Source organism: Vidua chalybeata, chromosome 9, assembly GCF_026979565.1.
Source record: "Vidua chalybeata isolate OUT-0048 chromosome 9, bVidCha1 merged haplotype, whole genome shotgun sequence".
Taxonomy (NCBI): domain Eukaryota; kingdom Metazoa; phylum Chordata; class Aves; order Passeriformes; family Viduidae; genus Vidua; species Vidua chalybeata.
This window is the reverse complement of record NC_071538.1, coordinates 26092094-26380451: the sequence shown is the minus strand read 5'-3', so window position 1 is coordinate 26380451 and position 288358 is coordinate 26092094. Positions and strand designations below refer to the sequence as shown.

The following is a 288358-nucleotide window of genomic DNA, read 5'->3' as shown; positions in this document are numbered from 1 at the left end:
ACAAGCATGGTGAAGATGATCATGCACCCTGTGGAGGGTACTTCTTACATTTTCCTGGACTGACTTATAAAAGGTTGAAACACTTCACAAGATGTTTAGATCATAGAGATAAAATTACATAAGTATGAGCTGAACTACTTTCTTGCCTTCTTGCCCCTAAATGATGGAGTGCAGTTTTGAAGACCACAGATTCTATAACATCTTTCTGTATTAGCTATGACATCTAAAAGCTCTTTGAGAGAAAATCTGAACTTGAATACACTATGCTATAAAAAACCACCACATAGAAATGGCTTCATGCATAGTAAGCCTTGGAAAGCTTCACAGATATTTTTGTCCCTTCTGTTCCATCTGGGATGTGCTATTTTAGATTCGGTTTAGTTTATAGTATTGTTACAGTTTCCTTAGTTATGAAAACATAGATACAATAGTATAGTTCTATGCTTCATATACTGCAGTTTTTGTTAGGAGTTTGTTTATTGGCTATGGGAAATGTAGAAATTAATTCAAGATGGAGAAATGTACAGTAAAAGACACATTGTCTTGTTACACAAAGACATTATAGTCTTAAATCTTAAAAAAATGCATTCTGACTGAAGTAAGAGTTTTCCTCTTTGTATTTGAGGAGCCCCACACAACCAAACCACTCTCGAGGCATCAAATTTCATTTGGAGAAAGAACCAGGATTCTCTTATAGACAACTGACATAATTTTTATCTCATCAAGATGGACTTTTTCAAATATAAACAAGCTGGTTTCTTAATAGCCTCTATTTGCCTCAAAATGCTTGTCTCACCTAATAGTTTAGAAATTCCAGGGACAGCAGGACTCATTTTCCAGCTGACTTCAGTTTCTGAACTGAACTCCCTGATCCTTTTTTGAAATATTTAATTTATACTTTCTGTCCATCCATGCATAATGATAGCATTTTGACATGTCTTATATAAAATGCACTTTAACAAACCCTGCATTCACAGTAATGTTTACGAGCACCACAGATTCTCTGTGGAACAATTGCCAATGAAACCAATGTCTAGAAACCACCTAACTGTTCCTGTTCAGGTTTTCCTGGCCTCACTCTATGGTTCAGCTTAAGAATTGGGCTTTGGTGCGAGGGGTTTTTTAGCCTAGAGCGAGATCTACTTTTTTCTCTGAAGGAACAAATATGAAATTAGTGATTGGAGCTTGGTGTCTCTGGCTTAACAACCAGAATAGGTAAACACAGCTTACACTGAAGCTCCAAGTGCCTCATTTCTGACAGACTGGAAGTTGAACCTGTGTGGTTGAAGCCTCGATCTCGCAGTAACGCTTGGGGTTATGGTGCTAGACTCTGCACGCAGCTCTGAGAGCATCACTGAGGCTGCACTACAGCTTGTGCTACACTTCTGTAGCCGCCAGCCATGTGCTTGTGAGGGCACAGTGAGGAAGGCATTGCCTTCCAGCATGTCCTAGCACTGCAGGGTACATGCAGGCTTAACCTACTCAAGTCAGCCAGAAAATGTCCCTTGCATTTAACTGGACCAGGGTTTTATCTCTTGCATGCTTTTAATTTTTTGGATGCAAGATGTGTAAGTACTTACTGGCCATTTTATCTGGCCTGTAACACATGCCACTAAAGCTGGAGACACATTCAAGACACTTTAATTGTCCACTCTAGATATGTCTGCAGGTTGTGTGCCTTTCTCAGGTAGTTGCAGGTAATGGTGTAGCCCACTTACATGTCCCCTTTTGAAATTGTAAAATTACATTGTTCTTTGCTCTGAATTTTTAAAATTCCTCAAGAAGGATTTGGTGTAAAATAGAGGATTAGACAAAAATAATGTACTTAGTCTCAAAGCAGAAAAATGCAATTTATGCCCCTGCACTAGTTAGCTTATCAAATTGAAGATGCTGAATATATGTGACATATGAGTTCTTTCTGCTGTAACACATTTAAAAGATTATGTTGAAATGGAACAAGATACTTTAAAAAATCAGGTTAAACAAGATTTTCAACTGTATGTACATTAAGGACATATGAGTCTAGCTAACAAATAAACCCTATTTGTCTAACTAAATTTCATCCACAATTAAATTTTTTCTATAAAGTTTGAAACAACTCCCATATTTGACTATATTCTTTTTAGTATTTATGTTCCTGGGCAAATTTTGTGCTGTCTAGTACTGCTCATAAAGCTATTACAGGCTACAGGATTTTGTTGGATTGTGCAGTCCAAATTTGGCTTGCTATAAGCCAGATTCATCAGTTTAATACTGATGTACTACAAGTCATTTATGACTTGTGCTCATGTTGTTCTAAGTGTTTTTCTTAAAGGCAGTGAGTATGATTTTTCCTGCTGCTTTCTGTCTCCTCAGAGGTCAGTTATGTACTACAGTGTAATGTGTAAAATAACCTCAAGCATTTGCACACAAATGCTAATGCCCAAAGACATTTTCTCTAAACTGCTCTCACTAATATTCAAGTTTAGGATATGGTATGGATTTCCATTATAAAAAACCTTAAAGCTGAAACTTTACTATACATTTTGCATTGCAGCCTGAACAGTTGTTATACCTCAGGAAATTCCGAAGTGTGGGTTATCTGAATTTTTGTCCTTTTCTGTCAGGAGCTTATCATTGTGGTCTGAACTGACATGCTCGGTTATTCTGATGTCTGCTCTTGCAGTGCCCTGTAGTTAGAGCTGCTCTATTCAATGACAGGAATTAAGTGCTTAAATACTGAGTGCTCAGTGTGAATATGTCTGCTTTTTGGCTAGCATGTGACAATTTTGCCTGTGCAAGATAATTCTTACTCTATGAAGGTTTATACAGGTTGACTGTACTATCTCATGCTGTATTTTACTGTCAGTGCAGTATCAGTATGTACTTCAGGTTTGTGTGCTTCACACACATATTCCAAAGAATATGCTAAAATGAAGCCTCATTTGGAAAAAAAAAATGTGCAGAATGGATTTTTTGGTTATGTATCCAGTATTTTCCTGTAAATGCAAAATTTCCTGTATAGGGGATGCTCTGTAGATACCATCTGCAGGTTCTACATTTGCTGGAGTTGTGTCCCCTACTATATGGCAAATCTCACATTAAGATAAAAAGAAAGGAAGCATGCCATAGAAATTCAGATGGGAAAATGTATTTGGTCATGTTTGATCACTGTAAAAAAAATCCAGTGTGTAAGTAACTTCTTTCAGTATTTTGCAGTATTTGGGACAGTTTGGAAAAAAGATTACATTTAGGCCAATGTCTGGTCAAAAATCCATGTTTTAATGTGGAATGTTATCCAGCCAAGCTTTAACACCAAAAGTGTTCTACTGACATCACTGGAAAAATCTTGCTAATCTACATGTTTTATAATCTGAAGAACTGGCTCTGCCAGTGCAGCCACTTGTGCCAGAAGCCCCAGCTGGACTAATTGTGCAGATGCAGTCGAGCTCTGCACAAGTGTGAGGGGGCTGGAGCAAGGATTTCCTGGCTTCCAGCAGCCCAGACCATAAGATTTCCAGAAATGAGGTAGGCCCCAGATTAGGAGAACAGATTAGAACAGTGCAATGATTACTTTATGATATAGGTGTGGACAAGGACGTTTGTAACAGATGAATATAAATATAGGAAGAATTACATGTATTTGTGCTAATCCTTTAATAAGGAGAATAAAAGAATGTACTTGGACCTAATTTAGATTAGGTGATTGAAGTTATTCTGAAGTCAGCCTGCTAAGGAAAGCTAGAAACTTTAGAATTCAGATTGAATTATCTATTAATTCTGTCAAGAAGCTGTGGCATCTCATAGCTAAAAATAATATTTTGGAAAAAAACCCACTGGCTTTCCAATAATGTTCATATTAGGCTTCAGTCCTACCTGATTGATACTCTAATGGGCAGTCACACAGACATTATTGGGAAAATTGTCAGAGTTCTAGTGAAGGTGTTGAGAGAGAATAAAAGCAACTCACTCTCCCTCTTAATGCTTTCCTCTGTAGCTTTTATATTACAGCACCATAGCATTAAACACCTCCCAGATGGAGAATGAGAGAACCAAGCTGTCTTTCAGATGACCAAATCACTTAAAGTTTGGCCTATGGGATAAGCATTAACTAACTCCACAGGGAGGAAGTAATTCATTTCTGATTTTAACTTCTGTTACCGTGTCTGTTCTGGGCATGCTCAAAATTGCAAGTAACAAAGATCAGAATATGATAATCACAAAACCAGACAAAATGAAAATGAAATTGTAAATGCTCTGTGTGCCCACAATCTTTTCTTCTCATATCCAGGCACTACTAGCCTCTTCTCAAGTAAAAATTTACTTAGATTAAAAAATACTTGGAGTATCACTTGTAGTACTTCATTGGAAGACAGTCTTGAGTATTCTTCTGAAACGCAGAATGCTTAATAACCTCGACTGTGAATGCTGTCAAATATTTATGCTTCCTTCCTTCCAATGTTTATTCAGAATGCATTTTTGTACAGCTGGGAAGGTTGTTAGGAGCTGATGACTGGGACTGCAGAATGACAGATATTCTTAAAGGGGAAGAAATGAAAACTTTCCATCCAGAAGATGCAGATGTTGATGTAGCCTGTGATGTGTGGTGTGAATTAGTGATGAGTAAAGCAGCATCCATGCAAGATGAAAGACTAAATCAGAGTGAAGAGGATTCCTCAGTAAATGAATCCCTTGAAAGGAAAGCACCACTTAGCAGCCCAGATTTAACCAACTTGAAACACAGACACAGAAAGAATTAAATTATTAAGTAGCTTATGAAGATGTGGCGTGGAATAAGGGGGAACTTTTGAAAGTACAGTGCTAACTTTTTAATGATTTTCTCAACGGATTGAGTACACTTCAGTGACAACTACAGTCAGGTGTCTTTTTTCATGTAAATTGTTCCGATCTGTTCTAACAGACTAAAATAATTTTAATTAGCAAATAGATAAATAGTGTAGATTAATGTAGTTAAAGATGCTCTCCAAAATAATTTTCTTTAGAAATTGTCATTCTCATTTTCTTTAGAGAGGATAAATCTTTGCTCTCAGCAATTTACTGCATAATTCACAGTACTTCTTATTTTTAAATAGCTGTGCAAACATTACGTAATCTCCCAGCATCCCTGTGAGCTAGATAATGGAGTCTTTCTCATTTATGGGTGGTGTGATCAGGACTTCAGCAGTGAATGCTCTCTGTACACTAACCCAGAGGCACAGCAAACCCGGCGACTGCGCCACGTGTTCTCAGCTATTTCATGTCAGTAGTCAGACACTGCTTTGCATGCCACCCATTTCCATACAAGTACAGAGGGAAGCCCACGATAGTATTTCTTCTTCAAAGTGAGACCTTCTCTAATCTACCTCCTGCATATACTGCACAGTAAATTCAGACTAGCTCAATGAAATAGAAAAATACTTTAGAGTCACACTGTAGATCTTGGCAAACATATCTCCTAAAAATAAATTTTAAAAATTAGGCTGACCTTTAAGCACACTCATGGTTCAGAAAAACTGTCCTGCTTTGGACTAGACCAAAACAAAACCACCTTCAGATCCATCAGCCTATTGCCTTTCTCTTACCCTTCTTGCAATTTTTTCCAGCACGAAGAATGAGGGTATGAGCCTCTATTTTGCATTAGCAAGGTGAACTGAAAGCTGTTCTGCCACCTTCCTAAAGTGCCTCTCCACTCATGCCAATGAGTGCATTGTTTTGCAGAGGCCTTGCAAACTAACAAAGGCCTGACAAAAACAAGAGATTTCATGCCAAAAGGTAAAGCTGAGCTTTTCAAACAGAAAAAAAATAGTAAAAATCAGGGGCCTGGAATTTGAGTACCTGTTAACTGGGAGGAAATTATTTTGAGCAATGAAAATCCAAATGCAAACAGATAACACAATAGAAAGAGATTAAAATATGAGGTATGGCTAGGAGCAAGAATAATCTGGTTTGAACCGTTACTGTGGAGGGGTTTCTCTTTATGTTTTTTGTGTGCAGCACAGCTCTGGTTTTGAGTATCCCAAGTAATAAGTGAGTGACACAGTAGAGCATCTCATCCTTTTCCTTAAATGTAGCACTAAGTCTATCAAGCTTATATCAAATAAATTCAGAGAAAAGTAATAACCCATTTTTTTTACATGTAAGGCCTTAGAGTCTTTATTTCATTTTTAGATATGTCAAAATAAAGGCAATCAAGTGCCAGTATTTTTGACCTAAATCATGTCTGATTTTATTTTAGACCATTTTGTCTTTTATATTCAAGAGTCTGAAAATATTAAATGTGTTCTTTTGGCCCCACTTATTTAAGTAACAATCATAAAATAAATTAAGAGATGGATTTTCAGGCTTGGCTGTACACCAGAAGTAGTCTAGCACATATGTTGCACACTTTGCTATACAGTTCAACCTTTGTGTACTTAAGGGGGAAGTCTTACCTCTGGTTTGCAGTGCAGAGGTGACATAGAGCTCTTGATCCTGCCAGATGGCTTTACATGCAGGATGGGACTTAGGCAGGCTCCTGTGGCAGAAGTAATGCCATCCACATAGAAGACCTGAAGTTTTGCATGTGTGAATTTGTATCTGAGTGTTCCCTTCCCCTTAATGAGTGTGAGGTGTACAATTCAGCATGCAGCTGGAAGTCTGCTGATCCAAAAATCGTCACAACCGTCTGTGTCACCTTTTCTTTGCTGTACTGATGTTGATATAATACTGATGCTTATGCTGATAAGTAGTGTTTAAAATGCCTGCTCATTTTCCTAGGAGGAAATAATTAAACAACTGTTTTAGGGTAGACTATTCTGCTAAATTAGATTGATAAGTTTTAATGTTAGTTTTAAATCCACTGGAAAGTGGCACTGAGCCTAGAAAGGGAAAATAAGTCTAAAAAAAGATTTAAATGTTTTACAAGGTATTATAGAATTGCACTAGATTGCACTTCCAAAAGGGCCTCTGACCTCAATCACTGGGGATGAGTAACCATAAAGGACAAACTGGGAGAAATTCTCTGTTATATAAGGAAGTGAGTCGATGCCATTGTGGTCTGGATTCTATGGATGCCAGGAGAAAAAGGAAAAAAAAAGAAAAGGTCCCAAACAGATCAATCCTTAATGCAAAAGTGGCCCGGGAAAACGATGATGAAAATTACTACAAACTGTTGACTTACATTATACCTTTTTGAAATCAGACAGAAAATTATTCTTGCATAGCAGGAAAAAACCAGTCTCAACTAACTGTGACTGTGATTTTTGGAAGAACAGGTTTTAAGTTAAAATAAAGTAAAATCCCTTCTTGACACTAGTAAAATTTCATATTATTTACCTTTGCCTGCAATGAAATTTATATAAATCATTTTATACAAATCATACAATCACTGAAAAAGAATACGTGATTCAGATTATAACTTTTCCAGCAGTTGGATGTGCACATGAGGACTGCAACACTATTAGTCCAGCTAGAATCCACACCACTGCAGGCATCTCAGGAGAAAATATGGATTCCTAAAGTGAACATCCTTACTTTCCAGTGAAGTTACAGCAGCACTGGGGCTTTATCATCCAGTACAGCACTGGTGCCACTGTAGCTCCTGTGAGTGCACATGTGGTGCATCTCAAATGGAGTGTTAAGGTGGGATATGAGCTAGTCTTAAAAATAGCATAGGCACAATAAATAGAAAGTCTCAGGGACTGTGTAATATGCAAAATCCAGGGACAATTTTTTTTTTTTTTGTTTGCAACTACAAAGAAAACAGCCACACTGAAAACCCTCACCAAAGCACTTGCCTTAATCTTTCTCATGCCCTTAGCTCCCCCTTCTTATTTCAGTACAGCCCTCCTCCCACAGCACATTAAACAGCCTTCATGGACCACGAAGGGAACAACAGTGGGAACAATAGCTCATACTACAGTGGTCTGAATTCAAACCCCTCTGAGCACTCTGAGGAGCACTAGTGGCACTGGTGACCTCTTGCTCTGCAGTTTCCCACTCCTACTGCCTTGCACAGCTGCAAAGTGTGACAGCAAATTTCAGAGGAGCATCGAGGCCCAGCTCTTGTTTTCACTGACTTCGTTTTGCACCACTGTAGAAAAATAAACACTCCTTCGATATATAGCCCCCTGGAGAATTAGAGAGTGAAGTTTCTGGGAGTGGAGGGTTCAGTATCCAAGAATTTCTGAAACTCTCTACCATGTGTTGTGTGCGTATATTAGTATAAGCAGTGCTGATAAAGAAAAATTTTGATTAGTATTTCTGGTGAATTAGATAACTAAGAAGGGGTGGATCTTGCCAGTCTCAAAATGGACATACCATTGCAGTTTTGCTGCTGCTTATTTTCATAGAATCAAATTGGTTTTTGGCTGTTCTTTTAGTTTCATTTTCCCTGTATTCTTTAAAGCTGAGATGTTTGATCTGCTGCAGTAGAAAGAGCTGACTTTCTCAATGTCCAAAAAAATGTGGGGTTTTTTTTCTTCTGTCATGTCACTGGAATGCAATCTTCTGATGCCAGACTCCTCCTTAATTAGCTGAGAACTCAGTCCTATAACTGGCTATCTTTTTTAATGTAGTTGGATTTGGGATTTTATTTGATTCCTCATTCTAACATTCAGATTCCTTTCAAAAGTATTTCCAAATACTTTTTGAATAAGCCATAAAGAAATTTATTTTCACATTTGAATACAATATTTGTTTCTATAGCAGGAACCCTTCTGGGTAAGAAATTGCTGCATCCATTCATTTCTAAATTCATTCATTTCATTACTAAAGTAATTAAATGATGGTTTGATGGTTTGATCTTTTATGATAATCTCCTGCCTTTAGTGGATAGTTTTACTGCATCTTGTTCTCTGATTCAGACTTTGCTGTTATTATTTCTTAAGTCACTGTGTTGATAAGAGAGCTTAATTTGTGTGCTCTGCAGAAAGCAATTAATGCCAAGTTCTAATGAAGCATGAGCTGTGAGCTTTCACCATGCCTGACAACTGATTCACTGTCCACCACAGTGGAATTCCCTTTCAGTAAGGCTCGGCAGGAAACACCACCCATCTCTGGAGAAGGTTGCCTTCTGCAGCACCTCCAAAAGATGGTTGTATTTGGGAACTGGGATGAGCAGAATTTCTTCACTGTCCACTCCCCTCACGGGTCTCATGGACCACCACCAACACATACAACACTTGCTTCAACCTCTTTTCTGAGGAGGGAGGAGTAGGAAGGGGAGCCCCGGGCAGCCTCAGGGGTCTCCCCTCCCAGCTGCAGTATCAGAGAGTCAGCACTGCCCCAGATGTGGCAAAGGCAAAGCCACATTCCTGCTTCCAGCTTACATTGCCCTTGAGATGTGGTAAATGCTCCCTGGCTGAAAAACCTCCTGCCAAAAGGAACCGGAATTAGCCAGGAACCTTTCCTCCTACCCAAAGGAGAGAGGTCTGAAATGTTCCTGGCTGATTCTGCTCCTCCCAAGAATGTTCATCTAAGAGAATTCCTCTAAAATTAATGTTTTTACTTTTAAAAAAGCTCCAAACCTGCTGTGTGTTTTCCGCCACTATGGCTGTGCGTGTTTGAAAGTTTGGTTCTTCTGCCTGTCTGTTGTTTGAAGGGTTGTGCAGTGTTTCTGCATCATTAAAAGTGGGTGATGCTTGCAATGCAAGCATCCTGAAAGGCCTATGAATACATTGCAGCCTCTGTTCTCACCCCCCATTTCTCCCAGAACTTCCCTGTGTGAGGTGTACTCAGGGCCATGCCATATGAAACAGAAGTTCTAAAAAAATGTATGTGTTACACCATGAGATTATCGTGCAGGAAAATTGGGGGGAGCCTAAAACAAAAATAAATTTGAGTTCCCTGCAAAAGGTGATTATTCTTTTCACCTTTGAAGAAAATCAGTGCTGAGAGAAAGGGAAAAGATGTGTTTCTTGCAAAGCTATCTTTTACCCAAAAAACAACAGGCACCCGTGTTCTGTGAACAGCAACATGAACCAGCAAATAAGACTAGGGATGGCAGGGATCACATCACTATGAATTTATGAAAGCTAAACAGAGCAAAAGGAAGGGAGGAGAAGGAGGTGTACATCCTCATAGAGCTCCTCCCCCTCCCAGCCCACCCCAGTGAGCGCACTGCACGGAAAGCTCCTCAGCAGTTCTCTGCCTTGGGTAGCCTGCTCTACACTCAGGTTGCATTTCCAGAGAAATAAAAGTGTTCCAAGTGGGGTGAATTAAAGTCACTGCATTCCAGCTCAGATCCAGTGCTTTATTTTTAAGTTATTTAGCTTAACACACATTGGCTAATTTTGTCTGAGGTATGTTGATTTCATGCTTAAATAATTCAGCAAACTCTTTTTGTTGTTGTTGCAAATTGTACTGTTGCCAAAACCTTGTGGAACTCAGCTGTTAGTGCCCACGTGGGAAACCTATAATGCTGCTCTGAATGGTCTGCAATTCATTCTGCTCCATTCATTGGGGTTTCACGTTTCTTTTAGCACAGACCCCAATTCTCTACGCTCTTTTACATTCTGTGTTTAGTCTAGTACTATTCCTTGCTCGCTGGCGGTTGTACTGGAAAAAGATTGTTGATATTATTCTGGCATATATAAGCATTAAGGATTACACCATAGTCACTTTGTTGCTTTTAACTCGCATTTGAGCTTCTTGATGGAATCTTCTACTTTTTTTTTCATGTGTGGATACAGTAAACTTGGCTGGCTCTCAGTACAAAAGCTGTAGCAGGCCCGGCAGAAGGTACAGTGTCCATTCAGTAGATGTGCTAGTGTTGACTGCATTGCAATGTGCAATCCTTCCCCTTGAGCATTGCAGTAGTCCTCTAGGGGGAGGAACTCAAGTGGTGAAAAAAGTAATGCCTGTTTCTTTCAATTCGTAGATGTCTGGATTTTGAGAGTCCTGGTTTTTACATTTGCAATTCAGTTAAATGATAATTATTATCCTGACTAGAACATTATCTCGCTTGATTAGTATTGCAGACATTTATAGTAATGAGCCATTCCTGTGGCTCCAAATGTTAAATCCTGCTCTTAGCATGGGTCTGTCTCTGAAACACAGGGTCTAAATGTTCAAACAAATTTGGCTACCTATATCCATCAACAGAAATAACCATTTCAGTTACTGTTCTGCAAGAAACTTGCTTGATGCAAGAGAAAACTGTTTTCCACTTTGGATTATATCAATAGACTTGTCATACAAGTGAAATTTATACAGTTTTTCCTCTCAAGCTTCAACTCAACATAGGACTCAAGCATATGTATAATCCAATTGGAACTATTTTCATGTACGCTAAGATTGTTTTCTCCTGCAAGAGTGTTATTAAAAAGTCTGTAATGAAAATTAGAATCTTTCACGTTAAAAGATTAAGGACCTTTAATCTTAAAGCATACAACCAGAAATACCATTTAGTATTAAACTTCATACGTTTTTACACTGTTGTAACTGCTTCAGCTGACTTTTTGCCCTACTATGGTTTTATTTACATTTAATTAAATCACTTTTATTAAGGCACAGATTATTTCCTATCAGAAGATACACCATTACCTGAACTTTTATTAGCTTGGATAGCAGATATGGGACCTATTTATTGAAAAAGAATTAAAAATACACTTATAATTTGAAACTAGGGGACTTCATTGAAGTTGCAGGTAAATGGACTAAAATAGTAACTAGAGACAATAATGAATTATCTGCATAAATAAAAACAACATATAAAAGCAATAAAAAGGAATATTTTATTGAAAAGTAAAAAACACTTACATTTGCTAGCATCTGTTTTATTGTCAACAGAAAAGTGACTAAGGAAACTGTTTAAGTAATTTTTACTTTCTTAGTGTTTTTTTTCAAAGTCTCTCAGAAGGGGTAGTAGAGTATCTATGTATTCAAGGGTTTAGAGGTAAATCATTGGCATAGATCAGAGATTGGTAAAGTGGTAGAAAATAAACCAGAAAAATTGGTAAAATTCCAAAATGGCAAAGAATTAACTGAGGAGCACCATAATACGACCAGTTGTTTAATAGTGTCTAGAATTGAGGGAGAACATTTGCAAATTAAAATTTGCATATGGCACAGAAATTGTTAGGTTAGCCAAGACTAGAGAACTCTTGAGGGACCAATACAATTTAGGCACTTGGGCAGCACAATGGCAGATGGGATTAAATGCTGACAAATACATATTGGAAAGGATAATTGGGTTAAAATATGATTACATCAGCTTCCTTAGCTGTTTAACAGTCTCATTTTTAAACGTTTCCTTTGAAGTAGTTGGCAAACACCCATTTGTTTCAGTTAGAAAAGACCCAGATCTCAGGTCTGAAATCTGAGTGCAGCTCTATAGCTTGTTTGGGAAAATTATGCAGATAACAGACTCTGCTGCTGCATTTTCTTTCAACCAGATGCAGATATTTTGCATATTTTATTTGCTGTGTGCTACCACAATTCTCCTCCTCTTCAGTCCCTGCAATATTATTATTGGGTTGCTTCACAGAGGCCACCCAGCCTTTTCTCATACAAGCAGCCGCCGAACGCAGCGGAGTCCTGGCGAGCTGTGGGAATCCTTGTGCCGCTGCCATTCTGCCTGGTGCCAGCTGCTGTGAGCAGCCGTGCCCTGCTGCCCGTGGTGTGGCCTGAGCCCGGCTCTGCAGGGCTTTGGGCAGCGCCTGTCTGGCCAGCACACACCAACTGATGCTCCAAAGGGCCAGGTCTGGGCAGCCTCTGTGTGCCAGACACACCACGTGCTGGGGGTGTGATTTAAGATAACTTGTGAGCTCACCCTGCAGGAGGAGAAAGAAAGCAGTGTTGAGCTCATTTCAGTTTTTCCCTCGTTCAGGTGTTAGTGGTTTATTTGTCTTTTTGGGTTGTAGCAGTGAATCTGAATGCTTATGAAACCCAAACAGGCCTGGCTGTGGGCAATCAATTTGTGTTAATGTTTTGGATGCTGTCCCTGGACCACAAGTTTTGTTGTTGTTGCCAGCTTAGACAAATCAGCCAGTTATTAATTTTGATATACTGTGATCTTCAAGGGTGTCCAAATCAGCTAACTACTGCAATATTTGTGTCTCCAAAGCTGGGATTCTGAACCAAAATAATATCTAGAAGACTTCTTCAAAATAGCTATTTCTGTAACTGAAAGCAATTACAGGTACACTGCCATGCCCCTGCAGTTCCATTGACTGGGTGGTCCCTAGTACTGTGCTTTGTCTGGGCACCTCCAAGGCTGGGAACCTCTGGAGAAATGGCTGTTCATAGAATCACTCTGCATGGGGGACCCAGGGACCCTGGATGGAGGTACAGACAGAGGAACGAGACATTGGAGAGCAGCACTGTGGAAAGGGCCCTGGGGGTCCTGGTCAATGGCAAGTTGGACACGGGTCAGCAGTGCCCTGGCAGCCAGGAGGGACATCCCTGTCCTGGGGACATCAGGGACAGCACAGCCAGCTGGGCAAGGGAGGGGATTGTCCCGCTCTGCTCTGCACTGGGACAGCCTCACCTCGAGGTGGTCCTGTGAAGGGTCTGGAGTTAGACTTAGATGATCCTTGTGGGTCCTTTCTGACTCAGGATATTATATGAGCTTATACTATTATCTTTTGGATCCTGAAGTTATCTATTCACACTGTATAGCTCAGAAAGCATCCACCTATTCATGGACAAAGTCACAATTTTTTTTAGTCCATTTCCTCATTCTATTCCAGGAATTTGTATAATCATTTTGATGCATTTTCTCCCTTAGTTGTCACAATTTCCTGTATTTTTTTTTTTTTACTAGGATAATTTTCTTTATCAGGTTTCCTTCTGGCCCAACATTGCAATTCCTTTCGTTCCCACTAGCTTTTAGACAGCCTCTGAAGGAGCCATGTCTGCCCCCACACTCTGCAGTTGAGGCAATGAGCACTGGCCTCTTCACCCCAAGCAGTGTCCCCACCACCTGCCCCACAGGAAAAGGCTGGGGTTCCACCCTGGGGACTCCCATTTCCTGCACATGGCTGTAAAGCTGTTCCAACACCTGCCCTTGCCTCCTCAGCCCATCCAGATTCCTCCCCTACTGCTGGCACTGAGTCCAGACTGGCACACCAGTCCCCTCTCCCTTCTCCAGGAGCTTGGGAAGGGTTAAGAGTGAGCAGCAGGCACATGGGCAGGAGGAAGGGGCCACTCCTGCTCACATATAAGTTGGAAGCAGAGACTGAGAAGTATGGTATGAAGACAGAGAGAGGGAGCAGTGGCTGCATCCGCTGTGCTCCATGGCTCTCTTTTGGCCTATTTCCACCCAGACCAGCCTGATGTCTTCCTGCTTGCCTCTAGAGCCTCCTGAGACTTCTCTCTCCTCTCTCCATCGTGCTGTTTGGCTAACCTTGGAGATCCTTCCTGCCCTAGAACCACTTTGTTCCTCATTTCTGCTTGAATCCAGATGACCCCTCCAAGTCCTCTTCCCCTCTGGCCCCGTAAACTTCTAAACTCCCTTTGCCAGAAAATTGGACTGAGCCTCCATGGCCGAGACATTCTGAGCCAGCTCTGCACTTCTTGAGTCCTTCCCCAGTGAGTCTGGTAATATCAAACAGATGTTTGAAGGAACTGGGAACTTTGCCCATTCCTGAGGGAAGCCAAGCCCAGGCTTTTACATGAGTAATGTCCTTGGTGTCCAAAACTCAACGTGTCCCAGGCTCTGGCTATTCACCAGAATCATCTTCTTTTCCTCTAATGACCATTTCACATCTTGTGACTCACACATTTTTTGTCAGGTGGAATAGATGCCTGGCTTTACAGTGTGTTTCCTTTGGCCACAAGGTGTGTGAAGAAGCCAGACAATGGCAGGCAGCAGGTAGGCTGTGCTGCCATGAAGTGACTGCAGTGACTTGCAAGTGCAGTGTCAAGTCGTGCCCAGCCATGCTTTTTGCTAAGAAACAGATAATTCTGCATGTTTACTAGAACTCAGTGGGACTTCTGAAAAGAATATATGAAGTCCCAAGATTATGATAGTGTCACTCTGATTTTGCTTCTATTCAGATTTCATTCTCTGTTGTTAACCAGCTTCTGTTTTAAGGATGAAAACACTATTTACGTATTTACACATCCACTGTGGCTGTGTTCATCACATTTATTCTTGATTTCTAACTCATTCCATTCAGATTTGCAGTAGGTTTGTCTCAATATGCATGAATGAGTTCAACTGAATTAACTGACTTGAAGCTTTACCTAGATATTTAGGAGGTTTAAGGGTGTCTAGAGAAGCTTTTTCTCTCCAGTTTTCATGTTCACAATGTTTCTTTTCTCTGATTCTTGCTCAAATTTGTAACAACATGCACAAGAAAATGTGTATATTTAGCCTACATTTTAAAATCGTTGTGCATATATAAATATGCAAATTTATACAAATAAAAATTTGGAGACCCGAGAGAAACACTTAGAAGTATGGATAACTTAAATAAAGACCAAAATGTCAAAAATGTAATCCATTTCTGGCCTTCAAATATTTTGCTGAAAAGAAAAGCATATGCAGCATGACTACTGGTGGTGGGTACAAAAATTCTACACTTATTATTTCTCGTTTTTGCATCTCATTGTTTTCTGTTTTGGTTGCCCTTGCTGCTGGGGTTCCTGGGGTTCCTATATCTGAGCAGTTGCTCATTCATTTCCATGACATTTAATGTAGCAAACTGTTTTCTTTAAGGGGTTGGGTCAATCAAGATGATACTTTACAAAAAATAGAAAATGCCGACCTGTCTGTGAAGATTACCACAAAGGCAACAAATTAAAAATACTTGCTTTTGGATCTATCCCTCTCCTGTTTGTTTTCTGTATTTCACAAAGCCCAGGCTGTGACACTGGAAAACACTGAGCCTGACTTCTTCCCATTTTTATTTTATTTTATTTTATGTACCCCTGCATAACAGTACTGTTAGTCTTCTTAATACTTGAGATGGAAGTTTATATTAAAAGACATAAAATTACTGATTTGAATTTTAATTTATATTTTGATTTTTATCTTAAGTTTTGTAAAGTCCCCTTGCAGTTTGGGGGCCCCAGTCTAAGGGACAGTGGCCCTTTAACAATGGTGGAAGTTTCACAGACTTCCAACTTGGCTGCCTTACAGTTTATTCTCAATATAAATATACCACCTGGGAATGCTTGATTCAATGTTTCCCACATAATTGCTTTCTCATGTCAATGCTCCATTCTTTTCCTGAGTGCAGTAGCCTTTTACTGCACTATTTTGGGGGACAGCGATAGCGGCCACCAGTACCTCAGACACTGAATCAGATGAAAATAAGGCAGCAGCATGAAATGTTCATGGTTTGCAGCAATTGTCAGTAAGATCAGTAGCCTTGGGAGCAAAAGGAACTCAGTGTGTGCAGAAAAGGGAAACAAATATACTCCATCAGAAAAGGCACTGAGAGAATGCCCATTATTATGGGTATATATAAATAGCTGGAATTTCATGGAATTTAAACTTATGTGTGTTTACTTGTGTTCTTAAGCTGAAATTTCTTGTAATTTATTTCAAACAGAAGTTTCGTAAATTCACATAAGAAACATTGAAGCAAGTTACACAAAATTGGTAGAAATTAGTTTTACTCTACATTTGAAACTAATACATTCAAAGACTGAATTTCTTTCTTTTTTTTTTTTATGACTTATTTTTCTCCCATGTGACTAAAAAGTAAATTTTTTCACTAAGGTGGTATCGCACAAGTGCAAGTTTCTGTTCTGTAACCAATCTGTAACCAAACAGACTTTTGACACAGGGAAAAACAGTAACATTTCAATTGGTCATGCTGAGGTATAAAACAAATGAAAAAGTAATATTTAGCATTTTGTAAAAGGACAGATGCCGCGCTTAACATTTGGGTTATTTATTTTTAATTGGTAGCTAAATTTGTTCACTTAAAAACAGCCTTCTCAGTCAAGGTCTCTGGTAGCTCATGTCCATACTGAGAGTTCTACTGCCTTTCATCAAACCTTCTCATAAATACCAGTGACATTTGGGTTGTCTTTTTTTAAAGTATCCATGTATAATGTAGACAGGTGAGTTGTATTATTCACTTTGTATGTTAGTGCCATGTCCCTAGGCCTCTAAACAGCTTGTGAGGCAATACTGGACCCTACCTAAATCAATGGAGTGCTGGACTAAAGCTTAAGACTTCAATTAAACTAGAAAGTACATAATAAGTAATTGCACAATAGATCATGGACAAGGACTTCTCTCAGAAATTATTTTTTGTAAGTACACAAATCATGTAGGTCTTTCAGAACATTTAAAAAATTCCTGTACAAATCCATCTGTATCTTTAAGCACACAAGAATCTTTAAAAATCTCTCCAATGTATTATAAAAAACTTTCCACTGACTTTCACATTGGGTAACTTGTTTTCATTAGAATATACACATACTTTGGTGCTTAGATTTTGCATATTTAGCTTCTTTTTGATATGCAATATTTAAATAAATACAGATTTTGCATATAGAGGGACCACGACTTGTAAAAGGTTCTTAAGATACTGGGATTGCTGTCAAAAATTATGTTGACTTATTAATAACTAACATGTTGCTTAAGTATTTCTTTTTAGTCACATTCACATCATACTTTCTACCTAATTGTTATTAATCTAAACATTATTCAACATAATAAAGCTTAATAAATTCTATCTCATACCCTTTAGTTTTTTCCATTTTAATACAACTGTCACAGAGGAGAAACTTCAAATACACTTTTATAGCTTTCTTTCATAAGAAAGCCCTCCAGTGCTTTTAAATACATTGCAAAATCTTTAATCCAATAAGAGAAATAATAAAATCTTCTATGCTGCTCCATGTCCACAGAAATAGCCTTAACAATAAGACATTCTTAATGCTGGTGAAGGGATTCAGTGCAGAATTGGGACAGACTGCTAAACATTGTAATATGGTGCTAATTCAAGTTTGCTTGTGTTCCGTCCCTTCAGAAAACTGTAGATATACATTGTCCTTTTTTTGTATAGTGTAGGAGTCAGCTTTGGCAAAGACCATCAGTGTGTTGTGTCTGGAGAGTTGGCTTTAAGAACTGCTATGTTTGGAGCATGGGGATGAAAGGAGTTAAGTAAGGAAGGATTCATCAAACAATCTGAGAAATATCAACTGGTGGAGCCTCTGCTGAATTTTTAGACAAACCATCTTTCAATTTTATTCTACTTTGTATTAAGACTAATATTTATAATATTTTTAAATTCTAAGCCAACATTTTTTGCAGATGACATAGTGAACTCTATCCTCTATTTGCATCTTTCTTTTCCCCTTTTCACTCCTCCCACAACCTATTTAAAATCAATGCTATTTATTCTGTTATGCCAAAGAAACAGTGGCACATTAGGGTCATAGGTAAGCACTGAGCTAGGGATAATCAATCCTTTAAGATCTCAGAAGTCTCTGTCTTGGGTTTAAACAAAATATGATTCATAAAAGTTTGTTTGGTTATTGAGTTGTCTGTTTGATGAACTGAATGTTGCCCAGAACTCCAAGCATCTCCCATCCTCCTGTCTGCCTTGAGCAAGCCCATCAGGAGTCATTCCACACGAGTGTTTCCACATGCTGTGAGCATTTAGGCTCGCTCCACAGACACTGCTTCAGGAAGTCCTGTCACCTCTCTTGCAATAAAGACATTCACTCTCTGTCCTGTCGCAGTATGAGAGGTCCCTTCCTTCAAAGGTATCATCTTTGGCTAAGAGGTCAGCTGTGGGAAAAGTTCAAGGGAGTGGCCAGTGAGATTTAAGACAGAAAGTACAGGAAATTGATATAAGAAATCTGCAGATAATGTGTTGTTTGCATTGCAGTGTTTAAATCTTCTGCTTTTTAAAATGAACAATTCATGTATCTAACAATTTTCTTTAAGTCTGAATGAATTGTAAAAGATAAAATTGTGGTAAAGATAACTAAAAATGTCCTAAATAACCTAAGCAACAATTTTTCCTAAAAGGTTCTTGTGTTAAAAATATTATGACATATTTTCAAGGCTTTGGTTAGAGACATTGATGCTTCTTGAACGTTCTCTTGAGGCTGCAGAAGTTATGGTGACAGAAAGGTATTCTTAAGACATCCCAGCTGGAGTAGCAGGAGCAGAAGTCACTCTAATATGATGCCCTTTTTAAATCTCTAGGCAGCCTTCTGACTGCTTCATTTGTGTGTGACAACAGAGTGGTAAAAGGCTTCCAATATCTGTGGCTGTTATGATTTATTTTGATTTCTGTATTAGTGTTCATCAGCTGGTTTAAGAAGTTTCTGTTTATGACAAGGATCTGTCCTTCATTCAGAGTCCTGCTGGAAGGCTCTGTGCTCTTGCAGGTTTCCTAACCACAGGCAATAGAGTGAGGCAGTCAGCACTCCCTGGATGATGCCAACATGAGCTCCCTGATGCTTTACCATGGCTTTCCACTTCCTATCCCATTATCCATCTCAATCTACTTGGCTTCAGCATGAGGGTGCCTCAATTCCTGCACTGATAGTGGGTAGTTGCTTTCCTAGTGAGAGCAAACACTAACGAAATGGGCACATATGGGAACAACTGTGCACACCCTGTCAGAGCCTCTCTTTGCTCTCATGCCTGATCACACAGCGCTTGGCCAGAGCATGCAGAAGGCAACAGCACTTCACCTGTGATTAATAAGCACCAGAGGCCATGGTGCTATCAGGGCATCCTTGTCTGGGTTTTCACATAGGTCACTCGATGGAAAGGCAGGTGCCCTGCCCCAAGCCAGCTGTCTCTATCCTATGGTGAGAAAACTGTGTGTCTGTCTCAAGAGAAAAGAGGGAGTAAAGGCTGAAGTGGACGCAAGCGGGAAAACAAAGGATCTGCCCTCTATCTTCAGAGCTCATCTTTTGTTGTCTTTTACCTGATCGTGTAGAAAACTGGGCACAGAACTCAGTTTGCAAGCCAGATAACAAAGGATTTTATGTACACTAACAAGGTTAATTTTCAGAGCACTTTCTAACTCTGAAGTATGGGGAATTCAGTCTCCCACAATGCCAAGAAGGGAGTCTTATTTTTGCTACGTAGGCTTATAAATCAGTCCAACCATAAACAAAGAAATTAAATGCTAGGAATTATCCCTGACCTAGAAACCTTATCCTTCACCTTAAATCCCTTGTTTACCCCATGGACCACACCTGTTTCTCTTTGCCTTCCAATAAACACAGGTATAACAAAATACTCACTACAGCTGCACAGCATTTAACACTGCTGATGTTTCCATTACATGGGAGTACATGACTTTTTACTTTACATTTAATTAAATGTTTTTATGGTTTTATTATGAGGTAATTAATCTGTCAGAAAACAACCTGAAATTGTATATGAAATCATGGCAATATATTAGCTTTTTTCAAGGACTATTTACGTTTTATTTATAGCCTTTAATTTTATAGGTAATATATCTTCTTTAACAGTGAATTCATTTGGGACAGAGTTGTGTTATCAGATACACTATTAACTTCTTTTCACCTCCTGTTTACTGTCTTCATTTCTTTCTCACAATGACAATAAGCAGTTTGTCTGTTTAAGCAGCTAGACTAATTATTTTCAGCTGCACATGAGATTGGTTTAATTCTTCCCAAATGGCCCAAAATTCACCAGAAATACGGTCTGTACTATCTCTCCAATTTGTTTCATTATGCTTCACAAGTGCTGCTGTTAAATCTGGAGAGCAAATCCTTTTCTTCTCACCAGTTGTGTGAAGGCACATGCTAGTTTTTGTTGTGTAGACCTTTAACTAGCAAGAGACTAAATGAGAGATTCAATCCCCTGGGTTGTTGATCCTTCATCTCTTTCAGACACAGAATTCACGACTATTCTGCTCTCAAATATTTAACCATATCAACAAGTAACAGGAAATTTTGTGTTAAGTTGGGCCAAATTTAGCTTTGAAGTAACTAATCCTGGAGAAAAGGTTGTGTTATACCTGAGCTGACCTTATTACTCTGTCATTAATCTGCTTTGTTATGCCTGAGGAAGCACGGGGGTCTCAGAACTGCTGGTAATCTTCTCTGCCATATGTGTGGTAATATCTGAACACAGCAGGATGAATTAAGACTAGTCCCATCTTTGCTTTATTACTTGTAAATCAGCCCATTAATATTATCTGAATGCAGTTTGTTAGGATTAACATAGATGATATTTGAATTGCTACAGTGATTGCTTCTTAAAAACTCTACTAACATGAATTTTGAAACTTAGAAATAAATTAGTACTGGAAGTCAAAAAAACCCTTCAAATGAAGCAAAAGGAAGACTAAAGAGTTATATCAATAGGAAGAAACAACTTGAAACCAAGAATATGGAAAATATATTTTGGTATAGTGTATTTCAATCCCAAGTGTATTTTGGTATAGTGTATTTCAATCCCAAGTATTGGCTTGGGAGTTAGAGTACTTCTCAGTGAGGCAGCAGAGCAAATAAATCACTGCTGAGTTTGAATTCATATACTAAATTAATATTATGTAGCCTTTCCCTTTTTTTTCCCTTTTTTTTTTTTCCTTTTTTATTTTAATAAACACGTGTTTTGCCTGATTTACAAAGAAAACATTTTACTCACCACCATGCTCTGATCTGGTTTATCCCCTGCATCTCTTTTCTACTGTGGGATTTCAGTCAGCTGCTTTTGAATTTGAGAGATGATTACATTTTTCTGATTTTTACAGCTTCCTTTTTAGAAGAAATCCTATGACTGTCATAAAAGATCATGAGCAAAAATGACCCAAGTTGAGCAGTGATTGCCCATGGGCACAGAGTCATAGAAAGATGCCTCCTCTGTAAAGGCAGCAACTTCTTTCTCTTGTAAAGATATGCCAAAGAAGCTATATACAAACAATATGTCTGTAATGTGATGAAAACTAAACAGAAAAATCCATCTGTTACATCATTAGAGCAACTGCATAGCATTAATATTTTTATTTGCCAAGGGCCTGCCAAAATTTTTGGGCTTATTGAGCATTGCATATAAAAGTTTCTCAAACTTTTTCACTGTGATTGATTTTCTTACATTAATAAAAAGCAGCACTTTGGCACTGTGCAGGTTGATGGCTCTCTTTGCTTTTTAAATTGTGTCCTTGCTCACAGGAGCGGGGCAGAGCCTCAGCAGTGAGGAGTACACTGTGAGAGCCCAGTGCTGAGGAGGGTGGAGAGGAGGTGAACTGCAGGGGGGAGCGCCCTGTGACAGCCACCCTGCCCTGCAGCAGCACCCTGTGCAGGGAGGGCAGCCACTCCTGCCCTGCCCAGCCTTGCTGGCCAAGGGTTTCACGTCCTCCTGCCTGCTTTGACCTGAAAGCCTCACTATAGCCTTGGCCAAGCATGAGGGGAATCTTAAGGCAGCTGCTGTTATAGGGTATTGTAATTCCCCACAGTTACTCAGGCCTGTCTTGAAGCCCTTATGGGCGTACAGGCATAGTTTGGAAGGTCCCTCTGTTAAAATAAGCCTTTAATTTAAATGTTGAAGTTATTTTAAAGCAGTTAGTAGTTTCAGTATCTATAACAGTGCCTCAGATTTTTTTTTTAGACCTGCAGAGATTTTCTTAGAATTCAGATGGGATAGAAAAAGTGTGAAAGCAAAAAGTGGCACAAAAATGGATGATTCTTTTTGCAGAGGGTCTTGCCTTGCAGAAGAAGCCCTGCCCTTGCATAGTCAGTTCAGCAGGCATCAACAGACAGGAAAGCATCTTGTTATTAATTCCTGCAGTGCTGCACCCTGAGAACAAAAGCTGTGAGAAACTTCATTTTAGAACAGAGCCATACTGTACCTTCACATTTTATTTTGTTTACTTTTTGTGTTAAAAATAGCAATCTCCCAGCTGGAAAGCTACCAATGTCATGGTACTTGCAATCAGATCTTAGCTGGGCATTTGTTTTATGTTCTTCCTAAAGATGGCAGTTTGTTATAGCAGCATGTTATATCACACCCTATCTTGGGGTGATTTAGGGATATTCATATAGGAATAAGTGCCCAAACAGCTTGTTATCTTTTGTACCAGTGCATGAAGAATGTAGCTGCTGGTAATCTCTGAAAGTACTAATCCAGCCTTATCCAGTTTAGTTTGTAATATCCAAAAGCAGCACAGAAAATATAGCAAGATACACTAAAAGAGCTTTGTATTCACATTGATGTAAGGTAAGATTTATTTTAATGTACTCATGGATTCTTGGAACCATGCATTTGCTATCATGTCATTCTATAATATGTCAGAGAAATAATGCTTCCAAGAGCAAGATGGCAACTACTGATGATGGTATTTCAGAGATGTAGCATTTTAATGGATAGAATTACAAAAGAACAGCATTTATTGCCCATGGCAAGGAGCTCTGTTAGGTATTGACAGCATAGTAAGTTAAACTGAAATTCTTGTGCTCTTACTAGAAATAGGAACATTAAGTTTAAAATCACCCATTAGCAAGACTACTGTTACAAGTCGGCTCTGGGCAGAGGGTTACATTGATTGTTGTTCAGGACTATAAATTAAAACACCAAAAAAGGATAATTCAGCTATTAAATGTTAAATAGAAAGTGACACTCTGTTTCACTTACCCTACAGTGGGGCCTGCAGTTGAGTCTGTGGTAGGAAAGGCCAGTGTACTCAGCTGAAGAAAAGGCTCAGGCCAAGCTCAGAGCAGCCAAACTCTACTTCAAGAGGAGCTACAAAGACAATGTCAGGCTATTTGTTGTGGTGGCAAGCGGTGTAACAAGGGGCTGCCTGGGAGGTTTTGGTTCTATTTTCTGCCTTTTACATATGTCTTCACCGAAAAGCAAGAAATACAACTCAGATACAACCTCTTTATACCAAAAAACCAAGAGACAGATTCTTTCAACTGCTGTAAACCAGCACTTTTTAGTGGTGTTATGAAAATATTACAGTCACACATGCTGGGTTTTCAAGTGGGACCAACATCGCTGTCAAGATATTGACAATCTGTTGTTTGAGGTGGACTGTCTCCTGACAGAGGTACAGACATGGCAGCTTGGAGCAATGCAGAGATAATTTATTTTTTTTAAAAATCAGACAGGAGGTTGCGTAAGAAAGTGTCATTTCTTGCATTGATGTCAGTCTTCTATAAACAAAAAAATAAGATTTTTATAGTACTTTCTATAGTAAGAGAGATTGAGTGTCTGTTCCTTTTATCATTTGGTTGATGATTACTAGAGCATCTTATCTGTCATAACAATTTTTTGAGACACTGGTGTGCTTTCCCCACTGCAAGTATCTACAAAACTTAAAATAGATATAGGTATTAATCCTGAAGTGCAGGGTGCCTGCAGCTCTCAGAATTGTCACTCCCTACGACGGTTGCCAGACCTATGTGTGCAATTTATTGCTTTCGCATTGTTGGATGGATCCACAGAGCTTAGACTTAAAACCAGGATTCACAGGCCCACCATTTTATTCTTCATGCACTCAATTCTGTGGTGTGGTGCTCACATTTTATAAGAAGTCCTTTATATATATGGTACATTTTACTCTACATGCTGCTGTCATTTATGAGCACAAAATAGTCTTAAATATTCTCAAGTGAACCAGTTGAAGTTAATAAAAGACAAAAGCAAAACACAAGAAAACTTCTGAATAATATGAATTTGAGGGATTCTTATAGATTTTTTTTTCCATCCAGCACCTTGTCCTCTGTTTTCACATGCCTTTGCCTTATTGAGACTAATAAGCAGAACCTGTCTTACTGCCCCTTTCATAATATAATTACACATATTTTTCTGAGTTTATGTGCCAGTGCCCCTAGCCCAGAGCAGACCCTTCCAGGCCAGGTTCTCAGTGCTACATTCCCACCAGTTCTGCCTGTCCCCAAGAATGGAGATTCTTCAGGCAGTCCCTTCCACCATTTCACATCTGTCATGGTAAAGATTTTATTTTCCTAGAACCTGATGAGGATTCATCTGCTGTCAGTTGTGTCCATTGCTGGTTGTTCTATCATCCAACACCTTTGAGGAGAGTCTGGTTCCATCTTTACTGCACTCTCCCCTGGAGAGCTGCAGCCAATGGTAGGGTCCTCCAGAGTCTTCTCTTCTTTGAGCTGAACAAACCAAATTTTCAGCCTCTCCTGTCTCATCACATTTTCCAGCCCCTCACCATCTCTCCACTGAATTCTCACTGGCATGTGAATCTTTCCTTTACTGGGCAAACCACATCTGGATGCCATTCACCAGATATTGTTTCCCAAGTGCCAGGCAGAAGGGAATAATCACTTTCCTTCCCCTTCTGACTTGGCTCTTGTTAATACAGGTCCTATGTGGTCCCCTTCCCTGGCAGGGTGTGCTGATTTGCAGCAATCAGCTCTAACTAATGACTGTATAATCATGAGTGTGGATAACATAGGTTCTTCCTGAGCTGAGCACATGCTGAACAAGGAGGCTTCTAAGAAATTTAGAAGTAAATACATTTGGAAGCCACATGGAAAAGTGCTTATTAATTTCCCAAGAAATATAAATTGGCAAATGTTTTCTGGACTGTGTTTCGGAGGGAAAGGACCCAAAGGTGGTTCAGGAAACAACCAAAGCCTTGCTGTCGGTTGGAGGTAAGATATCTTTACCCAAATCCTCTGCATAAGAAATTGCAGAGCATCAGTGCCAGTGTCATAACTGAAATCCTATCTGAAGCATGTTGTGTACTAAAATATTCCTATTTGGTGAAAAAAAAAAGAAATAAAAATCCCAAAACGGTTTTCCTCATCATTTGGTTCCATGAAACAGGCTCATCTCTTGCAAAATAAATTGTGTTGCATTCATTTCATGACCAAAGGACAAATATAAGGGTAAAGCATCATATCTTTTTTCATTCACTCCACTCTTATCCCAGCAGAATTCTGCACTTGGAACTTGGCAGACAAATGTCGATTATTCTGCTTGCCCTCTTATGCCACCAGTTAAATCACTGATGTCTTGGTTCAGAAGCTTTTATGCAAGTTGTTCCTAAGAACACAAGAATGACAATTTAGGTAGCTGAGTGTGGGGTGCCCTAGGCTGACCCCAGCTGCCACTGCAGCTGAGCATGCCTTGGCTGGGAGTTCTGCTTGTATCTGCCAGTCCTGGGCAGGGCCTTGGTGAGTAACAATCCCAGGCTGAGAGTGCATTTGTCTTCAGCTCTCAAAAGGTTAATTTACTGAAAGCTTGAACTGGAAGCATTTGCTAATGTGTAGCCATTATAGCGCACCTGCTCCGAAACACAAGGCAAAAAAAAAAAAAAAATAGGGAATTGAAAAGCCACAATTGTGTCAATCACAGTGTAAAAATAAGGTCAATAATTTGAGTAACTGAACTGCCAAAAACAAAGGACAGTAAAGAGAAAAGTAAGCCAATAAATCTTCTGATATTTGGGTTATTCTGCATAAAAATCCCAGTGTAAAGAGGGCATTATCTTCTGTAAATGGTATAACACATATCCACAATTTTATGCCTTGTTAAAAAAACGCTTCTATGATATTTATATATCAACTCATAATATATTATGTATTTTATGCTTTCCCATTTGAAGAGACCCCAAGTCATTAAAAGAAATTTGCATCTCTGTTTCATGAATTGACCTAATTCTAGGAGGAATTTTTTTAGGGTTATACGCTGAAGTTTTGGTCTCAAGTCCCACCAACCTCCCACTGAAACAACTACTGAAAATGCCAAAATCAAACCAAACAAACAAGATAATGATGTGCTATTTTATATTTAGCCTGAATACCTCCTGATGAGGTGAATATAAATATGTTCCTCCCAACTCTTCATTTGTCTGTACACTGAGGTTCTTTTAAAGAGCAGTTTTCTCTCCACAGTAAAATAGTGAGATTGAAGGTAAGATTTATGTTCAAGAGGTGTCTATAGCTCTCAAGTAGCAAGATTGAAGTATTGATGGTTCAAAAGCCTCTTCTCAATATATAATTTTCAAATTTAGATTTTTTTTTAATTGAGCATCTATTTTGTGTACTGGGTATTTGGATTGAATTTGTTAGTTTCATTTAAAAGAAAGATATTATACAATATTTCAGCATTTGTAAAAAGAAAAGAATCTGTATTCTCAGTTGCACACTCATTGTTTTTAAAAAGATAGTCTAATGGCTCTAAAAATGGATATATCTCATATAAAGGCAAGTTATTTTTATTTCCAGAGTATGCAAATAAAGGGTTAAATGAGAGTGCCATTATTTGACATGCAGATACTGCAGTTTTGGAGTCTCTGACAAGGTTGGTAACATCATTTGCTCTGTGCTGCCACGTGCTTTCTAGTTCATTGGAACCATTTTAGCAATTAGAGCATGATTTATTCTCTAACAAATGTCTGAAATCCATTGTTAATGTCCCTTAGAGAACTTATTTCTAAATTATCAAAACTGCAAAATTATTTTAGCTATTGGCTGATTTATTACATTGCAGATTTCTGCATTACTCCATTGTGCCTTTATAAAGATTATTCTATCCATGTTTTTGGGTAAACTTGTTTATACATATTCTTGGATCACACCAAAACACTCAACTTTGTCAATATTCATTAGTGCTGTTCAGCTGAGAAACCTACTGTTCTGGCATCTCCCTTCAGTGGATTTTCTTATTTTTAAAGGTATGATTAGGAATTCCAGAAAGAATAACCTTCCATACAGGAGACAGAACTCTTGAAAAGTTTGGAAAATGCTTCATGTGCCAATATATATATGTATATATTTATATGAAGATTATAATAATGGCAGTCCATCTGTGCAATGTGCTTTCACTGGGGATAATCAGAAGGGGAAAATTGATATTTCTCATCTGGTTTATAAGACTTTTTACGTTATTCAGTGAAGCTGATATATGGCATTTCTTTCACCTAGAGACTTGTTGATAATTGTCTTATAAAAGTTGTATCAATCTCTTGTATATAAAAGAAATTCGGAGTTAAGTGCAAAGGAAGTAAAATTGGCCTCAGGGATGGTGATTTGGGCTGAGGAAAAGGTGTGCTTTCTTATTTTCACTTTCTATGAGAAGGCTTGGCGCTTTGTTAAATTAGGTGGCTAAAGGAGAATGAATGGAGCAATTTTGTGTTGAGTTTTACAGTTAATAATCTTCAGAGTTAGAGAGAAGGTATTCAGTTTAATATTTATTAAAATGCAGGAGTTGTATTTCACAGCATGAATCTAAAAATAACTGTAAGAACTTGAAGTGTGCGATAGTTTCTTTGTAAATTATAATTAATACATAATAGATTCCAATTAAAATATGCATACAGTTCAGGCAAAGAATTTTAAATTGCTTTACATAGGCATGTAAATACTGCTACAGTAGAGAAATTCAAAGAAAGGTGACTGAAGGATAGTTCTTAAGATACAGTTTGGCTCCTACTCTTTCAAATCACTCAGTTCTTAAACTAGAATTTAAACACAGGTCTCCTAAAGGTCTTGTATTCTACCACAAGAATATTTTGTCTCCCTTGAGACATAAAGTCACAGAGGACAGTAATTATTACACTGAAGGGTTTGCGAGTTGATATTTATTAGTCTTTCAGAGAAGTCACATCATTATTCAGTAGAGGGATATGTAAATAAATTCATTTCATGGCCACAGACCTGACCTCATTTTGAATATTTAATTTAGACCAAAAAGAAGAGTTCCCATTTGTCCTAGGGTGACTTTATGATGCTCGTCTCCCCAGCAGTCTGTTCTGCTGGATATTACGTTGTGCGCTGGTTGAAGGCTGGTTCTGAGAGCGAAGCGGGGAGAGAAGCGCGCCGTTCGAGTTTGTGTGCACAAACTGCACTCGCTCCCCCCCTGCATTCTCCCTGCTGGCCTGTGCTGTCTGCAGCACGGACAGCAGGAGGGAGCTCTCCTTTGCTTTCTGTTAGTTTTCCTAGCTAGCTGAGGCAGAGAAGTTCCCTGGACTGTGGCTTTTCCTTTCCTTGGAACTGATCAGCCCTGCTCTGGACTGGGTTTGGGAGCTCAAACCTGTAGCCCACCAGGGCCCAGGGCATGGCATTTTCCTGCACAGGAGGGACTGACAAGGGCGAGCCGAGCTACACCCCACAAAAAGGACTCTCTCTGAATTTGCCATCTCTTCAGAACAATGAGAGGTTCCATTGTTCATTATTCATTTGTCCATATTTGTGAGTACTCTGCTTGTTAAAGAAACAGTTTTTCCCACTTCTCTCATAAAGTAGATTTCTGTCTTCTGAATTGGTGAGGGGAAGGGCCAGCTTGAATTTGCTTTCTAGAGGGACCCCATTCAGAGGTTTCCTCCCAAATTTGCTCTAAACCAGGACACCACTATATAATGAGTTTATTAATTTTGAACAGCAAATGTAATATATGCCCTAAACCATCAAGAACTTATGAACTCTTTTCCTCCAAGATGCATCTCTCCTATAAAACAAGAACAAATACTAGTTAGTTTTAACCTAGTCCATATCCTTTGCAAAGGTGAATAAAAGCATTGGTTTGTAGTAGGTCTTAAAGGTATATAAATTGAATGGACTGTTTTTTCTATGTTTTGGATTATTATTTACAACATATAATGCTAATATAACATTCTTCTTTTTAGTGTATAGATTATCTATTAAAAAAAAATAAAACTCAGGCATACTCACCCAACTAACAGTAAAATTCACCAAATTTGCTAAATGTGTGTGCATTTCAGAGCTCAAACCTTGAAAACTTTGAGTGCCCTGTATTCTTTTAGCACAGTAGGAGGTTGGGGAGCCCATCATCTTGTGAGATGCAAGATTAGATATTGGAATAATCTCCCACCCTCCCCTCAATATTTACATCCCAATATTTCATCATCCTCTGAAGTCCATAGCCTTCTCCAGTATACATGGGGACAGATGGCTCATAAGATTACAAGCTATGGAGATTTGGTGCTACAGACAGGTCCCCTGGTATTCTAAGAAAATTAACAATTTATTTAAACAGCTCTGTCAGATGCAATCCTCTTTGCCTCATTTTGTCTCCTGCTGGCTCTGTCTCATGTAGGATTGCCTGCATGTAGATTCACTGGTTATAGACCCATCATGTAGGAAAGAAAAGGAACTTAGTCATGAGCTATATGACCCGTGGGCATGCTGGACAAGCATATGAGTGTAACCAGAATAGCAGTCAAAAAATATCACACTTCTTATTGCTGTACCATCTTTATGAAAGAACTCTCTCTTTCATGGAGCTGAAACAGATTCTTGCCTGTTGAGCAGCTCTAAATTAAGTCAAAGGATTATCTATATCACAGTAGTCCCAAGCAACACCAGTTTTCAGATAAGAGGTCACCAGCCTGACTCTGCACCTTGCCAAACCCCTGCTGCTGCTTCCTGCAGCTCTGTCCGTGTGACCAACAGACAGAGCTGCTCACTGACTGGTGGGCAGCGGGTACCCAGGAGCAGGCACACGGTCAGCAGGTGATGGTTTTGCACAGAAGATCTCACACTTCACTGATTATTGCTGCACTGAGCAGTTTGTTGAGCTGGCCAGTGGAAACAGCTAGCCAAAATTAAGGATTTGGCTCTTGTGGGAACTGTAGCTCTGAACTGATGAGAGGCCACTTACAGGATGGAGTGATTAGCACATGTCTTGGAGTCACAGATGGGGAACAAGTTCTCCCTTTTCATTTCCTTGTCACAGCCAGGATGTGTAGGTCCATCCAGCCAGAAGGCAGTCCCTGAACTGCCGAGCCTGGTTCCCCACAGTCTCAGTAGTTCTCACCTTTCACATATTTTAACATAGCTTTTCTAAGTGAACTATCATTGTACATACTACACAATTTGTCAACAGTGTATTTATCATCTCTGGAAATACTGCACCTAGGATATTAGAACTGCATTTGCCTTTTTCACAAATTAATTGCAAGGGATGTATAACTATGCTGTGATCCTCCCTGTCCTTTTCTACTCCAACAGCCTCTGTTGAAATATTCTTTGTTAAAATTATCATTCCCTTTGAAATTTCTATTATTGAGTTTCTCACTGCTCTGTTATTAGTTCTTCTCCTTTCTCCTGAAGGTCTTCTCAGTAACTGCTTTTCATCCTAGGAGGTCTGGAGCCATTTCTTATCAGGCTCTTTTCTCTTCACTGCGAAAACAGGGTTCAAATCATTTTTTCAACATTGACAGGAATAAATTTAGGTGTCTTCTCAGGGCAATCTAGAACATCCATCTTCTCTCCTACTCTGGTTATGAAGACACACACTATCTTAGGAAAACAAGTAAGTCTTTGCTCTCTAATTGGCATTACAGAAGGAAAAAGTGTTTTTTCTGCAAGTGTATACTCATATATTTTCTCATGTGGTTTTCCACACACAGTTTGAAAAAACTCATTCAAAGGAAACTCAACTTCCCTTAACTCTCCTTTATTTCAAACCATAATATACTGAGAACTTTTCTGGTTTTTTTGCCTATATCAGAAAAGTGCCATAATAAGTTTTTTTAGGAAGAAGTAAAATTGTTAGCAATTCTTTTAATGCAAGATTCACAGGCAAAAACTATTTTATATTATTGCTATTTTGGTAGTTGCCCCACTATATGGCTATAATAAGTATATATAATAAATAAGTAATAAATAATAAGTACATACTATAAATAAGTAATTTATCATGGTAAATATTTCAGTTCTTGGCTGCCTTACACCATGTGCAGTCCTTTGTACTTTTACAAAGGAACTTTAACTGGAGTTGTCCACAAACTCACAGTGGCCCACCCACTTCTTTCTCAGTCTTTACAGCATCAGCTCCAAGGCTACAGAGAGTCAGACACAGTCTCATTTTAGGCTCACACACAATAGAATCCAAACAGTATGAGTCAATGCAGTATTTCAATAAAGTAAATAAAATAATATCTTAAAAAAAAAAAATAGATGTCATTCCACTGCAGTAACATCCTAAACTGAACAGTATAAAAGCAAAGTCAGCCCTGGAAAAGCAGGTGTGGAGGAGGAGAGTCAGCATCAAGCAATTTCCTAAACCTTTTCTGACAAAGACAAGAGGTTGTGGGAAATCTTTAGTTACAATACCAATAAATTTTGCATCAAACATAAGCTTTCTGGACTTAATTTTCACTTGACAGGGATATCATCTTTCCACAGGAGAGCACTAACATGTATAAGTCTTACATTCTCCTAAATATCTCTTTGAAATAAGCAGCATAGAAAAGTCTTCATGAAATCAAGGAATTTTGTTTTTTTCTTTTTTTTTCATTTCTCTTCACTCCAAACCTAGAAAAATCAAACTTTTCATGACTCTCTATTGACTGTATAAAGATATTCTCAGTCTGACATACAAGATGTCCTGATTTCCCTTAGTCTCTCAGTGAGCCCTGGCTGTAATTTGGCATTTCTCAGTGGTCTCTGCAGTGTAATTCAGCTGTTGACTGCAACAGCCACTTTCCCATGGAAAACATTTCCAAACATAAAAAGATGTGGATGTAATTGCTTAAAGAAAAACACTGAAAAATCCATAAACCAAGACCAAAACAAGTGAAAATAGTTACAATCACAGAATATGCCCCATTTCTCTCCCCCATTCAAGCCTAAGGAGGAGAATACAGGTTAACTAAGCACAACAGCTGATCTCCTTGGAGTAAAATTTATTGAAAATACAAGTGCACATTTATCGTTTTTCTAAAGGCCATTGCATTGTAAGTGAGGAGAGTTCAGCAGCTATCAGTGTTCAGGTGAACATTTGTTTAGTGGAAGATCACTGGAATCACATCCAGAGATGATATGACATGAGTACATCTCACACATTTCCTGCAGAAGTATGTTCTGGTTGTAGGAAAATCTCCAGAATAAAACTGACATTTTATTTTATATTATAATAAGAAAATGTCCCGATGAAGAGAACAAAAGAATTCCCTTCCCCAAAAATACTTTTTGTTCTCCAGACTATCCTTTCCTCAAAGGTATGTGGTGCTTTGGGCTCCAAAGCTTTAGGATAAGAATGACAGAGAGAAGACTGAGTTATTCTTGCTCAGAAAAAGGCAAAAAAGCATATGGGATAGATATGTCTATTAATTCAAGCTTGTTTGTCTCTTCTGCTTTGTTTTCCTTCTCATATTGATAGTAGCAGTTAAATGTGAGTGATTAGCATTATAATCTCTGAAGCATCTGCATACAGCTAAAGATTTTCTAGCCTACCTACAGGATTAGCAGGCCTAGTGCTGAAGTTAATGGAATTGGGTATTAAAATCACAGAGGGAGTTTTGAAAATCACAAGAAGGGTGATCAGCACTTACCCAAGGCTGCTTTTAACTTAGGTAAGAGTTTCTTAGAAGATAGTCAACAAATTACTCTCCTGAAAATCCTGCAGACTACTCATATATTGGATCCTGCTTGGGACAGTTTATTTTTAATTCTTAGTACAACTGCTACTAATAAACTTTAATTTCTAGTGCTTGGTACATTTTTCTGCAGGGAAGAATCAAAGCACATCTTCTTTTATACACAGCCAGAATGTACAGATTTGAGTCGCTCAATGTACTAATGTTTTTTCATGAATGTATAACAAGTGGTTGGATAAGAATGAAATACAAGAAGTGTGGATATTTTGGTGCAAGCTTGTAAGTAGCAAAGAGAATAAGTAAAGTGGGAGGTGTAATTCCGACATGGAGAGGTGCAATTCCACTGAGATTGTTAATGACTGCAAAGCTCAGAGAAATCTAATTAGTATCCTGGAACAGAAGGTCAGATGAGGTCTAATATAAATAGTGTGTAAAAACATAAAAGATATCATGCACGCTTAGAACTCAATGTGTCTGGGACCAATCAGTTGGGATACTCAGAATCTGTTCACAGGTATTTTGACTTTTCTGAAGTCTAAAATTTGTGGACTTAAATTTAAAATTGTGTCCCAGAAATGTAAATCCAAAGCAGGGCTGTTTCCAGCAAGTCTGGGCCCCCTTACATTATTTCCTTAGATAGGTCTTCCACTTCAAAATGAATGTCAACTTCCCCACCAACATCTGATCAAAGAATTTTGATATCCTCCCCTGACAGATAAATGAGGGAGGAAAATGTGTGTCAGCCAGGAATTTTGTTGTTTATGGTCAGAGGTTTCACATTAATACCTGTCATAAGCCAAGGGTAAGGTTGAAGAAAAGACATGTTCAGTTTCCCCCAAGGCCCAGACTGTCACCAGCAGTGGCTGACCCACAACATGGCAAGCAGGATGAGCAGTGGGAATTCCACACTTGGAACTTCTCCCACAGGATTTGCTAATTGAGTCTCTGCTGTGGGAACACCCTGGTATCAGCAGTCTTTGTGTACGTGACCAGGCCTTATGTGAAATGATGGAATGCACGGCTGAAATCTTGCATGCGTAAGAACCTGTGGGCTGGCTGTCCTTTCCCTCCCCTGCCACTCTGGTCTCTGTATAAGAAGTGGGTGAGGATTGCTAACGATTGCTTGGCACAAGAGGGCATAGGAGCTTACTGACTCAGTTCCATGAACTTCTTTATGGAAGCTGTTACATGCATATCCGTTGCTACGTTTTAGTTCTTCAACTTGTGCTTCTAAAGATTAGTCTTAAAATAAGAAGTGTATTATTGAGAACAAGATGCTGGAAATCGCAGTAGTTTATGCCAGTATTAGTACACTAGAGATGTTGTATTGCAGAAAGTGTATAAAAAAACATTTAAAGAATATTTGATACTTTGATATTAAGTAATATGACAAACTTTGATATTAAGTAATTCATCTTCTTCCCTTGGCGCCACAGAGAACTGACACATTCATTTCAGACATTTTAATAAGAGCATTAGTGAAACTGATTTATCAGCAAACCAAGTTGCTGTAATCTCTACTTTTCCATTAAATATACTGTATTTCTTCACTTCACCATCTTTATACAGAGAAATACATTGTAGTATAATAATTATGACAACAAATACCTTTGAACACTATGGCCTTTAGGAGCTAGAACTAAACAAACCCCAAGAATTTAACTACCTATCTCTCAGTGTTACTTTGCACCAAGCAGTAAGGGTGTGGATCTGTGATGTGCTTTAATAACGCTCCCAGAATCTCCTGCAAGCACCAGTTTTGCTTCTGGAGCCCCCATCTCTGTGACAGTCCTCACCTCACATCCCACTGGACTTCGATACATATTTGCATTTTATCCTCTATAAGGAGATAAACCTGCAGGAGTTCTAACAAAAATCTTGAGAAGTGTGGAGCGGGATTGTGAGCACTGATAAATTCATGGTCCAAAGGGCACTGTCCCCAAACCTGAGGGGACCCATGACTATGCTGCTCAAGAAGTATTATGGCAGTGAGCAGAGCAAAAGAATACGAGGATGGAGAGCATATTCCAGTGTAATTCTAATAATTTATAACTCAGGGTTGTTCTCCTGTTAAAATCTCAAAAGCAGAATATTTTTACTTTCTTATAAATTATTCAGAGTCATTTGCTTTGCTTCGTGACAAGTAACTTCTTTTCTTCAGACAGGATTTTCAACCTGAAAGAATGAAAGTGTTGACCCAGTTATGCCTAACAAACAAAACGTGAAAAGAACTAAAATTAGAAATGGATAAAATAATCTTAGTAGGAGCAAGAAATAAAGAATTTTCCCCTTCCTGTTCCATCTGAATTTAAAATTGGTAAAGTTATTTCACTAAAAATAAGAAAGAAAATAGACTTCATAATGAAATAATGCTCAGAGAAGGATGAGGTAACATTTATGGAAATGTTGTACATAATTAAAAAAAAAAAGTTTCAAAAATGGCCTAAACCAGAATTAAGTCCCTTTCCAGTTCTGCAAATGTTCCCGATACCTTGCCAGGCTCCCATGCCCCATCTGCAGCCTCTCTCTTGCAGACTGAGATCCTTGTCATACATGGCATGAATTTCTGAGATGGGATTGAGGGCAATGTACAGGAATTGAAAAAGTATATACCATGTGATATTAAAGGGGTTACAATTGCTTTTGTGGCATCATTCCCCAGACTGGAGTAGTAGATGTACGACTGGATCTACCCACTCCCAGATTCAGGAAAATCCTGAAAAGAAAAAATTAAAAAGGCTTAATGGAAAACCTGTGCCCCTTTTAACCTTCTGCTATATTCAGTGCTAATGCATGGGATGTTATTAATGTATTGATTGCATATTCCATTAAAAGAGTCTGAAACAGTTAACATAGGTCAAAAAATTACTTCCCTTTTAAGACCTAGAAATCGAGACATTAAAAATTATGAGACTTTCTTAAAATTCCTAAAGCCATAGTTAAAACATTTAATGGGTAACAGTGTTTTTTAAAAAAACCTTACACTTAAAATTCCCAAGGATCAAGGATTTTGGCCTTATTATCTGAAGTGCTTCAGAAACCCGTAGTAAACAACACTTAATTAGGCAGATTAAATAAGAAAATGTTTGTTTACATTATTCTATAAAAAAAAAGAATCCCACAAGTTTTGCAATGTGAACTGTTTACTCTTCAAAGGAGTTAACAGAAACAGAGTGCCAAGCAGTTTCTTGTCTACTCACTGGCGACAGTTATGATCACGTTCAAGATAAGAGAGGGATTGTATATATTTAAATGACTTGCAGTCCTTGCTTGTACATTTTAAATTGGCCAAATGCATCTACATTTCATTTTTCCTCAACCACTCTTCACAGTATTTGAAATCTGTATTAGTTCATAACTCAGCTCCCAAGATGTTTGGACTACTATGGAAAGGCAACATAAGATGGGAGTTTAGTCTTCTCTCTGTGAGATATAAAAATGGAGTATATCTCTTTGTGCATATACATTTCCTTCTTGGCTAAGTATTTTGCTGATTTTGTCCTATTTATAATAGTTTTCAGGGTTTCAGTAATGTCCAGTTAAAATATCCAGGCAAATCTTTTCTGAATTGGGAGCTGTGGACTCTTAGAGGTCTTCCTGCTTGCAATTTAAAAGAATACATTGGAAAAACTATGAAGCGACCAGTACTTTTTGTGTACCTTATTTACTTTGGATATCAGACCTAAACTTGGCTGTATTTATGAGTACTTTCTTAGGTGTTTAGAAAACTAATTGTTGGACAGCAGGGAACCATTTCACTTGCAGCTGTTTATTTAGTACTTATCATTTTAACAGTTCAGGAAAAAGAACATTTTCCAACCTCATTTTTTACAAGAATTTGCACTCACTACAAGCTATCAATACCTTCACCAAGTCAGAAATATAAAGCTGGCCTGATTCTCCTTACCTTATAATTTATAATGATGTTTTTGTAGCTGGTAGTCTCAGCATGTTCAGTGGAGTCAGTGAAGGGACTCATGTACACAATTAGCAATGTACATAGTGGCTCTGAAAATGATTATAACATCAGGATTCTCAACTGTATTTTGAAAACATAATTTCTTTGTAAAGAATCTCAAACTTTCAAAGAAAGAAAGCAAACCAGCTGCATGGCAGGCAGTGATAAGCACAACTGAAAATCAGGCTGTGCCAATATAGAATTGTAAGCCTTTTATCTGCATTTTAAACCTTAGGAAATTTCCTCCAAAAGAGGAAGGCATAAATATCTTCTTCATTAAAATGGCTGCTACTTGATATCCTGATGAAGAAGAAGGTTTTGGGTTGGACTTGTGTTTAGCTTGGGTTTTAATTTCTTTTATTTCTTCCAGTCCTTGACTGCTGTGTTCACACTGGCTCAGATGTTATGCTTTTCCTGTGAGAAACCTGCACAGGTTTCCTGAATGTAGGAGATTACTACTGCTTTGGGAACAACATCACAGATGCAGTGAAGATAAGTGGATTTGTGATTGAACAATCCCCTTTCTTCCATATTCTTCTCCTTTCAGCAAATGAAAGAGAAGCTTTCTGGATAAAATTAAAGTGGAAGGAGGAAGAGCTGAAATAATTTTCAAAAAACTGATCCAAGCTAGGGCAAAGTGTCCCATTGATGTCACCAAATAATATGTAAATTCCTGAATTATTACGTCCTTGCCAACGAATGTAATTTTTTCAGCTTCTTCAGTTTCCTTACTTAGATTTACAGTGAATATTTGTATAATTCATGCTCTGTTGATAAGGGAAATGGTTGCCATTGATTGCAGTCATTGGAGATTGGAACTTTTGATCCCTTTTAAAGAAAAACTAATTACTGCTGTGCCATAATGCAGTATCTGAACAGATGAGATGGGTAAAAAAAGGCACTTGCCATGATAGGCAGGACTCAATCAGAGGTAACTATCAGGGTGTCAGAATCTGGTCAGTGGAGTAGCCACCAAAGCTTTGCAAACTCGTCACTAGTTCATATTTGGGAGACTTTTGCATTTACTCCTGCATTTTACTTGTTAGAGCCACAAGTGTCCTTTCAGGGGTCTGTGACTCCAGCATATCAAAGACTGTTCACAAACCTAACACTAGGCATGGACTTAAAAAACTTGCTGATTCAAGGTTATGATCAAAGTTTTCTTCCTGAGGAAAAAAAATTGCTTCTTCTGTAGCATGTAGTCAGAGATACATTTAAGCCCACCTTGACTGATGTGTGCCATCCCTAGCACATAAAGGAAATGCTTACATAGTCATAGCTACCTTTATTCTAGAGACATGACTGTGGCGCTTGCTGCACTAACTCCCCAGGATATTTATTTATAAAAAAATTACTTCCAGAGCCTTTTAGTGCATTGACCTTGTTTCAGGGTTTAGCTGGGAGGAGGGAGAGCTGAGTTTTTTTCTTAAGCACTGCAGGGGATTTCTGTCAGGTTGCTTTAACACTTCCCTTCAGATTCTTGCCAGGCTTTCAGGCTAAAGAATTTTAAGATGTAGCTAGCCATCATCACATAGGTTTTTGCATAGTCTCTGTTATTTTATGAATCTAAAATTCAATTGTTTTTCAAGCAAAGACAAAACAACAGCATGCAAATATAAAGCGATCAGATCAGAACCATAAATGCATGGAAAAAGATAACCTCTAATGTATCAGATCTGTATGATACTGTGACCACTGCATGGACTGGCTTCATGCATTATATCAAATGTCTGTCCAAAGATTTGGAAAGGAATTGTACCTCTATAGAATAGGAGAAGGAAGAAAGTGAAATGTATTGAACACTGTTGTATTGTGAAATGTGTTGAATACTGTTGAATTTTCTTTGAAAAACTAGAGTGTTCTTAAGTAGCAAGACACCAATTTTAGGAATCATGAAAATATTTTTATGCTCTACAGCTGTGATAGTCTTAGCCATCCTTACTCTACCCAACCATGACCCAAGTGAGTTAGCACTGCAACTGCTATTAGCCACATCTTTAATTGTTTCTTCCCAAGTGTTTCCATCCACAATTTGACAGATCTATGGGAAATGCATACAGGTAATTCCTGAACCTCCTTCTCTGACTGTAGAGAATGCACCTACCATAGAGTAGCATAAGATGCATAGGGGGGTTTGTAGTGGGGATTACCAAATTTGAACCTCTTTCATTCTCCTAAAATAACTGGTTACATCCAGGCCATGAGGAACACCCTCACGTATTCCCAGATAACCATGCTACAGCAGTGATTCAGGATAAATGTTAAAGAAAGTCTACTGACATGGCAGCATCCTCCCTCATCTGGCAGTGTACCAGGTATAACTGTGCATCCTGTGTGGTTACTGCCTGAACCTTGAACTCCATCCCTCACCTCCCTGTCACCGCTCCTCAATTTCACACAGGGCTGCCAAATCCGGAAAGGGGATATACAGCCCTGCTCACAGATGGGGCTTAGGCAAAGTGTTCAGCTTCATGGCATTTCTGTGCTAATCCCTGAAGGCCTTTGGATATACCCTTGCAGCAATGCCCTTACACAGACTAGTGCCACTGCTAACCCTGCTTGGCCAGACAGAAGCTTAGATGCCCAGAGTTAAATACCAAGAAGATTTCAGTGGTAGCTAACTAGGTGTAAGCAGGTGAAAATGTACAGCACTGCAAAATCTAATTCCACTGCCTCTTGCTTTTATTAGTGCCTCAAAGAAGGGCTGGGTTATTCCAACTGCAGTGTTGATACATCAGTGTAAAGTCTAACTAAAAAACTAGGCATTTGGAGAAATCCTCCATTACTTACATATTTCAGGGAAAAAAAGCAATTGCATCATTCTTAGCAGAGAATGGAAAGAAAGCAATAAATAACACAGCTGTTCAGTGGTAACTAGAAAAGAACAGTCAGACTCAAAGCTTGCTATGTCTATTCACAGTGAAGAACTTAGGAGAGAAAAGATTATCATGACCCTGCTATGTGCATATTCTGAGGACAATATTGCTGGTAAAGTTCTAGGGTTGTCTCTTAAAATGGATGATTGTTAACCATGTTAACTAGACTCAATTTTATCATTCTATGTCTATATGCAGTGTGGTGCTATGTGCAATTTCAGGCACTCATTCCATCTCAAAGTGGACGTTATCTGGATTGGCTGTCACATCCCAAACTGTCTGCACTTTTGTTAAAAGAATTACTGTTCCTGTCATCAGCTCGGTAAGAACAGCACCAGGAAATAAGCTACCTCTAAATGAAGAGATGAAGTCTATTGTTCACAAAACTGGTGAAATATTAGTGAAACATACAGCAGATAGGCTGCTTGGAAATAGGAGTTAGTGCCCTTGATGGAGTTCCAAAATGCTGCCTGGCATTTCTGATGGTGCACTGGCATCCTGTTTGCTGTAAGATCTTATAGAGAGGTTGAATGACATTCATACCTCAGTTTCTTCATCAGTAAAATTATGACAATTGTTTTCTACTGAAGTTTCCAAGTGATAGACTTAATTGTCACACACTGCAAAACACTTAGAGATCTCAAATTGAAACATAGTTCAGAAGTGCAAAGTATTATTGCTGTTAGAAGTCCATTGCAGCTCTGTTTTTTTGTCCAGACTGGTACTTTGGTACGTGCAGCTAGACAGCTTCTAATGTTATCTTGATTCACAAAGCACTTTTTGTGTGAGGTTTGACTCACAGTAAAATGCCAGTTAGAATTTTTTCCTCAGGAACTCACTGGAGCTTGGCTTACAAAATCTGAAAATTAAATCAACCAAAATAGGTCAAACACAAAACTATATGTCCTTATGTGTCCTCTTGTCCTCTTTTAGCAGTACAGAAGATAGTTTTTGTTTTCTTTTCTGTAAAAATTGGGCTTGTGTTTCTTAGTTGGCTATGGTAACTGTATCACAGTTACATTTTGAATACCTGCTCATGCAAGTTTTCATTCCCTATTAAATATAGTTTAAAATGATAGGCTCATCTGTTAGTCGTCCAGAAATAACGTGCTGGGTATACAAGCAGCTGATGCTACTGAACACGACACAAGAGTAGATTGTTGTGTTGCAGCTTGTTGGTAGCCATCACTACAGAGATATTTTCAAACCTTAAAAAAGGAACAAAGCGTCTTAAATACAATCAAATGTTAATATAAGCTGCAGTTTTGCATTTACTTTCCCCCTGTAGCTAATTCTTTAGGAATTTATTCCTATTCACATAATCCTTTAAGTTGATATGTTTATTTTGTACCTAGTTTGCAATTTCTATTCATTCCTATGCCAAGTACGTGAAGGTGATGCTTAAATTAGTACTTCAGTATTACACATTTCTGAATTGGTTGTTCAGTGCAGTTAGAATGCAGTGAAGACATTTGTTAATATTTGAGGTGAGAAAGGAGGTAAACAGGGAAACCATCTATACCAGTCAGAGTCTAGCTTTCTTGTTATAACATATTATAATTTATTTAAACTCAATCAATACTTAATCTGGAGTTTAAATTCTGCTAAAGATCTGTGGCATGGCTGAAAGCAGCTGGTGCCAGGGAATAAAATTTTCTTCAGGCTGTGATTCTGATGAATTTATAATGCGCTCTAAGGGTGATGCATTGACCTAAATTCACAGAAGCACTGCTATTCCTATTTATTATTATGAAAGGTATCCTACCCACAGTTTTGTTCTTTCATATGTTGTGTGGCTACATGGAAAAGATGACAGGTTGCAGTGAGGATGACTGGAGAGGAAGGAGCTGCACGCGCATCCCTGGCACGTACTGGCTGCCTAGGCTGGCAGCCCTGGGGTTTGGAGGGCACTCCCAGGCAGGAGGACAAATCCCTGGCAAGGGCTGGGGAGGCACAGGACAGCTGGAGCCCCCTTCCACCCTTGCTTCACCAGAGGAAGCACCCAGCATTTTCTTCAAGTTTTTGTCTGTGCAGCCTGTAACCACAGACAGGGTGGTGCCTCACTGTAATTCCATGATTTGTTGCAGGAATAATTTCAGCACTGTAAAAACCCAGCAAATGTTTGAAGCCAGCACTGAGGGCAGACTTCCTGAGAGGTGTGTGTCTGTGGTGATCACTTGGATTTGTTCTGTTGGCAACAAGAATGATGTTAAGGCAGGAAGAGGACAATTTTGTTGAAAATTGCTTCTCCTGTTTTATTTTGTTTTTCTCCTGTAGCCTTACAAGGGATATAGAGTTAGGTGTAGGGTTTGGTTTTCTGTTCATGGTTCTTTAGAATCCCTCAGGTCCAACCATCACAGGACAGTACCTATAAGCGACTCACATTGAAGTGGCTGGGAATTGCACACACTGATCTCTTGTAATGATCAGGCCACTTAATTTTTTCTATTGCATTTGGAAGCTTTTCCTCTGCATCATCCAAGGGCTTTTCACAGTAATGCCTTCCTAGTGACTGGCATCCTTATCCAAGCATTCTTTGTTACCTTTAGAGTTTGCAATCATATTTGTCTATTTTTGTGAAATGCCATTTGTTTTAGCAGATTCATAAATGTGGGAAACTTGTGTGCTTTTTAAAAGCAGAGTGAATAAGGGAAATATATCATAAAAGAGGCTGACAACCCTCCCCACTTCTTTCATGATGTGATATGAATGCCTCTTGTGTAAAAACCATGAGAGCACAATTATATTTCTTTATTGGTACTTGACCACTTCTCAATTGCTGCTTTTCCAGGCAGAATGTCCAAAGAGGACACTCATCTCTGCATTGTTTATCTCCTGTGCTCTCCTGCCTCCCTTTGGGGCACAGTATCAGACACTGTCTTCAGCATGTCTGTTCTCATTGTATTTTGTGCCCACCTCTTCCCATATTGCTGCTGTAGTCAAATGGCTGTTATGATTTATGCCAGAATAACTGTGGGATAGAAGAAATTCACAGACTTTAAAGGTATTAGCCTGCTTTTACTGCAGCACAACTGACAGCTGTACCTAGCACTGCGACCTTATGCCACCCCTGTGAGGCAGCATCCCAAGCCATGCTGCTTGGGAAGAGCAGTGCCGTGTGCTTGCTGAGCTCTGCTCCTTGGGGCCAGCCCAGAGGATGGGAACAGCATGCAAACACAGCCTCTCAGCTGGAGCAACTGTTTGTTTCAGCTCTAGCCTTTACTTAAAATGTGAAGCTATTAAACAGAAATACAAAGACTTGGAGCTCAGACTCATATCCAACTAGCTTGGAGAGCTGGGTTTGTAGATCCAACTGTGTTTTGCAGTCTGGCACCAAGAAAGTCTGAATTTCCACTTCCATTTGTTTTCTCCTAATGGTCAAAGAGAGTACTCCAAGATCCAGATGCAAGGGTGCAGAAATACTTACCTGTTGTAAAGATTATTTATAGAGGTCTCAGACCTCCCCTCTCCCCAGCATAACAGTCTGATCCACATCACAGCTTTGAACTCTGTCAAGCACAACTCCAGATCACAGAGGATCACTGGCAACGTAATATCCAAAAACTGTGTTCTGCCTGGCAGAGTAATAGATCGGGAACATCTGCAATTAAATATCTGGAAGAAATAATTGAAATAGAGAAAAACAAATGGAACTTCAAACAAAGGGCTAAAGTTGTATCCTACTACTTATCATGATGGTTTGACCAATTGAATCTTCCTAATTTGTCTTTAATGACTGCTTATGTAATTGTTTTCTATAATTTTATTACCATTTATGATATATCTTGATTTCTCACAGGATAAAAATTATAACCTTCACATTTATGCTTTGGTTAATGTCCTTGGCATTTCTATTGCAGCCAGGGCAAAAGTGGACTGAAGCTAGTTCATGTACATGCCTAGAGAAAAGCATATTCCTTGTCCCACAGAATGCCAGCTGATGGCTGTTAACAGATGAATAAGATAAAAGTGGAATATAGGTTGGGAGAGACAAACTGCCAAAAAACAAGTGTATTCATAGTTTTTAGCTAATCAAGAGTAGCAGTAGTACTTTGCTTACTTGCCTAATCATGATTAGGTGCCAGCTTTCTGTTCTTGTAAGAGAAGAGGTAAATTTCAAGCCTGTGATTTGAAGGAGGTGGAAGGGAGTGACAGTGTTTTCATAAAGTTTTACCAGGCAGGCCTACAGACCAATTTCTCTCTGTAGTTCACAAAACTGTACAGTAATGTTTGTTGTTTTTTTGGGGTTTTTTTGTTTTGGTTTTTTTTTTCCCACAGTGCCATGAAAAAACTTCTGGCTTTAGTTCATGTGTGAAACCTTTTGCACAACAAAAGTGGTTTCTTGTGGCCAGTAAGACTAAATGTTCTAAGCATTCCAGGAAGTGTATAAATGGATTGGTACCCATCCTAGGTTTATGGAGCCTTATTTCTTTCTTTTTTCTCTCATTCTTTTTTTCTTAATTTATGCTCTCTTCATCTATGCAAAGTCCAAGCAGAGTGCAGTTTGAAAATCCTGACTATCATTTTCCCTTTTTCTTGGGTTTTCCTTAGTTATATTTTCTGAAAAGAAGTTGTTTCAGTAAATGCAACCTAGTAAATTGTCTTAAATTACTTCTTACAGTCCAGGCTAGTATTATAACATGAAAATTGTTACTTAGAGTCTCCCACGTCCCCAGCTGCTGCAGACCTATGTCTCCAGGCTGGGGAGAAACTGAGCACAGCTCTTCCCCAGCAGAGTCTGTAGGCCAATCCACAATGTGGAAAGCAGAGTTTACAAAAAGATTTCTCATCCTTCCTTCACAATCCTGCCAGATTCTGCTGTAGTGATGGTCAAAACCAACTAAAATGCTGATTTTATGTTGATGGGTAGGCATATGTCTATGCGGAAACCAGATGAGAAACTGTTCAGGCCAAAACCATTAAATCTCAGCTCATCTCAGGATACTAGCAAAGAGCCATCCCATTTCTTTGATCTGTGATATTTGACTCTCAACGTGTGTTAATAAGACATATATGTTGGGCATTGGCATTTTCTCCTGTTGAACAAGAGTAAACATTGCATTTGTCTCTGTAAAAATATACTTCAATAGCTGGGAGAAAAGAGGAGATTTGTTATTTTTGCAGTTGTAGAAGACATTTAGCAGCTGTGTTTATACTGGCAGACAATTTGGATATTAGGTGGCAGGACAGAGAACTGCAGATGTACAATATTGTGCAGACATTGTGCGCTTACAGTCCATTTCCAGGGAAACATGTTATTTTATATTTCCCTTGGTTTCATTAATCACATTTCATGATGTATCTCACTATTTCAACCCATTCCCCAAGATTCATTCTTTTTTGGCCTGTTTGTGTAGTAGTTATTGATGTCTATTTCAAGAAATTCCATCTCAAATACAGATAATTAAGGTTTTTTTTGCTCCAAGAAAGAAAATTAAGATGGCCCCATACTGATTACTGAGACTACCTGTACCAATATGCCAACATACCATTGGCATGTCTACCACATCAGAAAGATATTTAGCCTGCTTTTGGTCAGAAAAGGATTCATACTCTTCCTTGGTATTTAGAAATTAAACTAATTTCCTGAAAGTAAAAATATGTTTCTCATCTTGACCTACAAAGGGAAACAGCTGCTCTTTTCTCTGTTCTTGAAATTCTCTAATCCCTTAACAGGCTTTGTTTTGGCTTTACAGGTGAATCCCTTAAACTATAGCAATGATGGCCCATCTGCTGGGAGAAATATGCTGCTATAAACAGTGAGGAATCCCCTGTTAGAGGGCTGAGCGCCTGAGGAACCTCAGTGTATGGGATGTATCCCCAGGCCTTTTTTTGGCATTAGCTCTACATTTAAATAATGTCATTAACGGTTCCTGAATAAATTTGGCTTGTAAGTGCTGCTGTGGGTGCCCTTTGAGCCACCTCACCCTGGAAGGGTCACCTGGTGTCATTGTGCTCCCCCTGTATCTCCCTTGCCCATGGGCAACAGTCCTGCTGCACTGTCTGGGGACGGACAAACACGTATCTGTTTCCTATATGGTTGTCTGGGTGTGCTGGAGAGAAGTTAAAAAGGGAAAGAGCTTGTGCCAAACTTTTGATCTTCTTTGTCTGAAGAACTGGCTCTGCAGGAGCTCTGGCCTGGGAGGTGAGAACAGAAGACCTCTGCCAGGCACACTTTGTCCTGGCTGAGTCTGGGTGTCATGCTAGGTAAGGTTTTTTGTCTTGGGGAACGGAGAAAAGGAGTTCTACTGACCTCTAAATATAAGCAAACCCCAAGAATTCACTATACAGACAATAAATGAGTTATCCAAGATGGTATGATCAGCAGATTGCTTGAAAAAACCACGAGGCCCGCCCAGTGCCTCTTCTCATGACTGGTTCAGAATGCTAAATATAACCTGGCAGTATTTTTCCTAGGGATAAATGAAAAGCAGACAAAAATGAGGTCTGTTTATGCTACATGCCTTAGCCACACCTAAGGAAATGCAACTTGTTTTCAACCTTTTTGTTTAGAGGGTATCTGTGAGGCTCTGTCCACCACAGTGAAAGTAGCAAACTAGTGTATAAGCACTGTCCTCATGTTGCTGTGAGTTGTGTGGAAAGAGATGGCCCCAGCCACCACAGGAGAAGACAGGGTGGATTTTAGGCAGTGCTCAGCAATTTTCAGAATACTGAAATCTCAAGAAGAGCTTTACTTCCAGGAGGGTCATGGAGTTTGGATTTGGGAGCTGAGGACTCTGATGATCACATTTTTATTTCTAGAAACCAGTAATATATTTTATATATTCTCGAAGAGTAAGTGGTTTTCAAAGGTACCTTGGAAGCTGGTGACAGAACTGGAAAATTAATACAGCTCTGGGAAAACTGATACAAGTGCCTTAGTCTAAAAGTCATTTATACAAAGAAAATAAAATGTCACTATAATTCATGCTCTTGTGGACCCCGTGATTTTGCCTTCTCTAAAATGCTTGCTCTTTTCTGTGATCTTTTCCATGTCCCATTCTCTCTTTCTACAACATTCAGATGCAGTTTTTCTTATGTGATGATGCTTATACAACTGATGCTTAACACAACAAATTAGAAGCTGTCTCTGAGCAAACAACACAGGCAGAAGACTGGAACTATGACCATTTGCCAACCTACTCCCCACATATATAGTATGAGGTAAGTTGTGTACAGTATAATTTACTGCTGTTAAATAACCTCTAAATGTCTAGTCCAAGCCTGCAAAAACAAATTAATGAAATATCCATTAATATGTACTGCAATTCCCACTCCTTTCAAATATGTTGATCCCAATTTTTTAACTTAATTCCTATGTTTTCTTTCTATGTGTTCATCTGGAAAGCACCTACCTTTCTCCTGCAAATAACTCAAGGATTCTCCCTAGTATGAACAGGCTCCTCTGGTTACTTGCTCTGCTTGTACACTGCAGCCCTCCACCAAGTGGTTGCTGTTGCTGAGTCATCATTGTCACACAGCTGAGCACTCCCAAGGAGGCTCAGGGAAAGGAAAGAGGTGTGGTTTGCCCTGATTTGCTTAATGTTCCTTATAGCTCCTCTCTGACATACCCTTTTTTACTCTCTTCATGTGCATGCCCCTGTCCTCCAAGGCTTTGCAGTACTCTCCTCTCAACATGACCTAGCCCGTGTCCTTTGCTGGTGCCTTTGTTGACTCCAGTCCCTGCTCCAGTCCCCTGGTTTGCCCTCCCTTGCAGAGCCAGAGCTGCTCCTGACAACAGCATGTGAAAAGAGATGCAGCAGGCCGAACGTGTGTTGTACCAGTGCCATGTGAAGTCACTTTCTCAGCTGCCATTTGGGCACTTCTGCAGATGGCTCAGCCACCAATGCCCTGCAGAAACTGAGTAAGTTAAATCTCTTACAAAAGATTTAACAAGGGCCTAACTGACCGGTCACTGAACACCACACCTGGAATCATTTAAATTTTAGCATTTCTAGGCGTGTGTTTTATTTTTCCTTTTAAAATAAACCTAGGAAGTGGCTAGGTTAATGCACACGACCTTAGCCTAAAGGATAAACAGCCAAGCCAATAAATATAATGTGCAGGCTCCTGCCTATTCCTGTCTATACAGGCAATCATCTATAGCACCTGTATCCTCTCTCATAGAGGTTTTATGACCAACACATTAAAGTGCAGAGAAACAGAAATGCTGGTTGAGTACCATGTATTCAAGTTAATTTTCCCATAGGAACTGAAGTATTTAGTTGCTGATTGTCTGAATATGACAATCACATTTTTCTTTTTCAATGTGGAATTGAAATATTGCATTTGTCTAGCTGTTTGAATTTTAATTATCATAAAGCTTAGTCTGAATACAAGGGACTTTCTGTGTTTCAAGTACTGAGGAGGAGGGAAGTGCAAGGAAAGCTGTTTCAGTATCCGTGACCAGATCAGCTACTCACGTTCTCTGGTTGCCAAAAGTCTCCAAGAGGATGCTGTAGAAGTGGTGCCAAGATGAGTTAAGGCTCATGAAATAGGCTGGTACCCTTTACACTGCAGTGACTATGCACCTAGCCACCTACAGGGATCTTCTGAACAGAGCAAGGAGTCAGAGCAAGTGTCTAGTCTGGCCCCACAGCTATTGATTTCTCTTCACTGTCATTTACTCAAATAAAAAAGAACCTCAAATTCCAGCTGTTAGCCACTTCAGGGTCTATATAAGCAGCAGAAAAATCAGAAACATTTGCATTTCCATCCCTGTTTCAAGCAAATACACCCTATCAAGCTAAGGCAAGGAAACACAAGGATTTTTTTGGTTTATTTTACCTGAAGTGATCAGACCTGGAATCGTGAGAAGGAAATCCAAACCCCATTCCTACCCCCACACCATCCAATACACAAATATTTTCTTTTTGCATGATTCTCTTAGAACAACATAGCTCCCAGTGGACTCTGTGCTTTGTCTTGGTATGCCTAAAAGGCACAAAAGGACAAATGTGGATTTTGCACTTAAAAATCAAAATGCATCTTCTGGCAGGCACTATTCTAGCTGTGAGATGCGAAATGAATTCTGTGAGTTCATTACTTCATAATAGAGTGCAAATATGCTCTTTGATATTTTTCATCCATAGTTCAAAAAATGACAGTGGTGCTGTATTGTTGAATTGCAGTGCTTATCACTAAGATCTGTTATTGTTACAGCCATTAGTATCTCCTGCATATATATTGATGTATATTTAACCCCACTAAAGCAAGATGGCAGAACCAGTCCTTCTTTATATCCAAAAGAGATTGCCAAGTGTGGTATTTGCTCTAATTGGCTTCTGGGGATGCGCCTCAATAATCTCCAATTGCAGGTTATATATACAGTATCCATACTATTTTAGTGAAACATAAAGAAACTGATAGGAAATGTCATTCTGTAGTTTAGAGGAATTCTGCTGAGTTTAACAGAGGATGATTGAATCTGATAAAAGCAGAATTTTGAACACACCAGTGATCCAAAAGTAAGGAAAACAGGGAGTGCACAGCATGATCTTTTAACAAAGTACATTTTTACATCTCTTGTGTGAATTGCCTCTGACAGCATGGCCATGGAGGGAGAGGGGCAGCAGGAGGCAGCAGAGTTGGGCAATGGAAAGGGAGCTGTGGTTAAGGCAGTGGCTTTGGAGACCATCTGACTGGGTTTGTTTTCTGTCCGTGCCTAAGAAAGTCATTTAGATGTCTGTGGCACAGTGCCAGTCTGCATTTAGTTTGGCTACTAAAAGCAGCTGCTTCTGCTGCGCTCACCAGGAGCAGAAGTGGACAGTTTCTCCCACTGGCTCTGCATTGTCTGTCTGTGGATGGCAGGAATAATGTTTCTCCCCCCTGACCCTGCTCAGTGCATGCCATCCCAGTGTGTTGATATGAACAGGAGGCCAAGCTTGCAGGTCCTGGTCTTCTTTGGCCCCTCTTGGCAGTAATTGCTTTTGCTCCAGAAACAACTGGTATAGGAATCACCAGGATTTAGTTCCCAGAACTAGTGGATTTTTGTTTTGCTGCTAGAAGTTGACTTCTGCTCTCTTATGGATTCAGTGTATAGCTGATCTACCAATTAATTTCATGCCTGATTGCAAAGTTTCTTGTAACTTTTACAATCCCTTTAATCACTGTGACCAGATCCTTGTTTATGCTGTAACCCTCTAAGAGGAAACAGCATCCAGCCACAGCTTTCTTGCTATCTAGTCAAAAGGGATAGAGACAAAGACTTGTCTTGAATAATATATAAAATCCAATTTAATATTAATTCTGTTGTAATATTCAATTCCAGAAGCATATATGGAAGCAAATATTAATCCATTAGATTCTTTGTAATTATTTGAACTATTTTTATTAAACATATTAGAACTATAAAGTATTAAGCTTTAAATTTAATACAGCTATTCTTAAAAATTAATGTTACTGTATTATTAAAGTTACAATCATGCATTCAAAACGAAATCATTTTCACCTACTGCCCCTACAAATTTCTTTAGCAGAATGTAGGAAACTAGGGGGGAAAGAGTTAAATACTTTTGTATCAATTAGATCCACTAATTAGTTAATCTAATCAAGTGAGATAAAAGATCTTTTCAGATTTTAGTTATCTTTTTTACCTAGTCTTGAACTGATGCAACAGCTGAATGTGGTTGCTCTGAAAACTGGGAAACTTAAAAAAAAAGGAGATGTCTAAACATGCCCAATGCAAATATTGTCAATGGAATGGAAATGCTAGTAAAAAAAATAGTAGTTGGGCTTTTTTCCCTTGTCTTTCTACTTTTGAACATGTAGTGAGAGGAAGAAATGTCTTCAAATGTAGGAAAACCTATGCAAGAAAAAAAAAAAAACCACACCACATTTTCCCTTTAACGTTTTGGAAGATAAATTTACAATTATGGTTTCAGTTAAAGATGTAAGAAAGGCCTTTTCATTTTTTCAAGCTGTGAAGTTCTGTCCTCAGTCTTGGTGCTTATGACTTCTTTATTTCTCCAAGTCCTGAATGGGGTTTGCAGAAAGGAAACTAAGACAGATAGGAGGAAGCAAGAAGGAACATGACTCTAGGGTTTACTGTTCAAAGCACTCACCTACACAGAGGAAAGAGAGGAGAAAAATGTTGTATACTGCTCTCTCTTTCAGAGAATACCTATGCCTTCTACCACAAATACCACTCGATTAAAACTAGGGGTTAACTACATAGTATGATTGATTGGTTCTTATTTTGTTTTGATGCAGTGGGTTTATTTCATCGTTTGCTGCATCACAATGACATTCATGTGACAATATTCAGCTTGCACACTAGTTGTTGCACAGTGCCTTTATGAACTGCTTCGCACATGCTTCAGTCAGTGTTACCTTTCTTTCCTATGCTAGATATATTTTGATCAGACGCTGCTTCTGTTCAATGTTACTGTTAAGCCAAAGTCATTTGTCTTTGGGTTTTGGGGTTGGTGTTTTTTTTTGGGTTTTGTTTTGGTTTTACTTCCTTTCTTTGGTGTTTGTTCAAGAAACAAGACCATTAGCATTTCACACTAGCCCTTTGGTAGGCCATCTGCTTCTGTGAGAACCATGCTGGAGTCCTGGATCTGCTCAGGATGAGGGATACGTAGAGGAAACATTAGCTAGGGAGTGTTGCGGGCTCGAGAGCCTGAAATGCTGTGCTCCAAGAGGGCAGAAAGGGCAGGGCTGTGTGAAGACGTGCAGGGGGGTACTGCCTCGTTAAAACTAACAATATGAGAATGGTTTACCGAAACCTTGAGCCACCCATCCATGTTTCATTAGCTGGGCAGAATCTCAGCCTGGGGCGCTGCACGCTCCCGCGGCCTCACAGGTGGGGAGCCGCGTGGCCGAGCCGCCGCCGGGCCCGGCACAGGCTGACAGCCAGAGCTGCAGGGTGACAGATCTTCCCCTGCCTCTTCCTGCTATCCATTATCCATTCACAGCCACTAACTGCTCACGCAAGCACCCAGTCAGGCTACGGATGATAAGAGCATTAATTGGTGAAGTCGCATTCCTTAGCGTCTGACAATATTGATGTTTACTCTGTTTTCAGGTCTTCAGTCTTTTATGCCATTTATTATTTCTTCCATGTTGATGATATATGGGAATAAATAAGAATGACTGTACTTTCTAGTTTGAATTTGGGGCCATTCTTTTTTATTTGGAACCTTTCTTTCACTACATTAAAACCTTTAGTTTGGAAAACATTTAGTTCAGTTTTCCATTTTGTGGTATTTCCCCATTAAGATATTGCTCAGCCGAAGTAACATGGTTTAATAACTTCTCTAGCAGGATCAAATAGGCAAGCCCCAGCTTTACTGATGATGATTAAGGGTGGGAGTCATGCTGTGAAAGAGTGACTAAGTGCTGTTATTGAGATCTGACAATTTTCGTGGAAGATGGATTTGATAACTCTATAACAAGCATATTTCAGTGAAATGACCCAATTTTAGAAGATTAGTGTATTTTCCTAAATTCAGTAAGCCTTTATAAAAATCTCATAGCTAGAAATCTGTAGGAGTTCTCTGAAAGGAATTCTAAAAAAGGGAAACTAATACCTACCTGGCAGTCTCAGGGAACTGTGGTACAGAGGGGGCATCCTATAGGAGCACTGTCATTTTATGTTCTGGGTCTGTAAAGGCGTGTAAGATTAGTTGATGCTGAAGGCAGTAGGAAGTCACAGTGACAAAAAGGATCCTGAGAGTTCAGCACTTGACAACGTTCTTTTTAGAAAAGTGTCTAACAAAGCTTCAAGTTGGTCTTGCTCTTGTAAGTAATTAATATGGCCATTATAAGTAATGGTTTTTATGAGCTGGGAAAGCTATCTCACTTGAACAAATTAATTACACAATACTTTGCAGTTCTTATGCTGATACAGATTAATAGTTAGGCATAACAATGATACAGGTTATAACAAGAATACAAATGAGAGTCGCAATACAACTGAACAGTGGATAGCCATAGGCCTTATGAATGTGGAAGAAAACAGAAGTCTTTTTAATAGCTATGAGGTAACTTATACAGTTTAAAACATTTGTAGTTTCAGGCATAAAAATGCTTTGCCTGAAACAAGTAGTTTGGAACTCCCTCTTTTGCAGCTAATCAAATGGAGGCTCAGTTTCAGGCTTGTGTACCGAGAGGATTCAGCTCCTCCTTTATCCCTTCCCTCCCACTCTGGGATCCTTTCTGCATTTGTAATGGGACTTTTATCAATAAATCAGGTTTCTATTCAATGACAAACTCGGGCAGGGCTAGCTGGTGGCCCAAATCTTGAATCCAGTATGTAAGGTGCTTCCACTGACTCTGCATTTATTCTTGGAGGAAGGAGGGAGCAGTTGTTCAGGGAGTAAAAGATCCCAGGCTATGTCTTAGAAAGGAGGAGGGAAGGCTTCATGCCCATCCATGGCCCTGCAGAACCCTGAGCTGCTGATGATGTTGTGTCTGCATCAGTTGGGAGAGGAAGACATGAACAGTGACACAATTACACCAGATCTGTGGCTGTCACTCTCAGGAAGCAGTCAGGAAATTGCCCTCAGTCCCAACTGGCTCCTGAGTGGAGTTCTCTCTTGTGGCTGCTGAGTGAAGACCACCCAAACACACTGCTAGTGAGTGTCCCAATCAAATCCCTACTTTTTTATCTTTTACCTCAAACTAACAAAGAACAACAACAATAAAAAAAAAAACAAAAAACAAACAGAAATCCCCCCGAACAAAACCTCCCACCCCTAAGTAAATAAAAGATGCATCCTGAGGTTGTTTCAACAGCATTTTCATCCTTTTTTCTGGCTAATAAAGTCATCACCTAATTGATTATTCCAGCAGTAGGCCAAATTCTGTGCTGGTATAAATGGGTGTAGCCCTGTTAGGAGTAGCTCCTACTTAACTCAATCCTGCTAGCCTTTAAAAATGGATTCAAAAGTTGAAAGGAAAAAACTTGTTTACTGCCTTGGCCTCAGGTTAACAGAGCAACCGGAAATTCATAATGGAACCTAATAAACAAAGAACATCATGTTTGTCCTCCAAGCTAACACAGGTGAATTAATGCTTTCCATCCTTTTCAATTCCCCCCCAATTTTTTCCAACCAATATAATTTTTATTATATTTTTCATAATGTTTCATTTATCTAAGAATGTTCTTTCCAATGGTATTTGTATTATTCTCACTCTAGACAGTCATGTATTTGAAGATTCATTCTGTAGCAGGACAGTTTTTTCAGTCTGACATTTGAAAATGTAGTGCTAGAAAGTTGTGAGTTCTGAACTTTTTCATTTTGCTGCTAAGAGCTGCATACAATTCCAGAGATGTCTATGGTTCTTAGGTACTGGAATTTCATCATTCTAGGTTCTGCCTGCTAGTCCAAATTTTCAAGTGGCAAAATAATTCCCTGTATGAAACACAACTCTCAGTGTAATCTGAGTTTCTCCTGATCAGACTTGAAGGAAATCCTTTTACAGCCATTTCAGTTTTTCCTGTCATTTGCTTCATTGTGTTGCTGCATGTGTTTGACTCATCAGTCCTTCTGATGTGAATCATGCTCTTTAATGTGTGCTTTTGTATCTGTGTGCTGGGTTTGGCTGGGATAGAGTTAATGTTCCTCCTAGAGGATGAGCGGCTGGGATGAGAGGCTGTGTGGTGCTTAGCTGCCTTCTGGGGTTAAACCACCACACTCAGAAATATTTTTACAACTCTAAATATGTCTGGAAAACACAGAAGACAGTCGCTCTGGAAAAATAATTTTAGGAGATCCAAGAAAATTTTCAAAAACCTAGACAGCTGCCTTTGCATTTTATTTTTCTGAAATTCTTAGTCTTTGGCTTGGGAATTTTATGTCGTTTTCAGAATATCTTTGGGTAAAACAGTGTGTGTAATGGTGGCAGAATCATTGCCAGATTTAAAAATAACCTCAGCAGCAACAGCAAAATGCTGTCCCTTGCAATTTGTCTCCCTGCACCAACATTCCTTCTATATTTTCAGTTATCATAATTCACAATTAAATAGCTATAAATTGAATTTTATGAGAACTTAAAGTGCTTCTGAATGCACCAAAAACCATGTGTTGTATATCACATACACAGCTTGCTGAACTAAGGAGAGAAATTATCCAGAAGTAAGTTATGTGGAAGCTTTCCACAGTCTCCTTATGTGACCTTGTACAAGGCCACAAATGTTTGAGGTCAGAGGGAACATAAATACTCATTTCTACATGACTCATTCTGAATACTCTGCTAGACAAATTTTAAAATAATTCTAGCTAACCAGCACTGAAAACATTTTGGACATTGATCATTAATGTTCTACATGTTGGTTTGGCAAAACAGCTTTTCCCAGCTTTTCGTATGAGAAAACAAAATAAAAGTTTTGCTCAGACTGCCCCCTGCAGAACACACAGCAGTGGGGCTTAATGCCTCGGTTATTGTCAGCGATAAGAGAATCCAGAGGCAACATCACAGCAGTGAGCTTGTCCAGAGCTGACAGAAATAAAGCAAAGATAGACTAATAGTTATTTTTCAAAGTATTTCAGGACCCTATTGATGGAGGTGTGGATATTCATTTCAGGAAATGTCCCTAATATGCTGCTACTGTACTGCTTCTAGAGTAAGAACAGTGTGTGGAAGCACAGGCCCTGCTAGATACACTACATTGATTCCATATGCTCCTTCTAATTCCCTTTTTCTTGGTCACAGTCAGTGCCCCAAACAAGAATTTACCAGCCCACCCATGGCTTTGTTCTCAGCTGCTATCAAGAGTTTCACTGAAACTTCACCAGGACTCTGACTGGACCTAAATACATATTCATTAAATGACAAATATTTTGAATGTAATGTCCTGTGACTCATGTCTTAGGTTTTCCTCCTATTAAAAGGTTAAAAAAAGAAATCTGCTGTCAATGACTTACACATCATGAGCATTTGTTCAATTTTCACTTTCCCTAATAAGTCTGTGTATAGCAGCAGAAGGTTTCTCATGAAACTTCATGTAACTAAAAAGGAAGGGTTTAAATCACCCTTGAAGAAATATGTTTTCAGGAACAAGAGACAAGAGCATTCAGACACTTCCAGACACTGGTCAGATTGAGGGTAAAATGCAAATCTGGGTTTGGGATGGAAAGAAAAAGACATACAAAAAGCATTACAAGTTCTGATTCCTGATAAAGACTTTTTCTTCCAAGCAGGGACTTATGTTTTACATATTTCTTCAAGTATCAACTCTTGTAGAGCCATTAAGACTTGGATGTTGCCTCCAAAATCTTTCCCTATCAGATACTCAGTCCTCAGACTGCATCAGGGCAAAAGTTTTCCATGTGACAACGCCAATCGAGGAAAACATACAAAGGCAGGACATTTTCCTGATGGATACACATCAGCTGGGAAACACTGTTGTCTAAAAATGAATTATTTCAAATTTAATGGGCCCAAGTAATAATAAAAAATTGTACCTTTCTTTTTTCCGAAGAAAATGTAAAAAACATAAACCCGTTTTCTCCACCACACAGTGCTTTATTCGGAGACTACCTGATCCTGTGGGATTCTAAGTCCCACCATGTGAAAAGGAGTAGGAAGTTTCTCAGATATTGCTGACTTTCCTGTTTTCTTTGGCTGTTGAGCTATGCAATTTTTAAGGCATGCCAGACACTGTCTTCACAGGAGATACTTGCCCAAAAAGGATCAGAGAAAGCATTTAATATTTTCATTACAGATTTGACACCCTTGAATATTTCAAGGAACTGGATTGTTCAGCTAGGTTCTTTATGTGTTGGGGAAGTGGAAGGCTGTTTTTTTCCCACCAAAAATTAAATACTCCTTGATTCAATCTCAGATCCCACAGTAAGATGACCTTTTTCCAGAGAGACCATAAATCAGATACTGACTTACTTCCTTTCTGCTTTGTGAGATTACTGTCCTCTGTTTGGGTCAAGAAAGAAACACCATGGAAGTGCAAGTGCTTGTTCTTGCTTCGGGATCATGCTTAGCACCACTTACTGAAGCAGCATCACAGCCTCTCCAATCCAGTAAGTGCAGTTATCATATTGAGGAAAAACACTGCAATAAATATCCACTGACTTTATTCTTCCATTGGAAGATCCTGCAAGGCTTTTCACCCTGCAGAAACTCACACCAAGTAAAATCCCAGTGTCTTATTTGTTAATGATCACAGTCACTTCCAGAGTTTTAGAATAGGAAATCGGGTCAAATTACAGAAAAGCCTGTTTGGATGTTTGCAGCACTGGTTTTTTATTGCTGGATAAGGAGTAATTTCTGTGCAGGGCTCACTACCTTCAGTGCCCTTTCAAAGAAGTTGTAGCTGTGGGTATTTTGCAACTGAAATGAAGATTTCAGTGACTGACATGATTTCATTCCTTCTAGCACTTTGGTTATGAGAATGGGCCACCTTAATGTTTATGGTGATACTATTTCATGTGAGCTTTTGAACTACATTTATAGTCACATATATTTTTTAGCCTAAATATTAAAACTACAGGTTGCTCCAAAATCTGGTCTATCATGTGATTTTCTTGGGATATAATCTAACAAAACTCCAAAATTTTAATGACAAAGTCTGGCTGCCTAATTTTATTTTCTTTGAAACATTACTTAATTTTCTGAGGTACACTCTTTATTTTCACAGATTTTTCATAATATATTTCTAGGCATGGGCCCACTATTCCACCTGTGAAGGAAGGTTGAATTTTTACGTAATGCAAAGAAGGTATTATTCTTCCAATAAATGAAAGACATTACATCAGTGGAAATGGAGTCAAATAGAATCCTTATCTTCTACCTCTACCTAAATTTGCTACAGATTTCTTAGCTGTGTTCCTGCGCTGTGTCCCTTTTGTAAAGGTTGTGTTTTAGCAGTTTTACTGCAGGAAGGACAGATTTTGCAGAAGTGGATTCTTTCCATTTTCAGTTTAAAAGTGATTCTTGGAAATCTCAGAGGCCTCCATTGCTTTAGAGACTGTTTCTACAAAAGTCTGAATTCTTGCTTTTCTTTGAGGTGAAACTGTAACTATAATGTGACAACATAAAAGTAATGCAATTTTTTTTTACGCTTGCAAACATTTTTTCCCTTATTTCCTATGAGAAACTTGCCCATGTCATTTTTGAAACAAGTTATAATTTGTTGGTTACATTTTGTAATGGGGTATCCCTGTGTAATTTCTCTTTCAATATTAAAAAATTATGCATATCTTTCAGCTTGACATTGGAGAATTATTTTGATATACTCAAAATTTGCTCATAGTTATTGGGATGGTAAGAGATGCTGCAGAAAAGATCCTAAACAACTTGGCTCGTAACATCAATTCTTTTACTATCATGAAGAGTCTTAAGAGATGTTATATGAAATAATTGGGGCAATTAACACATTTCTCTGGATAATACTTTTATTTTGACATGTTATGGTCCACATTATATCCAAAATCTATTGTTGAAGAAGGACTACAGGGAGGTTCCCTTCACTCTTCATTATCAAGGATATATTTTTTGGTATGTTTAATTATTTAGAGATTGAAACACTAAAGTTGTAGACCTAAGTATTTTAGATTTCTGCCTATATCTCTGTAATAAGAAATAACATTACAAAGGAATGAAATATGTACTGAGTTGAAAATATATGAAATGTGAATGGAAATTTTTTTCTTTCTGACTGGGGCTATTTTCTGTTGACAGCAACATGACCTTTGGTTCATATGTTTATTTGCCTCATTTCCCTTCTCTCAATACTCAAAGATTTCAACACACAAGAAATGTAATTTTCTGTAATTTAATTTGAAATAATATATAAATAGATTTATGTTTAACTTGTAAATTAGACTTATAATATTGGCAGCAAAAATTAAGGAACTGACTGATGGAGAGAAAAAACCAATTTCTTCCCTTCCTTGTTTTGTCCTAGTTCCTTACTTCCTCTGCCAATAATCACAATTCTTTCTTCAAAGGGAGCACACAGTTAGCCAAAGCCTGACTTTTCAGTTTTACTTTTGCATTGAGCATATTCTGCAGTGCAACTCCAGAGCCTTGTTTGCTAGACTGCAATGACACGTGCCAATATGGTTCCTTGAATTACATATCCACTAGTCTAAGTAAAAGAGAAAACATTAAACAAAAAAGTCTTTTTCCTGACATCTTAAAACACAAATACCAAAATATTTACCTTCCCTTTTGCAAAGCCCAAGGGCAGCGTGGCCCAAATGTACAGGAACCATGGCACAGATGCAGGTGAACCTACTCATACATGCCTGGGGAGTGTCAGACTTCTGGCCCTGAGCTCTGCTTTGGAACACAGAGTGGATCTACCTTTTGGTGAGCTGCCAAACAGCCAAATGACCAGGAATTCCCAGGTCATAGGGTGATAAATTCCACTGAAATACAGCAGGACTGAGATGTTTAAATTGCAATCAAAGGTTGCATTCCGAATTTTCTTCTTTCCCTTAGAGATGGGTACCCACAGACATGGGTTTGGTCCTCATGGACACCTCCCACAGGCACAAAACACCAAAGGGTTTTTGGAATTGGAGCAATGGAATGTTTTCTCTAGGGCAGTGTGCTACATCACAGCCCTTTGTATTGCATAAGTTTTGCTGTTGATTAAAATCAGCTTTATTCCCTGTTCCCAGAGCTGTTGGGCTCCTAACTCCAGACATCACCTTTGACTCTGTGTTGCCAACTAAATTAAGACAAAAAGAAAAGGTGAGGAGTGCCTGTATTATTTACAAATGTGAATAAGTTATTGGAATTATATTTTTCTCCCTGCATATGGCTTTTATTTGATAGGTTTTATTAATTTCTGCTTTTTGAGTATCTGAATGCAGCCAAATAATCACTGGTTAAAATATGTGCACAAAATTGCTCCTCAGTCCAAATAATTTTTCCTCTCCAAACATTTTTCCCTTTCATAAATACAGTAAATAGAATAATTTTATCCTGCTGCTTTTGGTCACAAGGAGTGTAAGAAGAAAACAATGAAATTGTGAGTTATGTTAGCTAAGAAATGTCTTCCTTTTCTGTTTTTCATGCCAACACAAACCTGTGACTGCCAATTTGGATCATAAGGGGAATGGAAGCTGGAACTCTGCTGAAGTATGGAATGGCACATACTAAAAATAGAAGTGCAACAGGTATGCCCATCAGCTGGTCACAGTCTTAGCCATTCCCTTACCTGAATGAAATGATCTGGAAATGTTACTTTTCAAGAGATATTTAGAGAAAGACTAAGCAGAGAAGGAAAAAAAAAACCAATATAAATGTATGGGATGAGCAGAAGCAAGTAAATGAAAATGCTGATTTTTACATTTTCTAGTTCTGACTCTGTTTGCACCCAAAAGTGGACAACTTGCCAGAAAAATATGATTGCTAGCTCTAATCATTCAAATATTTGTGAGGAATGCTGATTATATAACAACCCTAAGAGTCTGAAAGAGCACATTTCTTTGAACTGTGCAGCTGAGATAGGCTGGTTAAACAATAATAGTAATTTATCTAATTTGCTAAAAAAAAGGACATTCATCCACCAGTGTAGATTATATTAGCAAAGGAAAAATTGCAATATCTTACCATCACAGGACACTAAATAAACAGTAAACAACTGGATTCCAGCTTTTACAAGCTGGAAAGTCAAAGCAGAAAAATGTGAAGCTAGCCACACTTTGAAGGCAGTTCCAGGAAAAAAAAAATCAGGATCACTGTGTTATTTTTGTCTTGTGGTAATGGTCAGAAGTTCTTTTTCTGAGGCAGGACCCCCATCAAGAATACATTAGAAATATGCAAAACTTCATATGATGCACAGAATAAGTAAATAGTTCTAAGCCCACTTAAATAAACATCTTTGAAAATTTCAGTCTGAGGTCAGCTAATGGTAGGAAGCTATTTTTCCTCTCACTCTTCCTTTATTTCATTCCAATCTAACAGGATGCTATAGCTTATGACATATGGTCCCTTAAATTAGGCACTCCAAACCTTGTTCGTTCATCTCAGTGTGTGGAGCCAAGTTGTCTATTAATAGGAAAAGCCTTGCCCTGGAAAAATGTGTATGCACCAGTCTGCATCGGGGAAAAGAAGGATATGCTACAACAGGGAATAAAATTCATTTAATATGTATTATGGAAAGAACCACTCTAATGTAATATTGCCAAACAAACTGGAGAAGTGCTGTTAAATCTTTATGTCTCAGAGGTGTGGTGCATTTAGGAACTTGATGTCTGTGTTATCCAGCATACTGAGTTTCCAGAGCCCTGAATTCCACAGTCTCCAAGTTGTAATGGACAACCTCTCCTCTGCTAGCAAAGCCCAGAGAGGAATAAACCAAGACCACCAGCTAAGACATTATGTAATTGCCATGGATATGAGCATTGAATGACCTCAGGTGCTGTATTTAAATGAAAAGATTTAGTCAAAATCAAAAAGAGTTGCATGTAAAAAGGACTTGTTACTAAGTCATTTTTTCTCTTATAAAATAGAAATTTTAAAGGAATGCTACAATGAAATTCTGACACAAAACAATGTTATTAGAAATATCCAATAAAATTCCCACCTTCCCATGCAACATGCTTAGTTTAAGTTTAAAAAAATCATTAAAAATAATTGTTTTATGGAAGTGAGTTCTAGAACTTAGAGATTATTACTACGTAAGAATTAATATGTATGTATGTAATTACCAAGCTCTCTTGATGATTTCAACAGCCATTCCTCTGCTTTTGAAAAATATAATTTTGCAGCATGCTTCTATACATCATAGCACTGCAGAGATCATTTGCCTAGCCCATCACTTTGGCTGTCAAATGTAACACCCTTTTTCTATCAGATATAAGCAGCTTGTCTTCACCTTCAAAGCCTGCACCTCATCCTACCTATCGTCTCTCATGCAGGATCAAGAAATCACTTCTTTCACTGATTAGCTCATGATGCCAGCCTCCTTCATTGACTTCTTAGATTTTCAGTGGCTCAGTCTAAAGCTTTATCCCATGCCATTCCTTACATTTGGAAAGTGCTCCTTCAGACATCTGTAAAGCTACGCCTTATCTTCCTTCTAATCCTGTCTGTGAGGTTCCCCTGCCATTATGCCTTCAAAAGAAGTTTCAGAGTTTGGACTGAATTTCCCTCATTATAATGAGCTGTTACCAAACAAAAAAAAAAAAAAAAAGATTTCTGGATCAGCTTCAAATGGAGCACTCCCAAAGATCTGAAGGTTGGTATTTCCTACTCAGATGCTACACTGTAAATTCTGCATGGTTACTGGTGCCTCATTTTTCAGAGGATGTTGCCTTGCTGTTGTTGGGCAGAAATGTATTTCCATTTGAAAACACGGGATGAATATAAGGGTGATCTGTCTGGATTTTAGGAGCAACACATCTGAAACAAGGGAATAATCTAGAGGGTGCCTTGGCCTTTTTCTTCACATGGCAAGTGTTTAAGATACTATTTATATTGATTAAATGAAATAGTCTTCCTGCTGCTGGATACAGGCATAGGAAATTGTGCTGTACTTATGTGGAAAGATTGGTGGGATATTTTTAGTTTTGGTGACAAGTTTGGGGGAAGTTGGGGGCAGAATATTGCCTCTGCCTTGTTCAAATTTCTGTTGTGGAAAGAATGAGTGGTCACAAGAAGCCGTATTTCACTGGGTCACCATCTCAGATGAGAAGATTTTGCTTTGAAGCAATTACATTTGCAGCCTGTGGCCTTGAACACATTGGCATGGTGTGTTGTGTTGTATTCCCATCTCCAGCAGCACTGACTCAGGACCAAGTCATCCCTTTACAGGAATTACCTACAAAGGAAACTGGAAACTCCACAGCATCTCTCTGTCATCCTTCCCTCCAGATGGTGCCTCCAATCCCTTCTGAAGGCAATTGTGCAAACCAGCATGTAAGTAAGTTCTGTTGGTTTCATCTCTAATTATGGTGTAGATTTTGTTTCAGGATGCTGGAAAGGTGCCTGCCTCCTTCTCTCCCTCACCTGTCTCTCCTGGCACTCAGCCCCAGCCACCAGAGCACTCCCATGGCTCCCGGAAAAGCAGGAGGCACCAGTTTCCCCAAACTTGCCAATTCAAATTTTCTTGAGCCTCCTTTCTACAAGGTTTTCATCCCCCAATTCATCAGCATTTCCAACTGCTGCAGGACCAGCAGGCTCCTCCATTACCCTACATGCAGGCACTCAGAGAAACCTTAAGAGCCCTCCATCACTGCAGAGCAGTTGGGCTCACATCTCAGCCTGGCTGAAATCCTCTGAAAAATGCTGTGGTGTTCAAGTGATTAGACTGTCTTCCAGAGAAGCAGGGACTAGATCCAATTTGAAAATCTTTAACATATGGGATAACCATTTTTAAAACACCCTTTTAGCTTGCCTTTCCATAATTTTTCAGGAGTGGATCTGCACTTTTAGAAAGCCAGGCACCAATGGGATGTAGATAGCAAATCATAGTCTTGGTCAGAATTTCAGTCTGAAAGCAACCATGGAATTGTGCAGATTTCTCAGAAACTGAAATAATTTCCAGACTGAACTTTTCAAACTAAGTTTCAACATAAAACTGTATTTTTGTGGCCAAACTATAAACCTCCAGAAGAGCTTATGTGGAAAGGCTGAAGCTTTACTTATAGCACTGCTATGTCTATGGCACTCAATGATTTGATGCTGAAGGCTATTAATCCCAAAGAAAACTTTCTTGGAAGAAGTTGAACTTTAGAGGTCAATGAGATCTCAGAGGAAGCTGGACTGAAAACAGAGAAAAGCTGATTTTGTCCATGTAAATCAATTGTTACTGTTTCCTGTCTGAGAGAAAATTTAATGCAAAGATTAAGGATTTATGAACAGGAAAAGGGAGAAACTCTAAAGGTCTTGTAAGAAGTGATTAATAACATTGGGTTTTTTTAGATAATGCTATTTTAAAACCATGTTCAAAAGCCACACTGATGGTTTAAGCAAAGGATAAACTATGTTACTTGTGTGCCCTGGTTTAATACTTGTGGTCAGTGTTAAATTGTGATAATGTAATTGAAAATACAGTTTTGTAAGAATTGACTTTCACCTTTCAGCAGAATTAGGACAATTAACAGACAATACACAAGAACTTTTAATAACATGGCCTACAAGATTTGAAGAATTTTTTTTTAATTGTATTTTGAAGTAAAAATATGTCTGACAGATCTGTTCTGAGGGGAGCAGCAAGAGCATGAGGCTGCATTAGGCAGAAGTCTCCCAGTGCAGCGTGAGAAGCTCAGTCCTGAGTTACTACCAGGGATAGCCACAACCCCAAATGCCATTAAGCTCATGTGACTTAATTCCCTAGGAAGTCATCACATTAGAGTTCCCCAAGTGGTCAAGACTCTGACATAGGCCTTGAATGGCTTCCTGTCATTGGAACTGAAGAATGCTTGAAAACAAAGCAATAAATCCTCTCCTTTGCTACAGACAAGTAAATGAGAAACTCTTTTGGGAAGCTGAAAGCAAAACGTAACAAGGAAAGCTATTTTGAGTGTTGACTAAAGGCTTTTAGGTAGGCTTCAGGCTCCCTGTCAACCTAGGCAATAGGATCCTACTTTGTCTCTTATCAATTTAAGAAATGTGAAGTTTTTTTTAGCAGTTACAAGAGACAAATTGTCAATTAAAATAATAGTGATTGAGGTATTTTGAAATTTGTCTGCTTCTATTGAATTCATGCAAGTAAATTACTAGCAATTGGAGCTATGTATGTGGGTGGGCTTACAATCACTAATTAATAACAGCTAGCAATTTGTATGTCTCATTTAATGCATTTTCTTAATCTTGTATTGTTGTTCTGATTATTCCAGAAAAAAACAGGAATTAAAAAAAAAGAAAACAAAGAAAATGTTTCCATGTGGAAAAAAAACAAATCCTACTTAAATGGAAGCATGAACAAACTAGTATTTATGCAAGGATATATAGGGGCACTATCCAGCCAGTCTCATGGGATGTTCTACACAGCATTCCCAATGGCACATGTTCCAAAGCTTGTCCCACACAAAGTTGTGCACGGGGCAGAGGAAGCACAATGGGTCAGTGGATATGTTCCTTCTCTCCTTCATGAAATGTGGATGGGACAATAGAGTAAAGTGACTATTGAACATGAGGAGGAAGACATTGTATCACCTCCAAGATATTAATCCTGAAAGTGATTGGTAAATATTTTGGAGATGTTTCAGTAACTCATGAAATGAAGATAGGTGATTCTGCTCCTGTAGACATTTTCTTTGCTAAAAGTGCCACTTGTTTAAAGTGGTCAATGGTACCACTTGTCTGAGTGCCACTAGTAAAAAGTCAAGCCTGACTTTCCCATGTTACTGCTTTAGGTTAATTTTGTGAGACTGTTACAGCTACAAATTGTATCAGGGCACCACAAATTATGCAGCTTCACTGTTTACAAAAGTATTTTATCATTTGAACAATCAAATGACTAATTTTAGTTACTTTTACTCAAATGTTTAGGATGTTTCTGTTATTTTAAATTTTGAAGTTTCAGACTTTTTCTTCAATGAAAGAAAAGATATTTCAGTGTGTCAGCAGAAGTCCCCTCTGAATGAAAACACAGTTTCCAAACCAGTTCCCCTCTTGGACAAAATTCCTCTTCTCCTAATCCTATGAATGGCACAGTGAAAGTAGAGTAACACAAATCTTGGCAAACCAGTATTTCCCAGGAGGAGTCTCAGCCATTATGGACAGATATATAGTTTTCACATTCCACTAAAGCCAATAAACAAAACTGTCAGGATGGCTCATCTTCTAGCAGTCTTACAAGCAAAGAAAAATTTTCAGTCATCAAAATCATTGGAGCAGTGCAGACTTCCCACATGGTGGTACAGCAGCTATGGCACTGCAAAGATCTGCCTCGCACCTTGAATTTCTTCAAGCATCTGTGACCAAATCTTCCCTTCGATCAAACAGGGATAATCTGTCTGACTCTTTTAAAAGGGCTGTGGCATTTTGCTCTGGTGCTGAACAGAGTATTTGGAGAACAGGTCTGTATTGCTGATCCCCTTTTAGTTTCTGAAAGCTGGAAGCTCAGTTAATGAGCAGTGATGTAGAGAGCGTAAGTACCATGCACACTGATGACTGCAAAGTGCACGTATCTATTCCTGATGTCTGTTTGACACATAAGTTTAGAACTGTATTTTTAGTAACCAGTAGTCAAGAAAATAGAAGAGAGAATATCAAAATGCTTAATCGTGTGTAGTAAATTTCAATAACTGGTTCTTTATACACAGATTAGGGCTAAAATGGTGTGCAAATAAAACCTATCTCAATGCTGATCCTGGCACACATCTCAGTACACTATTCGGTATTCATTTGGGATTAGATTTCTGTCACCACTACTTTTCCTAACATACCTGATACCTAAAAAAACAAAATAATTAAGTATTTGGAATAAGACTATAAGCATCACAAAGAACAGTTATTTATAAGCAAGTGAGATTGGGGCAGTATTTTGTGGCATCTGTTGTACTTTTGATTAATGAAAAGGAAATGAAGGTATGTTCAAATGGTAGCTTGACTGCTACAGAGCTTTTCAAAGACCTCTTCTGTTTTGCTTACTCTGTTGCACACCCAGGGCTACTATGAATTTAGTGTTTGGATGCCATAGTGTGCTCAGTGTCTCAGACTGGCTTCTGTACTAATTCCTGCCAAGCACAAATTTCATACCTTCTTTTTTTTTTTTTTCTATGCCACAAAACTGTTCGTTTTGTGCCATTCCTTTGTATCTTAGTACATAACATCACTGAGAGTACATATCTTTCAGCAGTCTATGATGACAATGCTCAGGCAACTCAGGGAAACACAGAAAATAAAACTAGAAATAAGGACTTGAAAACACAGCTGGAGATACCCAGAGATGGATGTATCTAAGAGCCAGAGAAGAAATGTGACATATGCAAATGAAAAACAGTGTAAGCTCTTCCTCTGCAACTGTTTGACTTGTACTTTGTGACTTGCTATTATTTTCCTTTAAAAGAGTTTTAGGAAAAATTTTTGATGCTTAATAACCTAGTTCACAATAATCATATGACTAAAGTTGCATATAGAAGGTGCAGGAAACACCCAACCCTGTAAAGTCAGAGGTGACTTACTCATCTAAATTAGTGCTTGACTGGTCATGTCATGAAGAGATGAAGATTTCTGATACTACATTTAATATTTTATTCATCAGGAATGTTTTGGGTCAGCTGATTTGTTTTTACTTAAACAGGAGAGACTTTCTGGAAAGATAATGAATGAATTTGAATTAAAATTTTAAAAATAAACTCTTGTTTTCCAGAACAAATACAAGAGTTTCTGTCAGCAGCCTTCTCTACATAAAGATGGACTTCTATCTCATAGCTGTTAAATAAGAGAAAAATTATTATTAATCCCATCAGTTTGCAACACTAAAATAATGCCTAATACTATTTTCCAGTGATAATTTTTTTAAGTCAAAAGAAGCACCTTTTTGGCATTTTCTGTTTGCAGTCAAATTCTCTGTGGTAGTCTTTATGGTGACCTTTTCACTAGAAAAGAAATGCTAAAAATCATTAAAACTGATATTGTCACATAAGAGAATACAAATGTTTAATAGGAGCCCATTTGAAAATGTTTATTGTGATTTTTTTTTCCCCTCAGAGTAAAGCAATAGCATAATACCCAGCTGCATGATAATATTGGCAAGCAAGGCCATGAATTTCAACTGCAAACCCTAAACACAGAATGTGCTGTGCTTTTTAAAGAAACCTCCTTTTGTATGAGATATGTAATACCCTTTTGTCCTGGAGCAGTTTGCATAATAATAGTTTTCTTTACTTATTCATTGTCATGTGATGGAGCTGCAAAGTGGGCTACACAGCAACAGCATAAAAGACAATTTTCCATTTTTGTCTAATTTTTTCAGAGATTTTCTTGTCTTTTAAATGTAAATACTTCTAACTATCTTCAGAAAAGATATCTAGTTATAAACATTTCAGACCTAATTGTTAGTTTTCTTAATATCTACTGAATTATTTGTGCTTTTCTTTTTCATAAGAAACAGGAACATTATTTCCTTTGCATTCACTCCTGAAGAGCCTGAAGCATATTCAAAAAATTGGGCATATGATCAACTGGTATAAATCAGCATAACTCCATTCAAAAATACCTCACTCAAGACTTTAACAGTAGAACTACTTGATGAGAGAAGTCAAGAAAAATTGATGTTACTAACTGTATAATTTCTATCAGAGTTGTGCATGTGTTAGACTGTGCCACTGAGATGAAAGGTAATACCTGAATGAAGAGCCATCTTTAAAAACTAGTTATCTAGGATGTATCTAAGACTAAGCATAACACAAAATTGTGGGAATTTTCTGATGAGATTTCCTATGTAAATTTTTTTTAAGATTCCTCTTGGACTCCTCAGTGTGTTCTAGTCTGAGTAGTAAGTAAGGAGTACAAAGGAGATATAATTACATTGAAGTGGAGCTCAATCTTAGTCACAGTGAAATTTAAGAGAAGGACTAAAGGCAAGGGAAGTTCCTCAGCTAATGTACAGTAAACTAGTCATTATTCTAACTGCTGCTATCAAAAGATTTTTTCCTTTGAAATCAGCAGAATTATGCCAAGTTACTCTAGTTGTGACTTTGGCCATAAAATTACACATAGTTTTGAACCTCTGGCCTGTAACCACTGCAAAGGGACCATTTCCAGGCAATCCCTTCAAAGTAACAAAAGAAAGCAATGCTATTACCCATTGCCTCAAATTCAGAGTGCAGAGAGGGTTCATAATCTTACTAGGAAACATTGAGAGGTCTGCAAAGTGAAAAAGGTCAAAACCAACTGGGTTAGATTATTTTGGAGAAGTTCACAAGGTGGATAAACATGTAACAGTACATGGTCAGATCTGAGCACTGCAAAGAATACCCAGGTAGAAAATAAAGCCTCCAGAGCCCAAGTAAATTATTTTATAGCTCCACATGCTAAAATAAGAGACTATTAGACACAGACACCCTTAGATTAATAAATCAGCATATCTTTATGAAGCAACCATATTTTACTGTTTTCTAAAATATCTAAGATCTGTCTTTGCCAAACGGCTCAACAAGAAATGTTCCCAGCTCCAACCAGTAGAAATTAATGCCAGAGACAGAAATCCTATCACTGAAGCCATGGAGGAAGACACACACTCCAGGTAAGACAGTATTATAATGATTTTATGTACTGTAAATCTTTTAATCTCGATTCTCACAATTGAGCCATGGGGCTCTGCCCTCTGAGAAATAAGAGTTGCTTTATATCAGTTGGATACAGGATACTCTTAGTGCACTGCAGGCTGAACAACATGTCTTACACCCTGTCTTAGTGGCAGAGAAATATATTAGCTTAGAAAAAAAAAGTACTTCAGGAGGAAAAAGTTCAGTGGAGCTTTCTGAAATACTCTACTAGAAAGGTACAGCCCATCTATGTCATTATAAGGCACTCTGAGGATTTTTGGGAGTAAGTTCTTGCGACTCATAGTCATCATATACCTGCCCTTGGGATACCACTCTTTTATCCACTTTTCTTGTTCCACTCCCCCCATTTCTGGGGTTATGTGATTTTTTCTGCTTCCGAACAGATGTAGCAAGAACCTTATGTGCTCACCACTTTCTTTTTTAATTTCTTAGAAGTGTTGAAGTTTTTGTTCACAGAACACTGAATAAAAAATATTTTTTTCTGTTAAAAAAACCCACAACTTTTCAAATATGTCATTTTTATGTTACTATTTTAAAGTGATACAGATGGCAAAAAATTGGAGGAATCAGCCATGGGGCTTATTTGATTTTCTGAAACAACTGTTGCTTAGTTTGTGAGGTAATGAAGTCTCTAGTAAAAGCACTATATTCACCTTTTTTCTACTAATAATCCTCATTCAGATGATTTGGCAAGTCTATCCAGTATTGCATGGTGTGCAGCCTTTTTCTGATACTTTGATACAAGTAATTTTTATTATGTGGGAAGTATAAGTCCATTCCTGGCAAGCATTATTCAGTTACTTCCTGATACTGTGCACCTGGACTTGGAAAAGCAAATCTTCCCTAGTGCTAGCTGCAGTGGGTAGTGCTGCAAGGAAATGACAGACTAAGAGAAATTTACTTCTATTCTCTTCCTGTGACAACTCAATAAGAATGCACTTTCAAGGAAACTAAGCTTTTTCACTATTTTGTGGCATCTGTGCATGAAAATTTGCCACAAATAGTCTTCTGGTGATCCAGTCACTGAGAAGGACTCCCAAACAGCCAAGACCTGAGTCTAAATGAATTTAAAAGCTTATACTATGTTCTTTGGTTACATGTGCTTTAAAACAAAAGGTTCATTCTCACATGTTGGCATGTCTTTATTGACACCATTTATTTACTTTTTATAGGAGTGAGAGCATGACTGCTTTTATGCCAGCACACTTGATTGTGTATGACTGACTTTGACACTTACAGGGATCTATTGTTGGTTAGGAGGAAAAATAAAATTTCCATATAGTGTTTAGTTAACTCTCCGTTGAAGTTAAACAAGACATATCTTTGGAAATCTCTTAAAGGATTATTTCTAATGGCACCATTGGGACCCTTGCTTTGCTTATAAAAATATAGGTGAATTTATAGAGGACAAAGATACAATTATCCCAGGATAGCTTCAGGAAAAACCATCATACCTCTTTCAGAGGAGGTGCACAGATATGGACAGCAGCATGGGAAGACTGGCTTTTATTTTCAGTATGAGACATATTCTTCTACCACTTTTGATGGTCAAAATTAATTCCCTTTAAATCAAGATATTGTATTTCCTAAGTGGAATTAGTCCTTATTCATGTGAGTACAAGACAAAGAATATTCTTAGCCAGGATTTTAATATTGCCTGTGATGAAAATCTGAATGCTTGAAGCCTCTTAGAATTCTTAGCTCTCTGAGAGACAGACTCTCAAAGTCTGTCTCAGTTTAATCCAAGAAATTGCAAACTCAGTCTCATTGTAACAAAAGAAATTATATTCATGGGCTTTTTTTTCTTTTCTAGATCAAGAGTTCTGTCATCTGCTTTCCCACTACAGCTTTTCTGCAAAGTCCTTACAGAGCTGAATAAACCTTGTTAATGTTGTTAATTACATGTTGTATTAAAAACACATCTGGAAATGACATTTCTTACAAGTTGGCATTTAATTATTAACAGTTATTTCTCTTGACTCCCCAGTGAGCTGCTTATGAAGATGGAGGGACTCTCAGATGGGCAGAACTGAAGTTTGAGCTGAAGAGGATCTTTAAAAGATCCTCAGTTCTCCCAGCATCTTTGTGTATATAAACCTGGGGTGTGGTTGTCCTTCTTTACACCTGGTCTCAAGGGTGAATTACTGTAACAGCACCTCTCCTGACAGTAAAGTGCTCCCTCAATAGATGTGAGGTTATTGTCTGGGTACTGTTGCTAGGAAAAGCAGCTGATCAGGGGGCCAGGGTGGCAGCCAGTTGATGTAATACATGCTTGATAAAGCTCTTATCAGAGCCTTGCACACTTTCAGGAATGCTCACGATTCAGCTGGATTTATCAATATGAAAAAAGCCCCGTTCTTTCTTCATTTCACTCACCTGTTGGAAGCTGGCCCCACAGAGCTGGGTATTAAAGCTTGAAATCACCAGTGTCACCTCCTGCTGCTCCTGCCCATCGCACAGCAGCCGAGGACACAGCAAAGGAAATGTTGTGTCAGGAGTGTTTTCCCTCTGTAGCTGTTGTGGTGATGTGAGCAAGGCAGAGTGCTCCGAGTTGCTCTTCTCCAGCCCTGCAACTCCTTCGAAGGCCTCTCAGGTGCTCCCTGCAGAGAACCATCTGACTCTGGCAGAAACAGAGGGAAAAAGGCCATCAGAACTGAACTGGGGACAAGTCTCTGGCTTAATGTTCAACTGCAATTTTCTCTTCCAAGCTTTCCGTAGGGGACTACATTCAGGGAGGAGGAGGATGATTTTATTTAGCCACTAGATACTTTTGATTAATGCTATGTAAGAATATGAAATCAAATGCAATACCTTACTTTTAATAAAACCTCTCATGTTAATTATTATTAAGTAAATCGTGTAATTTCCTTCAATTCCTTATGCAGCAAACAGCTTCCATCAGTCAAAAGGGAGTATCTCTTTAACAAAAGACATTCTTTAACAAAAATTACATTCTTTTCTCTGTATTGCCAAGAAAGATGACCAAAGGAAAGCCTTTAATATTGGAAAAAAATCTAAGAAAAGTGTTTGCTAGATACATTAGTGGCTTGCTGATCCTTGATTTAGCATCACTGCTCCTTTTTGCAGCTGCTGTGTAAAATGCAGATTAGCTCTCAGATACCTTTCAGGAAGGATTTGATGGATGGCCCTGGGTTGCCCTAGCAGCCCCTACACCCTTAAGCTGAGCGATTACTGAAGCAAAGGGGTGGCACTCCCCTTAGCCAACCTCGCAGTCTCTATATACCTTGGCACTTTCTGGCCTTTCAAATGGTTTTTCAAAGCCTTGGCCACGGGGATGCAACTCAAAACACCCTGTTACATGCACCCCTCTGAGGTGGAGGGATCATTGAGGGGATATTGCTGTACTGGAGATAGGAGCAATTACATGCTTTTAAAGTTTGACTGGAATGATACTGGGATAAGTCATTTTGTAAGAATGTAAACAATGTGAAAAGGAGAAGGTGATGTGCTGATTACCCTCAAATAAGTGAAGCTTTCCCATAGGCAAGAAGTTCTACAAAGGCATTCTGATCAGCCTTCCAAAATCAACTGTTAAATAGATTTTAACAACTGCCAGTGCAAAGTTTATAACTTGAAAGACTCTGGACATATTTGCCCACACAAAGTTTTGTATCCTCATGTCTTTGGTCTACTGAATCACCAGTCTACTGCATCACCAGTCTAATTATAGTAGAATAATTATAGACCTGTTTTTTTCAGGGGGGGTGTGTAGGGGTAAGTTGTTTGGTTTTTTATTTTATCAAATACATCTGTCTCAGTCTCAGTCGTGAAGAGTTAGCTGGAACACACAAGAACTGTGGAGTATTTGGGTTTACTAATAGCTTCATCAAAAAGTACCACTATGGTATCAATTTTATCAGGGACAATTTTGTAACTTGGAAGATTCTTTGTAACCTTAGGAAAGTTCACAGAGTACAGCAGGGGACAGGGCAGAGGAAATCAAGCAGAAAGTGCAGATGCACACATTACACTCAGGGAGGTTATAGCAGCTGGGTATTGCATTCTGCTGATTTGCAAAGGAACCAGTTTATGTATCAGCTTAAAGACAGCTTGGTCATCTGTCACAGGACATCTGCTTCCTGCAAACTGACTCTATCCTTTCTTTTCACTTACAGTCCTGACCATTGAACCACTGTAGTTTAATTATGCAAAACTGGGGTTGAAGATTCAAGATACTGCTCAGATTGTTCTGCAATAAACTCTTCTGATTCAGCAGTGTCAGCAGGAAGGAGCCCATGAGTGCAAAACTAACTCCATCTCTGCAGCCAGTTGGGCCATCACATGAAAGCAGGATTCTTGCTTCTCCATCACTCAGCTCTGTTGTCCAGGTGATTTTTTGGATGTGTGACTGTTCTACTTATCTTTGATATCCCATTTATACTTCTTGCTAATTTCTTCATGGCTTGCAGAAGGCATTAATGTCTTCTCTGCCCCTGCAGTCCCCACTCACATAAAAGCTTCACCACAGTATGCCAGTATGCCCTTTTATACCTTAGTCATTCTTGCTTACTGCTCTACAAAGGGCATAGCTGATCCTGGGAAATCTTTTTCTCTGGCATGCTGATGTATTGTGCTTAATGTATTAACAATGACAGAGCTGCCTCAGGCAACTCCAGCAACACAGGAAGCATAGGGAATTCTATACAACGGTTCTTTTGAAAAAAAGAAGTGTATAACCCACTCAGAAAACTTTCTCCCTTTGGTTTCCTGCAGGTCGAAGCAGCAGTTGATGCTACACAGAAAGACAAGCCAAGGAGACCTTGCTCAGGTAAATCAAACCTGAAAGTAGTGGTAACTATGCTGGAGTTTATTTGTGCTGTCCGTTCATGTAACACTGCAGGAGCTTCATGCAGAACATACAGAAAGCAAGTTCTAGAAGGGACCCGAAAGGGCAACCCTGCTCTCATTTCCAGGGCTGTGCTGTACATGCACTCTGGCTACTGCATTTGCATGAGAAAGCAAGAAATCCTTGTTGGAAGGTTGCACGTGCTAATTAGTGTGGGGAAATAGAAGGAGGCATTTCAGGAAAACTTCACATGCTTTGCACACAGTGCAGATCATCTTGCATTTACATTTGTGCAGATCATCTTGCATTTACATTTGTGCTCCTACAGTTGCAAGATGTCTCAAGTCTGAGAGACAGGGATGCTGTCCCAAACAGATTTTTAAATTATTTTTCTTTTTAAAAAGCCCAGAGTGAGTGTTTTTCTTGACAAACTGTTGACAGTTCTGTAATTCTGGGCATTACGAGTGCTAGCATAAATCCCATACATGTGTTTCTAAACTGAGAGTCCAAAATTACCTCGTTCCCTGATCACAATGTAAAGAATTATTCAAGATTCAGAAAGAAACCAATCTTTCAGTGAATTTTACTTAATTTAGAAGCTTGTAATGAATAGGAATTTTTAATCTGTTTGAAATCTCCTTTCAAACTGAGCTCTAGCTATAACCGGTCCTTCTGACTAGCTGGGTATAGTTGGAGTGCCAACAGCTAGAAATACAAGTGCACAGTGCTCTTCTGTCCTGACAAGAAACTTGAAATCTCTGTATTCTGGAACTCAGCCAGAAATGTTCTTGCATGCCTTCTCTCCTGACCTCAGCTGTCACAGTGCCCCCCAGCACCACACGGGAAAGCATCTTGGTTTTCCATCAGACTCCATTTTGATATATCAGGGAGCTGAAGAATACAGGTTTTTGAAACATATGCAGTGCTCTGTGTGTTTTGTCTGTATTTCTGCTACGCCATGTGTACACATCACCGTCTAGGAAACTGGTACAGATATTTTTTGGAGCTAAGGGAAAAGGGGGAGGTTTATAAACTACATCTTTTTCAAAAAGAGACCATGCAGAATGCTGCTCAAATTGCTCACAGGGCTGAGAGAGGTATTTGGTAGGCCACTGTTGCATGGCAGAAGCATTCCTCCCACATCCTGGACAAAGCTTATACTTAGAAAATGAATCTGCAGCTGACCATTTAATCCATTTTAATTTTTTTTTACAATGCCTGTCCTTCCTTTATCTACCACCATGGGGAACAGAGGCAAACTTGGGCACTGCAGTGGGAGAGAGCAGTGTTTAATAGGACAGAAAGCATGCCACCAGTCACGTATTTTCCCTCTACTTGTTTCATGGTGGAGGCTGTTTTTTTGCTCTTTTTGCTATTTCTTTTACCCCAAGCTCAGAAGTATGAGCAGCAACAGGCCTTCACAAATGTGCTAAGGAGAAACCTCTTGGGATGGCTTCTCAACAAGCTTTATCTTTTGCTGACAAATTGGTGTCAGGGCCAGAACTTAATGAAGTCTTCAGAGAAAAATTTTCAGCAAATCTGGGGATCTCAAAGGTGTGGACCTGCAGTAAAACAAGAGTAATGCAATTTCGGTACTTTTGCTTGTCTTTTGAAAGGCTGAAAATTCAGCTTTGCAGCAAACTGTAAAATCACCTTTCTAGCTGCACCCACTTTGTTATTTTTCAGGTTTCCTTGCATTCCAAAAAAAGAGCCCAGGTCGCTAGCTTGGAGTAATTTGAAGTTAATCTCCCACTGATACCTTCATGAGCATCTCTGCTACACCCATCAAGAAAATTACCTCAACAAAGCTGTCCAAACATGGTATGTCTGTGATTCCATTTCCCTCTGCACTGTGGAGCTGGATTCATGTCACCAGGTAGGTGCCACTCATTTTCCAGAAGGACCATAACAAAGTTTGCTGCCCTGTCTGTTGAAGAAGCTCAGGAGACAAGATGTCTTCCCGAAGCACTTCATTTCCAGTGCTGGACCGATGTTTCTGTCACCACAGAGGGCTTCCAATGCTTGGGTAGGACCTTTTATGGGATTGGCTCATGTACCACAGAACTGTTTTGCTTCCTTTGTTCAGATGTAGGCAGGACAAGCAAATAGGCAGCACCTTACCAGGCTGTTGAAGACTGGGACAATAGTTGTAGAAATAGGGCTGTCTAAGGTAAGTTAGTTTTCCTGAGCATTAGCAATTTGGAGAGAAAATATAAAAATTTTCTTGATTCTGGAAATATTAATGTAAACTTGCCAAATTTTGTTCTTTCTACTGAAAAATATGTGAGCAGAAGCGTTTTCCTTAATTCTAGGAGTCAAGGGGGTTTTCTCCATATGAAAACAGATAATTTTTCAAAGGAATTGGCAGCACTAATCTCCTGGTAGAAAAACACCCACTTACCAAAAACCAGACTCATCTCAGTCCACAGACCAGAAACTGAATGCACAACAGCAATGTTCTGTTTGATAGAATCATATATATATATATGGAAACAGAAGTTCCACATGCTGCTGCTGAGCCAGGAGCTGGGGAGCACTGCCCTTACAGCACCCCAGAAATCGGGCCGGTCGCTCTGGCTCTGAAGGACAGACCTCAGCTGGCCAGAATCAGCAGGAAGTGCAGATTCACTTGTGCAAATACAGGCACTGATCTTTGAAAACTGCTGCTCTGAACTGCCTCATTTGCACCAGCAGTAAGACAAGGCAGTAGAGTTAGTCCTGGCTGGTGAGGAGACACAAGTCCTACATGTAAGTGCAGCTTTGTTACTGAAGAAGTGTTATTTGCTCAGATGCGGAGGAGGGCTTTATTCCCGCTCATATCTCTTGTTTAACTTGCATAAATGCACAGTGAGTCTTTGTAAATCACCTTTACTAGATGTATTTTCTGTCTTAAAATTTCATGTTGTAATGAACAGTCAAGAAATCCAGATGTGCTGTTACAATGAGAGCATTTTAAAGGGGCAGATGTTCTGGTACCCTCTCAGGTCAGGATATTTCTGTCTCTTTGGTATTGTTTCATTGCTTAATGTCAAGGCACTTGATTTTCTCAACATCATCGGGTAATTTTTATGAAACAGGCAGCTAGATACAAGTAAATACTAATGTGCAGCACCAATTCCTTTCTTCTGATTCCTATTCTGGTTTTATACATAGGACCTGTGCAATTAGATTTTTACATTAAACAGATTCTTTCTTTGAAAGCTTACTTAGCTTTCAAATTTAGATTTGAAAAAAAAACATAGAAAAAATGAAATTAAATGTTTATTTTGAATAGCACACTGACAAAGAAAAGGAAATCCCTTGCTGCAGGATATTGCAGTCACAGGTCAGGAATGTTTAAGCAGGAGTTACTGCCATCCAGAGGAGAACAGCCATAAGTTGTCGTATTTCGTTAATTTTTAAGCATGGAAAGGTAAACCTAAATGGTTGATTCAGTTTCTTTCATATGAAGGAATGAAAGAATACAGAAATATTATAAATGTAATATAAATGTATCTGCAACAGAAAGCACCCAGGACCCCCAGGGGTTGCTAAATCAGGGGAATGGGAGATGCTGTGGGCTGCAGGGAGTCTTCTCAACTCTTAATAACCAAACTAGCAAAAAAACCTGTGTGTCCAGCTCCGAAAAAAGGGTCCCTCCCTCTTCAACCCCCCTTTCCCTCAAAAACTGACAAAAGCACAGTAGGAAACAAAGAAATTAGTCACCTGGGGAGACAGAAAAGGGGAGAATGGGAAATTCAGCATGTCCCTGAAAGCGAACAAAAATAAAAGTTCTGAGCTGAAGGAGAAAAGAAAATCCGAGGAGGAAAAAATACATTTGAATTTAGTGTCTCTTTTGGGCAACCCACGGCCAATCACGAACTGTAGAAAATCCAAGAATGGCAGTTCGTTTTGCGCAAAAAACGACAATGAAAATCTTCCCAGGACAGGTCTTTTTGAATATTTCATAGAAAGTGTAGCTCAGGATCCTTCTAAACATTATTTCTTCAATACCTTTTTCTTTCTCGGGAACTAACGTCCAAGTGCTCGCGTCTCTCCTTAGGCCCTCGCTGGACGAGAGAAGCGCCCGCAGCCATTCCCCAATCCCGGCTGCTCCCGGCCGCTTCCTGAGGGGCCGAGCCGGGGCGCGCGGGCCGGCAGCGCCCCCTGCCGGCCGCGCCCGCCGCAGCGCTCCCAGCCCCGGCTGCGGTCCCGCTGCGGGACGGGACGGGACGGGGTGGGATGGGATGGGATGGGATGGGACGGGACGGGACGGGATGGAATGGGACGGGATGGGACGGGACGGGACGGGACGGGATGGAATGGGACGGGACGGGACGGGACGGGATGGGATGGGATGGAATGGGACGGGATGGGATGGGATGGGATGGGATGGGATGGGATGGGATGGGATGGGATGGGATGGAATGGGACGGGATGGGACGGGATGGGACGGGACGGGACGGGACGGGACGGGCCGGGCGGGAGCCGCGCTGCGCCGCAGGTACCGGGCCAGCTCGAGCGGCGGGCTTGTGCCCGAATGAAGCAGAAGGAAGTGGGTGCTCCCCCGTACTGGGCAGAGCTGGGGAAGCGCGGCTTTGGCCGAAGCCGTGGCGTCGCAGCGGAGGCGGGAGACGGCTGAATTCCCAATGTAAAGCTGCAGCACCTATGGCTACTTTGCCGTTGTGCTGCTGAGAAACGGGGTCTGCTGGCCCTCCAAAAGATCATCAGAAGGAAGGGGCGCTTTAGGAGGGAAGGTTTCCCCATCGGAGGTTAATTCTCTTGAATGTTAGACCATGTATTAAGACACCTTCTTAGCTTTCCCAGTCTAATTTTGCCCGCAAGGGTAGCAGATATCTACCCCAGGAGCAGAGCAGAGCCCAAATCCTCTCTGAATGCAACCATCTGTTATCAGAGGCCTCTTCAGGCTTCGTCTGCAAACACAGTGCCCAACCCAGTTAAACAAATTAATTCTTTCCTCAAGGGGCTCCGCTTAATGGAGGGACTTCCAGAAGACCCCAAGCAATATGTTTGCCCTACCCCAGATTTATTTGTTGAGGTAGGAGGGAGGTCAAAAGCACTGAGCCTTCCATTTCAGTAAGTTATGTGCCCAATGACCTGCTGTAGGCAGAACTATTGATCTCTGCTTATAACTCCTGTTAAGAGTCCTGTATGTATCGACAGTCCTGGAACACCCCACTTTTAAATACTAGGAGTGCCAAAGACAACCAAGCAAATATTTTAGCTTGCTGTCTGCAAACTTCCCTTCTGACAAAATATTTCTGGTTTGATTGTTTCCAGTGGCATGTAAGAAAGCTGAAGTTTTATTATTTACAGCCATTCAAAATAATAAAATATTCCAAGATAATGGTTCAGGGTTTTTAAACAGGCCATGTTACCTACTCCTCCTCTATAAAGCTGAAACTTGAGGAGAAGGAGGAGCCTCTCTATTACTAAATAGTTGTTTGTCAATAACATTCATAGTCCATTAAAAAGTCCATCCGAATATCCTATTGATTTAATTCAACTGTCCAGCCCACAGAAATTTAATGAAGTTGGTAGTGAGACAGGACAAGCCCCATGGTTTTTGCCACTGTACCAGTTGCCTTCAGTATAGCATCGTGCCATCTCCATCACAAGATGATTTATGTCAATAGCATGTGAGGAGCAATTGCCCTTAGAGGCAACAGATAACCATAGAACAGCAGCATCCAAGGAAAGCAGAGCACAAATCACTACCTATAGTTTCCAATTAGGAAAAAGAAAATCATCATGAAGAGCCACATTTTACAGATCTAAAATGATTTTCTATTTAATGTGGTCTATTTTTTAAATATTATAATCCAAATAAAATGAAACTGAATTTAGAAATGTTTTAAAAGCTGAAAGAAGCATTGCTGAGGTGTAAGGAGGTGTATGGGCCAGTACCCAAAATATTTGATATAACTTTCCACCACATTCATTAAACCAAATCCATGTAAACTTGGAACAAGTTTGGCAAGAGCCATAGTGGTTTGATTTTGCTGCCATATAATGGAAGAAGTTCCTTGTGCATTGGCTATCCCTTTGTAATGGGCAATATCACTGTGGTAAAATGTGTTTATATGCCTTAAGACAATCAGGAATCAAGGCAATTCTTTCAAGGCAATGTATAGTAATTTCCTGAGTTTGTTATGCTGCCTGGTCTGCATAGCTGCCTGCATGGGGAGGTGCCAATGAAAGTAGGCAGTATTAGGTGCTGCCTAATGAAATCATCACCTGCCTTCGTGCCCCTTCCCAAAGCCTGCTCCTCACAGGCAGCCTTTGGCACATAAACAAACAGATAAATCATCTTGCCAGCTCAGAGGGTGACAGTGAAATTGGAGTCCTTCTCTGCTCAATGCAACAGTTTAGTCATTTGAGACAAGAAATCACTTTGTGTTGGGAAGCAGTACTGGGTAAATCTCAACCAGTTTCCAGAGCAGTCAAGGGCTCGGGTTGCAGAAGGAACAATGTGATTATGATGGGCAGGAAGCAGAACAGGACAAGTTCCAGCAAAACCTCCACAGAATGTATTAGCAAATGTTGTGCTTGGTGTAGATCTTTAATACATCATTAAAAATATATACCAAGATTCATTCTACAAATACAAGAAACTCCTAGAGCTGTTTCTATAGAATTCTATTCAATGTGGTAGGATTTTCCTATACAAATACTTGTCTGTGCCCTGCATCACCCTGAGCACAGTTCTGCAGACATATCTGCACCAGTAATGATGTCAAGGAGGAGATACAGAGAAGTAGAACTTCTTTTTCTCTCCCACCTTCATCAGCTGCAGTATCTCACTATCAGTGAAAGCTGGCAGAGGGATCAGTGACAAGTTGCCAAAAGATAAGGAAGACACAGACTGCTGAGGAGAACTTTGAGAAGTGTCTTCTGTGAAGGATCTGCTCCAGAGCTTAGATTCCTCTTTGTCAAGGCAGAGGCTAAACTTTGGAGTGGTGTCAAGTCTATTTTTATGATACTAAGATCTCCCTGGGAATTTATGAGACTCTCTCTTTGGATTTAAATTATTTCTTCAGGAAGTGTGGGTTATAGATCAGTCATTTTAAGCCAGCTGACCTCAGTCACCTTCAGTGACAGGTAAACTCAGCTTAAAGTGAAAGGATCCCTAGGGTCAGTGGTTTCTGAAGGGTGGGTGTGGGTGTGTGCACTATCAGAATACTCAAATAAGAGAAACTTGATGCAAAGTGAGGGCATTCCCTTGCAGCAGTGCTGCAGACACAAAACACTAAACTAATGAAAGAACCATTGACATTTCATTCCAGAACCATTATTGCTTCCCAAATGGTCCAGAATTAAGTGGAATTAAATTCAATAGTGCATCCCACTTCATGTGATGATACAAGGCATTAATGGAAACTACCTGTTGAGTGAAAAAGGAGCTAAACAGTATTTGAGGCATTAGCAGACTTTTAACAATTGCTTGAAAAGGTGCTGCCTTTTGTACAGGTCGTTATAATCTACCTGTAGAGCTTCGTAATTTTCATACCTGTTTTACATGCAAGAACTTCCATGTCAAGTTGAAATGCTTGCCTCTAATATTCAGGGTGGGTTCATTAAATTCAGAACAGCAGTTAAGGGTGAAAAAGTCACTTGTCAAGCTCAGGCTGTTCATCAATCCACCTGCTGCTCTCCTGTGTGTCTGCTGGGCAAGGAATTGTTCCAGTGTTTCCAGTGGCTTTGAAGGCTATTGTGAGGCAGCAAAGTGCCAGGAATGTTAGAGAGATTGTGGAAGGCAGTAAACCACACAGTGCATTTCTGGTAGTTTATGATTTTAAAACTTGAAGCTTCATCCACGTTGCAATTTTAAGCATTTGTAGCTATTCTGAACAAGGGAGAAATTAGGAGATGCTGGATTCTATTACAGGAGAGTTCTTTGATGCCCTTTTCAAACACTATCCAGATACTCCATCTGAAGCTTTCATTTAGAGTAAATGCTACAAAGTATCAGCTATTTGAAAGAAATTAAAAGGATGGAACATTTTCTTGGCTGTTAGACATCTGAGAAATCCAGAAGTGGATGATGCCAAACTATCTGTCATATGTGTACTTCCTGTAGCCTTACTCTCCTGAATGAAATGTGGTTACCACAAGGGATATTTGCAATTGAGAAGGAGAGATCAACTAGATTTGGCTTTCATAAATATGGCCTGCCTCTTAGAAAGTGTTCTACAGTTTATGTTACAAATTTGAAGGAAAGGTTTTCTCATTAACAATTGTCAGGTTACATTTTCAGCACAGAAGACTTAAGGATATTAGGGTAAGTTTCAAGCCCCCATTTTAGAGTTTTAGGCAAGCACTTTCATCAACTGATTGGAATGACACCACAGGTACCCAATATACTTATGGGACCATTTATGAATGTGCTTCTATTTAATCAATCCCTGAAGTAAAAAAAAAAAAAAAATCAAAGTACATTGACATATCCAATTACAAAATATATGTTTTAGAAGCTATTATAAATAGTAAATATGCAATTCCAATCTTTAAAAAATAAGACAAAAATGCATTTCTTTAAAATTTAATGACATTAAGGGAAACTTTTCCGATTTCTTTAGGTCAGTCTTCAAATCATAGATAATTTAGGCTGAAAAATCTTTTGTAGGTGGTTCAATCCCCTTCTCAACACAGGTCTCATTACTTCAGGTCGCTCGTGCTGTGTCCCGTTCAGTTGAACCCTCCAAAGATGGAGATTCTGCAAGTTCTGCTGAGTGCTGATTGCTGCAATGCATTGGTAAGAAAGCAATCCACAAAAACTTCCTCCACTTTTCTGAACACAATAGGAAATGTTCTACTTTCTATCAGAGGACGTTCTCACTGAACTTTCTGGGTTGAATATAATAGCTTTCAGGAACCAGGCAACAGAGCTTTGTATCTGGGGGATCTAACAGGTGTCTAGAGGTGTCTCCTCCATTTAGGCTTGCATGAGCCCACTGTGGAAGGGATTACTTAAGTCCCTCAGGATTCAAAAGTTAGCACAGTAAGTAAAATCTTTCCATTACTTTGTGATTTACAGCTGGTTTGTTCCCTTGTTTACAAAATTAGTTGTTTTTTTTACCAGTTAAATCTCTTGTAGACTTATTGGGGAGGTGACAAAAATCTGAGAATTGTCACTATCACCAGTATTTTAAAATGGTCCCTTAAAACGTGTGCAGTGATTTGACTTATATCTTTTAACAAATTCTGGAAGCTGGAACATCACTGCTAGAACTACTGGTAGCCCTTCTCAGTATGCAAATCCCCTGTGAGTTCACAGCCCCTGTGCAGACCTCTGCAGAACTGGGGAGCAGAGCTTTTGCCTCATCCCTCCTGACCTGTCCTGCCTCCTCCAGCTTCTATCCCTCTTCAATGCAGAGCTCAGGCCAGGAGAGCCAAGGAAGCAGTTGTGATTATTTTTGTGGCAAAGTGCTGCTTTCAGAAACATGCATCAAAGACACAGTTGATCCTTTCTATTTTGTTCCCAGTTACTCGCAGAAGAGAGCATCCAGACAAGTGCTGGGAGCCTCTTCTTCCACCTTCCTGGGATACCAGGGCAGCACCAGCTCAGATCTCCTGCCAGAAGTGAACATGGGGTGTTTTGTTTAAGCTGGGAAGCTGATAGTGTTGAACCCATCTATTTGAATAAACCAGCTGGCTGTCCTCTTGCCATCTCTGATGTAAATCTACATGGCATTGTGAAACTTTATTTATTTTAAGCTTGCAATATTTAGCAAAGCAAACCAAAAGGGTTCTTTCTAACCTCCACAGCATTTTTTCTACTGAGCTATTTGTTGGAAAGATATGTTCATGTATAATTAAATGTGGCTTGCTTAAACCTTTGCAGTTGGTAGCTTAATATATATTTTGTTGTGCTTTGAGTACAAAGGCTATATTATGCTTTTGTTGGCATCCTTGCTGGTTAGAATGCCAACTGCATAATAATGTTCTCTGCTCTATGTCAGAATTCAAGTGCCGAGGGCTCAACAGGTGGTGCTGGGATAAAGTTCTGGCAAATCAAATAGGTAATGTGGTTATTTCTTTTGTCAAATTATAATTGAAAACAGAGACAAGTAAAATGAAACTCACATTTTCCTAGTGCAAAAGAGAGACTAGAATTAAACTCAAATCAGTTTCCATGACAAATACACATTACTACTGGAGCTTGGTCTGCAAATAAACATGCAACACCTTAGTTTTGATGTAGAATGATTTTTTTCTCTGTAAATTTAAACCTTAAGCATCAGTGTTTAAACAGTAACAGAAGACCAGAGTCCTCCATGAATCTTCTGTCTTGCTTGTACATATTTAGCAGAAAATATGCTAAAAGCTTCAGAAAAACTTTGAAAATATTTAAATATGAAAAGTCAGAGAATTCGAGACAATCTGTAATACATAACCCAAATGTTTAACATAAGAGTTTCCTGCCGTATTGTTTTCTAATCATTGCTATATTCATGCTCCCAGAAGAAAATGATAAACACACTGGAAAGTCCAGTAAATGTGCTGAATGAGATGCTGCTCATTTTATGCTTGACTTGGATAATATTTATTAATCCTAAAATCATAAAAATGGGATAAAACTTTCTATAATAAAAATGCAACAAATCATATATTCATAGCTTGGTTTTCCAAAGTTGCACATAAAAAGGCCCATGCACTTCCAGGACTATCCACTTTGCTATTGTGGCTGATCTTTTTTACACCAAGATGTTTTTATTTTCCTCTGAGGACCTATCCAAATCTAATATAAGTAATCTTATGTACAGTTCCAATGATTATCATGGTTTTATTTAGTTTTCCATTCCTCCTCATTTAAAGACATTTCCCCTAAACTATACATTCCTCAACTCCAAGTTTTGTTTTGTCAGCTTTGAACCCTTCATTCACTGGAGCAGCTTCCTGGAGTGGCCTCCATTCCTTAGGCTGTCACAAACATCTTTATGTCCCTTTCAAGCTCTTATTTAACTCACGGTGCTGCCTTTGTCTGGGACCAGATGGTGCATCCTGTTCTTTCAGTAATTCATTCCATCAGTGATCAGGAACTAAGCAGCATGGAAAAGGGGTATCACATCAATCCAGAAACATTGGTATTTTCACCTTTTGCATACCATGGTGATTCTGGTTTAGTCCTAGCAGAATGTACATGTTTCTCTCCCTGGCTGTGGCTGTGCCACTGAGTGCCAGGGCTGTGGTCAGGGGATGGGACACACCTCACAGAGCATGGCTGTCACCTGATTATCAAGAGTTTTCTAAAGCCTTCTGAGTTTACATTCTTGTAGAGAACTTTCCCACACAACTTTCTGTAAACAACCTATTGTTTTGCATTCTTTCATAGAGGCGGAGAAATTTGATGTACAGGTAGTTTGTCCAGTGTCGTTGGAGAGGTGGCACGTTCACCCTCCAATCCACTGGCATCTTTTGAGAACTATAAAAGATTGGAGTCAGAGAAAATAAATTAGTCTCTTCATCGTGACCAAAGCTGTGGTGCGTAGTTTTTCCTTGTGTCATCTGGTGACACATGGCCTCAGAAACTCCTGAATATGGCATCAGAAATTGCTGGATGTGACAGATCATAGGGTAAGAAGCTGACAAATGTACACGTGGTGCTGTGAGGAATTCCCAGGTGGTTAAGGAGGAGTTTTGTGAGAAACAGCTGAATTACAGAGAAAGGTAGGGCTCTGTGTTTGGGTTGTTTTGGGATTTGGGATAGTACAAGGCCAACAGTGCTGGAAAACTCTATCAGCTTACCCATATACAGCTGTGATCACCTTGTTTTGGTATCAACAATACCAAAATTAAAATTCAACACCTACAGAAGTTGAAAATGGAAAAGAGAGTAACTGGATTCATAGAGAAATAATAAATCCATGACTCTTTTATCTGTTGCCTTTTGCTGGTCATCAGTTTAATTTCTTCACACTTTTCAGTATGAAGATACGTGGTAACAAGAAGATATTTACTGAGAATAAAGATCCCAGTTGACACTCTTCACAATCCCACACTTGGACTGACCCTGTTCCAGCTTGGTTAACCCAGGAAAGCTGCACCCAGTTGTCTTAGGAGTTAATCTGTAGCTTTGCTGCAAGGGACTGGCTCAGAAGGTAAAAATTATATTACAGCCAATGTATTATTAAGTTCTTTACCCCTTTAAAAATCCTTTTCCTGCACTACTGCATTTCTGACCTGAGACATACCATAAGGACAGATCCCCAGGCTATGATTCTTCATAAATGTTCAATAGATAAAAAATAGTCTTCTGGCTTTACTTTTATTTTTTCTTTTAAATAACCATCTTGAATATTTATCTTATTGATCAGATAGCTTTTTTGAAAAGAAACAGCTGAGAAGCAGATAATATGCCCTTTTCATTGACAAAAGATTTATGTCTTGCCTGGAAGGACTTGATACTTCAAGGGTTCACAGCACACGTAGTCACACACAAGTAGCACATAGTCCAGTGCTTATCCAGGGGAACCAAGACTGCTGCTCCCACACTTCTTCTGTGTGAAACTAAATCAGCCACACTGAAATTGGCATAGATTTAAAAACACAGTAAGAATTCTATCAAGAAGGGGAGAGAGAGGCTCAGAAGCATTTTGAATCAATGAATACTGTGCAGAAATAAGTAGGGTGTGCATGAACGCTTCTGGTGACCTTCTGTAGGAGCCATCTGTGTGCTTGCCAGGCACCCCCTCCCCACAGGAACGGGTGAGGAGTTCAGTCACAGGGCTGAGCGCCCTTTCCCCACAGCTGGCACAACCACTGCAGTTTGGCTCTAGCATTTGTATCATTGAATTCTGTGCTGAGCCACAAAGAGAAGGGAAAGAGAATGAATCGTGTTCTTAGGTGCCTCTTTGCCATGGACTGCATGGCAGTCAGTATCACTGGCTGCTCAGAGAAAAGCAGAATTATCTGAATTTCAGCACAACTTTTTAATCAATGTATTAAAAAAAACCTAAATAAACCACTAACAGTTTTTTTTTTTTTTTCCTTTAAGCAGGGGTTGTGAAAGGTAGACTAAAATAGTAAAAATCTGCTTTTCCCAGGAGATCCTTCATTTTCTCCAAGGATAATTTGACAGTTTCCACCAGCTTTGACACAGCTCAAATGAAGCAGAAGGAATAAATGTCTTTTAGTGTGTGGTGCTTGTACTCAGATGAGCTTTCATGGGAGGCCAGAAGAAGGGCAAGGGATTGGGTGTACCTTCATTTCCTGAAGTGAGCAGGTAAACCTGTGGGTTTTCCCATTCCCTGCCTCTCATCCTCCTGCCAGTCCAGACAGGTCAACCCATGGAAGTGCTACTGATGGCAGCATAAATTGAATATTGGAAAGCACAGGCAGAATTTGCCCCAGAGGAAATTAATCAGGAATTGGCTTAAAAAAAATCTCCTATCTAATATAAATAATGCTAATATCTTCAGAAGTATTACTGTTGTTCTGCAACTGAGAAAACAAAAAAAACTGAATAGCCAGGAAATTCATTTTCTTACATGCTGGAAAGCCTAGAGGTTAATGCACACAATGAGATGGCCACAGACCTGGGGTTCATTTCTTCTTTAGACAATATTCTGCATTGCACCAGGCAAGTCACCATGTTTCTTTTTCAATAATTTCATCCATAAAATGAGAATGAACCTACATGACTCCCATTCCAGTGAGGATGGTAGGGCTCATCTGACTTGGTTATGAAATGAGACTGCTCAGATAGAAACAAGCTCCTGAAATTCAAATTATTCATATTACTCCATGCTGTTCCATTACAGCAAAATGGCAGATTCTTCTGTGGTACTTAAGAACAGAGAAATAGCAATTTTTTCTGGTTTTTCTTTACATTGTTACAAATTTGAATAGGATCTACATTTTGCCCTTTCACATACAGCATTTGATTAATTGTCATGTAATATCTGTTTTATATTGATCTCTTAGAAAGAGTCTATATTATGTTTAATTTTTTTTTTAAAAGAACAAAAAGGTTTTTTTCTGTGTAGCTGTTTGCTGTTCTGAGAGCACATAATGAAACAGATATTTGGAGAAATATGGGAGCAGGGGCTTAGTATGTGTATATGTGTATGAAAAATGTTTAAACCTGCAACCAGATTTCAAATTTTTCTTGTGTTTTCATACAAAAAATGTAAATATTTATACTGAAAATAACATCTGTGATATTAAAAAATAGGAGGGTAAAAAAAAAAATCCTCCAGAACAGGAATATGTTAGGCATTATTTCTCTTCTCTCCCAGCACTCTTACAGCCCAGAAATAAATACTTATATTTTCATCTCTGTTCGATGTAACAGATTTTAGCGACTCAAATCCCTTTTTCCATTAGTGTGAGTTAAGCTGCTCAGGCTTTGTCCATGGATGTTGCCCTACTTTTGTCACTCTCTTTGAGCCTTCAGTTCAGTTCCCCTGCTCTGGACTGCCAGGTAGGTGAACCTCACAGGGCTCTGGCTGGCTGGAGCATCACTCCCAGGCTAAAGCAACACCTGCTGTGCCTCTCCAAACTGTGGCACATTTAACACTTCCTTTCCCCTCCAGGTCAGGACAACTTTTGGGATCACAGCCCTGGCAAGGGCTGCTGAGTGCAGCCAGCCCAGGCCAGCAGTGCCCCATTGCTGGCGCTGGCAGGGCTCCCAGCACATCTGCCCCTGTTACTCAGGTCCAAAGATTAGCAGGGGAAGAGGCTGGGAACCACTCTGGGCTTAGACCTGTGTGCATCCTGCCAGCCCAGCCCTGCACAGAGCTTCCCCTTTTCTTCTTGTTGTTCTTGGGTATGTGCATGGGGCATGGTGCTTTTTGAATACCTCTTCACTTGTCCCTCTGAACCATCCTCTCTGTTGTCCTTTCAACTATTTCATCTTAGTTTCTTTTTACCACAAGTAGTCTAAGGACAGAGGACTTGATCCTTATCATTATGCAACATAAAATGGCAATGCTTATCCTGAAGTGTCTGCTTTCCAGTGACAGTCACAGTGACAGACATTGCCTTGTACCACATGCCTAAATTTCAAAATGTTGCAAGAGAAGAGCTTGATACCTTACTGAAATCTATTTCGGCCTTTTTTATGCTTTTATTATGATTAATGGATGAAACACAACCATTTGTACTGCATTTATTATCACAAACAATATTGAAAGTAATTTGACCCCTACAGTACTTTCTTTTTTTAATACTATACAGTGGCAAAAAGGCTATGAAATGCTGTGCAGAGATCTTTATCTTAGTTGAACTGGTTGAAATACAGACAATGGAAATTCTCTGGGTTGACACTGGTATAATAGGAAGCAGCATATGACCTGCTTTTCTGAGCAATGTGCTGTCACCACAAACTACATCCCCATACATACCCAACATATAAAAAGTTTATTTGTCAGCCTGCTCCTGTGAGCTCTTTATTTATGGCTACTTTATCATCTGAAATAAGCCATGTTTTTCATTATTAGAAACATAACACTCTGGCAAAATCTGAAGTTGTATAGGAGAATGTGAATGCTTTTATTATGAAGTCATTTTGCTGTAAGCACTGGAGAAATCAGATAATGCCACACTGTGTTATTCAACTAGCAGGTCAAGTGTGATAGAACAGCATGGAGTTCAGAAAACCTGTCCTGGCACGGTGTGGTTCACCAAAGGACTAAATTACTGGTTCTCCCAGGACTTGAAAAGTTGGGAACTCAAGGTAACATTTTTGTCTGCAGCTTCTTCAGCCGCAGACTGTGCACTTGTGCACAGCCCTTCTCTGGCCATGGGCTGTCCCTTGGAGGGTTCTCTCACAGCTGCCAGAGGAGAGGATAATATTGTGTGCCATTTACTACAGTGTGTACGAACCATTTAGCTCTTCAGAGATGCTCTAAGAGCTCCCCTGAGGAGTCAGAGCTGAGGTAAGACACTGACTGACATACCTGAATGCCAGTACCTCTTACTGGTCACATACATTCAGCAGAGCTAAGCTGCCAACTTTCTAAATGTAAGGAAAAACATTATGTCCTGACATTGTCATTCTCAAATTCAAATCCTCACAGGTGGATAAAGTAAAAAAATACCAGTCTTGGCAGCAATTTACCTTAAAATGGCAAAGTTAATTAAAAAAAAAAAGCACAGCTAGCACAATCCATGTAGAGTCTGCTTAAAGGTACAATAAAGGTCCAGTTTAAATGTATACAATTAAATAGTCTTTTCAAATATCAAACATAGTTACCATGTCTAAAGAGCAGAGACACGGTTATCAGGAGAAAAAAGCCATCCTTCAAAAAGTAAGTCCTATTCTGTGGAGAAAAGTAGATAAGAGGCTTGACTTGGAGAAGTTAACTGAAACCACTGTAAATAGGCCCACAACAGTTTGAAGAGTGACTTGCTAAACATACAAACCTAATAACTGCATTCACTTACCTCAGGCTAGAAGGTGATTGGTAAACTGATGGTGCCAACATATGACAGAGGTACAAAAGGAGCAGTTCTGGAAGAGAAAGCTATTGCAGGAAACCTGAATAGGTTATTTGCATCAATAATCAGTAAGGGTGGACAGTGAGGTTCCTATATGAGACCAGAAGTATCTCCAGGACTGCATCAGACCAAAGTGTCAAAAAAATATTACACTTGGAACAGAGGGGATTCCCTCAAATATGAAATACCCAGTACTAGCTCAGTATAATCAATTAGTTGCACTGACCTCACTACCACAGGCAAGGAAAAAGAAGATGAAAATATGTGAGAAAGGCTCAGAGGTGACCCTGTGACCTTGGGACCAGTAAACCAGAAGTGCTGCAGCAAACAAACTGCTAGAAGTTATAAAAAGAATCAAATCAATGTGGGGAGAAATATGTCCCTCAAAGAGGGGTTGACCTGACTGTTGTAGAAGAAATCATGTCCCCAAACCTGCTAGAGATCCCCATGAAGGGATCAGCATGTTCATTTTTATGAGGAAACCCCAGCAGCCCAGTTCAGTGTGCACCCTCCAAAGCACAACTGTGTCTTGCCTGCCCTATTAAATGACCCAGCTGTGTTAGAGCCATCAAAACCTACTGCACCTATAACTAATATTACAGAACTTTGCTTTCTTGTTGGATGGTACAGAATTCTCTGTATTTCTGATTCTTTTGAAAGCTGCAAGCCAAACCTCATAAGTATCAATTAGACAGTGAAAAGGTACTGCTGGAGTTGCCTATGGATTCTAACGTAATGAAAAATTGCTTGCACGCTGTAGAGAGACATAACAGAATGTAATTGCCATTGTTCATCCTTTGGAATTTGGTCTGAGTCTGAGCTTGTTAATCAGCAGTTCGTCTTGCTTGTACTTGCGAGCGCTCGGCGCCAAGAGTGAATTTCCTCTCTGCTTTTGCACTGGAAGCTTTGCCAAAGGTCTTTTGTTCACGATGTCAGTCAGCTGTGCTCTTGCCTTAATTGTGCCAGTAACTCACGTCTGGAGATTATTCATTCTGCTCTGGTGCAACAAGCAGCGTGTCAGCCTGGAGCTGGTGGAGACACTGGAGCTTGTGTACACCCAGTTCAGGTCTGGGGACACCAAATGTTATTCTGGACCTTTTTTCAAGTGCCCTGCAGCCCTGAACAAGGGGATTTTGAAGGTGTGCTAAGACTGTAAAAAGGCTAATTTCTTGATACAAAGTAGCAGGTTTACAACCACTCATGTTGTCTGAGTGCTCCTGCTGTGCAAGATTTGATCTCATTGTGAGGTTTGTTCAAAGAGGTTTGTTTGAGATCTTTACCAAGAAACTATAAAATTACTGTCAGGGAAATTATTTTGAATAATATCTACTACAAAACAGTAATTATGGCAAAACTAATGGCAACTTCTAACACGAGTATTTTATCTTGGTGTGTCTGACTAGACTACAGTTGTACATAACTTTGCAAAACCAATTTCATATCATGGGCTAATTCTTTTAAAGAAAAGATCAGCTGAAAGTTATCAGATATTCTTGGCCAGATTGACTATCTTGTTTTACTCACTTTCTCAGAAAAATAATAGAAAAAGCATGAAAGAAAACTCAGTTAAGGCAAAATTCAGAGAATTTAAGAGAAAAAAATTAAACCATAAAATCACAGAATGGTCTGGGTTGGAAAGTACCCTAAAGGGACATCTTCAGTTTTATCAGGCTGCTCTGAGTTCTGTCCATCCTGGCTTTGAATGGACCCAGATCTCCAAGGATGCGTTTGAAATACTGCTCCATCCTCCCATGTTCGTCCAGCTCAATGCAAAATCCTGCAAATGAAAAAAATAAATAAGAGATCCCAAAAAAAAATATAGACACAGGCTGATGCTTTCATCTCCTAAAGGATTTTGATGTCCTGTCCCAATAAAGGTTTAAAGCCAAGATAAGGTTGTTTTCATTAGCTGTTTAAAGTTTGGATGAAAACATTGTGGTACTTCATTTTTCTTGAGCCTTTTTTCCCTTTCCTTTTTTTTTCTATTTTTTTTTCCCACAAAGCTACTTCTGAAATAGTTTTTTGTTGGCATAAACGCTGTTCCAACTTCTATCCTTGATAAAAACTACAATAACTAAGAGGCAAACCTTACAAAGTAGCTCATGAGTAAATGGAATTTAATGGGGTCAATTATCCCCACATGCTTGTGTGCAGGTTTCATTAATATTAATAAGTTGTAGACATGCTATTGAGCTGAAGAATAGGCTGTCACTGGCCTCTACACGCTGTTTTGTGTGTGCTGATTTAGGATTATTCAAGAGAACACATTCATTTCCAAATGTCTAACATGTCAGTGGCAGAAAACCCCACATTTGCCCATAATACCTGCAAGATACAGAAAGATTGAAAAAACAGGTTAAACGACTGAAACAGCGCAGATTCAGTTTGTGCTTTTTCCATAATGCAGAATCACATTACATGCATGTCTCGCCATAAATATTTAATGAAGTGGAAATGAATATGTAGCAGGCTAGGTTCTTCCCTCTAAGGGTTAAATTCCATTTCTGCAAATTGGTTTGTGCCCTATTTCTGTTCCTGTGTCTCTGTGCATCTAGACATTTTCTTGGCATCTCTAACTCTTCTGAGGTTTCAGGAGATCTTTGGAGAATTGCTAGTAATTGACCTGTTTGGATTGCCCATGACTGGCATTTGCTAAAAGATAATACAGTCCCTGCATTTTTTTGTTAAGTGCTGGTTGTGTTATTAACTTGTGGCCAAACCAGAAGAAAAGCTCAGGAGACATCATTTTCCCTCAGACAACTTCATTTGGTTCTTACGGTAATCTCCATTAAAATGAAGCACTTTGGTCTCAGCTGAGGGGCGTCACATATTCCTTAACTTGTCAGCTGTGTTTGGCCAGTAATGAATACACCCACTTTGCTTTGGTTTTTTTAAGATATTACTGTACACTAAGGGTAAACAATCAACATCACATCAAAGTCAGATGATTTAACCTTCTGCCACTTCTCTAACCACTAAAGAGTTCCTGCCAGGGCTAGCTGGGTATTGGAACATGTGTAAATGTTTTCTGTGAAAACAGAATTACCAAGTGGAGGAAATCTGATGTTTTCTCCTTAGAAAACAGGAATAATTAATAAGATTAGATCTACCATATCCCAAAGGAGTCTGAATGAACCCTATTTGTTTTATTTTTATCATGTAACAGGAACAAATCTTGCGCCCAGTTACAATAGCATAGTTCTGGAGGAACCTCCTTCAAGTTTAGTTCTGCCATAATTTAAACTGGTACTGTCTCAGTGTAACACATCTGCTTTCAGCAAAATTCTTCATCTCTAGCACCATCTTTAATAGCCAAGAAGAAAATGAAAAATAGAGTCTGGAAACAATGAATTAACACTAGCCAGATAAGCATAGGGAATCTACTTTGTGTAACACAAGAATTAAGTACTGCTGATCTTTGCAAGTAGCAATGACAACTCAAATACAATGCCTTGGGGCCTGCAATAACCTGGAGGCTAATTAACTGCAGAAAGGGCTTTTTATATTACACTTTGTCTTAAATAAATTCAGCACAAATCCATAGAGACCAATAAGCATTTTTAGGCAGTCTAGCTAAATTTTACCCCAAAAGTGATCAAGCTACATAGCATTCTGGCTTGTGAAATGTCTGATTAATGTATTGTACTCCAATAATTCAGGTGCTTAAGATGAAAATAAGAGCAAATAAGAGATGGAGATAGAGGAAGTATTCTGTTAGTATGATGTTCATGATATTTTATCTCTTTAAACATAGTACTAAATAGAAATATATAGAAAATTTACTTCAGGGGTTTTAAATACTGCCCTAAAATGTGTCATCATTTTAAAACCAGAAGCTGATGTGATCAAGTGAGTGAAAAAAGAAGAGAGGAGGCACAGCTTAATTTCAAGGCTCATCCAAGTTCCCCCACTGTCTCACTGTCTCCCAGTTACCCCCAGAGAAAGATTCCAGCAGGATACAAGCACAGTGCTGCAAGGCCAAGGCTGGGCACAGCAGGGATATCAGCAGGGATCCTCTGGGGGGAAAATAAAGTCCTGCTTTTTTCATAAAACTTCTGATCACAATCAACAACTGGGGTGCCTCCAGATTTATGTGCAGTAAATATAGCATCAACTAAGCCACTTAAAAATACACACTAGGAGTAATTTATTTCTGTTTGGGTCTCAAGGAAATATTCCTCTTCTCTTTGTAGATGTCTTTGTCTTGTTCTCATCCTCTCCCACACACACTCAAGAAGACTAGAAGCAGAAACAAGTTAGAAACCATATCTAATTTCCATACTTGGCTTAAAAATAAGACATTGCTCATTTTTTATTTCCAAGCTAGCAGGTATGTGAGTCAGAACTGGTGAGCTAAGTTTTAAGTCATTATAAGTGAACTAGGTATTCTTTTTGAACATTTCTCATACAGTTATAATACACTGAACACAGCAAGAAGTGGAAGCAAGTAGAATCTGGCTTGAATCTTTATAGAACCTTCAGGTTAAAGAAGTTTCCCAGTACTTCTCTCCATTAAAACAGTAAAATTCCTTAAAAGAAAATCTGACTCCTTCCAGAGGAGGTGTCAGGTATGTTCACTACTATCTGATGCAGTCTGTGTCTTGAGAGATCTGAAATATCAATAGGAACACTCAAGCACACCAGCATAACCTTTGCAAGACAGAGCAAGATAAAGAAAACCATATTATCTGATGTCCTTATCCCAAATTTGAAAGAAAAGGAGTAGACACTGGTGGAGTTCACAAAATTATAAAATTAAGTAAGCCTGTCCCTCACATATAATCTTTCACAGAGACACTGGCACTCCCTTTTGGAAAAAAGAAACTTAGCCACCAATACAAGTATGCATTTAGGACCTTCATAGAATAACTGCAGAAATTTATGCTGAGAGTAGTTCAGAGAACCCTTATCTCTCCTCAAGTTACAACCCCACTAATAAACAACTTGTCAACCTGCCTCAGGAGGGCTTTACCCACGAATTAACACATGAGCTGTTTGCCATCAGCCAGCCTCAGCAGCTCACAGATGGAGGCAGGCTGCTTTAGCCCTTCATTCTCCTAGGATTTCTGAGATATTATGGCTGAGGCAAAGTTGTCATGTTTTAATTGCCATACAGTACCAGGAAAGTAACAAGGATTTACACCTAGCTCCCCTTTTTAACTATTGGTGCTTGGGGTTTTTTTTAACATTTGTAGAAGTTTCTCAGAGTCAGGGTTAAGATAAATGCACTGCTCCCTGGAATTGCTGTGTTATGCACTGTTTGCACTGTTGCTCTGTCTTGACAGAGAGGTCATCATGGCATCTGCCTGCTGACAGCATCCTGCATGTCACCTCTGGCAAGGTTTTGGCTGAGGCTGCTGGACAAAAAACCAACAGATAAAAACCATGATTCCAAAGTTTCGTTGTTTTTAGGTTTTTGTTTTTTTTAAAGAAGACCTGAATCTCATGAATAAAATTATGGCTTTGCAAAAAAAAAAAAAATAAAAATAAAAAGGAGGAGAGTTTCTCCTGTAGTCAAGAACCTTCCTTAAGGAGATCCAGACAGATTTACATTTTCTAAAAGCACAAGACTTTGGGTTTTTTCCATTTAAATCATCAACTCCTGCATAAATTACATTTGTAAGACCCATTGGCTCCAATCAAAGGGTATTTAAGAGTCTGTCTGGCTGAGTTATGAAAGGACCAGGTAAGAGGAAGTGGAAAAAAAGGCAAGCTATAGGATATCCATTAGTAAGATGACTAATATTACTACATATCTGATTTGCCATTTCTTTGGTTTCTTTCATGGAGATTTAAAGATAATTGTAGCAAGCATTCAGGAAGAAAAACGAAAAGAAAGACAAATCCTGCAAAAAGAAGTCATATTTACAAATGCTCAATATTTCTTCTGGATTATTGTAAATGATTTATGAGGTGCTTTTCAATATTAAAGTTCTTCATTAGTTCATTGGACACATGGTCAAGATTAGTAATGAACTAATTGTCATAGAAAAGAATTTATGGCTTACAGTCTCCAAAAAATCAGTAGTTTGGCTTCTGTGGGTAAAAATGAGGTAATGTAACAAAGTCCTGACTATGAGGAAATAGTTTTTTAAATCACAGACAAATAAGATTAATGCTACATCCTATGCTGTGCTGAAAGGGATATCTTGCATGGTTAAAAATATATTTAAAAACTGTCTAATTTCCTTGGGTTTTCCTGTTTTACCTTTTTTTTTTTTTTTACATAAATGTTTCCTGTTCCAATAATGTAACTTTTTCCTTGTCACATAGCTTGAATTTTCCTCAGCTTCAGTTATGAAAATAAATTAGTTGAATTCTCTTTTCTAAAAGCCAACTTCTCATTGAGATTTCCACTCAGCTAGCAGTAACACTAAACTCAGGGCTGGAAATCAGGACATTGAGGACAATATTGTATAGGTTTTTTTCTTCTAATTGATGGAAATATTTCTAGTGCTTTTGTTTCTCAAAATCTTGGTAAATTTTGTCCTTGAATTGATCTGGCAAATTGGTTCAAAATGAACTTGTAGGAAAACAGGAGCTCTTTCAGGGCAATGTTTCATTTCAATACATTTTCTCATCATTTTGCTGGTTTGGACAAATGCCATCATTTAAGGCAGTTAATAACAGATCTGTAGGCAAGGCAGATGGATCTGTGTAAAGCAAGAACTCCCTCACTGGTTGCTGTACCTCTTCTTCAGCTTTTGAAAAACTTTTACAGCAAGTTTCAGCCCAAAATCCAAATCCAAAGCAAATACCAAAAGGTTTAATTAATCTCTTTGGCTTGCTTTGTATGTGTGTTCTGTTTTAAGCTGGTTGTTTTCCATCTGGTCACAAACACCAGGCCCTTTTTCAAGTTGTGAACATTGGGAAATCTGCAGAAATTAAAACTGTATATCCAATTTGAATTTTTCATATTTTTTATCTGCAATTCCAGGTCCAGAAGGTTTAAATAGCCTCATGAAAGCATGAGGACCCCAGCTTTTTTCTGTGATTCACGCAGTTTGGACATCAGAGAGCACCTAAGTAAGAGGTTCAGACAGAAGATACTAATGGATAAACTGTTATAAATGAGACTTCACAGTGACATATTGGAGAATCATATGTTGTAAATTGGAAAGAGTAGGAGGGGATTCAGCACATGGCAGAAAAATGCATGCTTATGTGAAGAGACGCTCCAAAGCTTTTCAAGTTAGTTTTGCTTTATCTGTATATGCCAAGAAACACCAGGCCAGGCAATCTACACTTACTAATTTTCACCCTATTAAAGAAAAGAGAAGGAGAGGGAAAAGGGCAGTACTGTTTTCTTTGGCAGCCTGTAGCACTGTAGGAAACGTTTTTATACAGATGTAAGATGCTATTCATGAATAACTGTTTCAATTTTAACAGAAGGAGCTACTGGGGTAACCTCCTGCTAGAGCTTTCCTGTTCCATCTCAGACATGAGGCAGTTGTGCTGTGCCACAGCCAGGCTGCAGCCAGGGTGACACTGGCTCTCAAACACATTCCTCTTCTGCTCGTTTCCTGCTTGCTTCCAGAGCACTTCTGCCTAATGTCACCAGTTTTTTGTAACCAGAGCCATCTTTTTTGGTTACTTAAAGGAGAATTTCATCCCCAAAGCCCCACACTGATGTCCTCTGTACCTCCACAGCTGTCACGCCACCAGCTCCACTTCAGGGCAGTGACTACTGATGCAACAAGCAGGCAATTCCTACACCCCCACAAAGTGACCAGGTGACCCAAAAAGGCCTCTTGACTATTTCACCTTATGGCAAATTCAGAGACTCTGATCCTCTGTCATGTTCACAAGACCTAACTACTTCCCCATAACTGTCACAACCGGTTTCTTTAGCATTTGGAGAAAATTAAACTAAATGCAACATGCCAACATCAAATACTCAAAAGACAACTTTTAATTTAATTACTGTAGACATAGAAAAAGGAGTTCTTTAAGGAAGTCTGTCAACTAAGAGCTATATATAACTCTTAAGGAATTCCTTAGTGATTTTCCTAAACAGATTTCCTTCAAAATACACTTGTGTGCTGCACAAGGTAGAACTATTGTAAAATCGAAGAGGTATTTTTCAGAAGTCTGATCTGACATGTGATGATACCAGAGCAGATAGTTAATACACATCCCTTAGTTTGTCATATTGATCTGAGAAACATGACTGGGCATTGAGAGCCCATTTTTGTATCTGCTGAGAAAAGGGCTAGGATGAAGTGTTAACTGCTGGAGTTAAAGCTCTTTCAATGATTTCAGTAAGCATTTTTCCAGATCCAAAGCCTTTCTATTAAGTTCAGTGCTCTTTCAGTCAGGGCTGTGATATTCATTGAAGCCAAAGAACAGCAAAGCTTGCCTGATCTTTTTGAGACTCTAGTTTCAGTTAAATAACCCAGTGGACCCTTCTCTGAATTAGCATTGCAGAATATGTGCCAGCAGAGAGGGGACTACTCAGCTGAGAGTTATCTGAGAGTGCTCCAGAGCAAGGAACCCAACAGACCATGCAAGCTGCATGCAGCCCCTACTTTTGAGCTATTACAAAGTAAAACAACTTTCCAATCTTTCATTTCTTTCCAGACTTGGATCAATTTATTTCTTCTTAGATTTAAATTCCCATTATTTATTTCTGAGTTTCTACATTAAAATGAACAAAACACTACCTGATTTAATGCTTAATTTTTTAATGACTGGCATTACTTTTATTGGATGACAACTCCAATCTGCACTTCTGTGAGCATTAGCAGAGGATCTGGGAAGAGACATTCAGAGGGATGAATTCAGAGGTGGTAGTGTAACATAAACTGAGGAAAAGGAGCCACACAGACTCTGTGTTAAGGTAAACCATAAAAAGAAGGAGCAGAAGAGGAAAAATAGTTAAATGAATGGTATGTAACACCTAATCTAAAGCACAATTTATCTTTCCTTCAGCACACACAAAACTTTTGCTAGTTTCTTTTTACAGTTACTGAATACTCACATTATCTGAAGTTAAAATTTCCTGTAAAAGGCTTTAAAACCTTACTAAGATCTTAAAAATAGGCTTCATAACAAAAATAGTTAATAATTTGCAGCCTACACCAACTCTTACACTCCTACTACATTCATCACATTTTCTGCCATGAAGAATATCATGAATGTATGTCAGCCACAGAAATACATTTGATGTACTTATACCAGAATAACAGTGCAACAGTGCTTAATTACCTTCTTACTACTTTGGCTGTATTTCCCATACATGGGTATGTTTGCTCAGCAAGTCAGCTTCTGAAACACGAATAAATTTACTCATTTCTACAGCTGTGAAAAGATTTCTGAAAAATGGAAAATTTCAATAGCTCCTTCATTCAATCGCTTACTTAAAAAAAAAAAAAAAAAAAAAAAACCTCAGGATTAAAGAAATCCAGGGAAAGAGAAAAGATTAACCTAGAAAAGGCAAACCAGCAAGTAAATAAGTCTGAGCTTCATTGTCACTTCTCACTTCAACAGAGGATTCCTACAAGGGCCTGGCCACAGTGCTTGAGCTCTCACAGGTAGGACAGGGGTCAGCACGGGTCCCCAGTGTGCACAGCAGCCCCTGTGCCATTAGTCAGGGCCACGGTGCAGTGGTTCCAAGGAGGAGGAACATGCAGTCTGGCACAGAACCGCATTTTTCTCTCTGCTTTCTTGCAGTTACCACACGGAGCGCAGGAGTCAGAGCTGCCATGGCACCTTAATGGAAATAAACGACTCCGCAGAGCCGGCAGCGGGAGGTGGGAGTGGGAAGCATCCTCATCCCAGCCCCAGCGGCCGCGTAAATCTGTCCCTGTCAGGAGAGCTCCGGGAGGTGCTCGGCACCCGCCGCTCCCCGGGAGTCAGTGAGAGTTCAGGTGCTTACTGTGTCATCAGGCCTGACCTTCAGATGCGACACGGCCAGCACGTTTGTTTTCCCACAGCAGTGATTGCTTCAGTCAATTATTATTGCCCATCCTGGAGTGCAAACACATAAGGACTTGATTTACAGTGCAAAATATACATCCTGAATTTACTTCCTCTTTTGTTTTTGGTCTGCCATAGCATCTCCAGCTTAAAGGGATGACAGCAAATTACTTCATAGGTAAATATATCTACATATGAGGAAGGATAAATGTCAGTCATTCAGGGCATCCTGAGATGAACGCTCCATTATAGCGTTGGATGTGTTGCATCAGACGTGACAATGTATTTATATTTATATTTTGTTTTAAAACTACTCTTTTTTTCTCCTCCTACCTGAAAAAAAACATTAACAAATTTGTTGATTTGGCAATCTAACCATTAAATCCAGTTTAGTTCAGATTTAAGATTGTACATTCAGTTCTTTAAGCAATGTTTAGGTATTACCAATATACTGAAAGATAGATGAGACAGCCTCATGGTAATACAGCTTTTAACCTTTCCTCTCCTCTACCATGACGGGGGAGAATTACAGTAAATGATGGTTACCTTGTCTGCAGTATGGACAATTGATTTGACCTCACTGCATCTGATGCTCTAATGGACTTCGTGGCTGAATCCCTGGAGATATAAAATATGTCCAAGTGAATTGGGGCAGGTTAAAGAACGGACCTGCTTTTCATGGCTGGCTCAAGCTGTAATAGATCTCCTGGTTGTTCTGAGAAGAAGATTAAAAATGATCAATATCCAAATCATTAAAAGAAAAGTGGTGGCTTCTGTAAATCTACCTTAGCTATATTTTTTTCCCTGCTGAATGTTGTGGGGGGAGTCTTTGTTGGCGACATGAGTTTCTATAATAAATGTTTGCTTCTGTTCACTTTCTTGTAGCATGGTCCCTGTTATATTAAGAATCAGACACTCAGGTGGCCTGAATCGGCACTGCTTTCCTAAGTCATGCTTGTTTACACCATGAGGAATCTGGTCTTATGATTAGTTAATATAGATAAAATGCCAATACTATTATATTTCGTGGACCAGCAAATAAAGCCAAGAAGAGATTTCAGAGAATGATGGCAACTATGATAAGTGAATGTCCTTATAGCTCTGCTAACCACAAATAAAAGGCCAAAAATAAAGGTCTCGTTTAGGGAGAGGAAAACAAAAAGATTTGCCTTGGCTGCCCTGAGCCCTTCATTTGGCAAAGTGTAATTCAACATCTTGTTTATCCCTGGCTACCCTCTCTCTTAACAAGTATGTTTGTGCTCTTTTCCCAGCAGCCTTACGGGAGCTTGTAACATCCCCCAACTCAGAGACCTTCCTCTCTGCTCACAACGTGCCAGGCAACTTTAGTGGGATTACATACACCTACATTTCCTTCACTTCCTGGAAAAGCCAAGCCTTAAAGAAGACAGCTGTACAATAGTTCCATAGCTGGCACACATACATTAGATAATTATTTACTACACTTGGAATCCAAGAGAGCCCCAATCTTTAATCAGTAAAGTCTGACACTGTTGGGATCTGATATTTCTATTTTTTAATTACAGAAATAAGAGGTAATCCCAAAGCCTGTATTTGAAGATGCAGTCTATTTTCCTAGTTTTGAGAAATTTAAGGGTACAAGAATTGGACTGACCTAGCTAGCTCCATTCCATTAAATTGAGTGAATGTGAGAAATATTCTATTATGAAGAAATAGGTTTCAACAAATTGAAAATAAGTTTCATTTTTTTTATCCAGTTGCTTAACAATGTTTACCTTTTGTTTTTCACACATTGTTTGTTTAAAAATATGGTTGTGTAATGCCAGCCTCTGTAAGGAATGTTTGTTTATCTACATGTATTGTCCTGCATGAAGAAAAGCAAAGGCACTTTACAAACTCTGCTTCTTTCTGGGGTTGTCAGTGCCCTGTGGCCTGGGCTGAGCTGAATGCCTCACATCCACAAGGAGAAGAGGGAACAACTGCTGACCCTTGCATCCAGCTATTCTTGTAGCTGGAAACATTGTCAGGGGCTGCAAGCATCAAGCTGTCTGAAAGGCCAAAGTTGAGCACTACATTATTGGAGTAGATGATATTTTATTCTTATTCTGCAACAATTCTAACAACTTCGAGTCCCTTGCTGTCCCTTTATGAACACAGGTGTCATTTTGATGGGAGGATAGCCAAAATGACAAGAAGGTGACCTGTCAGTGAACTCTGCAGCAGGTGAGGCCTGTCAGCTTCTAATTTGAAACTGGTATCAGTCCTGAGGAATGGCTGGTATAATCACATTTGTAACTGATCCCCTATAAACTCTGCAAACATTCACAGTGTGCCTGTTATGAGTAATATGAAATTAACAATTCGTGTTTATGACACCAGACACCAAGAGAATCAAGGAGATTTCAGTAACAGGATCGGCTCCGTCGTTCTTGCAGAGCACACACCAAACTGCCCCAGTCACAGCCAGATGACTCTGTGCTTATGTTACAATAGGCATTGTATTTATTTTGAAGACAAACTTTTGTAACTAGGTGTAAAGTGAGGACCTAAGAACTAACATGTAGTTGAAATTATTCCTTTTAAAATTTCTCTCAAGTCCAGCCCTTAAGATGTTTATGATTTTTAAGTTGAAGGGTGAGACCTGACAAATCACATACATACTTGAATCTCAAATTTTCTGTATAACCAAAGGGAAGGCTCTATGTAAATCTTATCTCTCACACGCATAAATTACCAGCTGCATGAACACTGCCATTAAGACATGCAGACAAGTGTAAGGGGTGGGGATAGGCAGGATGCCCGAAAGAGGTGGAGTCACAGAGAAAACAAGACATTTGTTCACTGAGTAATTTATCCTTAATCTATCTTCACTGTAGCTGAGCAAGAATGAACATCACAAGTTAGGCTGTCAGACTCCCTTGCTTCTCTGGCATCAGGAAACTTTTTTTTTCTGCAAACTAGACCTTTTCTTCCTGGTTCTTTGTTACATTATCTGTAATTTTTTTATTAGGAAAAGTAAAAATTGCAGTATGTGAAGTTAGATTTGAATTAAAATCAAATTCAAGTATAAACTAGAACTCCGACCAAATTAACGAAAGACAGGTACATCTGCAAGTAGTCCTTTTGGGGACAATGACAGCCCCAAACCCAAGAGGAAGACTAGGGTGCAAACTCACATTAATTTTGAATGTATGAGAAAATATAGGAGCATTTTGTATTGCTGCTCCCTGAAGCTCAAGAGCTCGTCCTGTGCAGCTTTAAAACACACTAGAAATAGCTGATAATACTTCTGAATTTTGAAAACTTACCAGCCATTCTCCACCACCCAAAAACTCACCTCCGAGCTTCAGCCTTAAATCCCGAGGCAGGGATTACAAGCTGTGCACATTGTCATTGATGCAGTCACTTCTGCACACATAATAAAACAGCTCACTTTAAATCTGATGTACAGCACAATTTTTTGGGTGTCTGGATAGGGCACATAAAACCTTGATCAAAATGCCATCCATTCAGAGCGTTCCTGGAACCCAGTGACATATGTTTTTGTTTTCCTCCTATTTAAGTGGTTATAATTTTGGTTTAAATACAGGAAATGAGGACAGTTTGGGCTCTTTGGTGTTTAGGGTTTTTTTAAAACCAGTCAGAATTTCTGTACACTAACTTCAGAGAGTTTTCCACAGTGACCAGAAAACCAAGTGGGGAGAGGGAAAAAAAAAACAACAAACCAACTAGGTTCCCTTCTGAAAGGAAAGGTAGAAAGTAGAAGAACAGGACAAAAAGCTTTGCTGAGCTGTTCAGAGTAGACCCTGATCTTGAGCCTATTCCCCACACACAGAAAGGAGCTACAGAGCACATCTGTTTTCATGACGTAGCTGATGGTATTTTGAGCACTCAGGTCCTGCACTTTCCCCTGACCTCACAGCACTACTTTCTGTTAACACAATTACTTTCAGGCCATCCTTGGTTCCCACCAGCTTCAGTTTTGAAATTAAACAAAATTAGTCCTTTCAATGCACAGGAGCATTTAAAAGCAGGCGAGAAGAAGGTAGGGAAAAATGAGATTTTAAATAGATATCCCCATTTTAAGTCTATTCATCTGTGTTACATTGGGGTAGAAAAAAACAAGGAAGGCTGCATCAAAAAAAAAGAGTTGAGGCCTTTGAGTTTGCCTCTATGTCAGGCTGAACAAAGAGTAGCATCACCCCCTGACTCATTGCATGGGAGATATCTGTGCACAGCTCATTCCTGTGTCTGGCTTGGATGCGTGACTGGTCCTATCTCACCCAGCTGTTCTAAATGCTGGCCTAGGATGTTTTCTCCCTGACCCACTGAACTTATAATTAGCTCTACAAAATGGATTGGCAGATTATATTGAGACCACAACCCAAAGACTTAGAAACTACTCTGCAAAGTAGGTCCAAACCGTTGCCCTGCTTGATTCCCTCTCAGGCTCAGTGACTGTTATTTCACAATTCACTGCACTTTGCTGGCTACAGGGCACCCACACACAAATGCCCCAGCCATGGAAGATTTCCTTTTTTCCTATATACAGAAAGACCACCCCATCTGGGTTTCCCATCTGGGAAACTTTCCCCTCAAAATCAATCCATTTAAAAGGTAAGTTTAAGTTTTTGTGACTCAGTGTTTTCTTTAAAAAAAAAAGAAAAAGCATGCTTCAGTCAAAAACCTGTAATCAACTCGACCTGAAATAGCAAGGTTTCTCCTGCCTTTGGCTGCGTGGCAACACATGTGCAGCCCCAGGGAATGCATCCGCACCAATGCAGTGACCCAGTGAAAATCCTGGAAGCAGGCAGACAGTATGAAAGTCATGCATTAAGGAATGTTTGTGTATACTGCTGAGGCAAATTACAGAATTCCCCAGAAATATTTGCAACACGATGGCCTAGGAAAACCATGTGGGAATTGTACCTTGTACAGGCAGTATTATGCCAGTAACAGAACTAGTGGCTGTATCTCACCCCCGTGTAGCTCTTCTTAAATCACCCCCTTCTCTTCTTAAATCCCCAGGAGCTGCAGAGCCAGATGCCCTTGGCACCCAGCCTTTCCTGTATCCTCTGGATGGCAAAAGTCTGCAGAATGATGACACAGATTTACTCGAAGGAGGCAGTGTGGAAGCAGATCTCGATGCATGTGACAGAGCTGGAGGCATTTCACTGTAATTAATCAGTAGTGAAACAAGTAGTTATTTATGTTGCACATCTAATGAGCAAGAATTAGTCATGGTTCTGATTCTTGGGCAGCTATTTGTACAGCTTATCTAATATTTGAAAGGAAACTGCACTGAATGTTTTCTAATTCAAAGAGGCTGGGCAAAATAAGAACTGACTTCTGCCTTTGACTAAACATTAGGAAACTGGTTTCCATGTTCGGAAGTGTCTGGATGTATTTTTCCATATTCTTTCTTTCTTTGAGTTTTCCTGACTTCAGTCAGGAGGTGAAATGCCAGAAATACCCAGAGACACCCTACCAAACCAGACAGCTCCCCTGCGGGCATTGCAGCCCGATGGGTGTTTTTCAGCCCTGAACTCTGAACCTTCAAATCATTTACAGATCCCTTCCACACAGAAACAAAACCACATCCCTGCCTGACTTTTGCAAGCAGAAGTGTGGTGGAGAGCCTGGATCAGCAGAGCTCCTCTGCACAGTCCAGCTGCTTTGCAAAGGCAGCTCAAGTGACTCGAGGCTGCTGTGGTTTCAGTTGCCTTCTGGAGCTGGGAACAGAGGAGTTGTCAGACTCTGTTTGTGCTGGATGCTGTTAATGACTGTGGAGCTAAGCATAAGCTGGGTACCCATTAGCTCTGCAATTGCCCAAAGAAAACCTTCTCCTTGTTTGCTCAGGGTACAGCCTGAACAAAGCTTAACTAGCCAAAGAACTAGGAGACACTAAATTTCCAATTACAAGCACTGTCTGGTCTGATGGTATTTTTTTAAGAAACCAGAGCTGCCTGTCCGTGGTGATAAGCTGGTTTTTAGTATGAAATATAACAGTTGTATTGTACATGACTGCTCTGTACAGCGCAATTTACAGAGCTGCTCTGGTGACTACTGTCCCTGACAGGGTGCCCTTTATAATGGGACTTTGTTGCACATCAACATTTTCATGATTCTGAGTGGAGAAAGAAATACTTCCATAGTAGAAAATTCCTGTTAGGTAACTATTGTTGAAGTGTGTATAAGATTGGATGTCAAAACATTTTTATTGTTAGCTGGTGGGAATTACACTGACTGACAGCAGCAGTTTAACAACCGAGATGCAGCAGATGTAGTTTGTTATTTTACTTGCTTTTCTATTAACATTTCGAAGCAATAAGCCTGTCCTTAGAAATGCACGCAGGGTCCCTCCCTCCCACTTTTAGTACCTTTCTCAGGTTGATACAAGAGAAACAAGTGATAAAAAAAAATTAAGAAATAATGCTTTAAATTTGTCTTGCTACATGGTGTCAAAGTGTCCTGGCCTATTAACAGCACGAGCAATGTGCCTATGTTGTTAAAATGAAATTAAAATGGGATTTAACTCAGTGGAAAAGAAGAGGAGCCGCAGCCTGGGCTGTTTCCCGTGACTGGGGCCCGGCGGTGGCTCTGTGATCACGGTCGGTCGTTGCCGCTGCCGGCCGCAGTTCCGGCGCTGGCCGCGAGGTGGCGGCCGAGGCGGTGCCATCGCTCGCTGCCCGCGGTTCGCGCTGCCGGCCGCGCTTCGGGAGACAGGAGCCGTCCCCGCTGCCCGCTCCGCCGCGTCCTGCTGCTGCGCGGCTTCCAGGGGCTGCGAGCAGTCCTGCTGCTCCCTCTACCCGCTGCTCTACAGCCAGGGAAAAACCATTCCCTCAGAATTTACCACGAGTTCGTTATCTTCCATTGAAAACATTACCTGCTATCACACAACCACCCTGAAAAATCCCCAAACCTTTTGACATGAGCCTTTGCCACTCACCTGTGCGACCGCTTACCGAAGTCTCTCATATGTCCTACTCAGAAGGGGGAGGCTGTGACACCCTCTGCCTCGGGCTGTGGTGACATCCCCAGCCAGGATGGCGAAACCCATTTAGGGTTTCCACGTCTATTTTTCCTCTGTTCTTTATTTAAATCCTACTAAATTATTTCGTCAATACTTTTGCAGCTTACTTCAGCATAGAGACTGCAGCTGTAAACCAGCATGTTTGAAAGGTACAGAAGCATTTAGGACAGGAACCTTCCCATGAGCTGGATGTGTTTGTCAGATTGTCAGTGTACACAGGGCTTTGCCAAGGAAGTGATGGGAACTACACCGTTGATACAGCATTAATGTTTCTTGCTTCCTGTCTGTTCACATTGTTAACCCACATAGCTGTGTAACACACGTGTGCCAAAATCACAAAAAGAGGCTTAAATGGCTCTCAGAGGTGCTGAGGTGGTTGAGTCCATCTCAATTTGTGTTTCCACAGGAGCATGCTGTGGTGGGACTCCCACTTTTCAGAACAAAAGCATGCTTTTTACCCCAGCTCCAACATCCAACATGTTCTTAATGGTCTTATAGATCAGGTCTCAGTTGTCATACTAAAATAACGGTCTAAATTTGGGCTTGTTTGGGTCAAAATGGTTTAAGGATAATATCGTGGAGGTCACAGGCTTCTACCTGTGGCTCTGGCACCACAAAAAACAGTGACAGTGCTCAGTGTCAAAATGCACTGGCAATGAGAGCAGCTCAGGACTGCAGTAAACCCTGGATTCAGAATATCAAAGCATTGAACAGCATTATAAAATACTAGCAGAGAAGGTGGGCAGATAAAAAGGAAAGGAAATAGAAAAAAGAAGAGGAGAAGATATGGAGAAACAAAAATAGTTGAGAATTTATGGGGGAGTTAAAAGGTACTGATCTGTATTTTTTGAGCCTATTCATGTGTGTGTACAAGGGCATGCATGTGCATGTTACCCCAGCACATGACCATAGAAACTGCTGCTGGACAACAAATAAGAAAAGGAAATGTGGGAGGAGATGAGGAACAGAAGAAGAAAGTGGTCTAGAATAAGGAAGCCTGGTATTATTGTCTTTGAAGACTGGACTTGCATGAAGTCTTACACATGGAAGAATTGACTGTTTTGAAAATAAATGCAAAGATTCACTCCTGGGTAGAGCTGTTTTAAAGCAGTAAAACAGCAGGTTCTAAAAATGCTTTTGAACAGTAACAGTGAACAACTCTTAATGGTAGCACAAATAAGGTAGTGTTAATGAATTCAGTCCTTGCTGGTAAAATACTGCCGTGCTTTTTAAGTCAAAATTTCAAACTGTTTTTGTTTGTTTGCTAGGAGTTCATCTCCCTTCTTTACGTGTTTTTAATCGAATGGGATTTTGGTTCTGCCTGTCATTTTGAAGTAGCCTGGAAAAGAGGGAAGGCCCCTGTGAGAAATTAATTTAACTACCAAATGCTGTCCCTGAGAGACCAGAGCAGTTCCTCTGTGCCAGAGGGAACCAGAACAGAATGAGGGGAGTGAGAAGGGAGGGTCTGTATGCTGCTCACAGGCTCAGCTCTTGCCCAGCTCCCTTTTGGTCTTTATAGGCCATTGACACAAATTTTGTAAAATGTTCTGAAATTTTAGAGATTTGAAAGAGACTTGTCCATAAGTGTCATGAGGCGCTTTGGGTAGTGGAAATTTTAGCTGTCCCTTCTTTCATTTACATGCCTAAGGAAAAGCTATTACCTTGTAAAAATCTGGCATCGGTGCCAAGTGGTCAGGTTCTGGTTTATCTCATAAGTCCTGTCCAGTTTTCCCCTTAGAAAAATGGATACAAAATCTTTTACTTGGAATACTGTTCCCACACATGAAGTTTCAGTTTGAAGTGAATTAAAATCACCAGTGGATCTGTTCAACACTAGTAAGGCTCTGCCTCAGTTGCCAGGAAGCCTTTTTTTTATGCTAGGGGGATATTTGTGGTATCTTTTATTGGTTTCTCTAGCAAAAAGATTTTCTCTTAGACCTAGTGCCCAGAAGTACAAAAGTCACCCTGTTTGCTTCCAAGGACGAACCCTAGAGAAATAGGCCACTCATTCAGACATCTGTTTAATCCACATCCAGCAGATTGTTTCCTTACCAGGAGATACCAGTTTTGGAATAATTTGATTTCAGGATTCGAAGCAGTTCCAAAGACTACTTGGGCTTGACCTTCAAATGCCTTAGATAGATACAAGCCTTGAAAATGACCCTCTGTGCCCTGGGAACTTTTGTGGGGAAAAAAAATAACCACCCAGGGGGTATAGTATTAACTATGTTGCTGAGTCAATGAATTGCAGTGCTCTAAATCAGCTGAAGATTCAGTTAACCATGAATAAGGTTCCATAAGGTAGGAAAATATAATAGTACTAAGGTTTATAGTTTGTGAAGTTGATGTTAAATATATGCATGTGCCTGTACAATAGGAAAGGAAAAGAGATGGAAGAGGAGATTTGTAACCCAATAGTTACAAATTGGGTTCCCACATAGCAGTGTCTGCTATGTGGGAAGAGCAAGGAGCTGAGGAGACATATCCAGGAGCAGAACATGGATTGTGCAGCCTTGCTCAGAGTCCCAGCACTGCCATGCACCCAGTGCCACATGAACATCCCAGTGCACCCAATGAGGCTGCCAGGAACCTGACAGGAAAACAGCTGGAGCAGCTAGAAAGCTCATCCAGCTCTCACTGGCAGCATTTTCAGCATTGCCAACAATTGTTACCTGAACCTGCACTAACCTTCACTGCACTGATGCTTCAGTGGAAAATGTCCAGAAACAAGGATAGACTTAGCCAGACCTTCCCAGCAGCACTGGGGTAGAATATGGATCTGGGATAAGTGTGATTTTTGTCTTAGCTACAGCTGATCCCAACATTATGCAGTTAAACACCCTTAATGAGAGACAGAGACAAATTCTGTGCCTTTGTGTAGGCAGTGGCATTTTGGTACTGGGGGCAAAATGCTTCACAGAAGCCAAGGTACTCTTTTATCTTTTCATACATCTTCACATTTTCATTTCAAAATACAGCTTTTTTTGTGAGCTGTCTGTGATTCCCATTGCAAACCTGAACAGTTACTGTGGCTCATGTATCATGTATATGTGTGCAGATACTTTGTTCTGAGATCTGCTTTCACAGCATTCAGAATGTGCAGCTGCAAATGGAAATGTAGGAGGGGTCAGCACTGAGGGGTTTGCATTTGGCATCAACTACTGGAATCCCAAAACTAGCAATGAGCCAGAGGAAACCAGCAGTGCTCTGCTTTGCATATGCTTATGGCCCAGGAGCAATTCCTAGGACCTGGTCTGATTTCCCAATTCTGCACATGCACTCCTGCAATTTTTTTCAATATCTGCACCAAGAAATATTAGGCATCTGAGGGCTGGATTCAGATCTGAAATTAATATTTACTTCTGTCAATTAGGAGTAGGCAAGTGCTCTGTGATCTTTACCTTAACAAAACCAGAGCTTTATCTATAGAGTTGAAAAATTGCGTTTGAACAGAACAGTCACAAGATCTGCAAGTACATTCAAGTTTCTCCAAGTCTCACTGTTTTCAGTACAGGCACCTAAATTGAAGCTAAGTATGTAAATCTCATTCCTGTTGTTTTATGTCAGTGACAGAATTTTATTCCTGTTAAGATTACTTCTGCTGAGACATGAAACTGTGTGACAAAGTAAATGGATATAGCAAGAAAGTCAAACTGTCCAGGCAAAATATGTTGACGTACCAGCTCTGTCTTCCTAGCCTTTTCTTTCTATCTTTGCTTATTTGTCATGTTTCTTCTGGTGACCTGTTGTGATCACTCTCAAATAAAAAAACTCATTTACAGTAGGTTTGGTTTTTTTTTTCAAATTGATGCCAACTAATAATTTCAAGAAGAAATTGTACCTTGTCAGGACTGGCTAATTCTTGCAGCTTGTCGGATTTGAGTTCCAGACACAAATACAAGGAAAATATTTAACAGTACTTAGAAAATTGTTTTAGCAGTAGATACATGAATTTGAGACCAACACAGTAAAGTTATGTAAAGCCTACAGCAACTTCATGATCATGAGTATTTACACAAGCTAACTAATCCAGAGAGCTTTCACCAGCCAGCCACAGAAACACACAGCTGCTGTGACTGGTTCATGCAGGGTTTGTCTTGTGAACTTGGAATCCTTGCCACACTCCTGTAATCACTCTAGCAGCAATTTCAGACAAACTGCTCATGAGGTGACAGCCTCAAAGCACAAAAGAAGTTTCAATCCTTTAGTCAAAAAGCATTTTCTTTCTTTTCTCTAAGGGCTAAGTGCTCTGTGCAAGTTCTTCTTGTGAATAGCTCACTATGCCTTCTAACCCAGACTCCACAGTGCCCATGGGCTGGCCCCATGAAACCATCCCCACACTGCTCTGCCACTCACCCACTGACCCAGGCACCCACTGCTACTCTCAGTGGGCTGCTGTTAGCCCAGACCAGCTGTATATTGGACAAATCCCTCTTATTTCTGTGTATGTGTGAATATATTCACAGATATATTCTCTGTTATTTAGTCAGAGAACAGCAGAATATGTTTATATTAATATAACTGTGTGATATCTGAATATCTCAGTGCTCTTTGGGATCATACTTAGGTCAGTTTATCAGAATCTGGAGGAAATCTCTCCCTTTGCATCATTTCATCAATTAAATGCCTCATCCTTGTATTTGTTTTCTTTTGGGAGTGCAATACAAACTTGGGTGCAATTGAGCCTCCGTGAGGTCCTGCTTTACTCATGGAAACCAAATTAAATGGATCTATTAGCCATTGATAATTGATCCACTTGGGACAAGTTAGACTGCAGGGTAACTGTGATTCCAGTTTCTGTACAGCCCATATAACGTGTTCATCTGCACAGAAGTCTTCCAAATTGTTTAAAGCCCCTACACCAGTTGTATTTTGAGATCCAGCTGAGAAGCCTCAATTTAGTGTCTATGAGGAACTGAATCCAAACTCGAATTTCATATCAAAGCATGTCACCCTATAACACTTCTGTCATTCATGCAAGTCTTGCAAATTTCTATTTCCCCAGATTAAAATAAATATAATATTCTTGTATTTGTAAAAACTACACAAATACCAAAAAAAAACCAAAAAAAACCAAAAAAAAACAAAAACAAAAAAAAAAAAAAAAAAACAAACAAACAAACAAAAAAACCACCCACAAAAATACCCTAAACTCCTATTTAGCTTGATTGGAAAAACTGATTTTAAGACTATGCTTATATATGTTCTTTATATTTTTGCAGGATTGCATGGTAGCATATGGGGCCTAGAATTCCAGTCTCAGGGTCCATCAGTGCTTGACATTTAACAAGAAACTGACATTTGTCAGTCACATCTATTGTAAGTTTACACAGTGTATTTCCCTAGCTGTCTATGTGAAGAGGACAGACACTGTATTAACAGCTCTACATGTCTCCAGGTACTTTGAATCCCTTTCCTCCCACTCCATTCTTCTATCAGGCAATGAGCTTAGGTCAGACTCACCTCAGTGTTCCAGCACATCAGTCTGTGTTTAGAGGCAGAAAATCTGAATCTTCGCACTGCTGACCTTACTGTTTCACAGACTATTGATTGCAAGTCATCTGGTTTCAGCAGTTCAAAGGGATCAGCCTATGGAAAAGAAAAGCAGAAAGAAGGAATGAACCCATACACAGGACCAGGGCTCAATTGCAACTGAACTGACAAACATGAGACTGATGTAATGTAATGTGGAGATACAGTAGTGAAAAGAGGGTCTCTAATCTCTCATGTGCAGCCAGAAGTTTGCAGCACACCAGTGTGCCCTGCAGGGAAGGGAATGCTGGCAAAGACCACAGCAAAGGCTGAGCAGGACAGGTGTCCACCTCCAAGGGCTCCAAATGGAGCAGAAGTTCTGTGTTGCTCCCTCTGGACCCACATTCACCTTATGCTTTGGTGCAGAGAGAACAAGAGGCACCCCCAAAGCAGAGCCAGGGTGGAAAACCATGTGAGTGGGTGTGAACACATCCTCCACATCCTCAGCCAGAGCCATCCCTTTTCTCATCTCACAATCAGATAAGTCCCATTAGAAGACATCCAGCAAAGAACTCACTTTACTCACCAGCACCCCTCAGCTCTCCCTAGAAAACTTTTTATTTCCACAAAAGGGTCAGTGAAGCTAAATTCCTAAATTTATGTATAACTTATGAAGGTTTAGACTAACAGACATAGTTTGGAGAAGTATATCTTGGTAGGTTTATTAACAACTGCTTTTCTTCTACTAATCTTAATAATTTGTGATATTGCACGCAGTAAAAAGAACTTGGAGACACATCAGTTATGGTACTTGGATTCAAATCTAATATCACTTGATACTAGACTCATCAGGGCTTTAGAACTCGAGTGCGAATTTCAAGTGTATTTTTTGATAAAGTATTCGCAAAAGAGATGTATTCCAAATGTTTGCTCATTTAATTAGAACATAAAAGATTTTTCTCTTTGACTGGAGCTTGCTTCTGACCCTTCTTGCCTGTGTGTGGTTTGTATTGTTCTTGGCTAATTAGATAAAGGATATGTACTAAACATTTACACATTAAAGGCATCCTTCATTCAGCATGAAGGTGTTGATACATCAAGGATACCTCAAACATGCTGAGATTCCAACAACTTGTCAGACAAATTAGCACCTTACCAATTGGGGGTAAAATTGAGTTTCACATTTCTCCCTGGTGGGAAGAAAAAAAAAAATCAAAAATCACTGTAGTTTAATGCTTTCTTTGCAAATAGGAACACAAAAGGCTTTATCACCTCTGTAGTGTAAATTATAGCCCTCACCAACTATCTGATTTTTAATTCATTGGTTTTAAATGATCCCAGGCAGCTCAGAGCAAATCCATTGTGTTATTCCTCTCTTAGAGCAGACATCTTCCTTCTTTTAAGTTCATACCTTTCATAATTATTTAAAATTTGCACTTCTATATTAAAATGGAAGAAAATGAAGGTCTCAAATCTGTATATTTCACTGGCATATAACTGCCATTGGGGGGTTAACCCAAACTCTAAGGAGTATGTGGAATTATGGGACTGTGTATGGCAATGAAACTAAAAAGGTCAAATTTTTAATTTCTTTTTTGCAACCTACTAGTGCTTACAATTAGTGCTTAGTGCTTCAGATTGCTGGCACTCTGCATGAGACATTCAGAGCCCCAGAAAAACCCACTGTGAGATAATCCAGCCTAAGCAGGTATGCCAAAGGAATAAGTGGGCTGGGAGTAGGTGCTGTAGACACCACAACAATATTATCCTTTATCTCTAAGCTCAAATCATTTATATCCAGGGGAAATTGTGGCATAAATTCCTGCCTGCACAAGATTTGGGGAGAGGGGTTTACTATCATAAACCTCTAAAACAGGAATTATTTATGCATTACAAGGGCTTGCTTTAACTTACATAGCTGACCATGACCCTATCACAGATACATATTTTCTAAGATTATGAGTTCAGCCAAACAACATATAATCAAAGTAAGACAGAGCCTAAAGTTTCACAGAGATCCGTTATAAAACAAAGTTTCCCTTCAGCAACGTCCTCATTCTCAAAAATCACAAATTTAGAAGATTTGTTTATATATACACACAGGATAGACATTTGAGGGGGATTTGCCTGGTTAAAGCTGCTTTTAACTCCATTCAGAAGGAATTTTCATCACAAGAATTTTATTATCAATGAAGTTCTAATTTGTCATTAAACCCTAATACCTAAACAAGACGTACATACACCTCTGCCCACACCTGGGTATCTGCTCCATGGGACTGTTATTCTATGGCCACAGGTTCTCCTTTACTAGGGCAGGACATGTTAACTGGTGTTCTGTGTGCAATCATCATTGTTCAAAGATTCAGAATCATATTAAACTCATCATGGAATAGCTGCCTGGGAAAAGAGCTTTACCAGAAGCATGTATTTAATTCTGAGCTGCCCCTTCCTTCTCTGCAGGTATGTTTCTCAGAGTTCTCAGCACAAAAAGTGAGTAGAGCTCAGCATCCGTAACCAGGCAGACAAGAGCTGCTAAAGCACAGATACGCCATTGAATGCTGACAGTTTGGCCATTGCACAGGTATGTCAGATTTGTAAACCAGATTCTTATACAAAGAACTTCATATAAATATCTGGAGAAAATCAGAGTTCTGTTTTTCATAGTTCATGTTTGGGTGGAACATAGAGCAGTGCCCCTGCTCAATAACACATATCTGATACATTAAAAAACTTGCACAGGTTTTTGCCTTGAGGGGAAAAAATATCCCAAAGAAAAAGATATAGAATTTTCAAATCCTTAAAAGAGACATTTTTTTTCCCATACATATAGTGACATGATTTACAAATCTGTAATTAAAAGGATCATAAATCTGTAGATAAGTGTTGGTATTTGACTGAAACACTAATGGCAAGCATTAACTGCATGTGGTCTGTTGTGTGGCTACTGGAATCAAGTAGCGAAGAGGATCACAGTTCCTTATTAGTTAGGACCACCTAGAGTGACAGAAAGCTTGAATGATCAAAGAGAAGACATTTTTATGCTGCAAATGTTGATATACTCCTGAGCTTTCTAAGTAATTTTAAGGTCCAGTATGAACAATTGACATGCTAACTACTGAGCAGGGAAATGAGTGTATTGTTAGATTACAAAAGTTTTCTTTGCTTCAAAGATAAGTGAATAATATTCAGTGTTATATTCCTGTCTCTTATTGGATCACAATATAGTTTTGTATTAGGACCAGAGCTCAAAAACTTACTTTTACCTACCTTAAGCAAGAATAAATTAGCCTTTCTTATTTCATAATAACAACACGTGAAAGAATCTATCCTGCTTTGTCTGAATAGTCACAATAATCACTGCTTAATTAGGGTGAAAAATTTTCATTACTTAATTTCTTTGTAGAAACCAGATTAATCCAGAGTGATAGTTTACTTTTCACAACTTAGTCATGCAGTCCCAGGGAATTGTTTCTGTCTTGTCCAGATAGCTGAAATGTTTCAGAGAGGATGAATGTGTCTCTGCAGTATTGTTGGTCATGAAAAGCTGCACCTCATGAAGGTACAATTCTTCCTTGAAACACATTTGTGAACAAAAACCTGTTCCCACGAGTGTAAATTCTAACAAAAACATAACCGAAACAAGCTCTGCTTTGGAACTGATGTAACACTGAAGAGTGAGAATTGTCTTGCAGAATTCAAGTGGCTCTAAATTCTGTAAGCACAGCTTCAGTTTATTCACATATATCAGAAATTATGTTGTCTGTTGCTGTTCAGACTCCAGCCCTGAGGCTGTTCAGGTTATGGCTTTTTATTCTGGGATTCATCAAATAAAATCTGATCTGGATATAGAAAAGCCTTCTAATTCAAGTGACAGGTGCTGGAAAGTAGTCTCTGTTAAGAAACCTGAACACTGATTTTAAATTCTATCTCAGAAAAAAACCCTTAACTTTTGATTGAATAAGAGTGGTGATCTCCTGTGAGAGAGTTTTCACTTAACATAACTGAAGGACATCAGCAGGAGATATATGCAGTAAAATAACAACTTGATGCTCCTACTGAGGGTGAAATTTAACAAAAAGTTTTACCCTCCTCACATATTGAAGCTCTTCACAACTCTTGACCTGATAACCCTTAAACTCTCTAAAATCTCTAGAGTTTTAAGGTGTTAAGCACCTTGGTATAGCAGGTAGAATTTTTTTATATTTAATACATTTACGTTTGTTATTTATAAAACATATAAATACTTATTATTAATTAACCATGGAATGAATATATTTGATGTTTTATCACTAAATAAAAAACATATACCAGCTGGAAAACTACTCCCGGATATTATATTTGTGTTCTTTGAAGCCTGCAACCAAGTAGATAGCTCTCAATATAAAAAGGACAACTGCCTAATCAGAAAAGTTGTCCCTCCCTCCTTGCCAATATCTAAAATCCATTTTCTCACTCCTAAAATGTCAGGACGGCTCTGTTGCAATATCTTGACAGAAGCTGAAGAGAACAGAGCTGTGTGCATGGTCATGTGCTCTACCACAAAGTCAGCAACACTTCACAAATCCTTGAGTTTGGTGTAAAGACGCCCCAATCTCATTGGAGTTTGCTTTTTCAGACCACTTAATCCTGTACAGAACTACTAGAGAATCAGGAACGACACCCAAAATCTGCACATTTGAAGGCACAATGATAGGTTTGAAATTCAACTAGAAAAGAAAATATCCATGTTCAGGTTTGAGAAAGTAATTTAACCTTTTTGAAGAAATTGGAGGCTGGGGCTGTCAACTTTGAACCATCCCCATGTTTAAGGTTCAGACCTAATTAGTTTTGGCTAGGAATACTCTCTAATTACTAAGAGAGTTTCCTCAAGTTGCACTTTAGAAATTCATCTTTTTTGTGAGCTGTAAAGTATTCATAAAAAGCTAAAAACTGTGGGAAAATTAGCATTGATGGATGTTTTCTTACCCTCCATCAGGAAATGATGTACTTGAAACTCATTACAGATTTTCACAGCAACTCTGCTGAATGTGCCTTGGGCTTTGTGCTGATCAGCACACAGAATTTACTGCATAATTCATCTCTCTTGTGTCACATTTAATGTATAACATGTATTTCCTGTTAATTATGAAAATAAGAAGGCGTCCTTTCTTTTGGAAACATAATCATGAAATTACTACAGAAATTAAGAAACATGGAGTTCTATGTTACCTCCTGCACAGGAATAGGAGGAAAGCACTGCAGTGAGAACTCACCAAACATGATTTTCTTCTTGATGCACGAGGCACAGTCTCTCCCTGTGGCCACACAAGGAGAGGTGCATGGATGGGATCCCTGTTGTCCTGCCAGGATCACCATTCTCACTGGAGCTGTGGTTATGCATGTGGTCCCCTTAACTTTCTTCCACTGAGAGAGGTTTGGATGTTTTCATGTCTCTTTTCATGGATGTCAATGAAACATTAGGCATCCTGTATCTCATTTTCCTCATTCAAGGTTGAAGATTATTCAGTAATATTCTACTTCACTTCACCCATCCATCTCTATGTGTCTGTTCAGCTCCCCTTACTAAAAGAATGCAGAAACAAAAATCCCATCTCAGCATCATATCCACACCAATACATCTTATGGATTATGTATTATCTGCCATCAGGGTAGGGGAGGGAAAGAGTGAAGTGATGGAGGAGGAGAAGGAAAGGAGCAACACCATAAATCTGAAAACATACCATTATTATTTGGAATAAGAAGGGGGCTCATCTGTACTCAATGGTACATTTGGCCTATACATTTTCATTGACACATTGATTATTTCCCTTTGGAGAAACAATCTGTTGCTGGGATTTTTTGCTCTGCAGCTGTTCCTCAGGAAAGTTTGCTGGGGCCCTTGGAGACCACGTATTATCTCTCACTTATGTGGCAGTCCCATAATTCTCCCTTTTCAGAAACTTGCAGGTGATATTCCCTTTTGTCTCCTGCCCACATGAAAATCTTCATTCATATTTGTTAGGATCAGTAAAGCTGACAAGCTGCCTAGAGCAATATAAAGTTGTGGTATCAGTGCTGGTGATCTCTAGAGAGACAAATGAGTCTGGATAAAAAGACATATTACCAGTATTAGCTTTCAGGAACTAGAATAAATTTCCATTTCCCCACCTGAAGAGATACCTGGGGCAGAACCCCACCAAAACAACCCTGCAGGACAAGAGTACAGTTTTGGTAGCTTCTTCTCCAGAAGGTCTTAACTTCACTGTTCTTTATACAGATATGAATCATTTTACTGCCAGAGTTGGTGGTTAAAGTGATCTAGCTGTAAAAAAAAAAAATGGCTTGAGGGGAGATTTCATTCTGACACAGCTGATCTCTCTAAGAACCAAAAACAGCCTTGGCAGGAAGAATTTAGGTGTTTTCAACCTTCTCTTTCAGAGTGGCATTTAAAATCACATGAGCAAACAGTACACTAGTAGCACCAGTTATTGTAGTATGCAAATTCCTTGTGGCATACTTAAACGTCAGTTCCTAGAGTCACATGGCTGTAAATTCATCCAGTGGTAGTTTTTTTTAAAATACTCAATTCATGACTGTGGGAAAAATTTAGGAAGTGACTTCTAAACCAACACAACCAGGTAGACCAGACATACCAAATGTACTCACCAAACTACAAAATCATGGCTTTGAAGTCAATCTCATTATTTCTAGATACTTAAAACATATTTTATTGAAGTGTGGGATGGCAATGCTGCAATTTTTGGGACATAACTTCTACCACTCCAAAACCAAACATACCTCTTACAAATCAGTGGTATTATACTCAGTCACTCCTGCCTTCACACATTGGCCTCTTCAGCCAATTTAGAAGGTGAATATGCAAAATATTTCTGAATAATGTAAGCAACCATGAAACAACCTGTAAAGAGAAAATATGGAATATTCTTTTATAAAATGCAAGGGTGTAATATCATCATTTTGCAATAGAAGCTGTTCCCATCACCTTAGCATTTCACCTCAGGGCAAATTCATAGATTTCTTTTTTTTTCCAAGGTATTGATTCTTTTGTATATCCTAATTGAGATTTAGGTAATTTTTTTGTTTTTTTCACTTTTAGCTCTCAGGTTAGGAGCCTTGCTTTAGAACAGCTCATTTTATCATTACATACTGCACTTATTTTACATTTCTTGTGTTCTTAAGGATATTTTGCCATGAAAGTTTATTTCGCAACTTTTTATCTGTTGAAAGTTGGTTTAAAACATTAGAAAGAAAACCCAATAGAGTTATTAAGACACTTTCCTTGCTATAGGTCCAACTGCTGAAAATGTTCATAAAGTTTTTCCTTCCAAGCCCACATATTTCACTAAATCTTGTTCTATTTCTCACCCTTGGGTTTCTTTCACTCTTCACTGGCATAAACAGAGAGACTGGTATTCTTTGAAACTACATCTGCACAGATCATTTGTTCTTGAGGTACAATATCTTATTTGCAAGAATATTTTATATAAGAGCTGAATTATTGATAGACATAACATCTAGGGCAAAATATTGTTGCTATATTAAACTGTATTGTATTACTTTCAGGTCAAGTGATGGAATAGTTTGATCTCTGTAGCTTTGATCACAGAGAGTCAGAAAATTCGACAAATCAAATTGAATCTGTCAGATCAAAATGTGCACCTTCTTAGTTTTGCAAAAGAAAGACTCCACCAAGTTCTAAATTTAAGAGGCAAAAAAAGAGTCTGTTCTCTCTGTAGAAATAAGGCAGCTCTTCATGCCCCAGTCTTTCAAAGCTTGGGATTCCTGGCCAGTAGAATTATATTGCTCTAAAAGAAAGTATATAACAAAGTTCCTGCATAATGAATGCACAAGGGAATTTTAAATAGAATTTGTATTAATGCTTCTCAAAAATAAATTTTTTCAACATTCTCCAAAATTTCTGACAGTACACTTAACAGCCTTATTGCAGACAGACACACTCAGAAGGTACTCAACCTCAAAGAATACCAAACAGCATTTCCCAGATGTGTTATCCCAGGTCTCCTAAGCCCCCATGTTCTCTCCTGGCTCTAATTTAAATTTTCAATTAATAATCACTATTGAGAAGAATGAAATCCATGGCCTGATTCTGAAGCCATGCAAGGTTTATCTGGAACAAATGTCCATAGGTGTAATGGTTCTGCCATGTCCTGGATCCAACAGTGATTAACAGTTGAACACCATGGAAATACCTATGGAAGGGCCCTTTATTAGGTCAGCTGAGGATAAGAGTCAAAACTATCCCCAGCACCCAATGCTGCAATTTGCCTTAGCCCCTCATAAAGAGTTGCTAAGATTATTCACACAATTTTCTCCTCAAATTATTTGACAGGCTATTAAAAACAATAAACCACTATAAAGAATAGATTTTTGCCAGACTTTCTCAACTCATCAAAGGGCACTTCTGAACGTGCAACTAGGCTTTTACATGATGGAGTTTTGGCACGATTGTTTCCTAGAACTTGCAGCAAAGCAAATCTTCTCCACATCCTCAACATCTCACCTTCAATCTAGACACTCCTCAAACCAAAGCTCCTCCTAAGTCAATTTAGTTGTTTTCACTCCATATCACACTTTATTGCTTCTATGCTTCTCTCAAGAATGACAAAATGATGTGGAGGAAGCCAATTGCTGATACCTGAAAAGGCTGCCTCACTAGGGGTGGGATTTATTTCCATAACAGTCAGAGGACCATTGAGCAACTATTTCAGCATCCTTTACTCAAAGGACAAGTACTAGCAGAGGGTTAGATAAGAGGGAATCCTAATTTCAGTATCAAAATATTTAACCATAGACTAATGTCTACTGTGCCAGACTTGTTCTTCCTCTCAGAACTGCACATCACTGTGCATCATGGAAATGAAACAGCAGATGTTTCCAAATATAGAGGCAGAGCCATTGTGCTTTCAGCTGTCTTCCTGGAGTGCAGACATACATTATAACTGTAGGCAGAAAGCCTTCTAAAATACCTGACAAAATTGGGGAGGAGGTCTAAAATTTTAAATAATGAGCATATTCAAGATATTTATAGCTGATATTTGAAAGATGCAAAGCAGGGAAGGTGGAACTGTTAGTAACATCATTCCTGCAGCAAGCCCTTTTAGATAAATCCCTGTAGAGAGTCCAGCTGGACGTCTGCAGAGGAATTTGACACTGACATCCCTGGTAGTCATTCAGTGGGTGCTAGCTGATGAAAGATACTGAGTGCTTAGAGTAAGAATCCTGTTGAAAACCCATGGCAGCTTTAAAAACAAAACCAGGTAGTGGTTTCCAAAAAGGAACCAAGTATATTGTGAACTCGATACTCCTCTCAATTTATAGTCAATCTCTAATCTGTGAACCCACATGCAAAATAATTGCTAGTTGATTTTCATTGTATGTCCTGCTGAAAGAGAAAAAGCAATTGGTGCTATGATGCACTTTCACTGTTAGAAATATCTGTGCCATTTGGAAGTGATGGAGGGACGGTATGAGCTAGTTGTTCAGGACTGTCACTCTTCAACATACACCATATTTAAGATTAATTTTTAGTTAGAAGAATTTGTTATAAAAGATAGGTATACATTATGTTTATCCATTTTTTTTGGAATGTACATGACAAAGAGTTCTCTAAGATCCATGATAACAGTAACTAAAAAGAAAAGTATTAGAATTGAAAATGGACCCAAACTCAGAATTTGCATGGATACAAAATTCAGTATCCCCGGGATTTCCAAAACATATGTCTCTGTGGCTCCTTGAGCGGCTATTTTCACCAAGTTTTGAAGTCAGATGAAAAATCTCATTATTCCAATCCAATGAGTGTTCCAGCAGGACAACAGCCACCAGAGGATACCTTTTACTGTATCCCAGAGCATATTGAGAAACAGTCAATATTAAAAAAACTCCAGGGTGGTCTTGTGTAGGGACCAGAAAGACAAGTTCAGAATAATTATAACTGTAAAATGTCAATATCTTATTGATGTTACATAATTTTGCAGACATGGTATGCTGAAAAAAAAAACTGCAGAATGCTCAGGATTATTGTTTTGCTTAAGTGAGAAGACAACACCACCATGGTGTGAAGGATCATAACCTCTTGCCATTTATACATACATCTGCTTATTTATCAAAATTAAATCTATTTCTTCTCATTTGTAACTCATTTGTAATTTGTTGATCTTATTTGGAATTTCAGAAATAGGAAAGCCCTTTGCTCTTCTTGGGTTTGTTGTGCTCATTTCACAATGAAGATTTAGTTTTTATTTAAAATGGATGGCCCAATATATTCAGTTCAGCTGCTAGATTGACTGTCACTGAGTTGTCAAATGCCTGTTATGAATAGTATACAGAAGGATAACAAGTTGACCTTGAACTAGCTAAATGCTTTATGAATACTACCCATTTCCAGAAAAATATGAATCTGTTTTCCAGATTTGCTCTTTTTGCTTTCCTTAAGGCTGTTCTCAGTAACAAATGCCTTTCATCTTACTGAGCTGCTAGTTACATGGAAGGTTTGGGAAGGGGAAAACAACATTCTAATGATGAATTTAATACTTGTGGGTTGTAGAGGATTGATTATATTGCAAACTGAATTCCTGGACTTAGCCAAAGGCTATTAAGAATATTGTGGCTATAATGCCAGCCTTGCTTCCTAAAACCTGTCAAATTTTGGGTAATAGTTTTTCATTGCTGGGCTGATTTGGTTTTGGTGACTTTTAATTGCTATTTTCAATTGCTAAGCAAAGTCAGAGTGGATGATGCTATTTGAATACAATAAATAAAAACAATCAAGTTTTAGATTTGTCCACAAACCCATGCCTTGTTTCCAAAGATAAGAATGGTACCTTAGCGCCTCCAGCTGGCGTTGGAAACATGGAATCCTTGTGTGTACACCAAAGAACACAACAGGAAGGGGGGGGGGGCAGTTGGTGCTATAGGATCCAGGTTGCAACCAGCAGAGGAGCACTCTAAATAGAATTAATTTAAGACACTATGTTCAGTACTGGATTTTGATCAAATACTTCAAAATTAAAAAAGAACAGCTAATTTGGTCTGCCGTGAAATACATTGGTTCCTTTTCAAAAGCTACTTTCAGCTCATTCAGAATTTGTGGGCAAAGTGGTTTCTAGCTAATACATAGTTTTAAATGCTCTTTTGAAAGCCTCTTGCATGATAGAGTTCATAGCAACAGCTTCTGCTACTGCTTTAAGAGCACAATAAGGTTTAATAAGAAGGATGCACTTCAGTTCATAGATTGCTTGTTTTCTGCTTTACTTTAGTCATCATAATCTTTACCTATGCTTAGTTAAAAAAAAAGAAATCTGAAATAAAAAAGGCAGCAAGCAGTATTGATCTTCTCTACTCCACAGCAGGTTCCCTTGATCTGGATCGAACCTGTCTCTGTCAGTAACAGCTTTTTCAGGAGACAGTTCTATTTAAAATGTTTCACAGGGCATCTAGTTATTTGTTCATTTGTCAGGAATGGTGGAAGAGACTATAATAGACAAGCAGCCTCAGCTGGCTGCTGGATGTAAGACTAGATCCGGTCATACCACAAAGACACAATAAGTATATATTTTCTGTGCTCTGTGGAAAATAGATTTATGATACATCTTGACCTAGAACTTATTTAAAAACCCATTATCAATATTAATTGAAATGTAAAATTTCCTTAGGAATTTCATTGCAAACATTTTTACTCTAATATTGTTTTTGATGTTAAGAATGAGAGGTGAGTGGCATGGGCTGCAGTATGGTACACATGGCAATTATCAATTCCACGCTGCAAGATCTACTTTCCAGCTGAATGTAAACAGAAATGTTTTCCTGCATTGCATGTGCCCCATCACCTGTACCACCCACCCATGCACAGCTGAGAAAAGGACAGTCTCTTCTGACAATCTTGTTTATCGAATGAAAACTATCTTGGTTTTCAAAGAGCTTCATCTGAAGGAGAGCTTCAATGAGCACTGAAACACACAATATGTATTCAGTGTCACTGAATGTGAGGTACAAGTGTAGTCCAGACCATCCAGTGTCATTTGCAATATCAAAGACCGCTGATGTCACTTAGGCAGTTGGAGTGCCCATCCTACATTAGACATGGTGAGAAGAAACCTGAGACCTGTTCCTTTCTTCTGACACACTTACAAGACAAACACATGCTCCATTAAAAATAACACAGCTCTGCTCTGCTCTGTTTCCCTCCCATGTGTCTGACTTAAAAATATGCTTCAGTTCAGAGTGTTATGCTTATTAAGATATAATATTGCTGTGCTGCAATGAGCCACTTCAGAGAGCACAGCAGGGAAGCTGGCTCCCATTGTGTTAAAGAGAGCAACCCCTTCAAACTCAGCACTGGAGTAAAACATTCTCTGCTTGCAACCCTCTCTCTTCTTGTATCCAGAGTTTATTTTTGTTTATTTTTTTCTTTTATTGTTTTATTTTCTTGAGTCATGTTGGTTCCACCTTGGAAAAGCTGTAGTGACATAATTGACACTACAGCAGCTGAGGCTGAGAGCACTAGAAAGCAGCATATTACATTTTCTTTGCACAGGTCACTGAGCATCCAGTACTATTTTAGCACATCTTGTTGTGGAGAGCTTTTAATGCTAATTTGTTGCTATTATTTAAGAATAGTCTGCTGGCGGGGACGCTACCAGCATGCTGTCTAAACATTAGATATTATTTTGACCTTGCTTTATTCCTGCAGTAAAACCTGATGGCAGGTGGGAAGTGCAGGCTGTTATTCATACATTAACCAACAATAGGGGCAACTCAGATGATAACTGAACATGGAGGGTGAGCGTATGGAAATGACAGAGGGGTTTTTCCTTCTTTTTTTGGTCTATATAAAGGAACTTGTGTAGCACTAATTTTTTGCATTAAAAATGATACATCAAATATTAGGTATAAGTACTGCAGAATGCCACTGCACCTGTGAGGTACACACAATGCTTCCAGATGAAGCTATGAAAATGTTGAAGCAATTAGAAAGATGTTTCCAAAAGAATTAATTTATAAAATTATTCAGCTCTGCATCTTAGCAGTAAAGACACTTTAGCTGGATTTGTGACACAGATTTTTGAATGAACAAGTATAGGAGCACAGTATAGCCTGGTTTAGGAGTGGCAGATCACCAGTTTTTCCCCTCTTCAGCAGGTTCACCATCCCCACAATACCTCACACTGAAATTACCAGTGAGCAGCCTGACCCCAGGGCAGGGTTGCTGTCATGTGGCAGTGGCTGGGAATGTTCCACATATTTAGCACTTATGCATACACCAGCTCTTCTTAATTGTTTTTCCTTCAAAATCTCTGCAGAAGAGATATTCAGTGAGACTGGGTAAAGTGTTACAGGTTTTAGGGGGTTCTTCGGGGTTTTATAAAAACTATATGCTTCTGCAAATTTAAGTATCAGTATAAACTTTCTTTTCAGAGCAGAAGGTGTGTCACAAATTGATAATCTTTATAAACTTCCTCCTTTAATATAGTTTGATTAACATAATAGTTTTTGCTTACAGCCTTAATTACTTTTGCTACTGAGAGCTTCTGTTTGGGGTAATGATCATTTATGAATGATCTTCCATTATGGGTATGAACTTCCATTATGAATTAGAGCAGCTGAAAATTTGTCATGGGTATTTATTCTCTTCTTCCCAAATACAATTTCCCATCTCAGCTGAGCAGAGGCTTCAGTTTCAGTCTCTGCTTGAGCCACATTTTTGAGCTGAAGTTTTTTCAAAAAATGCTGTTTATGTTACCACTGGTAACATGATGCACATCTCACACATCTGTTTCTCTCAAAAAAAAAAAAAAAAAAAAAAAAAAAAAAAAAAAAAACAAAAAAAAAACAAAAAAAAACGCAGTCCTCTAGCCTAACACCAATATATTGATGCTTCATATCAGATATTGGAAAACTTACTGCAAATTTGCATGTCTCCATCTAGTCCTTTAGTCTTGGACATACAAATAAGGGGTTCTTTGGGCTGCTGGTGTAAGAATCCACACAAGGAGTCTTCACATGAACTCACACTGGGGCAAAGCGCTTCATACCTGGCCTGATTCACTTCATGTATATCAAAAGATCTCATTCTCAGAATAAAAATAACAATTAGCTGAAGAGAAATTGAGAATGGTTCAACTCTGCAAAGGCAACATTCAGTCTGGAGACTAGACCAAAGTAAACAAGCAAAAATGGAAATCTTTCCCCAGAATCAGGAGAGAGTCCGAAACAAGAGACGTCCTTCATCCACACACAGCTGAGACCTATAGAACTACCTCGTAGCACTACTCTGGGCTCTGTCACTGGATCCATAAAATAAAGTGGTGGTGCTTGCTAGTGTATCTGACAGAATATCCCAAAATATTGCCTGGTAAGCCAAGAGGGAAAGGAAAGTTTCTGGGCAAGATTTAAGAACACAAAGTGCAAGGAGAAAGTGCCTTCTTGGAATACCAAGAAAAGATGCTGTGACATGGATAACACAGACTGTGCAAGCAGATGGGAGATCTGGAAAATTGTGATGAAAGTGAAAAGGTGTTTCAGTGCATTAAAAAAAAAAAGATGAAATATTTATTTAAAATCTAATAAAAGAGAGGGGATGCATAATAATACCATGAGACTGAGAAAATAGGAAACCTCTGCAGGCTGATGTAGAATACATATATTTAGGAAGTCCAAAGGGGTGCAATTTTGTCTGCCATGAAAGGAAGCAGTAAGAACATGACTGAAAACTTGAAGAAAGGCAAGGGCTAAGCATAAGCAAAAAGCCCAGTAATACCTGGGGGATACTCATGGGCAGGTGTGTGACAAGCCCATTTTAGATCATCTGTATGAAGCTTACAATGGCTAAATGAGACTCAAAGCAGCACCTAAATATTGTCTCTTTTATCACAAGGACCACAATGCTTTATAACCACTTTAAAATTCAGTATTCCAAATTAATTTACTACGGGAAAGGTTAAATCATTGATACTGAGTATTTGTACAACTAGGCAACATCTTTCTCTGGAAAGGCTGAAAGTGATACACAAGGCCTTAACTTTTTTTTTTGTCTGTAAATTATCTCAGGTATTTAGTCAGTAAACTTGATCTGTAAGTAACTTTTCCAAAGCTCTCAAAATCCTGGCAGAGTCTTTGCTTTAAGCTCTATTTACTTTTGCCTAGAATAAAAGTAGAAGACTGGTCCAGAATAAAATAATTAAATGAATCTGATTATTTATATCATAAATTGATATCTGTTTTTTATCTTGAAATATAAATAATCAGCTTTTGAAAATCTGTTTTTATAAAGAATAAAAATATCTCCAAGATGTATGCAGATACATTAGCATATGGACATTATTTTATTTCAGAGTGAAAAAGTAGCTATATACCAGATACCCAATATATGAGTGTGTACAGACCTGAGAGTTTGGAACCACTCTTCCTGTTTAAAAGAATCATTCCAAGAGTTTGTAATTGTACTTCATTTGCCTGTGCCTAGAGAAGCTGAAAATTAGAAACTGCAAAAGATTGAGCAAAGTCTAGAGAATTGGAGGGATAAGGGAGGGCAGAGGGTAGGAAAAAAATGTTATTTTCTATTTCTCAGTTGTAAAAGTCCTGATAAGGTGGATGTTTGTTTACATTCCTCAGACATGCCCTCTGTCTAACATTGTGAGTCTTCAGAAAACACAAGCACTGATATGACAGGCATCTATTCAGCTTTCTAATTATGTAAGTACAAATATCTGCCATTTGGATTTTGACAATTTCAAATAGTAGAAATGAATCTGATAAGAAAGAGAACAGGTGAATTTTTATGCTGCAATTCTCTCAGGAGACAGGGAAGGAGAATTAAGCAGAAGTGTTTGTGATCTTAAGGGCAAATTGGATGACATTTTTAAAGATATCTATAAAACCAAGATAGTGATTGATAGAGATGGCAGTAAATTTTTTTTATCAGAGTAATTAAAGCTTCAGTTTTTAAAATTTTTTTCTCTCATTTGTTTACCTATCATTCAAATCTTTGACAATAAGAAAAACTTCATATGAAAGATTTTGCTTTCATATCACTGAATGAAATGCCCAAGACAGCTTCTAGATCAAATTCAGTACCACATAAAGAGATTTTTCCAATCAAAATTAAAGCAAAAGAAAATCAGCATCATAGTGTGTCCTCTTCCCCATCATGCTGATGGTTACTTGGCACACTGATATATGTTTACCCACAGCTGCCTATCCCAGTTTGCCCACAATGACTGCCTTGACACGAAGATTCACTTGGCAGATGTTTACTTGCATCACCTTCAGGACCCCAGTGAGTTACCTTGACTGAAAGTCAAGCCAAAAAGATTCAGTGTTTGCCCCTTTCGGGTCCCATTCTGTCTCCTCAGCAGCAAACTACTCCGTTCAAAAATCAATTTAGTCGCAAGGTCATATGGAAATAGCTCACGGTATGAAAAGCTTCACTCTGTCTTAGCAAGGGCCTTTGGATTAAGCAGGCAATTGACCACCTAAAAGCTTTGGCCATACTTCACATGCAAAGAACTTTGTGTCCATCTCCTGCACAGCCAGAGCATAAAACTTCAAAAACTCCATGTTGCAATCAATCAAGCTCAGAGGACACAGCCACAGCTCTTGGCAGTCCAGCTGGTTGTGCTCCCATTGCATTTGCTGCATACTGGCAAAGTATGACAACTCACATGAGAAAAGTGCTGAGTAAAAAACTGTCTTTGCATATAGACAGAACAGTTTGTATGATGCTATGAGTAAGGGAAAAGAGAGTTTAGGTTTTTGGAGCTTTTTTCATTTGCATTTCTTACACTGGTTGGAAGCTTGGTTTGGAGGTCAGGTGTCGTCCCTTAAATTGGCCAGATATTTTACTTTGTGTTTATTCCTTGCATTTTCCAAATAACTTATGAATAATTGTGAAGCTGATCTAAAGTGATGATTTGTCAAAATATAATCACATAACACAACACAGGCCAGGTTTTAATTGTGCTTTAACTGGAGCCCTTGCAGCCTTAAAGAAATAAAGCAGAGATTTTTTTTTCACTTGCAAGCATGAGCTGCAGACATAAGTGGCCCTGTGATGAGCTATCAGTGGGGAAGGCCCACCAGATGGGAAGAACAGAACAGAAATTTTGTTTATTTCTGCAATCAAGCCAAAGTGACCTGAAAATCCTGAATGAAAAACTTTCCACAGAACTTTTACACAAAGATCAGAGACTTTTTCTTGGGATGTACCACTTGGGAATTTGTGATCCTTGTTCCTACCACAGTTGTATAATTTTAACATCCCACAGAGCTGACAGACTTTGACACTAACAACTGTGCAGGGAGTAAAACAGATTTACAAGTGGCAGTGACCTTTTCATCAAGGGAAGTAAAGTAGACTCAAATCCACCGTACCCCCGACTCACAGTCCTGACAACATCATTCAACATACAGTAGGAAAGGCACTTCAGCAAAAGTTTATGAAAGTGACATTGACACAGCACAGGACATTAAATTGATCCCACCAACATGCTGGGAGTTTTAAGTAGCACCTCTTTCTTTTTTTTATTGAGATTTGAAGTATCTTCTGCTTTAATAGTTTAGTGTCATCTGTTACTCAGCCAATTAAAATACACTAGCACCTTTTTAATTACAAACATATACATATTTTGACCATCTTTGTAGTCAGGGACTACAAGGTAAAGATGGGTAAATAAAAATTAAACCAATCCATAATTGAATGTTCCTACCAGCATTTCTTTGCATTCATCTCAGACACCCATAACACTGTGCTGCCTGGACAGGACTTATTCACTGTCTTGGATCTTGTTACCCTAGCAACTAATAGCCAAGCTGGCTTCAAAAAATGTAATAGAGGTGGCCTCTCTGATTTTTAAAGGAAATTGGCTACTTTAAACCCAGCGAATGCATGTTTTAATTGCACTCTTCATGGTTGAGAATCTCTCCCTCAGCATTTCTTCACAGTTAATAACGGTTTTAGTCATCTATATGGTTCGATGTGTAGATACAGTAAAGCAAAACTCCTCCTAACAGACATTTGAAGCATAGTTGATTCATTTCTAGGCACCTAAAAGCCAAAAATTAGATCTGCATTTGTTTATGCAGAATCTCTGCAATTTCATTATGATTTAAAATAAGGCTATTATTTTAAATTTCTCTGACAGTAAGAATAGTTTAGTAAGGAGCATTATACAAGCCCAGTTTAGAAAGGTACTCCATCTTCAGAAGAAAGAAAATTGTTGGACAAATTTATGGTAAAGCAAATTTTTCCTATCGATCAAGCCCTCGAGGGGCATTAAAAACACTTAAGGGACCAAAGTGCAGAAGATGGCAGAGCTGACACAGAGAGAGGAGTCGGCAAGAGAGCCGAGCAGGGCTGGAAGGAAATGGAACACTTTAACATTACATCCTGGTCATACCAAGGTCCATTGACCCTCTACGCATTCCAGATAATTAATTTACAACACATTAAACCTGTGTGTGAAGAAGGATGTTATGCATCAATTGCATAGGAATAAGAAGTGTTATTGATTTAAGATTTCTATTGTATCATGCACTGACAGAAAGAAACAATCTAGTGGTGTTTTAAAGACAAAAAAAAACCTTTTCTGAAGGACAAGTTTGCTAAATAAGTGCACTTTACACTACATTTAACTGAAGTATTGTTGACACCCGAAAATAAATGCCGTTAGGAAAGAAACCCACAGCATAATTAGGAGAATATGGCGTGACTGGATAATATTGGCATTCACTCTAGGAAACAAATACTTTGAGGTGATAATGCTCTCTTTTACAGTAAGAGTTTAAAATAGAAAAACACATTGACAAATATTATTTAATGAATAAAATATGAGTGAACCAGTTAATACAGGACGATGTCTAATGAGATTCAAGCTCATTTTCCTCATAGAATCATTTTGCACTTCACATATAAAAGGAGGAGACTTGCAGAATAGCAAAGTTAGATTCATGAACATCAGAACCAATTTCATTTACGGGGGTTTTATTTTCTGTAAGTTACAATTTTCAGATGACAGTTCAGAAAATTCAGAAGTTCTGGTGAAAGTTCTGTACTGCTTAGCATTTCTTACTGCAGTTTAACTTCCCAGGAACACAGAATGCAAAGAAAATCTGCCCTATGCCACTCACAACTTTCAGCAACTATTTAATGTTCATTTAAAATTTGCAATGGTTAGAAGGAGATATGAATCAGGCTACATGTAAAATGCTCCCATGCAAAAAAAAAAAAAAAAAAAAAAAAAAAAAAAAAAAAAAAAAAACGAAGAAACTCAATTTCAAGCAAGCAATAGAAAAGGAGAGAGAAATCACAGAGAAGCCTTTAACTGATCTGAACTGCAATAGACCTCACAATATGAAGGGAAGGGTTAGCTTCCTGGTAGAAAGCTGGATGGTGCTTTGCATTTGGTATAAAACACTCAGAGAGTGTATCAAAACACTTGGAAAGAGTGTACCAAAGATCTAAAATAAAGCCTGAGATTTTGCAAGCAAGCAAAGCTACTCCAGCCAAATTGAAAACAATATGGGAGCATCCCAAACATAGCAGAGAAGTCAAAGCATCACAGGACTCAAATAGAAAAGTGTGAAGAATCTGAGCTATAAAAGCAGGAGAGTGTCCAAATAACTGCAGATGAACTTGGGCACAGTGGCCAATAGTATATAATATGAAAACCTGTGTTTATGTTTAAGAATAGCAATTTGTATTTTTCTGCAAGAGTTTCTGGACAGCTGCAAGTATAAACAGTAGTGGCAAAGTGGATGGCAGTGGCAATATTAGATCCAGGATCCCTTTGTAAAACCAAGCCACACAGCCCCAAGACACAAAGAAATGATAGCCTGAAAGCAAGCCATGAACATACAGTATGATGGCAGCAACACGGAGACCACTAATGCAAGAAAGGCTGCAGCTCTCAGAAGGTAACGAACTGAGTAAAGAATTCATTTTTATAATAAATAAATATTTTAATAATAAATAAATTTTTATTCAGCGTTAAAGTTGGCTATTTAGGTACTTCTGCAAGAAACATGCAGTAGTTTCTCTCAATAGGACTGTTAAAACTGAAGTCAAGTGCATTATTCATCATGGGTACTAATAAAAAATTTAATGTCAGTGCTCTCAAAGAGTGAAGAGAACCTTTGGCCTTAGTCTACATGTGTAAAAAGTTATGTATCTGATTTATGGAAAGTTTATGTTAACTGAAACTAGCTATAAAATACTGCCATTCCCAAAAAGACTCTGATAAGCACCATTATCTCCCCTCTCTTGAAACTACATATGTTATTTCTGAAATACAAATAGTTTATTTAAAAAAAAAAATCTAAGTAATATTTGTTGCTTACAGATGCATATAAAGGATCCTTTGATACAAGCCCAGTGGAGAAGTGTCCCTTAAATGACACTTGTATCCATCTGATATTTATTCCCTCTTCAACCATTTCTAGTCACAGACAAGGGTCTCAAATATCAGAGAAAAATCAGGGTATGACCTTAGGTTGCTGTGCTCCTCGCTTTTTTGAGGTGCCCCATATGAGCACCCTTCAGCTGGGCTGCAGGCACCTGTTAGTGCCTTCTCATTGGTGCCAGTGACCAGCTCTGCAATACCTCACATGTGACTGCTGGCCAGAGACTTTCCTGAGCTCTTCCCCAGGCTCAGGATCTAGAACAACAGCAACCAAAAAAACACCCTTGGCAGTCCCCTGATGAAAAGAATTATTTCTTAATACCCATGCCAAGATCAGCTGTCTACATACTAATAAAATGCAAACTGTGAATTGCAGGAATAAAGGAAATATTATAGGTGTGACTCCTCTATAATCTACCTGAATTTTCTTAAAATATAATGTGTTTCCAGGAGTGGTACACGCCAAAGGTTTTGCACCTCTGATAGGTCCAGTCTCAAGTCTAAGCAACACAGCAATCCCCTCTCCCAAAAGACTTACTGATTCGTCATAGAAATTTCTCAAGTAGGTGCTTCACATTTTCCTTTCTGCACACATTGAGACATCACCAGGATTTATACGATATAACAATCAAACTATTATTCATCCAGAGTAACTGAACATTCACAGTGCAGAAGATAAAAATATATTTTAAAAATTAATTGTTTTGGCTAGATATTTTAGTGAAATTTTACTGAAATCACTTATTTTTCATTTAAAAAGTAATTCTTTGACATTAGAATTTGAAACATAACAATCAATTATAATTATCATCTAGAAAATTAATTCAAGTGAAATTTAAAATATCTCATGTCTAAGTTTAAAAAATGAAATGAAGGGCAGGTCTACTGCTGTTATAGAATCAGAAGGGAAAAAGTCTCTTATCATCTGAGAATTCATCAGACCATATAAATATGCTACAATATTACAGACTTCAGTATCTAAAGTGATATTTCACTATTTTCCTGGAGCAAAGGATAGCATTATTTTTTATTGGGGGGGGGGGGGGGGGGGGAGGAAGGAGAGGGAACATAACCAAAATAAAGCATAAAACAAAACACCAACACTCTTCATTTTACAGTAAAAAATATGAAAAAGAAAAGCACATTCAGCTTGAGTGCATCAACCTTAACTGCCTGCAGCTCAAATAGACAAAATGATAGACTGTAAAGAAAAGCAAAATAAATTGATTTCTTAGGGGTATGTGATGCACCCTCTGATGGGTAACAGCAAGAGAAGAGTACACATTCCCTCATACTTTACATATTCAGTGACATAGTTTCCCCAGTCTGTGTCAGAGCTATTCTGTTACTTAGCAGCCCTTTCAATGATGAGATGGCCTTAATAAACAACCTGGCTGTATTCACCCCTCACTAAACTATAATCAACAGTTGATTCCAATTTTTCCTTTGTTTTTCTCTCCCTGTATGACAAAGATGAAGATCTCACATTTCATTAACTTGTATGGATAATCACACTACTGTTAACTCCTATTGCCACAATCAGGGAAATGTTCTCTTTTTCTCCTTGCCACAACCAGGGAAATTTTCTTTTTCTCCTTGACCTACAAGGCATGACCCAGTCTCGTGAAACAGTATTGCACTACTTTAAAAACTTTTTTTTTCCTAATAGGCTGGTTGTGTCAGTCTGATGAGAATTTTGAGATTTCCTTTGGCAAACATGGCAGTGTGTTAAGGAAGGCTGCTACACCAAGGCACAGACTGCCTACCCACTGCTACCTCCTGCTCGTGCTCCTTTGCCCACCGTGTGCCATGGTAGCCACGGCACATCCCGCAATAAACATTTGCACCACAGGTACATGGCTGCACGTGTCTTGTAGGAAACAGACATCAGGCAAGGAACCCAAGGAGCAAACACAAAGAGAGCCCCAAGCTCTTAATCAGGTGAGACAAGCAACCATGGGAAAATGTGAAACTTAATGATGGCCAAAAAAGTTGTAAGTTCTGTTAAATACATTTCTGCTTATTTCATGAGTTAATACTTTTTTCACTCAGAAGAAAAAAAAATCTATATTACAATATTAGCATTTTTATGGAATTGAATTTCAGCTTTCCTGTCCTTTATTGTTTCATGCCATGCAAATTGCCATAGATCCTGAGCACCTGACTGATCAGACTTGCACCCTGCATGTCAGTGGTGTACAGCTGATGCACAGATGGTCACATTTGTTATAATGGACTCAAATGAACACCCACTTGTGAATCCATCATCTACTACTCACTGACTCCTTGAAACCTAGCTGGTGGCAAAATTCCATTTAAAGTGTGGCGGCACAGTGTTTATCCTGGAATTGCTGAGATAGCTCAGAGGTTTGGGCTGGTTTTTGGTTCCAGTGATTATTATGAGCAAATGATTTACTGCACAACAGAGGGTCTCTCTACTCAGATTTTATTAAATAATTGCAAAGTGATTATTTGCAATTGCAAAGAGATGAGCCAGATCCCCATTAGGTGCACACTGTTAGAGTTCTATGATGTTTATTTATCCTATGAATATATATTTTATATATGAACAGTGTACATTTGGAAGACTAGCTGTCTGCTATATCAATCAGGGCATCACACACATACACCTAAGTGTGGGGTTATTTTTAAATGCTGTTAATTTCATGGAAATACATATCTTGCAGTCCCTTCTAAAAACACTTTCCTAATGGAGAATTATGTTTGCAATAACTGCAGTATCAGGCTCAAATAGTAACTCAGACTTTCAAACTAGATGAAAGAATGCAAAGTGGAGGCAGATAATAGGGGTTTTTTTTAAATATTCACACATACTTACTACATTCCTCTCCAGAATTCATGGGTCATTATTCTTTGTAGCTCTTTTTTCTTCAGAGTCAGACTGGGGAATGAAGTCCACATTCTGAAATTACATACAAATATGTTAGAAAAATGGAGTGTTTGAAATCAATTCTAATGTTACATGCAAAGGACATTCTGGGCTCATTAAGTAAAAATATCTCATTTAATGAGCAGGAAAGCACTGGAGCACACTGAACCCTGACACAAAGCAAATTATTTAAGTGATAAATTATATTTTATGAGGAATGTAAAAGTTAATAATACTCAGGGGTAGGGTAATAAATGCAGAGGTGTAACTAACTTCATTGACTGCTTTACTTACAAACATGCCATATGTACCTGGTTACTTGAAATAGTAATAAAAGGAATTGGCAGAAACTCCAGGAACCGAAGATTCACACAGAGACCTTTGTAGCATTCTTTTCTACAGAGCAGCCTGTGTTTTACTCCTTTCAAATTCATTATTCTCCTCCCTCTTTCACTTTAGAATATATATATATGTCCGGTCTTTGCTTTTCACTTTTTGTCAAATATTTGATCTTGCAGTCATTAAAACTGAAACCTCCTTATCTACCAGAGAGACTAATAAACACAGTGCTCATTTACCTGCAATGATGCTCCAGAAGTGACCTGAAACTTTATTTGAAGAGACTCAATATATGCTGAAGGAAAACAGTGGATCAACTTTTAATCCACTGCAATTTAGGTGTGTGCAAGTGGCACTGAATCTCCTGGTATTTTTTTGCCCTCAGAGATCCATGCAACAGACCAGGCCACAAGGATATTGCTCCCAAGTACACCTCTGCACATTAACATCGGGGTTGTTACCATGAATTTAACCGTCTGCATTAAAACCCTTTTTCTACATTTCAATAGTGTAAAGGAAACAATTCATACACTTCTAATAGAAATCAACAGAGGTGAAGTCTGCTCAAGCACAACTATTTCCAGTGACTATTTCCTTAATTCTAAAATGGAATGTGCATTCCCAACATGGTCCTTTATTTTCTAATTTTCTTTTCCCTTTATGTTTATAGGTCAGCAGGTAGTGCTTTATTCCCACTGGTTGTTATCCTGAACTGGTACAGTTTGCACATGAATGAGACATTCACACAGCATGAGCATCACATTTGTCAGAGTCCTCCAGCAGAGTTGTTGTACAGAAACAATCAAATGAATTATGAAAGAATATAAAGTTTATTCACTGCATTGAAAATTACCCACTTACATGCAATTGTTTTTTGGGGAACAAGAGTTTACATTCAATTCTGTGTTAAATCAACTTAATTTTAGCTTTCTTTTTAGTTTGCAGTCCTGTGATGGTGATCAGTGATCTAATATCACCATGTAAGTGAGCTCAAACCATCATTTTGAATCTGGAAAGTAAAAAAAAAAAAAAAAAAAAAAAAAAAAAAAAAAACAACCTACAAAAAAGAACCCCCATATCAAAAAAAAACTATCAAAAAAAAACAGAAAAGCAAAATGTTCCTTCAAAAAACCCCACCACACTCAGCCAAATTCTTCATTTATGGTTGAACTCAATGATCTAAAAGGTCTTTTCTAACGTAAATAATTCTATTATTCTAGTAAGTAACAATAAAGATGACATATAAGATATTTTCCAGCAGGAGAAACATGCCTTTCACAGGTAACATGACTAGAAATATAGGCTGTGGGGACCTACATTGATTACATTGCATGATTTGTAAAATGGTATGTCTGTAAGGCCTGCAAAAGAAAATAGAAGTCTCATTCAGATGCATTATAAACTTCCAAATAACTGCTTATCCAAATTACTCTTTCCTTCTAAATATACAGATAACTTACGACTGCTACATTTCAGCTTTTTGAGTCAGTCATGAAAGGTCCAGAATTACCAGGTGGTTTTGAGGTTCCATAAAGCCTGCATTTCAAACAGAAGCTGAAATTTTGAACTAATCCAATGACCTCAGGAACAGGGATTTTCAGGAAAAAAATTGATTATTGTACTCAGTGGGTGTTGGAAGAACGAAGAATTTCAGCAGACTTTTGTATGTCTGCATGTGGCTGCATATATGTACGTGTGTGTATATTCTATATACATCAGAGCCAAAAATTACAGACTCATGGCACGAGAACAGCAATAAAAGAAATATGCTCAACCACTTCAAAAATAATTTTAACTTTAATTTAGTGGGTTTTTTTTGTTTTTGTTTTAGGTGAGAGTCAAAGTTTTATGTAGTTAAGGCATGAAAAGTCCTCATGCTAATTTGTATATCTATCTTCTGCTTTGTATCTATCCAGAAGACAGAGTCAGAATTCTGATTCAGGCTGAGTCCCTAATATCTTGCAAGAGCAGCAAGTACTTTTATAAAGAGATAAAGAGTAATTCCTCTTTTCAAAGCATGACTATGCTGCCTACAGAAGTATTTCCGTAGGGTTCCTAGCCTAGATTCTCTGGGGAGACAGATGAATATTTAGTCTTCCTTTCAAAGTAAATAATACTATTTTCTTTGAAATATCTTTTTTAAAAAAAGTAAAAAGCATTGCACTTTCTTTTGGAGAACTTCAAAATGGTGCAGGGTGTAAGAGGCTACATAAAGTTGGGAAGCTGAGGGACAGAAGGGCTCAGCGTGTTCTCCATTGAACTTCCCCATGAACTTGCAGCACACTTGATAACCAAAAATATGTCATCTGCATCTCCTAAACCATTAATGCTGCTATCTCTACTTCTCCAAATATTGAATTCATGTTTTCAGTTACATGTAGAATAACTAATGCACTGGTGCCAGTCAGATACTTTATATCACCAAACCCCCACAAGCAAATTTGTTTTACACAGCAGTTGAATGAAAAACATTCTGTAGAGAGTGCAAACGCAAGGGAATGAGAACAGAAAACAGCAGAGTAACATGATTTAAATTAAGTGAACATTAATACCTCCAAGACATTACATTATTGCTTCTTACGCTTAGTGGGAAAAGCTGTAATTTACATGTATAATGTTTTTTAACATCATCTATTAATAAGATGTGTATAGTTACTCTGTTCAATTGATACTGGAAAGAAATGACTTATTTGAAAACATATGCTGCAATAATTAAAATGCTATTATGCTGACAGTGCCTTTCTTTGAGGAACTCGTAACATCTGTATTGGCTGTGATAAGCATTGATTATCTGGAGTGATATAAATATTTGGGGAGCTAATAACAATCAGGTAGGATTTCAGTGAATGCTATAGGCAGCCGAGATAAATCACAGGAAGCCTAGATCAAAGCTGGTTTGTGAATAAGTTTGTTTTTGTATTTAACGACTCAATATAAAGCACACACACAGAAAACTCTTCGGAGATTTAAAGCACACGGAAATGCCATAAAGAAACATCCCATCCTGTGCAGCATTTCTGTACATCTGTAGAATCTCCCTATGCAGCAAGAAGGATGTCAGCATGCAAAGAGGTGAATGAATTCAATCTATCAAGTATTTACCAAGCACATTTAGTAACAGTAGACATTTCTTTGAATTATTAAAACTTTTTTTAAAGCAGAAAAAAAAAAAAACCAACATGGAACTTTTATTCCTTCCCCTTGAGGAGGGTAATTTAGTGATGCAATAGGGTCAACTGCAATTTAGTTCCCATTTAGGCTGGGTCAGCTGCCTCTTGGTTCCACCTCAGGTATTTATTTATTCTGACTTACTTTCATTAAATTGCTGTAGACTGTAATAAGGGTTTGCATCACCTGCTGTGCTCCTTTCTAGATGCATTTTTCTATTCCCCATTCTGATGTCCCACTATATAAACCTCTGCTTTCTTGGTCCTGGCCCTTAACATCCCAAAGGCTCTCTGGATTTCTGGAGGTGATGCAGGCTTGAAAAAGTCCTGATGAGATTCAAGACAGCCTCAACTTCAGTGTGGTTGAAAGGGCATGACTGAAAGCAGGATGTGCTCTGTATATTCATTAATCAGGACTTTTATTGCTAACATTTCCTCCTTTGCACATAAGACAAAAGCTCATTGCTGTCAGTGAGCGAAGGAGAGCCCCGGGAGCAGCTCGGGAAGGCACAGAGCCCCGTGTGCTGCCGTACGGGAGCAGGGCTGAGATCCAGCCGCAGCCCCTGCTGCAGCACTCTGCTGCTCCTTCAGCAACCAGGGCTGGCCACGGAGCTGGAGCCTGCTGCACTAGTGGGATCTTGGCCCCAGGGATAAAATGGGAGCTTTTTGCTGACAATTATGCAACCCTGAGTGTACCTTGAGTGACTGAATCCAAACATTTGTCTGATTTCGAGTGAGAAGCCCTATTGACTACCCATCCCCACAGGACTTCTCACATACCTGTGATCAGAAGAGAAGTTCAGTTTATGTAAACCTTTGCCCATGAGTCAGGGTTGAGTAAACAAAGACTTTTCCATATTTTCTGCAAGCATTCCACTGTTAATACACAGCATGCAACATTTGTTCCTTATTAAGCTGTATTTTAATTTCTTTGCTTTAGTAATTTAGCTCTTTCTAACACTCTTTGTTCCCTTTTTTAAGCGTTGCATTAACTTGCCTTCCTGTAACCTCTGTACAGCTTTCTCTGTGATTGTTGTAACAATTTGTCCTATTCCAAAGCACAGGGATTAATTGTGTCTCTAGTTATTATCTTGTCCTTGCTTCTTTCAGACTAGTGGCCTCTGAATTTTATTTTTTTTCAAAACAGATGGAAGACTAAAAAGACATAATCTTCACAGTAGCATAAAGTAATGTTCTGTAGACACAACAATGGCTGTTTATTGCACCTTACATAAACTGCTTTCATTACCTTCAGATTACTGGTGTTATTCAAAAACATTCATTTACAGCAAAGGCTGTCCATGGACAGTTACTGAAACTTTTATATACAGCATTTTGTCTTAAATTGCAGGAAAGTGTATTCTACTCTTTGTCTACTCAAAAATTGATTTATTCAAAAGAAGCTTCAATTATTTAGACAGTTGTGATTATCCTAATACTATGATGGCTTTTGTTAATCTAAAATAAATAATCTTATAGCAATGTAAGTAAAACGAATCTTGCAACTTACTAGTGCAATAGCAGTGTCACTACAAACATATTGCCACATCTAAGTGTGCATTTTTGCTCAAAATATATGAAAATTCACTCTGTTGGCCACACAGTGTAGTTTGCATGAAAGCAAATTCATGTAATTTTCACAAGAAAAATATAAATATATATTATAATATTATCATAAATATTATATTAATATTATTAATAATATATTGATATTATTAATAATATTGTGGTGTTAATATAATTAATAATATCTTATTATTATTATTATTATTATTATTATTATTATTATTATATAAATATAAATTCATGCAATTTCCACAAGAAAAATAACTGTAGTAGGACCATGGCAGCATGGTAGTAACATTAAATGGGAGAATAGGCAGCCCAGAAGAATATTTTAAATGTTTGGTTTCTGTTGGTTTGGGGGTTTTTTTATCCCCTCTACGTATTTCTCAAATGCTTCTGCAACAATAATGTTGCTGGACTTGCAGAGGGCCCAAGACAAACTAAAGAGATGAATGTGTGTTGGCTATGTGTTGAAGGGTGTCACAAAGAGATTCTGGGGCCTTGTTGGAGGTGATGCTGGGAGGGGGAAAGGGTCCCAGTGAGTACTGTCTGTCCACTTAAAAAGCACCAGCTGAGAAAGTAGAAAACTGTAGTAAAATGTGGATACCCCATATGTCCTGATTTTTTGTATACTTCACAACAGAGCTATGAAATATATTTCTAGAATGATACTAGTGCTACTATTGACTGTTAGTTTCTAAATTAGTTTCTCTGCACATTGTATTTTTCAGGAAGTTTACATTTATTGTTCCATTAGCATAAATAGTGTAAGGTTGGTTAATTCTGCATTTCAATTCTGATAATCATATTTTAAATACATAGGTGTTACTTGTTACTACATCTCATACAGCTTCCCACTACAAGACAAGATTCCCTCTTCAGATTCTACATCTACATAATAAATTTTCTCAACAATGTGGAAAGCAATTCCATTTGCATGTTATAGGGGCATGGAAATCCACATTTGGGTAGATACCTCTAATTTCCATCTGGTACAGTTAGAGAGTGCACTGAAGTCTTCCCAGGTTTTTTTTCCCATATGCTGGATAACTCCTATGTGTTCCTGGTACATTAATGATTGCTATAATTTCAGACTGCTTTTCTAAGTACCAAAGATGTCTGAATGCATTTGTTTCTAACCAAGGGAGAATCTGTGACAAACACATACTGAACAGCAAAAGGAGGCAGAGAGGCTAAGGGGATTGGAAACTAAAAAAGGGAAAAGAAGAAAAATAAACAAAACATAGCAGAACAGCCTATCCGAATGACCTTGATACAGAATCTGCTATTTAACTATATACACGGTTTCAGCTATTCATTCTATTTTACTTCTTTTGGATAATGCCACCTCTGTTAAAGAAAAAAAGAAATTTGGGTGGAAATAATTAGATTTTGTCTGAAAGAAAAAAGTGACTTAACAGTAGCAGTATAAAATCTCATGTGTCTCCTCTGCTAAAGAAAGAATTTGTATACAACCATAAATTTTTTATGTTTCTATCAAACATTGATAATAAAGGTTTTAATATTTATAGTTACCCTTGGCCAAACTCTGAGAGTTCCCTCTCCAGTAGGGTACACTCACAGAGGTACACATTGCCTTTGGGTACCACTGATTGGGACAGTAAGTACATGGTGGATTTCCCTTTGGAATATAGCACTGATATCCAGCTCTTCTTAATCTTCTTAATATTCAGTTTTACGCATTCCTCTGTAATCAGCTCTATCCTGAATTCTAATGAGTCTTGGTTTTACACTGGGATCTGTGTCTTTTAACAATCAATGTTATTAAAATGACCCTTGATAGCACACGATTCCACAGTGGGGATTTTCAAAGCTATGTACAAAAATACATTTCATTACCACTTTAATATAGAAGTTTAAAATCAGAACTTCTCTGTGCCTTGTTCAAAGCAATTTCTCTAGCTTTGAACAGCTGCTTGGCACACCACAGCGACTACAGCAAGATTTCAGCTCTCCTTCCATGGTGGCCCAGGATCTCAGAGCAAAAGAGGAAATGCAGTGCTGGAGATGGGATAGCTGATAGATTTATGGCCACTGGGTCTGAACACAGCCCAGGAAAAGACTGATTAAAGGGCTCCATGATGCAAGGTGCTCTGTGTTGGTTAGATTTTTTATTGCATTGTTATAACTTCATGGGAGTTATTTAATGATCTTTTAACTAGTTTTATTGCTTACTGTATATAAGAACTACCAAACTGCTGGCATAGATAAAATATGTTAGGAAATGAGTTTCATCTCACTTGCCTTTTTATTGAACAAGTGAATCTCTCTCAACTTTCTATCACACAGCAAATATACTCAATACGGAAGCAAGGACATTACACATCCCCTTGTCACAAGCATCTGAACTGAGTACTGGTTTCTAGATGGAGCCTTGCTGAGACTCTGGGAAGGCACCAGTTTGCAGTGCCAGCTCTGCTGTGTCCCACTGAACAAAACTGCAACACGCAGGTCTGTGATTCACCAGCTGCTTACTAAGGAAGGGAAAACACACTGCTTTAACTTTTCATAAAGCTGAAATCAAGCTACTAAAAACTGTGCTTCGAGATAGGCAGAGAGAATAAACAAAAATGAAACAGGGCATAAGGGAAGTTTTCATCTGTCTGCCAAAGCACATAGCAGAAGAAATCTGCTATTTTTGTTGGGGCTTTGTTGTTTGGTTGGTTTGCTTTAAACATAGTAGTAGAGACGATTGGCAGCTGCTGCACAGGTAACTCTGAGTTTAGAAGCCTGCTACCAATAAAAAGACTGCATAGAATGAGCAGAAAGGGTACTTCACAGTATAAAATGGAGTAGGGTAAATATAGACCCCTGAAAATCAAATAAGGAAACCTTGAAACTCCTTACCCGCCCTGTGGTTTCAGCTCTAATTTGTTCCGTCACAAAGCAGAGTTCAAATATTTTAAAAAGTCTAATGTAAAACAGAAATCCCAGGCATCCCGTATTCAACAGCAGTTTCCTTTTCTCCTAAATGTCATGAAAGGAAAACCAAAGAAATCAAAAGATTGTTTCGAAAACAAAGGAAAAGCATGCTCATTCCAGAAGAACATGGTGCCTGCTCAGTGTGAAAAGCATTTCCCCTTTGACTTATTTCCATTATTAAGAGTAAATAACCAAACTAATCCCAACGGTGGATTTAAAGTAAGCAAGGCAAAAACAGCAACACTTCACTTGAAAAGATTTACTAAACAGAACTAAACAAATCCTAAGTGGAATTTGTGAGCTTGCAGTAGCATTGAGGTAGAAACCCATTTATCTGGATGACAATAGAAGATCCTTAACATGGAATTGTATCAGAAAGGCATACTTTGATAAAAGAATGACGCCTACAAATAAAACTTGCAGCACAAAGTAGTAAGAGAACTTTGCCCATGCAATTTTATTACTGTTGTCCTTTGGTGCTTATGTCATTTTATTCTACTCTACCTCTTAAGCAGGCTGCCACTCTGTAAGGAGTCAACTCCTTTACCCAAAGACACAGGTTTGATTGGCATGGGCCCCCACCTTTGCCCATGCCTGTGTTTCTGAATGCTCCAGGTGGGTTGAAGAGCCACAATGTGCACTCGCAGGTGTGGGCTAAAAGTGCTCTGGACATGAACTGAGAGCTGGGGGGCCTACAGCTAACCTGGGACAGCTACAGCCCCAAGCTTCTCAGATTCTCCCAGCCTCTATGATGGGAGGACTCAAAAGTTGAAGGAATTTTTAGGACATTCTCTTTCAGCAGACATTCAGCACACCACAGAACCTCTTGGTCTCATCCCTTAATAGCCTACATCCTAAAAGATAGGTTTGAGTTCAGGTCCTGAATAAGAAGGAAGGCCTGTAAGCAATTTGAAACTTAAATTCACCTGGGGCCTTACCAACCTGTAAAACAAGTCTGGAGGACATTGATGCTTTCTCCCTAACACTCAAATGAGTGTAACTTTGTGGCCTTAAAGCGCCTTTATACCAGTGTTACAGACATGAACCGAGCTCTGTGTCCTTGACTGAACTAAACTGGCATTTCTCAATCACTCTGCCCTTCACCCAAGGATATCTGTAGTTTAAGTACTCCCTAGCAACTTTCTCTCTCATGATAAATACACCTAAACATCTATGATGAGTTTTCCTTCAGATATGTGTTCTAGAAAGATATATGACAAGCTAAAATGTCATTATTGAAGAAAACCTTATATTACTGATTGTTTGGAACGCTCTGTAGAGAAAGAATATTACACATTGTAGAAGACAGTATTCTGTAGGTTCATCTGTAACAAACCCTCTCCTTTCCCTTGGCAATTCCTCTCTGAAAAGTTAAAAATGACTGGCAAATATCTTAAATACTATAATGCTCACCAGTCCAGCACTCTATTACTGAAATCCAAGCTTCAATATATCCTCTTGACATTAACTTCCTAGTCGAAGTAATAGATATAATTTTTATGTTCAGGAAATTATAAAGAGGTGGTATTTACTACCACTTGAGATGACTGCAGAATGGTTGATTTACAGCCAGTATAAAAATTGAAAAATACCTGTCATTGCCTCATTGATAAGTATTGAAATCCATGGAAACAAGAAAGAGTGTGGATATCATCATTTATTATCCTATAATATCAGGTTACTTCATCTTTCTAAATGTCTGTAAAATAATAATGGTTAGTCCTTTTGTTTATTTTTAGGGAACAAATCAGGCCACAGGATATTTACTATAGTAGTGGCTGCTTCAGAAATATATTCAATAATCTGTAATGACTTGTGAAGTGAAAAATCCCTGAGTAAACTTCACATCTGTAAAGCTGTAATATACATTGATTGTGCTTTTTAAAAACCTAACCTGTTTTATTCAATTTTTTCTAGGAGATAAAGGTAAAATAATTTTTAAAATGAAAAATCTATGATCTTGGAAGTCTGAATGCAGAATCACTGAATTAAGCAGTTAATAGTGTTGATGAAATTATTTCTTTTGTATAAAGACTGACAAGGATCATGAAAAAAAGCTAAATTTAATCTCTGATTCCTTAAAGGTTTACTTGAGGCTGTATTGTATTTCTTGTTTTCCTGATTAACAAATCATCACTGAACAAAGCAACACAGGTGGTCAGTCCCATTGGACTCACATCAAAGGGGCCACCACGAAGCTTTAGATGTTATTCAAAAGCAATCTGAAACTTGTCTCTCACTGTTTGTGCCATCTATTGTACTCCACAGGGTCATCTTTAAAGGACTGTCCAGTTTGCAGAAAAGAAGCCAACACAAAACCCCACCTTGTAAATGATGTTTCTAAAATCTATTTCATAACTGTTGACTGGTTCACAAATGTTCTATTTTCAGAATACTTGCATCATCAATTATGCCATTTTAAAACTCTTTTTATATGCAGCACTGTTTGCCAGCCTTAGACACAAGAAGAAATTGGGCTTTGCTAAAGAATAATTATATAACTGTGTATATAGCCATATATATATATAACCATTTCTAAAAATTATGTCAGCCATTGTGTATATAGGAGATTAAAAAAAAGGAGACGAAAACAGAAAAATAATTTTAAAATTTTTGGATTTCAAAATAGCTTATCCTTCTCATACATCTTGCAACAAATTCCTGAATATATTCTTATAGCAGAAAGAAATCAAATCAGTTTTTGTATTCCTTGGATCCAAATATGTTAGAGGGTTTCAAATATATTCTTAGAAACTCTGCACATGAAATAACATTTCAGTGTACACCCTACACTCATGGAGGTTTTTTTTTCCTGTATGAGGGTTTCTTGGTTTTGGTTCTTTTATGTTAACACTTTGAAGAGTACCGACATTGTGCCTTATATGTGAGCTACTTGAAAAGATCAAAGTCTTATTAAGTCCCCAGTTATTCCATCAATACCAACAGGATGTTTATAAACCATGATTCATGTTGGCTATACCAAGAAGAAAACACAGACTCACAGTTCTCTGTAATAAACAAAGCCAAAAACACTTTTCAGCTATGGAAAACTGATTAAAGAGTTATGGGCAAGCTGTCATAGGAAGGAAAACCCAACAGGGCTTCCCACTTTTAATAGACATGCAGGAAGCTGACTACAGAACACTTTCTGGGTTTCTAACTTTACTCTATGCACTCTAAAATGATCTGATATACTCTCTAGAGTGAATTCACTTAAATTCATAATTATTCACAAAATGTTGAGGGATTTTTCAGCAAATAAAGCATTCATCAAATGTAGCTTTTGGCAAAGACCTATTCAGTTATTGCCAAAGTTACAGTTTCACCTCAAAATAACCAAGGACTAAAATAAAAAAAAAAATAAAAATTAAAAAGCGCAAGCAGTCCCTCCCTGGCCAGCAGGACCCCAGAGGTGAGAGCACTTCCCCCCAGAAAACAGTGTTTGAATTCCTCTCCTGCTCAAGGCCCTTGATCCATGTCTCCTCTCTGCTCAGAATGTGTCCAAAACAGTAAGCTAAAGGACAGTCTCACTGGCTCCTGAGACACACAAAACACTGAACTATTTGCTGAAACAAAGGGTTCAGTGGTCCTACAGTTCACATTATCTCTTGGGAAGTAAACTCCAGCTGAGCTAGGACATTTCAGATAAGGGGAGAATTTCACTACTGGTTTTATTTCCTGATGACATGCTAACATTATAAACTGGAGACCTTAAGACCAATGGTTAAAAGCCAGTGCAAGGCAGCCCAACAAACATCCTTTCATTTTCAGGCCACTTAAGCTTGCTGGGATTTTTCCTTTGTGGGGTTTGCTGGGTATTTTCTAGGAAAACGTTCACTGATGGAAAATGGAAAATGAAATAAATAAAATAAAACAATTTCTTTAGGAATACCAAAACGAAATTTCCCAGTTTCCAAACTTTTTACATGAGAAGAAGGGGTGGGAGTCTGCATCTCTGGATGCACTGCAACATCCATCCAAAGTCTACAATGGAGCCATCAATTTCTCATAAAAATCTGTACCCTGTAAGCATGAACAGCTTAAATATACTTTTCATGTAGTTTTAAAAATGCACATCTCTAAGTTACATGGTGAAGGCAGCACATTCCTGCAGAAATATATGACATAAAAATGTGAAGGACAGCTCTGACTCTGGGAAAAATATTGCATCACTCCTACACTATAAAATACTATAAATATATAAGTACTGTTGTGGAGACAGATGCAAATTATATTAATGAGCTTTTGTTTTGTACTCAAAAATTATTTCCTAATGCACGTTGTAGGATTTCATAATTTCAGTGTTCAGATGTCTTATTTAATCATAAAACTTCCTTTTGATAAAATCTGTCTGCTTCCCTTGAAATAAAGATTTTTTTATACATACTGCTGTTAGGGAAGTGACCATCTCTAAACAGAAAACTACTAATTTAAGAATCATGTTAGAATCAAGGATAGGTATTCATAAAAATGGGTAGTGAAACAAATAGCCCAAAACAATTTTACTTAACCAAGAGTCTGTGTGTGGTCAATGCTTATAAACCAAACAGCAGAAAAGTGTGTTCTTGCATTTACTGTAGTGCCTGGAGCAGTTAAATTGACCTCTTAGGAGGGTAAACATTGTGTCCATCCAGTTGACTGTGCAGTCAATACCAACAGGAGCAAAGGGGGCTTTTTCCAAACTAGGAAAGCAACTCCTCAGTGAGACTAATTAATTTCTCTGAAAGCATCGAGAATATTGATTTGAAATTTTAAAACAATGCTGATGTAAAGTAGTCAACTACACATGAATGAGAGTGATCTTTGATGGAACTTTAAAGAAATGGAGCAAACAGTATTTTACAGTCTGGCTTCTGCTGTTAACACAGCAGACAGCTCAGCTAAGCAGTAGAGAACCTGAAAATGTTTACAAACAACTTCAACTTAATTAATGCTCAGAAAGCCCCATTAATTTCTGCAATCTTAATCAACTTGATTTTTGAGACATTCACTGAAGACTTTATGAAAAATTAGAAAACATAAAAGCATCTGAACTATCTTGTTTCCCACCCTGACAAGGCTAGCTTGTTCTGCACAGTGATCAGTGCAGAGCCAGGGCTTGTCTGCTATCCAGGAGGTGTGATGCCCCTACACTGACTGTGCTTAAAGCATGAAGGTGTGGTAGTTTCAACAGCCAAAGTTTACTTTGCTAACAAAACTCTATCTGAACACTCCTGACTTGTATTCTGCCTTAGACACACATACTACAAGCACCTGTTTAAATCATTAGCAGTAAAGCATTTCTTGCTATATCAAAATATATTGGTCTTAAGACACAAAATTCAGCTTTTTGCAGAGGATGTGATCATTCATATTCAAACTGCTTGAGGAGGGGATTGCAAAGATGTCCCTCTACATCAGTGCACTTGCTGAGTTTAGTGCAGGGTTTAAGATGGGGTTCAGCCCCTGCACCTCTGCAATGGGGACAACTAGGCTGGGCCAGCCTAGCACCCCTTTGGGATTCTGTGCATCACCCTCAGCTCCCCAGCCTGGGGCAGAACTAGGTCCTCATCCACAGACAGTGCAGCTGCCCTAGAAGCCTTCATTAGAAGATCAGTCCAGACAACACAGGATCTTTGCATACAGCATCTGTCCCATGCCCTGGCCAGTGCCAAAGTTCCATGAAAGAATTTGCAAGACAAAAATCACACAGCCCAACAAAGGTTAATAAGGCAGAGAAGTCAAACATGGCACAGTAACTGGAAGCAGGACAGTAGGTATGGACTTCCTTGTACAGCAGTGGATGGACAGTGGGGTCAGCCAGGAAAGGGGGGATAAAGAGCTCTGGTTTGGCAGCTGCTGACATTGGTGGCACTTTGCAGAAGGTATGAGATTGTATGTACCTCTAAGAACATGACTCACTTCTTTTCAAGCTATAAAACATCTTAATAGAATTAATTTTGAGAACCTGGTTAGAGAAGCCCTTTTGTCAAATGCAGCCTGAATGTATTTTTATGTGTGTTGGAGTTTCCTGTAAAATTATAGGGGTTTTTAATGGAAATGCTGACAGGACCTTAACCATTGCAGTGTGAACAAATGAATAACAATATACATATTCTTCTTGCTAATAAAGTTTTATAGCCTTGAAATTCAGTGCAGAATTAGTCCATCGATTCTAGGGAGAATTTTTGAAAGAAAGGCTTCATGGTGCTTTCCTCCTTCCATGATGCGAAAACCAAATCATTCCAGTGTTTTAATTTATTATCAGGCTTTTACAGATACCTTTAGGTTTTTCCCCTACTGTTTTTTGCAGTCTGTTTATGACAGTATTAAAGACATAAGCACAATTTCAAAAGGATGTAATGCCTTTTTCTGACTTGAGGAACAAAATATCCAATCTTTTATTCATTTAACTAGAATCATTGCTTACATCTCAAGTTCATATTTTTCTTTGATTTTTAGACTACATTTCCCAAAAGGTTTCCCCATTAATATTAACATATTTATGAATCTCATTATTCTGATTTATGTATTTTCAATATATTTAAGGCTATGTCAATATTAAGCTATTTGTCCCTTGTGAGCACCTTCCACAGAGTTAGCATTAGAAATATTTTTAAACTTAACATACAGAGAAGGACCACTCTGGGCTCAGAGGTAATATACTTATATAACCAAACTGCTTCTCAATTTTAGTTTAGTTACTGGGTCTGCTTTAAAAAAGAAATATCTCCAGCAATGGGACAAATCACTTTTAATCAAAGCTAGACAATCAAAGCAATTCTATTTCATTAAAACAATTATATTCAAGGACATACATGATGCTGTAAAGGTATCATACCATGGCCTATACCGTGTACATTAACCCCACCCAGAGTTTGAAGCTTCCTTACAGCTTTCAGAGGCCACAGTGGCCCTGCCTGGACCCTGACACTGTGCTGATAAGCTTGACTCCACCTGCCCACACAGCTAGTGCCAGTTGAATTCCCAGTCCTGAAGTGACAGTAACCTGCATGGGATGAAGGATGCAGCTCCACCACTGCCAGGAGCAGGTTAGGAGCAGGAGCCTGCAAGGGCACTCGCCATAACACATTACTTACATATGAAATCTAAACCTGCAGCACAATGCTACCCCCCTCTTTCTGGAGAGGCATGAGAATACCATTTCTTATTTTTTTTTTAAATGGGGCTCATTCTCAGCATGAATTTCAGATACAGATTTAGTAGGGAAAGCTAGAACTTGGCCTATCCCTATCAATATATTGGTCATAGCTTGCTTACATATAACAAAAGTTGTTTATTGATATATTATTGATTTCATATAGTCAGATTGTAAACTCAGTATGAATTCCCAGACTTTCTTAAATGGGCCCTAATGACCAGGCTACATTAAATAAGGCAGCAAAAAGCAAAGAATCCATGATGTGTGAACAGAACAGTCTCCTTTTCTTTGCAGAAAATCTGCATAACACTGGAATTGATTGCTTTGTTAATGACTGTGCTTGCCTCTCTTCTGTTACTGTGTCAATAACAAAGAGCTGGTGTTGAAACACTTTGTTGTAATTGTCATTTTTCTTAAAATCTTGTTTACAATATTCCTCTTGCAAACCCTTCTATGTGCATACTGAATATAATCAGAAAATACATTGAAAGTAACTCACATGTACAATGGCAATCAATGCCTGGGAAAGAACATGCCTCCATGGACACATGCTAGTGAAGCTACCAGAAAGTGATTAATGCAAATTGCCTATTAGAGAAACACATGGACATAATTTCATCTCTTGTTAAATGAGTTGCAGCTTTGCACTTCTGCTTTCCACTCTGACCTCCCACTGACTGGCCTCTAATTCTCAAGGATTAGCCCTGTTGACTTTTTAAAACAAATAAACAAAAATCATAGTGAAGTTAATTTCTTTCAGGAGTTCCTGTTTGTTATTGGATAATGAAGCAAAGACAGTACAAACATTTGGTCTGGTGGAGATTTTTCCTAACATTTTTCTTCAAATTTTTGTCATATGAAATATGAATTCATCTGTTTCTCTGACTCCCTCATTATATTGCTACTAGGTAGAGCTAGAAAAGACCTTACCATCCTATGAGTGACAGAATGTATTTTAAAAGGGACTAAACCTACCTTTTAGTGCAATTAAAAAAAAACATGCCAACACTCAGGAAAAGTGCCTGCTAAATTTAAAGTTCAGATAGGAACAAATTGCATCAGGTTCCTAGGGAAGATTGCAAGCAAACTTTTTAACTCCATGAAACCTGGACTTCCACTGCTTTAAAAGAACTGAAGATGTGTTAGTCTGTGCTGGTTTTTCTGTGTCTTTCTAGGTTGCATGTTTCTAAGACAGACATCAACAGGGCACAGAGCTCCCTTTTAAAGAGAAGTTTGCCAAGTCATAAACCAATATATGTATTCTCTATATCTCCTAATTACCAATAATGTCTTGAGGATATATTTTTCTTATAGTGACTTTAAATTCCATATTGGGAAGCAATAAGCATTGAGCTCATTTAAAAGGAAGTATCATTTTCACAATAAAAACTTGATTGTGAAATAACTTGGCCACAGCAAGCATTTCCTATCATTCTGTGGTTATGGTGACATTTGCTCTATTAAAAGGAAAGATCTACAAAAAGAACCAATTGTGCTTTAACTTATACATGTGCCATGCTAGCAAAAGTAAGCCTTGAGTCCAGAAATCTTAATATGGACTTTAATGTGGTACACATTTCAATGCACATGGATAAAATAGCAACACCAGTCATAGCACATCTGCCACTGCTCTGTGTTTGACATATGCTGAATATGGGGCCTAAGCTTTCAAATGTCCCCATGTGCACAGATCCTGGGACATCAGAGATGTCTGGCTGTGGGGGTACTAATCAGAATGAAGGAATAAAGTATAGGTTAGCCTTGCCTTTTTTTTTTTTATTCTTAAATTTTGTGGGCTACAATCCAAATTCCAGTTTGTATCCTGTCTCATTAAGAGACACCATCTGTCTGGAGTGATCCTTCCATCATTTCGCAGAGCAAAACCCATCTTACCCTTTGCTGTGAAAGTCACTCTACTGGGTAGAACTTCCTTACCTCTCCTGAATTTAACACCTCTCCTTTCTCATGACATTAGAAAATGGCTCACATTACTTAAAAGGATGATCTCTGACAGTCTCTCTATAACCATCCTCCTTCATTGCTTATCCTTTGAATGCACAGCTTCCAAAACATTACAGCTAGAGCAAAGCATGAACACCCAAGGCTGCCTTTCCACATACAGAGTCCTTTAGACACACCTTGCTGAACTACAGCAAGGTGTAGAGCAAGCATTCTCCTCCTGCGTTAATGTAAATGTTTTCTGAATATCCAACAGGGAAAAATTCCTCTGTGTATTAATTTTGTTGTATTATTAATGTCAGTTTGAAACTGGCACTTTCTAAATAAGTATACTATTTATTATCTACTGCTATTTCTGTAGCAAGTTGAAATCCATCTAGTTTGTCTCAGAATGAGGACAACTATAACTTGGTGACTAGAATCAGTTGTGCTTCTCCTGAAGGCAGAGTGGGAGCCTCTAAACCAACTCCTTGGTGCAGAGTAGAGGGGGAGCAGCAAAAGTGGGAATCCTCAACTTTACAGCACACTGGGGAGGTGGAGGAAAAAGAGAAGCCCTGAGACTGGGCTCTGACAAGGATAAACCCATGCACAGGCTGCCACCACAGAGTAAGTGGCAGCAGGGGGTTGAGCTTCCTGAAGGAAAAGCTGCTCCCAGGACATCCTCTGGCAGTGCCCAGGTTTTGTTGCAGGGCAAGAAAGAGAGCAAGCAGAGGATCCTCGGCCCCAATAAATGCTGTACTCCAAAGTGCTGTATCTCCACCTGGAATGCTTTGAATTCAGTTGCTCTGCTTCATGCTCCTCACGCCAGCCAAGAAGGTTCCAAGGAGAGAGGCAACACAGAGGCATCCCTCACAAGCTGCAGAAATCTGCCTGTCCCTGCCAAAGCCTATCCTGGGCTGTGGGAGGGAAGGGGAAAGCCAAGAACCACGGCCAGAGGGCTGAGAGAGGCACTGGCAGTGAGGACAGCAGGAGCCCAATAACCCCAGAAGCACAAGCCTTGCTGTGCACCTCCAGCTCCTGAAGGAGTGTCATGCCAGGGAGTCAAAACCAGAATGACTGATGGATAGCTCTAGGAAAAATAAAATAAAAAGTCAATAACCATGCAGGAAGCATAGACTTCCAAAGTCCACTTGATATGTAGAAAACTAATGATATCTAATAAAAGAACTTGTCAGATTCCTTCAGAAAGGTAATGGTGGTAAAAATTCTGCTTTCAGGCAATGTGGAAAATTGTTCTACATAGTTTAAAACATGCTCTGGATAAGCATCATCTAACTGCCTTAAATAATCTCTCACCAAAAGCTTTATTTCAACTGCAAGCTGGACAGATTCAGGCACTGAAACTCAGCTGGTCTTAACTAGTCCTTATGTGAGCATGGGCACTGCTATTGGCAACAAGAGGGTTTTTAGGCACACTTCTGCTGCAGAAGTGTAAGAATGGATTTTGCGTAACATAGGCTGAGCTCAGGCTACAGAAAATCCCAGATATTTAGTTATATATATATTACCCTTGAAAAACAATTATAAAAAGCCAAACTGTCAGAGTGGTTACTCATATTCATAGTTTTAACACTGATCAAATTATTTGTACCAGGAAATGATGGCATAAGATACCAACAAATGGAAATTATTTTTGAGAAACAGAAAAATATTCTGTAATTATACAAAAACAGGCTGTTAACATCCAGATTCATCTCAGCAATTTGCGAATCAGACATTTCAAGCTGTCAGCCAAATTCTTTTGACTGTTGCTAAAGAGACAGAAATCCTGTGTCTCAATGATTCATCCCACCTATCTCAGTGAATGACTGAATTACTGTAATTCATTTACTGAAGGTGTTTCTTTCTCCATTGACTAGAGAGGGAGTGTAGGTGCTGAGGACACACCACATGCCTGACTTTAGACTGCTCAAGTTACAAAAAAGAAATCTCTGTGTCCTTTAACCTACTAAATTATCTATAGAGCAAGCAACAAAACGTTTTCCAGAGCTTACATTGCCTGCCGTGGAGAAAGCCAACATATAATTAAAATGGGAATTAAGTTCATCTATAAAGTATTAGAAGTGCAAAGTAAGTTTCATTTAGCCTGATGAGCATTAAAAAGCAGTGTAGATGCTTCAGAACATGCAAAACTTAGAGTTAGCAGTGAATGCTAAACAAATACTTCATAACACTTGCAATTGCAACCATAGTGGTCAATGTCCAGTAACACAAAATGAACCCCATCAAAAAGTTTCCCTCATTATCAGCCAGAGAAAATCATGCTACTAATTCTGTCACATCTTCTCCCTTGCTGTGCTGGAGATTAGTATTTTCCTTTTCACCAGTCCAGCAGAAAAAAATAAAAAGAAAAAGTTTGTTTTCAACTTACTGGTATCAGTAGGGAAACAAAGCCATGATAAAAAGGACAAACAGGAACTCCACACCTGACAACAATGAAGAATCTTGCTTTCAAACACCACACAATTGGCTGACACTATTTTTTTATGGGCTAGCAGCTGCGTGACTCATTTATGTATGTTTTGCCTGCCTTAGCACTAAGTGGACTGATGTAAATAGGAAGTGATGAGGAAAATCAATTCAGGGCAAACACATTTTTTTTCAAGGCTGTAACAGGAAGAGATAGGAAGCCCAGGAAGATACTTGATAGATATTCAACTCTGTAGAAAAGAGGAAGCAGCATGTTGAAGCACTAAGCTGGTTATTTTGAGTTGTTGAACGGAAACGGGATACAGTGCAGAAAGGATGCAGATAGGATGCATTTTGTTGCATAGCAACCCAGGGAACAGAAGCTCCTGCATATAACTGGAGACCATCTGCTAGTATGAGAGGGAGAGAAAAAACACGTGTTTAAAAAGGGAAAAGGGGAAAAAAAGTGCAATACCAAAGAAGGAAGTTTAACTACACTACATGAAACCTGGCCAAATCACCCCTGGTAAAAGTTTAAGGGATAGAAGAACTTCGGGAGAAGTCATTGTTTGCAGCTTCCTACTACAGTCTCTTTGTGTTGAGATTGTTCTTATAGAACCAGATTAAGCTTTGGTGTAAAACTGACAAATTGACAATGAAGATACTGCCAGTTAATTCACTTCCACCAAAGGTAGATTGCAGCTTCTTTTATTTTCTCAACAATGGTCACAGTAAAACTGCACCAACTTTTAACATCAGTATTTTCCACAGTGTTGTAGAATACTGCCTGTCCCTGGAGCACCACTCAATCATCAGGTTGCATGGGAATATTATTCAGTATAACAACTCCAGCTCTTGGCACAACACAAGTATGGTTTTGCTCATGTTATTAAATGTGATCTATGAATAAAATATTTATATATTCAAATTAAAAACATTCTTAACTGATTTCATTCCTGGGTCAAAATTGATTCTGGATTTTGTCTGATGCATTGAATTGATGAAAATGCAGATAAAAACAATTTACTAAGAAGAGGAAAGAAAAAAGATAAATGCATTCTGAAGAAGAGATTTCCATTAATATGTGAGATTAGGAGAGAACAAGGAAAAGAACAGGAGCTTGAGTCCTGCCAGATGCTGCTGAAGCTACTGGCTTTACCTAGGAGAGATGGTTCTGATCCTGGAGCAGCTGGGACCCAGAACCTTTGAATGCTGAAGGACACCCTTGAGAGTAGGGGACAGGAAGTAGAACAGAAAAGTGAGACTCTGTAGCAGGAACAGGCCAGCTACTGAAACACCCCTGGCACAGACTGCAAGAAGAAAGGCATTCCAGAATACCCAGGTAATGGAGAGTATTATTCTCCAGATTTTGGTGCTGTATTCTGCCCCTCTTGGCACAGACCTTAGACAGAAGTGCCAGTCTCTGCCTTTGTGTGTGGCCATGAGAAACAAAATCCTCACTTCTCCCCATCATTGTCCCCCATATGACTTTATAGAGCACCCTTGCATATAGCTCTCTGATACTCCAGAAGAAGGCAAAATACAAATATTCTCCTTATTTTTCTCATTCTCCTTATTTTTCTCATTCCTACTTTCCCTTTTTAAAAATATTTTATTATAAAGACATGTCAGATGAGCCCACTATCATTTTCAGAGTCATTCAGTGTGTAATTGTTGAGGAGAAAACTGTTATAACCTTCATATGAAATTTATGGCCATGTACTGTGATGCACTGAATAGTTTCTAGTAACATTATGGTGTTCCCTGGACTGTGTTTTTCCTTATCTAGCAATCATTCACATGGTACTCACAGTGATCTTTCATTAAACCATAGGTTCTCTTCTGTTTCTCATACACACCACCCTGAAACTTTAATATGTTCTCTGACCTGATGGAAGCTCTGCAGCTAAGGCAGATTTCTCTGTCCTACAGGAAAACCTCCCCTTTTTGCTGCCAGGTGACTGTAAAGTGCAAGAGATCTAAGCCAGCACCCAGCCCAGCACAAGGAGGCAGCAGAAGACCTAAGTGGCACTAGATTGGTGTCAGGCAGCCTGTGCTGTTCTTTGCTGCATTAGAAATTCAAAGCATTTGACTGTTTCCCACCTCACTCTTGGCCTAACTTTCTGATTCTCCCAAGCAGGGGTGATTTCCCGTCAAGTCTTGGCCATGCTTTTTATGCCTCTCAATGCCTATGATGCCTCAGATCTACTTTTATCAAGGCATAGAAGATTATGCATCAGCACACGTCCTGGTTAAAGCACTTCTGCTTATGCCACCAGCCGAGTTCATCCCTGAGGTTGCACAAGCTGATTATTGTATGCAGGTGGCAGCATAAGCATCTACTTTTGAACACATCAGCACATATAAATAAAAACCAAAAATATCAGGTAATAGTGATTATAAGAGGTTGGAATGAAAGCAAGTACTTTAAATTTAACACCAAAGCTCACACTGATTTTCCTTTTAAAATTCTGTTTTAAATACATATGCCTCAGAATACACAAAATCGTGTAAAAGCAGTTTAGTGGTTTATTTCAGGAAAACAATTTGTTGGAGTCCTATAGCTGCTTGAAAGGAAGGACATACAAGCTTTCACTAGTTTACTGGATTCCCCTTCAAGTCTGTGACTTGTTTTACCAATACAGATAAGACAGCAGAAGTCATACGGTGCTTACAGAGGCAGGACAACTTTTCATCTCCTACCATCCTCTGAAATGCTACATGCCTCCCAAGGAAACTCAACCAAGGCTGCAGTCAGGCTCCCCACAGCTGTACAGCCTGCATGTGTGCAAGCTGATCCCCAAACAAGTAGCTGCCAGCAGAGAAAAGTACAAAAGCTGTGACGTGTTTCTATACTAATCGCACATTTGAGTTTGTATTTCCAGGAAAAAGCTCTCCCAAGCTCATTCTTTCACTCATTTTTTATTATTGCTTTTGCATTATTGGTCAATTTATAAAATGCCTGCACATTCACAGCTCAGCTGCCAAGTACAGCCACATGGGCGTGAAGCTGAGCTAGCAAAGAAAAAGTTATAGCAAAATTCTTGCACTAAATAAACCAGAGTAATAGGTAAATTTATGAGCCTTTCCAAAGACATGTAGAAAAGAGCTGGCAGTACTTTAGGTTTAAAATAACTGTGACTTGTTCACCTACAGTGGTTTTGTCCAGCAGTGTTACACAAGAACACTTGCAGAAACCAGCTGGCAGGTCTGCAAGAAACATCTACACCCAGCAAGCCTGAGCACTGTTTCACCATGTGCCTTCCCTTCTCCTCTCCCCCACCAAAAATTATTGTATAACTTTAGAAAATCATTATAATCCTGATGATGCTTCCAGGGTTCTTATTCAGTTGAAAAAAGTATTGGTACAGCTCAGTAATGACTCTGCAATACTCAGCTGCCCTGGGGCAGTAAAATAATTCCTATCTTCTTCTTCTGTACACTAATTCTGAAATATCAGTATATATTTTTCATCTCTAGCACACCAGAGTGCAGATTATTCTAATGTGACTGATAGTAGCAGTTACCCTCTTGGCCTGGAGCATATGCAAATCTCCAGTGGCCCTCAGGAAAATCTTTACCTTAAGGAGTAGAAACCAGGAACTAGCCAAGGCAGAGTTTGCTGCACTCCTTTGGGGAGCACAGGTATTGACCACAGCCTGAGAGAGAGAGGCACTGGCCAACAGCTCCTTTATCAGCTACTCATTCTCATGGAGAGGGGAAATCACAACCCACCAGCAACACTGAAGGAAATCTTGGCATTTGGTGTGCAACACTTGGGGTGCTTGGCATTTGAAAAATGCGGGAGGTAGAGCAGAGACATGACCAAGTTATGACAGACACATCAGTCTGTGATGTGCAGTCTCCCCTGACACCTGAGAGAGGTGGTAAGGAAACTGACCTGAAACAGAAGGAAAGAAAGCCATCAGTCCTTCAGCAACTTACTGGCCCTACAGGAAAAATAAAGTCTGTCTTTTAAGGAAAATGCAGACAAGATTTTTCAGTATGCACCACTGTCAGGTAGTCCCCATACTACCAACACCTGTGTATTTTTATTCACCAGTGAGGCATTCAGCTCTTTCATGGAGGACTGGAAAACCCTGCTCCATGAGCTATCAGACAAAATTAAACTTTTACCCAAATAAAGATGATAGGGCAGCAAAACATGCTGAAGCTGAAGTCATGCCAAAACAATAGTGCCAAAGAGTTACACCGGCACAATGTTTTGATTGATTTTAATTGTTTTGAATTTAAAACATGGGCTCCCCGTACTTAGGACTTCTTGTGACTTTTAAGGTTCAGCACAAACTTAGGTATTTTGCTGTATCAGTCACTAGAGAGACATGGATAAAGGTAACTTTTTCTATTAGAAACCATGTCACATGATGATAGTAGCCACAGGAAAAAGTGTGACCTAAGGCTAGACTTCCTTGCTAGGTAAGTAATACCCCAAACTGGTGCCAGGGCAGTCCAAACAGGACCCATTTCTGAATAGAAGAGATGGTGTTTCAGGGATGAAAAGCCATGGGTTTAAGTGAAGTTGAACTGCAAAAAATTCTCCAAGAACTGCATTAAAATGAGTCATTGCATGCTCATGTAGACAGTATGTAAGCACATTCTGAAGGGTTGTCAGAGTTTAAGGCTGAATTCTCATCTTCAGTAATCTCAAGGCAAATCACGGAAACCATGTGCAATTGCTTCTGTAGTATAAACACACTAAATATGTATGCTTCCAAAATGGGAATGACTTGGAAATTTTGTGATCATTAACAAACTCTTCTACAGTACCAGCAAAACAGAACCTTAGCAGAATCCAAGTTCTGCCATCAGCTCTTGTGTCAGGTCTAGTTAAAAACTAATAATTTCTGAGACTGATAGAGTTCAATTTTGTAAGAGTGTCCATAGTTCATTTGTGCCTAATGGGCAATGATTTGACATTTAACCTGATTAGGGCAAGTGTCCTAATCCTCCAAAACATTTATCTACCTAAAGAACATGCCTTTGTATGCCACAGATGTGCATTACACTTTTCAAAACATGGGACAATATTCCATATGTTGAGGGAATACAGCTGCAAAATTATTGCTACTTTTGGCTTAATGAGCAAATGCATTAAACACTACTATCTGCCTAAATTGCAGTTGCATGGAAAAATCTAAGAAGAGAAGTAGCATTCACAGAAGAAATGGGGTCTATTGAATGACTGATGTTCCACAGATAATATTACTTTTCCATGTGTGTAGAATACATAGGAAAAAATGTAACCAGCAATATGATAGTTTGAAATATTTTCTTGCAAATATAAATCAATATTAACTGCACTCAAAGTATTTGAATTTCCAATCAGTTTTTGCTAACAGTTCTCTCGTAAGGAATTGCTGTGAAGAGTTGGAACAGTTATTCCATGAAGGAGCACTGAGTCACATCACAGAGAATAAAGTACATAGAGCAAGTTTAGATTGTTTTTAACTGAAAACTGAAGCTCTGCTAATAGAAAAGAACTTATTGCATCGTAGGATAGGAACTTTAGCATCCTGTTCTGTGCTTCTCTAAGGCAAAGCCTGAGCTAACTGTCATGTACATCCATTTGATATTTTAGAACCACACTCGTGGATGCCAGTGGGAACATTCCAGGATTATTTTTTTCTTTAGTTTAATATATTTCCATAATATTACGCTTCATGTGAGAAGGAAAAATCTACACTGCACATTTCTCCAACATAATTAAAAATGTAACAGGGGAGAACACTTAAAATGTATGAATATTAAACAAAATGCAAAAAAAAGCCCCAAAAATATTCTATCATGTTTTCCTATGTATCTTAATGAATTAAAACAAATTGATTCTGTGTTCTGTGTCAAACTGCAGTGTTCTGATACGGTTTTCTGTTGTCAGGCATGTGTCCTCCTACTTGCAAAAATCTCCACCTAACTAAATGAAGTAATTAAATTTTATTGGATGGATTCTTTAATTGTTTCCAAACCTCTTTTCTCTCAAAAAATAACTACCAAGAGCAAGTCGCTATAGTATTTTTACATTTTTGTACATATATTTTCATATCCATACACATACGTTTACGTATATCAATACTGAGCTTTATATATATTAAATTCATTGTCATATCTATGCAAATATGTACAGAGCAATTACAGTTACACATTTGGATTTAATGTCTATATTTAGCTAAAAATTTTGTTAATAAAATTCTCTTTCCAAAGTTCCATGGCTATAAGACAACTAGCAAAAATGAAACAAGTAAACAGCTTAATAAGGAAAAACATATTCCTGAGTGTTAAGACTTGACCTAAAGCACATTACCAAGACTCATTGAATGAATTAGAGGGATTAGGAACAGGTCCTAAGCTTCTTTATAGACTGCTTTGTATAGCTAAATTTTTGTATATTTACACACCACAGAAAACCTTCTTAAAATATATGGGAAGAGATATGTTTCTCTCAGTTTGGGGAGCTAAATCACATATCTTCATTTTATTAAAACTTATTGAATTACTAAGAATAAGTTCAGCTCCTTCATTAAAACTGCCAACACTACCAATATCCCCTTAAGACAACAGGTGGCAGAGAGTTTGCTTGCTGCAATCTTTTCTCTTATGTAAGTTTACTTTGCATGGCTGGGTTTTGGATTTGGTCTTGAAAATAAGTTTGTGTGAATGGTTTTCTTTGGGATCGTCCAGCTTCCTTCTACTTCCTTCTCAATGGCCCCTCCTGCAGCAGGACATCCTGCATTTTAGGAATTTCAGTTTCTTATCTCAACAGCTTTAAAAGCATTGTCTGAGTCAGGAGTTTTCTTTTATGTCTTAAGTGTCTGGTATGCAGCTGGCATCTAACCTCATACATGTGTACTCTCAGCTCTGTCTTTTTCAAGTTGGTATTCAACACGGAAGGAGTATGCATGGAAAAGCCAAACAGGACAGTGCTCCATGACAATCAGACTGCCTAGGATATTCCGACTTATTCTTTTTCCTTCCTTCTCAAAATTCCCTAATTCTCATATTGCAAAAGAAACCCTACAAACAACCATCATCAATCCCCACAAAAGTGTTCCCAATATTCTGTGCATTAATACAGACAAATATATATGAATAAATATATTTACACAGATGAATTTAATTTCACACTATTATTCTTCCTTAATAGTTTGTTACCCACAGTTATCTTTTAAGCCAACACTACAGGCTTCCTTGCCTTGATATGGTCTGTTAGCTTAAGTGCTGGAGATCTATCTTAAATGTTGTCTTAAAGGCCAGTCCCAGATCTGTGACAGAGCTCAGGCACCACACCAGCGTTAGTCAATCCCATACTATTCTATTCAGTTTGGTCCCGAAGTTTGCACCACAGGCTGTGTGCTGGGGGATCACACCACTTTTGTGTCAGCATTCCCTCTCAGTAAATTGCTCTGGGTACAGAAGACTGTCCCTCTCTGAAAACTTTTCCACAAATATCCAAAGTCTGCTAACTGATAGCCATCAGTATAGGCTAACAGACTTGTGCCAAAATGAACTTGGAACTGAGGCTAAAAATGGATATAAGAGAGGCACTGCCTGGCAATAAAGACTTTTTTGTCTTTATACCTCTTGTCAGAAGTCTGTACATCTTCCACGTTTAATAAAGGTATATTGTTCCCTTATTGAGACTACAGCAGAAATGTTCCTGGGAATAGATCACAAGACCAGGAACCAGTACTTGAGGGGGTTCTTGGCTGTGTTATAGGGTCACTTTACCATCCTAAACGAGTCATTGGAACACTTCACACCCTGTTGCACTCGAGTTTGTGACATGACAGCAACATGCAAGCTCTCTATGATAACTGTTCCTGTTATACTTGGCTCAGCACAAACAACAATGAAGCAAAGTTATTTTTCTAATTTATTTCAGCCATAACAAATGTTTCCTCCTCATGTTTACTCCTAACAGTGTAAGGTTTACAAGTTACAATCTTCAGCTATTCATTAATGAGTTTTAAACCTACCTTAAATCTTGCCCTTTATATGATTTGACATGAAAATTTTAATTTCCTAAGGCTGCAAGTGGCAGGGGGACAGGTTTTTGTTGATAAAGCTTATTTTAGTTTTTATAGTCCCACCCAGAGTAGCAAGCAAGCATTCAAGTGTAATGTGGTCTTCACAGATGCTAAGAGTTGAATATATTTCCTTAAAAAACTATTATAGCAAATGCTTTAAACTAACACCTCTTTCATATTACTTGTTATTGTCTATATCACTGTTTTCCTCTACAACAATCAGAGAGAGTTCTCATATAAAGAAGAAATGCCTAGTTCACTTTTACATGCCTGTTTAGAGTTAATTAATAATTTTTTATTGATACAAATCCAGGCTTCTGCTTTGTGCATTTACTTTACACCACACAAAAGCCCAGTAAAAAGTTCTATGAATCAAGCATTTTGAGCTACAAACTATGGCTCCTAAAGATCCTCAACATCATGTCACTCCAATAATGAGACATTTAGCACTAAAGTGCCACCAAAAAAATAGTAACAGAACATTCAGTAGCATTTGCACCCTACTTCAATGCTTTGAGAGAAAGTCAATGTCATCACATGAATGCCAGTGTCATGGCACAGCAACAATGACATTGGAAGTTTGGTAGTAAGTTTGAGTATCCTTTCCCCTGAGGACTATTTGCTCCTTAGTATATGGAATGGTGTTAAGCTGAAAATTATTTTAGGTAGGTAAATTATTTAATAGTTCATTAAAATGAGTTAGCCATGAAAAAATTTATTCTGATCTACTGAAAAGTGTTTTCTGCAGAGTAGAATAGCAGTACAGCAAACTATCTGTGGTGGAAACCTGTCTTCTTTTTGTTCATAAAGCTCTAGAATGGCTTAAGAACACAAATACAGCTTTGATTTCTGTATTCAAACATACATAATATTGCACATCTGTCAACCAACAACCTGCGAATAGCTACTGCTGTCTAAGTTGATATCTGACTGCTCATAAACCTTTCTGTTAAAACAAAACCCTAAAAAATATTATAGGGATGTTATTTGCACACACACCTCAATAAACAGGGAGATTATTTAAATATGAAAATCACACTTGATAGTGGACCACATAAAGTGCATTTCACTAATAATTTGCCAGGTCCTTTGCCATTATATGGCTCACTACTGTAGTAACCAAGTCATAAAGGCAGGGTGACAAAAAAAAAAACCTGACTAAGAGTTCACAGTAATAGCTACACAAAAGGTGTATTTTCACTAGAAATTCCTGTCAATACTGTTTTTGAAAGTTGTGAGCCCCCCCTTGGGCTTAGTGGGTGCTTATGTGTTGAGATACACTTTCCGTTCATTTGGTTTGCCCCATTCCATCTCAGTCACCTGTATATGCTCTGCAACATGGTCCAAAATCGATGTGCAGCTAAAAACCAGCAGATTATCATCAATCCACTTCTGCTTATGTCCTCTCAAACCAGAGATGCTACAAGGTGTGACAGCAAAAGTAATCCATAAACTACAGACTTCTATTGAAGGAAACTAAACCTCATTAAGTAGCAGCATTCACAGCTAAAGAGATGCAGGAAGGAACAGTGATTTGATTGGTGAAAGCCAAGCCTTCAGCAAGAATGCCATGTGCTAAGAAACAAGGTTGGAAACGTAACTGTTCTTGAAAAACTGATCCCTAAGCTAAACTTGAGGTTTGCCATACTCTTCTGGTTAAAATTGTGCTGCCATCCTGAATAGGCACATCTCATCATACCAATGACCCATACAGCAAATCTCTCCACACCCTTCTGGTGATGGTTGTAGCTGTGTCATATCCAAGTGCAGAGTTCCTGAAATCCAGATAATAGAGGTAGTATTGCCAGCACTGTTCCTTGCTGTCCTTTATTTTGGAGTAATTATTGCATTTATTTACATAGCCCCAAAATATGACTCCTCTAGTTACTTTCTGCCTGACCTTCCATTCATGTAGCATAACAAACACACGAGGGGAAGATGGAAAATTAGAACAAGCATTTTTACAACATATAAGGGCAACCTTATATAGAAAGCTCTATCCCAATATAGCTCTTGTACTGTGGAGTCCTAAGCCCAGGGATACAGTCTGACAGCAGGAGGAAATACTAGCTCATGTGTTAAAATGCAAATGTTTTGAAAAGGAAGCATGTGGCATTTCTGATTGACTTGTCTTTGGGGAATGAGGATGCTGTTCCTCTCCCCTACCCTGACTGGCCATACTCTGCCGCAAATGTATTTGATCAGAGCCAAGCACTGTAAAACTGCAATCTGTTTTGCTGAATGTTATCAGTCTTTCTTAACAAAATATCAGAAATATGTTGTCTTCTAATAACAATGTCTTGGTTAGAAAGGATGCTTTGGAGCTGAATCAAGCTGAGCACATGGGGATCAGAGTGAACATAACGAACAACAGAAGGGCATCAGAACAGTTTTGTCCGCTGGTAGATTAAAGACAAAACACTAGTTTACAAACAGGGAGATAAGATTTGTTCATTGTGATGCCTCCTCTGCATAGCATTGAGGAACATGTAGTTCTCATCATTTTACATTGTAATTTCCCTCAAGGATACAGTTTAAAAAGCATTTAATTTTGACTGTAAGCTACAAGCTAAATCTCCACTGCTTCACTTGTAATGTCTTAGTTTTATCTTATCAGTGTAGCCAAGTCTCAGATAGTGATGTAAAGAGAACTTGATCTCCGTAGTGCCCGAATAAATTTTTCCCTAATCACCTACCCAGCAGATTTTGACAGCTTTCACCTCAATTGCCTCACTGGTCACTTAATGTTCTACACTGCCATCACATGGCAGAGTACTTGCTCTGTGTATACTTCAATGAGTTCACATGAATCACTAAAACCTTTCATATAAATGAAGGTGGAGATTCCCAAGGGTGCAGCCCTCTCTAACCATTCACCTCTGGAAAGACAGCCTACTTATGCTCCAAATCCTTTTGCATGCATCTGATAAGTCCTCTGGAGGATCCAGATGCCCTGGACCACTCTACAAGTCCCCACACCTAGTCCTGAGAGGAAAAAAGAAAAGCAAGAAATCATTCCAACTGGAATCTTGAGGCATCTCTGTCCAGCCTCCCACTCAGAGCAGCTTCAGCACTGAATCCAGAACAGGTTTCTCAGGGCTTTTCCAATTCCAGAAAATCTCCAAGACTGATTGCACTTGTGATCTCATTACACTCCTAGTGATCTCTTTTTCCCCATACCAAACATCCAGATTCAATTTCCAACCTGTCATTTGTTTTCTTGCCGTGAAGTTCAGTGAGAGCCTGGGTCCATCTTCTGCTGTTGGGTTTCTCCCTGCTTCCATCCTGCCTTCTCTCCAGGCTGAGCAAGTCCTGGGTATTCAGCCTTTCTTCACAGGGCCACTGCTCCAGCACCCAGGAAGCTTGACAGCCTCCAATGAACTCATCCCAGTTCAATCCCTTCTTTCCTGTACTGGGCAGGACCCAAAAGTAGATGAAATAATGAGGTGCTCATAAACATAGTCATAGCTGCTATTTCTTTGCATTGAGTTATAGTAAAGATTTTAAACCTTTCAGAATCAATGAAACAGTCAAAGTGTTTTAGCTGAATATTTTGTGATGCTTAACGGACAATGGCTCAAGACTCCATTGTGCTTATGTTTCTACAGAGCTTTAGATCAACAAAAGCAGAATACAGCCTGCCTGTTAAGTGCTGGCATTTTGACTTAGTTGTATTTTCACATCCTCCTGTTGTAAATGACTCTACAAGGTGATGGTCAATAGCAATTCAGGCCGAGCATCACTATTGCTTTAGAAGCATCTTCTGTTCATCGCACTTGATGGCATCCAGTCTGAATGCTCTCAAAATATGTACAAATTTAATCAAACTCTTGATCGACAGCTTTAAAAGAAATATTGGCTTTGTGTTTGTGGCTTGGTCATGAAAACATTACTCAGTGACAAATATTCTAAAAGTCCCATAAAAAACAATCCCCTAGTATAAATCAAAGAGGGTAAACCTTGCAAAGCAATATCACTGATGTCTATTACCCAGATATGATTGATTAGCTGCTTGCCCCAGCCTCATCTAAGTGCCAATCTATGGTACCCAATACAATCACATTTGTTCCTAAAAATAGCAAGAAAATTTGCCCAGATAAAACCTGCCATCTTTGTCCTAATAACACCTCACATCTTAATCAGGAAGTTCTTCAAAAATAGTAGGATAAAAAGAACTCTCTAGCAACAGCTATGAGTCCTATCAGGAGCAATAAAAAAGATGCAAGGAAAATGTGTTGCAATTTAGAATTAGATTAATAAATATGAGCAAAATAACAACAGGGGTGTTCCAGACACCATCCAATGGTTTCTGTTCTAACAAGACATTAAGAAATCAGAACATTTAACACATCCTCATTTGATCTGCTAAAGTAAAAGTCTCTGACTGGAAGTTTCACAGATAGTTAATAGTATCAACCTCTATATATTGGAAAGGAAGAATTATCCACACATTTGATAATAATCTAGGGTCCTAATAACCTGGATTGTACATCAAAGTTGCGCATACTCCCATTCACTCTTGTCCTATCACTACATGACCTTGTAAATATAAGCTTAATGGAAGCAAAAAACCCAAACCAGAATATATAATATAATAAATGAAAATAATAGGAAAAGGCTTTTCTGGAAGTCTGACCTCAGGAAATACTATACATATATATATATATATATATATAAATAATATATATATGTGTATATATATATATATACATATATATAAATAACAAATATGTCTGAGCACAGATTCACAAAATTTTGTATGAAATTGTCAAGCCAAATTTTAATACAGTATATCTGGGTATACTGGTGACAGAACTTTGTCATTCTTTTAAAATTAGAAGTATGGGAGGGAAAAAATCATACTATCAGTATAAAAGTCACTTTCAACATCCTCAGGAAAGGGTGAGATGAACATGTTGCTGTCTCAAAGTCTAGGGAGCCTTTTTTTCGAGGGTAGCTTTGTTGACTCCTCAAAGTGGAAGAAATGTTTAAAAAAGAGCATAATCTGTTTTAGAGCATGAAAACTTCAGTTAAGAAGTGGTGAAACTTCAGTTAAGTGCCTCTAGTCCAGCCTCATCCTCCACACAGTGGTAAAATCTGACAGGGCACTTTGGTACAGAATTACACCAGAGTTTGGCACTGTCATGTAGTTAACAGTGAATCAATCAATAGAATTAATATTTTAAAAATAATTATGTTAAAGTAATTTCCTTAATAAAGCCCCAATAAAAGCAGTATTATCAAAGCGCATTAAAAAAATTCCTATTTTAATTCCTATTTTACCTTCTACATGATTTTTATCTTAATGCATTCATGATGCCTGTAAAGTGTACAGTACTTTACCAGCTTTGATACACTAAAATGCCCTCATAAATTGTATTAAAATAGGTTTGTTAGGCATTCCTAGTACCGTATAATGCTGGTAATGCCAAATGATAAGTGATAGCCTGAATCATAAATGCTTTTCTAAACATGTTAGAATTGGTTTATTAGCATTGGATGTTCTGGTCTGATAAGACACTCCTACACTAAGGCAATCAGTGAAAACTAGCAATTGGCATGAAAATTACTGTACAAGAAATTGCATTGGGTTTTTCTCCCTGCACTCTCATTATGCCTTTGTGAACTCTATAAAAACAGATTAAAGTGAAAATTCACAACTAGGACTGATGGAACAGTAGGAAACTATTTTCCAGAATTAACCAGAAGTATTTTAAATTTTGAGATACGTTTGATACCTAAGAATAATGACATAAAAATAATTCTTCTTGTCAATCTTGTATTTCAAGACATGTTCAGCTGTTATTCCATGCAAGTCGCATGAACTTATTGAACACACCCTTTGCAATGGACCCAATCTCTACCAACCTCAGTTGTGGCACTCGACTTGCCTTTTTTTATTAATAAGATGCATGCAAATCTATTTACATATAGGATAATGCAGAATAAGTGAGGGTGAGCTAAGAATTAATGTTTGGGAATTGTTTCTTTTTTTAACCAAAACCACTTTGGTCTTGTTACTTTCAAACAATGAAACCACATACCCCAGGTGAGTTCTGGGACACTTAGTGCTGCTAACCCCACCCTGAATTTATTTTATTTATTGCTTTCAACCTCCTTGGGAGTTAAGTTTCATACATATTTTCTGTATCACTACAAGACTTACATGCTGCTAAAGGCATCTGTACTAAGATACAGTTGTGAATTGAACTATTGATGCCAAATCAAACACATTTAATTTTTAATGGCCAAAATAAACTCTTTCTCCCTTGTTTTCTTTCTTAGAACAGATGCACAGTGAACTTACTCTGCATGCTGACAGGTTTTTGGCTGCTTGTAAATCCTGAAAATATTGATCAGTTAAAAATATTCGGACGCTTGCATCCCTCAATTCTGCTTACCACAGCCTTTCTTCCTGGTCAGCTAGGAGAGCACCAGCAATTTTGTTATAATGATAAATGACCCTCATAGACAGGTCACTCTTTTTTACCTAAAGCCACAATTTTCTCCTTCCTTTAGGTCACAACCTGATTTTTCAGGGTGACAGATTTATTACTTTCTTTGTGTGCTAAAAAACAAATCACCAACAATTGCTCAAAATACGGTCCTGTCACAATAACTTTGAGCACTTCCCAGCCAGAATGATGCAACACGAGGTTTTTTCCTGTTTTCAAAGCAGCAAAATCACTTGTGCATTTACCACGGCTATTGTGAAGAGCCATTTGGCTCATTTCATAATATGCAACATGTCCAGGCTACTTGCCAAAAATAAAGTATTAAAAACATTATTAAAAGCACGAGTAAGTCTTTCATAATAAGAGATGTCGCTTTTTTTTAAGTGAGGATCACAAAAAAGTAGCTGGCCTGACTGTGAATTAAAGACTTTTGGGTGGAAGTAGTGAAACAATATTTGCCAAAAAACAAGTTAGCTTAAAGGGTATTTCTATCACATCCCAAAAATCTGGACCACAGGGGGAACTCAGGATTATTATCCAGTAAAATTCATCTTTCTAGTTCTCCTGTGTCTCCAGGAAGACTCTTCTTCAATGGGTTTGGATAACACAAGGGTCTTGGGATGCCAGTCCCATGCAATGTCAAAGATACTGAGACCTCTTTTGGTTATGAGAAAAACCCAAATCCTCAGTCCCTCAAACCTTGTCCCAGCTGCAGTTACCCAAATGGTAAAATCAATTTGACTAGAATAAGGAAAAAAAAGAGCACTACAGCAGAATTGCACGAGGTTTGATGCCTGCTTCCCACCCTACATCCTGAGGAACACTACACTGGAAGACACCACAGCTGGCAACTCAAGGACAGTCACAAGCAGCCCTGGACCAGAGACTATCAACAAATTTATATTTGCCAATATATGAGAGACATTCAGGATCCAAAGTACTCTAATGCAGAATTCACCAGTGTCTTCTGTGTACAGTGTAGCCATCACACTGACAACATTTAAATTCTTATCTTTACTCTCAAAGTATTAAGTCTTGCAATGTGAATATTATGGGGTATATATTTTATAGGAATAGAGGAATGGCCAGGAAGCAAGCCCAGGAGTGTTTGCCCAAAACTAGGAGGTTTAGGTCATATACACCTGGTACCAGGTAGACCAGCTGTGACAAAAACCAATGTTTGTGACAAAATTTATGCTGTCTAGCAAGAATCTTATTTAAAAGGCAAGAAAATACCTCAGCTACAAAGCAGTGTGCCCTTTGTTATGAAGATGAAAACACAGGACCATAATCAAAAGATCTGTCAGCTTCCCATCTCATATGGTCTTGGTAAATTACTTAATCACTTTGTACCTAGACCTATGCAAAATCTACAGCAATATAGCCCTTGCTTTTACCTTTGTGTCCTAGGATCACAAAAACTTCAGAGAAAATGCTAATATTCCTGTTACACACTAATAGCTATCAGAACAGGGAGAGATTGGCTTGCATGCCTGGATGGCAGTTCCGTGCAACCAAAACCAACAGAGGACACCAGAGGCAGACATACATCTCTATTTCCTGATGCAGCTTGCCAGTAAATGCATTGTTTTCTCATGAACATCCTCTTATGTATCTATCAACAGTTTAATTGCATTTCTCAGAGGTTTGTAATATTGAGTCTTCATCTGCTTTCAGCACCCCTTATTGTGATGCTGGTAGAAGTGCTTGCTCCAAAAAGCACCAAAATATTCTCCAAACATCAACAGTTATAAAAATGTTCAAATCATTCCAAAATACATAATTTGGCAGAGGTAAAATTTCATAGTGCTGCAGCTGAGCTCCAGCCCAACAATCCTCACACTGGTAAAGCTCCTGCAGAGCTCAAGGTGTTTCCCTACATAGAGACAGGGGAAACAATCTGCACTGAGTACATTTTCTAGTGTGTAAACTGCCAGAGCTGGTCTATCCAAACTTCTCATTTCACACAGAGTTTCAAACCCTGATTAGTTCTGGTTTTCACCTCATAATAATATACTTCTTACTAAGCTGCTGTCCTTATACTGTACAGTATTTGTAGTAATATGACATTAAACATGCACAGTGTAAACATATAGTGCTGGTTAATGCATAATTTATTAGAACAACTTTTGATAATCTGTGTGTAGTACTGTAGAGTTCATAAGGTAACAGATATGAGCACAAGAAAAGAAATGAAGCAGAATTATTTCATTTAGAAACCAGTACATCCTTTGGAATATCTCCAAATAAGGTCACTGGAATGAATAGCACAGCTGAAACTTACATAAAAAAGATACTCTGACAGAGCAAGTGATCAAACTAGGAAAGCAAGCACTGAGAAGCCCAGAGCTAAAGCAATTAAGTGAGACTAAGAAAGAAAAGATTCTTGGGCTAAAAGACCCGCTTCTGTGTGTCAATTCAAATATCATTAGAAGTCCAAATACACAGAGCTAGAGAAAACCCAATTTTTGCTGGATAACTAACATTATACTTCAGTCTTTTGGGCATAAATTGAGCCATTGTTGACCTGTACGGCTTTTTTCTATCTAACTGTGCTTAACATGCACATGGGGATCCCAAGGTGTCTCACGAGATCTCAATATAATGCTCACTTTGTCCTGCTACATACTTCTAATGAAGATGTTTGCAAACATGATTCTTTTTCGCCATTCCACAATGTACTTCCCTGCTCCTGAGCTTTACCTTACACTATTTGCAATAAATGCAAGCACCATCTAGTTGCTTTTTAAGGAATTTTGATTGCACTCCCAGCTGCAATCTTGTACATACATATGGCTGCCTCCAGCTGGCAACCCTCCATTTCAGAAGAGCCACATAATCAAACAAGTTATTTCCATTTCCCCCGATGGTTCTAATGAGTTAATCTGAGATGTCTTCAATTAAAAATCAAAAATATATATAGCAATAAATAAAATCACACAGTCCTTAGACATGCACAACTTCCTAAATTCTGTGTAAGAGTATGGCTGGAGATCCAGATTCCCAGGAACAGAGAGCATCAAGCGAGTTACACACACACCATACCTGTACTCTTTACGGGAAAATACAGCCTGAAAAAGGTTGCTTATCTTTACTGATATGTAATGAAGACTATTTTCTCTATGAAACTTTCTGCAGTGTCAAAAGAAATTGCTACCTTTCCAAGCCTATCCCCTGAAAGAGTTGGTGATCATTAGCCAGCTTTAGTCTATTTACTGAGATAAGGTTTATAGCTCTGATACAAGACAAAATTCTCTCAAACAGCTCACACTAAACTTTTAGCACAGAAGTATCAAGACATTAAAAGATGCAGTCTTACCATGACAGCTGCTGCAGGATAGAGGGGCTTACTTACTACAAGGTAGAGAGATTGACACAAGAGTGTCACAGTTCAGTTACTTTTTGCTCATTTAGTCAGTTTGTTGTCACTGGGTCACAGAATACTCTTCTTGGCAGACAATTGTTTTGCAAGCTATAACAAGACATGAACTTAAAACTGCTGCTTTAATTTAACCTGTTTTGCTCTTATTTGCACAGGTCACCTTCTGTGACTAAATTGCTCTTTTTTTCCCCCTCATACCTGAGAACTGGCAAAAAACAACCAGTTTATTAAATTAGATTTCTGCCTTCCTTCCCATCAGGGTAACACGTGAACCTATACAAGGTGCTTTAAACTGGTAAGTAAACAAATATTCCCACCTGGAGTCATCAGGAGAAAAATCTTAAGACTTGCAAGCTAGTTTAAACACACAAAACTGGGGGGAGCTTCTCACCAGAGTTGTTCACAAGCATCTCAAAAGCTCATCTGCCAGGCCCTCTCATGATTACGAGCCGGAACGTGCCCATTAGAGCAAAATAAAAATCATACTGTTGTACCAATACAGTGGGAAATGCTAAATTTCCTTGCATGGGTGCCAGCCAGCACAGCTGCTAGAACAAAAGTTAATGTTCAGAACAAAATCACCGTGCTGTGACCTCATTCTGAACATGGCCCTTTCCAGACTGAAGGAATAGAAAGACCAAAAAAAAAAAAAAAGTCAAGAGTAGCCATTGGGGCCTGCCCTGCTCCTACCTTTGCTCTGGATGAAGCAAAACTGTGCCTGCTAATCCAGATTAAAGAAATTAATGCCACTAAACATATGGAAAAATTTGAAAACAGATTTTCCTCAGCTAAACTTATTCCTGTAGAATGTTAGGAATAACTATTGAAAATAGGAATAATCCTCAGAAATTCCATATACACCAGCTTTTACCAGTTTAACTTACTTAAACAGAAACCATGGGAAATACTGGCATGAGAGAAAAGTGCAACTGCAGAAACTTAGGGTCAAGAAAAATTATGTTGGCACAGTTGCATTTTTGTTTGCTTACAGTAAGTTTTCCCCAATATTTCTGGCTTTTTCCCTTTGACTCTAATTGAGATCACTTCCTTGTAAGGGTGACTTGGTGCCCCTTTGTCTTTAGGAATCCAAAAAAGACAAGGAAGTCCCTGGTAAGAGAAGTCTGGCAATTAAAATCATGAGCTTCCTTCCCCAACTTGTCTTATACATCACTTAATGTTTGACAGTCTCGTTCACTGCTTCCCTTCCTATTATGAAGTCTTTAGTGATTTAATTGTTTACCAAGCTGTTTACAATCTTCAAATCAAGGCCCAAAGATGTCTGTTAACAACTCCTAATGGTCAGGGTTGACAAGAACTTGTTTCAATAAAAAACTACATGAGTGACAAGACAGGTACATTTCCACTCACCTTGCTTCCACTACATTGAAATAAGATCATATACATAAATACCATACATTTCCAGAGATGTTTCTAACTGCAGGTTTTGGTGCACCTTATGTAAAACGAGCAGTTCTGCATTTCTGCAAGAGCCTCAAGTCAATGTGAGGGATTTTCACTCAGATTCTGTTCTGACTGTACACACAGGGTTACCTAATGCTTGTTCCATGCTCTAACAATGCCTAACAACAGCTCAGGTGCGATGAGCCACAGACATTTGCACCTATGAATACCAGCTGCTACTTTTAGCTAGAGCACACATTTCTGCCACTGTCAATCACCAGGACCCAGCAGGACACACTTGGATTGCACAAGACACCTGCACATGCCCTGTGGAGCCAGAATGGTGAAATCCCAGCAGACAGAGATAAGCACCGAATGGAAACAGTAGCACATTTAAAGCCCTGCCTGCATATGATGAGGCAGCTTTATCAGGGAAAACTGAGCTTCTGCCAGCACATCCCAGAGCACAGCACTTCCCACCCCCTCATTCCCCAGTTTAACTTCTGCATGCCTACCCTTTAAGGACCCCAGTCAAAGATCACTGATGTCAATAAATTAGAAATAGAGAATTACTTTTCCATGAAGGACCAAATTACATCAGATATTGAACCACCACAGGTTTGCTGTTGGCTTTGTGCACGCGAGTCACTTAGCATAAATCAGCTGTTACAGTTTGCTTGTTCTTGAGGTTATGGAGTCATATATGTCAGAAATCAGAGTTTGGCTTTCATTTAATGGTCTAAAATACAAGTTCTGCACAGTGAACTTACGCTCCTGAGATGCAGTCCATGTAAATCAAGCTGCTCAGCTCTTTCCATATCTAAAACATTATTCTGACACTGGCTCCTTCCACATGGACTCTTTCTAGTTTTCACTGTCTCCTCACACGTTACTCAAGAGACAGTTTTCCTTTTCCCAGACAGCACAAGCAGGCAATATTTACCCCTCATCAGTGTAACCCTCTCAGCCTCTTCTTGCTCCAGTGTGTATAGACTAGCAAATACAGCAAGCAAACCTCATTGAAATAACCACACAGATAAATTCACAAGTTATTTAATAAACAAAACATCTAAGGAAGGCTTGTCCATACCTTTAATGGCACTAGTCATTCAGACCATAATAATATGATGTTAGCCCTTATTTCTGGGCTTTTGAGCTCCTTCCCACCCTGTATATCAGATCAGTAAGCATTAAAAATCATCATATTGGGTAGCCCTTTTTTTAATTTTTACCTCCTTAAATCTTCACTTCTCATCTCTTGGTAAAATCCATTTAAACAGGGCCCACAAGTTAATGGTTAAACTTGTTGTTTGTAGTACCATTAATATAGGTCAAGCAGCACAATAGTTACAACTGCTGAGGGGGAAGGTACATAAAGACACAGTAAGCAGTTCAGGACCTTATTACAACATGCCTATCAAATGCACAGTTACAAACAATGTGCCTGATTCATCAAAAAGATAACTTCTGCTGACAGTACACACTGTTCCCTGGAGTCTCTTACACATGGCTCAAAAATTAAAATTGGAAATGTAAACTGCACAGACACATTCTTGCAAATGTGAGTATGTTTCAGCACAGTGAGCGCTTCTATGCAAAATAACACATACAGGCAGTGAAATGAATTCAGCCCTCATTTGCATCACTGAGTACTGGAGAAATCAGCAATAGCTATGACTTTACTCTGCACTTTCTCTCAAGTAACCAAGGGAAGAATTTGTCCCACCAGATCCAAGGACACACATTTTTCACCATGGGATGCACATGCATAATGCCTACAAGAGGGATTACCTTATGCTTTATTCAAGAATATTCAAAAGGACAGACCTCTGTGTCTCAAAAAGTTAGTATTTCAGCAGTACCGACAGTAAGTACTGCTTCAAAACTAATGGCACCTTAAAGTTTCACAACATAGATTACTTAAACTCAACATCAGTCATTCAATCTCTGCCAGTTTAAATAGACATCATTCCTGATTTGGGTCCCAAGATTTGGCCAAGGTTTCCAAATTAAATTCCCAGGTACCTCACTGGGGTAAAAGCAAACAGAATAGCCAACTTTCAAGACTGACAGAACTCACTATGGGTGGCACTGAGACACCTCCCTCTTCTCAATGATTAGTGTCACGAGAGCTTATAGAGGGATCAATCCAATTTCTATCATGAGGTTAATTTCCCCTAGGAAAACCAAGGATGAAAAGAACAGTTTTTCTGACCAAGCATTTGGAAAGTACAAATAGCATTTCAAACAGTTTCTAATGATTAGACTGAGGCAAAAGGATTTTAAAAACCTCTCCTCATGCCCAAAATCTAGTAACTGTAATTCCAAGTGGACAAGTTTGTCTATTGTTAATCTGGAGTGGAGGAACCAGATTAAATTTTAACAGGATAATTTGCTGTGTATAACAAATTACAGAACTGACACCAGACAAACAGAAGTCATTGCATACTGATGATGTACATAGTATTTTCTTTCAGACTACTGTGTTTCCCGTTGTTAACAATTGCAGACAATTTTTTTCCATTTATCTCACTGATGGAATACTTTGCATTTTTGTGATACCTGCCATCCCTTATTTCAATGTACTTTATGAACCTTGGGCTAGATCTTCAGCAAGTGTGAATCACCATAGCTCAATACTGAATTTCATACAAGTGTTTTAAATCATGCTACCTGTAGAGTGATTAACTGATGTTGTACCATCCTGTAGACAGAGAAGGGACATATCACAATAACATGACATTAAAGCAGCAGGTCTCGGGCATGAGGTTATGAATATTTTATAAAAACATCCTGTTGAATTGCAATTTTAAAGCTTAAAACTTTAAAAGTTTTAAAGTTTTAAACTTAAAACTTTTAGAACTTTAAAATTGATTAAAGTTCACCAGAAGTATTTAACAACTTTGTGGATTTTATAAACTATAACGTATGTCTCATCTGGAGTGTTTTCCATTAAATCAAATCATGTCACCCAGTTAAAAATGCACTTTTGGCACTTTTCAAATTAACTCCACTGCATTTTATATATACACTACACAATAAAGACAGACCAACAAACTACTCTGCCTTCTCATAGTGTTCATGCTGGTAGGGCAGCCCAGGTTATAAAATTGTTTGCTTCAACACAAATTCCAGTACGATAAAGGGATTTTTATGCATTCATCTGGCCATCTTTTCTATTCTATATTATAGGTTCTCTCTAATAGCTTCATATGTTGCACTTCCCTCAGTGGGATGAGATGTGCTCCACTTTAGCACAGATGTACAGGAAACCCTGCTACAGAATAGTTCCTATCAACAGAGCTGAATCCTTTTTGTATAGAAACTGTTTATATTAATGAAAACACCACTGCCTCACACTATTGTCTTTCCTGAACATCAATAAAGACTTGATTGAATTCATTTGCTAATTAAGAAAAAAAAAAAAAGGAGAAATAAAGTAATGCAAGATAAAAAGGAAGTCCACAGAAAGTTAAGAATAAGAAATGTAAGAGTCCAGAGAACGTGATGTAATTGCCTGTAAAAACACACGACACTGTAGGAATATGACTGGCCCCTTAGGTACTCAAGGGATCTCTGCCCAGTCAGCCAGGAAGCACGAGGCAGTTGTGCCCTGCTGATGTTCAGATTTCTAAGGGAAGTAGGAAGGGGCTTTACCTTCTCCCACACACCACCACAACTTTACCCTAAGTAGCTATCTGCTGAATTTCAGCTAACATTTTATTCAATTTAAAATGGGGAAAATAAGGCACTCATAAATCCAGCAGAAACTAAGTTAGCTATGCCAATTCTATTAGCCTCTAAAACATTGTTCCGATTATGAAGATCTGTGTTATATTTCAGTGAATTTCCCCTTCTGTTATAGTAACTGTCCTGTTTAAGTGCAATTTTAGGATGGATACAACTTAAGCTGATGATGTTGCTAAAGCATTTGGCAAATGTTGATAGATCAGTACAATTCCACAATAATACTTCCAATTAGGTTAGCTGTGAGGATAACAATTCACTATAGCCCTAATTCAGCACCACACTTTTGTGAAACTGGTGTTAAATTCTGAAGACCATTAAACCCTAATAAAACCATTTAACAAAACCTAATTCCATATTAGTGAATACATGTACCCACTTATGAAGCAGGTAGACAGCAGTGCCTTACCCAAAGGCATGTGCACACTGTGGGGAGGGTCCCAAGGAGGTTGCATCTCAAAGTCATATAGTTTAGTAAGGATTCTCCTCTTGGCTGGCATGCTTGAAACATGAGAAACCATTCCAAAACTACGAGTAGCAAGCTCTCCTTTACAACACTTCAGTAACATGGTAGGACAATAGGACCTTTGTGCTTCAGAGTGACTCTAGGGCTGAATCATATCACAGTGGTTCAAAATTCTCTAAATGGCTTCTCAGAACAATTAAATAGCCTCTAAGAACAATGGCATAAAACCATTTGAGGCTTAAGGAGAAGCATAAAGTACCACACATTGCAGACGGCTTTCAACATTGTGAGCAACAAAATCAAATAAGATAAAGTGAGGCTCACCTCTTTCACTAGCCAGCCACCTGGGTCTGTCTGCTTTAAGGATGCCTCTTTTTACCTTCCACAAGCAGAAAGCTGCAGGCTTTTAGGTCCAAGCTGGAAAACTCTGTCAGGTCTCAGAGGTTCCCTGTATATGTGGAGGCATTGCATAGAAGACTCCATTTTCTTGAAGGTTTTTATTTTAACATGTGTAATTTGTATTTTCTAATTAGCTCATCTCAAAGATGACTTGACAGAATCAAAAAACAGCTGTGGTATTTCTGGGGTCTGACTTAGATTTTGCACAGGTTGCTCAAACTGCAATACAGGCCATTAGATGTATTGACATGGTTGTCTGAGTTGAAGACTTTCTCAACAACCTTTGGCTAAAGGATCAGGATTAGTTTCAAATCCCATAACAATCTATTATAAAGCCCCAGAGCTAAAGCTTTCTAGCATTGCTGTGGAGTTTGTGGTTTTTACCAACCAAAAAAAGTTGTTGGTTCTTATTGTTGAGGTTTTTTTAAAGCAGGACAAGGCCTTTCCACATTGCAAACCACTGAGGCTGTAGCTTCACAAATTGTTCTGCTCAAATAGCCCAGACCAGGAAGGGGGTCCCAATACCCCCAGCATCCAGAATAGTCAGAGGGACTTGAAAACCAAAACACTGTGGATTTCAACTTTCCAGCAGAACCTGCAGAACCAAATGCCATACTGCAATTAAGGCAAACGCTATCACAGGAGGTAAAGAATATACTATAAATTCAAAGGTTAAAAGCAATCCTTACTTTTCCAGACTACAGTACAAGAGCTCAGACTTAGACTGCTAGTACTGCTTATTGTAGTACTGCATATATAGACTATTTACTGTACCCTTTTAAATATAATAATTTCTATTAACAGCAGCAGGTCTATTCCTGCAAGCAGCAAAAAAAAGTCTAACATAGAAACATCCTCAACATCTGTATAGCAGGTGATTCTTTGTGCAGATACCAAGATTTCAGGGAATCAGCACCCAGAGCAAAATTGTCCACGAGCAGAGATAGTGACAGGCCAGGCAAAGAGAGAAAAATAACATCTACAGCCAGAAGGGAGGGGGAATAAAATCAAACAGCAACAGAATAAAAAAGCAAAGGATTAAAATGTTTGTGTTTGAAGTAACAACCTGTGCTTTTTATTCATGCTGTGGAAACATTGTTGGCTAAAACTATTTCACTTGAATTCTGCTAGTCTTAAGTCTGCTGATACTACAGGAGAAATTATAAAAGCATTCCACTTAACTTGCTGCCAAAATCCTAGGATCTGTTGCAAAATTACAAAGATTTTGCAAACTTTTGAAATATCAAAACAATATCTCATCTCTTCTCAACATTTTATACTAGTGCCAGTGACTTGACTAAAACAGATCTTACCAGGATAAGTTAGGAAAGGATTCTAGGTCAATATTTCTTCTTATAAAGAAAACCACAGAGCTTGTTGAACTCTACACTAAATGAAGCCAGTGTCTCTCTGTACTTGCCTAAACACTGATCTCCAATCAGAAAGCACTTCCACTCTACTCCATCCCTCTTCTGTTAGTTGCCATTTCCCTCAGTGTGCTTTGGTTCAATAATTGATAAACATTTATTTTTTTAAGCTTAACAGATACTTGCTCCAAGACAAAAAAAAAAAAACAGCAAAAACATACATATATATTATAGTTTGATGCTGTAATGAGAGAATCCTATACAAGGTAAGGGTCCAAGGAAGGCAAGGAGACTCCTTTCACAGCCAAACAGGAATGTCTACACTAGCATCCTACCCTCACTATCAGACTCAGAGCTTGCCATGGCGTTAATATGAAATGAAAAATCAATAGCTATTGTTCAGCCACTATCGCCCATCAACTGATGCCCGAGTGTCAGACATGGCAGTGGGTTAATGGTAAAACAAGGCACACAGGCTGCTGTTCAGAAGCATGATTGAGCTGCACATTACAAATGTCCTGGCCCTAGCTTCTCACCTATCAAGTGCTCTGTCCCCTCTTGGGACGCTAGTGAGCAGCTAGGACGGGCTGTGCATCCACACAGCAACCACCTGGCTTGGAGCTACTGCAAGCTTTTCATAGGCAAGATCTTGTGAGGGTCAGTAAGTGTCCTGCCCAGGCTTCACCAGAGGGAAAGAGCACAGTCTTCTTAACTGCCTCTCATTGTGAGCTACCGGAGCAAAAACTTCCCCCCTTAGAAAAGACAAACAATAAATTAAACAGAAAAAAAACCACATAACTATCTATTTATAGGAAGAAGCCTAAGACACTCAGACTGCTCTGAAAAGCCTCCACTTTCTACCTGAAAACGACTTCAAGCCCCCCACAAGTCTCTCTGCTTCCTTATAGGAGTACTTACTGCCAGATTGTAGGAAGAGATGAGGAGAGCACCTACAAAAAGCTGCAGGGGAAAGCAAGAGGCAGTTGCACCCTAAGAGGAGGCAAACCTGGAGCTAAAGGCAGTAAGAACACAGACTGGGTAGGGAACTCACCAACAGAGCACAGTCCCACAGAAGACAAGCAGAGCAGCACCAAGTCCTATTGGTGTTCCATGGTCATTGTGCAGAAGCAATAAAAGCAGCCAAAGTTTGAAGTCACACCAGAAAATCCACAGAATAATTTTGAGAACATGTCCCCAGCCAGCCCAGCTCAGGGAAGGGGCTATGCACCCAGCTAGGGCTTAAATGAGGGGGACCCAGGTGAAAGTGATCAGGGCCATTAAGGCCCATTAGTGACCTGGGGCCCTGACAAAACCTTCTTTTTTTTTATCACCCTACTGTTGCTTTAGTAAAGATCTTTCAAGTGACTACACATCTTTGTAAAACAATACTTTCCAGAGGTTGTGAGCAGTTCTCCATCTTAGCTGTACACGCTGCTGTCTGGACCACTGAAAAGTTTTCAGTCTAATTAGATTGTTGGCAGGGGTGACCAGAGGAAAGAGTAACAATTTTAGGATGACAATGATATAAGTTTGTGGTTAATAAGGGTACCTGAACAACTTCATTTTTCTTTCTGAGGTAGAAGTACCCAGAAGCCCCAGTCTGAGACACAGAACTTGGTTTGGGCACTATAAACAAGATTTGCATGCCATTGCAAACTCATTAGCAGTCTAATTTAAAGCCGGTTTCTGAAAGTCAGGACTTCTCAAAAGTCCCAGGTGCTACTGCTTTCCCCAGGATTATAGGTACTCCAATTCCAGGCCCATCTGCATTTTTTTACTGTGATCTAAGCACACAAAATAAGTATACTGTCTAACAAACTGTGGACACATTGTATAAAAGATACAAAAATATTAATTAATATTATACCAATCTATTATTCATGTAACTGCACTATGGAGACAATGTTCTTGAAGGAGTTAGTATTTCTCAGATCTTAAGTCTACTTGGTCTGTTTTTTAAGAACTGCAGTATTTACCAAGAGTGGTGCCTAGATGACTTGAAAGACAATGAAAAAAATGTGTTATTTCAGTGCTATATATGCTCCTGAAATATATCCACTGGACAGAATATATACAGCCCTCTAAAGCTTACATGTAAAGTAGTTTTTGTTCAGATTTCAACACATGCCTCCAGAAACCAACCACCTTAAGTTTCAAATTGCCAAGAGACAGACTAGTGTTCTGTTTAATTATTAGTGCCATAAACCAGAACAATATTTACCTGCCTATAACAGAGCTTAGGAAAATCCACTTATCTCTCCTGCCAGTTGCTACATTTCTCACAGTTATTAATAAAATGATCAGAAATCCTTACTTCTGAATGGCCTTTACCCCACTTTTCTCTCCTGCCCAGTGTCCTTCCTGATGAAATTCAGCTTGGAAATTGGAACAAATTCTGCACGTGCTCACTGGGAATACAGAAGGAAGTGGGAGTGCTCCTGTACACCAGATCTGAGCAGCCACTCGGGCACTAAGCCTTGATTTCTCCTCCCTCTGGCTGGAATGTGGCCTGTCAAGTGTGTTACATGTGGTTCTACAGTTCATCAGCCTCCTGACATCCTTCTGCTCATAGTGCAATAAATGAGTTTCAGTAAGGAGACCCCCTCTGCTTAGACATGAAATGCCACTGAACTGCTCTCTTCTGCCAGTCTTTCAGCTTTCAGTAGTATTCAGCTTGCACTTACTTCATGGTCTCAAGCAAAGCCAATCTGTGTGGTGTAGCACACATGCAGCTTCCTTCAGGAGTAGAAATTAATCAGAAACTCATCAGAGCACTCAGGGTCTTTCACAAATTAGATTCCTGATGTAAGACTCAGTATTTCCATCCTGCCTCCAACTACGATTTTGGAAGGTTTTTGTGGTGGGGAGACAGGGGTGGAAACAGAGTTATCCCTACATCGTACGTATGTATCTTAAAAAAAAAAAATAATCTAGATACCAAGTTCAGAAGGCTTTAAGTTCCACTTCAGATTCACTTCAAGATTCCCTCACACCTCTTTCTCCTCTCCTCCTTTCAAAGTAATGAATTCCTGATATATTATTAATAGTGTTCTACGAAGAGACTGTTATCTCTTCCTGAGTGCTGTGTGAGATGATGGATGAGTTCACAACACCTGTTACTGCTACATACGTGCAAGTAATTTCCCCCTGCTTGTTTCACTGAAATCTGTTCTTTTCTCACAAAGTCAAACACTCTGCTCCCATTACCAGTAAATATCTCCTAGATAAGCTTTGTAAAGGTCCATAACTATTTAATAACTTTCTCTTTGTACACCAATAAGATAGATTAGTGGAAAAAAAAGAAGGTGTAAAAGAAATTTAAATTGAAGCTACTTACACAGATAGACCAGCAGATGAAACTCCTCACGCCATGAAAAAGTTTTATCTTCCAGTGCAGAGAGTTAGCACTAAATATGGGTCCCAAAAGCTCATGCTATTCCTATAATTAAGGCAAAAAGAGAACTTTTGTGATCCACAACTGTATGCTTCCATCTGCACGGAATTGAGTTTTCCTTTTAAGCAATCCTGGAGGTTACCTGATTGCTCAATTAACCTAAAAAAAAAGTGTTTACAAATGTCTGTACTTACCTCCTCCTCTAGACATTAATGTATCATCAGAAATATTCACTGAAATAATTTTTGTAAATATTAAGTAAAAGTCACAGGAAGCAATTTTATAATTCCAACATTTAATTATTCATCTCCAAATATGGTTTATATTAAATTGTATTCATCTAAACTGAGAACAGAAACATGAGAGACTAACATATTCTGATAAATGTAAAAAAGTTTATATTAGACACCTGTAGAGAAGGTACCATGCAGAAGCTTCTCTTCTTCAGAGTTCCTTTCCAATAAGCTGAAAATCCAGAGTAAAGGAGTAACAGACACTGAAATGCATTTTATTGCAATTGCATTCTACTGAGATGATAAGCATAATGTGTAAAATACATACAAGTAAAAAACCAAAGCTAACAAGGAATTTTAATAGTGCAGTTGTACCATAAGACCAAACAGGAATTAAGGATCAACCGATGAAAATTCCTTAACGGATTAAACCTTCTATTTCAGTACTATAACCACTGAAAAATCCAAAGGGTGGAGATAATCAGATATATCAGATTCTCCCAATTTCTTTTACAGAACTATTAGGGAAAAGGCATAAAGCTATTTTAATGACTTGGTTTTGCATATGTGAAATAAGATTCACAAAGGTGGAGAAAATACACTGAAGCATCCAAAAGAATTTTAAATGTCTGTGATAGATCAGGAGGAACGTTGGAATGACTGAAATAGAGAAAAGTTTTAAAAGAGTGATTTCTAGATCAAAAAACAGAGTTTGCAAATCTCTTCTATCTATGCAAAGCTCCAGCTGAAACCAACTGGACTACTCTCATGACCAGAAAGCTCATGCCTGGAGGGAGCCATGCCAAGATCAATGCCACGTTTGCCCTGAACTTCCAGTAGAATGAGAATCATGCTCCTCGTTTGATGTGTGCTGTGCTGAGCACATATCTTTTCTGAGTTGTACTGATAATAAAAACAACAATACATCGAGATGGCATAGGAAAATGACAAGGAACATGCTGAATTCAGATAAGCAATATCCAAAATGTTACAGGAAAATTACAAAATCATGACTGAGCTCACTAAATTTACACCAAGATATACAAGTCAGGGATTAAAGCTCTTTGAAAAGGTAATTTTTAATTTCAGTCAGTCCATTTTCGAGGCTTATTTCTTAATATTCTTATGTGCCCAAACGAACAACCACCTATGGAAATGCCCACAAGAGCATTTTGCTCCTTTTGACTACATTGTTTGGTAAATGGTTGCAAAATAATTTGATGTGCAAGAGTCAAAGAAGGGATTGTTGCCAAGCTTTTGAAATCAGGAACAGTTTCTTTGAGGGACATTTGTCAGAGGGACAAACAAGGGACAATTTCATCACACAAGAATTGGCTAAACAAAAAAGAAACTAAAAGTTTATCAATTAATTATCTTCCTGAAAGATCTGAGACAGAAAAGCATGTTTGAAATAACAAAATTAACTCATCTCACCTTCTCAGGATGAAAACAGGGGAAGGAAAGAAAGGCAGAGGGGAGTACTGAAAAGCAAGGAAATATAAGGTGAGTCTATAATGCTCCAAGCACAGCTAGGAAAAGCTGTTCTGGGTGAGGTTGGTGGCTGCCTTACCAGGGGCTTACTTGTGAAATGTTACAGTTCCAAATTCCTGATCAAGCAAAGTAATGAGCCATGAGCTCGGGTACTTCAGTGGCACAACTCATAAGCCTCATTATGGATTCGTTTCACTTGGACTCCAAATGGATCACTGCTAAACACATCGAGCTGCTGGATCACAGCCTGATATAGGTTGTTCTGCAGTTTCCCTAGGAGTTTCTTTTCCCCTACTGGACTAGGTATAAAGAAAGGCAAAGAAAGTCTGTCTGGTTATGCACCTGGCATACATTCCTCTGTCGGTGGAGACAAAGTATCAGAAATGGAAAAATAGAACATTTTTCAGTGACCCTGACATTTGATACTGATGCAAAAAAGGAAAGGAATTACAGTGTTTGAAGCCAAAAGCATGAAGTTTCTCTATATTTCCTATGATTTAATATCTCTCTCCCCCACATACGGCAGATTCCTTTATAGAAGCTCTTGAAGGTGGGCCAACAGTGCTCCAGCAATGTCTCTGATGATACAATGGAAAGTTTCTAACCACAGTATCATTTGCAGCATTTCTCATTTATTTTATCCCCAGTCCCGAATGACATGCCTTTTCTGATGGGATAAATGTTTCTTTCCACTTTTTAGGAATATAATTGAAAATCTATTTGATAACCAAATGAATTAAAAGAAACAGAGTCCAATTATTTAGGTTTATATGAAATCTTTTTTAAAAGCTGGCTTCCACCTTTCACTCAGTCTAAACAGAGATAATAATATCACTGAAAAAATATCAGTGACCCTTAAAAATAGAGTACCTGTTTAAGCAGATTTGTAAATTAATTTTTTTTCCAGTGACAAATATGAAGATAAGAATTTGGGAAATCAGACCTTCCCTCTACAGCCTGTCCTCCTTACTAACAGGGCCTCTACAGGAGGGCAGTACTGCACAGACCAAGTGATAATTCAGGGTTCCTGGCTGTAAGGCCCAGTCACTGCTTGCTTTGCCACACCAGCCCCGTTTTCAGACCAGCTCTCAAGCTCTCATCCTAGCCAAGAGAAGCAGCTCAGTTTGTGCATGAGCTAATCTGTTTGCCGCTGTATCACCAAAATCTAACCACCATGACAAAGTATATAAAAAGGCACATGCTGCTTTACAGCCCTTTACAGCAAGTTTAAAGAGAAAAAAAACTCTCACTGACTTCAAGAGGCTTCAGATGTAGCCCACAGTGGAACAGCTTCACTCTATTTTTCAAGAGAAATGAAATATAAAATACCATCTGATTATTCAGGCTTGAGTCTGATCTCACAAAGTCTATGTAGACTTAATCTATTGGGCTGGAGCTGCAGAGGCTGTCGGTGGCACTGCAGAACAAGGCACACTGTGCTCAGGCTGGGAGCTGGCATGCCCCTGGTCTTCCTCTGGACAGGGTGAAAGCAGAATCTGACCCACCCCCAGCTGAGCTGCAACATCACCCATCTGCACCCATCACACATCTGCACAGCTGCCCACTTTCGTAAAAATTGTTTAAAGCCAAACACTTGACAGCCATTTGACATTCTGTGGGTAGGGTTTGTGCCTCACAGCCTTAGAGGTGAGTGCAATACTCTACGTATCATAATCCTGGGATATCAATGTTTAACCATGTTGTAAAGCTCTTTAGTGAGAAAGTAGTATACGCTTTCAACTAAATGACTACAACCTGGAGCTACTCTCCAGCCTGAGGACTGGGGCAATAAAATGGTTTTGTGTGACAAACTATCAGGAGAGATTTGCTGGTGCTGTTAGTCAGAGCATAGAATCCCCAGTGCATTCAGAAGCCTCCCTTAAGGAATTAATGCTTGATTGTTTTGCCATCCAAAGAGTGTTTACAGAAGCCAAAACAACCATGCTTGCTGTCCACTGTGCAAAGAGGTGATGACATCAAGAAGACAGGTCACAAGTCTGAGTTTATAGACATTACACTCATGTTGGTATGGCTTTTCATCCACTCAGTATGATCTTATGACCCCACAACTTTACAACCTTCCCCTCTCTGGGCTTCATAGCACCTCTCCACTCTAGGTTAATCATTTCTCTGCCATTATCTGCCAACAGTTCTTATCTCTTTTGCTGTCACTTTATAACAGGGTCTCTTATCAAGCTGTACTAAATCACGTGATAGTGCCAAACCTATCACAAGTTGCAATTCTTCTGATTAGAGACTATCATGAAATGGGATACATGGTTTACAGCAGGTCACTAATGCTGGAAAAAGTACAGAGTCCACTCAAAGACATGCTTGTTACTTTCTGAATTCTTGGATATTTTTTTTGTTGTTGTTCATCACGCCGACTTTCACTGAAGGCTATCATAGCCTGGGTCTCAAGGCCAGAAAAGTTTACAGGCTGCACCTCTCCTGTACTCAATGCTGTACCCCTTGTACCCAAGGGTACGGTATATTTACACCTAATAATGTCTTCTGGTTCTCACGCAGTCATCATACAGGAATCTATAAAACATGGACTTACATCAGCTGGTAAGTAACAGTTTTCTAACTGTTTTGAAGATTCTGTGTAAATATATTCGATTTCTGGGTATCCAAACTGAAAAAAAATCACTACAGTTGGGTGAGCCTATGATTAATTTGCACATATATTTAGGCTAGAAAGACTTTTACAATACCATGTAAAAATATAAGGGAACAGATGATGATCACAGAGTAACAATTTTCTCTAGAGATAATGCAATCATCAAATATTTATCATTGGATAATTAACAGTATTTTTATCTATTATGATTGATAATAACTGTGAAATTATGTGTGTGCATGTAGAAACTTTTGCAAAAATTAGATTTAAATTGCTTCTGGCCTGATAATTCATATTGAAGAAAACCACAGGAATAGTTTTGTCTTTTCAGTAGTACTGTAGTTTCTGTCAAATACAGATTCTCTCTCACAGCTGCAAATTAAGATATGTCATTCAGTGGAAGTGGGCTGGATAATAGAAGTCAGTTAAGACCTCAGAGCAGCAAAGAAGTGAATACTTTCAGTGGCATATGGAAACAGCACCCGCTCCCTGTCAGAAAGCCTGCAGGCACAGGTTACTCTGGCTTGCAGGCACAAGGGCCATTGCACAGCCAGATGTCCCAGGCTGTCCCAGGCTGTGGTGGCTGTGGCTGAGCCCCAGCGGGTGCATGTCCCCACCACCTCCCTGCCCTTCTCCACACATTTCCTGTCTCAGGCCATTCTGTCGTCTCTCACCACACACCTGGAGCGAGGTGTCTTTCCTTTGCCAGGGCGAACATCCCCTGTCCCACCAGGCTGTGCCCAGGCTGAAACTGGGGCCAAGCAGGGCTGCAGAAGGCTTACCAGGGGAAAACTCTCCTTCATGGAGCAGAAGGCGCTTCACAAGCCAGCCTAGCAGCGCTGCAGGTTCCACAGCCCAGGGTTTTGCAAGGTTGTACCTCATCACAGCATTTCCTGGCAGGAATGAAAGAAGGGATCTTTGGCCACAAGCAGAATCAGAGCACGCTTTCCTCCTCCTGCCCCAAAGTGCGTCATCACATGGCAGGTGAGGAGTTCACCCTGATGCTGGGTGTGATGTGGGCACCTTGCCATCAAGGGAAGCTTTGGGACCATGGGGATGGAGGGCACAGCAACAGCTGCAGGAAATAGCCTCAAACATGACTGATCTTTATCTTCTGGGTAGAGCTGCTGCTTCTCCCAGAGAAGGGCTCCCACCTTGGACCTAACTGTGTTTCAGCCAGATGTCCCCTCAGAGTCCCTGTGCTTCCGTACAGGTGTGGGGTACTCCTATGCACAGCTCTACCCCCAGAAATACATGGAAAAGGTGGCAAGTCCAGCTTCCCCTCCAGATTTTTCTCTAACTGTTCCTCTTTCTGGTTGCCACAGAGGGTGGTAGTTCTCTCTCTTGAGGAATAGTAAAATAATTTTACATCTCATGCATCTGAAGAATGGTCGCCCAGATAAGGTTTCTTAAGGTGAAAGGATAAAATCCTAGGAAAAGGGAAAATAAGAAACTCACCTGTGATATTTAGACCAATTAAATCCTATTTTCATGGTTTCCAGAAATCTGGCAGGTCTCAGTTCCCAAAATCATGTGGCTATGTGAAAACAGATTGCTACAGGGAGTAGAAGAGACTCTTGTCACCATACCACTTATACATGCGCTGTGTCACAAATACACCAGGACACATTCACAAATCATGGCCCAGAAATAAGCAGGCCTAAATCTTGTGAAACTTTGCAATATCCTGTGTAGTCTGAGTCAGGGGAAGGATTCTGTCCTTCCATGACACTGCTGAGCCAGAACCCATGGTAGCATCCCTGAAAAGCTCACTTAACTCAGCCTTGTGAACTGATCACCACGTACCTGTAAGGGTTAAATGGAACCTGCACAACCTGAGGGCCTCTGCTTGGAGCTGGGGGAACCAAATAGGAAGTAGTCAGATTCCGTTCTTATTTGCACTGGAGAGTAATTCTTTAGGAGAAAAAGCTGTCCTCCCAGGGTAGAAGTACAATCAGCAGCAGGGTCATATGCTCGTAAGAGCAAATCCTATCCCTAGACTTTTGCTTTTGTCCTGTTCCCTCATGGCATTCTCCTTCACTTTTCCCTTTCTAACCAAGGCAGAGTGGGTGGGTTTGTGAGAGGTTGTCACAGCCTCTGCACCCTCATCCCACCAGCCCCTCAGGACAGGGACATTTGCTGCTTCCCACCACAGAGGCTGAGTTGCCCTTGTCAGGGAGCACTCTGTGCATTCCCCCATCTGGCTATAAGTTAGTTTTTGTTATAAACCACTGACATGTCCCAGCTTCCTCCCAGCAAGGAGGGCATCTTCCAGCTCCCATGAATGCAAATCAGACTCCACTGATATAAATAGCAGTGGACCTCTCCCTTGGAGAGCAAACACAACCAGCCTGGAGCTGGAGTGTGAGTGGGCACTGCCGGTTGTTGACACCTGCTTTAAGTTTATAGTCATACGATCAAAGAGGCAACCAGAATTCACAAAATCTTAATAGTACATCCTATCTTCCAGATGACGAACTACATATGGACTTATAAATGCTTTTTATGGAAGGGCCATGATTTTTTTTTTCTTCTACCAGATTCAGAGGCAAAACAAACATAGTTGACTAGTATTATTTTTCCTCTAATCAGCCTCTTGTCTTAGCGCCATCAGGGACACTATGCAATTTTTATAAGCATTAGCTATGATTATTTAACAGAAATAACTGTTTCATTTACTTTTTAAAAATGGTTATATAAGAGGAAAAATAATCTACTTGTAGTTTCCAACTGTGACATTTTTCAGCTTGTAGAATACTTACTGCCATCTTCATTTTAATGTATGTCCTCAGGCAATTAATAGTATTAAAATTAGGACTCATGAGTTTGGCAAAGTTAGTTTTTATGTTTAGTAGTAATAGGAATAATAGCATTTTCATATGATTAACAAAGACAACATATACTATCTTTAAAAGTTTGGATCAGGATTTTGACCAGCATTTATGCAGGCAAAACTTTCACAGAAGTGAACATTTTGAGCTGTGTAAGGACTGTAAGACATGCCACAGATTATTTTCTTATATCATTGGGCTTTTGCTGTTACTTTTTTATCAATCTTCTTCCCACTTTTCCTGTTCTCATTTGCTTATACTGCAAATGAGCTAACTACAAAAGGGGCAGTATTTACATTTGCATCAGATTTTTTTCTGTTAGTCTGATTTTAAATACCACAATACATGAGGCAAAGATGATGCCTGTGGTCTTCTGAGGGATATCTCCACTACTGACAAAACACCCCAAGCTACTTGTCTGTGTGGGTAATTTAAAGGTCAGCTCTCAAACTTGTCTTATATATATAGGGTAAAAATGAAGAAGTGTCTGCAGGAGGATTTGTGTACATCTGTCTTGCGGGGAAACCCATTAAAACTGCTCATGACAGATCATTATTAATGTCTAGAGTTTACTCACATGTTACATGAGTACATAAACATGTTACATAGATATGCAACCTTATGTATTAATATATATTAATACAGTCTAATGTGCAATGAGCAGACATGCAAATGTACACAGTCCTTATCAGGATTTCTCAGTGTAAACCATGCCTAGTTTATCTTCTCATAGTTATTATTTTACATTGTGTGTGGATAAATCTTGGGACAGATAGCTATGTATGAGCTTAAACTTTTTTCATTATAAAGATCAGCTATAAAAATTATTTTTAAATAAAGTTTTCCAAGCTTTGAAACATGGAGGAAGGGAAGAAGCAGACCTAAACCATCTCTTTTTTCCACCAACAGATCAAGGTCAATTGCCTCAGCAAAAGAAATTTCATTTTTAAGCCTGTCTGTGCAGGATAGAAATCAATTATCTCTTATGATACAGAGACCGGCACTCAGCCCTGACAGGAGACTTGCGGTATATACAAATATATTTGGAGTTCTATTCCTAGACTAAGCTCTCGCTTTTTAACTAGAGGTTCCACACTCGTCTCCAAAAGGGCAGCACAGACAGAAACAAAATAGCCTCATCAGAATAGTAATTATCGGTGCTGGGAAGGGGCGATGGGACGGCGGCGGAGGGGAGCGTCGGGATGGTCCGGGCAGTCCCTCGGCCGCCGCGGGGCAGCGGCTCCGCTCCCGGGCGCGGAAAGGAGCTCCGCTGATGGATCCGCCTCCCCACCTCCGGTAGCGGGGGAAGCCGCCGCCCCCGCAGCAGACAGCAGCGATCAGAGCGAGCGCGTTTCCCCTTCGCACCATTAGCGGCAACAGGTCCAGACAGTGCGGAACTAGAAGGCGTTTTCCATACAGAATTCATGTAATTTCGGGGCGAGAAGGGATGGGGGAATTTCTAATAGAGTCCCTGCTTGCAAAACTGGATCTTTAAGTGTTGAGTGAAACAGACCTGATGATGGGGTCGATCCAGGGAAGCCATGCCGCCAGCCCTGGGCACGGCTCGCCCCGTCCCGAAGGGCGCCCGGGCATACCTTAGCCCTTCCACGCCTTCCAGTCATTTCGGCAGGATGTCGGTCGGCATGCCTTGCAGCAACAAGTGCCCGGCCGTCCCTGCCCGCACCCGTGCGGGCGGCCCCGCGGGAGGGAGCGCGCCCCGAGCGGGCGATGCTCACGGGGGCACGGCGGGGCCCCGCGCACCGACCCGGGCGGGACGGAGCAGACGTCGGCGGGACGCGGTGAAGTGTTACGACACCTCACTGATGACTCACTTACCAATAAAAGAAAGGCAATCGGAGCGATGCTTTACCACCCACTTGGCCCTGCTCACTCCGAAGTCTCCTGTCATTCTGCATCACGGTGCTGCCAGGTGCTCATAAGAGAGCAGTGCATTCCGGCGGGCAGCAGGAGCCTTGGCCGAGCTTGAAAAATAGCTTTTCAGTCAATAATTGACCGTTTGGAAATGGCTCTCTATGCCGGACCAGAGAGGAACGATGTCTCCGTGAAGCAAAAATTAATGCTTAGTTGCATAAAAAAAAAAGGCAACCGGCACAGACGTGATCCTCTGTGGCGTGCGTTTTATTACATAAGTATTTCAGTCTGAGGCATCTACTCTGTTTTGCTGAGAGTGGATCAAAAACAAACCAAAACAAACAAAAAAAGAAAAGAAAAAAAAAAGGAAGAAGAAAAAGAAAAAATGGGGGGGGGGGAGTAGGAAATATATTTTTGTGTTTGGAGTGGGTTGATTTTGTAAGTTAGAGATTTTTGTTCTGGGTTGTTTGTTGTTGTTTTTTCTAGAAGGGACAGTTTTTTCCCCAAAGCCTGAGTTGGAGGCACTAGCAATCTCTATTTAATGAATCCTTAGGAACTGAATAAAATACCGCCTCGGCAAAATGATGAAACGAGACTGTTGGCTACGGGGTTTGGAAGGTTTCGAGGTAGTCTGCTCTTTGTACTGTAGGGATGATCTGCTTATGACGAGGAGAGGAGAGGAGAGGAGAGAGGAGAGGAGAGGAGAGAGGAGAGGAGAGGAGAGGAGAGAGGAGAGGAGAGGAGAGGAGAGGAGAGGAGAGGAGAGGAGAGGAGAGGAGAGGAGAGGAGAGGAGAGGAGAGGAGAGGAGAGGAGAGGAGAGGAGAGGAGAGGAGAGGAGAGGAGAGGAGAGGAGAGGAGAGGAGAGGAGAGGAGAGGAGAGGAGAGGAGAGAGGAGAGGAGAGGAGAGGAGAGGAGAGGAGAGGAGAGGAGAGGAGAGGAGAGGAGAGGAGAGGAGAGGAGAGGAGAGGAGAGGAGAGGAGAGGAGAGGAGAGGAGAGGAGAGGAGAGGAGAGGGGAACTATATTAGCCATGCTTTTCCTGGTGTAAACAGTCTCGTAAAGTTGGGCGTGACAGGTGTGTGAGGTCAAGCAGCAAAATCGCGTTCTGAACCTTCCCAGCTGCACATGGATCCCGTGCCGGCCGCATTGCTGCACGCTGCCTTCGCCGGGGCACTTCTCGAGGCAGCGCCACTGCGTGCCCGTGGCAGTGACAGCCTGTGCCCGAGGCTTCATCCCTATGCCGAGGACAGGATGCGTGATGCTGACTCCCTCCCCGAGCCTGGCTGAAGTCACTGTTTTCACTGAGTGATGTCTCAGAGCCGCTCTGCGCTGGCGGCAAACAGGAATGTTCAGCGGGAGAGACAGAGAGACAGGATGAGGATTTCCCTCCTTAAATATTTCCCTTTAAGCCTTTTTGATCGGTTTTGGATTTAGACTTCCCAGCGGAAGAGTTTCAGTCCTCCGCTTATTTATTTATTTCATTTGTTTCTGGGAAGTTTTTCTTGAACATCTACCTCCCTGTCTCCCCCCCTCATCCCACCCCACAAACATTCTCTTTCGCTACTTTGCTGGGAAGCTAAATTAAACCTTCTCCGGGACACCTCCCGACACAAAGCTCGAAGACAGTATGCTATTTGTTTCTCATCGAGCAGACCACTACAAGTTGGCAATGTCTCTGCTTAGGGAAAAAGACTTTGAAATTTACTCAGGTTCTATGGCCTCTTGGAAGCTGTAAGCAATCGGAGCTTGCCTTGAAATATCATTACACAGAAGCCTCTACCTTGGAAACAAAGAGGTGGAAAAAGCTTCAGATTATTTAACATTAGAGAGTGGGGTTTTTTTAATGTAAATGTACATACATTTAAATAGGGAAGCATAAAGTATTCCAGGTCTTGCTCCTTGCACTAATCAAGGCTGCTGGAAGCTCCCCGAGCCATCATCTTTTATAATTATAATTACACGCGTCAATCAAGACCTTCAGGCAAAGTCAGAACAAGGCAGGCAAACTCAGGAGAGAAATCGCATTAAGGAAAAAAAAAAAAAAAAAGAAAGAAAGAAAAAAAAGTTTGGAGAACTTGGTAAGGAATGAAGATTAGAAGAAAGGGTAATTAAGGTTGCTCAAGGCAATCGTGAGAGCTAGAACTCCATGTTAAATTAAATGCAGCCACAAGGGACCAGGTATCATTTATAATATGTACTGCCCTAAACTGTTACTTCGGAGAAATGTGGATGTGTAATAACCACTCCAAAGTATTTTCATCCATAGCGATAGCTCGCAGAGTTACTTTGCTATGTACAGCTGGAACTCGCTCCAAACAATTCCCTGGCAAAATGACATTAAGCCCCCAGGTAGGAGGGAAGAGCTCGGGGACCGATGCTAGGGCCGTGCCCGCGGGGGAGTGTTGTCCGGGGAGAGCCGGCCCTGCGCGGTCCACCCGCCCGCTGGGGCACTTAGCTGCGGTGCCCGCGGGGGCCGCAGCCCGCCTGACCCCGGCAGCACTCGGGCTGGTTTCGCCTGCCCTGTCCGGATGCGGCGTTTCCTTTCTCGGCTTTTCCCCAAAACGGGGCTGCCTTCCCGGAACAGCAGTAACGAGAGTGGCAGCACGGAGCGCCCCGTCGGGGAATCGCCAAGCGGCGTGACCCACCCGGCGGCGAGCGAGAGGGAGGGGACCGGTTGTCCCCCATGGAGCCCAGCGGGCTGCAGGACCCAGGTCCGCAGGTGTCCTGATGGTCTGTTGTAAATGCGCTTGGAGTTGTGCTCTGAGGACTCTTCTCCTGCGGGAAAGGGCTGCGAGGAGGCGCCGCTCCTCTGCGAGCCGCCCCCGGAGCGCTCTGGCCGCCCGTCGGGCCCGGGCGGCCGGCCCGGCCGCAGGCTCGGAAGGCCGGAGGGCCGCGGCCCCGCCGCGAAGCGGAGGCCCCCGACCCGCAGCCCTCTCGGCGGGCGCACGAGGGAGGGAGCGGAATCGGCGCTGTACTGCTGTCGCCTCCAGTGTTTAGCCGCCCGGGATCAGCGCAAGGCGATGCTACACGGCGGCGCCTGACAAAGGGATTGTTTGTAGCTTATGCACCTGGCAATAACCTCCCAAGGGCCGAGACAGGGTCTCAACCCGAGCTACTTCTGCCGAGAAATGGGGTCATTCTCTCTAGATGGTTTTCAGCCAATTCGTCTTAGCCATCGAACTGCTCGGTCCCGAATCTTGCCATATTGCTGTCCTAAAACTTAGTCGCAGACGACCTGTTTAATTGTGCAATTATAACTTGAGAAATAACGTGTTGGTTTCGTTCTCCCGCTCGCGCTCCCGCCCGAAGGCGAATGGCGAAAGGTGAGAATGGAAAGAGACAGAGAGGTCCGGGCCTCTCTGATCCATCCTCCAGATCTCAAACGCTGCACAGAGAAGGGAAAAGACTTCTACTCCGGTGGTGCCGGTGTTGGGTTGGCTAAGAATCTGAGTTGAGGTAGCAAAGGTGTCCCGGTTACTGGATGAAAAAAGTTAAGAGCATAGCCAACTCCGCTCTCTGCATGTGGAGCGCTTGTCCCAGCGCGGGTTCACCCTGCGATCATCAGCACTACTGAATAAGGTACAACAACCGCCAGTTTTCACTATCGCTCTTCCAGCCGATGGGAAATGCCATACTCCACGATGGAGACACTTCCGCGCCTCACTTTCCATCGGAAGCAGTTTTCACCGCCAAACATTTTCAGCTCCTCCAACACTTTATACAGATTAAAGAGTCAGAGGAGAACGGGCAACCGAGAGCTGGGACGAGGGGCTCGGATGCCTTCCAAGGTGCAAATATCTCTCATCCCACACCATCAAACCTATGCGGCGCAGTAGGAACGGCGCGGAACCCCCCGGGCCCTCCCGGAGAGAGGGGTGGAAAGGCCAACGAGGGCAGGCAGACCTCCGGCCCGGCTCGCCGGGCAGTCGGCACCCAGTTTCCCCCAGAGCCCCGCATCTCCGTGCCGCGGGACCACTCGGCTCTAGCCGCTGAGGCACACGCGAGAAACGAGTTCTTTAGGACAACTTGGAAAATAGTGCCGCTTGCTGCACTGTGAGCTGGGGAAGGGGGGCTCAAGCGATGGCTCTGCCAAGGCTTTGGCTTCCGTGCAAAGGATGCGACTGGCACTGACCGATTTCGCAAGACGCTTAGGGAAGGGAGACCCAAAAAGAAAAGCCTGAATAGGTACAGCGAGCTCCAACGCGGTTCCCGCTTGCTTGTTTCAGACTCCAGGGCTGCGCGGCGGCAACGTGTCCGCAAGGGCAGCGCTTTCCGCTGTCCACCCCCGCTTGCCCAGAGGGAAGGCGAGGGCCGGGGTCTCCGCAGCTGGCGCTGGCCGGGTGGAGGCATTGCCCCGCCAGCCCCAAAAGAAAGAGGCATGGCCGCTGAAGGCAGTGCAGGCGTAGCCCGGCTTGGCGAGGCTGGTGGCCCGTCGGGCACTTCTGGGGCTGGGAGGGGAGGCAACAGCCCAGACCCTCACACCGCAGCCCCGTTTAAGAACCGGGTAGGGGTGACTGCACTGAGCCACTGTGTGTGCTCTGTGCGTGTGTGTGCGCTGGGGGTGTTGCTCATCCTGCCTCTGCCTTATTGGCTGCAGCGGCGGTGTCGGGGCCCCCCTCCGCCGGAGACCTCGCTCCCTGCAGCCCCCGGGCTCCCGGAGCGCCTCCCCGCGGGCCCGGGGCTAGAGGTCCCGACTCGGCACCTCCGCACTTGTACCGGGGGGAAAAGGGGGAGGAGGAGGAGGAGGGGGAGGAGGAGGGAGGAAGGGAGGAGGGGGACGGGGGTGGGAACCCTGTCCAGCAGCACCAGCGGCGGCAGAGTGCTCCCGTGCACTGCGCCGCTCCGCATGGATCGGTGCTCCGGGCTGCCGCCGTGCTGAGCCCCGGGCGGAGCTGCTGCGGGCTCCCGGGGTTCCTCCTTCCTCCCCAGCACCCCCGGTCTTCCTCCTCCTCCTTCTCTCTCCTCCGCCCCCCGCCGCCTGCAGCTCGACTACCACTCCGCGGCTCCCCTAGCCACGGGCACCCGGCGGCTCCTCCCGGCGGCCGGGGCCGTTCGGTGCTCCCGCTGCAACTGGGCAAGGGCTGGCGTGGAGCAGAGGGAGGGAAAAACAGGAAGAGGGGGAAGAGGCAGCAGCCGCCGAGCGCCCCTTGCTCCAGTTAAATCTGTGCTGCCGTGTCCAGGTGCTGGTGTCGCGGACGGACACGGAGCCCCCAGCCCGGCCCGCAGCCGCCTTGTCATGCTACCCAAAGTGGAAACGGAGGCCCTGGGACTCGCCCGATCGAATGGGGAACAGGGGCAGATGCCGGAAAACATGCAAGGTAAGGGGGGAGACGCAGGGCGCTCCCCCTCCGCGCACGCTCGGGTTTCCCTCGCAAAGCGCCCCTTCATCTTGCCAAAAAAGTTTGCGGCAGTTGCTTGCGAGCTGCCCCGTCACCGCCCGCTCCGCGCCCCGCCGAGCCCCTGCCTTCGCGGGCCAGCTTTCAGGGTGGCTCGAGCGCGTACCGGGGGCCGGGGTGCCAGGGCCGAGGCGACGACAAGGCCCTGCTCAGAAGGTGCAAACGGGGCCGAGCAGCCACCAAGCATCCGGCCGGCGCGAGTCTACCCTGGGGTGCAGACGTCCCATCGGACGCTGTCCGGCCCCGCTGCAAATCCAGGGAACTCGATCTAATCCCCATTCCGGGCAAAACTGCCTCGAAGTTTAAGGCAGGTGGAGGTACGCGTGGAAGTTCTGGCGAGCACCCCGTGTGTCACACACCGTCCCGAAACGGGACCTGAGGGCTCTGTCCCGCGGGTGCGGCGCTCGCAGGTACCGTGCAGGTGGCAGCGGCGGTGTCGCGAAACTTCGCAGGAGAGAGCTCTGTGGCGGATTTGCGGGGTACCCAGGAAGGCAGAGGGATGCCCCAGCTGGGTTGGCGCTGGAAACGTCTATGTCGGGTAGCGGGTCCGGGCTGTTCCCGGTGCCGTACTCGGGGGCGGAGGGAGGCGGCGCAGACCCCGCCAAGGGTCGGTTCCCTGCCTTGGAGCCGGCAGCCCGGTATGGCCGCCCCGCCCCGCCCCGCGCGATTCTCCCGGGGCAGAAACTCCCGTCCCGGCTGCTCTTTAGAAACTGTCCCCTCTCCTCTTGGGAGCCTGCTGGGAAGTAGGGGCAGGGTGGGCCGGGGGCTTCGGAGGTGCTGGGGGCGACCCGACCGCCCCGTTTCGCTACTGTGGAGGAAGCTCCGTGCAAGGGCGCGGCGCTCGGAAAACCCCTGCTTTCCCACTTTTTCCTACGGGGAGGGCAACTTCGTCCTAGCGCCGGACCCTGGAGCCGCGACCGCGGGAGCAGAGGGGAGGGCCGGGCCCTCCTCCTCCTCTGCCTGAGGCCGCCCCGTGTCCGCCCCACGCCGCTGACAGGCGGCGATCCCCGGCCGTGCCGAGGTGGCTCAGGAAACGTTTTGCCGGCAGTGTGACGGCGGGATAATGCTCCCGCACTCCCCGGGAGCTCCCTCGAGCGCTGGGGTGCAGCCCCCTGCCTTGGCAAGCCGGGCGCCCGGGCCGGGGGCTTCGGGCGGAGTCTGACCGCCCCGCTGACCCCGAACTGTGGCAACCGCAGAGTTAAAGACAAAGAGGCGACATCCTAAGCAATCCAGCGGCGATGCCCAGCGCCTCTCGCCGTGTTCAGGAGTCCTCCGCTGCCACAGTGCTTGCTGAACAGGTCGGAGATTTAGCGGCAGGGAAGGGGTAGGAAACCGGCCCTGCACTGAGCAGCAGGGTTTCTTCATAGGAGTAACCGGAACGGCTGACTGGGCTCCTCGTGAAGGCAGCCCGGCTCGAGTGGGCACACTCCGGGCATTCATTCCGCATATTTTAGCCCCCCGTTCCCTCCTGACCGCCGACTTCTCCCCTCCTTTTCCCCGAGCGGCAGAAACTTGAGGCGGCGCCGGCGTGCAGGTTTCACTCCAGCCCCCGGTAGCGGGGGACGCCGAGTCTGCCGGCCGAGCAGATCCTGAGCGCATCCCCCGAGCACGGCCGTCCCGGCTCGTGTGTCTCTGCCGACACGTGAACAGCTAAAAAGCGTGTCCCCCATGGCCGCGGACCTGCTGGCTGCGACAGCTAGGCGTGCCGGCACGGAGCGCTTGTCCTGGCCCGCAGGGGTGGCGGCCATCCCGAGACGACGGGCTTGGGAGGCGCGGAGGACGTCGTTTTAACCTGGTTTTGCGAGTAACTAACTTGGATTTCACACGGTGCAGAAGTGTTGGGTCTGTGAGATACAGCTTTAGTCTAGCTAAAAATTTGCGGGCTGATGTTGAAAGAAAACTTTAACGGAAAATAATTACTTTCAATATACAAGTGACAATATTTTCGTTCTGCTTTTTTAAAGCTTGCCCCTGATCATTTTCAGATTTAAATTAATTCTTTCAGTTTGCGATTCCACAAAATAAGGACTAGGCTAAAGGCACTCTATAAATATAAATATTTAGAACATAAAACTTATAAGTTGATGCATTTTATTACACTTTCGAAGTACCACGCAGGTTTGCTGATGATGGGAAGTTGCATGTCTCCTTGCAATTTGGTTTTTTAAATAAAACTTTTTCCTCCCTATTTTCACTGGTGTGCTTGTTTAAGTAAGCTTTCTCTCTAGATGAGAAAGTTGCAGAATAGTTGAGTTAGTAATGTAAATTCTAATTGAATATGCTATTTCTCCTTTCTCCCAGTGTCTCAGTTTAAAATGGTGAATTACTCTTATGATGAAGACCTTGAAGAGCTGTGTCCAGTCTGTGGAGACAAAGTGTCTGGGTACCATTATGGACTTCTCACCTGTGAAAGCTGCAAGGTTCTGTACTAATCAGTCCATAAAAACACAAGTACAGCAAAAATGCTTCAAATGCAAGCAGGGAAAAAAAAAAGGATAATAAATAAAACAGATGTATAATATTTTGGGTTTTATTGATATGTTCCTTAATATATTCACATAAAATAATTAACCACCAGAAAGGTTTAGGATGTAGAAGTCTCTTTGAGAGAGACACCTGCAAAAATGCAAACAACTTGGACTGTTTTGCATTGTAGTTTTGTCACTGTTTTTTAGTATTTTGCTGTCGTGATGTAGCTCTAGAATAACTTTCATTGCTAACTGTGCTAAATACTGGTTTTAATTGATTTATATTTCTTTTTCTGGAGGATAAAGTAGGAAGATTATCCTGAATGCAGACCAGCTTTGCAAAATCTAATGCAGCTTTCTTAAGACTTTTATTTTCATTCTTCAGTATTGCAGTGTAGATCTCTGTGATTATAATGACCACTCACTTTTTTCATGCAAACTGTAACTGTCACTTTGACACACAAAGTCAAGTAACCAATTAACATATAGAAAGATGAATATACCTGTGTTGGTCTATTGTGCTATAAAGTTTAAATAATTGTGAATTTATGTCAGATTTTTCATGTAAAATCTTTTTAAGGGTTTTTACAGTTATTTAAGCAGTGTACAGCAAGTGAAGCTCCTTTGCCAGAACAATGAAATTTAAAACATTTAGTTGCATGGAAAAATTATCTAAGCCTACTACATTTTCACTAAAAAAATAATCAATGAAAAGTGAATGACAAGCACTTACTATGTCTCCAGCATGCCCCACTGGGATGTAAAATAGCCAGAGGTACTCTGTACTACTCTTATCTTTGCAACTACTTATTTCATGTAAAACTACTTGAAAATGAAGACTTTAATAATTCTGCCATGATTTAAGAATACAAAAGGAAGTGGTCACTGTCACTATTTCTGCCACTGGTGTTAGAAGCAGAGAAGGCTACAGCCTCCCTAAAGTCTCACGAAGCTTTAAGTCTATAAAACATAGCACTAACACAAGAAAACCTCCTCTGGAATCTGGTGGCTATCTCCTGGGTTCAGCTGGCTAATTTAAAATAAACTATGTAACTTTGTAACTTTGTAAGTGCTTGAATAGCATCTGAAAATTATCTTACAATGATTTCCATAAAATGCTGAATGAAACACATGTTCAAGCAAAACAGGCTAATTTTTGTGTCTATCATACAGGGATTCTTTAAGCGAACAGTCCAGAATAACAAAAGGTACACATGTATAGAAAATCAGAATTGCCAGATTGACAAAACACAGCGAAAACGATGTCCTTACTGTCGATTTCAAAAATGTCTAAGTGTTGGAATGAAATTGGAAGGTAAGAGCTATAGTCTTGATGATATCTTCAACTATACTATAAAATTATAGGATAAGATGTTAATGCATTGTATTTTATATTAAAAAGTTATACAATAATGGCTTTGAAATGTTAATAAAAGGTTACTTTGTATGGTCAGTGAAATTGTTGCTTTATTAAAAAAAATCTAATACGTAAATGGTAGATCACTATCGTTTAGGAACCAGTCAAAACCATAATCCATTTTGTCATATGAGTATATAGTTTGATATTTCAGGCTTTTAAAGTTTGTGAATTCATGGATATAGATTGAATAGTTTTGCAGCTTTTAAAAAAGACTTAATTTAGATTAAACATGAAACAACTGTCCAGATTAGAAAAAAAAATATTCATTTGCTATGGAGAGTGATCTGATTTTATTTGTATTTCATCTAGGGTTGTTTTGGTTTTTTTACATATATTCTTCTGATAACAAGGCAGAACACAAAGAAACAGATAAAATAAGGGTTTTTCTCACACTGACTCACCTTTGAGATTAAGGAACCAAATAATCTCTAAAGTTGTGTCCTATATTTTTGTGATGCTGCACCTGTGAGGCCATTGCGATTGAAAGAGGATAAGGCATTTTGAAGTACACTTTTTGACTTCATTTCACTTTCTCATCTACAGAGATGAAAAGTGTACAATACCCTTTGAGATAACCGAATGCAAAGATATCATCAACTTGAATTTGTGAAACATGCATGGTTTATTCTAACTTTGATATATAAAATATTAAAATTCAGATTTCACAGCAGATGACATTTTTCCTTGACCAAGGACAAGCTTTTAAATTTCTTACTGTTGCAACTGTATGAAATGACATTCACCCTAGATGCTCAACTAGAAAAAAAATCAGGCCAAGGAGGAAAACTGTAAGCCATGAAGGGAACCAGAAATGACAAGTAGCAGTCACCAGGCTCTGGCAAAGGGAAGCTGTTGATATAAGTGAAGATAAACAGAAAAATCAGCCTCCTGCAGTTTGATTGATTCAATAGTGTTGTATTTGCCCACAAGACTGAGATAGCACTGACACATTGCACTAAACATCCTGAATCATTGCATGTGCTTCCAAATTCAAACAGTACAATTACAGGACATGTGGAATCCTTTTGTCATTGTTGGCATTAAGAAGAAGGATAAAATACATTTGTCTACTCCTACTTTTAACTCCTCTCACTTGCTGACAATGATATAAGACTAAACTTTGTCTTCTGTCATTACACAAAGTTCACCTTAAATTTAAGTGGGATGTATACCAAAGCACTTGCTAATCCAATTTGGCTCACAGTTTTTAATTGCAGAGTACCTGTGAGGATACTGTGTATACAGATTTTAAATTAATTGCATTTACTAGTGATAAAATTAATTTAATGCATTTTGTTAAAAGTCAACATTCAGCAGTAATATTGGCAGCTCATTTTTCCTACAAATTCAAGCAAAACACCTGTAGTTTTAAAGGTACTGCAGAAAAATGTACTTTAGCTTTCTTATCTACACATCCATACAACTTCTTTTCCCGTTTAGAAAATTGGAAGAGCATGTGTTCTCTTAATTGTAAATACTTGTGACATTTATATGTGTATTTCCCTGATAGTGATATATATAGCCTTAAAAGTCGAGTTCATAAATTACCATGGACCAAAAAAATCATTAAACGTTAAAGTCCTTATGTGATAAGGTACAGTATTATGCGTATCTAGCATTCATAATAAATTTTTAATGTCCTACTAATCCCTAAGATAAAAAGCTCAAGAACTTAACCTCCAGCAATCTCAGCAGTCTCAACATGTCACCAGGCTGTCAAAGGTTCCTCTTTCAATCTAATTGCCGCTGGGCAAGGTGGGCTTGGTGAAAGCTCCTCACTAGTCCATCACATATATCCCATGGTGACAGACACTGCGGTGACAGAGACCACCAGTATGACTCCCAAGGCAGCTGTTGAGTAGGATTTGTTTTAATTATTTCTAATTCTAGAGATATTATAAGCCAGAACAGTGTCAATAGTTTCTGTTTCACTTCTATCTTCCACGTAGAAGGAAGCAAGCTGACAGCTTTCTCTCTGCACATTCCAACTGCAGCTAAACATTACCATAGAGCTCAACTAACTAGAAATCTCAAAGTTTTACACCAACCTGGACAGAATCATCAAAAGGAAATGCTTCCTTTTTGCCAAGAGAAATGTATTCCTCTTTGTGACTACTGAACATTTCACAATTTACATTTCAGATGTTTTGCTGCGGTGGAAGGCAGTAATGGAATGATTATAATGAGACATGTGGTCTGCTGGATACGTCTCAGACAAATTCTGGACTTCAGCCCTTGTTTCTTAATGACATAGTAGCTTGATAAAAACCCAAATGTACATTGAGATTTCCACATGATCCCATAGCAGGTGTGAAATTCCTGTAGCCATCCATTGTGTTTGTCCCTGTGTCCTAATCAATGTACAGAGAAGTCCTTCTTTGTTAGTAATATATGCATGTGACATTTAAATCACTAGAAAAAAGTGACATTTGTTAAGTCAAAATAAATCCTTTTCCTTAGGAATAAAAGTGCAACTCTGAATTTGTAAAAAAAAAAAAAAAAGAAGAGTTAAATTTTTACATTTCTGCTCCTTCCTAATATATGTTTGATTATGAATGTCGATTCCAAGTGTTAGTAATGATTTACTTCCTCCTTTCCCCTGACAGCTGTGCGAGCTGACCGAATGCGTGGCGGTCGAAACAAGTTTGGACCAATGTACAAGAGAGACAGGGCATTGAAGCAGCAGAAGAAAGCTCTTATCCGAGCAAATGGACTGAAACTGGAAGCCATGACTCAGGTGATCCAAGCAATGCCAACCGACCTGACAATATCCTCTGCAATCCAGAATATCCATTCAGCTTCTAAAGGCCTACCTCTGAACCATACTGCCTTGCCTCCTACAGACTATGACAGGAGTCCCTTTGTGACCTCTCCGATCAGCATGACGATGCCACCCCACGGCAGTTTGCAAGGCTACCAAACCTATGGCCATTTTCCAAGCCGTGCTATCAAGTCCGAGTACCCTGACCCTTACACTAGCTCACCAGAGTCAATAATGGGCTACTCATACATGGATAGTTATCAAACAAGCTCACCAGCAAGTATCCCACATCTGATATTGGAACTCCTGAAATGTGAGCCTGATGAGCCACAAGTCCAAGCTAAAATCATGGCATATCTGCAGCAAGAGCAAGCCAACAGAAGCAAACATGAGAAGCTCAACACATTCGGGCTTATGTGTAAAATGGCTGACCAAACCCTGTTCTCCATTGTTGAGTGGGCAAGGAGTAGCATCTTCTTTAGAGAACTTAAGGTAGGTAACAATTTTACATTATATTATCATTCAGTCAAGAAAAAAATACTATTTCTTACAATCTTGTACTTCAAGCAGGAAAGCATGAGTTTTGTTTTCTCCCCCCAAAGCATCTCATTCTTTATTTATTTGGCTTGAAGTAGGCAGACTATTAGAAGGGGAAACTGGCCGCTGACTTCCACCTGAGCCTGTAATTAGCTGTAGCAAAGAGATTCAATATTCAGTTCAGCTTTTCTGTACTGCAGTATTTATCACAACCATTGTTAACATCCATAGGGCCTCACATAATCCTACTCCTTCCCTGTCAGCATCACTCACTGTCTGACCTGTACTCAAGGTTGTAAGCACACCTGTTACACCATTCCACATTCATTTATGTAATTATTTCATTACCTTATTTAACATTGGGGAGAATGCCATTTCTGTCCACCTCCATTCATACTGTATAAGTCCATATTTGGAATATTCAGTTTCTCAGTGGGATATTATTTTATGCATCCCTGTGTGTCTAATTAACTGTGCAGGCTGAAACGTAAGCAGGATATACATGGAACAGAAAGCAATGAGGAAGTAGATATCTCAAGGACTCCTTTTGGTTCTCATCGCCACTGACACATGAGGGATTCCCTTAGTCTAGGCTGCTACAATGACCTCAATGCTGTTATTTTTGCTGGAGCACCCAGGAAATCCTCATGCACAGCTTTCTGGTGGGCAGAAATTCACCATTTATGTTTTTCAGACTTATTGTTAAAGCAGCTTTGTGGTCTGTTATGAGCATGTCTGAAATTTCATGTCTGAAATTTTAAGCCAGAAATTTGAGATCAGACAATAGATATGAACTACAGTTTTTAACCACTGTCTTGATAAAAAAATCAGCTCTGGAAAGAATAATCTTCAGTCTCAAAAAAACTCTCAAGATGGTGAACTCAAGTCACATCTGAGTTTCCCTGTTACATTGCTAGTTACTGTGTCTGTCTGCTACAGAGAGATGTTTTTGCCACGAGTATTTGCTACTGAAATCTGTAAAGTTTTGTGACTTCCTGTAATTTCTGACTACTTTTAAACTAAGAGAAAATAACTCAGCTTCCAAATATAACAGTTACTGTAGGATTTCACTGAGAATTGAATCTACATGAGTTAAGTGCACAAAAGGGAGATCCATTGAAAAGCTGCACTCAGAGTGGTTGTATGTCTGTCATGACCATAAGGACATGGACGCATGACATAAACCAGATTATAAGAAAAGCAAGCTGTATATGCTGCATATGCAACTCCAGCTTCTCCATTTTTTTGTGAGAATGATTGCAGGAATCATTGAAAGCTCAGTCTATTCAAAGAGAAAGAAGAGAGGAAACTTACTTAGAGAGGAAAACCAAATTGCATTAAAGAGAGTAAAAGACTGTCACATGTTTGCTATCTCAGTTGTATACAATTTTGTAGTCAGCTATAAGCCATGCTACTCATTTTAAATAATAAAAAAATTTAAATTGAAAACATGTTATATTTCCAATAGAATATGTAGCAAATATCTGAAACCAGATCTTTCTATCCACACATTGGGGAGTACTTTAGTCAAGAGTAAAGTATTCTAGAGTTAAAAAATACTGTCTTGCATATACCTTTCAGTATATAAACTTTTAAGTTACAATCTGCCCTAAAATTCCATTTATGATTAAAGTGATAAATTTTATAAGCATTCAACATGCTATACAGGGAACAGTTTTAAAGATGGCCTTCACCTCCAACCTCAGCCTGGATTATGTTCTTCAACCAACCTATGTTTACTAGTATGGACACAAAAGATGCAGAAATTTGTTTATGAAAATGCTGACCAGCTTCTCCTGGTTCTGGATGTATTATACATTACCATGCACACACAGGCTTCTGGAAATGCACATATTCTAAAAATTTGCTACATAGAGCCTTTAGTTTATGAACTGATTTTCACACATTTGTAAAGGCATTGCTTTCACCTTAGTGTTTGTACCCTTTGTATCTTGGAAGCTTCGAGGTCAGACAGTTTCATACCTTCTGGCATATCCAGATTATTTTTTTTACCTGGACAAGATCAACAAAATTGCACAGCATTCCAGAACAATAACAACTCATTAATAAATGCATCTACATCCAAAATTTAGGGACCAGACTATACACAGTGCTAAGAACTTTAAGCTTTTCTGTTTCAAAACCATGTTTAGATCAGACCCTACTTTTTTAACAGCACTGGGTAACAAAATCTCTCTTTACAGTTGAAAGGACAAGAACATTATTAAGCAAAAGATTTCCAAACCTTTCCTGAGTGCAGTTCTCTTCTATCCATCCACAATTTCAGGTTCTTCTGATCAAGGTAGCAAAAGCAGCTACTTCAGATTGCTCCACAGGACATGAATACCTGTGAGAGAGGGTAAAAAAAAAAGCCACTTAAGAATATGACATATTTTAAATGCAGAAGGAAGGGGAGGCAACTGTGATAAAGATGCAATTTTAAAGATGCAATTTTCAGAACACCTAACTTTGTTCCCTGTCTATTCACAGCTAAGAAGTATGTATTTGCTCAAAAAAGATATTTTACTCTTGTTCCTACCTGTCTAAACAACTGAATATTGAGATGTCTTTCAGATAAGACAGGTGCATTACCAGATTTCTGGGACTAAAAATTTAAATTACTCAAATAATTAAACAGCACAAAATTGTAAATGTGGTTTGTATGCAGTTCATCTTGGCTTTGTCATGATGAGCAGTGCCTCGCACAACTGGCCATTAGTTACTAGGAGCATGTCTACAATTATTTACTGTATCTTTTCATTGTAAATTTTGCCTTACATCCTCGTCTCTTCAATTAATATAAAGGAGCAATCATATTCCTTTCTGCTAAATGTACAGATTTGTAGTTAGCAGAATTCAGGGGGAGGATATGATTAAAATGCTGTCCCAGTCCAGCAGTGGTTTAGGCCACATTTACCCTAGAGTTAATAACAAAATCCTACCACTGAGCAACAGCTTTAAAGTTTCCCTTATTTCTTTCCTTCTGACTGCAGATTTGGGGTTTTTTTAAAGAAATCTCAAATGAAAAAATCTGTTTTAAAACTTTATTTTCGGAAGCTTTTACCAGTTCAAGCTTATCACAATCTTCTCACTTGTTGATCTACAAATTTTTGTTGCCTCTTTTGGAATATGTCACAATTTGAGGATGTAAAAGGGAAAAATATGGACTGCATAGAACTACCCACAGCATACACTGCATTTGAATATCACCTATGTATGGATTTCAGAATGCAATTTAAGGGTAATTTTCACACTTGCTGAGGAGCAGATCCTCTCATCTTCATGTAGGATATCAGAAACTAATGGAAAAATTAAAGAAGTCAACTAGTCAGGATTAATAATAATGTCAGACTAAAATCCAAAGCAGCCAATTGCAATCCAGTAAATTTGAATTTAACACCTACTAAAATATCAAACATCCCTACATGTCTTGTGAAGTCAGAATACTTTGTAAAGAATAATTAAGCCATAAATTCTGGTGGGGTTGATGTTACAAATTACTTTTTTATTCATAATGAGATATATTTCTGTTTGATTCTTTATACACAGATGAAACAATACAGAGGTTACATCCCAAGAGACTCAGGATAATAGCAATAGCAATAGTAATAGTAATAGTAATTAATAGTAATAGTAATAGCAATAGTAAAGAAGGCCTTTGTTTGCTATTCTGGAGTTGTTGAAAGCTCAGTAAATATAAAAGTAAGATATATCCATCTTATCCTCAGCTAAGAAAACTCAGGAATGCCCTGGGGATGCTAGATTTGTTGCCAGCTGTCTTAGTCAGGTGAAAGGTCTTTGTACAAAGCTAAAAAGAAAATATTGCAAGAGTTTCTAGAGTCCAAAGGCTGCCTGGCCCCAAGGAATGATGCAGACAGCTTCTCTGGACTGGTCTTTCCTCATCAGCCCACATCAGGGAAAATTCAAAGACTGCTTCCAGAGCTAACTATTACTGAACCCATAAAAGAAAGCAGTCTCTGCCTAGAGCAGGAGAAACACAGGACCTGCATTGTAAAACAGTCCTCAGGATACTTTCTTCTGGCTGAAGATCAGAAAAAAATCAACTATATGTTAATAGTTACAAAAGGCACTAAAAGAATGGTGACTCACAAAAAAAACCCCTACCTTTCCTTATTTGGCTATTTTAGTGAGGATGTCATAGGTCAAAGTACCATGTGAGCACAAACCTTGTAGTGAATGATTGCAGGAAGAACCAGTGCACTTCATGGTAAAGAAGCTCATCCTGCAATTATTCACTGAGTTTGCAAATTTAGACCATTCATTGATGTCAGATTGATGTATCAATCCCAAGCCAGATTTCTTGGGGTTAGTGTAAATTTGCTCATGCTTACATTAGCTGTAGCCCTCAAAGAAACAGTGGTTTAGTTTAAGCACATATCTCCAAAGGACCTTGCTCTGTACATGGCATCACAAATATTTTGGCAGCTCATAAACTAACAAAGGCCTAGCTTTGTGTTACATATTCCCCAGAAGTGAAACTATATTATCAGAGTTTCAATTTATTTCTGTAAGTGCAAACTTAATCTGAATAGGATTAACAAAACTCCTGGAGGCTCCTGATTTCTTCTGTGAAATCAATTTAGACAGATGTAATAATGTAATACTTATATACCAGCTTTAATTTCAAATTTCAGTCCATATGTAGTTGAGAATCAATGAATGCATAGAAAGTAAGGAATTATACAACAGAAATCAAATAATTAAATAGAATTAGCACAGAATAGCAAAACATAGTTTTGGGTTCTGCTGGGGTTTTGTTTTTTGAGAAAAAGATCAGCGCTGAAATACCTTAAAAATTTTCAGGATGATGAAAGGTTGATATATTATTAAGACTTAAGTAATCAAGTGCAATTCGATAACTTGAAGTGCTTTTGGACTTTGTAGTTTGTGTTTATCAGGACAGGAAATGCAACCCACATAGCGGATGAAATAAAATTTCTGTAGTGCTCTTTCAGTCATGGAAGCTGCCAGAAATTGAGGTGCAGGAATACACTTGATACCAGTAATCAGATTAGTTAATATGCTGTCATGTGTAACTGCTGATTTTTAGTCTGGCTTAGGTGTATCTGGATCTAAGAAAAATATTCCTCAAACACTTAAAAATGTAGAGGAACACATTGTTAGAATAAACTTCATGATGATCTGGCTCTTCTCCAGACAAACGCAAGTTAAACACTGTATTTCATCATGAGGGCATGTGATTTTGCAGCCTTTCTAAACAGTTTGTTCAGGGCTGGCACATTTTTTAGGCATAAAAAGAAAGATGGCATTCTCTTATGCCCTTCCATGTCAAAGCTGGAACTTCAGTTTCACTCTGGTGTAGGATGTTATCACCCCTGATAGCAGGAGACTGAGTTTAGTCTCTCTGGATTCAGTAGTTTTCTATCTAACACCCAGTTCAGCATCATACCGTGACTAAGAACCACATTCCATGTAGGTGTTTTTGGAAGCACTGCCACTTCTGCACCTGAGTGCACCTGCCCCCAGCACTTCACCAGCAAAGTTACCATGAACAGCCGTGGTACAGTAACAAAGTTTTGTTACTTACAGAGAAAATTTGAGCAAGTAACAATCCAAAAAGTTGCCAGCCCCTAAGTAGAGATGTAATAGCCTGATTTATGGACACAATGAGTTACACAGCTACAGCCACTCCTGCTACAAGTCCTGAAGCAGACACTGAGTTAATCTGAGTTTGAGGTATTGGTTACGCAAAACAGAAGTTTAATATTACAGTTTAATTGTTTTCCTTCAAAATGTAAGCTTCCAATTTAAGTTTGACAATTGCCAGCAGTGAGTGACATAGAAAGATTACTTGGGTTTGTTAGCAAATGTAGATCACATTGCTGTAGGGCGAGATGAAAAAACAGTGCTTTTTAGATCTTGTATGCTGAGTAGTCCAAAGGGATGTTAAAGTTAACTCCAACAGTAACTCCTGTACTAAGAAACTGAACAGGGAATGCTTAGCCATGTTGACAGTCTGTTGTATTTTCACACAATTTTTAGCTGTTGCTTTCTGCTGATCTGAAGGCCTGATCATTCTGCCAAATGATGGAGAGCTTTACACATTGAAAATTAAACAATTCCAATCTCTTGGAAAAATCAGATATATTGCCTGATTTCACTTAGTAAGGTCACATTTTTATTGTCAGAATGACAGAGCTTCACTTGCAAAGTTCTCTAGTTTTAGCAAGTTTTTGCCCAAAAAAACAAATCCCAAAAAGAACTGTTTTTTCATCTGCAAATTATGATCTTTTGTATAACCAGCTGTAGATCTTAGAGCAGGAAGAGAACTTGTTTTGTTCCAATCCAGAGTTTTTGTATGGTGTCTGTATCATTCAGAACCAGCACTTGTATACAATATCTGTATCATATTTCTGATCTATGGGATGGCTCCCAGTTACAGTGGAAGTTTGCCTCTATAGATTTATCAAAGTTGGTCAGATTTAAGGATGTTCTTCTGTCAACCTGTAGCCTTTAGGATCACCTGCAGTAAGGATGAAATCCCAGCCATACTGAAGTCACTTACAGACTTCCTATTAAGCCCTGCTGAAGCTGCATCATATAAATGGATGTTCTTCTATACAGACATATGAAAGCCATGTAGAAGTACAATATCTGAACACAACATACCTAGGAGAGTGAGAAACTGTGTAGTTCCTCACCATGAATGTTATTGGTGCTGTCTCTAGTAGCACCACAAGTATGTTTTCCACAGCACTCAGTCATCAGACTCATTATTGGAGAGAAGGCCTAAAGCTGAGAGCTTTCAAACTGTGCTGCAAATTGTAGGATCACTCAGAACAGGTCGGACACCTTATTCAGCTGTATAACCACAGGAACATACTAGAGGACTTACGTATTTTCCATTCCAGCAGTTTTATTCAGAGCTAATGTTGGGTAAATCACAACACACCATTTTAGCCCATTACAAAATGGGTTTGAAACATTTGCTCTCCATGTGCCACAGAAACTGCTGGGCAGGACAGCAGCATCACCTCAGCCTCACTGAGGGGCAGAGGCCGCCATCCCCCCACAGGACTATCCCACCCCACCTCCCGCACAGAGAGCCTTGGGAGCCCCAAGGACATGGCAGAACTGGAAGGGACGAGACAAGGTCACGTACCGGCAGTGAGGGAGCCCAGGGCCTTGGCTGGAGCTTCAGTGGCGCCGTGGGTGGGGCCCAGGTGGGGCCATGAGGGGTGTTGGGGCCGGCAGGTGAGGCGAGGGGCTGTGCCCAGCGCAGGCATCAGCAAATAACATGGGAGAAAAGCCGAAAAAAGCGGCTAACTCGAGCCACGGCTCTGCTCCTCTGAGGCTGCCTCTGGACCGAGGGGAGGGTCGGGGCTGGCAGCCCGAGGTGCGGCCCGCAGCTCTGCGCTCCAGCGCCGGGCAGCGCGGGCAGGGCCGGGCAGGGCCGGGCAGGGCCGGGCCGGGCGTGTGGCGGGGTCCGTGCCCATCCCCGGGCTCCAGCCCCGAGGGACTGAGGGGCTCCCGCGGCCCTCCCAGCGAAGGGGCCGCTCACTTCTCTGCGTCCCCCCCTCGAGCGGCTGCGGCGGGCTGCGTGCCCTTCGCCAGCCCAGCCAGGGGCTCCTGTGTGGCGCGGGGACAGGGACACGGGCGCCGCCGGCAGCCGCGGCTGCCAGGTGCTCTCCGCGGAGGTGCCGCCCTCACCTCCGCTGTCCGCGCCTGACTGCGCGGCCGCATCCAGGGACGGGGAAAGCCTTTCTGCTGAAAGGTGGAGCACCAGTTAGTTTTGCTCTGACATTTCCCCAAATCCAACTGCTGTCAAAAAAAGTTGAAAGGCACGCGGCAATTTTTTTTTCCCTAAAATGTTCTTTATTTGCTATTTTGAAATAGGGACTGAAAGTTGTTGCTACTGGCATCACTACAGGCACATTTTCAGTGCAACCGCAGAAGAAACAAAAGGGCAGATTTAAGAAGGAATGAAGAAAAACTACAAAAGTGATGAAATATGGTGGAGGTGGGAAAGTGAAGATGTAATTTCATGTAGATATTCTCAGTGCCTTTTTTCCACTTCTGTAACCTGTGGAATTTCAGTTATAGGTGGTTAGGAAAACATTAGAGTTGTCCGGAAAAAAAAATATTTAACACTGTGTCTTGGAAACACCCCACTCATTAAAGCAACCATTACCAACAGAAAAGGATAAATTATTAAAATAAAATACCAAGTAACCATGCTGCAGTGAAAAAAGAAATTTCATTTTATCTGATTCTGGAGTTTTCTGTCATATTCATCACTTGGAGAGGGAAAGAAACTAAAATCTGTGTTCGGAAATTCAGAAATAGAAAAATGCTTTTCACATCTAAATACAGCTCTTGCATTTGTTGAAAGAAAAGTTACTTTGATTTTTGTTGCTAAATAAAATCTTGGATCAAGTAAAATTAATTTTTAAAAATTAGTTAAGGCAACAATAAACACAGGAAATATACATGAATAAAGTGTTCTAAAAGTCAGGCAACTCTTTTAAGACTATAAATATCCCCTAAGCAAGGCCACTATAATTAGCAAAGGGTGAACAAAAGAAGACATCCAGAAATAGATGGGGAGGGGGGAGGCTGGGAGGGTGAAATGTCTTGGTTAACCTTATTTGAGTGTTCTTTCCATAGCATAGGAAATGGTTCCAGCTAGCTCATGAGTTCTATTGGTATTAACTGATTTTAAAAGGACATTTCCATGTTGTCCCTATGCCAAGGAAATTCTTTTACTGGCGTGTTCGCTGAGTACAGGAAACATCATCCTGACTAAGTGACACTGAATGTGAGGAAGAATTGTATCTTTATTCTGGTGTTACAGTCAATACCATCTCTTTGTTTCATCTGGAGACCTTTTGGTATTTATTGGGGAATGCTTACTGCAGTCTCGCAGTTTGTCCTGAGTAATGAGCACACTGGTGGTGCTGAGTCATAATCCCTCACCACTCAAGAAGCAGCTTTCTGCATCTCTTAGGTAACTGATTAGTCTGAGGGATGATCCAGCACTTCAGGGGAGACAGAGACAGGGCTGTCTGGTCATGTGCTTATCTGCTTCATCCCTCTTCAAGGTATGGGCAGAAAAGACTAACAGTGATGGGAACCTTCCTCATCCCCATGCTATGGCCAGAATTCGCTGTGCAAGAAAATAAAGTGCCTGTAACTGCTCGCTCTCCTAAATAAAGAGCTGAACAAATCAGCCTTGTATATAGAATTTTTCAGTGTAAGTCAGGCTGTGCTTATGGATCCAGTCTTGTACTGCATATCAGAAAAAGCTTTACTGTAACCAATGCCAAATAAGAAGTGCAAGTTAAGATCTTGAATACTGTATTTCCATTTTCTGTTTTCTTCTGTAAAGCTGCCTGTGTCAAGCATTTAAGTTTCATTTGCTACATGTTACTTCTAAATTCCTTGTTATCTACTTTATCTTCTTTTCCTTTCTCTTTCTTGGGAATTGTGCTAGTGCCATGGCCACTACGTAGGCAGCAGTAACTGCAATTATTTGTGGCTTTGGGCTCCACTGACATTTTGCTTCAATCAGTCAGTGGTTTCAGTGACAAGCCCTCAAAATCTTTGTGCACCCTTTCTGAAAAAGGTGGAAATATTTGAGAAAAAGTTTCATGGTATGTGGATCATAAAGGCCAGCAGTCATCATATTGATATTTCTAGAGCTCAGTAAAAATCACAATAAAACCACAAAGTTATTTAATCCGAAGTATTACCTTTCCTTCACGTAACTGCTAAAACATGTAGAAAGGATAACAGATGACAATTGCCCAAAGTTTCTGTTTCTGCTCCTGTCTGTGCAGTGGTTTTAGGGCAATAACAACCCTTAGAACTGTGGGAGATGGCAGGGATGTATTAGACCGGCTGCTAGGAGACATGAGACTAAATTAGGTGGTGCAAATAGTCTGATGTGCAAGTGGAAGCCAAAACTAATGTGTAGCTTGTACCCAAGTCACTATAGCATAAAATAGTTTCAGTTTCTTTTTTGACAACCCCACAGTCACTGAGGTGTCTTTACACATGGAGAGAAGAGCAGGACACAGAAAACCAGCTGCTCACAAACAAATTCTACTGAGTATTGTTTGGTTAGTACATGAAAAACAAGAACAGGCAATTTTCTGTATCTGAGGCCAGGACGTGGGTTGTCCTAACACTATTTGGAATATTTGCCATATTGCTGAGATTTTACCTAGAATTTCAAGTCTTTGAGAAATCCAAAATTGCTGTAAGAAGTAGCACTGCCTTTCTGATGGTAGGGCTTGGAAAATAATGGTTCTTGCTTATAGTACAGTGAATAAACAAGAAGAATATTAACAACAGCAACAATAGTAACAACTTTAAGTAGAAAGAAACACATGGCAATTGCTTTACATGGCCCATGGCTTGGACCCATAATTTACAAGATAGGTTCTCATTTGGCAAGTGTGGTCAAGGACAATGCTGTCTCCTGACTAGGAATGAACTTGCAGAGAGAGTGTTCCCAGTAGGAAGGGTTGGATCTCAAAGTGTGTATTTACATGAGTAGCTCATTTGGTAAAGTTGAACCACATTTATTTTTAATTTGCATGCCTCTCCTTTAAGTCATACCCTTCTCCTCTTGACTTCAGTGGGAGCTCCACATGTTTTGCCTTTGATTCCACTGCATGCTGGCAACTCTAATTAGTGTTAACAGGAGTTCAGTGGAGTTTCTTGCTCTCCTTTCTCTGTAAAAGAGTTTACAGATCAGGAGTTGGAACTTTATCAAACTGGTTCATGGTGCCTGTCAAGAATGTATCTTCTTTTCTTTTTTTACAGCCAAAGTGGAATTTAACCTTTTTCTAGCAATGGTGGTGTGACTATGAGAAAAATGGCATCGATCATTGTAACAAACTCCCCTTAGTTTTGAAAAAATTGCTTAGTATTGGCTTTGATTTTTTTTAACAGGTGTAATTTCAGCTAGTTAACACAGCCTTACTGTTTCAATTGCTATCATAGTAAATTGGTGAAGTAAATACCAGTTAGAACAGCTCAGTTCTCTGGGGTTAGAGCCTGCAATTCAAACTAAACCTCAGAAACTGCTTTGAACTCCAGAGGTATTTTGTATAGGGACACTATGCTACCTGGGAGAAGACTGGGAGAATCCAGTCCTTTTTTGCAATGCTGCTGGTTTTATTAAGAATAAACACCCCCCCACCAAACCCTCACCATCAAACATCACATCTTGAAAACAGAAATGCTGTTCCATTTTGAGATTTTAATCTCAGACATTCATACCCATGTGTATGGACAGACACAATGAACAGGAGCCACTTTTCTCCTTCTTCCTAAGAACTGTCACATGTGGCTTTCTGTGCTCACATAATCCTCCTTCCAATATTTCAAAAGACACAGACCTTCCCAGCATGATGATAAAGTTTTCCTGTGTTCCAATAATAAAAGTTGAATGTACCAGTAATTTCCAGTTCCTCTGTGGCTGGGCAGCCTGTGAAGACTAAATCAGAAGTAGCCAACCTGCAGTATCAGTGTGGGAGTCGGAAACAGATGTTCAGCGGACAATACAATTTGTTGTCACTGTCGATACTATATGGCACTTTTCCCAACAGAAATTGTCTGTAGTTGGAAAGGAATGTAAGGAATGAGTCATGCCCCAAATTATTATTATTTGTTATATTACTGTTAATGTTAAACACACCTTGTTTTATTTTGTTTCAAATGCCTGAATCAGAGAGGCACATCCACTCAAAAATACAATTAACTGGGCTTGTAGCATGTGTGTACTATGTAATCCAATTATTTTAAGACTTTTTTCCTCAAGACAAGATATTCTGTTATATTATAACCAAGAGTCAAATTCTCTTCTTTAGAATGAGCATAATTTAACCTTCAGTTTTATAAAATAACTCACCAGCTATTTACACAAAAAGCAAATGGCAGGAGGTAAATGAGACAAATTATTTCATGTGAATCTCAGTGTGTATCTATAAAAATTAAAATTTATTATAACCATATAATAGTATTTTTATACATATAATAACATTTACAGTAGTTTATGTCTTGGAAATTCTAATAGGCCATTTGGGCATTCAAAACAGATCAAACACTCAAATGAGCAAAACCTTCTATTAGCATATGATGGTAGCATATGATGCCTAGCCTTGATTTCCAGATTTCATGAATATTACAAAAGCAGATGCACTAGATCATACTTACTGTAAAAGGAAATGGATTGGGTTAGGTGCTTTTGAAATTAAATATTAATTTTTTCAGCGATACATCAAATATATTTAAAAAATGCAGAAAGCCTAAGTGAAACCAAAACTAAATAAAAATTAGTATATTCAGTAGGAGTGTAAAAGAGCTAAAGATCTGACTGCCAGAAAATTTGGTTGTAACACCTATATTTTACACAAAAAGTAACACTGGATATTTTCAAAAATGAAGACATCTGGAATTTGACTTGGAGTTCAGTGAAACTGGTGACAAAAGTGATCTGTAATTGCTGACTGTTGTGTCTCTGACACTTTCTTTAGAGATATTAAAAAGAAGAAAATGTGTGTTTAATCATATGGCCTGAACAAGAGCAAAAGATTTTAGCATTATAAAATCAAACAGCTCTCTTATTTTTACAAATGCATGTGGCAACACTTCACAGTAATCTTTTTATAATACTAATTATGCATTTACTGTGTTTACTGTTGCAGCATTCTGCAACAGAGTGGTTTAAGCTGTACATCAGGTTTTAGTCAACGGGAAACATGAAATGATTTTCAGCTGTGCATTTCTTTGTAACTGCTGCACGATTTAGCCTCAAAACCTATCCATTGTCCAGATTTTTTTTATGCTTTTAGATGTAGTGAATTTAGATATATTTCCATAGTGGAACACAAGGTGATTTTGAGAAAGAGCTTGAACATAGCAAAATTTTCCAAGTCGGCAGGAGATGAAGCAGGATGAAATAGCTGATAAGGTAACATTTAGCACTCTTGTAATCAATGTGCTGAATTTCTCTGTGTGTGTGTCTGTATATTTTTATATACATTCATGGGTTAAACTGAGTTTTTCATCAAGTAGACGTTGGCAAGTGCCAAAGTGATTTAGGATTAGAATGGGATTTAGGCTGATTTAGCTACAGTTGTATTTCTCATTTCATCATCATGCCAGGGATACTGTGACAGTTGTGGGTTTTCTTTAATTTATGAAATAGACAAAATTAAATGTCCATACCAGACATACCATTAGGTTACGGGGACTGAAAGAGAAACACTGTATTAGGCCTTACTCTTTTGTCTGCACCCAGCAGAGAGTCCTGAATGTACAAAACAGCTGGGAAACTTCCTATGCAGCACACAGCTTGAAAAATGAATTCAAATTTTTTTTAAAAAAATGAAACTGATTGGATTTATTTCAAGTGACTGTTATTCTGATTCTGTAGTGTATCTCTTTGTAAAATATTAATAGGTACAGAAGTGTGCTATCTGGGTCTATTACGTAATTTTTAATACTAACTCCACTCTCATTTTTACCATCATGAGAGTTGAATCCCAATAAAAGTTTGAACTTTGAACACTTTTTATTGCAATACTAGAGACATATACTAGACATATACGAGAGCTCAAATTACTTAAAATTTCAAAACTTACTTTATTAAAATAGATCTGTTTACAAAGGTGACTAATCTACCCTTTTCAATCATGATTCATTTTTTTCATTAATTTTTATCGTCTGAATGACACTTTGCTGTCTCTCCTTGTCAATTTAATTATATTTTTTGAAAAAGAGGGGCTTCTGAAGAAGACAAATGTTGATGTTCAGGTTACAGGAAAGATTTCCAAAGAGATGAGCGAAAAAGAGATTACTGAAATTAGCAGCAGTGTGTCTCGCCGCTAGTGAGCGGAGCGAGCAGCACTGGGAGGAGAGGAAACCCTTGGCCACCGCATAGCGTGGCTGTGTACACCAGAGTTACTTAGAGTGCTCTGAATCTCATCTTTTGATCTCGGGCGATATTTTTCTCTGTTATGTCACAGAGGTCACCTGGCTCATGTGTGACAAACTGCCTGCATAAGTCACAGTGCCAGTGGCAGAGATTTGTAACCATGTCCCTGGTCCATTGCCTTTGAATTATTTCGCAGGCCCTCTGCTTTACATTTACACTCTGTCGGAAGATGAACAGGGGAAGGGAGTAAAATCAAGGGCAGGGTCTCATCCTGAAGGACAAGGGGAAACAGGTGGAAGGTTAATGGCCCTGGAGCGTATCCACAAGCCTCTCAGGCTTGATATATGGGCCTCAGGCCTAAAACGGGCATTGGCTTTCAAAGATATATTATTTCATTTGAGGAGAGACATTCTGGAGTTCCTGCATTTGTCTGCTGATAGATGATCCTCTGTCCACAATTGGTTATGGCGTGTGAGTTTTCCTTGGGCCTGCTCCCGTACATAAAAATTCTGCTGAGCTCTCCAACCTTTTGCATGCCTGTGAGAATGGGACGTGTGCGGGCCTTTTGGCAGGCAGCTGGATTTTTGTTGCTGCTATTTTCGTAATTCCTTTTGAAGCGCCAGGCAAGTGGGGGATGAAAGGCACTTCTGTTCATTCATACGCGGCCGGGCAGGGGCAGCCTCGTGGGGACAGACATGGGGCAGAAGAAGACGTCAGGGACCCGTTATGCACTCGTGTGTCTGCAGCCCATGCAGAAGTCACTCCTGCTGACCCCGTATTTTATACTGGCACATGCCTGCAGAAAAATGAAAATGGGGAAATAATTTGCATAATTTTCATGACCTCCCTTGGTTTATTGTATTAAAGTTCTGCTAGGGTTTTTGCTTGTGCTTCAGCTTATGGGAATAAAATTAAGATAGAAACTTCATGTCTTGAAATTTTTGTGTCCTTCTCCAGAATGTTTACCTCAGGCACCTCATGAAAATGAGATGCTACTGCCCATGTCTCAGTGAAGAACCAGAGGCCCCAGAGCTGGTTTTGCTCAGTGTGACAGGACATTGCTGTGGGCAGAGCACAGTGCTGGTGGGACCTGGCCCTGCCCTATCTCTTGTGGCCAGCTCAGAGGGGCACCTTGGCTTGCACAGAGGAGCCTGGTGGCAAAGGCCTGGGTCTAGAGAGGGAGCAAGTCCCAAAATCACTGCCACGATGGCATTCCCATGGCATCTTCTGTCATTGCATGACTGTCATAAATTGTGGTCAAATCTGTTTAAAAACCAAAGTTTTTAACAAAAACCCCAAAATTTTAACATATATTTTTGCTTAAGATAGCCTACATAACAGCTTGTTAAATTCTCTTAATTTTTACCTGATTGTAGTTACTGTTACAGGATTGTGTATCTAAGGCCTATTACTCCATGGCAGCATGATTTTAAAGAAAGTGGGATATATATTTTTACTATATAAAATATATTCATTTATATTTGTTTTAATAACAAATAACTGTTCCGTTTCAGTGGACAAATTTTTGCTTGAAAGAATTTGCATTAAATACACTTAAATATCTCCTAGTTCTACCATTTTTTATTTTTCCTATGCTACTAAAAAAGCAATAAGTTTTCAATGCAGTTTGATTGCTTTGTTTTTTCAACAGTAAAACTTGTACTTAAATTGTAAAAGCATTATATTGGTACCATGTTGTTTGCATAATTAGGTTCTTCTTTTGCTGTCACTGAACTCAGTTGCTAAACTCTCCAGTGTGAGAAGATCGGGCTCATTCTGCATTTCAGTCAGTTCCTGTAGAAAACTTGTTGGTGCAGTGCAATTATTCTTTCTTCCTTTAGTGTTCTGCAGTTTAAGTTAGACAAGTGAGCTAGAAACTTAAGAGATATTTAGTGTCTCCTGCAGCCATAGGAAGGAAATCTGAGGAGTTGTTAAAAGGAAAGATTTAGAAGCAGAAATTCTACAGAGAGAACAGAACAGAGTGTTAGCAGGCAGGAGGATCTGCTTTTCCACTTGTTGCTTTGATAACGGATAAAAGGCTGTCATGAACTGCAGGCTACCAGCTGGGAGCAGATAGAGTAATCCCAGCAGAGGGCTGGCCCCAAACTACACAGGCATTCTTTTAAATCTTCAAGACCATAGGAAAGTTGTTTTTCCCCTACCATTGTCATCATTATTCATGATCATGTTTTCCACCCTAATTTAAAATGTTGGTCTAGTAAATCTACCTTACAATACTTTTATGTTTGAAATATAAGCAAATATCAGCAAATACCACATAGTCAGAGATATTTCAGCTATTTCATTCAACTGCCTGAAGATTCCCAGAATAAATTCCAGAGAACTGGATCTGGATGTGCTGTAAGAAATCTCTGTCATTTGATTGTAAAGGTATATTGTGCCAAACATGCAGATAATCATAGGAACAATTTGTAACCTATGTCTTTCCCGTAATCAACACTCGTGATAAATGAAATCCAGAGGCTGTGTTACTTGTAAGAGAATAGCAACAGAATGTCATTTGTAAGAAAAGGAGCCCAAGCGACCCCTGCCCAGAACAAACACAGGCAAACACAGTGATAGACAGAGCCTGGCAGACCCATGCATGTGTAGCCATGGTGATGTGCATTGTGCCACCAAGGTCATGTTACCAACATGCTTAGACACATGCTTGGCTGGGCCAGGGGCATTTGTTAGCATGTTACATACGCTTGGCAAGATGGGGTGTTACAACCTGCATTATTGTGGAGAAAAAACCAAAAATGTTTAAGCCCTGGTTGTCCTTCTATACTGTTCATTTTAATGATATATGTAGGGGTCTAGCTTACTTTGTATTCTTATGTGTAATTACCCATATAAAAAAACACCACTCATTAGTGTTCTGTTCCACTGACTTAATTATACTCCTTAATTAAATCTTGACTAACTGGGGGTCACTGCAGTGTCAGTGGGATTTGTCACTGTTTGTCAGCAGGTGTCTGGTCACATCTATTTCTGGTTTCCCTGTTGCTGTATGCTGTTTAAGAGCGTGGTCTTTTTTAAATGCAAAGGACAATTATGCATTACTGTGTTGTGGTCTGTGCCTTAAAGAAATGTAAGTGAATCCGTTCTGTAGTACGAGCACGAGTCTTTACATACAGGAGGTGGGGAATGTAGCAAGTATAAACCTTTTCAAAACATAATTCATTACCTCACTGGTGCTCATTTTCAAAGGCTTGTTCTTCCTGCAATCAAAGACATGGTGTTACTAATTTATCAGATAATCTTGTGTTCAACAGGCATAAAAATATATTGCAAATATCAGTCCAGAGATACTACTCCTTTTCCCTATCTCCCAAACATGAAATGAATTTGAAACATGACCAGCAAGAATGAGCTAAATCAATATTGCATGCATAACAAATACTACATGGCATGTGCTGCTATTGCTGTGCTGCCCAGAGTCAGAAGATCGAGACTCCCGATTCACTGTTCCCTGAATAATTCAGTGGGAGTTCTGCATGTGCAATAAGGGCATAATAGTGCCATTTCTGTCTGTTTCAAATTTACATGTTTTGGGTTTGTTATTTTAGAAAGTTACTTAGGGGAAATATAATTCCCATGTTTACGCATATAATAGGCACCTAATGTTCATCTGAATAATTGATTAGTCAAGTCAGGCTTTCATAATTAGCTATTGGCTTTCCAGTATAAGCCCACAAAGCACTTGTCAATCTAGAGACATTTTTAATTTATTAATATATATGTTATCAAAAGAGCTGCAGTACTTACCTAGAAAGCATTATTTATTCTATCGAGGCTGAGGAAGCATTTAGATTCTAGACATGTATTTTGAATCTATTGTAACTTTCCCAGAAGATTATTTTTCTGTTCTGAAAGTTTTCAGAAATGTTCTCTTCCTATAAGCTCTTGCTTGCCGTGGAAATTGGAGTGGGTTTTTTTAAAATCCATTCCTGTGTTACAGAGAACTTAGTGACATGTCTTGCTGACTATAAAATAATGTGTATTACTTATTTGCACTCAGATACATAATAAGTATCTAAATAGATGCCACTAGCAGATATCCCTAATGCAGCCACAGATTCTGTGACCAGACAGATGCATCTGTTGATAGCACATGTGTGACAGTGATATTGCAATTATTAGTTGTGAGGCTGTATGGTAAATTGCAGAATCATAAGATAAATTGTATTTCTCATGAACTTCATGACCTTGTTTGAACTCTACCACTATTCCAGTTTTGCTTCCTCGTATTTCTGACCAGTTTTTAAGTGGTTATTTTTAAAGGGAAAAGACATGGCCTTACTCCAGAAGTACATTGTGAGCCCACTGGTATGAAATTCATTTGATTGTGAAATCCAGAATGAAAATTGTTATTTTCTTACTAGAGGTAGGTTAACAATCAGATTATAAATTCTATGGTTGTTTTATTGCGAAACAAACTTTATATTTCCATTGGGAGGCAGCATTTACTTCTAGCACTTGTTGAGTGTGAGGCACTGAATCTTAAAAAGATAGTGTTATTATTATTTCTGGAAAAGGTGTTTTGGTTCTGTATATGCTATAACCTTACTTACCCTTGGCCATGTTCAGGAGAATCACCCTCATTTTAGTGAAAATATTTAATCACCAGCTTCCCATCAGTGAGGTAAGGACAAGAGCTTTCCTGAATCAAAGTCCTTCTGAGACCTGTACTGTTCGATGTGTATTAGGTTCCTTGATTTATAAGTGGAAAGGTACAAGTATAATATCAGGATTTTAAACCCCTTCTAGATCTAAAACACTTCTGTTATAGCACAGATTTTTAGTTTGCTTGGAAAGGATATGGTGTAAAACCCACAATTTAGTAGTAGGAAAAAGTATGCACATTTTGGTGGTGAGATTTATGTAACTGTGGCTCACCACTATGAATTATGTGGTCTCACAGAATTCAGACAAGTTCTTGAGCAATACTGCAGCATCTTGTGCACCAGACATGTTCTGCATACTCTCAGTTTCTATTGGAAGGTAGGAAAAGTACCAGAATCATCCTCTTGAAGTTTGGTAACATACCTCCACTTGAAAAAAATGCAAATATATTTCTAAGGGTGTCATCATAAAGTCCCTCCTCTCCAGTATATCCTGTAATAATATAACCTTCTGTTATCTATTTTTATATCCATTCCAAAATAATAAAAAATTAAATGCTAGGTTGCAAAGATCACATATTTAATGTCTCTGTAGGATTCAGAACTAAGTTTGCAACTGCCGTACAGTTTTCCACCTGACATTTGTACAGCGTTCACTTTTCAATCAGTGTTACACCAATATAAGGATTTTCTACTGGGATATCTTTAAGCACAGTAGTTTCTACCTGAAAAATGTTTATAATTTAGGCTTGTCTGCTAGTTTAAGGATTTGAGCTATGTGAGCATTGATATGTTCACATTCTCACTATTAATGTGCAGAGTTCTCACTGGTTTCCCTATCTGTTAGCCTGAGTTCAGAAACATTTCCCAGTGGTATTGCATTGCTTGGTTCTTCCATTTAGACTTTGAAAGAGCATTGTTTTCAGTAAGTGTTTTACAAGTGGAAATAGATGTGTCTGCTAAAGAGATTCATATTTGCATCATTAGACAGGTGTTCTGATCACAAGGCGGAAGAGAGATCATATACATAAACAATGAATTAAAATCCTGAATAGGATTGCTAGAGCTGTTTTTCTAGGTTACAGCTAAATGAGGGCCATTATGTGGGCTTTCAGATAAACTCACAAAGCTCTTATCTGTTTAAACCTGATAGATCTGCCATTATTCTCCGTGACTAACAGAAGTTATATAATTTAGTTTCATTAAAAATGCATTAATCCTTTTTTAGTAACCTTTTCCTAATTCATTGATTCAATTATACAATGAACAATAAAAATGTTTGGTATAATAAAAATACAGTATTAAAAGTGTGTTATATACATAAATGTTTCATTGCAATGAAATTATTCAGAGTTTAAAAATATTAACAATACTAATATCATGCTCTGAGACAAAAAAGTGTACTTTCTTTTCAGCATCTCTGAAATTATATATGAAAAGAATGTGTCTTTAAAATGAGATGCCTGAAATGTTTGTGTCACAAACATTGAGTGACACAGTATTACATCTGGTCACTTCATGTACAGACTTCCTGCAGAGTTGGTGATGTTTACCAGCACAGGTTGATTGAGGGACAGCAGAGCATTACAGCACATATTGCTCATAAATTCTGTGAACCAGGCTCCTCTGATCAGATCAATTCTCCCCAAAGTCACTGGCCTCTGGCCTAACTGAAAGCGGACTGACTCCCAGGGCTGGACCTTGAGTTAATGCAAGTATGGGGAGCATTTTGCTTGGTGAAGGAACACTCAGTGCATGGCAGCACTCTGAGCAACTTCCAGAGTAGCAGCAGCTCCTGCCATCCCACTTACACCAGCTAAATAATTCAGACCACCAGGACTCCAGTCCAGCTCTCAGTCTGGCAGTTCAGCCAAGACTTTAAGTGATTTTGACAGAGCTAGTACTTCTTATCCTTTTGTATTTGGTTTCTGGAGAGCACGCTCTCTCTCAGTGGCTGTATTAAACTGTTCTCTCAAATGCCGATAGCCCGGCACGGCTGAGCAGGTGCCTGTGGGAGACAGCCGATGCTGCCGGCTGCTGTGAAAAGCTGGTGTCATTTCTGCAAGCATTCCAAGACTAGAGGAGCAGAAAGCACTTCATATTTTCATTAGTCATCCCTTTACAGATTTACTTTTAATTCTTTCAGCAAAGCAGATTATTAAAAGCAATGACCTGAGGTCTTCATTCAGATCTCAGACTTGCAATCCTGTATAATGTGCGCCGCAGGGCAGAGGTCACACTGACGAGTCTGTTAATGTAGTCACTCTGGGATAAGATCAATCTCCATACTTCACCATATTGATCTAATAGCTCATTGGCACTTCCCTCTTTGAATTGATTAGCTCATGTGTGAAAAGAGATTGATGGGTTTGTGACCCTGAGGAGTCTGTCAGGGGCACACCCATGGCAGGGGAAGTGCATGTTTTCACTGCTTCATTTGGGTGGCTCATTATCTGGGTGCCTCATGGGGAATAAGGGTCATAACGTTGTTTTATGAATTATTTACAACAAAATTTCATGGCTTTCCTTCATTTGGTGCTCTGCCTGTACTGAATACATTCTAAAGCAGAACTGGAAAAAATACACATAAAAAGCCAAATGTACCAAATATTTGTGTAAGGGGAACCATGACATAAAAGTGACCTTAAAAAGCAATTTTACTAATATAAAGTAATCATAATAGATATGAGGGTAGGAATAGACTTCATGGGTCACCTAGTCCATTCCCCTTATGCAATGACAGAATATTGATGATATCTAGAAATTAATTACATTTTAATTGCATATTCTGGATAAGTACTTACAGTGAATCTAGTTCAGACATCTCAGAGAACTTCATATGCACATTGCACTGTAGAAAGAGTCAATTTGAATGTAACATGTGAGCTACAAACTAAACTATGCACATTCTTCATTTGCTAAAAGTAACCAAAAAAAACCCCCACATTCAACTCCATTTATCAAATAGTCATATATTTGCAAAATGCATAAATTTGATACAGTATATTGGATTTTGGTGCAGTGTGTGGTCATGCAAGAGGAAATACAAAAGGACCTGTCTCATGAAGCTGTATTTAGAAGTTGGTTTATGTTATGGTGTACTTTAAAAATGTGTGCATTATCAAAGGCCTTACAGATACAAAGCAATAAAAGTAAGGACTGGCTCCTTGAAGCCTTTTGTTGAAACCCAGGCATTTTTGTATTTTTGTCTGCATATGAATTGCAGAATCAGTCTTGAAGACATTCATAATGTAAGAATTTCTTGTGCACCATCCAAGCTTAGGATTCTGTATAATGCCACAACTATTGGTATTTCATAGTTACATAGGATGTCAGGTTATATGATTATGCTGCAGTGCAAAAATTACTGAGCAAAATATTCTCGTGGTGTTGCCAAACTGATGGTCATATTTATATAAGGAGTCAGTGAGTTTCACTAATAATATCTTGTTGTATTATTTAACTGGACATTCTGAGTTTGTTTTGCAGGCTGGCAGTTTAGATTGAAAGACTGATAATTTTATTTACAGAGAAGTGTTCATGTATGCTCTATGCAGTCAGGCAACCCTTTTCTGCTATTTGATTTATGGTAACATAGGCAGATACTACCCAAAGACAGTAATAGTCAGTCTGTCCCTAAAGACCTTATACTCTAAAAGAAACAGACCCTCAGGCAGATTAGCCAAAGACAGAATTCAGTCTATTACCTGTCAGTGACACAATGCTGAATATTTGTATAATCTTGCATTCATTTATACTTTTAAATCATTCAAGCTATTCTATGCACCAGGAAAATTGCCCTGATATAGATTTAAGTGGCCATATTTTAAGAAGTTCTAATACAGCTCAGAAAAACTCATTAGAGGCAGAGTCATCATGCACTCTACTTTGGTAAAACCAGGATAAACCTGGGATTAAACAAAAACTTCTTACATTTAAGTGTTATGGTAATCTTTTAGTCATGTCAAACCTTCAGTAATAAAATTCATACTAAACCTAATTACAAACCAAAGGAATTTGTTCTTAGACCTAGATTAATAGATTTCCAGATACCTGCACATAAGCAATGCAAAAATGATTTTTTGAAGAAAATGTTTCCATTTTATTGCAAGCTGTTGCCCATTGGCCAAGCCCCTACCAGTCTGAAACTTAACTCCTGCAGTTGAGGTGTGTGGTGCACCCGTGGGTGAACAGGAAGTAATTAGAGCAGCCTGATTTTATTGTTCATCATCCCTGCTGTCCTGCAGAAACAAGCTAAGAAAAACCCAATAAGTTAGATGCACATACTCTCTCCATTTTTCCTAAACACACAGCTAATCTTCTATTGCATGCAGACATGTAGGAACCCAATTTAGAGACTCACAGACCTGTGTCCAGCTGTGACAGCAGAGAAAGTCAGAGGCTGACTGATTTGTGTCACAGTCTACTGTCATTTTTGCCTATAAGGTTCCTACTCATTCTGTGTTCTGTACTGCAAAAGTTCCTCTCATCAACATACCAAACAACCCAAAAAAAACCAGTATCTTCAAAGATATTTTTTAAAATTAATATTAATCCTAATTGCAGAGCTAATGACAATATGGGACCCAAGCAGAGCTGTGACAATTGTATTTTAATGATACTTCAGAGATTTCCAAATTAGACTACGGAAACAGGAAGTAGGAATAAATGAAACAAAGCCAAATGAAAGGATGAATGGAAAAAAAAAACCATTTTAATACACACTTGCCTGTTCCTTAAACATTCATTCAATCAGGGCTTCCTGTGATTTTTAATAACATGGCTCTGTCTGCTCTTTCACACTTGGCTATGTTGGGAAAAGAGGTAATATTTTGAAGACGATGCTCCTAGTTGAAAGGATTTAGCTAGATGGTAGTAGCTGCATGCTGAGAGCCTCCTGCAATGCTTTTAAGATAAAAAGAGAAGTAGTAAGTGTTTCAGATCATTCCTGTGTACCTTGTTGGATCATGCATCACTACACCTCCACAACCTTCTTGTATGGCTTCAGCTTCCTTTGGCAGTGTTTTTAAGCAATTGTTTCTATCAAGTCAGATGGATACTGGTTTAATACATGACAACACCCATTCATAAGGCTGATTTTTCTTTCATTTTCTCCGTTAGCATTGGGTCTTCTTTCTCATTTAATCTCTGCCCCAGTGACTTACTGTTACTGCTGCAGCCCTCAGGATGTAAGACAACATTTCTGTATTTTTTCTTCATCAGTATACCATCTCCTTTCACCTCTTGACTGAAGATACCGTTTCTCATGATTTCTTACTGCTTTTGCTGTGGCTTTTTCTGGCTGTTCTACTACAAATCAGAGGAAAACATAGTGGAATACATTTGTGTGGCAAGTGCAGTGTAACACCAGCCTCTACTGCCAAAGTGTATTACAGGTGACTGTGGCCAGCCCTCAGTCTGGAGACTCTACATCCTTATGTTTCCCTGATTCAAGTATGGGCAGAAAGAAATACTTGCCTTTCCATAGTTGGATGTCTGTCAAAAGTTTTAAGAGGACTTTGAAATATAAACCAACATATTTTAATTCCTGAAAAATATTGCAGTGCCATGCAATCAAAAGATAAAGAACAATTAAAATAAAAAACTACTGATTTGCTGAAAACTACAAATGGTATGAAACATTAAATGTATTGGATTCTTTGTGTGGTTTGTCAGTGTCCAACCCTGACTGTCACTAATACTTACCTAGCAAATTGTTGTTCTCTCATTTACGGTGCACTAACATTAAAGTTTAAACTTTAAACTTCTTTTAACATTAAACATTAAACTTCTTTTTAGTCATGACTTCAGGAGATTATTTGCATATTCCCCTTGGTGTAATCGTGAATACAGTCCCACAGTGTATACACCAACCAACATTTGTAGGTGTCACCTGTTAAAAGGGAGTAAGATTATTCTTCACTTATGACTTGCCTTTTTCCCATGCTCCACACCCACTTAACAGCTGTACTGGAAATAAACACTAACCCTGTTAAAGAGGAGTAACCGCATAGTGTCATTTAAATAAGAGCTGATTTAAGTAACTCTTGTTAAAAACTCATGCCAAAAAACAGTGTTCTGGGGCATGCAGCACTTGAAAGAATGGGACACTAAGTGTGTTGAGAAATTACTCTGGTTGCCTGTTACCATATTAAAGATTACTTTCTGAAATTAGCATGTGTCTTTAGTCACAAGTTAAAAACATTTTCTATATGATGCCTACTTGATTGAGTTTTAACAGAGCATTTATTTGCTCAAAAATAACATTAGTTCTTACTAGAACTTTGTCTTTTAATATTAATAATGTACCCCATATATTGTGTTGATCTCTGTTGAGATTTGATGTTTGTGATATCTAAGAAAATTTAAAAATGAGAGCTAATATTGGAGTTTACTTGTAGACTCTTAGAATAAGTTTCATCTGGAGCGATACACTAATTGTAAGAAAAATAAAAACATAATTTAACCAATTCATCACCAAACAGGAAAGGAACATTATATAGACATTAGACATGCAATATTATATATACATTAGAAATCTTCTCAGATAATGTTAAAACATATGTGACTTGGAGAAGACCACAAAGATTTTAATCACAGGCTGCTCTAAAACAGAGTGAAATTGAATATATTAAGAATAAATTCACCAGCAGTACCATAAGGTTTACTGGATTCAGTTTTGTCTTCTGATTCCCCAAGGGACATCATTGTGCAGCCTAAAAAGCAGATCAGACCCATAAGGCTAACAATTCATCAGGTGGGACTAATTCAGATTTTATTGCAAGTCAATGAACTGATATCCACACAAGTTAAGAGTTAAGAATATGGTCCAACACAATTTTGTAGTTAGTTTGTTGACATCAGAAAAAATCAGGTGTATTTCCAGAGAAATTCAAGGGATCAACACAGCTCTAGCACCAAAATTGCTACATAAACTACATAGCTTTATCTAATTCTTTTAAAATTCTAGACCCAACTATGCATAAGCTTAGGCTGTACTAACATCTATAGAAACACTTACAGGAGTAGGATTTTGAAGGTAAATTCTATGTGCTAAAGAAGTGTACCTCCACTCTGTGAAACAGATGGCAAAAATAATTAATTTTCCCTTTTCCTTATCTTTCTATTCACTTTGAGAGGCAAGAAACACTGCATTGTAAGCAAAAATTTCAGTTGGGACTAAAAAGAAATACTTCTCTTATTTTCAGTTAAATAAAATAAAAAACACAAACCCACAACCACCCAAAAGAGAACCTAAGAAAAACACATTCATAATTCATCAGAAATAATGCTGACTGTGAAATACCAAGTCATTTTCATGCAGTTTGCACAGAGATAAATGTGAGGAAAAGGAGAATAAATAGGAGTGCTATGTGTCGCATTTGATGCCCTATATAATAGATTTATATACACAGAAAACTCATTGTAACAGCCCTTTCACCTGATGCTTGTAGAAATGAGATTGGTCATTTACCTTCTCCTTAATAGATGGGAATAAGTCCTAAATGGAGTCCAAAGATCCGAAAGAGAGATCTTATTCTTTAGTAGGATGACCATCTGCTGCCTGCCCCTACTCCTTCAGCAATCTGAGGCCCCCAGACGCAGGCACCCGGTGCTCTATTCCTGCAAGAAAACAGGATGAGTGTGAGCTGATGCTCAAGGCTGCTTTGTTAAAGTATTTTGACTCTCTGGAAGATCAGCACTGAAATTGGGAAATTGGCTGGGCAGTGCTGCTTTCATCCCCTCTTTCCCAGTGATCTCACAGGGAGCTGTCCAGGGGCATGTGAGTGGAGAAGCTGTGGCAAAGCCATTGCTCTCCCTGCCTGCATTTCCTAAAGGAAACACTGCATGCCTTCTAGAACATGGGCACCACACATGCACCCCTCCACAGCTTGGAAGGGTAAAAGAGTGTGGGACTTTTCAAACGTTGCTTTGTGCTATAAATTCCTTGTCTATGTCCTTTAAAAAATTCCGAAGTAGTTTGATATTCCAAATAGTAACGGTTCCATGAGTAAGGAGTTAATGAAGCATTTTAGTCCTTCTCTCTTCCTCCTTCTCACTTCCCCCTGCTGTTGAAGAAAGGATGGGCACATTAACCTTTCTTTCAGCATGGCATTCAGCAGTTACTTTCCTCTGTGTGGACAGAGATTCAAACAAAGCATATAGAAACTTAGTATCTTGGATAGAAAAACTTCCTGTTGAAATACTCTGGTTCTGACTGGTGGATTCGGGAGTTACTAGAGAAAGAGTTACACATACACACAGAGGCACATTCCAAGTACAACTGCACTTGTGTAACTGTCTCTGTACAGGCTGTAACGAAGCAGGAAAAGGTACACACTGAAGTATTTCTGTATTTCTTTTAATTTTTAAATCGAGACAAATGTAAAGCGCCACCAAACTTGAATAGATTTATACTCCCTTCATGCTAGAGCTAGATGGAAACAGGACAGTCATTTAACCAAACACAGACTTGTAAAGATCACTCCCTGCCTTCACCTAGAAATTTTTATAACCCACAGTTTTCTAGTAAAGAGGTGGAACAATGATAGTTAATATTAAATCATTTCTTCTTGAACTTTGTAGCATTTTATTACTGAGGCTATAGGTAGTAATCACATTTTATTAGGGCATTCACTGATTCTGAAAGTTATGTGCATTCACTTCTAAAATCACATTGGCTGTTATGTGCTGCTTTTTGACAGCAACCTTGCACAGGAGGTTTCCCACTGTTAGCAGCAAGCCATCTGGAGAGTCCAAATCCTTTCCTACCTATATAATGATTTGGAAACCATGCATGCATTCAGGAGTAAAAAATAGTCTCTGGAGTGCACTTGTCTTATAAAACTTTGATTTGGGGTGATTTGCACCACAATAGCATAAGAAAATGGAGTAACAACTCAAACTATATGTCTGCAATGACTTGTGAGTGATCTCCTAACTGCATTCGAAAGAAAGTTCAACCATTCCTTGAACCGATGTGCTTCAGGCTGAACAGTTCAGACAGATGTTTAATCACTTCACATTCACTAGGAAATGGCTATTCAATGGCCATAGAATTCAAAAGTGGCACTATGAGATGAATGCTTCAAGTTATTCCATATTTGCATTCCCTCTTAGAATCATAAGTAAAAATAATTCAGCTGAATCCAGCACAGTTTTATCACATAAATTTCAATTATTGTGTTTTTTAAAAATCATTAGATACACTTTTAAATTTTTAGTAGCAGAAAAGCCCAAAGCTACTGTGGCAAGTTGATTTAAATGAACAGAGATGAAAAAGGATTCTCCAGCTTCTGAGAAAAGCAGGTGTAAACTGGGTAAAAGGTGAGCACATTGTTTGACTGAATCTACAGCAATAATTATAAGGAAAATATTTAACTTAGAACAACACAAAAACCCCATGACCCTGAAATTTTTAACAGGTAATTCATCAAGTTTCAGGATGAAAATACCTCTTCAGAAGAAAAATTGCAATGAATCTGCAGTTGTTGGTTATAGTGCGAAATATTGTGAAACACTTTCCTAAAAGAAAGACACAGTGTGGTTTTGATAAGATTAAGGTGAATTTCAACAAAGCATACACATTATTCTTCATTTTACTGTTTGGCAATTTCAGTGTTGTTCTTCAGAAAAAACAAAAGTTTATAATGATTAACGTTCTGTGCTGTGGGAAGCATACACTCTACAACAATACTACTCTTGTGTCACACTAGCTTTCCTCATCTATAACATCAGCACAAATAGTTTTTCAGATGAGTAACCAGCATTTCTGAGATAAGTCCTCCCTTTAACTATAATTGATAAGGTGTGATTGTATATTTCAGTGTCAATAAAGGCCTCAGAGAGACTTACAAACTTCCATTGAATCCCATATCAAAAGCTCAGGGCCCAGCTGAGGGGAGGCCAGGGTTTAGCAGGCAGATGTGACACTCCCATTCCTATCTTCTTCTCCCAAGAGATAGTGTGTCACCACAGTGCTCAGGGTTAGACCTTTCCTTTTAAAACTGGGAATCCATTTCCTCCACTCCTGGAAATGCACTATGTGGCTTGCATTATATTGGCAAGATAAATTATGCAAACTAATAGATGCATCTAAATGTATTCTCATGCATGCCTGTTTTCCAACCCTTGTTAGTGGAAAACTCAGAAAAAAATTCTTTAAAGTCACCTATAATTGCAGCTGGCAGTGTAGAATTCTGACATGCCACCAGAGAATTCTGTGTTCAAACCTGTATTCAGACACTTGACAGAATCAAGTTCACTGTGCAGATGAACAATACCACACCTGTACTGTTGTCAACCACCATTCTCTGCTTCTCTAACAAACAGTCCTTGCTCCTTCTCTGCCACAGCAGCATCACTTGCAGTCACACAAACCCTTTAAGTCTACATCTCATCCTCCTCATCTTTGAGGTTTTACCCAATATCCAGCTCCCCTTTGTCTTCTCCCACCACCTTCTTCTTCCTTTAAAGCAGCCTCCTAAGCATTCCCTTTGCTTCCCTTGTCACTTAAGAGCAGTTTTACATGTGTGATGTTTTACTAATTTCATACTTGTAACATTATTCCTCTTTAATGCCACCCTGCCTGCTGGAAATTATCTTCTACTTCTTTTAAGTCACAGACCTTTCTTTACCTTCTTCCAAATCCTTCTTTAAAAGCCATTTCTTCAGCAACAATTTCCAGTTATGCTGTCCCCACTGGTGTGTCTTCATCTCAGTGCCACTGGCCAGAGAGGGCCTAAATGTAACCATCTGGGCACAGTATTCACTCACTTTTGCTTGAGGCTTGATAGCTGTCAAATGGGCATCTCATTTGACAACTTGCTTAGGAAAGACTCAGATTACATTATCCTCATGTCAGTGTCCTATTATGACAGGAGCAGATTTGGGGAATGTTCTTGCAGCAGGGAGGTGTTGGCCACATGATGTTTAACTTTTATTTGTAAGCATTCCTAGTAGTTAGGACAACAGGAGCTTTTTCTTGGTGTTAAAACATTGATAATACTCTTAAAGATCTCCACAAACTGAAAAAACCCTCAAAACTTAGCCAGTAGTAAAAGCTTGTGAGCTTGTTTTAATTCATTTTATACCACAATTGAAAATGTTGTTGATTATGTCTAGTCCCAGACTGGACTTAAGTGTTTTGGTGAGAGAATCTTACCTTTTCTCCTGCTTACACTGCTAATGGCAGAGCAGCCTTCACTGGCTTTGGAGTCAGAAGACTGAAGTCCATAAGGGCATTTTCCTGCAGGAGGACCTTCCTCTTCAGAAGCAAACTTCCGTCTCTTTGCCTTCAGGATCAGTTTCAGGCACATAATTGTTTTGGTCAAAGGCTGATTTTCCCATTTTGACAGATAACATGCTTCTGCAACACATTTATTGACGTGCCATGGAAACACAGTGGTGTTTGTGTTCTGCTGCACTTACACACATCATCAATTTTACCAGCTCCTTCTAACATAAGAAGTGGTACATTACTGGTTTTGTTCAATGTGATATAAATGCTTTTCCTCATCTACATGTCTTTCAGAAGTAGGCTGGAACTGGTAATTTGTGTTACCTTTTAGTAATACACAATCCTCATTAAAGTCATGTTTCTTTCTTCTAGTGCAAATTGGAGGCATCTGCTGCTCCACCATCTTTCTTAAAAAGGCAAAAGTAGCTGGATCTAATAATCTTCTGCAGGCAACACGGTGTTTGGGATGTGTATAGAGCTGGTTATGCTATCCATTTTATGGGCTTTCACTGGTTAAATTACAGCGAATACAGAGGAGCAGATTTTGTGAACCACTAGCAGATGTTCACTGTGCTAGTTTTGTGAGGCTTGTAAAACAGCAGGAACAGACTATGTGCAAAATAACTTTTTGTGATTTTGCCATCTCGCACTGTTCTCACAGCACTGGCTCAGTAATGACATGATAAAGCTTGGGAGGTAACCTTTGATTGCTGAGTAGCTGCTGTTGGGATCTTCAGAAAGCCAGACCTGTAAAGTGTAGCTTGTTTTCAAAAGCCTGTGGCTCAGACAGCTGGCTTACACTGGAAATACATAGTCATTTATAGTACAGTCAAGTGCTTGACCTCTTATTCAGGTATTAGGTGTTATGACATGGATGCTGAAGGTTTAAACTTCTCAAAATTTGTTTTCTTCAGATGTAAGCTGTGATAGCTTTGTGTGAAATGGTAATTTGGGTTACATTATCCTGTTAGCATGAGGTCTTTGATTTTTGTGATTTTTTTCAACCCCTTTTTGTTCAGAGGAGAAAATGATCAGAGAATCGTTTCATATAAAAAGCAAGAGTAACAGAATCTGTACATTTCAAATATCTTTTTCAAAGTGTTAATTTAACCTGGCCTAAGTGTATCTATGTGGTGATTTACTGTCCTCTCTTGAGCCAACAAATCATTTGGTTGAAATAGTTTTGTAGTCAAATAGATGTTGTGGGCAGAGCAAGAGATTTTTAATACCAAATCAGTGTTGCTCGGTATCTGTGTGGGAAAACATGAATGGCAGCACATAGCCTCTTGTGCCTTTGAAAGGTGAAGGGAAGTTAAGACAAATGGAAGAAGTAAAGATTTCAATGTTTCAGATGTTAAAGTCTGAGCTATGTGGCAAGTGACTGTAAAGAGAGAGACAATAATAGGTAACAAGTGACCTTACAAAAAAATCTATTAGTACTACACAACTAGAAAACAAACCTGAAAGAATAAAGTTCTAAAATTCATTAGGTCATATTTGATAAAACATGAAAATATCTACTGCATTATCTAATTCAGCTCATGCAGGATCACTCCTTGTAGTGTGGTTTCCTGTGTATGACAAAATCTAGTTCTAAAGCAATTGAAACTAGATTTATAGCATCTATAGCATTTTAAATTTGTTCAGCAGTTCCTATCTGGAACCTATCTGCAGGTTCTTAGAGTCCTTTCAACTACATAGGTGCTATTACCACTCTGAATTGTAGCAAGGCTAATGTGTGCACCTCTCAACTCGTCCAGGGCACCCATTTAAAGTCAAAGACTTTGATTTTAGAAAGAAATCAAGAAGCTCAGTAAGAATAGGTTCAGAGGATATTGATGCTTACCGTGACTTAATTTCATAGTCTACCTTCCACTAATTTGTGATATTTTTTTTCTCCCATTTCCTTGGAAATCCTAAATTTTTTTCAGTCTTTAAGTGAAGAAGACTGAACGCAATCTAGTTGCATTTAGAGTCAGTTTAGTGATAAATTTCTTTGTCCTCTAAGACATAGATCCCAAATAACTTCAGAAAATATTAATGTAGGTTCCTTGTGCTGGGTGCCCAGCATGTTCCTTCTGTTTCCAAATCCACTCACACATGTGTCTTGCTGCTCACCACTGACTTGTGCATTGCCCTTTCTTGCCCTACCAGTGACACCCAAAGCTGCTCAGCTTCTGCTCATTAAGAAGTGTTCTCTTTTCATAGCAGCACAGCCATTTTTAGAGAGTTTTTTAACCTCTCTTCACTTTTTAATTTGCAAGAGACCGGTCTCTGACTTGGGCCTGTTGAAGCAATAACACTTGTGAATCTGCAGATTCCTTATTATTTCCAGAAGCTAAGGTTTAAGATGGGGAATAGGAGAAAGTTCACATCAGCATTATTTCCTGCTGTTCTTGTTTTGGGTAAAAATAAAATCCCATTGCCATAAATATACAGTTATTACTACTTAGCACAACAATGCAAAATTCTGCTTTCGTAGAATCTAATTCCTAGCTCTGCTTTACTAGAATCTAATCAAGAGTAAAAATTCTATACATTTCACAGATAAAGGCTACAACAGTGCTCTGTTTATTCAACTGCAAACAGCAATTTTGGGCATGAATAGTTCTAGACAGCATCTCTGTTCTCCTGATGTCAGCCAGCTGTGTGAAGGAGGGCTGCCTCCCTAGTGTGATGTCAGACTTACTCCCAGAGTGATGTCACCAATGTTTGTGTTTCCTTTACAGGTTGATGACCAAATGAAGTTGCTTCAGAACTGCTGGAGCGAGCTCTTAATTCTGGATCACATTTACCGGCAAGTGGTACATGGGAAAGAAGGCTCCATCCTTCTGGTTACCGGGCAACAAGTGAGTATGTGGTCTGAGAGAAATAGTCATGTCTTGTTTTTACAATAATTGTCAAAATACCAGGAGTTTCACTAGGTCAGAAGCACTACTGTGTTCTCAGAGATCCTTCATAAGTAGTGTAGGGAAAATCACTTGTGCATTCTGCTTCTAGTCTGCTGATTACAGATAAACCTAAAAAAAGCAGATATAGTCATAAGCACTTTGCTTTTCAAATACTTCAGTAATTGAAAAGCAGCAGATGAGAAGTGTTTCTCTAGAAGTAGTATTTCCTTAGGGCCAAATGGTTTCTGACAACAACACTGCCAAACCTAATGCTTTAGGTTTAAGCACGTATAGTTTTCTTCCCTTCAGAATTGTGATTTACTGAAAAGAAGCACTGGCTGGGTCAGAAATCTAGAGAACCTGCTGCTTACTACCTCAGAAATACCTTGATTTTAGAGACATACGCACATGTGTGAGAAACTGGGCAGCTGAGACATCTAATCACAGGAAAATTATTCTGTGCATAGGCTACAAAAGCAGATAGTGTCTCAGAAACTTTCTCAGGGCATGCACCGTGCAGTTTCTGCACAGCTACCCAGGGGTAATTTTCTTCATGTGTCAGCTACAAGGATCTCCCAAAATGCAAGAGCTATAATGTAGTAAATATTGGGAAAACAAAAGAAAGTTTTTTCTCCACTATGCTTTCCAAAGCAAATGATCTTGACAGTAAAACAAGAATCTTATTCCTAAGATTGTTATTCTGCTTTTAACAGGAAGGAGAAAAAAAAAAAAAAAAAAAAAGAGAGTATCAAAGAAAAGCAAAGTGTGCCTGTACATTATGTTTCTGTCTTGAAGTGAAAACAAAAGATGGTTCTTTGGTATTTAAGTAGCTGCAAACTGAACTGCCTCAATTTATACACACATGGGAAAGAGCTCCTTTCCTGTGCTACACCACTTGTGTCTTCTTGTTGTGGAATCTGCTTACAGCTTTAGCTATAATTTTAAAGCTGCAGCCATTTCTTAACACTAAGAAGAAATGTTTGTAAGAATCAGAAGGATTCTGATTCTCCTCTTTGCATTTATGATTAAGAGGTCTATAGTAGAAGGGAGAAATTATTGACTTGTTCAAGAAAGGAATTGGGAAAACTCAAATTCTATCTATGGAACTGACTCCCGCACTTCGTGGAAAGTCACTAACCTATCTCAGATATCATTGTACTCCCTAATCGCATCAGCAAGAGTTAGTTTAGTTGCATTACTCTTGATTTATATTGGTGCAATTGAGAAAATGACCGATTCCCTTTCCACTTCATGCTTTGCAAGACAGACAATTTTACTGGAAATTATTTCATTTACCACACAGGTTGCTTATTTATAAAGCTATAAGTACATTGGACAGGTTTCTGTTCCTGAGAGAACTGCTAAATTAGTGTCTCCTTTGTTATGTGATTAGCACTGTTTTAAAGGTACTGAGTGCTGAAGTCCCACTGAAATCATTAGAGGTATCTAACTACCCTTAAATTCCAGCCATTGTCCCCATTTTCCCACAGTAGTAATTTTTACCTCATTAGCCACTTTTATCTTTTCTTGAAAACAAAAACCCCAGCTGTACATGATCTCAAGGCAAAGCAGAGTGTTTCTTCACTGTTGGACAACAGGTAGCAGGACGCTTATTAAATGTACTGCTTGCAAATCAGCAGCTGAACTGGGAAGCTGTGCATTTCCAGGCAATCTCCAACTAGGTTAAAACCTGCCTATATTGGAATGACTGCATTAATTTTTCTCATGTTTGTAAACTAGTTTTAATACATATACTTCTTTAAATCAAATTTCCTTTTCCTATGTCAAAATTTGTCCTTTTGAAGTTGGTGCAAGCACCCCCAGAGTCTCCTATCACCTTCTTTACTTTCTTCTTTGCACTTAGGCTAAGAGCAGGCGTGGTATCATTACAACAGCAACAAGAACTCTAGAGTCAGTCCTTTTTCCCATTTCACAATTCCTAACAGCTGCAGAGCATACTCCCATGGATGTATCACAGATTCTCTTTGAGAAACAGGGAGACCCTAGACCTGAATTACAGTCTCTGGCTGCTGTTTCTGAAATCTCCCCATAATGCCCCTGTTTTGTCCCGGTTTCACTCAGCTCTGGCCCCAGCGGATCCTCGTGAAAAGGCAGATTGCTTCCAGGAGCAGGCGCCTGCCCCCACTGGGCTGTGCACGGCACACGTTTCACACAAAGGCTGCTGGTAGTCGAGGTGCTGCAGCAGTGCCAGTGCTGTGCCACTACATGACTTGTAGGCAATTTCTGCATCAAAAGCATTTACCTTAAACCAGCATCTTTTCAAATTATTTTCATGGGTAAAAATCATTCCTTGAAGAAACTCTTATTTAGATGGACATGGCTGGGTGAGCTAAGCAAAAGTTTTAAAATATCTAGATTTGCCAGAGCTACAAATCTGAAAATCATAGGATAATCCAGACTGGAAGGAATTTTAAGGAGTCACCAGTCCAAACCCCTGCTCAAACCAGGTATCTCAGGGCTTTGTCCAGTTGGGCTTTGAAAACATCCAAGAATGGAAACTGCAAAATTTCGTGTGCAGCCAGTACCACTGCCTGACAATCTCCATGGGGAGAAAGTTTTTCCTTAGTTCTCCTATGAAGTTTTTTTTTTTCCCCAGTGCTCATAACTCTCCTCCTCCTTGAGCCCTGCTGCAATGCAGAGCCCAGGAGATCTTGTTAGGACAGACTGAGGCAAAGGTGGCACTGAGAACTTCAGCCTGGTCTGTGCTTGCTGCCACAAAATCACCATCTGAATGCAGCTGCAGTCCCACATTTTCCTGGTTTATCCCAGACTAGCAATTTAACATCCCTTGCAATTTTCAACTACAGCTGAACCCTTTTTTAACATTATCACTCCATGGCAGTGGACATGGACATGGATGGTATTTCTACATCACCCATCCTGAGCCATTCCTGGCTTCAGCTGCTGTGCACTGCTTTTGCACATCCCTGTTCAGTAGTGAGTTACTTTTTTAGACAAGTTGATCCAATACAACTGTCTCTTTTCCTTACTGTCAAGGTGGTCCATCTTGGAAGCATTGACTCAGACTGTTGCACTCTTAGACACAACATCTGTTCAAATGTATTTATGAAAGGACAATTACAACTGTGTCTGTATACTCTGTAAAAACTGTAAAATAATTCTGGGAAGCCACATTTCTAGACCTGAGCATTATGAGTCTTTGCTAGTGCACCATTCCCACATACTTTCTGATTATTGTCCTGATCCTTCAGTTCCCACAAAAGAGACAAGGAAAAACCATGCCACCATTTCATAAAAATTAGTTGATTAAGGTGTGGAAAGCACTCTGACACTTCTGATGAAAAGTGCTGTAGATGTTTTTATTTCTGCTACCAACAAAGCACTATGAGCAAAATTACAGTCAATCACCTGGCTTTCAAAGATAATAACTTTAAACTGAGGACCTGAGCTAGATTGCCAACTTTATTACCCGAGAGATCACGCTTATTGTCACAAGTTAGCGAATTTAAGACTGAGAAGCCTCACTCCTCGCTTTCTTTAATATATCCCTCCATAAAAGCTACTCATAAACACTGTCCTTTTTACAAATCACCATGAAGGTGGAAGCTGTAAGCGGGGAGCTTACCATCACTTAATTAGAACATACCTGCTCTCTCCACTTAGACTGCACAGCCTCTGTTCCTCAGACACAAAAGCCAAACTTTATCCAGGTCCCCAGGGTGGTACCACTGTCAGTGCTGTACTAGGTATCTAAAAGGGGCTAGTAGTTAGAAGAACACTTGATAATTTTCAAACACACTGGCTCAAAACCCATTACTTTAGGGCACTCCTATCACATTTCCATATATCTGCATTTCCCTCAAGCCACTGACTTATGGGTTTTACTGTTCCCACTTTGATGAGGAAAAGGCGCAGTCAGCAACAAACTAGTAAGCTTTGGCCCTTGTATAAAAAGAGACTGTGTTTTGTTTTATTTTATTTTGTTATTTATTTGGGGTTTCATAAATGAAGCTCGTTTGTGTGTATGTGTTTCAAGAAAGCATTTTTTTCAGATCATTACAATTCCTCAGCAGTTCCTCAGAAACAAGTTCCTCCCTGTGCTGCACACTTCATTTTCTGCACTAAGTACTGCCCCTCAGCAGTAGCAATTACCATTTCAAAAGGAAATAAAGTAGCACAAATGCATTTTACAACTCTCAAAATTTCATAATAGAAAACAGCTAAGGAGTGATTTGCAATGTGGTGGTTAATTGTAAATCATTGCCAATATGCTCTCCACATGCTGTGTTTTGTAGGCTTGCCATGTAATTTTAACAGACCATTTCTAATTATAGAATTTTAATTCCTCCAACTTGAGCATTTTCTTCTACATGAGCAATACACTGCCAGCTTCCAAGACCCAGCACACATAAGGTAGATGCTAAAGCTCTGCAGAGAATATTGTTGCTTGTGCATTTTCCTGCAACAGTCAATGCACAACACGTGCATCTGCTCATCTGCTCCCTTTGCTCATACCTAAACTCTACTCATGGTTGCCAAATATTCCCTCTGCTGAGCTTGGCCAAAGCCTTTCCAATTAAAAAGTCCAATAATGTGTCCAAATCTCAGATGGTTTTGAGATTGTTGATACTATTGATTTAGTTGAAGTCATCACACAAATGCATCTTTACACCTGGATTTCTATTCTAAAGCATAGCATCAGAGAAAGAGCATGAGATCTTGATGGTGTTGCCAAGAAAGATCACCTTTGCAGATGTATCACTGAAGTACAAAAGCACAAGAGTGTTAGAGGAGTGGCTGCAAAGGACATCCACAAGTCATAGGTATAGAAAGCTCATGGTTATCTAGTGGAAACCTATTACTTCTTTTATTTTCAGAAATTAGTAAGAATCTTTTTCCCATTCGATTTATGTTGTAGTCAGTGAAGCTTCATAGTTGTGGCGGGCACAAAGGAGGTATTGGCACTTGAGGGCCAAATCTAGAAGTCCTTACATCAGCAAATAAACACAGGATTTGATTCAAGGAGGATACAAATGAGGTCAAACAATCATTATTTCACTATTCAGTATAGTATTAACTTTTTTGCACATTTCCTTACTCTAGTGGTTTCTGCCTAAAGGAAAGTAAGGTTGTGGTAGTTGTTAAAAGGGCCTTCTGAAGATATGAGGATACTATGCTGGCTGCTCCTTGGGGATGAACTAGATGTGCTCAGTTAAACTGGGTAAAACACATCAAAATTCAGTTATAACCATGAAGGGCCCTGAATTCAGGTTTTTCCAAATATTTGTTACATATTTTTAGTCTTTCATGTAGTTGTGGACATACCAAAGAACAACCTGATCCTAATTCACATGTACTTTGCTGTGTTGCCATGAAACCATCAGAGCACTATATTTTTAAGTCTAAAATCCCTGTTCCAGTAAAAGTTCATGGAGAGAGCACCTGACATGAATCCTTGAACACCAGAACTCTTCCATTTTCCACACTAACTCTGTTGTCTTCATGGGAAACACATTTATTTTGTATTTCATACATATGGCTCCCATCTGCAAGAAAGAAAACGAAAGTTATTTGCCTGGAATCTGGCAGCATTTCTTCAAGCCTGTTAGTCCTCCAAACCAGTCCCATGCTAGAGAACTAATCTGTCAACACAAAATCATGTAAAATCCCATAGCTGATTTTAAGCTTGTCCAGCATGAAAGACAAAGTTGTTCGGATACTCAATTTGAAGAAAGCACCACATGAGTCTGTCCCAGCTGCCTGTTGGAGTAGTGATAGTGATGGGATCCAGGGTGAGCACATCCAGTCTGGACTACCCATTGGTGGGAAAGGATTTAAAACAATAGAGCAGAAATTTGGGTAAAATAAGAGGGTCTTGAAGGGGGAATTTACTTACATGGTTCAAAGCTCCTGAAGAAGCAGTTTGAGTTATCACAGCCTTGTGAGATGTTACCCAGACATTCACAAAAATTTTTCCAGTGGTTCTCGGTCTTCTCATCAACTTTACTGAATATCAAACACAGCAGTGATTTTGTATTCTCATCTCAATATTAAAAAACCCATAAAAGTACATTATAACACTTTGGTAAAGAAATGGATTCTATTGTATTCTGCAGTACTTTGGAGTGTTACTATTTGCATATTATAGTTAATTATCAAGCACCATATCATCCTAGGGGAAAGGGCCACTGGCAACTTAATTCATTATCTTCCATTATTGTGTCTCACATTAAAATGACAAGCATCTTATGCTGCATAAGTCAACAAAATTTTAATTAATATATCCAAACCTGATAACCAGCAGATACAAGCATATCTGTGGGTTTTGTCCATTCTGAAACCTTTTCAATTTTTGTATGTAGGCACCTCTTCAAAGTGTTTTCCGTGTTTATTTGCTTAGAAATACAACAGAAGCATTGTTTTTAATGAAAGAATTGTATGAAAAGTTCAAAATGAGTTTAATAACCACTGCAGTTTCCAGTGAAACCTGTCTCTCAGGAAACAGTGGAAAGGTTGCAATAGTAAATGAGTTTGTTTGCTATATACTGAATGCATGCTTCTGACATGAGACTCATCCACCCACTGAGCATCCACTCGAGCAGGGTCAGGGCTCAGGGACCCAGGGCAGGTCAGTGTGGGCCAGCCCAGACTTTCAGTGCTGTTTGTAGCCAAGGAGGGGGCACTGGAGAAGCAGCCCCCCAGCAGCCAGAGGTGCTGGCCAGGGTTGCACCCCACAGAGCAGGAGGAGCAGGACTCCCTTTGCTGCACCTGGGCACCCACTGCCTCTGCCTTCGGACCCCAAGCTCACAGTAGTCTAATTTACTAAATCCAATATTAAATCAATCTTTTATTAATTTGGACTGCCTTAGTGTGCTAGGTTAAACTGAATAGAGCTACAGCAGGGGCTTTATTCCTTACTTGTGCAATTCCTGTCTGGCTGAAAGGAATGGCATTCAGGGATAGTCAGCACCTGGCAACACCATCAACAAGTAAAATCACTCTAATCATATTCTGGAGACAATTTCAAGCCTGCTGAAGCATTGAAAGGGATGGTGCAGTTCCACACAATATTTCCCCATGATACCACAGTCATATTCTAGAAATCAAACACTGCTTAATTTTAGAAGAAAAAGGGAACTTAATCCCACCATTAAGTTTTAGACTGTTTTTTGAGCATAGAGGTGACACCAGAAGCCACCACCTGATTCCACCAGAGAAATTACTGAGCCCAGTAATTTGTCTTCAAACATCTTCAATTACCATGAAACTCCATTTGCAAAACAAAAAACTACAGGTGCTCCCTTTATTTTTGACCTTCAGCCACAGCATTTATTTAGCCCAGGGTACAGGAGGAATTCCCACTTCTGTTTGTGCAGCCATAACTTCAGCCCATTGTTGTACTTCCAAATTAGGCTATGTGGAAGCTCTGACAAAGCTGCTGTTTTCAAAAATGCCAAATAACATCCTCAACATCAAAATCAATGTGAAATGTAGTGGTATTAATTGGGATGCAAGAATATTTTAGTAATGGATTTGATTTTATTAAATGAAATCAATATACAATATGAAGTAAAATGTACAATATAAAGTAAATGCTAAGACTTCATTATGCAATTAAGCATTTTGCACAAAATCCAAGCTGGTTTAATCTTTGTCTTTTAAAAGTGCTTTTAATCGTGTTGGAAGGTAAAAGAATTAGTACACATTTTAGTATCAATTTCTGCATAAAGGACCAAGCAAGCAGAACAGTGTAGTCTTTAATGTGGCCACTTTTTCAGAATAGACATTAACTGAGGCTTTTTCATGCACAGTTGCTTTTGTATAAACTGATTGACACCTTTGGGGGTCGTCTTTCCACTGACTCATAATTTTGCTCACTCTTGAAAAAAGCCTTCTGCACACCTACTATTCTCTAGTTAAAGCTGAAAATTCAACTCATCATATTTACACAATTAAAAAAAAAATCCATTCTGCGTTGTTTTTAATTGCAAATCCTACTCAAGGGACCAATTCTCCTGCTTAGGAGGCAGCCCTGTGCCTTCTACTAGAGAACCAACTGCAGTCAATTATGGTAATGAAATGTCAATAAATATAAAAATTTAATACAGCCTGTTCCTGGTGAGTGGCAGATGAGGACTTGCCTCCCAGACAAATTTGCTGGTGCTGCAAATATTAAATGCACCTGAAAGAGGAGCAGGTTGCCTGAGAGCTCTCCAGTAGAGGGATGCTGGGAGATCCAGGCATCTACTGGGTTTTTCCATTATGGCATAATCGCTGCACTAAGGCCACTGATATTCTTGACATTCAGACATCTTAACTTCTTCTTATGAAGTGAGTAGCATATTTTCCCCACAAATTGGAAGCTCAGTAAGGGATTTGGAGCTTTTTGCCCCCTCTTAACAATTACAAAAGAGATATTAAGTTATGAAATTTCATATTTATATGTGACCAGTTTCTCAATACGAAGTAGTTGAACCATGACAATACATTAAACTGATCTTTGAATAAAAATTATTTGAGGTATGTTACTTTATTTTTTCTTATTATTTATACAGGCATATATACATAAAGAAATATGCCTAAATACATCTATAGAAAGAGTGATAAATAAGAGATGAACTAGCAAGTAGTTTTTGAAAGACGGATAGACTGGGGTTTCCAAAGATCAGATCATAGTTTTGCCACAGATTTCTCTGGCCCTGAGTAAGCAATTTAATGTCACTACTTCAAGTTTCCCCAGGTGTAAAAGAGAGTAATAACATACCTCACAGGACTCTTCAGCATAATCCATTGATTTAACTGAAGCACAAACTCAACTCTGACTGCTCCAACACTGCAAAGTGTTGTTATTCTTAACCTCCATTCAAAAAGTATAACCTCCATTTTTCTTGTGCAGTTACCTCCAGTTTATAGAGAGCAATAAGAGTACCTATGAATGCAATCTCTTATTAAAAGTCAGAAACGTATTGATTATATTAAAGTCATTACCAGGAAAAGTTCATTTTTGTTTATTTTAGTCACCTTTCTATCTTTCCTTGCTGAAATTTTGTCAGGTTAAAAGTATTTCAAGGTTTTGTTTTTTTTTTTTTCTTGTTTTAGTGCTGTTTATACTTGAGCAAAATCAATTCAGTAGTTTTAAAATAAAATAATTTTTTTTAAATTGAAATATATGTTACTTAATATGTTTAAAAAAAAAAAACAGATTTTAAGGCATCAGAGCCTGGAAAACCAAAATTTTGTATTATTGGTTTGTTTCTTGTGGTGATACCTCTCCATTCTTTATTAAATACTTTATTATGGGAAACCTTAGAGATAGGCTGAGAGCATTGATTCCATTAAACAAATGACTAATCCAAAGCAAGCACTTACCTGGTGCTTAGTCATAATTTACAGCCAGACTTGACTTAGATGAGGTATGATTAGCAATTTCCCTGTTGTTCTGGAGGCTCCTACAAGAGAAAGGTGATGGTAATACTAGAGCATTTTGAAAATGTGCCACTGACCCATTTAGGTCTCAGCCAGTTGGCCAGGAGTGGTTCTGTGGGGAGCAAGCAGCACAGCAGGCCATGTCCATGGCACTTGCAGGGGATGTGGAGCACTCTGATGAAAAGTGGCCTGAGCATTGAAGCTGAAGCTGCTGCTCAGGTCACCCCAGTTCTGCTACAGCAGTTACACCCTGCTCCACACCAAGCCATTGCCCTGTCCTGGAGCCAGCCCATCACAGCATTCTCACAGGCTGTGCCCTTCCCCACAGGTCACCATCCTGTGACAAAGCAGGCACACCTTCAGAGTGGCAAGGGCTGGGGCAGTCTCCTGCATGGAAACATCCCTGCAGTGGGACTGGCATCAGCCAGAACAGTTTCAGCATGCTGGGCTTGGGGAGGTTCCCAAGGTTCAAGGATCACTCAAGGATAAGTCAGCAATGACAGGCCTTAAGTATCCTGTGCTTGTGAATTTTCCCTTTTTGAGTAAGTGTATTAACTCCAGCTTTCTGTTGGATCTCTGCATACAAGGAAAGCTCCCAGGCAGGTCAGCCTGCCCCGAGAACAAGGGGCAGCATGACAGGCAGCAGAGCCCAGAGCAGCAGCACTTGTGTCCCTAGCCCAGGGGAAGGAGCTCTGCGCACTGCGGTCACTGCAGGGGACAGTGCGAGGGCAGCTGGGCTGTCACACACCTGCCACCCCTCCTTCCCTGCAGGGCAGCACTTGCCTGAACAAGTGAATTCCAATCAACTCCAACAAACACAGGGATTTTGTGTAGCCAAGGAGAGCAGCAACCCACACAATACCTCTGTTTCCTGTGGGAATACACCGACATTTCAGGGCCTGAATAGCTGTTTCTGGCCAAGTTCTGGACACAGGACTGTTTCCCATGAATATCATTGTGTCCCTCTGGAGCAGTACAGCCAAGGTAGGCACAAAGCTCACTCCATCAGTTATTCTCTGCAGTATCATACTATTACAATGGGAACAGGAGACACCAAGTGAACAAAACTTGAGATGTGGATAGCTACCAGTGTCATAGGTAGCTATTTAAAGCTTCTAAAAAAAGCTAATACAGACAAACCAGCACTCACAGTGATGTCATGTACCATTAAGATATATGGCTTAATGTTATTTTCAATATATACCATTGGGTTAAAATTGGTTTATATATAAAATCATCTTGACTTGATAACATCATTAAATTAAGAGTGATTTTATATTCAGGAGTATCCTGGTTGTATATTATTGCTTGAAACATCCTAAAGTGTGGGCATGAAAACCAGATAGGAATACAATTCTCTTTTACAGGTGGATTATTCTGTAATAGCATCTCAAGCTGGAGCTACCCTCAACAATCTTATGAGCCATGCACAAGAACTGGTAGCAAAGCTTCGTTCGCTGCAGTTTGACCTACGAGAATTTGTCTGTCTCAAATTCCTGGTGCTGTTTAGTTTAGGTAGGTACACTCTAATCTTCATACTTATTGGTTTTTTCTAAAAAACATTGAAAATATTTTGCTTTTCTTCAATTTTTCGTGAAACACATGATTTTGAAATATGTTTAATGAGGTTCACAGCAATCTGAGGATAATGTTTTAATTATCAGTTGCAGGGAAATTATGTATAAGGATTAAAAGTGTGTTTCCATGGAAATTACTCCTAAAGCCCACAAAATTTTGCAGAGTATTATAAACCTTCTGTATTTTGGTATGCAAATACTGAATTTTCCAGAACAAGGATAAAATTCTATTAGCCATCCTAGAGAACAGTGGAAAATACAGATTGCCATGTTCTTCTGTGATATTGAATACAGTTATGTAAAGCACATGGAGTGGGGATATGGTTGAAATTCCCCCCTTATTCAAGGGCATCTGTGGTAAGTATAAACAATCTTCTTTGCATATGATGGCTGTCACACTGTAACCCATAAATCAGGAATGTATCTCACAGTTTTTTAAAAGTGAAAGGAACTCCTAAAGTGCAAATTAATGATAATAGCTTTAGGACATATCTGGCTAGGAGATAACCTTTAAAGGGAAGATTGTTTTGTACTAGTGGAGAGGACAGAATGGGAAAGATACCTATGCAAGACAAATTAGTTAAACCAGTGCCCTCCAATAAATCAGTTGAGAAAAATCACTGGTGCCAAGAATAAAAAAGATCTTAGGGAGATGGATTCCTATTGACTTCATGAGAAGAGATTTTTCTGTCTGTTCTCTGTCTCAGGTTTGCACTTTGTTGTAAAGCTGGTTTAAATGAACTTTGCCCAAGTGAGTGGCTTTTTTCTGGCAGACAGTTGAAAGGAGAAACTTAAAAACATAAATAAGGTCAGACCCAGCCATGCCTCCATAGCAAGCCTCCTGTTTTACTGAAAAGGTGTTTTTGTCTACAAAGAGAGCAAGTGAGCCAAGGACACAATGAAAGATATCAGCAGCGGTGACATTTAGTAGTGCTTTCCTTTCATTTCCAGCTTTTAAAAAATCCTGTAAATTAATCAAATTCTAAAAATAAATTATTGTGATACAATTGCAAGTAGACTAAAAGAGACACTTTTGATCACACTGTAGGTTTCAATTACAGTCTTAAATAATGTCCTTCCCAGGTGTTACAGAATTTGAACCTACTTGAGAAAATTTTAGATAAAGCTCCCTTTAAATATAGGGAAGATAAAAGATCAATACTTCAGAGCTACAGGGGATAGAATATGCAGAAGATAGAAAAGATTTTACAAATTATAATGAAATTAGAATGATGCTAACGGAATGGATCATTCTGAGGTATGTCCATTTTGAATCCTAGGAAGAGATGATGGATTTCCTTGGTAACTATTAAAATTTTGTATTCAGGGCTTCATTGCTTGAATATCTTAGATTCAGGAAAGCAAAAGCAAACCATCTGTTGCAGAAATTATGTTTTATGAATTAATCTGATGGATAACAAAAATTCATATTTCCTAATTCCTCATAAGTAGGTTTTTCAATCATTATACAGTGGCACAAATAAAGCCTGTAGCTTTCTTCTTATAAAATATTTAGCGAATTCATTTCAGTTCAGAAACTTTTCAAATTAGCTGAATAAATGAAGTGCATTTGGAAAATCCTCACATCTAGAAGGGTTTTTATTTAATGATTTTCATCAGCTGTTCTGGTACTTTTCACTGGTTTAGGAATCATTCTCACACCTCTAGCCCTTCTATTTCTGCCAGGTACTATGCTCAACTTCTGAAGCACTTGGGCAGGAATAACCTGCAAACTTGTACCAAGCCAAGTTAGCCAGTTTTTCTCTCATTTATGCTACTATAAAACAAGCTAATTTTGCTGCTAATAGGAACCTTGTATTCACATCACTTGCTTGTAAAAGTGATATAGCTAAGACAGATCTGACACCTTTGAAATCTATTAGTTCATTATTTAGCATACTGCAGAATTCCATTTGCTAGTAGTCAGAGCTAGATGTTACTCTGCAAAGAGTAAAATGTAAAGATGTTACCACTTGACCCACAGGACAGAGGCAAATACTTAACTAGAATGATGACAAGATTGAAATGAAAAACACAGATACCCTTTCCAGCTTAGCACCTAGGTTTCTGCCCAAAAGAACAAATGAATCATGTAGCTGAAATTAATAAGACACCTCACAGCCTAAGAGCAAGTCAGATTTAGAAGACATTGAAGTGTCTAACAATGATGGTAGGCATTCAACGGGGCTGTCAGAAATAGCTAAGCATCAAATTCTACATAAATAACTAGGAGCAATTATTCTATCTAAGTATCTAGGTGCATTTAGCACATACCTACATCTCCTAGGCATCTCTACAGAAAACTGGTCCTAATGCCAATAATGTATCACTTAATAAAAAATATATTTCAAAAACTTCAGCTGTTAACAATCTGTCCCTGTAATGTTTCGTGGAATAAGAAGTGCTTTAAGACATAGCCTTTTTACATTTCTGAGGAGGTTCATATGAGGGTTAACCAAGCCACTGAAACCTTTTACTTTTATTCTTTAGTCCAGTGCTTGATTGAAAAATAAATGTTTACTATAAAGCCTTACAAAGGCAATATGAAGTCACTAATCCACAGAATTAATTTGTTGAGAAGAAGTTGTTTGGTTTTTTATAACTGTATAGATATGAGACTGCCTTGTAAAGCTGTTTGTTATTCATGTCTCTACCATCCTGTCTCTCTAAAAGACAGCTATCTCCTTTAGGGCAAAGAATTTGGTCTCTGTCTTTTTTTTTTAACATTTCAGAAGTGCTTATCTTAGTAAACTAACAGTAAAGCCACATTCAAAACCCAAAGTATTTAGAATAATTTTTCAAAATTATATGTTTTGCTTGCAAGATTTTAAAATATAGAGGTAATTGTTCGTTATCTGCTCATAAGGCGTTCCAAAGGGTTTATACAGCAAAATCCTTTTGATTTTTGGCAGCATCAAAGAAGATGCTGCTGAGGCTTAGCCAGATGCATATTAAGTGGAGCTGTTGTGGCTGGCAGTGCACAACTCCTCCTGCAGTCACACTGCACAGCCCCACCTCGCTGAGTGAGACCCCAGGCACAGGAGCTCTGGTCCTTTCTCCAGGGCCACCTGCTCTGGCTGGGACCCTCTGACCAATACTGCCAACTACATAATGGTACTGTTGACTCAGCAATTATTCAATAAGCCAGAATAGTTTGGTAAATAGTCTCTTAACTGTGATATCTCTTTAGTTCAGTGCTATAGAATAGTTAAATATGTAGAACAACATCATTTTTAAATTCCCTCGCTAAAGCCAAGAGAATTTAACTTTTTTTTTACTGGAGTCAAAATTTGCTTCCCTATCACAAAACAAAATTCAAAAGAAATTTTCATCAATTAAATTTGACAAATTACTAAATTTAAATTATGCTTAAAGAACCAAATGAGAGCCTTAGATGGGATATTTTCTGTCATCTTCATTTTACCATCCAGTAGCTTTACGGGCTGGTCATTTTCATTTAACCTGAAATCAGTCATTGTTTTCTCTTTACAAAAACTTCCCATTTGTGCTGCTAGTTTTTATTATGTGAACTCAGCAAGGATGATTTTTCAAACTCCCATCAGAGCAGTTTGTAAAGTGAAATGCCAGTAAGAAAAAGTTAGACATAGTTTGACCCATGTCCAGGCACTTGTTGGCTGTGGAGCTAAATGCTGGACTAGGCAGGAGCTGACTGGTACTGCTCCCTTATCACTGTCAGCACGCAGACAAATGTACTTCATTTGAGAAATGAAGGCTTTATCAATGGACAAATAATTGCAGAGCCACTATTGATCTCACATCCCACTTAACATGAGACAAGAGGGTCCAGTAAAAATAATAAACTTTTAATTGTGGTAGACATCAAACAATGGGTTCTTGCTTAAGCAACAGAAAAAAAAAAAAAAACTAGCAAAGAAGAACTCAGTTTTTAAACAAACCACAGTCTTACTTAAGCAGAAAATTCAGCAGAAATTCATCTAGATCTGCAACACTCCATTCTCATTTCTGTTAAAATGAGAGGAATATTAGCAGGTTAAGAGGAATATTAGAAAAGGAATCTTTCCTTACTTTTAGTCTCCATAAACTGTCAGAACTGTCAGAGGATGTATTTAAAGTCCTAGCCCCTACCATCTGCACATATGGAAAATAAATGTGCCTGTTAAGGTCCTAATGGAGATGAAAAAGACTGAAATGAAGCATATTCAAGGCAGACTCTACCCCCAGCACTCACAAGACTAGAAGGTGTTCCCTTCAAACATGCACTCAGGGAGCAGCAGCACAAAGCCTGCCTGTGCTCCGTTCCACCTGGTGCAGTAACTCACATCAATGCAGTTTCACAACGATCTGCAACTGAAAAAAAAGTAGCTATTGCACTTTTTAATGTACTTGATGTAATATTGTTGTTCTAGTCATTGTTCTGTTAGATCTACAGACCAGCAGAATCTCTGCCTCAGGGAGCTTGCAGTCTAAATACACAGAAAATATTAAAAAAATACAGTGGCAAACTATGATGAAACATGAGCTTGTCAATACTTTCACTTCATAACTTTTGCTGAGGGTTTAATATCATACTTGTGCAGACAGGAAAATAAGAGTATAAGCATCAGCTGGAGGTAATATAACAGGGAATGTTGACTAAATTTTTGTACTAATTATGATAGTTAAGAGCATACAAACAAACATAATAGGAGAATGAAATGAAGGAATTAGTGAGGCAGGGATTTTATCAAACAAAAAGGAAAACATGAAAGAAGACCAGAAAATTAGACAAGAATCAATTCATGCAGAATTATAGATAACTAGGTGTGCTACATATATAAAGATTTAACCTGGCAAATTTTGCATGTAGATCTTGATTACAGAGAAAGATGAAGTAGGTGCTGTGAATTTGAAGTGAGAAGCATTACACGACAGTGTTCCTTGGCAAGCCAGTGCAAGTCACTAATGGAGAGCTTATCCAGGCATGGACTTGTCATTACAGATGACTTCTCACTCACGGGGACAAACAGTACTTAGGGTTTAATGCCTTCTTCAAAGTGGTCACTCTTGATCTTTTTACTTTTGGGAGTTTGTAAATATACAACTATTTTTAGTTAAATAGGTCTTGTTAGACCTCAATAGGTCTTGTTATATATGCGTTGTTTATATCACACGTGTTTAGTTGGGCTGTCATAACGAGGTGGTTTTATTTTAACCATTGGCAGTTTTCTTAGATTCACCCATTGTGTTACCCAAGGATGTCTGTACAAATGCACCTGGTAAACACCAGTAAACCAGCAGTCAAGGGGTTCTGGAGAGCACTCTGGCACAGCTTTCAGGCTTCCCCACATTACATTTGAATTTACAAAAATACTTATTGCATACCTGTCTGATTCAGGCTGTCTTGACCCTAATGTCCACCCAGAGTATGTACTGGAGCCTAACACTGGCAAAGAAACACTTCCTAAACTTTATGTAATCATCTGGAATTCAGGAAGCACCGATTAGTATTCAAGAGCTGCAACTGCTCAATATTTATACCAGAGAGACTTGGCAGAAGCAAATAAAGGTACATAAAGCTGATGCTTGTCTTAATTAAGTGCAGTATAATAGCTGTTGGGGATATTTTTCTTAGTGAAGAGAGCAGTTTAGCAATGACCAGCTGTAACTCATTCTGAAGTTCAGAGTTTAAAACTAATCAATATGTATTTATAACAAGGGAAGAACTAAACATAATTTATTATTAGCTGACAGCTAACTAATAGATAAAATCAAGATTTATTTAAGTACCTTTGACATACCAATTTCTGACACAAAAATTGCTCCCTTGGATTCTGACTGGTTTTTTGCATCATTTCAAACAGACTTTTTGAAATTATTGTCTCATATGCAGAGTGTCTGGGAGTGAACCCCAAAAAAATGGAGAACGAGACATCTAGTTAGGATGATCCTTTCACTGTGACAAACTTATCAATAGGAACATATCCTAATTTTATGATGAGGAATCCTTAATGACAGGTGACATTTTTAAATGCTCCTTTAAAGTACACAGTCTGCACATGTGCTGATGAACAGGCGTTGACTGGCAGACAGTGCAAGGATCACAGGCACAGTCCCAGCACACCCAGCCCAGGCTTCCCTCAGATGTCACTATAAAAAGTTTTGAAAGAGAAAGAAGAAGGTAGATAAATAGGTCTGGCATATTAAGCATGAAAGGCAGAAAGGAGAAAGTGGAAAAGAACTTGGTCTGGAAATGTGGTGGGTGGGAAATGGAGATGGTATTCCAGGCAAGTCCAGGGCAGAAGGTGACCCTGTGACACAATGACTGATGACAGGTAAGGCAGGAACAGCCACAAGGCCTTGAAAGTGAATGTGGCAGGGAAAGGAATGTGGCAGGGAAAGGAAAGTTGCCAAGACAGGGAAGCAATGAATAGGAAGGGTACCTTGGCAGCACCGCTTGCCACTGCCAAAGGATGAAACGCTCGGGCACTGAGATGTGATCTGCTGAAGTAACCTGTGTCTGTTAAAAATTTAATCAACCAAATAATGTCCCCTGAGCACATCCCATGGACGTCAGTGAGAATACATTTGCAGGATAAGCTCTGTAATATCAGTTTGGGATAAATTGCATTAGGAATACACAAATTTCAAGGTGAGGATCACTGTCTTTTGGAAGATATCTCTGGATATAATGAAAGCTCTGCTTCTTTAAATCTGAAGTCGAGATGGTGCTTCTCTATATTATTATGACAGAGCTCAGTCCAAAGTTACAGACTTGATGCCCAACCATTGGATGGAAACTTATGGCTTGCAGTGTGCAGAAGACTGAAAGAGGTAACAGTGATGATTATAGGGGTCCTTTCTTGTCCCTAAATAGTCAAGCAGTTGAAATTTATCATGCCTTCTAATTTCAGGTTTTACAAATATTTCTGCATTTGAAAAATTCAAATTTGGTAGCTTTTAATGTGGACAGTTACCAGCAATCTTACATAGTCCCTCACTGCTGTGTGTTCCACACTGCCTTGGAAACCAGGGATCCATTTCTTACTAGAGATGCTGAGGGCCAGCAGGACAGTTAAACAGCCAGTCTGCTCCTGGAACATTTAACTCTTCTCTGGATCTCAGGCAAAGCAGCCAGGCTACTCCACTCTGCCACTAGAAGAGCTATTCCACTTTTCTACTTTAACCCTCTGGGAAAGTAAAGCAAATGAATATGGACAAAACCTCATTTCAGAATAATCTCATGAGGGATGTTCTCCTTTCATGGATACAGCATTGCTCAACAGAGAAATCAACCCTTTTGTCTCTAATTCTGCTTCTCACTTCATTACTTTGAAGTCCCTAAAATAATATCTCAACTATGCAATCTGATAAACAAAAGGAATAGTTATCTATCTTTGTAAACAGTGGTGAAATCCAGAGTATTAAAGATACTTTGTAGAGTAGAGGCAGATTGGAACAACACGGACAGAAATCTCTACAGATTTTATAACAAGCAACATTTTAAAATTAATCTGATTTACAATGTCTTGATTAAATTTTGAGAAAATTTGATACCTTTCCTTTATAAATCACTTAGCATGAAAGTAGTTCCTTGCTGCATTTTCAGTGTCTAAAACTTTGACAATTCATCTTTTGAGGGACTATTTTAGAAGTGTATTTAGCACATGCAGGAAAAAGTGGTTTTTTTTTTTTTTTGCCCTGGCTTTTATTTCTTTATGGAAAAACAAAAACAAAGACATATTCATTTCTCTTACCTGTCAAAACCCACAGCAAAGCCAAACAATTAAAAACCGGTTAAATTTCTTTAAGATGTTAAATGATATACAGTGATGACTTTGACAATGTTTTGCTCCTAAGAACATTATTTCAGTGAGCTGACAGGTTTTAGTCCATCTTCCTCTGCAGGTTGCACACAAGTGCAGGCAGTACAAAAGGAAGTAGGACAGTGTCTATCTTCCAGGTATCTGTCTTAATGAAATCTACAATCAAAGGTTTTGGGAAAACAAGCATGTAATATAAAAGGAATAAAATACAAATTCTGGGGTTATAAGGAACAATTCAAAATTAAACCAATATTTTTTAATAAATAAAATTTTAATCATTCATCTCAGCCGTGCATGTAGGAGTAGTGAATGATAAAATTCTTCCAGGAATCCCAGAGAAAGCCTTCTGTTTCATGGCTGATTGAGTTTTTTGAATAAACTACACTAAATTATAGAGGAAAGTTAATAATTGCTGTTGATTTGTTCCTGATTTTATTTCATTAAATGCAATGAATGCTGCAAATTCATACCTCATGTAACTGTTGAGTACAATGGCATTATTTGAGGCATGAATTTGATTCAATCTGTTCATTACTTGGTTATGTTGTCTGCTTGTCTGACAGCTGCAAGCCATGGAAAAAAGATTAACCATCTTCTGCAAGTACTTTTCCTTTTCATGTCTATTTTTTTCTAAAATGCATATTTAACAAGGTTTTGAAATAACAATAGGATTAGATGCTTGAGAGAAAATTAGGTCATATATTTGTTAGCTACAAATCTTGCAAGTAATTAGAAACATGGGTATCAAGCAATATTTGTATTCTGTACTGTTGCCTTTGTGTGGAGACAGTGGGGATTTCAGTATAACCCAATCAGTGTGCTCTGCACTTTTTCCCTATTATGTTTATAGAATACTAGTAAGGATGACTTTTAAACACCTCCTGTAAGGGGAAAAAATTACCTGCATGTAACCCATATTTATAGGTGTCTCTACTTTTGGAATCCTTTTACAATTCCTTACCATTTTTAGATATTTAAGTTGCAAGTTTAAATGTATTATATAGGTAACAAAGGAAATACAGTATTACATAGAATCTTTTCAGCTGCTGCTGGCAGAAATCTTTAGTATCAGCGACTACTTCTGTTAGTCAAGAAGTAGTAGCATAACATGGGAATAAATGGTTATATATTAAAATACAGATAAGTGAATGAATATCCTAAATCTTGGGGCCAGTAATACTACCCTATAATCTTAATTTGAACATAATCTTAAATGTTTCACTGAATGAGATTAATTTTGCAGTAGTAACAGACAACTTATTAAATACTTTTAAAACTCGAATACATAGACTGAAAACTGCCTCATGTATTTCTAGTTAAAAAGACACATTGCAGAGGCTCTTACCTGAAAGTTTATACATGGGTAGTGTTGGCCATTTACTGGAGATGCACTGTAGACTATGGCAAATTTCCCTCTTTCTCCTACCCCCTTGCTGCTTGTGCAAGATTGAGCACTGAATGAGAAACAGAAGTCTGTCTCTGAGGGAATTAAAATAGAGAGGTGAAATACTCTATAGGAACAAGGGAATTAAAATAGAGAGGGGAACTGCTGCAAAGGAACAATGAAAAGAAATCACAGGTGAAAAAGGGGTTCTGCAAGAAGGATGGGAGAAGAGTAGCAGAGAAGAGGATATCTGGGCAGATCAAGAACCAGGAGTGATTGATGAAAACAAGGGACAGCAGTGGTGTGTATCAGAGGAACAGAGAGAGACTGGAGGGCTTGAGATAGGAGTCATGAAAATAGGGGGAAAAGGCCAGGAAGGAAAGAGAAACCATGGGACTGTGATCAAAGCCAAGCCAGAGGTGGAAAGGGAGGAAACAGAAGCAAACAGGAATGAAACCATGAAGGAAAATGCAGAAACAAACTTTATGGCCCAGCCTTGAACACAGCTGGAATGTTGAACTGGGCGACAGAAGGGGACTGTGCAGAAGCACTCTTTCCCAAGCTCGTGGCTTGGAGTGTGTCCCAAATGATTTCTGCTGGCAGGAAAGGGGTGGAGAATGAAAATTGCAATTCCTTAGGTTCTGGCAATGCTGCTACCAAGATTGGATGAACCTTTCAGAGCAGGAGTTCCTAGTATTGCCCTAGTCCTGTTCAGAGCCGTTTATCATGGAACAAACTGAAAGAGTAAACCCCAAAACAGTCCATGTGGCTTGCAAAAATTTAATTTACACATCATCCTAAGGGCAGTTTAAGAGTCTTCTTTATAAGGTTATTCAAAGATTATTAAGGAAAATCCTGCATTTAATATCATCTTCAGTACGGGGAGGGTTTGATGAGTATTATAAACATATTACATATAACACCACTGCTTGCCAAGTGAAGGAAAGTCTCATCTCAGCAAAGAGAAAGATTTCAACAACAGAATGGGGAAGGAGACTACAACAGCGTCTTTCCTCCCCAAAGCCAAAAATTGTAACAGAGATCAGCAAACTGCTCGGGACAAGACAGACAACACTATCCAGTCGTTCACCAGAGGAAAACCTACAGCCTAAGTAGGACAAATGTCCTTCAAGCCTGATTGAGGCAGGTTGGATGGGTGGTAGCTTGAGAAAGACCTTTCCTCTTGTCTAGGACCATCCTATTTGGGACACATTTGTCTTTAGAGAATGGAGTCACCAGCAAAGGTGAAAAGGGCAGGTATCAAACTTGCATGCCCTAAACAAGTGCTGGAAAACAATGCTGCACAATGAAAATTTCTTCCAGAGAGGAATATTGTGAGAGGTGACTGTGGGAGCAGTGTCATCCAGACTGCACACTGTGCTCCAGCTGGCCACCTCTTACCGGCAGTACTTCCTCGCTTTCTGTTTGGAGACAGGAAAAAAAGACCCTCACGATTAATTAAAACCATAGATGAAGCTACCAGAGATGAGCCAGGGAGTAAAGAGGGAACAAAGCAATTAAGAACTTTCCTGTTAAAAATTCACTAGGCATACTGTAAAATTCAGAGATTGTTATGCCCCTCAAAAATGCAGCTGAGAGAAGCAGACACTTAAAAGAGCTTACGTGCCTTTGGCTCCCTTTCAGGATACTGTGGAACTGGAAACAGCTACAGTAAATGTATTTTCTCTGCATTTGCCTTTCTTGACAAAACACCTCCAATATTTTGATCTCAAGAATAATCAGCTCTTTTGCATTTCCTTTTCAACTAACTGCAGACTTTTGCAAGTTAAAAATTAATGACAACTTCTCTTCCTCTTTTATTTTTTAAACAAAACCCTTCTGTGCTCTTTTCTGAAAAAAACTTCTTTTTCCTACAACCTGTAACTACTAGCCTAAATGGCATTTCCACCACTCTCTCTCCCTCCTTTGTGGTAACACACAAAACGAATTCCACCACAACAACCTGGTTTGGGGAAACCATTATTCTGGAAATGAAACATTGTGTTGTGTCCTTTACCACTATTATGGGCAGTCAGTCTGTTAGAACATATTGGACGATTATAGGTTAGTCTTTTCAGAGAAAGCCAGGGGTTTCAAGTTAGCAGTAACCATCTATCAATTCTTGAGATTATGCCATGATTTACTGTCACAGCATCATGTATTCTCTGATTTTCTGCCTCCTGTGAAACATTGTGCTTTCCTTTTCTATTGATGTATCAACTATAATAGTTACAAGCAGCTACAGAAAAATCAATAGTGAACTTTCATTACTGTGCACATAAAGAGTACCATGCTGTGAGAGCACCTACTTCCTAAATAGTCACCAGGAGTAAGGTACACTACAGATGTCTGTTATTTTGGTCTAAATGAAGAATGTCTGAATTGAAAACAACAAATATCTAAGATTTTGACACCACTGGATTCTATGTCAAGTTTTCCAGTATGTGATCTTTTTTCCCCAAAGTGTCAGTCTTGATTTGTACTTTCTGTACTCTTATCTGTGTATTTTTTTTAATATAAGGTTGACAGAGGAAATTAATACCAAAATAAATTTCTGGGCTGCACTTAACTTGGTTGGACAAGAGCAGTAAGAATTGTGTTAATCTTTGTTGAACTAGTCTATCTTATTAGTCAAAGCAAGCTGATTGGTGAACAGCCCAATAATCTCTGTGTTAAACACAAACAGGATAGAGTTGAAAGAGGCAGCACAGTGTTACCACACACTCACAGGTGCTCCTAGGACTGTGCACTAGGAAAAGCACTGAGTTGCTGTCCAACACAAGTTTTGGAAAAAAAATGTAATTTTTGGTTTAAAAATATTTGCCTGTCTGTGGGAACAAATTAACTTCCAATTAGTGAATGTAAATGAAGAAAGGCAAGAACAGTAAGTATGTGAGTCCATTGCCTTGAAGGAGCCCAGGCCATTCAGTGTTTCAGGTCATTTCCCCAGCAACTGGGCAGGAGTCCCTGCAGGGCAGGTGGGCAGCTCTGCTGCTGGAGTTCGTGGTAACTTTAGCATTTTGAGACTATGGTGATTTACAGCTGTAAATGCAGTGGTTGATGCTCAGTACCTTAGATTTGAAAGTCTTATATTATAAAAAAATGATATAAAATTTTCATTTTTATAATGAAAAATTAAAATGAAAGCCTGTGGATTTCCATGAAACTAAAGCATGAGGATGCACATGTGTATGCACATTAATTGTAGCCTGCCAAATGCTTATCCCACTGTCTGCTTGGCTCCAAGGCTACAGGAAAGCACAATTTCTTGGCTAGTGGGGATCTGGAGCCCCATAATTCATGCTCCTCCTGTTAAGCCTGTGACTGTGTTGTCTATGGAAACATCTCATCCATATCTGACCAAAATATTGCAGTCTGAGCTGAGCATCTGAGCACAAATCTGGAGTTTTCCTGCTGCTGTTCCTTACTGAGCAATTGAAATGTTAAAAATGTGCTGAGGCAGTACCTTACTGAGAGTGTCCAGTCCTTTCTGACCAGGATTTCCTGTCAAGAAATCAGAGGCAGCTGAAAAATAAAACTCTCTCCTAAGAGCTGCATGTTTGAAATGCAGGTGTAAGAGTATTTGCTCTATTCCTCACTTCCCTACCCTGTTTGATTGATGTATCACCATGCTGCCAGGGGGACTTTCAAGTGGGCTTTTCTTTAGCTTTCATATCTGTATGTTTAAAAGTTTATGGAATAAGGATGAAGAACACATCCAAGTCTTTGAAAAAATAGTCCAAAGGCTCTTTTGACACACACTGGGTGCCTCTCCAATGTTTCCTACAGGAAGCACCGACACTCGCAGTGTAGTTGCAGGTGTCCCTATTTGGGCTTCTGTCATCCCATTTGCCAAGCCATTTCCACAACTAAGCTCAGACATCTGGGACAGTAAAAAGTGAAATTTGCAACTCCCACTCAGATCAAATGTCAGAAACAATATGTTCTGAAATACTGCAGCAGAAAATGATCTCCCTTAGTTGTGTTCATTGTCCACGAAGGCAATACTGGCAGTACTCCTTTGCACATTTAAGCAAATTCATGGGCTGCTGCAGTCAGGTGTGACAGTGATCTGGTGACTGGGTCACTCCTGTATATGACACTACCAAACTTGTCGGCTCTTTTCATCTAAGCCAGCATGGTTTTTTTGTCAGTGCTAATTTGATAGGGGATTGAAACAGCACCAGCTTCAGTGTACCATCAATGTCTTGTGAGCCATCTGCAGCTACATTTACATAGAAAATAACTGTAACTGCCTAAAGTAGAGTCCACCTCTTAATAATAGTAGAATTCAAGTGTTTGAATAACAGGCATCATGTATTTGTTTCTACTGTAGTGCTTTCAGTACTGAGTAAATAAATGAAAGCATTTAATTTTATTTTATTTCAGCCCAATTATAAAAGAAAATAGTTCTGTTACTGATTTCCACTTCTCATATCTCACACAGGCAGAGGTGATTTTCTTTTTCACATTCTTTCTAAACTAGAATCAGCTTCCACTGATGCAACTTGGTTCAGTGCAAAAAAAACCTCAAACTGTTAGTGCAAATATTGGCACATAGAACTAGTAAAACCATGTCTTGAAAAGTCTCAGAAAAGGGTAAAAAGAGGTTTTTGAAATCAATTACTAAAAGACAATTAGTTCTCACACTAAGCCTTGTCTGAAAAGAGTGCAAGAGGCTTAAAACTCTGAATTATTTGTCAATTATGTTGACAGAAAATCATAGTAGAGTGCTGTACCTCTTAGATTGGCACATCACTAAAACACCTTTGCTTAATTCTCCTTCTCTCAATGAGAATATACTATAATAATTTTTGCTTCTGTGGGAATTTAGATTTAACAAAATAATAAAGCCAAACAATATCCACCCAGTAATAAAAATCTGGTATGAAGTTCAACCATTATCTGGAAAGCACTATAATGATATAATCCAAACTGGCTGGTCTAATATTTTTAACCAAGTTGAAAAAGTTTGAAATAGAATAATTAAATGCAAATGCAGTTCTGATCCCAAAGACCAGAAGAATGCCTTTAAGCTAGTATTTATAACAAGAGCTATTCGACTGAGCTCTCTTGTAAATTTTATCATACCTGAGGCAGTTTTCCTCAGTCGATTAGCTGGAAAGCTGAATATATCCTGAGGCAAACCAGACATCTAGTACAGGCTAAATTCAACTACTGGAGCTTAAATTTGGCTTAATATATCCCCACTTGGATCTGCCTGTTTAATTCTCTTTCATATGATAACGTTGGTTTATTCATAGTCTGGACTTGCCACCTGAACAAACTGTACCTCATATCTTATTCTAATGGAATAAGAAAACTTTGTAAAAACCACAAAAGTTCCTGACTGAAAATCAAATGCAAATTTGGGATTAAAAACTGTTTTGTGAAGTGACTACAAGATTAGTACAGAGAGATTTTTCCCCTAAGGAGTACTGCTTTTTATGATCATGCATTTTTTATAATCTGCAGAGACAGATGGGCTTTATAAAAGGATAGAGCCTGATACTCAAAAGGGTTTCAGTGGCAGCTGCATTTCCGTGTTTTAACCTCAGTAGAAATTTATAGCCTATATTTTTCCAGAAAATATTTCTATTTCTTCTTTTTGGACTATATCACCCCTTGGTCAACTTCCAGTGGCAGCAGTAGAAATACCTTCGAAATTAATCTGTTCCATTATTCCTACTTTAAATGGTACTTCAATAGCAAGAGAGGGAGAGAAAAGGAAAGGATAGATTATGTGCAGCTTCTCATGAGACCAGTAAAGGCAAACATTCAAAAAAGTTACAAATGTCTAGGCAAAAGCAGAGCAAAATTTTTCTAGGTAAAAGCAAATCTCTCAAAAATTGTCATTCCTTATTTTTTAAATATTCAGCTTCTTCTCACCTAAATAATACATTGGTTTTTTCTCCTCTTAAAACTATACCACACTATTATCGTAATTTGCATATAACACCCTTTCTGCCTCAGTTCGTAACTTCAAGGACTTTGTATGATGTCCTATCACCATTCCCAGGAACTTCATAAATATTTATGACATCTTAAACTATTCACACCCTACAAATTGTAGGCATTGACAGATAATTCCCTTAAAACACCAACAACTCTGTGTGCTATTGAAGATTAAAATGATGTTGCAGAAATTAACTGGGGAAAATCTTTGGTCCAATAAATTTCCTATTTAGTCTCATTTTTAACTTATCAGAAGCCTAATTTCTGCCTTTATGAAATATGATACTGTGATACTACTGCTCTGGCAGATTTGCCTGCATGTAAGAATATATATATATATATATATGTATGTATGTATGTATGTATGTATGTACAAAGCTTGGTGATAGTATGATAATTAGAACAGTAGTTTTGTTACCAATGTAACAAAACCAATGTAACAAAACCAATATTCTAACTGAATATTCAAAGACAAACATTTATTGCCCAAACATATATTATGGCCCAGGGATGAGGTGAGGAGTTCAGAAAAAATAAAAATGAGTTTTGACTCACTTTCTTTCTCGGTTTACCTGTGAGACCTTCCCTAAATCATTTCTGCTCTAGTTCACCAACGTGTGCTCACCTACAAATATGACCACACCTCCAGAAGACAGTGGTTACAGATTTTTTTCCTAGAAAAGAGAGATTTAGATTGAGACATTTTTTCTAGAATTCATCTGTCACTTACCTTAAGTGGTCACTAGATCAAACACACAAACAAGCCTAGAAGCAGGAACCAGAAAGCCACATCAGCCCAGGCACTTTCTACCAGCCTGCAAAGGCAGGCAGGAAATTTAGGCTTAAGCACATTGGGTTAATTTTTCCAATGCACCAGCAGAGCTTCAACCTGAAGACACATTTTCACTGAGAGCAGCATGTAGCAAGCAATAGCTATAGAGACCACCCATTGGCAGGGTGAGAGACTCCAGGTGTTTGGGGAATTTTCTTTAAGACTCAACACAGCAACTGCTCTCCAAATTCCTGTTCCTCTGTCCTGTCTTCAAAGAAAGCAGCAGCTACTCTTTTATATGGAACATAATCCTAGTAAATGCTTAAGCATGGACTAAAATACCTACAGAATAAACCTTTGGGCCATGGATGGGCTGCCCTCAGTCCCAGATGAGCAAGAGACACGAAACACGTCTCACTGCTGACCCACAGGGCAGGAACCAGGCTGGGGCTCCAACAGGGGCAGAACTGCAGGCAGGGAGGGAGCTTTAGAAAGTGAAAGAAAGTGAGGTGGTAGTCGAGTTTAAGCACAAGAAAGCTGAAATGTCAGCAGTGGAACCACTGCTTGGGGCTGTGGTCTGTCCCCACATCTTCTGGGCTGGGGCATAGTTTCATCCCCACTGGCTCCCCATACCCCTGGCTGTGTGGATCTACCACCCCTGGCTTTGTGGCTGTACCTGGATGTATTTTTCCCTCCTAAGCTGCAGTGAGAAATGCTGGACTTTGTATTTAAGGGCGTAGCTGGCTGTGGAATTTGGGACAGGATCTGTGAGCGACTCTTCCATCAGAGGCCTGGCAAGATCTTGTTTTATTGTGTTTCAATGACCACCGTATCACGTATGCCTCATGTGCAAGTAATAAGGATGTTGGTTCCTGGGGTGTCAGGACAAGAAGTGAGTGGAGATTTTGTTTGTTTAACTTGCAAGAGAGTAAATGCAGCCTGAGCTGCTGAAAGTCAAGCTGTTTTATTTTCCTGAGTGATGACTCAGTAATTACACCAGTCATAAAGATTAAAGAAATCAAATTAAGCTTTGCCCTTTCTCTTTACTGGGACTGTAAGAAAAGAAACAACTGAAATGTAATAACCCACTTCCACACTTGCACAAGGAGAGGAGTCACCTTTTGTTCCCGTCTCTCTTCCCATTGCAGAGCTAAAAGTGGCAAAAGCAATTATAAGATTACTCACAAAATCAATAATCATGTTTTTTAACAGATATAGGAACTTCTCAGTAAGAATCTATCATTTTACAATCTTTTTAGAACAGAAAAATAGGCTTCAATATTTTAAATAGCATTAGAAAGAAGCCTACCACTATAAAGCAATATAAAAATGTTTTAGTTGAGCCATAGTTCTTCTGAAAGAAACCAGAAGTCCATCAAGATTGAAAACTGAGGGAGTGAAATAGGATCCAGACTAGGAATTACAGCTTGTTCTCCTAAGTACCTTGTTCTCACTTTAAAAATATATACAGTCTTGCCCAATACTTGGGCATGAATGAAACATTCTGCTACAGAAGAATTTAATTAAGATTTTCAAAACAATGTGCCCTTTATCAGATGTTACGTTCAACTGAAAATGAAAATTACTTTATGACCCTAATAAATAGTCAGAGATCGACTGTTGCACTGTTACAGACAGCTCAGCCACTGCCAAAAAAGAATCCTAAAGACAGGAAAAGTTTTCTGCACATTCAATTTGGACTTGGGAGTCTTTAAGAATTAAAAGTGCTTTTTGTTCTTACAGTGTAGAGGTTTTTCAAGGTTTGGAAAGTGCTAAATATATGCAGCTTATCACTGATTAAAAAACATCTATCAAGAATTGTTTCCCATGACTTCTAAGTGAATAATATTCAGCACAGTCCTGCTGTAATAAAATTGAGGAGAATTTTGCAGTAAGGAGCTTATCTTTACCATAAATCTTCCTTCATTATAGCATTTTGTCTGTCAAGAAGGCTTAGCTATAGAATGGCATGCATCTGCCTTCATGACAGATGTGCTATATGGAACTGCTGTTGCCCTTAGTTTCAATGAAGGAGAATTGTGGGTAATTTTCAGAGATTGGCACTTTATCAACCATTAGTACACTTGCCTTCAAAAAAATTTTTACCACATGTCAAAAATCTACCTGTGTTCTAAGTCCTGTACAGATTTTGTAGGGCTAGCAGAAAGTAGGAAAAAGTAGTAGGAAAACTGTTCAAATAGAGGGAGGTTCGATAACATCACCTCAGTCCTGGTTAATTCCCCTTCTCTGAACTATTTTGGGGTAAAAACCTTCATCAGAACTAACATATTCCATCTTCAAGCTCAAATGGGAATTGGCCTCACACTAAAGCCCCTGATGAGAACCCCAGCCATGAGAGGAGGCACGTTGTTGCTTTCCCTGATGAAATAGAATGTTTCTAGGCAGAGGCAATGCTGCCTCTCAAGCCATGCAGCATGGCTGGAAAGAACCAGGCAAACCTCTCAGAGGGCAAGCCTGAAGGCCATCCTGGCCCAAGCAGCCTCAGCAGAGTTTGGAAGATATAACAGTTTATCAGTGAGCTAATCAATCGTTCCAAAGAGCTGCTAAGTGTTAGAGACATTGGGTTTCAATAAAGTCCTTAAATGATGGGGCTCATCAGCCCCCTCGGGTGAGGAAGCTCAGGCCAGGGCTGGAACAAGCCCAAGTGCCTGGAGTATCCATGAGACTGGAAGCAGCCTTGTGAAAGGGAGAAATTCTCTTTCCCATGGAGAAATCTTATCTTGCCCTTGCAATGGAGCAAAATGCAAAGAGGCAACTGAGCTGTGTTCACACCTCTTCATTGCTTCATGTAGAAAAAGCATCGAATAAAAGATAGGAGCAGTAAAATTTAACCAGCTTTCTCTGGGAAATATTTAGTGCTCCCAAGGAGTTAGAATTTTTCAAAGTTTAATCTCTCATTCTGTTTCATTTTTCTTTTCAAAATTCCCAGACCAAAGGAAACTCTCTATAGATTAATACACCCCCAAATTTTCAGTATTTCATGTTTGGAATATGAGAGGGAGAAAATCTCTCTGAAACCTAAATATTTTTCCCCTCTAAAGACCAGACCCATTTTGGGGGAAAATATGCAAAAGTGTTTTCCTTGGGCTGAATGTGGTATGCAGTTTCAGCTTAACGCACGGTTTTATGGCAGCTGTGGAAAATAATCAAAATGGGGGGATATCTGGGAATACTGGCAGATCTTTACTGTGACTGCAGAGCAGATCCTGACACACTGTAATACTGTTTTGTCTTAATCGTCAAAAGTAAGCTATAGAGAACAAAAATTCTTTGTTTGACAGAAAAGCAATTGCTATTTCTTGTAAAACATATAATATATTCCAGAAGACCTAAGGGTTTACTTTTCAATAAGGATAGAAAAAGATGCGCGCCCCACTGTGAGCTCACAGTAAGGCTGTTTCATGTAAAAAGTTGGTAATTAGTCCCTGAGTGAATAAAGTAGAAGAGCTAAGAGACTGATACTTACTGTAGCAACACAAAACACTTTTTCTAGCTGCTAGGATTTAAAGGGTGTGTGGGTGGGAGGGGGGGACCTACTCCTACTCATTTAATTTACAAGCATCTAAACTTCAGAAAATGATTTCTTGCATTAAGCTTAAACATGTGTACTTTAAATTATTACTAACCGATGTAAAGATCGATAAGAGACATTCCAGTCTAAAAAAAAAATAACAGGAATGAGGAATTATGTGAAAGCAGAAGGGATGTCGTGCTGTACACATCAGTAGCAGATTTCACGCTCATTGTACACGACTGCCTTCAGCAGTTACACCAGCATTGCTTGGTGTCTCACCAAGTTAGCTCCTTAGCAATCAAAGGAAATACTTGTAAAACTGTAAAATCTGTTTAGCCAGAGTTACATAATAAATACCAAGCATAAAACCAAACTCAAACCACAGGAAAACCATCTACTTAAACCCCAAAATTATTATTTAATCTCATTTGTATCACTACCAACCAACACTAAGCACCACCAGTGAAAACTGTACCATTTCTTGTTCTACCTGCATAACTTGAAGTTACTGGAAATAACTTAATATTCACATATTTTCTTTTGTTATTACTCATCTTAACCAGAGCTACAGTTTATGATTCTCTCTCAAAAAAAAAAAAAACACATTTTTTAAAATGCAATTATGAGTTGAGCAAATCTATTTTTGATGATGTATAAGTATCCCAGGATAGCTTGAGAGATGACAGTGGAGTTTTACACAGTGCTCTCAGCACATATCCTTTGACTTCTCTCTGTTCAGGTTGTCTCATTTGCTGTACTGCAACATTTACTGTTAATGTATATGAGATAAGAACACATATCAAAAGTCACATGCAGAGATCTTGGTCACTCCACAGAGACTCATCCCAAATCAGGTTGCCTCTACGTCCCTACTATTGTAATTGCAGTGCTGAAGAGATCTACACACAAACAAATTGTGTAGTGATGACCTAAACTGTGACTACTTGGACTGTCTCTGATTCAGTATAGAAAGTAAGGAAAATCTACATATTTTCACTGGTTAACTAATAACATCTTGTTTACAAGCACTGAGCTTCACCACAAATAGCAAGAATTTGTTTAGAGGAAAAACATTAAAAGTATTTCCCCAGGCTGAATGTGGCATAGGAGCCCAGAACTACTTTTTGTTTATTGTTAGTATCAACTGGACTTGTTTTTACATCTTGGCTGCAGTGCTTATGTTGCCACGTGTGAGTATTGAAGGAACTGTCCCTGAGATGAGGAAAGAAAACAGTGCAGACCTTCCCCTGCAGTTCTGCAATGCCCATGGGACTCCCTGAGGCCACAGAGCTGACAGGGGTACAGGAGCATCTCACACTGCAATGGTGCACCCACTGCCAGAAGCCACTGATCCTGTGTTTGGGGCTAATATATAATACATAAAATATTATGCCTCCTCTTGACTTGGAGTGTGGCATCAACACAGCTAAAACAGAAGAATATGTGGCTCTAAAACATATATTAAATTTGCCACTTTTGTAGAAAAATATTAAAATTTTGCAATTCTCAAATTTTGTTTCTTCTTTATCTCTGTAAAAATGTATATTGTGATTTTTCAATAAATATATAACCCATGCAATAACATTTAAACAGAGGGTAAAAATAAAAATGAACCTGGTTTTCCAAGAAGCCAGCACAATCTCATACACAATATGGCTCAAAATAGACAGAGAGTAACAGAAAGATGCCCTTTGAATTTGAAGGGGGTTGAATCAGCTAACAGTTTGTAAAACTTCCTGACTTTTAAAGTTATTTTTATAGAGGGAAAAAAGTTCCAAATACTGATTCTGAAATCATCATACATTTTACCTTGCTGTTTAACAGTTTAATCTCCAGCATAGTCCCTGTTTTCTGTGGGAGTTTTTATGTTCTAGCAATTCATTCATGATTATATTTTGCATCTGAAACAACCTATTTAAGCTAATTGCGATAGGTGATACTGTTTCTTTTTTAACTTTATAAAAATATGCTTAGAACGTCCAATTTTTAAACCAGGTTACACTAGCTACAAAATACCTTGGGAGTTTTCTGTAGGTACATAAAATTATAAACAACTATATTTTGTATGAGAAAATGTCCAGTGTAATACAGGAAAACATGATTATCCAAAGATCTCCAGAGACACTGGCAAAAAGACTTTGGATAAATGAGTTTGAATAGCTAAGGGACCAGGCATAGCAGCTTTGAAGTTTCCAGTCCTCTTCACTTGGGATAATGTAAAGTTCAGATGATTCTTGTTGGACAGCCATCACAATTTCAGTATTACTGGCAAGTTCCTTAAGTCAACTAGCAAAATTCTGGTGGATGTTATGTCCCCAGTTCCCAAACAAGCAGCACAAATCCAGGAGTCACTCGCTTCATTTCCACAGTGAAACTGGGACAGGAAAGAGGCAGGCAATAACAACCCCAGCAGGAAACACTGGCCCCGGTTCATGCAAGAGGGAATCCAACGTGCAGCTGGCAGCCAGCACATTCCAGAGGGGCTCCTGCTCAAAGCCTGGAACTCGGGCTCTGGAGGCCGTGCGTGCTGCCACTGGCTGCCACCAGGACCTAGGCATTTTTCCTACCCTCTTGCTCTAAAGACAATGTTTGCCTCCTCCAACCATTTCCCTCACGTTCCAGCACGAAGTTATGTGCAGAAACCAGTATTTGCTCTGTTTAGAGCACTTGTAGGAAAAGCTGCAGTGAGACTCAATTGACACAGCCTCCCAGGCTCCCGATGGATCGGGTGACCAATGTGTGTTCCTGTTTTGCAAAGGAAAACACTCATTTCCCCACAATCAAAGGCTGGCATTTACAATGAACCAAATTCCGCAAAATTCTCCATCTCCTGGGCTCCAAGAATATCCACAGATGAACAGATTTGTCTTTATACAAAGTGAAAAAGCAGCATAGTTGTGCCCAGTAGCACCATGCTTTAGCCTTACAAGAAAGTGCTACAGTACTCTACTGATGGTAAAAATGATCAAACACAACCAAAACAAGCTCTCCCAGCAAGTGCTCTCTAATCAGCTCCCTCTTCCTGCATTAGAGCAGCACTCTAATTTGCAAGCTTTAGAATAACTTCTGCATTCACCAGACGTGTTAAAAGAAAATTTCATGCGAGTGGTTTTTACACAAGGGAGCAAACAATGAGGAGATAATATACTGGCATTTATCTCTGACCAGCATTTCTGAGCTTGAACTTGCTGTATAGGAACAGAAGATAATCAAACAGAGGCAGAGTGAACAAACTGTACCTGCCGTGCTGATGTAAATGCCCCGTTGTCCAATACCAGAAAAAAAATAATCAGTGTTGGATTTCAGAAACCATATGCAGGTTAAAGGGCACCATTCTTATCTAGTATTCCACCCAAAGGACAATGATTTCATTTTATAAAGATCATTAGTCAGTGAAATATATATTTTAGAGAGTTTCTAGTAGGGAATATTATTTTGGCAGTCACTGGAGTGTACCAGATGGTTCATTAACATAGGCTAGACAAGTCAAAGGCTTTCAGAATCATTTTCAAAATGTCAAACAGAAACAAGAGCACTGTCACTTTTTATTAGAATTAACTACATCATACCCTGGACACAGATTTCACCTTGGGTCAGAAAAATTAATACAGAATTATATGAATTGTGTAACATAGTAGGTTAAAGATAGGGCTTCCTCTTGGGACTCATTTGCTAGCAATATATTATGGGTCTTCTACTTTAGGAATCCTCAACCTTTCTTTTTGTTAGCTATGAAAAGAGCTGACCTTGCTCAGACTCCATTGGTGTCTAATTGATTTGAGGTATATGCAGAATTTCAACAAGACACTCCACTAAAGCTCTTTTGTGATCATTTTCCCAGGAAAGTTGGCAAAAGGGTTCACTGAATATTCAGCAGCTTGTAAAGTATGCTTTTGTCAGGAGGCAAAAAAACCCCATCCATTTAGTGAAACACTGACTTTATAAATAGGAATTAAAATGCAACTGAATTGTTACCTGTTTTTTTTTTTTATTATCATTCAGATGTCAAAAATCTTGAGAACTTCCAGCTTGTGGAAGGTGTTCAGGAACAAGTGAATGCTGCTCTGCTGGACTACACCATGTGTAATTACCCACAGCAAACAGACAAATTTGGGCAGCTTCTCCTGCGACTACCAGAAATCCGGGCCATCAGTATGCAGGCCGAAGAATACCTCTATTACAAACACCTGAACGGGGATGTGCCCTGTAATAACCTTCTCATTGAGATGCTGCATGCAAAGAGAGCATAAATTACACCCATTAGAGCTTCTGCTTTCAAGGAAAAGAAATTATTCTGAACTGCTCCAAGCAACACTAATTAAAACATGGTTTTAAGACTTTGCAAAATGGTATAATAATCAAATACTAATAGTAAATAAGTGATGTATCAGGGTATTTGTATTGCAAACTGTGAATCATATGTTCCACATCCCCAAAGGAATCTATATAGGACTTTATACTGGAGTGAACTTACCAAGTGGATACCATCACCAATGTTAACAAGAAAAAGGACAGAATGATCATTGTATATTTAACTCTGCTGATTGCCAACATGAAGAAACCTAGGTGGGAAAAAAACCTGATCTGTATTATTGAGCTAATATGGTGGGGAATTTGAGTGCACTGAATTCCTTCACTGCATAGAAGGACTCGTAAAACAGTTACAACAGATGCAAACCTGCATCTACAGCATCTTCTGTCATCCTTGCAGGGACCCAACACTTACTTCTTCTGTGCTAAATGATGTGGCAACCATTGAACAAGCTGTAAGAGAGAGCTGGCCTAGGCCACGTGCTGTGTGCTGTGGCCACCAAACCCTCCAAGGCTGGGCCTGCCTGTTGGGCCTTCAAACTGCTCCTAGGAAGAGTCTGGCATCCAGTTAGCTTGGCGTTCTTAACTGTGTTCTGAAGTTTGTTTTGTCACGTGTTCATGTTGCTCTACCAGGCAGTATCCCTCTTCTACTGCTCCTATCAGATACCTGTTAAATAGCTAAGGAAATACTCCAAAATAAATTAGCCAATTCAACTGCATACTAACCAGCTGCTAAAAGATGGCTCCACTATATATTCATGGCTGTTTCCAAATGAAGAAAATACAGATATTTTAGCCATCCCAAACAACACTTTCTCTGACAAGAAAACAGAAATTAGAACACCAAATACTGGTGTTAAAAAACTAAAATTAAAATTTTAAAATAATTTTGTGATAAAAGAAGTGACAAGTGAACTGTACAACTGGATGATGCCATGGAGCTTATTAAGAAATTATCTTTAAAATTGCCAGTAATTTGGAAACTAAATTTCAATTCAAACATCCAATATCTAACAAAACTTCCTGTTTTCAAAGTTAGGTAATATACCTATTTTACGTAAAGAAAGAAGAGTGATACTGCTGTATCTGTGTAGGCCAAAGTCTGCTGCAGAACAAATATTAGAAAAGAACAAACACTTCTCTCTCTGTCCAAATGAAGATATCAGTATTAACATGTAGTGCCACATTTATAAGTCTTGCCTTATTTCATTACCCTTAAAGGTAACTGCACAGGTGTAGATCAACTTACATTTCAAAATAAAGTATTAATCTCTAGCATTAACAAACCATAGTGTTTACATTCTTTAGGTCCTGTGGGGAAAAAACTGTGATAAAATTGCAGAGCAGTGATTTCCTTATTTTTTCTTTTAAATTGGTAATTATTTTACCAGTACTTAATTACTGTATGTCGTGAGACACTAAAATCAATAGGGGTATTTCATTTTTACTTTAATTTTTGAGATTATCGGCTGCACAATCACTTGTAGAAACTGTATAAAATCCTAATACTTTAATTTTTTTCATGAAGATTGCTGGCTTTTGAATAGTTTATTTATATTGTATATGATAGTTTTCACTGTAGACAATTATGATGCTAATTTATTGTTCTTTGGTTTCATCTTTATATAAGATATAGCCAGAATGAAGAAGCCAAATATATGTGTTTACTGTAGCATGTCTTCAAGTTAGTGGAACATAGTTCAGGGACACAGAAGGGTCTTTACAAATTAAAATCATTCACTTGATTAAATGTCTGTAAATCTTCATAATCCTAAATGTAGTTTATTTAAATCTATTGTAAATTATGTGAGTTGTAACTTTTTCTGTTTCATGTGAACTTGAAAAGGTGCATTTCTCTCACTTTTGTCCAACCATTCATACATTGTATACCAAAGACATCAGTTACTTCATCTGCATTAGTATGAAGCACACTATTTCAATTGCCTGTATTAATCAGCTCTAATATTCTGTCCATGCATAGGGTACCAACACAGCAAAGCCAAGTGTCTGCAACTGCTACATGTCTGTCTTGTACCACAGCACACACGTACTGTCCTACAGACCTCGAGCAAAGCGAGCACAGCCCCTCAGCATCCTCCAGGGCAGACGGAAGCATGATTTAAATACCAGTACCCTCCCTCAAACAAACGAAATTAACAGTAAAGTGCAGGTGCCAATTGATGGTGGCTGTGAAATTCACGAACAAGATAAGTGTGGTCATTCTTTCCTTTCAGAAAGAAAAGCGAAGTATTAATTCAAGCGTTTGCATTCTGTATTTTCTCTTTTTTTTTTCCTGTTGAAATGCTACAGTGAACTTCACTGAATATTAAGGAAAAAGCTGAAAAAATATTGCTAACTATTCATAGCACCATTATCCGTATACAGGACAGAAGAATTAAAATAAGAATGTAGAAGAAAGGAACAATTTAGGTTCATGAAAATGGTTTCAGATAATTGAACATATATTTGCCCATATCCGGGGTTCCAAGAATCCCATCGTATTGCCCGAAGTACACGAACAAACCAAAACAAACCACAAAAAGAACCCAGTCACGTTAATTGTTAACTACTTTATAACCAAGCATTTTCTTCTGACTGCCTTATTGATTACAGGATATATTAGTAAAAGCAGACTAAAATTCAAAAGGTTTAGCTTTGGCTGGTTTATTATAGTTGTTCTGTGTTTGTAAACAGACAATCTGTAAAGTCTGATTATTTGTATTACAGATGTTCTGCAGCTGCCTTGGATTTAAATCCATGCAACTCTTAGAATGTGCAGTGAGTTACTTGTTGAAGTTGAAGTTCTCTTACTGTATCAGTGAAATACATATTGTCATGTCAGTTCTTGCCACGAGTTTCTCATCACCAATGGAATTATTTTTTTTCAGTATTTCAATAAATATTGATATGCCCGTGCTGATTACTTTATAATTGTCTTTATAATACCATCATTTCACTGAAATGAAGTATCAGTCAAAAATCAGTTACTCAGAAGAGGAGAGTAAAACGCAGGAGGAATATGAGCACCAAAGAGAATTTGATACAAATAGAAAACACAAGTGTAGAGAAGAGCACCTTGAAACGCTCAGACAGCAATGGTGACATTGCCTAGGCTGAAGCCAAGTAAATACAGCTAAAACAGTTTAGAAAAGCTGAATCTCTAATCAGAGAGAAATTTACTGCTTCATACTTTCTAATTAATACCTTTGCACACGTAGTTTTCACTTTACATGTACCCACAAAGAGTTAAGCAGCCAAAGCATCAGGGAGGAAAAATGACAGAACAAAAGAAAATCAGGTAACAGGATCCAGCAGAGCCCAGGATAACCTCTCAGCAATGTAAATACATGGCAGGGCCAGGGGCAAACCCACAGCTTCCAACACAACTGCCAGTGCAGGCTGCCAAGGAGACAGATGTTACTGCTACTAGAGGAAAATATTTTCCTAAAGTTGCCCTCTGGCTCATTTGATTGCTGCTGTGAGAGCAGGAGGTGAAGTGGTGCAAGAGAGCTTGTCAGCTGTACCCTACTGTTTTGAGACCGAGTCCAGTGCTTCCCCTGAACTGTCTGGTAGTTGAAACAGGGCTGTTCTCTCAGGTGCCAAATGTTAATGTTTCAAGGGAAAAAACAGGGCTATAATTAGTTATTTACAAATCCTGCACTTGATTGAAACAAAGCTGGTTTAGTGTTGCAATAAAAGCAGAGTAAAACACAGAGGATTTGGTGGCTTATAAATGAGGAAGGATTATTTTTACTTTTAGGAATCATAACAGAAACCCATGGTTTTGCAGAGACCCAGGGGAGATTTCAGGGTTGATATATTTTAGATAGTTTTCCTTACAAGAGATATATTTTGATGCGATATATTTAGTATACACACTACATGTTTAAAGTATGAGGAGATTTATTTTTAACTAAGTTTGACACTGCTTCTGGAACAATCTGCTGTATGTTTTTATTGGAAACATGGAAAGAGTGAGTTCAATGTAACACAGGTCAAGTCAGTACAATACTTGGTGATCTTGACAATTTCCTGGAATACTGAATAACACTCTATTAACCCCTACATTGAAGCCCATAGTCTAAATACATCACAAGCGTTTAAACAATATTTTTACCTTCTCTGACAGGGTTGCTGTTTTTTTCCAGGGAAATTACATATAGTTGCACCTGTCAGAATTTGGAATTGGACATTAAACTAACTAGCAAACCAAGAAAGTTGCAGATAAACTTTTAGGGGCAGATCCTAGAGCTGTATTACACTATGATACTGGCATGAGCCCAAATACTTCTGTGACAGCCAAGCAAATTCAGTTGCACTTGAGTAGAAAAAAGATTAATTTTCTAAGGGCAATTTGTCAACAAAAAAACTATTCCTAAATGATAAAGGTAAAAGAGGACCTGACCTCTTGCAGTACAAAGCTGATGCCTATTCTGATGCCAGTGGATCTCAGCAGAAGGCAGCAGCACTAGAAGCTACTTGATAGATACAGTCTGGTCTGGCACACATTGGTGGGACAAGATGTAGATTCTCTGCACTAAACACGCTTTGCAAACCTTTGGGTTTGCTCCAGTACATAACAGAATGCTCTCAATTTTACTGACAGTTTTGAAGTCTGGCATGCAAGCTTGAACTTGCAATACTAGGTGAGTTTTCAGCATTGCCCCAGGAAGGTCCTGACCCATTTCCATTTCACTGTAACTTCTCTAAGTCCTACATTTACTGCTGTGAAAGTCCTGTGCGTGCCTCAGGGAATAATTTAGACTTGAGGTAAAGCAAGGTGGTGGAGCACAAGCTCCTGAAGCTGTCTGTATTCATGGAAGCCTAGACCACTGCTGCCTTGCCTCAACAAGGACTGCAGGGTTTACCATTAGCTGCTAATAAAACAGAGGCCAAAACAAACAGCACTGGAATCAAAATTGTGTCCATTGACATCTTGCCCTCCCTGTGTTCAGGATCAGGGTGTAAATGGGTGAAATGCCTCTCAGGCTGAGGTGCAGCATGTCAGAACGCTTCCAGTAACACTGATTGCTTATCATGCTCCTGCAGACCAGAACCTTCACAGAGCAAAAGCCTCCCTGTGCAGTGTTCATGTCAATCACCCTGCCACTGATGCTGCTGAACATTTGCTGGATACCACCAATCCAGGCTGTCAGTTGCAATTATGGAGCAAAACAGGGACTCTGCAGCAGAGGGAATAAAGCATTTTTGTAGGAAGGACCCCAAACAAGCTCCTGTTTGTACAACAGAAAATGCTGACGGCCATTCAGCAGCTGCTGGCATGCCTACAGACGTGTGCACACACCCCACATGCCACCTCTGGGAATTCCTAAAGCATGCTCAAACATCCAGTACTTCTGTTCCTATATAAAATATTTTTTGAGGCACGGCTCCCGGAGGGACATCGAGTTTCAGTCATACGCACAGCTCAATTCCTCTTTTGCAGTGGTGTCCTCCCACTCATAAAAGCAGAAGAATGTTGGTGCAGAATAGCAGAGAAGTGATGCAGGCATTTCAAATCAATACCCTGGTGTTTTACCTTGCACTACATCACTGTCCTGCTGTTTACAACTTGATCTTGATCAACATGTATCAAAGAAGGGAAGTTCTGCAGAGAGCTCTGCTTCCCAAACCAAGGCAGCACACTACAACTGTACATTAAGAGAAGGTCTGTAGGGCTGCCTGTGTTTGAACTCGACAGTAAAAAATACAGAGTATTGTAAATGTCTATTATGATCAGTCCATAAACTATAGTAGAGAGCAAAAGAGATAATGGAGGAGGAATAGCTCCAAAAGTAAAATGAAAAAGGAAGCACATGGACATGGAGGAGACACAAGGATATTTATGTTTCATAAATATTTAATCTTGATTCACTTTAAACCTAAAAGAAAAAAATTAAATAAAATATGCTGGATTATTATAATTTCTTTGAAGTATTAACAAGGCCGGAATAAATTATTGTGTATGTAATTTAGGGACCTGCCATAGTAAGCCATATTGATTTTAATTTTCATTTAATAAACTTTGTTTTATTTTTCATTGTATATAAATTTCAGATAAAAAACATGACATGGAATAATTGATTGACTTTATTTAATCAATTCATTCAACTCATGCTGTGAAAACAGAAGCTTATTATGGGAGAATGTTTTTATTTTGCATCAAACTACAGTTGCCTAACTGTGTCAAACTGTTTTTTCAATTCTCAATGCAGTTGAAGTATTCCAAAGCAATGTTCTACTCTTCCTAAGACCATTTTCCTACCACTTTCCTATGAGTCTCACAACACCTGGATTTGCAGTTGCAGCCTCCCCCCAAGTCCTGCATGCTTTTGCATACAGAACCTCAGATACTGAAGCTCAGTGGTGCTGAATCTGAGAAGGTGGGGCTGGGACACATCTCACAATTTTTGTTTTTTCCTTTGTGTCAGTGTCCCTCTTCTGCTCAGTTGTGTTACTGAAAACCCAGCTGATGTTCCCCACACCCTCCCAGTGAGAGCCCCCTTTCTTCACAGGACCCTTCTGTTGTGTTCCCACTCCTTTTGTACCACTCAGGTTCCCTCTGCCACATTTCTATTTTAATTTTCCTTTTCTTTGTAACAAAACCAAAAGTCATAAGTAAACTTTACCAACGTATCAGGATTTTCAGCAGAGTTTTTAATATGTCAAGGAATGGAAAAAGTCAAGGACATGATATTATCTACATGTCTGAAGCAGCAAAGTGACCACCAATGTCAAAACAGGAAAGCAACTTCTGGGCCTGGTCACAACAACCTGAAGAAGCTCCAGCCAAAAGCAAGACAAGGTCACCAATCAGCCCTCTGTGTCTTGGTTTACAATGACCACTTCCACAGACTTAAACAACCTACAGTCCTTACCGAACATTGTTTTCAGAAAGAGGAAACATCCCAGAATTTTAGTTCAAGAACTGCACAGAAATATTAATAGACTAATCTAAACAGAGCAGTGGCATCTGGGCTAGGATTAAATTATTTGAACACAGCCCTTTTTTCACTAATAACATGCTTAGCAATGTTCAACATAACCAAGAAAATAGCCACTGGCCAAAAGAGGAAAGGGAAAAAAATATTGCTTTTTTGTTGTGGTTTTTTGGTTTTGTTTGGGTTTTTTTGTTTTGGGAAGTTTTTAATTATTATTTATCAAACTTTGCCCCAACTTAGCCCCTTGGACATCTGGCAGAGAAAAAAAAATTTAAAAAGAAAACCCATTGTACTTTCTGTAGTGAAACATGGGAGACACCTTTCCTTGCTGTCAGAAAAGCTGGCTGGTACCTCACCTGCTGTGCCAGAGTCCTGAGAAGGTCCTGCAGAACAGCATCAATGGTGTCTCAGTAACGCCTTGTTCAGGATGGAGCAGCAACTCCAAGGAGAAAACAGGAGCACTCACTGGAAGCAAACACTGCACAGCTCAGCACAGCACAGCACATCAATGTCAGCAGCTGCCAGCCTGGAAACACAGACAGGAGCGAGATTATCTGCGGCTCTAGAAATGTGTTTCCCCATTTATATACTTGGAAGTAATTAATAACACAGAATCAATGTTTGCTTATTGCCTGTGGGAGCTGTGAAGAAAATAACAGAATTTTCGTAACAGGTGTTTTCAGATATTTAGACTATAATTGATTTTTTAAAGGATCACTTTACTGATGCTGTTAGCTTCACTCCTCACCAAATTTTTTTAATTTACATTTTGGCTCTGTTAGGAAGCTGATTTCATGTGACCAACTACACACAGAAATAATATACACAAAACAAGAAAAAAGCTCCAGAAAGGAAGTGATCACTTCAGGGTGATAAAATCGAGGCCAAGAACACAAGAAAAACCCTGTTTTCTTCCTGGTAGTTACTTTATAGTTGTTCTGTTTTGTTTTAATGTCTTCTCATGAAAGCTGTAAGTAATACAATACAAACCAATGTAGCCAGGAAGAAAATGGTAATTTCTTTGTAGTTTAAAGAACTACTTTAGAAAAAAGCATATACAGACATAATTGACATGTTCCAGAAGATGGATAAAAGAGCGAAAATTCTCTCCCTTTCAAAAATTATGATTCTTAATTTTTATTATTATCATTATTATGATTTTGTATGTATAATTGTATATATATATAAAATTCTGTTCTGTTTCAATAGGTCTGTCAATCATGAGGTGTTTGAAGCACAGGCCTGTATTTCAGCTTGTATGAAAGTTGTTTTCTGGAGATCCAGAGCACACAACCCAGGAATTCGTAATTCTCTTCAGTCACAAACTCGCCTTCAATCCCTGAAAATGCCCAGGATGCATTGCCTTGATCCTCCCACCTGTAGGACACAGCCAAGGCTGACCTACATCCTGTGCTGTTCCAGAAACACGACTGTCTCAGTAACACTTCAAACCTGAAAGAAACACAAAAAATAGCTGCTAAGTGGTGTCAGGATGTGAGGGATGCTGGCTAGCTCCAGAGCATCCAGGCTGCTCTGGAAGAGTGCCCTTGGGAAGCTGGATTTACCCAGTAGTTTTGTGTGCATCTCCCTGCACGCAATAAAGTGGCTTTGGAGATGCTGTTTTATTGACAGACTCCCTCTGTCCCAAAGTATTCAGAAAGGAAAGAGAAAGAACCAAAAAATGAGGCAAGGTCTCCTGGGAGAAAACACAAATGACGACAAATTCCCTCTTTCCGTTTCAAAGGATTTTTCTTCAAGTTATTTGATATAATTTCTGTGAAATGTAAGCAGAGATTTCAACATATTTCTTCTGAGAGTATTAGTCTCTCTGACAACTCTCTCACTCTCTCTCTCCCTTCTGATTTCCCCAAATCGCATGATGTGCAGTCATTGGTGTGCTAAAGTTAAGTGTTCCTCCCTTAGGTCATTATTTCCACTCTTTAATTGTTCTTTTAACCTTCTGTAGTATCATTGGTATCCAGACTGTGTTGGTGCTGCTTTCCAAACACAGGTGAGTAACAGTTCCTGCCCTTAAGAGTGTATATTCTCGAAATAAACCTTTCAAATTCTTCACCTAAGACAAAACACACCAACTACAGCTGTAACAGTCTTCAAAGGTTTTGCAAAGTCTCTGAATTCCTGTTTCTGACATGAAGCCAAATACACATCTTTTATTAATGTAAAACTAAGCAGGGCCTTTTCCAAGAAACTGAGCTTGCGTTACAAAACTATCTTAAGGATGTGGACTTCCCCAGAAATAAATCCCTTGAGTTTCAGACCTTTGCCATGCCTCATTCCCTAGGCACCATCTACCTCTAGAACTACAAAAGGATCTCTGTGCCCCAGCCCAGGCTGTTTAAAAGCAGCACTTACATGGCATGTGTAGAATGGGTACAACCACCAAGACACTGCTGATGGGAAACCTTTCCCGTTTTCCAGCCAGGATGCTAAAAGGTAGTTAGCATACCTGTTGCACAGATGAGTAAGAGTGGAAAAGATAAAAGGCAAGGCTTAATGAGAAGCCCCGCAAAATCACAACAGAAGTGCAAACAATGTAATTAATTAAAGCAAACCAATTAGAGCAAATAAAGTAGCTGAGAATGACTCAGGGCAGTCAATTCACTTTCTTATACTGAAATTTATTTCCACAGCCCATTCACATAACAGAGTTTATTTGGTTTTTGCTCCCTGACACACTGCAAATTGGAAACCTCCCAAGCTAATCCACAGAAGAGTGCACTTTCCTGCAAGGAAGAGCCAGGAGGGAGGATTGCATGGGTTTGTTAAAAAAAAAAAAAAAGAAAAAATTGGGTTAGGAATGGGTCTCATTCTTTATTTGCTGTTGAAGTTCTGACCACAGAGATGTCTTTGGTGATATCAACACACTGTAAAACCTCTCTCAACCAAACTGATCTTTGATCATTTCTTGTAGGTTGATGGCTACTTATTCTCCTGATTTGTTTTGCTAGTGTGTAATTTCTCCTAAACCACACTAAAAATGCCTATTCAAGCCATGGGAGAACATTTTCGCAGCACTTGATGTGCAAAAATTTTACTGCTGAGCTTTCAGAGGCACTTAGTTCACCATGCAGCTACTCACTCAACTGGGTTGCTGAACTGTAATAAAAGACATCATTAAGCAAAACAGTTGATGAGGGGACTTGCCTCATTGGGCCAGTGGTTACAGCTACAAGGAACTTCTTGTGAAGCTAACAGATAGAAAATCTATTTTGATTTCCCAAACCAGCCTCTCTTGTCAAAGAGATAAACATGGCAGCTTCTAGTAAAGCACATTTTCAGGAAGATCACACTTGCACGCACAGCCAGCGCTGATATCGATAAATTATGCTACAACACTTGCTGGGATCCCACATCATACTATTACAATCAGTTCCACTGATTGTTAAGAATTTACTCTCCAAATCCATTGCAACCTTGCAGTGCAGCCAGACAAATGCGTTGAAACATTGCATTCCATTTCCAAAAGCAAGACAACATCCCTTAAAAGTTCCTAAAAGTTTGTGCTTCATTACTAAGGTAATCTCCAAGGCAGTAGTCACAGAGGCCATCAGACTGTCCTCCCTGCCCCACCTCCTCTGCTTTGAAATGTCCCCTCAGGAGACTGCCTGGCTGTCCCTTGCCAGAGGTGGTCAGGACAGCAAGCAGAGCAGGACTGTGCCCGGCTGTCCTTCCCCATAGAAGGAAGTTAGCACACAGCAAACATTTTAGAAGCATTAAGCCTGTGAAAAGAGAGTAAAAAGTAATGGATTATTTTACAATATTAAAGCAAATGTGTCAACAATGTAGTAACTAAATTCATCTGTACAAGAGGAGACAGATTCCTGGAACACAAATTCCAAGTTTCCTTGAAGAAAGCAGATGAATCTGGAAATACATCCCTCAGAGAATTCTGCTTCGGACCTCCTAGTTCAACAATAGCTAAGAGTAAGTCTCCTTTCTTCTTTGACTCTGCCAAGGGTTCAAACTACACAACTCCTGGGGAGGGTGCCCATGTGCTTCATGTTCACAGGTTCCTCAGAGAGGAACCACTGTTCCAGAGGGACACTTAACATTGTAAACACGCCATAAGGACTGCATCCGCCATAGGACCATGTGACTGGTGCCATATGATTTGTGAAAGGTAAAGCCACAGAGCACAGCTATTACAGCTCTTCCTAAGAATGCATTTCAAAAACACTGAGAAGTGTGTTCACACTCCAGCTCTGGATGATGCAACACACAGGAAGTATGTTAAGAATGAGAGAGTTTTCTATCACCTTGCCTCAGCAGTGAGTGCTTTTGTGTTGAGAGAAGTTGAAATACAGCATGTCTACAACTGAAAGGTACTGCTCTCTAATAATATCACTGGTATAACCTCTATGATAGTGTAAAAAAATCCCAACCCTAATTAAAGAAAACAAAACCCTAATTTCATCCATTGCACAGGAAGCTGTATGTTAATCACAAGCATGACAAAACCCTGACCTGGGGCTGAGTCCCTAGCTACTACCACAACAGGCATTTGAAAAGGTATTATGCTTAATAAAGGTATAGCAGGCAAGAGACAGCCCTGCTTTCATACTTCTCTCCACTACTAACTACCCTTATGAAACAGTTCCGTCACTTTCTTGATTCAGGCTCTATTACTTTCATTATTTTGCCACCTCCTGTCTTAATTTTAATCAGCAAAAGCTAGATAATAATCACAGAACAAAAGGCACAGTTTTCTGGGAATCCATTTACCCATCAGCTCCGAGTCTGGTGACGTGTCTAAACTGTCATTAAAATAATTGTTTCTAATACTAGGTTATACATGACTCCCCAGTCAAAGACTACAGCAACTTGTATAAAATACACTGCTATATTGTAGGAACAAAGCATTGCTTCTCAAACAATTCCTTTACTACTTATATAAATTCCACAAATAATGTAAATTTAAGGGATGGAACCTACCCAAGGTGTTTTAAACAGCACATTTCTGAAATAAGGGAATTGTGGGTCCAATACTGATCTTATCCTGTGGTATCACCAAGCACAAATGGCTTTCGCAGCCCTTTTTACACACTCATCCCTAAAGGAACAGGTTCAGTCAACAGAATTAAATTTCTATCATCACAGAATGGTTTGGGTCAGAATAGACCTTTGAAGAAAGTCTAGGGCATCACTGAGGTGATGCCAAATTCCCATACCATGCAGGGATGGTATCTAATCCCAGACTTAGTCACTTGGTATCAGCTCACACCGAGCTTTGAAGCAGAAACAACACAGAGAAATTACCTCTCACAACCAGCTTCCCAAGATTTTTTTTCAAGCTCTGCACCTAGACTTTCATAAATAAGCCTATAACAAAATGGAACACAAAGCCAAGGTCATACCAGCACTATTAAAGGACAGCAACACAACTTTCTAACATCAGCTTTCATGCTGTAAAACATTGTTCTGCTGGCCTGAAAAAGATACAAATCTATATATGGAGATTGCTTTTAACATCCCTAGTTACCTGCTACTTCTAATGAGAGATGCCTAGAACACTCACTAACATAATAATTTCCTGTACTTACGGGCAACAGTGATGACAGGATCAGAAGAAATTAACCACTGCAGTAACTATTGCACAGCTTAACAGAATACAAAAAAAAAAAAAAAAAAACAACAAAAAAAAACAAACAAAAAAAAACCAAACCCAAAAGAACCCACAAAAAAAAAAAAAAAAAAAACAAAAAAAAAAAAAAACCAACAACAAAACAAGATCCCAGCCAAGATAAAATGCAGTCTGCTAATCACTGTGAATGCATTGTAACACAGTACCTAGCAAGTCCATGCACAGTGTCTTCCACAGGTTATGTCTGGGATTACTGCAGGTGCAATCTCAGCTCTGCACAGGCAGTGCAAAACCACCCAGCAGCAGAAATCTGCTGAGTAGGTTGGATCATTTCTGCACTGACTGGGCAGCAATTAGTGAAGGGTACCTGAAAATGCAACACTGGTATGGTCCTAACTCTGGGAACTTGAGGATTTTCTTGTCTGATCGGGCTTCTTGAATGGCAGGAAGAAAGACAGGGGCCATTGAAGGGAGGAGGTTTGAGTAAATCCTCCATCTCCTCCCCACTTACACTAACAATGCCAATGCCATCTAGTGTTCAAGATACTGTGATGTAAAAAGTGGGCAAAGTTATGCAAATATTGTATGCTGTGAAATCTGAAAAATAAAACTTTTTCACTGGATACTTTATGCCTCTCATCATAAAGAGCAAAAGAGCAATTTATACCAGAAAGGTTGATTTTCAGCACCTGGAAATGTTCCCACACTTTCCCCTCTATAGATTTAGCAAAAGTGGTATTTTACATCTTCCTCTGCATCCTTCTCTTTCTAAAGCATGGCAGAGGGAGAAAAGACTCAATAGTGGGCAAATCTTGCATCCAGCTCTATGAATGGCAAAAAAAATCCCCAAGACATTAATTAGATTAAACAGTAATATTCAAATTTATTACATGTGTACCATTGCAAGTCTGGAGGAATGGTAAACCGGATTTTCAACAAAACCAGGCAATGAATAGACTCTATTCAAGGACATACATGCAGTCAATAACATCCATAACATGACAATACAGGACATTTTAAAAAGGCAAGAGAAAAGAAAGTTTGTAAGTATAAACACACACAACATAAAGTCTCTTTGTTGGGAACAAGGAGGTGAGTATTGTCATCAGTATTTAATGTGCTTTATAATGCCTTTTGTTCAAGTTTGATATCACTTTCACGGTAAGGGGGATTTATAACTTTGCTTCTCCAAAGCTTGTCCAAAGCTGGCTATGTCTGGAAATGTGGTAAAAACAAACTTTGTTAAAAGACTGCTTACCAGAACTTACCTTACTTTCTTTTCTGAAACCAGAAATAGCTGACATACACAACAAAAAACTGATGAATAACCGCTATGATGGAAGTGTTTAAATCTGCATAAAACCTATTCAACCTAATTTTCCCAGAAAATATGATAGCACATTGAAAAAAATACCCTGAAAAAACTTGTCAAGACATTTTTGAAAAATGCTGAACTTGTTCATGTAATACCACACATATCACTGTACTCTTTGAAAGGGAATGAAAATTCATCGTTGCTTCAGTAAAGGCAATTTCTTCTTCCCTCCCCGTGTTTTCTGCACATTCAGAGATTTTGCAAGCATACGGCTCCAGCCTTAGTTTTGGTTCCACCCAGCTCAACCCCTCTCTTCAGAAGCTCCTGACTTTCAGGTCTTCCTATCTTTTCTTGCACATGAACTTTTAGGTAGAGAAACACTACTTCATACACACACATGCTTGTATGCTAACCCACCCAGCTGGTCATGTTTGGAGTAATGCATCATAAGAGCTATGGCACCTTAACGATGTGTTCCATTAATACATCATCAAAGCCATGACACTCTTATGATATATTGGTCTAATACATCATAGCAGTGCTGTATCTCAGACAATGGATTACTCCAAAACATAGCAACAGCCAGAAAGCTCTCAAAAGAAGTTTTGTGGGGTTTTCAACTTATTTACATTGTATGAGTTTGGGTGGGGTTTTTTGTTGTTGCGGGGGAGGGGGGTTGTTTCTCTCATTCTTTTTAATTTCTCAGAAACAAGCATTCACTAGGGACAGAAGGTCATAACATAAATATTGATATAGCTAAGAAGCTATTTCACAGTCCACTACCTAACCAGCACAACATCCTAACCCACAGTGTGGATCATTGTGCCAGGGTACACACATCTGGGGAGGAGGGGAGTGCTGGTCAAGCCTCCATTCTGCCCTGAGCCCCTGCACACAGTGCTGGGGCATCACCCCTCTGCAGTCACACCCGAATGCTGCAAACAACCAGCTCCTCCTTAAAGCCACCAGCAATGGCATTGTAAAATGAAGGGTTTCTTACAGACAACCTTACTCAAAAAAAAGTATTGCCAAAAAAGGGATTGAATTAATTTTAAAAGAATTCACTAATTTAAATCAGTGCTCACATTTGCAGTGATGTACCAAAAAGTCCACCAAAACAGTGAGGTGTGCACTCATCACT

At 39.3% G+C, this 288358-nt stretch overlaps 1 protein-coding gene and 4 long non-coding RNA genes across 9 annotated transcripts; 2 read left to right on the top strand and 3 right to left on the bottom strand.

The window, feature by feature from the left end:
• The first annotated feature begins 82572 nt into the window (after window positions 1-82572).
• On the top strand, window positions 82573-100227 carry LOC128792099 (uncharacterized). The gene is made up of 3 exons (XR_008432307.1): window positions 82573-82740; window positions 85913-86086; window positions 100101-100227. It is a non-coding gene; the product is annotated as an uncharacterized LOC128792099 (long non-coding RNA).
• On the bottom strand, window positions 89098-184348 carry LOC128792097 (uncharacterized). Its single transcript, XR_008432304.1, has 4 exons — window positions 184258-184348; window positions 136083-136170; window positions 112822-112947; window positions 89098-92205 (listed from the first exon to the last, which is right to left on the bottom strand). It is a non-coding gene; the product is annotated as an uncharacterized LOC128792097 (long non-coding RNA).
• A 4100-nt stretch (window positions 184349-188448) lies between these two features.
• NR5A2 (nuclear receptor subfamily 5 group A member 2) lies at window positions 188449-276279 on the top strand. 4 transcript variants are annotated; one of them, XM_053950235.1, is made up of 8 exons: window positions 188449-188609; window positions 198544-198681; window positions 201061-201179; window positions 202401-202542; window positions 205254-205900; window positions 238472-238591; window positions 249409-249556; window positions 273051-276279. In XM_053950235.1, exons 1-8 carry the CDS (start codon window positions 188546-188548, stop codon window positions 273296-273298), a joined length of 1626 nt encoding a protein of 541 aa, XP_053806210.1. In that variant the 5' UTR covers window positions 188449-188545; the 3' UTR covers window positions 273299-276279. The 4 variants fall into 4 exon arrangements, with proteins under 4 accessions (XP_053806210.1, XP_053806211.1, XP_053806212.1 ...); XM_053950236.1 differs by lacking the exon at window positions 198544-198681; XM_053950238.1 differs by lacking the exon at window positions 188449-188609 and having other exon boundaries at window positions 198253-198681.
• LOC128792096 (uncharacterized) lies at window positions 219564-227395 on the bottom strand. Of its 2 annotated transcripts, XR_008432302.1 has the most exons (6): window positions 227308-227395; window positions 224928-224996; window positions 223647-223828; window positions 223066-223099; window positions 221567-221720; window positions 219564-220671 (listed from the first exon to the last, which is right to left on the bottom strand). It is a non-coding gene; the product is annotated as an uncharacterized LOC128792096 (long non-coding RNA). The 2 variants fall into 2 exon arrangements; XR_008432303.1 differs by lacking the exon at window positions 224928-224996 and having other exon boundaries at window positions 227308-227374.
• LOC128792098 (uncharacterized) lies at window positions 229245-231579 on the bottom strand. Its single transcript, XR_008432306.1, has 3 exons — window positions 231525-231579; window positions 230210-230396; window positions 229245-229813 (listed from the first exon to the last, which is right to left on the bottom strand). It is a non-coding gene; the product is annotated as an uncharacterized LOC128792098 (long non-coding RNA).
• Window positions 276280-288358: the final 12079 nt, after the last annotated feature.

Bases quoted from the DNA above. Each gene is read 5' to 3' on its own strand.
- NR5A2 (XM_053950235.1), top strand. From the start codon at position 188,546: ATGTCTTCTGGTTCTCACGCAGTCATCATACAGGAATCTATAAAACAT. The intron at 201,180-202,400 runs GTTCTGTACTAA...TCTATCATACAG, and splicing joins TCACCTGTGAAAGCTGCAAG to GGATTCTTTAAGCGAACAGT. The intron at 202,543-205,253 runs GTAAGAGCTATA...TTCCCCTGACAG, and splicing joins TGTTGGAATGAAATTGGAAG to CTGTGCGAGCTGACCGAATG.